Source organism: Podarcis melisellensis (genome assembly GCF_964234715.1).
Source record: "Podarcis melisellensis genome assembly, chromosome: 17".
NCBI classification, from domain to species: Eukaryota; Metazoa; Chordata; class Lepidosauria; order Squamata; family Lacertidae; genus Podarcis; species Podarcis melisellensis.
The window spans coordinates 13,077,754-13,366,111 of record NC_138534.1 but is presented as its reverse complement, the minus strand read 5'-3'; the positions used below and the strand labels follow the sequence as shown (position 1 = coordinate 13,366,111).

The 288,358-nt window shown below is 46.2% G+C and overlaps 1 protein-coding gene across 8 annotated transcripts; it reads left to right on the top strand.

Moving 5' to 3' along the window:
* The first annotated feature begins 143,439 nt into the window (after window positions 1-143,439).
* Window positions 143,440-271,794, top strand: SMARCA2 (SWI/SNF related BAF chromatin remodeling complex subunit ATPase 2). 8 transcript variants are annotated; one of them, XM_081893720.1, is made up of 34 exons: window positions 143,440-143,577; window positions 154,104-154,362; window positions 160,169-160,298; window positions 167,063-167,386; window positions 168,420-168,521; window positions 170,873-171,122; window positions 175,884-176,010; window positions 178,808-178,981; window positions 182,876-183,049; window positions 185,092-185,262; window positions 188,954-189,007; window positions 192,712-192,842; window positions 193,084-193,141; window positions 196,256-196,356; window positions 196,981-197,131; window positions 198,952-199,115; window positions 203,202-203,268; window positions 205,655-205,765; window positions 208,376-208,618; window positions 209,378-209,491; window positions 211,443-211,550; window positions 213,461-213,547; window positions 215,782-215,828; window positions 216,132-216,298; window positions 220,192-220,355; window positions 223,638-223,865; window positions 227,483-227,560; window positions 232,797-233,015; window positions 244,122-244,339; window positions 262,090-262,195; window positions 265,804-265,905; window positions 267,819-267,948; window positions 268,821-268,963; window positions 270,892-271,794. In XM_081893720.1, the coding sequence occupies exons 2-34, from the start codon at window positions 154,138-154,140 to the stop codon at window positions 270,925-270,927; spliced, it is 4,704 nt and encodes a 1,567-aa protein (XP_081749846.1). In that variant the 5' UTR covers window positions 143,440-143,577; window positions 154,104-154,137; the 3' UTR covers window positions 270,928-271,794. The 8 variants fall into 8 exon arrangements, with proteins under 8 accessions (XP_081749846.1, XP_081749845.1, XP_081749847.1 ...); XM_081893719.1 differs by lacking the exon at window positions 143,440-143,577 and adding an exon at window positions 145,011-145,166; XM_081893721.1 differs by lacking the exon at window positions 143,440-143,577 and adding an exon at window positions 145,011-145,166 and having other exon boundaries at window positions 185,092-185,266; window positions 188,958-189,007.
* The last annotated feature ends 16,564 nt before the right edge of the window (window positions 271,795-288,358 follow it).

The window sequence follows — 288,358 nt, the reverse complement described above, 5'->3', positions numbered from 1 at the left end:
TTACCTGCCCACACAATAGAGGGAGGATCTTACCTGGGAATCCTCACTTGGCTCCAGAGCTTCTTCCACCCTACCCACCCTCAGTTAATGTCTTATTTTGCAGGTTAACTTTTCTTCACAGGTATGCGGACGCTGCTACGTTAAGGGCGCTGTTAAAGGGCCGGAAAGGAATTTCCCTGCATTGGCAGGTTTCGCCTTTCCCGTAGCAAAACGTCACAACTTTGGCGGTATCAGGCCTTGGGTGGAATCCTTTAGTCCATCTTCCTCTTTGCGGCGGTGATACCAGGGTTCCCCGTTAAAGGGGTTTTCTGAAGGGAGGCTTTGACCGTACGCTGAAAGGTCGTCATTGCTCTCCCCTGCGACGGCGGTGGTGTAACAGGGGCGGCTATCTCTGCTTGAACATATGTTCTCCAGAGCCGGCCCATCCCCCCCCCCACTGGATAACCCTGATGCTCCCTAGGTCCCCGGCCGGGGACTGGGGAGGGAGAACGCCCAATGCCTGACCCAAGGTCTACCCACATTTGAAATTTAATAAAGTTGTGGCCAATTTAATCCCATAGCACGTTGTCTTGAGTCGTTATTCCACATGACAGGGGGGGGCGCTCGGGATCTGGGGACTCCGCCTGTCCACGCAATATTAATACTAATTCTAATTCTAATATCCTTTGCTTCAGTTTCAGTTATTAACAACAACCTTTTAATGGGGGGGGGGGGAGATAGTATATTGTACAAGTTCAGTTACGGCTCTTTTTCTTTCGTCTGCAATTACTGTTTTTAAAAGGGGTAAATGTCAGACTGCCAACCAAAATGCATGTGTACTTCTTAACTGACAAGTACCTGTGTTAAATGATGGGAGGAAAATCCTTGGAGAGGTCAAGGTGCGTTACACATGACTTAAGAAAATTTAGGAAGGCGCCGTCATCTAAAAGTCTGGCGACAAATGCCGGTCAAAGACATGAATTAAGAAAAGAGGAATAAGAAGGGAGGGTTTGGTGCTTGAGGCGGAAGCTGCAATGGAGACAAATGGCTTGTCAGGCTGAAATCTGCTCATTTTCTTCGTGGGATGAACATGCTCATATCCCTGCTAGTTTGCAACACAATATTTTATTGCCTGGCTTTAAAAAATAAGTACTCTCCTCATGAACCAGAAAGTATTTCATTTTTATTTATTTTTTACTTTTAAGAAGGGTTTTTATTTTTTTAAACCTTATGCTTTTGGATTCTGTTCCAAAGATTTAGCATAAGCTAAGAGCTTACGGAGAAAGAAAATTTAGAAGGAGTGAATCGCAGAAATACATCTGGCATGAGAGAACTGTCTTCCATGAAGGCAGCTCCAGGAAATAAAAAAATTAAGCCCCAAATAGCAGTAGCATCTTATGATGGCTCCCTTGCCTTCCCGACCCCTTTAATTATCTAGTTTTGGAATAGAGGTGAATTGGAAGCAGTGTGTGTGTGTGTGTGTGTTTGTGTGTGTGTGTGTGTGTGTGTGTGAGAGAGAGAGAGAGAGAGAGAGAGAGAGAGAGAGAGAGAGAGAGAGAGAAAATGGAGGGGGAGGAATGAATTTGAGGACAAAGAACATTTGTTCTGAAATGTTCCCACCCACGTTTGTAGCTAATGTCCCTGTCCCTGTGATGCATGAAATGGATGCAGTCTTATCATGTGAGGAGTTTAACAACAACAAAAAAGTTTATTCTTGTACACCAGCTTGAGCTTTCAGTGGAAAAGTTGTGTGGGAAGTCCGCTCACCTTCCCCCCCCCCCAGACAGCCAAGTCTCAACAGCTCCCCACCCCAGCCAAGGGGGCAGAGGGATGCGGCCTCTGCCCTACATCACACCGGCCATGTCATCATTGCTGGGGGGAAGCCCCAGGGTGTGAATCCTGTCCGAAGCCTGGGCATGGTCTAGGGCCATGTCACAGCCCCTACAGGAACCCCTGGGGTGCACCTATTTGATGTAAGTCATAGGGCACCCCCTATCAGTGCTTTACCCTTCCGTGGACTCCTTGCAGTTGAGCAGGAGTCAAGATCTAGCCTGGCTTCACCCCAATGCCTAAACCAAACCGCTCACATCTGTAACCAATAAAGTTGTGGCCTATTTGTGTTAGGATATAGTTCCGTTCCACCTTAAAAGGAACAGGCATGATTGTTGTGTGTCACATGCCTGTTTACATTCCAGCACAGTCTGCTGGGAACTTCCGTTTGTATATTCCTATTGCTATACTGCTGTTTGCTTGGACATGAAGGGAAGCAGACATGTTTTTTCCTTTGTTCCTCATGCTGAATAAACGCCTGTAGGAAGAAGAAGAAGAAGAAGAAGAAGAAGAAGAAGAAGAAGAAGAAGAAGAAGAAGAAGAAGAAGAAGGGGAGGAGTTTGGATTTGATATCCCGCTTTATCACTACCCAAAGGTGTCTCAAAGCGGCTAACATTCTCCTTTCCCTTCCTCCCCCACAACAAACACTCTGTGAGGTGAGTGGGGCTGAGAGACTTCAGAGAAGTGTGACTAGCCCAAAGTCACCCAGCAGCTGCATGTGGAGGAGTGGAGACGCGAACCCGGTTCCCCAGATTACGAGCCTACCGCTCTTAACCACGACACCACACTGGCTCTCTGTAAATTTACCACACTGTAAATAATGCTTAAACGTGTCTCTGTCCGCCACTTCCGTTGTGAAGATTTATTCACTCTGCTGATAAGAGCATGCTCAGCTTCTGAAAGTTTCAGAGGCTCAAGTCGTTGATTGATGCCCGGCTGCCGGCTGGTGGCTGGAGCCAATTGCCCCCGTATCCATGGCAGCATCCCAACAATTTGAACCCCTAAACGAAAATACTCCGCGTCAGTGTGTGTTTTCATTCTCCTGGGAACTTTGTGGCTTGGGTGCCTTGGCATGCAAGAAGCTACTAAACTGCTTGCTTTTTCATGAGTAGCCCAATCAAACATCCGTCAGGATGGGTCAGGAGTCCTGGGGACGGGAGGTGGGGGGAGGCTTGGGGTGAGAATGTGGAACTGGAGGAGCTGGATCTTGGAGAGGAGCCTGGCGGCGGCGGTGGGTAGAGGATGGACAACACCAATCCAGGTCCAGAGGAGGGTTCCAGCAGATTGTGCACCTTCTTCCTGAGGTGAACACCACAGCAGAAGGATGTGTCTCTGGCACTTCCTCCCACCAGGGAGTTGCCCAAAGATAGGTCCATAGGTCCATGTAAACCAGGAATTATCTTCACATGTGGTGGGAGTGTAAATATGTACACTTTTTTTTTTTGGCAAAGGGTGTTTAAGGAGATAACAGAAATCACGGGATTAAAGCTGCCCAAGAGTCCAGAGGTAGCACTATTATCAATTTATGAGGGGGTGGAAGGTTCACAGGCCATGAAAGACTTGCTCACAAATTTATTGACAGCTGCACAAATTATGATAGCTAGGAAGTGGAAGGGGCAAGCAGAATATAAAATGGAAGAATGGTAAAAATAGGTTTGGGATAGAGCTATTAATGATAAATGAACATGTGCCGTTAAGGTAAGATGGGGAATATGCAGGAGAAATGATTTTGAGGAGATATAGGAGGTGTTTTTAGAATTTCTACTGTTAAAACGGAAAGGGGTCAAGCCATTGCAAGAGGTGTTGAAATTTTGGGAGGTTGGATGGTTACATGGAATGGTCTTGGGGTGTGGGTGCACATTTTTACTGTTATTTATTTATGATTATTACTCTGTCAAAAAAAGAGGGGATAGATCCTGAAATATACTCAGAGTCGCAAAGTGATTTCATGCTCTTTATTCAGCTCATAGTGGTGAGGAGGAATGAATGAGTGTCCCCTCAAAGTATCTGCTTTATATACATTATTTACACAATGGGCTGCACATGATTGGCTAATTCCGGAATTCTACTGTAAGCCAATCAGGTTGTGGATTCACTTCAAATTCAAATTCAAATTCAAATTTATTTACGGCTATTAGCCCATAAAATATGTACAAACATAAAAGCACAGAAGCATAAAAAAACCAATACATCTAACAACAGAAGGGGAACACCACGATGCAAGGGTGGGTCATTGAGCAGTGACAAATAACAGCTTGGGGCCCAGAAAGATCCAAGGGACGGTTCACAGAAAAAGGAGAACTGGAGACGAGATCCATCATGCACTCTCATCATAACTGTCCGATTAGTTTTTGTTGTTGTTGTTGTTTTTTGGTGGTTTTTGTGTGTGAGATAACCGCATTCAGGAATCTCGCCACCTGCAGAGTTACAGAAGGATCTGTATCCTGCAAAAGCAGTGCGGCATGTAACTCAACAGGCCTGCCAACCAAGCGCAATAAAGCAGGACCCAGGAATTTAGTCCTAGCTATGCTATGTAAGGGACAGTTGAACATTATATGTGGAAGAGATTCAACTGTTTTCCCGTCACACTCGCATAGCGGAGACACCAAACCCTCGGAAAATCTGTGGCTCAGCAGGTTCGATGGAAAAACATTGAACCTTGCACGAATAAATGCAAGTCGGTGTGGTACAGATGAAAGAGATGACATGTATGATGGAAGGCCAAGTGGTGGGGTTATTCCGTGATACCTGGGGGAGCAGACACCCCCACCCCTGGAGAGGTTGTGTTGATTTTCAATGTCTGCTAATCTTTGCTCGATAAGGCTTTTGGCTGAGCGTAGGTTCATCTTTAAGGAGTCCGCTGGGGAAATTCCGAAGCTCAGAAGTTTAGCATAGATTTTTCCTACCCACGGGTTAACAAAGTCATCCCGCCAGAGGCACTGAAAGAGGTAATGGTCGGGAAGCCTATGCCAGCTGGACAGCCAATAGCCAAAGACTCGCTTCCAGATGACCGTCTCTAAAGATGCAATCCTTAACTCCAGATGTATGGCTGCGTTGCTCACACACATGGGGAGTTTCAGGAGGCGACGGAGAAACTGATTCTGCAATGTCCCCAGCGATGTTAAATTGGACCCTGGGGCCCAGAGCGGGGCAGCATAACAGAGGGTGGAAACCACTTTTGCGTGGTACACCTTCAATGCAGAAGGGATGTGGGAGGCTCCGTCGACCGCAAAAAAATGGAGTAGAGTGTAAAGTATTGTTTTCCCTTTGTTCAGTAAGTACTGTATCTGTGGCTTCCAGCTTAGGTTGTAGTGAAAAAAGACTCCCAGGTATTTAAATTTGAAAACCTGTTCTAATTGGACTCCATCTAACTTCCAGCTGTAAATTTTCCGAGACCTGGTAAAGACCAGTACTTTAGATTTTCCATGATTAATTGTCAGGTGGTTGAGTTTGCAATAAGCCGCAAAAATCTTTAGAGCTCTGCATAAACCGACTCTAGAGTAGGAAAGGATCGCTGCATCGTCAGCATATAAGAGCAGAGGGCAGCGAAAATCAGCTAGGCGGGGGGCATGAATGTTGGCTTGAGACTCACTCAGAAAGAGCTTCATATCACTAATAAACAAGTTGAAGAGGAGTGGGGCCAAAATGCAGCCTTGGCGCACTCCTCTATTTATTGGGACCTCATTGGATAGGTTTCCCGCCGGTGTAAGTCTCACTCTAGCCGACGACCCGTGGTGTAATTGGGTTATAAGCCATAACAGCCTTCTATCTATGCCCCATCTCTCTAATTTCTTCCATAGACAGTTTCGTGGGATACTGTCGAAGGCGGCCTTTAAGTCTATGAAAGCAACACATAGGCGCCCCCGACTCGGGGCAGAATATTTTCTGGCAAGATGATACATAATTACCATATGGTCAGTGGTCGAATAATTGTTCCTAAAGCCCGCTTGCTCGTGGCCAATCAAGTTTGAGTCGTACGCCCAATGGGACAGCTTAGACAACAAAAATTTTGCATAGATTTTCCCGATGATAGACAAAAGGCTGATGTTCCGATAGTTCTCTGGGTCAGTGGGGGAACCCTTTTTGTGGACTGGTATGATCACGGCCTCCTTCCATGACCTAGGGATAAGCCCCGTAGAATTAATTGCATCGAAGACTTTGGCCAGAATTTCAGCCCACCACCTCGGTTGTGCAACAATAGCCTCAGCAGGGACTAGATCCGGCCCAGGGGCTTTGCCCGTTTTCAGATCTAGTATCAAGTCCATTATCAGTTCTGGGTCGGTAGAGGGCCACAAAGGTAGATGGTCAGCTCGGAATTCCATGGGTGAGTTGGATTCCTCTGCCAAAGAGAAATATTTACTCAAGAATTGTTCCCATGTGGGTGCAGGGATAATCGCCAGTGGGTACTTCCTCCCTCTCTTGTTTATCAGAGCCCAAAATTCCTGGGATCTGCGGGATCTAGAGGCCGCAATCAAGGCTCGCCAACGCTTTTGGTACCACTCGCGTTTGGCCAGCTTTAAAGTCTGTTTATATGCTCTTTTGGCTTGTAAATAGGAGGGTGGTAGAGCCTGGGCATTAGAGTTTTTGTATTCGTTATAGATAGAGTGAAGAAGGGATCTTGCTAGTTTGCAAGAGGTGTTAAACCAAGGGGCCCCAGTACTGCAATGCGCCACTTTTGCCTTTTGAGGAGGTGATGTAAAAAAAGTGGTAAGGTTTGTTATGAGAAGGTTAAAAAGTTTCAAAACCGAATTGAAATCTTGTAAATCAGTACCTGTTTGAGGTAGATAGGCAATGATTTCCCTATGAAAAAATTCCTGGTATTTTTGGGCCACAGTGGATTCACTTCTATCTGGAGCATGATTGGGTGGTTCCTGCTAACCAATCATACTGCTGCATTGTTCTAGGACCAATCAGACTGCTGCATTCTGAATCCTATTGTTCTAGGACCAATCAGACTGCTGCCTTTTGGAGCCTATTGTTCTAGGACCAATCAGACTGCTGCAGTTTGGATCCTATTCAACTCAGTACATAACACTATAAGTGAGCTGCCCCTCTTGACTCCACCTCCACCACTGAGGATACGAAAACATTTGTTTGTTTGTTTTTTAAAAACATTTGCGTACCCCTGTACATCAAAGCGGTTTACAAAACTATAAAACCATGCGTTAAAAACTACGAAAAGTTACAAAGGGGCATCAATTGACCATTGTGGAAGGATGTCTTCTTAATCACCTGCCTAGGCCTGCCGGAATAAAAAAGGTTTTCAGCAGACATTTTAAAAATTGGTACAGGAGGCTCCTGGTGAATCTCTATTTGCAGCACGGGTGCCCAGTTGTGCCTGACATGGGGTGGGTTGGCTGCCGTCACATGCGCAATGCACAATTGCACATTGCATGCGTGGCGATGGTCGCATTGGAAGAGGCTGACCAGGTGGGCTGATCAGAGGGACCTGCTCCTTCATCTCTTTCCCAGGAGGCTGGGAAAATGAGAGGATGGTGTGCAGGAAAGGGCTTGGCTTGGCAGCTGGTCTCTGCTCTCCCCAGTGGGATGATCATTCCATGAAAGCCTTGGTTGCCCAACTGGGGCAAAGGCGTTGTGCAAATTTGGTTCATTTCATGTGGATGAAGAACGAAGACCAGATGCCAACAATGTTTCAGAAAGTCAGCTGTGATTTATTTTCCTGTGTGCTCTATGTTTCAAAAAAAACACACGTTTTCAATAATTTTCTTTCCAAAAATACCTAAAAACGTATTCTGGACCTCCAAGCCATTGAAAATGGGGTTTGGGAGTGGAGTTTGATTTACAGTATGGCACATTCCTTGCTTGGATTGCCGAAAAGGCAGAAAGTTAAGTAAAAAGCAACTTGAATGGATATCTGGGTGTGAAGTTACATAGAGAGCACTAATCTGTGCTATGAAATAAAGAATTACACACCTGTTTTCCTCCTCCCGCCCTGCATCCTCTCGCAGAGCTCGGCTGATCACGCTACAATTAAGACCCCGTGTAAATCACAGAGATAAGGAGCAAAATAGATTCATTGGGTTATAGTCAGGGAAAACGAGATTTCATGCCTTGTCTCAAGTCAAGAGAGCAGTCACATGGGGGTTCTGTGAATGATTTCTATTTCTCAAATCTTTATCTAGACTTAGCCTTGTGTCATTCCCAAGGCAGCCTGTGTCTGTGGGGGAGGATGTGTGCGTAGACTCATTTAAATGGTGCAGATCTGTTTAAACCATGGATTTAATTGCATGGCGAGCCCCCGAGCCCCACCCCATTTCTTAGATAATGAAACGCACGGACACCAATATTTAGGGTTAATGGCCACTTTATTGGTTACACATGTGAGCTGTATTGGCTTAGGCATTGGAACTGAACCAACTATATTTGACTTCTGCCCATCATGCAAGGAGTCTCATAAGGGTCAACCACCAGTAGGGCGGACCCTGTTGATGTACATCAACTGTGAGCTCCCCCAGGGTCACCGATGGGGTCATGGCATGGCCCTATCCCATACCTGGGTGTCAGGGGACTGCCATCGGAACAGGGGAGAGAGGTAGGGAGATACAGAGAGCCTCTGACGCTTTTGAGGAGCAGCTTCTCGTCCAGCAGTGGGGAAAACCACGCCTCCAGTGGAGAAGAGAGGGAAGGGGGCAGCAAAGCGAAGGCAGGGCTCAAGATGCTGCTGTGAGCCCAAGCCAGGAGGCACACATGCCGTTTCCATCGCCCAGCTCACGCAGGGGGATGAAATGTAAAGAGGGGAGGCAGAGATTTGGGGTGTCTAAGTTCTTATGCTGGGGGGAACCGGAAGGGGCCACTCCCGGAATCTGCAAGTGACTGAGACGGGCATGAACTTTGTGGTTATGCACTGTAAATAGTTTACACCAATAAAACCCGTAAAAGACAGGTCAGAGTCTTGCCTGGTTACTCACGAGCAACCAGCACCTGACACTGGGCTTCGGACGAGATCCACACCCCCGGATCCATTTAATGGAATACCCTTAAAGAGGAGGGGCTGATAAAGGCCACCACCTCCCTTCCCATAAACCAGGTTTTACCAATGCCTAACGGCCAAACCTTACAAAGTTGTGACGATTGCTCCAAGGCAGGCGAAAACCACATGGCTGGTGCCAATTTGCCAAGTGGGGAAATTCCTACCCGGCCCCCTCAACAGGTGACCATTTGTAGTCCATAGAAAGGCCAAGATGGCGAACACATGAAAATAAGGCAGGAGGGCAGGAGATCTGATGCAGGAGGAGAAAAGGAGACTGAGCCCCCGGCTGCATGGATGTTTAAATCAGGTAAGCCATGCCCCACGGTTGACCAGATTGGTTGGCTGTCGGGCATTACGTGGCCAGGACTCCTGATGATGTGGGCGGCATCATCACACCCCCTGCTGTACACAGGGAGTGCTCATGGCCAGCCTGCAACTTTGCCCTCCTGGGAAGGTGAGCGGTTCTGTAGAAACACTTAGCTGAAGAACTATCATAGTGGGATAGGAGGGCTGAAAAAAAATGCCAAGATATTTCACATCCCTTTGGGTAAGGACCCCTGACCATTAGGTTCAACCGTGGCCAACTCTGGGCTTGCGGCGCTCATCTCGCTTTATTGGCCGAGGGAGCCAGCATACAGCTTCCGGGTCATGTGGCCAGCATGACTAAGCCGCTTCTGTAAAAGGTGAAAGATTTATATGACCTGAGGAGAAACCAGAGTGGTTTAACCCAAAGCGCCACCCACGTCCTACATTACCTTCAGTAGCTGAAGGCAAATCAAACCTAAATCTGGCCCTGGATGCACCAATCTCCTTAATGTGGTACTTTACTGTTCAACCATCTCCCCCTCTGCCGTCCCCTTCTCCTTATGCCCTCCATCTTTCCCAGCATCAGGGTCTTTTCCAGGGAGTCTTCTCTTCTCATGAGGTGGCCAAAGTATTGGAGCCTCAGCTTCAGGATCTGTCCTTCCAGTGAGCACTCAGGGCTGATTTCCTTCAGAATGGATAGGTTTTATCTTCTTGCAGTCCATGGGACTCTCAAGTGTCTCCTCCAGCACCAGAATTCAAAAGCATCAATTCTTCGGCAATCAGCCTTCTTTATGGTCCAGCTCTCACTTCCATACATCACTACTGGGAAAACCATAGCTTTACTATACGGACCTTTGTTGGGAAGGTGATGTCTTTGCTTTTTAAGATGCTGTCTAGGTTTGTCATTGCTTTTCTCCCAAAAAGCAGGCGTCTTTTAATTCCGTGGCTGCTGTCACCATCAAGATTAATGGGTGCTTTTAAGGTGCTCTCCCTCAAGCCAACTGCGTTCTGAAACTCAGTTTAAAATTTGCGAAGGCCAGCTTTCAAGGAATGGAACCAAAGGGAGGGTAGACAAGTTTTGTTGCAAAGGCATGCAATGGATGTTCTCCCTGAAGCCTCAAGAACTGGTTCAGCCTTGTGCTACTTTTATTCAGCTTTGCTTTGGGGGTCTCTGTCCTTGCCTAAATCAGAACAGTAGCCCACTAGCTTCTCAAGATTCAGGAGGCCGGTGGAAAGGAAGCTTAGCTGTGCTGGGAGAGAGATGGAAAAGCTGAGAGAGAACAGTTTGCTCCACGCTTGCCTGACACTGCTGATTATCGTCTGCACAGAAAACGCTCTGAAGGAGAAGATGAAATAAGAAGTGAAAAAAGGGGACTCATTTAGACTTCCTGAAGTCATTCATCAAGAGCTTAAGAAGCAAAATGTTCCCAAACTTGCGGAGCAGCCTAGTGAAACTGGAGCTGATTTCTTGCTAAATTCCAATATTAGTCACAGTTCTGTGGCTGTCGCTTTTTCTTTTCTTTTTTTGGTCTTCCCACTTTCTCATGTCGAAGAAATGTTATTTTGGGGAGGGGGCAGGAGCTGGCACAGACGTGGGCCCCCCTCCTCTCCCTTAGAGGTGACCAAGGTGTTGCTGCTGGGGCTGCTGCTGATGTGCTGGAGACAACAAATGAAAGCCCTGCTACAAGCGAAGGAGAACGTTTCAACACCCTCAGTCAGGAAAAAAAAGCATTGGAAAATAAAGACATTGTGCTCTGGGTTACCAGCAGGTTGCTTACATAGTCTCACTCGGTCGCATTCAGACAAGTCTGCTTGTATGAGCTTGTTAGCAGGGAGAAACACATCTAATGGTCGTGTCATTTAAAGATGATTAATACTAAGTGGTTCTGGCAGGGTAAACGCTGCCTCCTTTCACATATCCTGGGCATTCGATAGCAGCTGCTCAGTTAGAAAGAGGTGTTATCTAGAAATCTGCAGTGCTTTCCATCGGTGAGTGGTACAACCATTTAGTGCGGCTGCGAAAGAACACAGATTATGAGATGATAAAGGTGTCTCTGTTCAGAAGCAAAAGGTCAAACCAATGCACTCTGCAGCTTCCTGGCACAATCCTCAGCTTGTGTGCCCAGATCAAAGGAGCAATTGCTTGAATTCATCATCACCACCATCATTTATTATATTTTCATATTGCCCTTCCAAAGATAGTGGGGTGGTTCACAACAAAGCAATACAAAATAAGAATGTAAAATACAGTGGTACCTCGGGTTACATACGCTTCAGGTTACATACGCTTCAGGTTACAGACTCCGCTAACCCAGGAATAGTGCTTCAGCTTAAGAACTTTGCTTCAGGATAAGAACAGAAATCGGGCTCCGGCGGCGCGGCGGCAGCAGGAGGCCCCATTAGCTAAAGTGGTGCTTCAGGTTAAGAACAGTTTCAGGTTAAGTACGGATCTCCAGAATGAATTAAGTACTTAACCAGAGGTACCACTGTACGTAATAAAACAGACACAAACCAATGACTAACCCCCTTTCACAAATACATTTAAAAGACCATAAAACGTTCAATCAACCAAAGACCCAGTTTTGGAGAAACAGAAACTCTTTTGCCTGGTGCCTAAAGATTTGTATTGAAAGTTTCAGGCAAGCCTCCCTGGGGAGCCAGCACAGAAAAAGGCCTATTCTCATGTTGCTACCCTCTAGACCTCTTGTGGAGAGGGCACTTGAAGAAGGGCCTTCAGTGATGATCACAGGGTCCAAGGTGTTGGAAAACGCCCTGGGGGTGCCCTTGCAGCCCTGAACTCCGAGCATCCTCCGGTATGCGCAGCTCTGGAAAAGGCATTTCCCTTCTTCTCCAATGCGCTTCAGCGACATATATCAAATGATATATGCACACTAATCTTCTAGCAAAACACAGCAAGAAGCGTGAGACATCGTAGAGCTAATCTACATATTTATTTACACACTATGTACAGACATAGAGAGCTGGACCATAAAGAAGGCTGATCGCTGAAGAATTGATGCTTTTGAATTATGGTGCTGGAGGAGACTCTTGAGAGTCCCATGGACTGCAAGAAGATCAAACCGTTCCATTCTGAAGGAAATCAGCCCTGAGTGCTCACTGGAAGGACAGATCGTGAAGCTGATACTCCAATTCTTTGGCCAGCTCATGAGAAGAGAAGAATCCCTGGGAAAGACCCTGAAGTTGGGAAAGATGGAGGGCACAAGGAGAAGGGGACTGCAGAGGATGAGATGGTTAGACAGTGTTCTTGAAGCTACCAGTATGAGTTTGACCAAACTGTGGAAGGCAGTGGAAGACAGGAGTGCCTGGCATGCTCTGGTCCATGGGGTCATGAAGAGTCAGACAGAACTAAACGACTAAACAACAACAACAACAACATGTACAGACAAAGGAATCATGGTACACTCCCCCCCTCTCTCTCTCTGGAAAATAGGGACTAGTAAAAGCAAAAATACAGTACAATAGTACATACAGCGGAAGAGATAAGACTGTCTTCCATTCCCACAATCTTCCCAGACAGGCATGTGATTTACACCAATCTCATCTGCAGAATCAGAGGAGTGAAATACTAACACAAGGCGGTCCTTGGCTATAAAGGTGCTGATTTCCTTTTTCCTTTTAATTTTCTCGCTTTATTTCCACGGAACTGGTGACACAGTGGAACCAGTCCAGACAACAATCTAAAGTTCAGTGCTTGCAAGCATGCAAAGACAGAACGGTGTCTGTCTTCATGGACAAGGAAACATTCAAAGGTATGCAAAAGAATAAATGGAAATGAATATCTTTTTAGTGAAAACGCACCTAAATCAAAAGCAGTTTAGGTACATGACTCTTCACCCAAAATTCAAATCCTTACTCCGTGCTTAGTTATCTTCCTTCATAAGTCTTTTCAGAAGATTGCAATATCTTTGTTTTGGGGGAGGCTGTAGCTCAGTGAGAGGGCTGGAAGATAAATAAACATATTGTCCCAAACCAGTTTGAAATTCATATCATAATAGTGGTTTCATAACTTTTGCCCTGGCAATATATCCCAAATCATTATGTGGGTTAGGACTGGGTGATGTATTGTCCAAAACTGGTTTGAAATCTAGACTCCAAAACCTACCTTTCTGACAACAGCATTGAAATGTTTTGAAGTCCAACGATGGCAATGTCCTTTTAGGACGTATGAAACTGGCCAATCTCGCCCAACAAATGAGATCATGAAAGAGAGAGATCATTTCCACACACAAGCTCCCAGGCTGTAACTAGAGCTGTGCCACGGAGGGCTGCCCTTTCTGGGGAGGATTGCAGATGTGTGAAATGGAGCCAAGTCTCTTTGGCTGCTCCCATGCAAGGCCAGCCTAGTCGCCACCAGCCGTTGGAAATGCCCATCCAAGTCAGCTGTTTTAGGGCATCAGATTGCAAAGGAACAATAACAAAAAATGGTTCTTGTGATGCACCCAGTGCCGGATTTATGTATAAGCTAAACAGGCTATAGCTTAGGGCCCCACTCTCTTGGGGGACCCCAAAAAATTAAAGGAAAAAAACTGGATGTACATTTCCAAAATATAGGATAACAAACAAATAAAATAAAACCTACATACAGCAACCGTATTTTGTGTTGTGTAGGCTCCTAGGATGTAAGTCATGGGTCCCGCCTGCTTGCCTGCTCCCTCAAATATCCCTGGTTTGCTCCTTTCTATATATAGGGTGCCTACATTCTGCATGGAGTGGTTGAATGGCAACATGGGCAAATGGCTTGAGATACCTATGAGGTCCATAAATTACCATATAGCATATAGTCAACACAAAAACAGCGACAATTTGTTGTTGACAAAGGACAGCTGGACATATAAAGGGCCCCGTTACCTTCAGTAAAGTAAAGGTAAAGGGACCCCTGACCATTAGGTCTAGTAGTGGCCGAATCTGGGGTTGCGGCACTCATCTCGCTTTATTGACTGAGGGAGCCGGCATACAGCTCAGCTGTGTGACCAGCATGTCTAAGCCGCTTCTGGCGAACCAGAGCAGCACACGGAAACACTGTTTACCTTCCCGCCAGAGCGGTACCTATTCATCTACTTGCACTTTGACGTGCTTTTGAACTGTTAGGTTGGCAGGAGCAGCAACCAAGCAATGGGAGCTCACCCCGGATTCGAACCGCCGACCTTCTGATTAGCAAGTCCTAGGCTCTGTGGTTTAACCCACAGCGCCACCCGTGTCCCACATTACCTTGCTCAGACTCTCAGTACCAAGTAGATGGTGGCAGCCAGGATTGGCTGAAATCTCCCCTTTTTTCATTCATGTTACAACGTCACCTGAGATGTTTCTGCACATGCAGAGGGAGCCTTCCCGATAATCGACTAACTTGAGCCACAATTCAATAAGGATCCTTTGGTGGGGAACATGAAAGCATTGATCGCTGCTGAGGCTCCGATGACATTTCAAAAACCAAAACATGGCTAATACAGGCGTCACGTTTCAGACTCACTGAACAGATCTGCCTCTGAATGTGTGACTTCGCTCTCCACTTACGTTGCACCGAATTATTTCTTCCATCTCCACTCCTGTACAAATGTGAATAAACGATGGAGTAACAAACTCCTCGTCCTCATCTCATGAGAGAGGCCTATGAGGAATCCTCTAATTTCGCATCAGGCAAGGCCCCTGATAGTTCAGAATGGCCTCACAAGTTGGCCACCTTTGCTCAGTTCTATCAGGGCATGCACACCATTTCCTTATTGTTGTTGGCGTCCGTCTGGCTCAAGAGACAATGGAGTCCTACCCTCCAGAGCAGGAGAAAACAAGCTTGTTCCCTCTTCCATGTGACAGCCCTTGAGATATTTGAAGATGGCTATCAACGTCTCCTCTCAGTCTCCTCTTTTCCAGGCTGAACTGTCAGGTGTGCATGCAGGAGCCAGGCCCAGTGACCAATAGGACATTGCAGGACTGGGGCCTTCATAAGTTTGTTTTGAAAAGGCAAGTTTGTTTTGAAAAGGCAAGGTGTTCACCTGGTGGCAAGAGCTGGGAAGGCATATAAGGTCAGCATTTCCCTTCAGCTCTTTGCCACAGCAACATGCTTCCTGCCTTGCTGTGTTTGGTTTCTTCCTTCCTGATCCTTGAACCTCGGACCCTTGACTCCCTGCTTCTTGATCCTCAGACCCTTGATTTCTTGACTCCTTGCTTGTTGATCCTTGGACTGATTTTCTGACTCCTTGCTTCCTTAACCTCGGACCCTTGGCTTACTGACTCCTGGCTTCTGGACCCCCGTCCCTGCTCCCACTCCACCATCTTGCCCCTGGTCCTGGTGTCCTCTGTCGGGACTTTGATCACCTGTGAACCAGACCGTAGCATGAACATACCCAGCTCCTTCAACCGTTCCTGATCAGGCTTGGTTTCCAGACCCTTGAACATCTTGGTCGTCCTCCTCTGCACACCTTCCAGCTTGTCGACATCCGTCTTAAATTGTGGTGCCCAGAACTGGACACAGTATTCCAGGTGGGGTCTGAAAGGGGGCGTACAAGGCACCATCCAAATGTCTTAGGGAATCCACTCTGGGATTGTGTAGGGTTTAATCCTTAGCCCTTTCTTCTCCTGAAGATATCCTGCAAGGCAGCAGAGGTTTAGGACTGGGATTTCCTTATTGACTTGCTAGATTTATACATAAATCAGCCTTCTCATATTTATTTGTCTCTCCCAAAGGGCTGTAATCACATGGCAAGTTCCTGCAGGCACAACCCCAAACAGAGAAAGTGTGTGCGCTCGAAGTTCTCCCACAAAGCGTGCTTGCTATGACAAATACCACTTAATCTCCCATCTTATAGTATAATTGCCAGAAACTTTTTAAAATGATGACCTATTATTTGAACAATAATTTTGAGTGAATCGGTGCACTGGGTTAGCTGTCATCTTTTCACTGCCGGTGCTAAAGTGAAAAGAAAAGAATGACCACAAAGTGGGGAGGGAGGCCAGGACGCCTCGCAGGAGACGAAGGAAGTGATTTTCTGGTGAAGAAAAGCTTTGGGATGGCATAACAGCAACTGTTAAAAGACGGATTTGCATGGAAATGGAACAAAGCAAGAAGTAAAGTTAAATTAAATCTCAATGAGGCAATGACAAGTCAACTGGTTGAAACAGCTTAAGCGCAAAAATTAAGAAAAGCTCCAGGTGCAGGGATAAAAGAGAAGGTTGGTGTTGTTTTTTAAATAAACTCTGAAGTGAAATTATATATAGAATCTCAAAACACCTCTAAATATCAGCAGTGCCAAACATTGACATAGCAGATCTGTTGGATGCTAAAACTGGGTGCTATGAAGGATGGTGGTGGTGGGGGAAATAAACAGCAATTTTGGATTTGCATGGTGTGTGGTACTGTGTAAGGGAGCGATGGTGGTGACAGGGGTTGTTTTAATTTCCTTTGCCCATAGCTGTCAACTGTTCCCTTTTTAAAAGGGAAATTCCCTTATTCCAAATAGGATTCCTCGCAAGAAAAGGGAAAAGTTGACAGCTATGTTTGCCACTCCAGCCCACAACATTTCTCCCTTCATATTTGCCGGCACTGTGATTCTTAAAGTTTATACAAGGTGGGTGCAGCTTGATGGTTTGTAGAGTTTTATGACATTGCACTCGATGTGCTTATTGCACAGAAACTCTGCTGGGGTTTTTTCCGGAAATAAACTAGAGCAGTTAAGCATTTGTATGGACCAAGTTAATTCAATAATTGTGGGTGCTAAGAGAAAAGGCTCAATATAAAAGCATCAGAAAAGTGTGGCTGGAGATTCATCCAGTCAACCCATAGGCGTCACAAGGTGGGTGCGGTGGGTGCGGTTGGCCCTGGGTGCCACCTCTGGGGGGGGGGGAGAGGACAAAATGCTGTGTGAGACACTTTGGTGTTGGTGCATGCAGGCTTCCCGCTGCTGAAACGGTCCACCTGCCGGGTCTCCTTACTGTAGGGCGGGTGGCAGAAGGCACACAATTTCCCCAAAAAAAGCTCAACAACTTTGGGCCCTCAAAACAAAGCTCAACAGATTTTGCTCTGCAAAAGAAAATGAAATATAGTCAAACCATTTTTGCAGGCCAAAAATAATAATTTCAATGTGGGGGGTGGGGTGTGACAAGAAATTTTCCATACCGGATACCACCTGACCTTGCTATGCCACTGAGTCAACCACCCAGCTCCCTATGGTGGGGGAGGGGAGAGAAAATGCTTCTGAGATGTCTACAAATCTGCATTGAGGAGGTAGGTCAGCTTATGGGTTCTGGATGAGATTCTTCTTCCTCTGAAGGAGTTGGTGTCCCTCAGAGCCCCGGAGGGCCTTTGACCAGCTTGGGTTGGTAAAACAGCTCAGGCTGTTCCTGTGGCAGCTTGGACCCTGCAGTCCTGGCTCTGCAAATGCAGCTTTCTCCTGATTGAAGTGCAGAGTGTTTGAGGACCGGGACATTTACAGGGAAACCAAAATGCACTGGGTAGAAACTGGGACCTTTTGCACTCCAGGCAAGTGCTCCATCAGTGTTCTACCAGTAAGCTCCATTGAATACTATGGGACTTGGGACATTCCTTCACATGTGGTGGGATTGTAAAATCATAAAGAAATATTGGGAAATGATTTATAATGAAATGAAGAAGATGTTTAAAAGAAACCCCAGAAGCTTTCCTGTTAGGTACTACAGGAATGGACCTACCAAAATCACAAAAGAATCTATCTATGAATGCAACTGCAGCTGCACGGACGTTATTAGCACAACATTGGAAAGAAGAAGGTGTCCCAACCAAAGAAGACTGGCAAGTTAAATTAATGGAATATGCTGAAATGGCAAAACTGACAATGAAACTAGGAGGAAGAGACGACAACGAATCAAGGAAGAATGGAAGATGTTTATTGCATATATACTGAAGCAATGTGTACAGGTTAATACATTAGCAGGGTTTTAAAACTACTTGTAATTTTGTTATGAATGGATAATAAGTGATGTAAACATGTTACAAATTTAACAATGGACAAGCAGTATCTCGACAAACAATTGAACCAAGGAAGGGATTAGAGGAAAGTCAATCTGTTTTGTATTTGTTTTGTATTGCTTTTTTATTGGAAAATTAGCAAACTGTTACAGTATTTTAAAAAAGAATACTATGGGACTTAATACTGCAGTTCAGAGGTATTAATCACCTTGGTTTTGGCAGAGAGGGAACCTTTCTCTGTTCTGCTTCAGGCAGCAAACAGTCTTGGACTCACCATGCCTTGACGGGGGAGACATTCCTATGTTTGTACACCTTGAAGATAAAAATCAATTTATTATCCCGTGACACAAAATAGTCGGCTTTTCTTTGGAAGGCTCCTGAGCGAACCTTCCTCTTTGAAAACGAATCGCTGGGTGTGTTGAATCACAGCTTCCCAGACGAAAGTGGTAGGTTTTCATTTCTGGCCATTAATTTGATCCTCCTCAGTTGAAACGGCAACACGATAACATCACGACAACTTGTTTGCGATGGCTTCTACCATAATAGTGTGGCCTGTCTCACTTGGGGGTCTGTCACAAGGGATTCCCCCCCCCTTCCCGCTCGCTACTTATGAAAGCCAAGCCTCCACATTCTTACAAGCAACAGAGACTTGATAAGCACACTTCCAAGTCCTGCTCCCCTCCTGCTCAGCCAGCCATGCTAATACGGGGCAGCTTTTAAATGCTGGAGAGCATGTCTGCCCCCCTCCCAAGCCATTCTATACGTCCAAGGCCAGCTCTCAGATTAAGCCCTGAAAGACGACAGATGCATGGAAGGAAGCTACACAACAGGCAACAACAGGAAAACTCTGGGCTTGTGGTTGCTGTGTTCAGATGCTGCCCTCGGATTAATACCATTTTTAAAAATAAAAAGCCCCCTGTTTGTATGAGCTCTGAGGGCCTTCTGGCAGTTCTTTCATTGCAAGAAGTGAGGTTACAGGCACTGGCGGAGGAAGAGGAGTGCGGGGGGAGCGCACCGCCCTTGGCAGCACGATCCCGGTGGGGTGCCATTGTGGCCAGCCCCCTGCCCACGCAGGGAGCCATGCCCCCACAGGCAGCACCCCACACTCCCAGGACGCATGCCAGCCCTGCCCCCGCCTGCTCTCCGCCCCTTGGTGCCGGAGCATGAAGGTCCGTCACTGGTTACAGGGAACCAGGCAGAGGGCCTTCTTGGTGGTGGTGCCCGCCCTGTGGAACACCCTCCCATCAGATGTCAAGGAAATAAACAACCAGCCCTGAAGGCAGCCCTGTATCAGGAGGTTTTTAATGCTTGATGTCGAATTGTGTTTTTAATGTTTTGTTGGGTGCCACCCAGAGCGGCTGGGGAAACCAAGTCAGATGGATGGCATATAAATATTCTTATTGTTGTTTTTAAGAAATTAGAGATCTTTGGCCCAAATTAAGCCTGAGGTGGCCTGAGAGGCAACCATATTTGAAAGTTTGATACTCCCAATCGCCTCATGTGGAAAGTTGAGCAGAGAAATTACCCTTATCCTGGAATCACCAATGTGGCCCCTGTGGGCACAGAGACACCCTCAGACAGGCCTTTGGTGCCCATGAAGACTCCCTGTCAATAATAATAATAATAATAATAATAATAATAATAATAATAATAATAATTTATGGAGGCTTCTTTGGTTGGGAAGGTTGCTCTGGGGAAAGGTTGCATCACCTCCTTTTTCAGATGGTGTTTGTTAAAATCAGTGCTCTGCTGGTTTGGGGCGCTTCTGAGCATTGTCAGTCCCGCCCCCCACCCATGAAACTGATATTTTGTTGTGCCCATCAGTGGCGTAGCGTGGGTTGTCAGCACCCGGGGCAAGGCAAGTAATTTGCACCCCCTAACCCGTGGATTTGCGCCCCCTAACCCTAACCCCCAGATGTTGCGCCCGGTGCGGCCAGCCCCCCCCCTGCACCCCCCATGCTACGCCACTGGTGCCCATGGTTGTTTCTCAGGTTTCTTCCCTGGGTCCTGAAACATGAGGGACCCATATATGTTACTGAACTGGGAATGGCAATAAAAGCGAAACAACACCAACAAGAACAGAATGGCAAACACTCATGATAGAGTATTTCCAGTTAGCAAAGTTGATTGGAAAACTATACGGAGAATGGAAAATATTTAAGGAATATATAAGACTATATTGTAAAAATGACATCATCCTAGCAGAATTGAATGATACTTGTGTATAATAAATAAATGGAATAAACATCTTAGAGGAATATATGGGAAAAGATATAAAACAAACTGTGCAATAAAATCAAGACAATAGAAAAAGTATAATGAGAATGATTGGAAGTTTTTCACAGAAGACTTTGATGTTGTATAAATATCTGGTACTTTTAAGTGTTACTTTCTTTTTCTTTTCTTGTTTCTTTTAAACTTCTTCTTGTACTTTTTGATGTGGAGAATTCTTTTTTTGTGTGCTTAACCTTGTTGTACTTACCTGTATTGTATGATTGTATTTTAAACCAATAAAGATGTATTTTTTTAAAAAAGGGGAATGGCAATAAAAGTGGACAGCTCCTTCAGTTAATTGACCTCGCCAGCAAGCGCTCTTGCGGCCCCTTCATACACGTTTCAAGTCACATTTCCTTGTGCTTTCATAATTATTTGAATCAGCTCTTCATTTCTCAGGGAACAGCTCAGTCCTGCCTTTCCTTTGTGCTTGTGGGAAGCGTTCCACCTTTCAAAAGAAGCATTTTTTAAACCACTAGATATGCATTTATTCACATCTAAAATAATATTTCACCTTGGGATTGGGTTGGAAGGTGATATATTGCTAATATTGGAGGTGTTAGCCAAGGAGTATCGTCTCCCCTGACATACTAGGGGGGTGTAGAATCAGGTCCCCCCCCCCCGAGTTTGCTGCAGGATGGAAAAATGTACATGTGTTTTCAAGACACGGGAGACTGTTTCCAACTTTAAAAACCCCAAAAACAAACAAACCTTCCACCTGAGAATTTGCCATGCACTTATTGGCTACCCCATTGCAACCAAGGATGTTAAAGGGTTGTCCTGGTTTGTCCTACAGAATGGCTGGGACCACGGGGAGATTCCTAATCACTTCGGGAGCTGAAAAGTGAGGATGAAGAAGCACTTTGCCATGTCTGCGATTTGAATCTGAGTACGGCTGCAACAGCCTGTGGACATTAGACATTTAAAAGGCCTGCCAATATAGAAGCCGGATTTTGAAGGGGCAGAGGAACCAGAGACCAAATTGCAAACATGCGCTGGATTATGGAGAAAGCTAGGGAGTTCCAGAAAGACATCTACTTCTGCTTCATTGACTAGGCAAAAGCCTTTGACTGCGTCGACCAAAGCAAACTATGGAAAGTTCTTAAAGAAATTGGAGTGCCTGATCACCTTGTCTGTCTTCTGAGAAATCTCTATATGGGACAAGAAGCTACAGTTAGAACTGGATATGGAACAACTGGATGGTTCAAAATTGGGAAAGGAGTACGGCAAGGCTGTATATTGTCTTCCTGCTTATTTAACTTATATGCAGAATTCATCATGCGAAAGGCTGGGCTGGATGAATCCCAAGCCGGAATTAAGATTGCCGGAAGAAATATCAACAACCTCAGATATGCAGATGACACAACCTTGATGGCAGAAAGTGAGGAGGAATTAAAGAACCTTTTAATGAGGGTGAAAGAGGAGAGTGCAAAATATGATCTGAAACTAAACATCAAAAAACCAAAAATCATGGCCACTGGGCCCATCACCTCCTGGCAAATAGAAGGGGAAGAAATGGAGGCAGTGAGAGATTTCACTTTCTTGGGCTTCATGATCACTGTAGATGGTGAAAGCAGTCACAAAATTAAAAGACGCCTGCTTCTTGGGAGAAAAGCAATGACAAACCTAGACAACATCTTAAAAAGCAGAGACATCACCTTGCCAACAAAGGTCCGTATAGTTAAAGCTATGGTTTTCCCAGTTGTGATGTCTGGAAGTGAGAGCTGGACCATAAAGAAGGCAGATCACCAAAGAATTGATGCTTTTGAATTATGGTGCTGGAGGAGACTCTTGAGAGTCCCATGGACTGCAAGAAGATCAAACTGATCCATTCTGAAGGAAATCAGCCCGGAGTGCTCACTGGAAGGACAGATTGTGAAGCTGAGGCTCCAATACTTTGGCCACCTCATGAGAAGAGAAGACTCCCTGGAAAAGACCCTGATGTTGGGAAAGATGGAGGGCACATGGAGATGGGGATGACAGAGGACGAGATGGTTGGATAGTGTTCTCGAAGCCACAAACATGAGTCTGACCAAACTGCGGGAGGCAGTGGAAGACAGGAGTGCCTGGCGTGCTCTGGTCCATGGGGTCACGAAGAGTCGGACATGACTAAACGACTAAACAACAATATGAAAGCCAGATTTTCTTTTCTCTTGTATGTGACGCACTAAGTTTATCCTTGTGTGCAGAATCGAAAGTAGTGTTTTTAGGGAGGAAACAGACATGCCCGAATTGAATTCGCAGAATCATGCCAACATCAAAATAACCAGGTGAGCCAAAAGGAAAAGCCGATTCCTCTAGACAATCATCTTCAGGAATCTGAGCACTCTGTAAATCCATTGGAAGAGGATTTTCTCAGCTCCTTCAGGAATCTCCCTCAGGAAGAGCAACAGTCATCAAGAGGCTTGATCTTATGAGCCAGACCTTGAAAGAGATTAAAGAATCAGAGGTAGAGACTGACAATAGACCCAATGGCCACAACAGAATGATAACTATAGAACCACTAGAGTACTGGACAAAGATGAGATACTTAGATGAGGAGGAATCAGGAACTACGCCCAAGGAATCCCTGCTGGTGAGCAATTTGCAAAGAAAAGGCCCAGTGAACACAAATGTGAGTACTTTATGTACGACGGCTGAAATAATCGAACATCTGGATCATCCCACTAGCATTAGCAATACCCTGTTGCCTCAAAAACTGGTAAACTCTGAGAGTACATTGGCCAGCAATTGACTAAGAGTAAATCACTGTAAAACAATTAAACTTATCTCATGGAATGTAACATGGTGGCTGAACAAGATCCAAGACAGTGATTTCTGTTCCTATCTACAAACACACGATATCAAGTGGTGTTTTGGATTTTGGATTACAACATGAAAGCAAGAAGAAGAAAATTAAAATATTTCACACAGACCTAACCCGCCTGCTAAATTAATGGATGGATTATATGAATATGAGCGAAAGTGGAATGGACCAGTGGCTGCCAAAATAAATGAAGGATTAACATCGGAAATGCTTTATTTGGACTATTTATTAATTAAGAAATGCAGTAATTATATTAGATTTTAACTCCCCGAACTTTAGAGCATGGGAAGTCACCCAAAAGATATATAATTTGGCGTTGTATAATTGGCTTCTTTAGGATTGTATGATAATTTGGAATGTTTTATTGTGGCTTTTATTGGATTGTTAAAATGGAATTTTAATAAAAACATTGTTAAAATAAAAGACCTGCTAATATATACTTCAGTTCCATTTGCTCCGGTTTTGAGGTCTCTGAGGAAACCCTGCCCTCCTGATTATTTAAGACATGGCTTCTGCTCTGTGGCACTTTTAGTTTCAACCGCATCATTTATAACAAAAACAGAGCAAGATACTTTCTTTTTCCTTTCCTTTTCTTTTTTAAAAATCCAAACACAAAACTTCCATTTCCAAAAACATGCTGAGAATCAATGCCAAAGATTTCAGGCCGGCAAATCACCAATTAACCAGATAGATTTGACTGAGTGTCTCGGGCTCCGTTCATTTGCATACAGTCTTCAGGGGATTCCTGTCATTGGTAGCTCCCAGAAACCCTCAGAGTCAGGAGCATCAGGCTAATAAAGTGGAACCATTATTTTTCCTTGGAAGAAGAAAAAATGGGGAGGGAGGAAATTGAGAAGTGTGACCGCAACTGCGTAACAGAAATATGATTGAGGGATTTGGTGTGGAAGAAAAAAGTTTGTATGAAGATGGAGAATGGGGGCGGGTGCAGGGAGAGCGTTTTGTTTCTGTTTTATGAAATAACACCGTTTTCTCGTTTTAAATTTGCTTTCGCTAGGAACAGCTGCTTCCAGGTCAGATATCAATGGCATTTGGAAACCAGCCCTAATGAAGTGAGCATGCAGCTACTATTAACATTAATTTTATTTTCATGCTCTTGGAGCCCAGCATATAAAGAATTGTTTAAGCAGGCACAGCGGGGTCTGTTAAAAAGAGCACCAGCCACAGCAGATTTTTTTAAATGCTATTCAATATATATATATATATATATATATATATATATATATATATAGAATAGCATTTATTATTTTATTTCATCTATGCATATATTGCTTAATACCAATATAGTCGACAAGCACTTTGCAAAAATAAGAGAAGCAATAGGTTGTCTTCAAGAGAGTCGTTCCGTTTGTGCAAGGACTTCTGCTTGTGCAACCGAACGTCCCCTTATTTCTCTTTCCACCTTCACAAATAGGATAAATAGGCTTGGGGACAGATTTGGGGACAGATTTTGGAGAGGAAGAGGAAGATCCATTTTGCAAGCAGGAGTCCTTGCAGGGAGAGGATGAATAAAAATAATGAAGTCCCACACACCTGCAAGCAAACCACCATAGCAAATAATAATAATAATAATAATGATGATGATGATGATGATGTTTTTATTAAGGTTTTCTTGGGTAGCAATAGAACACGCAGAATCTCTGTTTTCAAGTCATGGAATCATTCAAGCTAATCAGTCCTATTCAGAGTGGTCCAGCTCTCACTTCCATACATCACTACTGGGAAAACCATAGCTTTAACCATAGCGTTAAAGAAGTCTGATCGCCGAAGAATTGATGCTTTTGAATTATGGTGCTGGAGGAGACGCTGGAGAGTCCCATGGACTGCAAGAAAATCAAACCTCTCCATTCTGAAGGAAATCAACCCTGAGTGTTCACTGGAAGGACAGATCCTGAAGCTGAGGCTCTAATATTTTGGCCACTTCATGAGAAGAGAAGACTCCCTGGAAAAGACTCTGATGTTGGGAAAGATGGAGGGCACAAGGAGAAGGGGATGACAGAGGACGAGATGGTTGCACAGTGTTCTTGAAGCTACCAGTATGAGTTTGACCAAACTGCGGGAGGCAGTGGGAGACAGGAGTGCCTGGCGTGCTCTGGTCCAAGGGGTCACGAAGAGTCGGATAAACGACTAAACAACAACAACATTCAGAGTGAGGCATTACTGCTAGATGCAAGATGGGCACATTTTGAAGACGTCTTAAGAGTCAGGGGTCCCTCCCCCCTTCTTGCCAAGGCAAATCCTGAGCCACAAAACGCACCTCTGTCCCTACTAAAACTTTTGCATCTCAGAATTTAAATTCAGTTTGCATCCATCAAAATAAACAAGGCATCCCAGTCAGAGACAATAGAGCCTTTTGCAGCACAACCGAAAGTTTGCTCAAAAGTTGGCTCATTGAGTTTGATGTCGTTTGCTCCCAAACAAATGTGCATAGGATCACAGCAGTTTTTAGACAACAGGCTGGCAGCAACCCAGCATTTGCAAAATGTCATATTTTGCATGGCTTTGTAAGACTTGCTGCTGATTGAAGAATTAGACCTTTTATAAAGGATCCATTTGTCTAGACAATTAAATTACCAGAAAATGGTCAGTCTTCCTTCATTTTGTCCGGCTATTGCATTCAGGTTATGTTACCTGCCAGATTAAATTTCAGTGTATTTTAAAACTTTCTTTTTCTTTTTTCAAGCAGCGGCTTTTAGGTAACAAGCAAAACAAATAGCAATGGCAGCTCTTTTCCTATAATATTCTCGAGTCACTGCCTGAGCCAAGAACTGAAGGTAGGGCAAAGTAACAAAGTGCGCACTGCCATCTTGTGGTTTCGAACAAGAATTCTCATTTGTCAACTAAAAAAAAGAGAGATGGATGGACTGGTTTTTGCTCATGCATTTCTACTAATTCAAAATGTTGTTTCGGGTAAACCCTGGACTGGCAGACACCAGATATAAATAAGGCCATTTCACAGCAGATTTATCTCAGAAAATATAACCAGCAGGTTATTCAGCAGGCTGCAAGAATGCCATCGTTTGTGCATCTCCATGTACAAGGTCTGAACATGAATGTTCAAGGTCTCATGTACAAGGTGCAAGTGTACAAAGTCTCGGCTCAGCTCTAGTTTGGAAGGTACTTTTTTAGTCTTGGGCTCACAAGAGTTACAAGCCCACAAAACAGCAAGCAGCCATGCTGCTTCTCTTTATCTGCACACAGTGGTGTAGCATGGGTTGCCAGTGCCCGGGGCTGCTCAGGGAGAGAGGTGTTGAAATTTTGCACTCCTATCAATTCTGCACCCAGGGCAACCACCCCTGTGTCCCCCATGCTATACCACTGGCCTCACACTTCAGAAGCTTAGGGAAACTTTGGTTGGGTTGGGGGGGGCAGATGGTTGGCTCAGTGTATGCCATTCAGAGAGGCTGAGGCAACCTAGTCAGATGGGTGGGAGGAGAAGGAGAAGGAGAAGGAGAAGGAGGAGGAGGAGGAGGAGGAGGAGGAGGAGGAGATGGAGATGATGGAGATAATGGAGATGATGGAGATGATGGAGATGGAGGAGGAGGAGGAGATGGAGAATAAATGATGATGTTAGATATACAAAGGACACATGGCACCTAGCAAACCTATTGTGTTGATGACCAACACAATCTAGTGAACACAGTATTGGTTTATGGACTTGCAAGGAAAATGTGCAGATTCTTGCTTTGCTGTTGTGCTGGTCCCAGGGGTAAGGTACCGTGGGTGTAAGCAGAGTCCACACGAAGAGGGGCGAGGCCCGAGGAGGAGAGCCAGGCGGGGAACAGGAACACTGGAACAGGAGGCTGAGCAGGGAACTGGAGCACCGGATGGTCGGGAACAGGAGGCCGAGCAGGGATCAGGAACACAGGAAGGTCTGAAGCCAACAACGACGTTGCTCCCGCAACCTGGGGCCGGGCTGACTGGGCTTTTATCCTCTTCTAAGGCCGGGGGCGGTCCCGGCCCCCAGGAGCCCCGCCTCCTCTGGCCTTAAGGCGAGCACTCCTCCTGGGGGCAACCAGTTCCCTTCGCCTCTCTGCCCTAAGTCTCTGCAGATCAGGAGAGGCCGAAGGGTTACTGGGCCCTGGAGGAGGCTCACCTGTGGCCACTGAGTCGTCAAGCCCCTCTGGGGCCAGAAGGGCTTCACCTGGGGCCAGCTCCTGATGCTCTGTCACAGGTGCAGGCTCTTCAGCATCTAGGCCTTGCCCCAGTTCAGCCGGCCCTGGAGGCGGGGACTCCTGTGCAGGCTGGGATTCCTCTGGTTCATCCTCTGAATCGGAATCCCAGGCCATCACAGCTGTGGAGCTCAAAGAGAGGATTTGAGCAATTCACAATTCCTTCCTTCCTTCCTTCCTTCCTTCCTTCCTTCCTTCCTTCCTTCCTTCCTTCCTTCCTTCCTTCCCAATTCACAATTTCTCAGTCTCAGTACCCCATCCTTAGCATGGGGCTTTCATATAGAAGTGAGGATGAACATGGAAACGGACCGTTTATAAGCTAGGCCTGCATCTCCTGGTACTGAGACAGGTAGATCTTTTTTGTTTCACTGCTTTTTCTGGTCAAAAGGTGTCGGAGGTTTTTGAAGCACAGAACCCTGCAAAACCTATTTAACCAAGACTGAAAGTTGCGTGCGTGCGTGTCTACAGCATGGGGGGAAGGAAGGCATTTTTTCCACATCAGCCTTGGCATGTAAATGAAGGGAATATGTGTCTCATTGCTACAGCCCCTGAAGCTGCTGAGCTTGGCTAGAGGAGCTGCCATTTCTCTCGGGTAATGCCTCAAATGCACTTTCTCGCTCCCGTCATGACTCCGTGTCATTCATTATGTTGGGCTTCCAGAGCTGGCAGTCTCCAGAAGGCAGACGTGATTTAGAGCCATCGCTTCCTTGCACAGTCTGTGCCAGAAGAAAAATGTTAACACTTGTAATGCCACACGACTGAATCCTTTAAGGAGGGAAATGCCAGCGTTGGAAGAGGAAGCAGGTCAATATCTGCTAGATTAAAATAAATACACGTGATCTAATGGCAATCAAGGCAAAAAAAGAAATAAATCGGCTTCTATAGGGTTCTCTCGTCCCTGAGAAACCTTGAACTCGATGCTTTCTTTCCATTCAAGCAACTCTTCAGATTAGTATGACCACTTCTGATTTATGAACCAAGTTCGCATCCCTCCCAAAGGATGTGTGCAAGTGTGCAAATAACTTCTCTTAAGTATGCTAAGCCCGACTCCCTCGTCAGCATTTTAGTGTAAATTCCTTCTAAAAATGCACATTTTTATATGCATTTTGCCCTGTAGGAACAATTTTGCAAAGCCATTTCCCCCTAACATAATGCATTTCTGCATGTTATCTTCACTAATATATATGCATGTTTATGCCCACTTTACTCTAGTATATGTGTTTCGGTAAGGGACCCGGGTGGCGCTGTGGGTTAAACCACAGAGCCTAGGACTTGTTGATCAGAAGGTCGGTGGTTTGAATCCCCACGACAGGGTGAGCTCCCGTTGCTCAGTCCCTGCTCCTGCCAACCTAGCAGTTCGAAAGCACATCAAAGTGCAAGTAGATAAATAGGTACTGCTCCGGCAGGAAGATAAATGGCGTTTCCGTGCGCTGCTCTGGTTTGCCAGAAGTGGCTTAGTCATGCTGGCCACATGACCCAGAAGCTGTACGCCAGCTCCCTTGGCCAATAAAGCGAGATGAGCGCCGCAACCCCAAAATCGGACATGACTGGACCTAATGGTCAGGGGCCCCTTTACCTTTACCTATGTGTTTTGGTAACATGCATTGTAAAATCTGGAGAAGTGGGAATTTCAGAGTATGGCTGTGTTTCTGTCTGCATATTGTTTCTGAAAACAATAGGCAGTTTATAGGCAGTTAGTAGGTTTGCCTATAAATCCAAACTGAATTGAATATCTCCCCCATCCTTACTCAGAAGGAAGTAGCACCCAGTTAAGGATGAAGGGAGAATTTTGTTTGGTTTCCATTTTAATGAAAACTTGCCCACTTCACAATCCTCTAATCAGGAAAGAAAGCAAAACACACCTTTCTAACTTACATTTCTTTGAATTTTGCACTGCATTTTCTTCTACCCCTGCCTTGCCCAGAGTACAAAATATGGACATTAGGGGAAAGTACATGTAAACAGGTTGTATTCGTGGAAAACAACACACAAAATGCAGTATGTTTTGTGAAATGGGCTTCAGATGTGCCTATCAGTCACGGGGGGGGGGGGTTCTCTCCCAACTCTATTATTTTACAATACAGTGGTACATACTTGGGTTACATACACTTCAGGTTACAGACTCCGTTAACCCAGAATAGTGCTTCAGGTTAAGAACTTTGCTTCAGGATAAGAACAGACATCGTGCTCCGGTGGCGCGGCAGCAGCAGGAGGCCTCATTAGCTAAAGTGGTGCTTCAGGTTAAGAACAGTTTCAGGTTAAGAACGGACCTCCAGAACGAATTAAGTACTTAACCCGAGGTACCACTGTATTAGCCAAAATTGCATATGAAAGCACACAATAAATTATCTCTATGCACCAGGCCTGGAAACAGAGTGCTGGAAGGGTTACACACGTGAAATGGATATTTACATGTTTGGGAAACAACAAAGGTGCTGATTGCAAGGAAACAAGAAAGGCCAGCTATGAAAATGGATTAAAATTACCAGAAGGATGAGAAGGTGATTAAAGAAGAAGAACGAAGGAGCAACATCAGGAAGCAATGGACATATGTTTGCAACAGGAGCAGGAAACCAAATCATTATTTTTTTTATTAAAAAATGCATTACATTTAAATAATTAAGATTAATTTGTTAAAATTTGGAATACACAGACACACACAGAGAGAAAGCATATATATTAGGGAAGTGAAAATGTGCGGAAATTTTCATGCGGGCATTTTTTTTAAAATGAAAAATGATTTAGAAGTAGAGTGAACTGAACATAAGATTGGAAAAGCAAGAAGTGAGGGGAACCAAAATACACAGATTTTCCCAGCCCTGACTCCAGAGAAGTACACATCGGATTTCAGCTTTAGTGAGGCACATGGCAAGAAAGTTCAACTTAGGCGGCAGTCTTATACATGCGAACCATTAGGTAAGGTCCACTGAACGAAAAGGGGCTTCCTTTTGAGTAGACATGCCTTTGTTGTTGTTGTTTAGTCGTGTCCGACTCTTCGTGACCCTATGGACCAGAGCACACCAGGCCCTCCTGTCTTCCACTGCCTCCCACAGTTTGGTCAAACTCATGCTGGTAGCTTCGAGAACACTATCCAACCATCTCGTCCTCTGTCATCCTCTTCTCCTTGTGCCCTCCATCTTTCCCAACACCAGGTACTTTTCCAGGGAGTCTTCTCTTTTCATGAGGTGGCCAAAGTATTGGAATCTCAGCTTCAGGATCTGTCCTTCCAGTGAGGACTTGGGGCTGATTTCCTTAAGAATGGAGAGGTTTGATCTTCTTGCAGTCCATGGGACTCTCAAGAGTCTCCTCTAGCACCATAATTCAAAAGCATCAATTCTTTGGCAATCAGCCTTCTTTATGGTCCAGCTCTCACTTCCATACATCACTACCAGGAAAACCATAGCTTTAATTATATGGACCTTTGCCTAGGGCTGTCATTTTGGTGACTCTGCCAGAAGACCAGTTATGGGTGTAAAGCGCTGTTCGCCAACCTGGTGCTCTCCAGATGTTCTGAATGTCCATTCCCATCAACCTTAATGTTACCAATGCTAAATGGAATGCATGAGAAATGTAGCGCACCTGGTTGGGTTAATCTGGTGCACGAAATCCCCTCACTGGCCATGGCTGGTTTTCTTATAGTTCTTCTTTTCTTTACCCTGCGCAGAGGCTGAATCTCCACCTCACGTCTCTTAGGCTGTTAACTCAAGACTTTAAGACATACAGTGGCACTTTGGTTCTCAGACTTAATCCATTCCGGAAGTCCATTCGAAAACCAAAGCCTTCCAAAACCAAGGCGTGCTTTCCCATAGAAAGGAATGCAAAACGGATCAATCCATTCCAGACTTTTAAAAACAACAATTTAACATGAATTTTACTATCTAAAGAGACCATTGATCCATAAAATGAAAGCAATAAACAAGGTACTGCAGTCGCACAATCAATCCATCCATCCATCACTAGCTGAACTGGGTTCTACACAGTCACCAAAACAAAACAAGAAAGCCTCAAAAACAAAAACGCAATATTAATAGCAAAAACAGACAGACCTCAGCATAGAAGGGTGACACTCAAATCGGAAGTGCAACACTCAAAACTGGAACAGTTACTTCCGGGTTTGCAGTGTTTGGGTTCCAAGTTGTTTGAGTCCCAAGGTGTTTGAGAACCAAGGGACCACTGTACTTGAATCCAGACCAGCAGACACTGGGGAGAAAGGAAAAGTGACCCCCTCTTTGCCAAGAGGCCTCTGGCTGTCCTGGGCTGGAGACAGGGCACTGGGCTCAAGAGACCTTTGGTCTGATCTAGCCAGGCTGTTCTTGTGCTCAAAGGGACTTCCTCCTGATGCTTGCCATTTGTAACTTGATGATAGCGAAAGCTTCCCATTCGCGGAGCAGCTTCAGGCTTTGAAAAATAAAATCTCTCGGTAGCGTGGAAGTAACAAGATTATTACAAAGGGTAGGAGGACACTTTGCTATAAATAATTTTTATTTCCAGATGAATTCTGGAGCACCGTGGCACTGAACAAACCCATCATTACTTTTAGTGCCTGTGCTCAAACATTCGCTGTTTACGACATGTCAGTTTGCCGTTTGGAAACTCCTGCAATGTGAGTTGGAGAAGCGCAGGTGTCATCGGGAGCGGGGGCAATGGCACTGTGTGGCGTTTGCCCTCCTAGGTGGGTCATAAGGAAAGGGTTAAATGAGTGTGAAGTGATTGGCCAGTGGGAACCCAAGGGGAGGAGTTCGAGTTGGAGTTGTTGGAAAGTCAGTTGGGAGTTGGAGGAGGAAGAGGGAGGATAAGTCTGTGGGTTGGTCGAGTTTTGATGTGAGAGAATGAGAGAAACAGATAGGAGGAGTCAGATAGACAGTTGGGATAATCAGTTAGGAAGGTATAGGCCAGTATAGGGACGTGGGTGGTGCTGTGGGTTAAACCACAGAGCCTAGGACTTGCCGATCAGAAGGTCGGCGGTTCGATTCCCCATGACGGGGTGAGTTCCCGTTGCTCGGTCCCTGCTCCTGCCAACCTAGCAGTTTGAAAGCACCCCAATGCAAGTAGATAAATAGGTAAGGTAAACGGCGTTTCGGTGCGCTGCTCTGGTTTGCCAGAAGTGGCTTAGTCATGCTGGCACATGACCCGGAAGCTGTACGCCGGCTCCCTCGGCCAATAAACAAGTTTATGGTTTCAGTTAATTTTTTTTGTCAATTTCTTATCCTTAGTTTCTATACCGGCCTAAAGGTAAAGGTAAAGGGACCCCTGACCATTAGGTCCAGTCGTGGCTGACTCTGGGGTTGCGGCGTTCATCTCGCTTTATTGGCCAAGGGAGCCGGCATACAGTTTCCGGGTCATGTGGCCAGCATGACTAAGCCACTTCTGGCGAACCAGAGCAGTGCACGGAAACGCCGTTTACCTTCCCACCAGAGTGGTAACTATTTATCTACTTGCACTTTGACATGCTTTCGAACTGCTAGGTTGGCAGAGCAGGGACCGAGCAACAGGAGCTCACACCATCGCAGGGATTCAAACTGCTGACCTTCCGATCGGCAAGTCCTAGGTTCTGTGGTTTAACCCACAGCGCCACCTGTATCCCTATTCTCTGTCCCCAAAGGCAGCTCCTCTCCCTCAGAAGGCCTTACTGACCAGGAAACAGATCAATCCAGAGAAGTTTGTTCCTGCTAAATTCCAGGTGACATTCATATTCATAGTTAGCTAGGTGAAACCCACATCAGTTGTGACCCACTTGTTCCTAAGCTCCCCATTAGGGATGATGGACAATGAGGCTGGGAAACCTCCGTGTTAAATAAGCACAGAGATTCTGTGCCAAAAGGGAAATTGCAAACCAGCCCTCGATCATGGGAAAAAAGGAAAGAAAAATGGAAAAGGCTGAAGGACTTTTGAGAAGCCTTGAAAGAATCAGGAACATCAATCACTGCCAGCAATGTAGAATAAATGGTATGGCACGGCGATCATAATCAGTGACCTAAAAAGAAGATGTCTGCTAATAATATACCTTAGCCATGAAACAGGCAGCTTGATACAAGGTGATAATTTGAGGCGCCCATGGCAGCTAGGATGCCAGTCTAAGCACTTGCAAAGGAGCCCAAACTGGCTGGCAGGTTTTTGCTGGGATGCCAGGGGGGAAAGCGGCAAGTCGTGTAAAAAGGGTGGGCACTGTTTCTTGCTATGTGATTAAACCGAATTAGAGAGATAAAGTTTGGGACCAATACAACTTCCAGCGGTAGGATGTGGGGCAGCTGCCTTGTTTATTCTGTGTTCAAGCAGAAATATCGCCATGATTTCAGTGAGTTGGACTAAGTGGGGGTTGCGCTGAGACAATATCAAGCCAGCCTCTTGGTAGGAAAGGGAATCGTTTGGAATTTCCCCAAGTATAAAATACAGGGCTTTGACTACTGAGAAGGTGCAGTATGTCCAAATGTTGTGTTGATTTCTTGGAAGAAAATGAGTGGACTGTATGCTACAGTTAAAAAAACAACAACAACCCCAAACCAGTTGCTAATGCATAAATACGGGATCAAGGCCCAGGTCACATCTTTAGATGGTAAAGGTCACTTATGAGCACAAGTGTTTTACACATATAAATAAACAACAACAATGACAACAGGGCTGCCATAGATCCGGATTTTCCTGGGATTTTCCTGGGATTTCAAAGGTGGAATTGACGTCTGGGGAGAATTTCCAAATCTTAGACAAGTTAATCGAAAAATTGTGGTTTTTTTTTAAATTTTAAAAGCTCAATAACTTTCTGGTTTTCCTTAAAAATGCTCAAAAAATTTGGGGATTTTCTAAAGAAAAAAAGCTCAACCCTACTGTTTGGCATCTCTTTTGAGCTGCTTCCCATCTTGGGACTTGACAGTCTCTTTATATCCCAGTTTTTGGAGGTGCAGGAAAGAGTTAGAATGGCTTCACCCAGTGCTTTTTTTCTGCTAAAAAATGTTTGGTGATGCAGTGGTACTTCAGGTTAAGTACTTAATTCATTCTGGACGTCTGTTCTTAACCTGAAACTGTTTTTAACCTGAAGCACCACTTTAGCTAATGGGGCCTCCTGTTGCTGCCACGCCGCCAGAGCACGATTTCTGTTCTCATCCTGAAGCAAAGTTCTTAACCTGGGGTAATATTTCTGGGTTAGCAGAGGCTGTAACCTGAAGCGTAATTAACCTGAAGTATCTGTAACCCGAGGTACCACTGTGTTCTCATTTTGACTCAAGAAAATCACCATTTTATAGTTCAAATTGGGAACAATAAATACATTAAATGGGCAAAAGTACAAAGATTCACAAAATGTTTAGGGGTATGCATAACCCTGCATCCCTCCAGAAAAAAAGCACTGGCTTGACCCATCATGAGATCACTGGGTAAGAGCTATAGCTCAGAAGCAGAGCAGACATTTTACATGTAAAAGGTCATGGGATTGAATCAGGGATGCTAAATGTCAGAAGATTCAGGACTGCTGAAGTACCACGTCACGTGGTGTGTGGTTAAACTATGGAATCCACACTGACAAGAGGCACTGATGACCAACAACCTGGGCTGCCTTAGAAGAAGATTTGATAAATTCAGGGCTTTTTTCCAGCTGGAACTGGCCAGCACCCATCAAGTAGGCACCTTTGCCATCCTAAGAGAACAAGGGAGGTGGTCATGGTAAGTTCTGGCACCTCTCTTCCTAGAAAAATAGCACTGAATAAATCCATGGAGGAACAGGCGATCAATGGTCAGACACTGGCCATATCCAGTGCCGGATTTACGTATAAGCTAAACAAGCTCTAGCTTAGGGCTCCACTCTCTTGGGGGCCCCCAAAAAGATTTAAAGGCAAAAAAACTGGATGTACATTTCCAAAATATAAGATAAAAAACAAATAAAACAAAACTGACAGACAGCAACAGTGTTTTGCATTGTGTAGGCTCCTGTGATGTAAGTCATGGGCTCCGCCTGCTAGCCTGCTCCCTAAAATATCCCTGGTTTGCTCCTTTCTATATATAGGGTGCCCATATTCTGCATGGACTGGTTGCAGGGCAACCTGTGCAAATGGCTTGAGATACCTATGAGGTCCATAAATTACCATATTCAACACAAAAAACAGTGACCATTTGTTGTTGACAAAGGACAGCTGGACATAGAAAGGGCCCCATTACCTTCAGGAGCTGAGGTAATGAGGGCCTCATCCAACCTAAATCTAGCCCTGGCCATATCGTTTATGTTCTGCCTCCGCTATTAGAGACAGTCTGCCTCTCTGAATACTGGGCATCACAGGTGGGGAGAGGCCTTTTGTGTGGATAGGCGGGGTCCCCCAAACCCTGGGCAGCCCCCCATGTGGAATAATGACTCAAGACAATGTGCTATGGGATTAAATTGGCCACAACTTTATTATATTTCAGATGTGGGTAGACCTTGGCTCAGGCATTGGGCGTTTATCCCTCCCCAGCCCCCAGCCGGGGATCTAGGGAACATCAGGGTTATCCAGTGGGGGGGGGGATGGGCCGGCTCTGGAGAACATATGTTCAAGCAGAGATAGCTGCCCCTGTTACGCCGCCGCCACAGGGGAAAGCAATGACAACCTTTTGGCATACGGTCAAAGCCTCCCCTCAGAAACCCCTTTAACGGGGAACCCTGGTATCGCCGCCGCAAAGAGAAAGATAGACTAAAGGATTCTGCCCAAGGCCTGATACTGCCAAAGTTGTGACGTCTTGCTACGGGAAAGGCAAAACCTGCCAATGCAGAGAAATTCCTTTCCGGCCCTTCAACAGCGACCTTGACATAGCAGCGCCCGCATACCTGCGAAGAAAAGGTTAACCTGCAAAATAATACTTAACTGAGGGTGGGTAGGGTGGGAGAAGCTCTGGAGCCAACTGAGGATTCCCAGGTAAGATCCTCCCTCCATTGTGTGGGCAGGTAACCCCTCCCCTACCTAGCCTGGTCTCCTTGGCAACGCTTCCCCCAGGCAGGATTGGACAACTGACTGAGGTAGGCGGAGACCTCCAGGTATCCCACCTGGGGGAAGGTGAAGCCAAGCCTGTGCTGATGGAGCCACACCGGGTCCAGGGGCTGCACGTGTCCACGCAAAGGGCGCCCCCCCATTTAATGTGGGGAACAGTCATTCCACTCTAGTTCTCCTTGTGGGCTTCCAGTGGGCATCTGGCTGTCTACTGGGAGAACTGGGCGGGTCTCTGGCCGGATGTAGCAGGGCTCTTCTGCCATGGTATCTCTAGATGAAGACGGACAAGACTCCTAGGAGGACTACTAGCACTGCTGTGGACAATACTGAGCTAGACAGACAATTGGACTAACTTGGCGCAGGACAAGTTCTTATTTCTTTGTTCCTAAACCCTTCCGGAAAGCAGACATCTCCCCTTGCACACATCTTTCAAAATATTAAAATTTTGCAAAGTGCAGCAAACTTGGGAGCCGCTTTTGGGTTTTACACACCGAGACATTCTGCACCTTGCTTGTTTTGATTGATGACAAGCATATAAGATGATCCAATATTTGCCCACTGCCTCTAAATCAGTGGGGTTTTCATTCTAAATGACAACCTTTGCATTTTATTAGTATGGCTTAGTCTTTAATAAGCCTTTACTGTGCCAATATATCACATCCACACTGTTAGAACAAGCTCTTGTACCCCATATAAATTACTCCCTGGCAGTGGCACAACCCAATTTCCCAGAAGACTCGGGGAATGAGGAGATGCTGTTGTTTCACTGGGAATGTAAAGAATCCTCTGTTGTTACATGAGCAAAGTCTGGAGTGGAACGGCCTGTAGAAGGGGAAAATCCACTTGTTTCCTCTACAGTATGTGATATGTGACACAACATCTGTTCACTCCGGGGTAACATGCGAGCTAATAATAGTACTTCACAACTTGTTGTTGTTGTTGTTTAGTCGTTTAGTTGTGTCCAACTCTTCGTGACCCCATGGACCAGAGCACGCCAGGCACTCCTGTCTTCCACTGCCTCCCGCAATTTGGTCAAACTCATTTGGTACCTTCAAGAACACTGCCCAACCATCTCGTCCTCTGCTGTCCCCTTCTCCTTGCGCCCTCCATCTTTCTCAACATCACGGTGTTTTCTAGGGAGTCTTCTCTTCTCATGAGGTGGCCAAAGGATTGGAGCCTCAGCTTCAGGATCTGTCCTTCCAGTGAGCACTCAGGGCTGATTTCCTTAAGAATGGAGAGGTTTGATCTTCTTGCAATCCATGGGACTCTCAAGAGTCTCCTCCAGCACCGTAATTCAAAAGCATCAATTATTCGGCGATCAGCCTTCTTTGTGGTCCAGCTCTCACTTCACAACTAGGAATAGTGAAATCATCAATTGCCTGGTGTAGAACTTTCCCAAATAATGGCCAACAGGACTGACAGACATTTGGCCAGGTTGAGTCTCTGTGCTACTTGCTAGCTTATTTTTCTTGAACTTAACCAGCCAGCCAGCCATCACTCCACATTTCTGCTCCCCTAAAAGGAACAAAGTGGAAACAGTTGGTGACAGGAGTGAACGTTTCCTTGTCTCCAAGCCAGTCAAGGCCTCATCTAGCTTATTGAAACTGAACACAGGTTTTCTCCTTTCCTGTCACATTTATTTCAGGTAGCAGCCATACCAAGCCTCTCAAAAGGACCCTAGTTTTAAGGCTTTGAGCTTCTCGCTCTATCCTCAACCTGTTTTGAGAGAAGAATTCTGGAAGATTTTGTTAGGGATTTCAAAACTGTCAGGAGATAACACCTATCAAAGTGAATTCCCTATCAGTTGACAGCACCCACGATAAGCAGTTATCAGGATTTGCACAGGGTTCAAAGTAGCCCACAAAAACGTCCTCTAGGTTCCCACCCAGGAGTGCCCCTCTGTATTTGCCTCAGTGCCCATCCGTCCCCTACAGATGGAGCACTGAGGACGAAAAATGGCCTGGGCTCTGGAGAACTGGAACACTTTTCCAAACCTGATCGGCACCTGGTGTGTCCCGTGTAGACACATCCCAAAACACTCCTCCATCACCTCAGTTTCCCCAACACACATACCTGGGCAGAAGCCTCTCAGAGATGCTCAGGGACACACAAACACATTTCCAAATTACTTCCCATCAAGCAACCTGAAGCTATTTGGTAACAAGAGCATCAGCAATAACAACAAATATAAAAAACCAATCTGAAATCAGACTGGAATACAAATATCCACTTAAAAGCCTTCTTGGAAAAGAAAGTCCTTCCAACAGGCACTGAAAAGTTAGAAGAGGTGATGCTTTAGAGTGTAGGTAAGGTAAAGGGTAAAGGGACCCCTAACCATTAGGTCCAGTCGTGACCGACTCTAGGGTTGCGGCACTCATCTCACTTTATTGGCTGAGGGAGCCGGCGTACAGCTTCTGGGTCATGTGTTCAGCATGACTAAGCCGCTTCTGGCGAACCAGAGCAGCGCATGGAAACACCGTTTACCTTCCTGCCGGAGCAGTACCTATTTATCTACTTGCACTTTGATGTACTTTTGAACTGCTAGGTTGGCAGGAGCTGGGACTGAGCAACAGGAGCTCACCGCATCGCAGGGATTCGAACCGCTGAGCTTCTGATCGGCAAGCCCTAGGCTCAGTGGTTTAACCCACAGTACCACCCACGTCCCTTTTAGAGTGTAGGTACAATCTCACTAATGCCCCAATTTTGACAATGTTTGGGATGTACCTCCTGATGGGAGCGTATCTGCAGGAAGCCCTCTCCTGCAGAATGCTGTGGCTGGGAGAGGTAGGTAAAGGGTAAAGGTGATTAAGCCGCTTCTGGTGAACCAGAGCAGCACACGGAAACACTGTTTACCTTCCCTCCGGAGTGGTGCCTATTTATCTACTTGCACTTTGATGTGCTTTCAAACTGCTAGGTTGGCAGAAGCAGGGACTGAGCAATGGGAGCTCACCCCGTCGTGGGCATTCGAACCTCTGACCTTCTGATCGGCAAGTCCTAGGCTCTGTGGTTTAACCCACAGCAGGTTCAAAATGGCGCTGGGAGGAGCTCAGAGAGACGAAACACTTTGGGGCACCTGTAGCAGCAAAACCAGACGCCCTCATCTGCTCCAGCTGCAATGAAGCATGTTTCTCGCACATTGGACTTGCAGCGACAGCGGGCGTTGCGACTCTCCAACGGTTTAACTTTACCCCTGAAGCTGCACTCTTGCAATGTCTTCCGAGACAGACAGACACCAACAACAACCGGTTCAAAATGTTAAATTGATTATATTAAAAGTTATTAAGGTGAAAGTTGCATTTTTAATCTAGAGGAGGATGAAGGAGACGTAAAGAGACTACAAAAATGTAGCAACAAAAGTAAGATATTGCAAAGCTAGGTTTTTGCTGTTTCCCTAAGGTGGTAAGCTGAGAAAAATCTTATCTCACAGTGAGAATTTTCAGGGTCTCAGTTTAATCCATTCCTGCTTTCGGTTCTGGTTTATTCCTGAATACAGCACTGTGCCTGTTAGGGAGACTTAAGCGGTAAGGCCTGCAGCTGTATGCTGGGAAATTATAGCTCAAAGGGAAGTCACTCGGCAGCTCAGATCACCGCCTGTCATGCTGGAGTCCTTGGTCCTGTCCTTACCGTGGCCTTGCATAAACCCTTGTTATCTCATTTGTGAAATGAGGCAGCAACTCAAGCTTATGCTCTGTATTATGGGAGAACAGCCTTGGTCAAAAGCAAGGCTGAGTGCCTGGGAAGAGGAAGCAAAAATCCCACAGTTAATTTGACTTGTTGAATGTTTCTAGTTGAAGCTTCTTGACACGGCCACGTATCTCCATCATCAGGCATCCATACCTTCCCAGAAAATATCCCAGTTCTGAGCTCATCCCACTTACTTATTCTTCAATGATCTTACAGTGACCCATCCATTTTGTATTTTGTAAATCTTTCAGTATCTATCATCTATCTATCTATCTATCTATCTATCTATCTATCTATCTATCTATCTATCATCTTTCTATATCTATCTATCATCTATCTATCTATCATCTATCTATATCTATCATCTATCATTCATCTAGGGACGCGGGTGGCACTGTGGGAAACCTCAGCGCCTAGGACTTGCCGATCGTGTGGTCGGCGGTTCGAATCCCCACAGTGGGGTGCGCTCCCGTCGTTCGGTCCCAGTGCCTGCCAACCTAGCAGTTCGAAAGCACCTCCGGGTGCAAGTAGATAAATAGGGACCGCTTACCAGTGGGAAGGTAAACGGCGTTCCGTGTGCTGCGCTGGCTTGCCAGATGCAGGCTTGTCATGCTGGCCACGTGACCCGGAAGTGTCTGCGGACAGCGCTGGCTCCCGGCCTATAGAGTGAGATGAGCGCACAACCCTAGAGTCTGGCAAGACTGGCCCATATGGGCAGGGGTACCTTTACCTTTACCTTTATCATTCATCTATCTATCATCTATCTACCTATCTACCTATCTATATCTATCATCTATCATTCATCTATCTATCTATCTATCTATCTATCTATCTATCTATCTATCTATTTGGAAAAGTTAAAAAGTTTTATTTCTATAACACACTCTCTCATTAAATACACTCTTCAATGCAAATAGATATGGCTTGTTAAATCGTGTTCTCCTCCAGGAGAGTTTGCGCTTATTTCTTTGAGTCCTTACCATTGTTCGCCCCTCTGTTCCAATGCGCTACTGGGACGAACAATGGGAACGACCTTGTCAATGTTCAGGGCTCCGAAGTTCAGGGCCTTTCTGCCTTGCCCTGCCCTGTCCCTTTCACTCAGTTCTGTAGTCCTCCATTGTGTCTAAGGGTCTGGTACGTAATTTAAATGAATCTGGCGACACGACTTTCTTGCTTTTTTTCTCTTTCAAAAATAGATGCTCTTAGTACATTATAATTGGCCAAAGTAATTAGGAAACTCTTGTTCTGATCAATATATAGAGTTGTCAGATATTGATTTTTATTTTTATTTTGTCCACTTAATGATCATATAATCCTGTCAGATAGCTACAAAACTACCTCTTACCTAGTGATGGATGCTTATGTAAATCTATTAAAATGTCTTTGGATTGAAAATTTGTGGGGCACTTCAAGATGCTTTTATCGGGACATTTTTGCCTGGTTGCTTAAAAGCAAAGGCAAACGCCTGCAAATATATATTCTGAAAGAGATAGGAACCAGGAAGTTTGTTTCAGGCTGCAATACAACAATTCAGAATAAAATCTGCAGCATTTTGGGCACTGTGCGCAGTGCGCATCCTACTGGGATGTAACGCCATAAATTATTCTCCAAATATATTCATTTGTTAAGCATAGATAGTTGCTGTTTCTTTTTAACCCAGCACTTTGAATAAACTTGTTGAACTCTTCTCTCTCTCTCTCGTCTAGGTCAATCTATTACACCCCATTGCCTCAGCCTCTTCTTTGTGCAATGTCATTTTAAAGCTCTGCGTGCTATAGGAAAGCAATCATTCCACTTATTACAGCAGCCACCTCGCAGTAGTTAATGCTAGGGCCATGATCCTTGCACTGTGGGGCAGAGAATCACAAAACATGAGAGGGGAAGAAGGCCTGGGAGGAGAGCAGCAGCTCCAAAGCCCCATTGTTCACAGAAGCGCCGCAGTTTGATGCAGCAACATTCGTGCATGTTCTGGTTTTGAATAACATTTCCGTCACATGTTAGTCTCTATGAAAATGTAAACAGGTGTCAGAGAGCTAGTGTTACATTTTGGGGAAAGATCTATTCAAATAACATGCCCACGCTTGTCACACTTGGGTGAAAATAGCTTTGGCTGTAATAAAATGAAAATAATAAAGAAGGCTGGTTCTTCTCCTGAAAGCCAGTCTGGATGTGCTCCTTCCAAAACCACAGCTCTTCGAATCCATGGAACAGAAATTAGGAAAACACATTCCCAGAGGGACGAGTGCTTCTGTCCTTTCAGGAGCTCAGAGGTTGGGCTGCTTGTCAAGAGTTTTCTCCCACGCTGCCATGCTCCGAATTTTGTCTTTGTCAGAGCTCTTAAAGAGGCCGCTTTTGAAACAACAACACCTTCTTGCCGTTCCTGTTGCAATGCCTCTCCTCCCCGGCCAAATACTGTATTTTTCGCTCTATAAGACGCACATTTCCCCCTCCAAAAATTAAGGGGAAATGTGTGTGCATCTTATGGAGCGAATGCAGGCTCCTTGGCTTCAGCGATAGCAACGCGAAGCCTCCGAAGCGCAGTGGGAGTGCTCCCACCGCACTCCGGAGGCTTCAGGTTGCCTTCACTGAAGCCTGGAGAACGAGAGGTGCGCACCGATGCCTCTCACTCTCTAGGCTTCAAAGAGTTCCCTCTGTGCTCTGGAGGCTTCGGGTTCCTTTCGCTGAAGGGTAGGTGTGCCTTCAGCTAAGGCGCAGCGCCCCTTCAGCTAAGCAGGAGGAAACATGAAGGGGCTCCATTTCTCCTGCTGCTTCACAGAGAGGGGGAGATTTTTTTCTTGTCCCCCCCCTAAAACAAGGTGCCTCCTATGGTCGCGTGCGTCCTATAGAGTGAAAAATATGCTACTACCATATTGGCCCAAATATAAGCTGCACTTCCCCCCCCCCCAAATTCTGAACGTGAAAAGTTAAAGTGTGACTTATATTCGCAACTTTACGGTATGCAGCCAGGAGCACGTGGCAAACAGCGGCAGGGGCGCAGCAAAGTGGTGTCCGCCCCATCCATAGTCCCCTGCCCTCTCCCCCAAGGCTAGGAAGGGAAAACAAGGAAGGCGAAAGGCTGTCAGTCAGCAACGCAATGGAGTCCCCCCCCCAAATGCAGCCAGGAGCAGTGAGGAATGGAGCGGCTTTGGGTATTGTTTTCTTCCCCCATCCTCTAATTTTAAAGCTGCGGCTTATATTTGGAACCGGCTTATATTCGGGCCAATACGGTATGTGAGGTGTGACAGTACAAACTCAAGCAGACAACGATCTAGATTAAAAATGGCCACAACTTTATTGATTATAGGTATAGGTGGAACTTTGGCTCAGGCATTGGGTTTATATCCATTGCAGCCCCCTGTTAGAGGGCTGGAACCACTTCAGGGTCAATGCCACAGATTATGGCTTCCCCAAGACGTCCACCTACTGAGTTGGCCAGCCAAAGGCTGCTGCTGGAAGCCCTAAGGCCCATCTGCCCCATCCTGGCCTCTAGGCAGGGACATCCATTGAGACCCCCTCTGCTGAAGTACCCCAAATACACCACAGATATTGGGTGATGGACCACTTCACCCCACACTTGAAGACTAGGATTCCACCCAATGCCTTAACCACCTAAACTGGTGAGGGTTTGCTATGAGGAAGGCAATGACCGCTCCCCGCATAAAATGGGGGCGACCTATGTGTGGACACGCGCAGCCCCTGGATCTGGAGCGGCCCCATCAGCATAGGCTTGGCTTTGCCTTCCCTCAGGTGGGATACCTGGAGGTCTCCGCCTACCCCAGTCACTTGTCCAATCCCATCTGGGGGAAGCGTTGCCAAGGAGATCAGGCCAGGTGGGGGAGGGATTACCTGCCCACACGATAGAGGGAGGATCTTACCTGGGAATCCTCACTTGGCTCCAGAGCTTCTCCCACCCTACCCACCCTCAGTTAATGCCTTATTTTGCAGGTTAACTTTTCTTACAGGTATGCGGGCGCTGCTACGTTAAGGTCGCTGCCAAAGGGCCAGAAAGGAATTTCCCTGCATTGGCAGGTTTCGCCTTTCCCATAGCAAAACGTCACAACTTTGGCAGTATCAGGCCTTGGGCGGAATCCTTTTGTCCATCTTCCTCTTTGCAGCAGCGATACCAGGGTTCCCCGTTAAAGGGGTTTCTGAAGGGAGGCTTTGACCGTACGCCGAAAGGTCGTCATTGCTCTCCCCTGCAGCAGCGGCGTAATGGGGGCGGCTATCTCTGCTTGAACATATGTTCTCCAAAGCCGGCCCATCCCCCCCACACACACACACTGGATAACCCTGATGCTCCCTAGGTCCCTGGCTGGGGACTGGGGAGGGAGAACGCCCAATGCCTGAGCCAAGGTCTACCCACATTTGAAATTTAATAAAGTTGTGGCCAATTTAATCCCATAGCATGTTGTCTTGAGTCGTTATTCCACATGATGGGAGAGGGGGGCCGCTCGGGTCCTGGGGACTCTGCCTGTCCACGCAAAACCTCCAGACCAGCCAATTTGTCTACAAGCAAATTCCAAAGGGGCAGCTTTTGAAATGCTGTTGCATTGGCAACACCTTGTTGTATTTTATTTATATAATAAAATAAAATAAAATTTTATTTAACATATCATTTTCAACAGTAATTAAACATACTTTTACATCTTATTCAAATTTTTGACTTCCATCAATCCTGTCTGAAAATTTCCCAATCTAATCTCTCAGTGTGCATTTCTTATCTTCCCTATTACATTTCAAACTCATAACCAATATCTCTATCTTTTTCTGCTTTGTAACACTTCATAAATTTCTCCTTACAAAACGTCTTGTAGTCCTACTAGTGTAATTTGTTGATTACAGTTGCTCTTCATATAATTCATATACTTCTTCCAATCTTCTGTAAATCTCTGGTCCCGCAGGTTTCGAATCCTTCCTGTCATTTTGTCCAATTCTCCATAGTCCATTAATTTTGTCTGCCATTCTTCTTTCGTCAGAATTTTTTCTTCTTTCCATTTCTGGGCTAACGATACTCTTGCTGCAGTTGTTGCATATAAAAACAATTTAACATCTTGCCTATTAATGTCCTGACCTATAATACCAAGTAAAAATGTATATTTCAACATCTTTTTCATCTCATTATATATCATTTCCCAGAAGTTCTTTACTTTTTTACATTCCAACCACATATGATAAAATGTTCCTTTTCTTTACATTTCCAACATTTTTTATTTGTCTTATACCTTTTAGCTAATTTCACTGGTGTAATATACCATCTATACATCATTTTCATCATATTCTCTTTCAAAGCAACACCTTGTTGTAGGAGCCATGGCAGCAGGCCTCTTCCTTCTGATGCCTGATCACTTGTTTGACACTAAATTTGCAAGGGCTTCTGGTACGGCACTGAGCAAGCCAGATGAGTGACCTGACTTTGCAGGTGGCCAAAATGCCTTGACACCGTCACCCAGTCGGAAATGTAAATGCTCAGCCTTTGGTTTCAGAGATCATTTGCACAGACAACATTTGCAAACTGCTTCTCTCAAGCAACCCCAGGAATGCAGCCATTGAAGGAAGTCTGATCATGTAGAGTTCACTTCCTGGTAGGGATTTGTGTTGCATTCGGCCACTGAGCATTTCCACCCATATTGTTGTTGTTGTTTAGTCGTTTAGTTGTGTCCGACTCTTTGTGACCCCATGGACCAGAGCACGCCAGGCACTTCTGTCTTCCACTGCCTCCCACACTTTGGTCATACTCATGCTGGTAGCTTCGAGAACACTGTCCAACCATCTCGTCCTCTGTCGCCCCCTTCTCCTTGTGCCCTCCATCTTTCCCAACATCAGGGTCTTTTCCAGGGAGTCTCTTCTCATGAGGTGGCCAAAGTATTGGAGCCTCAGCTTCAGGATCTGTCCTTCCAGTGAGCACTCAGGGCTGATTTCCTTCAGAATGGATAGGTTTGATCTTCTTGCAGTCCATGGGACTCTCAAGAGTCTCCTCCAGACCATAATTCAAAAGCAGTCCACCCATATTAAAGGTAAAGGTTAAGGTACCCCTGCCCGTACGGGCCAGTCTTGACAGACTCTGGGGTTGTGCGCCCATCTCACTTAAGAGGCCAGGGGCCAGCGCTGTCCGGAGACACTTCTGGGTCACGTGGCCAGCGTGACATCGCTGCTCTGGTGAGCCAGAGCCGCACACGGAAACGCCATTTACCTTCCCACTGGTAAGCGGTCCCTATTTATCTACTTGCACCCAGAGGTGCTTTCGAACTGCTAGGTTGGCAGGCGCTGGGACCGAGCAGCAGGAGCGCACCCCGCCGCAGGGATTCGAACCGCCGACCTTTCGATCGGCAAGTCCTAGGCGCTGAGGCTTTAACCCACAGCGCCACCTGCGTCCCCCTTCCACCCATATTACACACATGCAAATCGTTATCTGAAAGCAGAGTCTGTACCTTTCGATGTGCTGGGTCAGATGTTAGCCTCTTCCACCGACATCACCTGACTTGCCCTGGACCACACAGACCCAATTTTTTATGCGTCTGTGACCATCGGAATACAAATTTCACCAACATACATTTTTATCTCACCCGTGTGTGCGAGGAAATGGCATCCTCTTTGAAATTCCCTTCCTTTCTGAAATACATTTTCATTCTGAGGTATTACGGTGCTTCTGATAATGGCAGAAAAGATAGTTGTGCACCTTAATGTTCCGAGTGATGTATGTCAAATTGCAGTAAGCATTTCAGAAATGAGCTCAGCTCTAATTTTTCTCATTCACTGCGAAACGTTTAGGGTGATTAATCTTGCTAAAATGCCAGTGGAATCCTTTACGATCAGGACATCCATTTAACATTTTTCAGCCATCCTGATCACAGGAATCATGGCTGATGAGCTGTGGCTACACATTTGCAGAGCTGCAGTCGCATGCTACAGTTTCCCCTTTTAATGTCGCCCTCTGTGATAATCAGGGTGCGTCGTATGTAGCCCTTGGCTGGCCCATACGATACGCCACAGCCATCGCACGCTCAACTACAAAACTCAAACCTCTTCCTTTCTTCTTTTCTAACATATTCCCATTTTCAGACAAAGATTGTTTGCAGTTAAGCTCTTGTACCATTTCCACGTATTGCATTTCTATACAGTCTTTTGGAGAGTTTTATTTAAGCTGTCCTTTGAAAGATGTTTGGACACTCTCCGTTGAAAATGTAGCTGCAGGAGACAATTTGGAATGGGCAGGGAAAGGTCTGAGCATCCTCTTCTTCTGTGCACCTAAAACTACTTATCTTTGTTCCGCAGTCCCCTCCCCAAGGATGCTTTTTTCTTTCAAAATAATAACAATGTGTGGGGATTCTCTGATACATAATTACACACATTGTATGTAATTATTCTCCCAGCCAGGGGTGGCAAATCTTTGTCATCCAAAAGAACGAGGTCCCTTGAAGAAAATCTTCTGATGGTCCCTTGCCAGTCTTGGGCACAGCTGGAGGGAAAATAGGTCGAGTTCCCCCCTTACTGGGTGTCAAGCAGAGAGGGCAACTGGCAAGCACTTACTCGGCTGTGGGAAAGAGGAGACAGCGTCCTAGAGTCATCCCAACTCCTGCCCAAAGCCTAGTTAGTGTTTGCCAAGCTATGGTAGGCAGGGACTTGGGCTTGGGCTTGGGCTCAGAACCAGAGGAGTCTCAGTCCACACCGGATCCTCTGCCTCAGGCGGCATCTGAGCCGAGTCTGGGGCCTGATTTTGAAGAGCCCCAGTCTGCACAGGTTCCCCTGCAACAAGCACCAGCTGGGCCGAGTCAGGGGCCTGAGCCTGCCCTGGCTCCAGATGCGGGGATTACCTTGTTGCCTCCAGCTGGGCCATCACTTACAGCTGTTCCACTACCGGTTGGGTCAGGGGAGGCTGAGGCGGCCCCTGAGTCTAGTAACCCACGGGTGTCTCCCGAGCTGCAGAGACTCAGGTCTGAGAGAAGGAGAGACCTGAGTACTCGCAGGAGGAGTGCTCGCCTTCGGGTGACACAGGGAGGTGAGTCACTGGGGGATCAGGACCGGCTGTTACCCCATCAGAGATAAAAGGCTGCCGGACCCCGCCCCAGGTTGCGGGAGCAACATTGCTGCTACCTGCCTGTTACCCTCTGTCTGACCTAGCCTGGTTTCCTACCTTGGCCCTGTTGGACTGACTCCTTGTGGAATCCTTGGATTCGGGACTGGATCTGGACGGCGTTGCTTGGGTTAACCCCCAGGCCCAGCACACAAGCTTTGGGAAGGAGGTGGGAGGCCTCAAGGACCCTGTCAGAGCCCTTGTGCCTCCTTCCAAAAACCCAGTGCGGCTTGAGAGCCAGTGTGGTGTAGTGGTTAAGAGCAGTAGACTCGTAATCTGGGGAACCGGGTTCGCTTCCCCGCTCCTCCACATGCAGCTGCTGAATGACCTTGGGCCAGTAGCACTTCTTTGAAGTCTCTCAACCCCACTCACCTCATAGAGTGTTTGTTGTGGGGAGGAAGGAAAAAGGAGATTGTTAGCCGCTTTGAGACTCCTTTGTGTAGTGATAAAGCGGGATATCAAATCCAAACTCTTCTTCTTCAGGGCTGGGGGTGGGGGAGAGTCCAAATTTTGGCCAAGCTCAGGGTGCCATAGTATCAAATTCAGCCCCTGCCTCTCCATCTTCTACCCTGGCAAGCAAGAGTTCAATGGCACAGCCCAGCAAAATGCACTCAGGGAGTATGTGCAGGGGAGTCACTGAATCACAGAATCACAGAATCATCTAGTCCAACCCCCTGCAATGCAGGAATCTCAGCTAAAGCGTCCATGACAGTGAGGGGATTGGCCAAGAGAGAGGGCGGGTAGCCGAAGGGAAATCCCAAGGGCTGGATTTGGCCCCTTGTTGGAGTTTCCCCAGCCCCAGTCTCAGCAAACAAATACAGTGGTACCTCGGGTTAAGTACTTAATTCGTTCCGGAGGTCTGTTCTTAACCTGAAACTGCTCCTAACCTGAAGCACCACTTTAGCTAATGGGGCCTCCTGCTGCCGCCGCGCCACCGGAGCCCGATTTCTGTTCTTATGCTGAAGCAAAGTTCTTAACCTGAGGTACTATTTCTGGGTTAGCGGAGTGTGTAGCCTGAAACATATGTAACTTGAAGCCTATGTAACTCGAGGTACCACTGTGCAAACATGACGTCATAATAGTCTTGGTAAGGATGAGGAGCTTGGTGCCATTAAGCTAACACATTAATTAGTACTTCATTGACAAAAAAAGGTATAATTTCAATCAATCAGCTTACTCTTGCCTATTGATCTTAGCACACAAACCGTTTAAATATTGATTACTTAAGAAAGGATATTCAGAAAATAAAAACAGATGGAGACCTGTTCAGGTCTGCTAGATAACACTATATGTTTTAGAGAACTGCAAGGAAGCTGCAGAGATGGGAACAGAAATCAAATCTAAATGCAATTGTTTAAAGTATGGAAGATGAGAGGAGAAACCAAAGGAAGGGAAGCAATTTCCAGCAATTCCCCATCCTTGCTGCAGTCCCTGGTGCTTATCCCCCCCAAAAAAAAATCAGTTTGGGAGGCACCCCAAGCCTTCTGAGCAGATATTTTGGGGGGTGAAGTGGGGGGGGGGTCTACTGACAGATGCCTGCCATCAGAATAGGGGAGAGCATTAACTGGACTGTCTTCCAGCATTGTGCAGACTGTGTGTTGAATTTGACATGTGAGGATGTTTGCCAGTGTAAAGGACCCCTGGACAGTTAAGTCCAGTCAAAGGTGGCTATGGAGGTGTGGGGCTCATCTCGCTTTCAGGCCGAGGGAGCAGGTGTTTGTCCACAGACAGCTTTGCAGGTAGTGCGGCTAGCAGGACTAAACCACTTCTGGCACAACGGGACACCGTGACGGAAACCAGAGCGCATGGAAATGCCATTTATTTTCCCACTGCAGTGGTACCTATTTATTTGCTTGCACTGGTGTGCTTTTGAACAGCTAGGTTGGCAGGAGCTGGGACGGAGCAACGAGAGCTCACCACCGGTCACAGGGATTCGAACCGTCAACCTGGTAGTGGAAATGCGGAAGACAATTGTATTTTGAAGAGTTAGGTGGCATGTCCCTTTCCTTTTAACATCCCCAGTTTGATTCTTGTGTTTCACACACCTGTCGGGAGTTTCTTGGGTTCTTCTGTATTGCAAGTGCTGGCTGGATGCATGGCTGCAGGTAGTGGGAGACTCTCAGCCGCTCTGTATTAATTCCATCTCAGGGTCCTGGGCTAATCATGAGTAATGCCAGGTGCACTTGATTACATCAAGGCAGGCTATAAAAGCCATCGGTGGGAGGGGCCCGGTGAGCTTCTGCCCAGATCAAAGGACCTGATGCTGGGAGACCGATGGGCAGGGTCTTTCTCCTGTTGCTCTACCTGGGGCTCCAGGCAGCTGACGGGGAGATTGGGTAGACCCTGTCGGGTATGTTTTATTTTATGCTTTGCATGCCTGCTGTTTATTTGCGTGGCGAGTTCCCGCCTCCCACCAGTAGAAATAAAAACACGAGACACCATAATTAAGGTTAATGGACTAAAATTGGTTACAGGTAATGAGCGGTACTGGCTTAGGCATTGGTCCTAATCAATTATCCGGCTTCAGACTGTCTGCCTGAGAGGCCGGGAAGGGTTAACACCAGCAGGGGAGCCCTGCTGATGCACATCAACTAGGCACTCCCCCGGGGGTCACCGCTCGGGGGCATGCCTTGGGCCCTGGCCTCCATAGGCTTCGGACGGGGCCATGCCCCGGAGTCCTTTACCCGACTACCCTTCCCAACCGGGGGAGGTGATGGCGCTCCCCCCCATTCATCTACATAACAATACCCCGACCAATGCCTAACCGCCACACTGTTTATTTGTTAATAAAACTGTTTTGGTTCCCCTTCCACCTCCTCATTCCTTTTGTCCTGATATTCTTTGAAAGAACTGCTGTATTTGACAGCACAGACCTTCTGATTGGCAAGCCCAAGAGGCTCAGTGGTTTAGACCACAGCGCCACCCATGTCCCTATGTGCCAATGTAGTCCCTGGATGGAGAGCCAGCAATGGCTGCAAAGGTTCTTCTGGCCTCCTTCCCTTGGCTGTCCAGTATGAAGTGAGTTATCCACTGCGGATAACTCAGAGGCAGGAAGGGTCTCACTTCCCAACTTCTTCCATGTCAACATAAGAAGAGCCCAGTTGAATTAGGTCAAAGGAATGGACAACAATTTTGGTTTCCCATTTCCCCAATCTTTGGCCCTCTGCATTTGCATATTAGCTTAAGATTTTGCTGGGCAAAAGCACCCCTGCTCACAGCTGACCCCCGAGCATCAAATCACAAGGCCAGGAATCCTCCAAAGCCACAAACTTGATCTTTTACGGGGACTGCAATCCTGTCCCATCACCAGTAGGCCTCCTAGCAACCTTTAACAGTCCCTGAAAAAAGAGAGTGTTTCAAATGTGCTTTAAAAGTAGAGATTGTTCACAGCTTATGTCTAACCCTCTCTACTGCAGCACGTTTTTGGTTAAGTTTTGCATTGTTGTCAAATGCAGTGCCACAAAACTGCTGAGAGAGCAAATGTCCTCCCTTCTGTTAACCTGGGTAAATAAGACACTAGCGTTAAACTCCCTGCTCCAAATCTGCCTCTTACAACCCTGCCCAATTACTATAAAGCAGCAGTTGGCTTTTCATGTCTCTCCCTCTGGGTTCCCTTGGTGAAAGATATTGCCGTTTATATCTCCGTTGCCTAATTAAAGGGACAAGCTTGATAACCCTTGAACAAGTAATAACTGGAAACTAATGGCTAGACACATTAAATCCCTGATGGCAGGAACTGCGTATACTGCCTCAAAGCTGGCGAGATTTGGGTCATGAAAAGTTGGCAGCGAAGGAGAACGCATAATTAACACTCGGGTCACACAGGACTGGAATCAAATGCCTAAGTGTGTGTCGTCACCCCTGGTTGTCACTGACCCTTCAGACATGCTCTCAATCACTAGGATTTAAACAGGCAGGGACTCGTGGCAGCAAGCGCAGAGAGGCAAAGGCAGGCCCAGATACAGTCGTCGTCTTCTTTTCTTCTTCTTCTTGTTATAATTTGTAGACCGCCCTATACCCATGGGTCTCAGGGCAGTTCACAACATAAAGTGCAATGTAAAAAGTGCAAAATGCATAATAAAAATAATCAAAACAGTTAACAATACTAATGTACACAAACTAATAAAAAACACAACCTCCAACCAAAGCCCCTAAACAATACTCCAGCCCCAAAAGACAAGTACAGTGGTACCTCGGGTTAAGTACTTAATTCGTTCCGGAGGTACGTTCTTAACCTGAAACTGTTCTTAACCTGAAGCACCACTTTAGCTAATGGGGCCTCCTGCTGCTGCTGTGCCACCAGAGCACGATTTCTGTTCTCATCCTGAAGCAAAGTTCTTAACCCGAGGTACTATTTCTGGGTTAGCAGAGTCTGTAACCTGAAGTGTCTGTAACCTGAAGCTTATGTTATCCGAGGTACCACTGTACAGATACAAAATCCAAATGAACACATACCATTTAAAAACAATTTAAAACAGCCCCACCCCACCCCAAATACAACAACACCCACCCAAGTTCAAACTCCATCCCTGTTGAAACCAAAATTTTAGCCCAAGGGGGCTGGCCAATGCCCTCATTCCACCCCCAAAGTGCCACCCCAAAGGGATATTCCTGTTGACAGACATTTCGCTGCGCCTGTTGGGGCAACTGGGTCTCCGCTTCACCGGCCTCAGACTGCTCTGCCTTCTGTCCTGCTTACAACCAGCCAAGGAGTGGCTCTGCCTGTCATTGGCTCTAGCGCCACCCACTGTTGGCCTCCCAGCCTTCTGCCCAATGGGCCCCAGCTGCCCCTGAATCAGAGTTTGCCACTTAGGGTGAAAGCAAATAAATATTGTTAGCAATTGTCCCAGGGGTTGTCAAGGAGCTGTCAGGTGAGCCCAGGTCAACCACGGGGCAGGGAAGCACTGGAGGCCTGGAACGCAATTAGCTTTTTATTAATAGAAAACACCAAGACAGCAGAGTCCTCTGGTTCATCTTAATCCAGCTGAGATGTTGCTGAAACCGACCACTAGCCCGGCCCTTCCCTGCCCTGCAGTGTCCCACCACCATGATCCAGCATCTAAGTCTTCTTCTGTGTCCTCCCTGGGGGGCTCATGGCTCCCGCCTCTCTTCTTCATCCAGCCAGTCCCTGACCGTGGTCCAGCGCCACCACGAAAGTTGTGAGACCCGCTTCACAACTTTATGTATGTACAGTGGTACCTCGGGTTACATACGCTTCAGGTTACATACGCTTCAGGGACACAGGTGGCGCTGTGGGTTAAACCACAGAGCCTAGGGCTTGCCAATCAGAAGGTCGGTGGTTTGAATCCCCGCGACGGGGTGAGCTCCCGTTGCTTGGTCCCTGCTCCTGCCAACCTAGCAATTCGAAAGCACGTCAAAGTGCAAGTAGATAAATAGGTACCGTTCTGGCGGGAAGGTAAACGGCACTTCTGTGTGCTGCTCTGGTTCGCCAAAAGCAGCTTAGTCATGCTGGCCCCATGACCCGGAAGCTGTACGCGGCTCCCTCGGCCAAGAAAGCGAGATGAGCTCCGCAACCCCTTTTTATCTCCCTTGTGTCCCTTTCTCAAATACAATGCATTTTTTCATTTACAAATGATTATTATAAATAAAAACCCTTACGAAACACCTTTTATGGTATGTTCATATTTCCATTATAAATTCATGTTATGTATGAAAGATTGCACTTGAAACTTTTCTTGTTTTGTTTATGCAGGCTGTTTCTTACCATTTCAGTTTTGCCGTTTCTGAATTACATCTTACTGCAAATCAGCAGGAACAATTTGGGCTATTGATACTATGCAGAAAAAAATTGCCATTTTAGCTAGCGGTAATTCTTTTGCTGTAACAAATAGCATTTAGGGTAAAGCAAGTCACATTTTGGGGACGCGGGTGGTGCTGTAGGTTAAACCACAGAGCCTAGGACTTGCTGATCAGAGGGTCGGTGGTTTGAATCCCCGCGACGGAGTGAGCTCCCGTTGCTCGGTCCCTGCTCCTGCCAACCTAGCAGTTCGAAAGCATGTCAAAGTGCAAGCATATAAATAGGTACCACTCCAGTGGGAAGGTAAACGGCATTTCCGTGCGCTGCTCTGGTTCGCCAGAAGCGGCTTGTCATGCTGGCCCCATGACCCGGAAGCTGTACACCGGCTCCGTCAGCCAATAAAGCGAGATGAGCGCCGCAACCCCAGAGTCGGCCACGACTGGACCTAATGGTCAGGGTTCCCTTTACCTTTACCTTTTACGTACGTTTCTGGTTACAGACTCCGCTAAGCCAGAAATAGTACCTCGGGTCAAGAACTTTGCTTCAGGATGAGAACAGAAATCGCGCAGTGGTGGCGCAGCGGCAGGCCCCATTAGCTAAAGTGGTGCTTCAGGTTAAGAACAGTTTCAGGTTAAGAACGGACCTCCAGAACGAATTAAGTACTTAACCTGAGGTACCACTGTACAGTCATACCTCAGGTTACAGACGCTTCAGGTTGTGTTTTTTGGGGTTACGGACTGCCGAAACCCGGAAGTAGCGGAACGGGTTACTTCCGGGTTTTGGTGGCCGCGCATGCACAGAAGCACCGAATCGCAACCCACGTGTGTGCAGATGCGCTGCTGAGGGTTGCGAACGCTGCAGGTTGCGAACGTGCATCCCTCACGTATCATGTTCACAACCCGAGTGTCCGCTCTACATACCATGGGTTCACTCTTTAGTTCAGCTACCAGCTACCTTTCGAAAAAGGTAAGCTCAAAACATGCTTGGAACAGCTGCAAAATTCCTCCAGGGATTGTGTGTCAGTGATGGATCGTATGCCAGCTGCTCATTGGTGCCCACAGTCCGCGGTGCACTGAGTAATTTTAGAATCTGGGCTTAGTGATGCTGCGGGTACCAGGATAGTAGAGCATCTTTGAATGCCCATGTTCTTTCATTCACTATCTTCCCTGCCCAGGTGGGTTTAGGCATCGTCCTGTACATTCTGCTTGAGGACAGTCCTGGACCATTTGCCCCCAAAGTCCTGTCCTGTGTAGGCTAATTTCAGTTTCTTTGCTTCTCATTTTTCCAGTCTAAAGTTATCTCTCCACATTTCCAAATCCATTAATGATTTCTTTTTCAAAAAGTCCTCATGAAAATTAATCTGGGAACATCTCCTAAAATATGCATACCTGTAAGCAATTCTGCTTAATATATGCATTTTTGCAAAGCGATGCTTCCTAATAGAATGCATCTTTAATATTATTTTCACCAAGAGATGCATTTTTATGCACCCTTTACATACATGAATCTACGTACCTATTACTTGGCTGGAGAACATCATTGCAAAATTCAGAGAAGTGCAAATTTTAAAGGCTGGCTGTGCTTTTTATATGCATTGTGTCTGAGAAAGTGTTAAGCAGAGACGTTTGCCTTTAAATGCGAATGGAATTAAATTCCCCCCCCCCAATCCCTTGTGAGTGCACCCAACACTGTCCACAGACAGTGAGGAGGACATACACTGGAAAGCTGCAAAATAGATCCTTTTAGAGCTTGCTCCAGAAAATAAACAAGAATGTGGAGAATGCAGGAAGCCCTTGCTGTTCTACAAATACAATATCCCTCTTTCTGTTTTGCTCAGGTAAGCCATCCTCCTTGGAACCAGCCTGAATTACATGAGCTGCAGCTCCATCTCGATTTCCCCAAGTCTCTCTCTGAGACCATTTTAAGGTATATTAGCTTTAATTGCCACTGGTGTCCCAATGCTATGCAGATGTGTGTTGCATTAAAGTAAATACAATAAAATGCCTGTTTTGTTTCCTAAGCAGAGCTCTTAAATGAGATCTCTGCGAATTGAAAGGCAGAATGACAAACAGAAATACATCTCCAGATGGCAGTAAAGTTCATTCAGTGTGAGCACCTGAGGCAGAAAATCAAGCTAAGAAGATTGTAACATTAAAAGCGTAGCACATGGCTGCGATTATCGTGCTGAGAGAAATGCAAAATGGCATCATCAGAAGGAAAGGGAAAACCTGGCAGATTAATAAAAGAGCAGAGAAATTTTAAGAGTGATTAAAATAAAATGTACTGAGTGTGTAATAAATACAAGGGAATAAGTAAATAATCATATTTAAGGGTGAGTTTGTTAGTTACAGAATCCATGGAATAAACAAAGCGATAACTTTGAAGCATGGCAGGGTGGCCAGTTTTTAGAGCAAGAGCTCTGGGTTCCACTGCCAGAGCCCAGTCCCAAAAGCCACTGAATGGGAGAGGCATGTTAGCAGACTTTGCAGATTGGAATAATTACTTCCAGTTTCTGGAGTTCAACAGTTTTATTCATGCAGGAACTATTTACAAGATGATTGGAGATGAGAGAGAGAAAAACAGCAGACATCTTGCCAGCTGCTTTTAGTGGTGGAAAGCAAGCAAAGACTACAAGCAAGTGCTGTGTAGGAAATAGTTTAAACTTGTGGTTTAAAGTAACACATGCATTAACTACAAACTCAAGAGAAGGAAATGTATTTGCTTTTCTCCAACAAGGCTTCAGCAACAGGGGAGATTTCAATTCTTCACTGACTTAATTGCTTATGTTGTTGTTGTTTAGTCGTTTAGTCGTGTCTGACTCTTCGTGACCCCATGGACCAGAGCACGCCAGGCCCCCCTGTCTTCCACTGCCTCCCGCAGTTTGGTCAACCTCATGCTGGCAGCCTCAAGAACACTATCCAACCATCTCATCCTCTGTCGTCCCCTTCTCCTTGTGCCCTCCATCTTTCCCAACATCAGGGTCTTTTCCAGGGAGTCTTCTCTTCTCATGAGGTGGCCAAAATATTGGAGTCTCAGCTTAACGATCTGTCCTTCCAGTGAGCACTCAGGGCTGATTTCCTTTAGAATGGATAGGTTTGATCTACTTGCAGTCCATGGGACTCTCAAGAGTCTCCTCCAGCACCATAATTCAAAAGCATCAATTCTTCGGCGATCAGCCTTCTTTATGGTCCAGCTCTCACTTCCATACATCGCTATAATTGCTTATATACAGTGCTTTTTTCCCTAAAAATAAATAAATGTTTAGGGGTACTCTCATTTTCCTACACATATTGAAAAACTGCCCATCAATGAGGCCAAACTTAGATTCACAAAATGTTTAGGGGTACAAGCCCTGCTTATATATGTATTAGGGATGGGGAATAATGCTATTGTGATTATTGTGAGCCACTTTGAGCTCAACATTTGTTGGAAAAGCAGAATGCAAATATTAAAACAAATCAAACCTCAGGCTCCAGGGCAACACATAACCTCTATTGAAGAAGGTTTCATAACACACAAAGTTAAAGGGACTTGCAAGGTTACTCTATCTTAGACATGCAAAGGAGAGTCCTAGTGGCCTATCACCAGATGATGACCTTGTAATTCACCACTTTCTTCCAGAAAAGCTCTTTCCATCTTCATTTTGGAAGAAGAAATATCTATTTTTCATTTTAACTAATTTTGCTTGTTTGCTTGCTTTCCTTTTGAAACACCCAGACAAATGACCTGTCATGTCTTCCAACAAAGTTATTTACTTCTTGATTCTTCCTCCTAGAAGAGAAGAAGAAGAAGAATTTGGATTTGATATCCCGCCTTTCACTCCCTTTAACTCTACAGCTTTAGGAGACATCTGAAGGCAACCCTCTATAGGGAAGCTTTTTTTAAAAAAGTTAAATGTTTTATTATGTTTTTATATATGTTGGAAGCCACCCAGAGTGGCTGAAGCAGTCAGATGGGTGGGGTATAAATAATAATAATAATAATAATAATAATAATAATAATAATAATAATAATATGGAATAGGACATCCCTATTCTCATCAGAGAAATGTTGGAGCTGGGTGTGTCCTCATTTCACTGCTATTTCCCTATACAGTGGTACCTCAGGTTAAGTACTTAATTCGTTCCAGAGGCCTGTTCTTAACCTGAAACTGTTCTTAACCTGAAGCACCACTTTAGCTAATGGGGCCTCCTGCTGCCGCTGCACTGCCGGAGCACGATTTCTCTTCTCATCCTGAAGCAAAGTTCTTAACCCAAGGTACTATTTCTGGGTTAGCAGAATGTGTAACCTGAAGCGTATGTAACCTGAAGCGTAGGTAACCTGAGGTACCACTGTATTAGAAAGGTCCAATTCTCCAAACAGCCCATGTGACTCATGGCTCAAGGCTCATAAAGTTATTCTTCCTGTACACAAGTACCGTATTTTTTGCTCTATAAGACTCACTTTTTCCCTTCTAAAAAGTAAAGGGAAATGTGTGTGTGTCTTATGCAGCGAATGCAGGCTGCGCAGCTATCACAGAAGCTGGAACAGCAAGAGGAATTCCTGTGTTCACTGCACAGGGATCCCTCTTGCTGTTCTGGCTTCTAAGACTCAGAATATTTTTTTTCTTGTTTTCCTCCTCCAAAAACTAGGTGCGTTTTGTGGTCTGGTGCGTCTTATAGAGCAAAAAATACGGTAATCAACGATATGGGTGGATGAGGAAATATGGTAGGTGGACTACTAAATAGAAGAGTACTCAACGTACTGATAATTCCAGCCTTGCTTCTACACCAAATATATTTCGGGGGGGGGGGGGAGGGGGAGGTATGGAAGAGGGAAGCAGTCAGATTATTCCAGGCTATTTGAATTTGACGGACGTTTTGCTGCGGCCCTTTCCTGTTTGACATAAACTGCACATCTGATGGCTGAAAGGCTCTGCAATCACATTTCCTGGTCATTTCAGAAGGAGTCAAGGGCATTTGCTGAGCGCAGCTCGACAACTCATCAACGGCAAACTCTTACCAGTCCCATCCTGCACCAGCAGAACGGATGGGGACAAAAAAAATTGCAAACTGCCCACTAGCAATTGTTGAGCAATAACACATGTACGACCCCCACGTTTTATGCAAAGATTCTGATTTATCTGACAGTTTTACACCCAGAGGGATGATGCACAGTAATTAAAATTAAAAATGTTTTGGCAGCTTAAACAAATGGCTATATAAATTACAAAGTTGTTTTTTCAAACAAAAAGCTACAGTGCCAAAATAAAGATCTATAGATAAATAAATCAGAACATCAGAAAGTTGGTTTTTTAAAAAAAATAATAATAATACAAGCATGTTTATACGAAAGCAGCTCTTAAATGCTAGCTTTGGTTTTGTTGAGGGGAGGGAGAATTCAAGGAAAAGGGGGCATTCAAAGTGGGCCCCCCAAAAAAATTTAAAGGGAAAAAAATGGGATGTACATTTCCAAAATATAAAATAAAAAACAAATAAAATAAAATAAAACCTGCATACAGCAACAGTGTTTTGTGTTGTGTAGGCTCCTAGGATGTAAGTCATGGGTCCCGCCTGCTCGCCTGCTCCCTAAAATATCCCAGATTTGCTCCTTTCTATATACAGGGTGCCTACATTCTGCGTGGACTGGTTGCATGGCCACATGGGCTAATGGCTTGAGATACCTATGAGGTAAATTACCATATAGCATATATTCAACACAAAAAAGCGACAATTTGTTGTTGATAAAGGACAGCTGGACATAGAAAGGAGCTGAGGGCCTCATCAAACCTAAATCTGGCCCTGACTGGTGGGGAAAACAGGGACATTCTGGGATCACATCAGAAGCTGGGGTGGTTTTCATAATTCTGGGGTTGTCCCTAGAAAATAGGAATTAGTGTCATTCCTGTTTTTTAGTCCTAACTCAGGAGGTAAGAGAAATGCATTCTGGACCCTTCAAGTGTCCCTATTTTCCAGGGACAGTCCCGGATTGACAGAAGCCGCCCCGGTTTCTGATTTGATCCCGGAAATGTCCTGCTTTTCCTTAGGATGTCCCTCTTTTCATTGGAGTAATGTGGGAGACAGTTTCTGGGAAGAAGACAGTTGCCAGATCCAATGCCAGTGTGCTGGTCCTGGGGGTTAATCAAGAGGCAAGGTCCAAGTCCAGTCCGTGGTCGATGAACCAATAAGAAGGCAATCCATAAAAGTCAAAACTGGGTTCAGGCAGGAACTGACAAGCACCAACATTGCTCCCACAACTTGGGACTGGGGCTGGCTGGCTTTTATCTGCCCCGAGGCATAGAGTGGCCCCGATCCTCAGGTGACTCGCCTCTCCTGGCCTGAAGGCGAGCACTCCTCCTGTGGGAACTTAGCTCCCTCCACCTCTCTGCCCTGAGCCTCTGCAGCTCAGGAGAGGCAGGAGGGTTACAAGACCCAGAGGCAACCTCAGCTTCCCCTGACGGGGCTGAGAGTGGAGCACCTGCAGGCAATGGGTCCTCCATCCCCTCAGGAGTCAGAGCAGACTCAGCTGATACCTGCACCTGAGGATCCCGCACTGGTGAGGACCCTTCAGGCTCAAGCCCCAGCCCCGGCTCAGCTGGTTCTGGAGGCGGGGACTCCTGTGCGGGCTGGGATTCCTCAGGTTCAGCATCCGAGTCCGAATCCCAGGCCATCACAGCCAGCATCTGGCATCTGTGGGGAGATTGTGAGGGCCCAACACTCGAGCAGGACCTGCTGCCCCATGGGAGAGCACTGTGGGGAATTTAAAATAGCAGCTGAGCACAACCACCACCAGTAAACCACAGCCAGGGACTTACCAGTGGCGAAGGCAGTGGTGGAGCTATCTGCTCCAGCACCGGGAGCTGCGTACATCCGGGGTACATCCCATGGGGTTTGGTGCACATCCCAGGGGGCATGGCATGCATCCCAGGGGGCATGGTGCACCGCCTGTGGGGGGCGTGGCACACGTCGGAGATGTGCAGGAAGCGCCGCATGTCCTGGGGCATGCGCGTGAGCGGCGAGTGGCAAGGTGCTTGGGGGTGCATCCCGAGCAGCCCAGGGATGTGTGGCGATCACTGAGCATCCCGGTGGCAGGGGCGGCTGCAATGTCACCCCCCCATGGCACCTGGGGCAGACCGTCCCCTCCTCCCCTGTTATGTAGTGAAGTTTCACCCTGGGCCAGCAGGGGGATACTGTAGATAGTTTTCACTCAGGTCCACGTCAGTTATTTGAGGCGGGAAACTCTGGGTTGTTGTTGCTACAATGTTGACAGCCGGCTGTCTATAAAAGCAGGCCGGCTGAGCTGTTTGCTGTTCAGTTCTGTCCAGCTTACAAGTAAAGAGCTGCTCTGGAGAAATCGCTGTGTCGTCTGCTATGTTCGCCCACAACTTAACATCCCCCATCTTCGTCTGCCAGTGGTAGCAGGAGACCCATCAGAAGACTCAGACCTGGAACTGGCCTTCTGGGGCTAGTCATATCCACTGAACCACTGAACTCAGCCCTAGACTAGGAAACAGCAGTAATCTTGCAGTGACTCGTTCAACCAAAGTTCAAGCGCACCGGTCAACTGCTTGGCACCGCTCTGTGATTAATCGCAAGCATATTTATTTCAGGGTTTCTTTTTCTCTTAATAAGCAAAAATGATAGGTGTAATAATATGGGCACTGCCAAGTTAGGTGTTACTGGATAACCCCTAATAAGTTTAAAGAACCATTATTTAAAGCACTCTTCAAATTATTTCAAGATTAAATTCCAGACAGGGCATTAAAATGCGTAATCTTCCACCTGCATAATGTCATTGGAGAAATAGCTCTTCCTTGCTTATGAACTGCTTCTGTTTAGTAAAGATATAAAAAAATGTGCCCAGTTTTTAATTCTCCAGACAGGCACCGCAGAATGAATGCACATCACAAAGGTAAAAGAAACATGAGCTGTTGTTGCCTTTTAAAAAGCCTGTGCCGAACTTAATAGCAGCATGCTGACACACTTGACATTAATCAGTGTTTATTTAAAAGCAAACAAAATGATTGAAAGTGTTAAAAGTGTCAAGAGGTAAATTACAGGGAAGAGACATATTGGAAAAAAAATGAAACGATATAATCCAGAATGTAATAATTTAAATCCAATACACACACATACACCTCAGGCTTGCCTGATTAATATTTCCCATGGAAGGCTTTCATGTTTTGAAATATAATCAGATTTGCATGATTCTGCAAGTTGGCTTTTTGATGTAAGAAAATAATAAACAAATACATAATTCTAAGAGCATCTTACCTGTAGGACCATTATGATCAGACAAATCAACCCAGCCCTGACGATGCTGCAACATGGCTTAGCTTTTATCTATGTTCATGTCAGAGCAAGTAATTATGATGATGCGGAAGGAACAGGGCTGCAACACATGTCTTATCAGGAGGTGATCCTAATATATGCCACGTTATCAGAAAATCCCAAACATTATTAGTATATGATGGCACGCTTCAAGCTTCACTTGCAAATTCCAAGAAATACAGAGCTTACCGAAGGCATTACCCTGTGGGCAGTAGACAGAGATGCTCATTTACCAAGTGGTCATTTGCCTCAGTGTGCATATAACCCTGCGGGGAGCCCCTTGCCCATCCTGCCCGTCCAGATGGCAGAGAGGGTTTTTACCATGCTCAGCTTTCCAAACTGTGTTCTGCAACACATTAGTGCGAGAGCTCCAGTTGGAGAACAGCTTTTACCAAAGGTGTCATGGGCTTTGAAGACGCTCAAACTCAAGACGCAAGGGAGAAATGCGCTAAGAGGAAGGCACGTTTGGCAAACCCTCACCGTGATCAACTCCCACCCAGAAACCAATGTCCCCACTGTGGAAGGACGTGTGGATCCAGAACTGGCCTCCACAGTTGCTTACGGACTCAGTGTTAAAACCGCATTTCTGGAAGACAATCTTACTCGGCTATGAGGGATCGCCAAAGAAGAAGTGTGTGTTGGTGTGTCCAGCGAATGCTTCCGGCACTCCTCCCGAGGCTGGAAAGGGGCTAGTTTAACCTCCAGTTTGCTAGTAAAATCAAATTACTGTGTCGTGAAATGATGCCTGTCTAAAAAGCGTGTCAGCAACATGAAAAGTTTGGGAAGCTCTGCCCTTGAAATAATTCAAGCTGCAAACCTAATCTCTCAGAACTTTGTTTCTGCTCTATTTCCCGTTATCTCTAGTCCTTCTTTTGCAACTTGGGTTATTCTCTGCTGTGCTTCAATCTAGGCCTGGCATCAGCAAGTGAAATATTTGGGCACTGGCAGGGGCCACAGGAAGGCCTACTGCTATCAGCCCTTCCCATGGCTCACCCTTTGAACCAGGGCCATCTGAAGCATATGCGGTGCCAGGGTGCAAAGTTCCACCCGGCGCCCCCCCCCAAAAAAAGTTGCCCAGAGTTGTCGGCCATTTTTTAGGGGGGACCCCAAAGTTGTTGACATTTTAAAGGAAAGGTTATCCAGGGTTGTCAACCTTTTTTTACGGAGCTGATACCACTCTTAACTCTGCTCAGGAAAAGAAAACAGGAAACATAAGGAACCCAGCACATCAAACCAGCCTGAGGTGTCGGTGTTGGCAACTGAGCAAAGCCAGGCGCTTATGGTGTAAGCAGCATGCACTGGGCGGGCCTCTCCACAGCCCTATGCCAATCCCAGGCGCACAGGACGGCAAAGCCAGCTGGCCACCTCAGGGCCTCGCTAGCTTGCTCGCTCCCAAACTTGCAGTGCAGAGCCACCTGCAGCAGAAGAGCCCGTCGCAGTGCTCCAACTGACAGGCAGGCTCTTCCCAGGACTCCAACTCTCGGGCCCCAGACTCTCGGCCTGGTGCCCCTGAGAGCCTGGCGCCCAGGTGCCCCGTACCCCTGGCGCCTATGGTTAAGATGGCCCTGCTTTGAACCATTTCCCCATCAGCACCAAGGGGACGCCATTTTGAATTTCCTAAATCATACAGGAGTGGTGTTAGACTGGGGCATTGTGAAACATTAAAATTGCAGCTGAAGAGAGGGGCTGGTCCTACGACCCGCTCAACTTGCCCAGGAGATAAAAGGGGACCCAGCTGTGGACGCATCCCCAAGAGTCCCCACAAAACTGGAGCTGTTACAGCCCATACATTTATATCCATCCATGCCAGGGCTGTCAGGGAGGCGGGATCATCCACAGGCCAGAATGATGACTCGATACTCAATGAGAAGTCAGCTTTTTAATTCAGAAAAGGGAAACATAGCAGAGTTCGCCCGGGCTCAACTGCCCTAGTTGAAGACGTTGCTGGAACTGGCATCTGGCCCTTCCTTCCCTCTCTAGCCCTCTTCTTCTGGCCTCCTCCCAAGAAGACGTAAACCATGGTGAGGAGGAGAGACCCCCTCTGGTCCTGTCTGGCCCATCGCTCAGCATCATGCAAAGCTCTTTGCGATCTTGGTGTCAGTGGAGGAGGAGGGCCAACTGTAGAAGGACTGGCCCACTGAGGTGAAACTGAGGCAGCATCCGGCTCCTCTCTGTCAGAGTCAAACTGAGACCCTCGGCACTCAGCCCTGTCCTTGAACGGCTTTCTTCTTCTGACTCCCCTGCTTCTGCCTCCTCCCAGCTTGCACTCTTCTCAGACGGGTCCCCTGTGTCCCACCACCAGTGTCCTGCATCTAAGTTATCTTCCTCTGTGTCATCCTTGGGGGGTTCTTTGGCCAGGATCTCTCGCCATCCTTCATTATCCAGCCAGTCCCTGACATCCCAGGACCTTCTTAGTTCACTCCATGCATGCAGTACAGTAGGCTGTGGCCTTGGGAAGAAGGCTTGTTCTTTATTAAACGAGTTGGAAGAGTGTCACACAGCTACTTTTTGGTTGTGTGGCTCCGAATCCACATCGAGAAGGTCCAATACATCTCATGACAGCGGGGAAGGCTGTGACCAGGTGAGCTATGTACCTGCTCAGCCTGTCCAGATCTGATGATGAAAAACTTCAAGGCCCCAGACTGATGCATCCTCTCCAACATTTCTCCCATGAAAATAGGAACGTCCTATTCAATCATCACAATACAGTGATACCTCAGGTTAAGTACTTAATTCATTCCGGAGGTCTGTTCTTAACCTGAAGCACCACTTTAGCTAATGGGGCCTCCTGCTGCTGCCACACCGCCGGAGCACGATTTCTGATCTCATCCTGAAGCAAAGTTCTTAACCTGAAGCACTATTTCTGGGTTAGCAGAGTCTGTAACCTGAAGCGTATGTAACCTGAGGTACCACTGTAATTTTATTTATACCCTGCCCATCTGACTGGGTTGACTCTAACTTATACAAAAACATGATAAAACATTAAATATTTTAAAAAAAACTATACACAGCTGTCTTCAGATGTCTCCTAAAGGTTGTCTAGTTACTTGTCTCCTTGGCTCGGGGGTCCAACCCCTCCAACATTTCTCTGATGGAAATAGGAACATCTTAAGCAAAAGCAGGACATTCTGGGATCAAATTGGAAACTGGGATGGCTTCTGTAAGTCCAGGACTGTCCCTGCAAAATGGAGATGCTTAGAGGGTCGGAAGCAGGACACATGGGTGTTGCAACCCACATTGCAGAGGAAGCTGGGTCTAAAATCCAAGACGGGTGGATTGCAGGGTTGGGCCGCAGCAATGTGGTGCCGACACAGTTTTTGTGTGGTAAGAGAAAAGCGTAGCAACACACTTTCTAATTGCCATATGGTTTGGAAGGAGCTGGAATTAAGGCAGGGGCTGAGGAGGGTAGGATGGCAGTGTTAGCAAGCACTTTCAAACGCTTGCATTCTAGGCATTCAGACGCAGTCGGCTCTCTCTTTTTTATATCTCCCGCATCTGTTCTGATTATCTCTCTTTCTAAATGTGCGCAATGTTCCGAAGAGTGGCAGCCTGATGGCGGGGAATGAAAGGCACCGTCTAGCAGGCATGCTTTCTGTGCAATCTCATTCATTTAAGTGGAGGCCATCTTTCATTTTTGAACCAGAGATCTGGGGACGACACCCACACAAAAGAGAGAGATTCTTTTAAAGAACAGTTGTAGCGGGACACTTATTTTATTTCTGCAAAGTTTGTAGAAATGAGCTATAGACAGAAACAATATTTTTAGCCCTTCAGCAGAAGAAAAACCTGTTCCTGTCTGTGTGATGGCTTTTAAAACATCTTATGCTCAGTCGGTAGAGCACGAGGCTCTTAATCTCAGGGCTGTGGGTTCAAGCCCTGCATTGGGCAAAAAAATCATTGCCAGACTAGATTCTATGATTCCGTGGCTTCAGTTTTCTACTCTGTAATCTATTGGCAAATGTTTGCTCATAAGTACTGCATTCGCTGTGGGTTAAACCACAGAGCCTAGAACTTGCCGATCAGAAGGTCGGTGGTTCGAATCCCCGTGACGGGGTGAGCTACTGTTGCTTGGTCCCTGCTCCTGCCAACCTAGCAGTTTGAAAGCACGTCAAAGTGAAAGGAGATAAATAGGTACTGCTCCGGCGGGAAGGTAAACGGCGTTTCCGTGCACTGCTCTGTTTCGCCAGAAGCGGCTTAGTCATGCTGGCCACATGACCCGGAAACTGTACACCGGCTCCCTAGGCCAATAAAGCGAGATGAGCGCTGTAACCCCAGAGTCGGCCACGACTGGACCTAATGGTCAGGGGTCCCTTTACCTTTACTGCATTTTTCACTCTATAAGACGCACCAGACCATAAGAAGTTTTTGGAAGAGGAAAACAAGGAAAAAAATATTCTGAATCCCAGAAGCCAGGACAGCAAGTGGGATCACAGCACAGCGGTCCTGCTTGCTGTCCTGGCTTATGGGATAGCCGTGTGCAGCCTTTCCCCAGCAGCGGGATGAAGGCTCCTGTTGCCCGGGAGAGGCTGCGCATGGCTAAGGCTCCCCCAAGAGCCACGCTCCCTTTAAAGAGCGTGTGGAGAATGTGTGTGGTTCTTGGGGGCTTTTCCTGCACACGCGCTCCACGCAGCTCTTTAAAGGGAACGCTGAGCAGAGCCTCCCGTCTGCATTCACTCCATAAGACGCACACACATTTCCCCTTACTTTTTAGGAGGGGAAAAGTGTGTCTTATAGAGCGAAAAATACGGTAAATGCTAAAACAAAAACAAAGGAGTTGAATGTTTGGAGAATGCAGCAGAAAAGTGATTTAGTACATTCCTTACACCATCAAACCCATTCTTGAGTTTGTGACTGATTAACTGCACTCATTTTTGGACGGCTGTTCCCTTACTAAAAAAAATCCCAGTTTACAGTGCTTACTGACCAGAAAAGTGCATATGGAACTTATCAGGTGCTGTTGCGGTTGCTCGAGAGTAACCAGGCAGGACTCTGACCTGTCTTTTACAGGTTTTATTTAGGTGCAAACTATTTACAGTGAAGAGCGTCATAAGTCCATGTCCGGCTCAATTGCTAGCAGAATCTGGGAGTGGTCTGTTTTTGTACCTCCCCCAACATAAAAGTTTTGTCACCCCCAGACTTTTCTGCCCCTCCCTGCACCTCAGATTACTGTGCATGATGGGCGATGGCAAGGGCGTGCTTCCCTCCTCTCCGGCTTGCTCAGGTGCAGTGTTAAGGCTCTTCCTAGCATCCCCTGGTCCTTGCACCTCTTCTCCACTGCAGGTGGGGCTTTCCTCCTCGCCAGAAAAGGAACTGCTTTGCAAGATTTTCGGAGGCTCACTATAATACAACTGCCCTTCTATCTCTCACCTCTGAGCCAATGGCAGTTCCCTGACAGAACTGCCACTGAATAATAATAATAATAATAATAATAATAATAATAATAATAATAACAATAATAATTTATTATTTATACCCCACCCATCTGGCTGGGCTTCCCCAGCCACTCTGGGTGGCTTCCAAAAAAATATTAAAATACTGTAATACATCAAACATTCAAAGCTTCCCTAAACAGGGCTGCCTTCAGATGTCTTCTAAAAGTCTGGTAGGTGTTGTTCTCTTTGACATCTGGTGGGAGGGCATTCCACAGGGAGGGCACCACCACCGAGAAGGCCCTCTGCCTGGTTCCCTGTAACTTAGCTTCTTGCAGTGAGGGAACCGCCAGAAGGCCCTCAGTGCTGGATCTCAGTGTCCGGGTAGAATGATGGGGGTGGAGACGCTCCTTCAGATATACTGGACCGAAGCCATTTAGGGCTTTAAAGGTCAGCCCCAACACTTTGAATTGTGCTCAGAAACATACTGGGAGCCAATGTAGGTCTTTCAAGACCGGTGTTATATGGTCTCGGCGGCCGCTCCCAGTCACCAGTCTAGCTGCTGCGTTCTGGATTAGTTGTAGTTTCCGGGTCACCTTCAAAGGTATCTCCACATAGAGCGCATTGCAGTAGTCCAAGTGGGAGATAACCAGAGCATGCACCACTCTGGCGAGACAGTCTATGGCAGGCAAATAGGGTCTCAGCCTGCATGCCAGAAGGACCTGGTAAACAGCTGCCCTGGACACAGATTTGACCTGTGCCTCCATGGACAGCTGTGAGTCTTTGTTTTAGTTGTTTGATCTATCAATTCAATTTGTATATTTTTAATGAATAAAACAATACTAAGAAGAAAAGTCTGACTTTTTTTTTTAGATTAAGAATAGTCTCAGCGTACATTCTCTTAGAAGAGGCATCCTTCCCTTTGTGAGAAAATGGGAGCTAAAAGTTTTTTTAACTGTGCCAGCCTGAAAGGGTTTGTCAAAAATGCTTGCAAAATGAATTCTAGAAATGCATCTTATTCTGCTGTCTGCTTGAGACGTGGAAAAGATTATATTCTGTGAGGAGCTTCAGCCCATTGAGAACAACTTGATTAGTAAACGAAAGGGGTGAGATTTAGGTTATCATATCTTGGTCGAACACTTACAAAAGCAGTTGGGTGCTCTTTTGTGTCTTTGAAATTGGGAGGAATTGCAGAGATTTCCAGTAAATGAGATAATCAATGAATTTGCCAGGAGGTATTCTACCTCAGCTTGCTTGAACAGGTGAGTCCAGTTTACTGTAATGGAATCTCTTTTGATATCTCTCCAGTCCACAATCATAGAGTCACAGAATTGCAGGGTTAAAAAGGACCCCAAGGGTTCTCTATGGGATGCGGGTGGCGCCGTGGGTTAAACCACAGAACCTAGGACTTGGCGATCAGAAGGTCGGCGGTTCGAATCCCCATGATGGGGTGAGCTCCCGTTGCTTGGTCCCTGCCCCTGCCAACCTTCCAGTTCAAAAGCACGTCAAAGTGCAAGTAGATAAATAGGTACCGCTCCGGCGGGAAGGTAAACAGTGTTTCCGTGCGCTGTTCTGGTTTGCCAGAAGCGGCTTAGTCATGCTGGCCACATGACCCGGAAGCTGTACACCAGCTCCCTCGGCCAATAAAGCGAGATGAGCGTCGCAACCCCAGAGTCGGCCATGACTGAACCGAATGGTTAGGGGTCCCTTTACCTTTTTAAGGGTTCTCTAGTCTAACCCCCTGAAATGCAGGAATCACAACTAAAGCATCCAGGACATATGACCATCCAACCTGACTTCTTGGGTGCCAGCTATCATAGCAAAAGCCAGATATTTTTAGGGGTGGATCATAACTCCTCCCTTTTGCGGCAGATCTCACTTGTCTAGCTAAAGAATCAACTGGATGTTACAGATCTATTCTGAAACCATGAATGGCTCACATAAATGACTGACTGCAATTCTAAACCCCCTCACTGCGCAAACCCTCCTGAACACGCAGAAACTTATTTCTGATTTAAAAATTTCAAGCATTTGTACTGCAGGTGTAAACAATTTTGCATATTGCAAAGCACCTCTCTAAGTACCTTTCCGATGCTTCAGAACTGGGGAAAGCCTTGCTCCTGTCTAGGCTGAATTAGTTCTTCGTCTCAACCTGTTAGCTCGCTTTATAAAGATTCCATGAAAAAGCTCTCTTTCTAATCTCTTTCAATAAATTTGGCAGCTGGAGATTGTCGGTGTAGTAGCAACTCGGTGTGCAGAGTGGCGAGAAAAACGGAAAGAATCTCAGCCTCCCCATTTTATGTGACATTGAAACCAGACCATAGAATATTGGGCTCAGCTACAAATAAAATGTTTTAGGTGTGTTTTAAGTGCAATATACAATGTGACATTAGATGGTGATGGCTAGCCTTTGGAAAATTTGATGTACATTGGTACCTTGATTCTCAAATGCCTTGGTTCTCAAACACCTTGGTTCCCAAATGCCCAAAACCTGGAAGTAAATGTTCCGGTTTTCAAACGTTTCTCAGAGGCCAAATGTCCAATGCAGCTGTTGGCTATTGTTTCTGGGGCGCCTGCACCAATCAAAAGCCGCGCCTTGGTTTTCGAACATTTCGGAAGTCAGACAGACTTCTGGAATGGGTTAAGTCTGGCACTTTTGTTTTTGCTATTTATTTTGCATTTTTGTTTTTGAGGCTTTTTCGGTTAATTTGTTTTTGTGACTGTGTGGAACCCAGTTCAGCTACTGATTGATTGATTGATTGATTGATTGATTGTGTGACTGCGGAAATGGATAAAAGCCCCCCATACAAACAATGACTATCATCAGTGCAAGTATGGGGGGAAATAATTTTAATTTTTATCAACTACAATACTGTCTTATTTATTTTATACTACAGTACATTGATTATTGCTTTCATTTTATGGATCAATGCTCTCGTTAGATAGTAAAATTCATGTTAAATGGCTGTTTTAGGGGTTGTTTTTAAAAGTCTGGAACTGATTAATATGTTTTGCATTACTTTCTATGGAAAGTGTGTCTTGGTTTTGGAACATTTTGGTTTTGGAATGGACTTTTGGAACGGATTAAGTTTGACAACCAAGGTACCGTGGAAAGCGTGTCTTGGTTTTGGAATGGACTTTTGGAATGGATTAAGTTTGACAACCAAGGTACGACTGCATTTTTAAAAACGCTTTTTAAAAAAGCATTTTCAGAACTTTTTTTTATATGTGTGTAGATTCCACCTAAGACAGCCCATAACCGAGAACTGGGTTTCTGTGCTCCAGCCTCTGCTTCTTTGGAGCAGCTGTAATGAGGTGATGAGAAGCAGGGACCTCCTGGTGAATCAACCTGTCATTCCACCCACAAGGGACAAACTGTGGCTCATTGGAACAATGGCTCACTGGAACAAACGCTGAGAGCTGGACCATAAAGAAGGCTGATCGCCGAAGAATTGATGCTTTTGAATTCTGGTGCTGGAGGAGACCCTTGAGAGTCCCATGGACTGCAAGAAGATCAAACCTATCAATTCTTAAGGAAATCAGCCCTGAGTGCTTACTGGAAGGACAGATCCTGAAGCTGAGGCTCCAATACTTTGGCCACCTCATGAGAAGAGAAGACTCCCTGGAAAAGACCCTGATGTTGGGAAAGATGGAGGGCACAAGGAGAAGGGGACGACAGAGGATGAGATGGTTGGACAGTGTTCTCGAAGCTACAAACATGAGTCTGACCAAACTGCGGGAGGCAGTGGAAGACAGGAGTGCCTGGCGTGCTCTGGTCCATGGGGTCACGAAGAGTCGGACACGACTAAACAACAACAACAACATGATCCTGGCCTGTTTCAAGGAACTGTAGTTTAAACTAAACTGCACCGTCTGACTGTAACAAGGAAGTCCAGTTAGATTAAGAGTTGGTTTACAATATTTTCATCCTGGCTTCACTAGAGGACACAGGAGGGGGACATGGGAACCTGAGATGCCTTCCCATAGACCCAAACTATGGAAACCCTACAAGGGTCTCTATTTTCTGAATTTATAGAAGCTGCTTCCTTAGGACGTCCCTATTTCCATCAGAGAAATGTTGGAGGGGATGCACATGTGGTGTCATAGCATTTGTTCTTCCAGAGGTGGAGACTTGCTTTTTTCCTCAAGGAAAGCTCAGAGTCTGGACCTGCTGCTGACTTTGAACCCAACACCCACCCACCCCCAGCAGCCCAGAGCATGGGGACAAGGGCCCCATTATAAACACATACAAGGTGTGACCAGAAAGAAGGGTGAATCACCCCTGTATGGGATAATGGGAACTGCTGCATTCGCGGAGACACCTGGGAGGCGTTTGTCTGTATCTCAACTAACATATAGGCACATGTCTCGGCATTTGTTGACAGGCCTACATTCATGCGGTAGCGTTTACTACTGTAGCTGTTAGTAGTGCAGTGTGTTGTGATTGAAAAGGGAGCAGAGAGTCAATATAAAATTCTGTTTCAAATTGGGTAAATCAACATCGGAAACCCTCAAAATGCTCACAATTGTGTACGGAGATGAAACTGTAAATTGAAAGACAGTGTATGAGTGGTTTAAGCGTTTCCGTGAAAGGTGGCAAACCATCAAAGATGACCCTCAGTCTGGCAGACTGTTGATGAGCAGAAGGGCAGCAAATGTCGGCCGAGTTTGTGAGTTATTGATGCGGGGTAGGTGTTTGTCCGTCCGAGCAATGGAGAAATAATTGCATATTCCACATGAAATCGTTCCTGAGGTTACTGAGTTGTCCCACCCTCCATATTCTCCTGATCTGACCCCGTTGGATTTCTTTCTTTTTCCAAAACTGAAATCTGCACTGAAAGGGCACAGATTTCCCAACATTTCACACGTCCAAACTGCTGTGACGAGGGAACTGAAAGCAGTACGGAAAGAGGACTTCTCCAGAAGTTTCCAGCAGTTCTATGAACGTTGTCAACAGTGCATTGTATCAAAAGGAGCCTCCTTTGAAGGCCAGTATGTATGTTCGAATATTTCTCGCTGTCTGATTTTTGTGACCAGTCACCGAACTTTCCAGTCACACCTTGTATCTTAGCGGCTGGAATGGTTTTTTGGGTGGATGGGGTGTTAATTGTGGTTATTTGCAATATAACTACATACTGGTTTGAAATGGATTTTTTTAAAAAAGTATTAAAACAGTTTTATGGGTTTTGCTTTGCTTTGCTTTTGCATACCACAGGTGTATTTGCATTCAACATATAACACAGATATCTCAAATTTGAACATGATATTACCCGGGTTGCTTTCTGCCCTTTCTGTGGTTATTTCTGACTTGAATGAATGAAAAAAGCACAAAACAAAAATTTCCATATGAGTCGAAGCCATCAAAGTGCATGCAAAATCAGAGGAGGTGATCAGTTACTAAAAGCCACACGGCTGCCCCTATTTCAACACACACAGACACCAGCCACTAACTCTGCAACAGATTAGTCCTGTTTATGTTTTTTAAGGGAAGGTTATAAATAGGGGGTGGGCAGGGCAATGTGTATTTAGCAAATGTGTGCAGATGGGAAGCCAACAGATGGCCTTGCACTTTATTTTGTATGCACAGCCTTACATTTAAATTAAAAATTTCCATAATTAAGACGAAGGTCTGCTGCGACGCTAGCTAGTTTGCCTGGGATGGCATCATATATCACAGGTATCATTAGGCAACATTTTCCTAACAAGGTTCATAAACCTATACAAATTTTGCTACTTCCCTAATGTAAGCTCAGAAAGCAAATAAAATATGGCTCACGGAAGCCGGTGGTGGAGGGGAAGACGGAAACGCACTTTATCTCATCAAGACATCTCCCTGTGCCATCTGGTCCTTACCTGTGTGTAACGGAATAATCTGCCACTTGACATTAAAAAGAAGAAGGAACTCCTTTGAATGGATTTGGAATGGTTTTTCCAAAAGAAATATCGGCCCGTAGGTCACTCCCATCCTATTACACAAATTAGATGGGCTTCATTGCCAACTTTCAAGATGCTACTCCAGAGGCGTAGCAATGTCAGGTGGTACCCGGTACATTTTTTTTATGCCACCCTCCCCATTGCAATTTTTGGGAATGTTGCCTAGAGTAGTTGAGTTTTTTTAGGGACGGTTGGCCGCAAAACAGATACGCCCTCAGATCGCACTAATCCTACTATCAATCACATAAAACCATGTCAGCGCCGCCAGGTGGGGCTGCCATACCCACCAGCCAGGGCTGCAAGCAATGACCGCCGGTGGTGCCAGCGCTGCCTCGCCAATCTGCCCAGGGGGCTTTGTCACCCCCCTGGGCATGACACCCGGGGCGGACCGCACCCCTTTCTGACGCCCCTGTGCCACTCAAGATGACAGAGAGGATGTGTGCAGGGGGAGGATTTGTTAGACCAGCTCTACCATTAGGTAGGGGAAAGTGGCAGAGATGTCTTGGGCCAGCCTCACAGAGTTGGATTTTGCAAGGGCTACCTGGGGCTAAGACAGGTTTCTGTGCAGAGACTCTCCTCCACCCATGGAAGGGAACCCAGACCAGTGTTGTGATGGAGCTCATTCTGCTCAACAGGGCAGAGATGGAGCGTGCAGACTCAGAAGTGTCTCGTGTGTCTTTTCCAGGACACCTGTGCAAAGTGAGCATGGTTGCCATGGGGGGAGAAGAAGTCCACTTCCTTCCTCCTTGCCCCTTCGCCAGTGTCACTTGCCTTCCCTTTCAGCCAAACCTCACCTGCTCACCTTACAGGTCAGGCTGGGCCAGCTCCACACCTGCTGTGTGGCCACTTCCCTCCTCCTTGGACTCTGATGCTACCGAAGACAACATTGCCATGTTGGTGTGAGGAGTGCAGTGGCAGCAGAACAGGGCAGTTGCTCAAGAGATACCATGTTGGCCCGGAGCGGACTGCCAGAGATGCCATGGGGACCAGACCAGCCGCATCCTCCTCCTCTGTGCTTCCTTCTGGAAGTGCCAGGGAGGAAGAGGATTGGGGCCATGGGGAACAATGCAAGTTTTCCTTCTTTTGGGGGGTCCCATCCTCTGACAGCAACCACGAAATTAAAAGATGCCTGCTTCTTGGGAGAAAAGCAATGACAAACCTAGACAGCATGTTAAAAAGCAGAGACATCAACTTGCCAACAAAGGTCCGTATAGTCAAAGCTATGGTTTTCCCAGTAGTGATGTATGGAAGTGAGAGCTGGACCATAAAGAAGGCTGGTCGCTGAAGAATTGATGCTTTTGAATTCTGGTGCTGGAGGAGACTCTTGAGCGTCCCATGGACTGCAAGAAGATCAAACCTATCCATTCTGGAGGAAATCAGCCCTGAGTGCTCACTGGGAGGACAGATCCTGAAGCTGAGGCTCCAATACTTTGGCCACCTCATGAGAAGAGAAGACTTCCTGGAAAAGACCCTGATGTTGGGAAAGATGGCGGCCAGAAGGAGAAGGGGACGACAGAGGATGAGATGGTTGGACAATGTTCTTGAAGCTACCAGCATGAGTTTGACCAAACTGCGGGAGGCAGTGGAAGACAGGAGTGCCTGGCGTTCTCTGGTCCATGGGGTCATGAAGAGTCGGACACGACTAAACGACTTAACGACTAAACAACAACAACAAATCCTCTGGTGTGAGACAACTAACTCACTCCACCACGTGGGACCAAAAAACACCCATCTTTTGGTCCTGCATGGCCAGAGCCCAGGAACCAAAGTGGGACATTTGGGATTGTGCTCAGAAGCAGGGACGACTTTGGCCAATCTGGGGTGTCCCAGTTAAATTCGGGTTTGCCATATATTCACCCCATAGATTAGGAAGCATTTCGGAGCATACGGGGAGCAGGGGTGGGCCAGTGTTTAGCAGGCCCCCCCTCCAAATCACATGGCTCTGGATATTAGGGTGACCTCAAGACTAGACGTGGGCAGCTCTTTTGTAAAGAAACCCTAGATTTAGGCTTTGTATCGCCGCCCGAGATGCAGGCTAATGGAGGCCTATATTTGCCCCATAAGGCATGATGTTCTCTGGTCGTGAGCAACCAGAAGGTACCTTCAGAGTTTTTACACGTTCTTGACATTTAGAGCAGTGTACCTTACAAGAGCTATCTACTTAAAAAAAGAAAAGGAATCACCTGCCTGCCTCTGGCATCCCCACTGATTGTGCCTACAGAAACATCTGCTCTGTGCTATGCGCTCTGAATGTTAAAATCCCGAGAAGGAATTCCCAAACATCTAAGCTCACATTTAGATTCTGCCCTGAAGTTCCTTCGCTTCCAGAGCACACACAAAATGAGGCTCGTATGCTTTCACTTAATGCTCCTTATTTTGAGTTAGTTTGGTAATACAGGAAGAACTTTTCCCTTTGTGTTTTAAGTGGTCTCTCTCTGATGATGCTCAGCCCACCGGGTTCAACGCACACAGAATATGGGAAGGGTCATGGTTTTCAAGAGATTCCACTTGGGGTTCATGTTGCATCCTATTGACCAGTTAGTCATTTCTCACTAGGGCCATGGCCTTTCAGCTACAAAGTGGGCAAGGCAAACTGAAGGCCAAACAGTCAGGAACTTATAGGAAAATAAGCAATGAAACAAACAAATCAAGGAATGGTGAAAATGAGGGTTATCCTCACTTCCTCTTGTCCTGGTGCTTAAACCCCCCCCCCCCTTTGCAACCCTGAGAAAACCACTCTTTAGAGCTCCATCAGAGCAATCTTGACCTTGCTCTGGGAAAGGAACGAGGCAAAGGGAAAGCACTTGGATCTGTGCCTTCTAGGTCCAGGATGAGTGGAAGTGTGGGTGAGCCCTTATTCTCATAATATCTTGCTTTCTTTCCATAAGTATAAAGGTAAAAGGACCCCTGACCATTAGGTCCAGTCGTGACCGACTCTGGGGTTGCGGCGTTCATCTCGCTTTATTGGCCAAGCGAGCGTACAGCATGTGGCCAGCATGACTAAGCCGCTTCTGGTGAACCAGAGCAGCACACAGAAATGTTGTTTACCTTCCCGCCGGAGCAGTACCTATTTATCTACTTGCACTTTGACATGCTTTTGAACTGCTAGGTTGGCAGGAGCAGGGACCAAGCAATAGGAGCTCACCCCATCGTGGGGATTCGAACCGTTGACTGTATACATTGGCTCAAAATAGTACTTAACCCCCCCTCCCAATTTTCAGTGGCCCAACCAGAGACTCCTTTTCACTCTTCACTCTCAAGGATCCCAACCCTTCACTGGATGACAGACTAAGGGATCTGTGAGAGAGACGTTGTAGCCTTGCTGGTAAAGGTTACGGACAGGGAAAGCATAACTTTCAAACAAAAGCCACTGCTTTTGAAAGAGAGAGATTTTCTTGGAGAAAAAGACAGCCTTGGATCCTTGGCACCTTCTATCCCAACGCAACCACACTCTCCCACAACCCCCTGGCAGAGGGTGGTTTCCTTGGGCAGGTAGGCATATGTGGGTGGATCTCCTCACACACCACCCTTTCTACCAGAAGCGCACACCCCTCAGCCTGAGAAACAGCTATGCGTAAGTCTGAGAGGAGGACAATGTCCACAGCTGGGGTGGTACATGGGAAGAGTGTCCTATTTGTGGAAACATGATTCCCTGCCAAACAGCTGAGCAGCAAAATTGAGTGGTGGGGATGGCTTGGTGTCAGGAACCGTGCTGAGGAGGGCTGCACTGAGGAGGAATGGTGGGAGCCACCCCCTCCTCCTGACCCTGACCCTCAATTTCCCCAGGAGCAGGAGGACAGTATAGATTTGGAACAATGGTTTGCAGAGGGGCATAGTTCAGAAGGCAGAAGCTGGGAAATACTGGATGATGATCAGCTAGCAGAAGAAACACTGGGAGAGAGAGAGAGTTAACATTCACAGTCTCTGGATACTATCTACCCCACTTCCCCAAAGTCTCAAGAGAGCTCAGAAAGTGTCGGAACAGAAAGCACAGAGACTACAAACTCAGAATACAAGACGCAGGAGTGGCGTGGATTAATAGGGATGGAGGGGGGAGTATCCCTTAATTGGGAGCATTGCCATGTCTAGGAGATGTGTCCTTTGTTCTCTCGCTGTGATTATTAAAGAAACTAACTGGTAAGAATTCTCTTTCATTTGATCTGCTCAAGCTGATTCCCCAAAGCCTGACATTTGGGTACGCATGGTGCCCCCCTTCACTAAATGCCCCCAAGAGACGCATTTCCACATGTGTTTTATCTCACTGCGAGGCCTGCAGTGCTGTTCCACAGCACAAGTGGTCCTGAGTCATGTGTCCTGCAGTGTTGTGCATCAACCTCAGGCTGATACTCCAACAGGCCCCTGCTCCAGATTGCGCTTTCAAGGCAGTTGAATGCAATTGTAAATCACGGTTCTGCCCAGAGGTTTGTATTTTTTGGTCTTAATTACATCTGTGCAAATCTTCATTTGTTTGCGGATGACTAATGCGTGGTGTGGGCTATTTGCATTCCCAGATGGCCCATTTCCATGGTAAGCAATGTGGAGAGGCAGATAATGGCTCTGGTATTAATACAAATGAACTGAAACAACAGCAGCAGCAGCAGCTCATCCTCAGTGGGAGCTGCCTGGTTTTTTCAGCAGTCCCTGCAAAAGATTACATTCAGAAAAAACAAAGCCCCAGAGTTCCCCACTCCCTGCCAGTGGCAGCCAATGGAAGGACAGCGTGTGAGCCTGAGTAAATTTCACTAGATAAAATCGCTATAAATGGTGGCAGTGATTCAGAGGTTTAACGTGAAATCAATCTGGATTTGAATTAGTTGGTGTTTCTCTTTCTGGGTATATGTCACCTGGCATGAGGTAAGGTGTACAGTGGTACCTTGGGTTAAGTACTTAATTCGTTCCGGAGGTCCATTCTTAACCTGAAGCTGTTCTTAACCTGAAGCACCACTTTAGCTAATGGGGCCTCCTGCTGTCGCCGCGCCGCCGGAGCACGATTTCTGTTCTCATCCTGAAGCAAAGTTCTTAACCTGAAGTACTATTTATGGGTTAGCAGAGTCTGTAACCTGAAGCATATGTAACCTGAAATGTATGTAACCCGAGGTACCACTGTACAAGATAGTACAGTGAAGGAACTTAACAATAATAATAATTTCATTATTTATACCCCGCCCACCTGGCTGCGTTGCCACACATAGACCAAGGGTGGCCTTGAACCTTTTGAGATCTTCCCTCAACCTTGTCTCCTTCATTCGTTCCATCTTCTGAAGGGCACGTTCTCCACGGTACCATGGGGTATGGAGGGGTATGATTTTCTTTCTGTAATAAAAATGTTGGGAGAGAGTCAGTCATTCGATTGGCATGTTGTTGTTTTTATGGCTTGAAAGGCAGATTTACAAGTCTTCTCTGCGTCGGTATTTTATCGCTCAGAAGTAGGAGGCAACGGAATCATAAACATCTCAGCGATTTTGAATAGAATGCAAAAAAAAAGGAAAAGAAAACGTTGAGGTCCTTATAACAGCTTGTGTTTGCAGAGAGCAACAGAAGGTGTGGGGAAGAAAGACAAATACCTCCTTCAGTCGACTGCACCAGAAATCTACTCCTTGAAAGTTATTCATCATTATTTGTGATAAGGAAAATGTACAAGAAAATGCTTGCTTCTCATGGAATCGGAGAAACAGTCGACCCCTTCTCTTCCTTCAGACGGACACAGGGCATCATACCAAAGCCTGGCCAGCCTTTCCTTGAAAACCTTAGAAGAGGTTTCGTAACATTATTGTTTTTTAAACAGTCAAAATGTTTAAAGTGATGCCTCGCAAGACGAAAAGAATCCGTTCCGCGAGTCTCTTCGTCTAGCGGTTTTTCGTCTTGCGAAGCAACCCTATTAGCGGCTTAGCACTATTAGTGGTTTAGCGGCTTAGTGGCTATTAAAGACTTAGCGGCTTGGAAAAGGGGGGGGGAGCGAAAAAAATCGCAAGACTCGCAAGACGTTTTCATCTTGCGAAGCAAGCCCATAGGGAAATTCGTCTTGCGAAGCGCATCAAAAGATGGAAAACCCTTTCGTCTAGCGGGTTTTTCGTCTTGCGAGGCATTCGTCTTGCGGGGCACCACTGTATTGTTGACAATATCAACCAGTACTCTGAAAGCTAATAATAATAATGATAATGATAATGATGATAATGATAATGATAATGATAATAATAATAATAATAATTGCAAAACAGTACTCGTTTTTTTTAAAATTGGAAGGCATAGCCAGCCACTGCTGGAACTAGACTTGAAGGGCTTGTGTGTCACCTCCAGACTGTCAGTATTTTGAATATACTGGAAATTTAGACTGGCAGAGTTAACGCAAATTAAATTAAAGTAGAAGTAAATTAAATTAACGTAAATTCAACCAGGTGAAACAAATTCACTTAAAAACAACACCAACTTCCTGGAGTTAGGAAAGTGGCAGGGAGATGCACAGAAAAGTGTGGAATGCACAAATTATTATGGGATGACGTGCGCAACCACTACATTTGAGAACAGACCAGCTTGTACACGGGTCAGCAGGTGGACGAACGCAGCCTCTTCTGCTTGGCAATAAATGGGCAGAAACTGGGGACAGGAGAGGTTGAGATCAGGGGATTTAAGACCTCGGACTTCAGAGCAATGTTTGGTATTTCACCTGTTAGCAAATACGCTAAGCTGTCCCTGCTGCCATGGACGACCCTCCTGCACACTTGTGAGAGGCACAGAGCTCTTGTCCCTGGACAAAGGTTTTAGGAACCCGCGAAAGCCAATGATGATGTTACTGGCTCCCTCCTTACACACACCAAGGACATGCGGTGAAATTTTCCAAAGGGGAACAGTTAGGACCTTTAATGACCCCCAAGTCTTTGTTCTAGTTTTCAGCTCTACTATAGTTGTCTCAAGGTCACCTGTGCTCTTTAGCTGGCTATTAGCTTTCTGCCCCATTCCCCAAAATATATTTGTTAATTCCTCAGTTGAAGTGCCCTTAACCTTTCCAAAATTCATCACTCAGTAATGATAAATGCAATCACCTCTCCTGGCATTTGTTTAGGCTTTGAAAGAAGAGTATACAAAGGTATATAAGTTATTGATCTCCAATGGCGACGGGGGCTTCTGCAAATCCAAAGCTTTCAGGATTTACAGTCGCTGGCTTTTGTGCATGATTTGAAATATGTATTCACAACAACCACTACAATCATTCTGAAGAAGCCCATATGTTGTCAACTATTGTGGAAGTGTCATGCCAAACAAAAAATGTTAGCGTGATTTTCCCCCCTCTATCTGTTCCAAACCGGTTAATCAATATGCTCATATTCCCACCCATATAAAACAAGAAAAAGTGTCATCCATGCTGGGATTGGGCTGCTTGGAGAGGTAAATTTCTGCTCCTCCGTGGAATGTGCCAGGCATATTGTTCCAGATTCACCTCTCCAACTGGGAAGTTTTCTAGTAACTCTTATTAGTTTTAAAGCAATGCAGAAAATAGTTTGGAACCACTTCTCTTAAATCAGGGATGGGGAAACTGTGTCATTCCATGTATTGTTGGCTCCTCACAGGGTCTCTGCCATGGGAGCATATTCACCCAGTGCTTTTCAAACTGCACTGGCTCCCGGTAGAGTACAGGGTCAGATTTAAAATGCTGCTTTTGACCTTTAAAGCCCTTCACGGCCTAGGACCCTCGTACCTAAGAGACCGCCTCTTCCGATATGCCCCACGGAGAGCCTCAAGGTCCATATATAGCAACACCCTAGTGGTCCCGGGCCCTAAGGAAGTTAAATTGGCTTCAACCAGAGCCAGGGCCTTTTCAACTCTGGCTCCGGCCTGGTGGAACCAGGGCCCTGCAGGATCTGATTTCTTCCTGCAGGGCCTGTAAGGCAGAGTTGTTCCGCCTGGCCTTTGGCTTGGAGCCAATTTGATTCCCTCCCTCTCTTTCTTTTTTTCTTTCCTTCTCCTCCTGCGTTGAGGCTACATTTTATTTTAATGTTGTAATATTTTAATGTTGTATTTTAATTAGTGACGCACATATTTTAATTTTGTTTTTAAGTTGTAATCATTCAACTTGTTTTTATTATTGCTTGTAAGCCGCTCTGAGCCTGGCCTTGGCTGGGGCGGGCGGGGTATAAATAAAAAATTATTATTATTATTATTATTATTATTATTATTATTATTATTATTAAACTCCCATCATCCTTGATCATTGCCCAAGTTGGCTGGAGCTGATGGGATTTGGGTTCACACACACCAGAGTTTATTGACTCTGAAGCTGTTTGTATTCCCATTTAACTTGCATGGTCCGCAACATGTTATACCCAAACAACCCTAGTCTTGCTGCTTCCCCTCTGCAAATTCAGGTTTGTTTGAAAGGGGATAATATGATAAACTCAAGGCAAGAGGGCTCTAAACCATTCCACTAGAGGTCATAGATTTTTTTTCTTCAGTGTTTCTGCCTAGGTGGATCAGTTTCCACCTTCTGCTTCTCTCCGTCCATGTCCAGTATTTCCTCAATACTTTCATTTCTTTTCTGGCTGTGCTCATAACTATTTCTGGTGCATCCCAGAGCGGAAGGTTTTGTTTCCCTCCCTCAGATTTGCACAAAACAAGAAAACTGCACAAGCAAATTTACAGTTCCCTGACTGTGTGCTTTTACACACTATTTGGGTACTTAAAAAAACAACTAACAAACCAAGGTAAACACTTGCTTTCTTCTCCTTTGGCGATCACTCGTAACCAAGTAAGATTGTCTTCCATGAACACGGTCTTAACGATGAGTCAGTAAGTGACTGTGGAGGCCAATTCTGGATCCACACGTCCTTCCACAGTGGGGACATAGGTTTCTGGGTGGGAGTTGATCACCGTGTGGATTTGCCAAGTGTGCCTTTCTCTTAGCACATTTCTTCCTCTCATCCTGAGTTCGAGCATCTTCAAAGCCCATGACACCTTTGGCAAAGGCTGTTCTCCAACTGGAGTGCTCGCAGGCAAGTGGCTCCCAGTTGTTGGTATTTATACTACATTTTTCAAGATTTACCTTGAGAGAGTCTTCCAACCTCTTTTGTTGACCACCAGCATTACGCTTTCCATTTTTAAGTTCGGAATAGAGTAGTTGCTTTGGAAGACGATAATCAGGCGTCCGCACAACATGACCAGTCCAATGAAGTTGATGTTGAAGAATCATTGCTTCAACACTGGTGATCTTTGTTCCTTCCAGTACACTGAAATTAGTTTGCCTGTCTTCCCAAATGATGTGTAAAACTTTTTGGAGACACCATTGATGGGATCTTTTGAGGAGTTGGAGATGGTGTTTATAAGTAGTCCATGTTTCGCAAGTGTACAGTAAAGTTGGTAGTACAATAGCTTTGTAAACAAGCATTTTGGTTTCCCTGCTAATGTCCTCAAACACTCTGCCCTTCAATCGGGAGAAAGCCGCACTCTCAGGGCTCAGGCAATGCTGGATTTTGGCACCCATGTTAGGGGTCCTTATGCAAGCCCACTCACCATGACAAAGTGAGTGGGCTTGCACAGTAGGCAGCAAAATAGACTGAGGAAGATTCACCTTTCCTCCAGGTGGGTGTTATTTCAGGCTCAGCAGCTAAATTGTATGTGTGTAAAGCTAAACACAAAAAGGACGTGGGTGGCGCTGTGGGCTAAACCACAAAGCCTAGGACTTGCCAATCAGAAGGTCAGAGGTTCGAATCCCCGCGATGGGGTGAGCTCCTGTTGCTCGGTCCCTGCTCCTGCCAACCTAGCAGTTCAAAAGCACGTCAAAGTGCAAGTAGATAAATAGGTACTGCTCTGGCGGGAAGGTAAACGGCGTTTCCGTTCACTGCTCTGGTTTGCCAGCAGCGGCTTAGTCATGCTGGCCACATGACCCGGAAGCTGTACGCTGGCTCCCTCAGCCAATAAAGCAAGATGAGCGCCGCAACCCCAGAGTCGATCACAACTGGACCTAATGGTCAGGGGTCTATTTACCCTTTACCTTTAAAGCTAAACAAACAAACAAGAAACAAAAATCATCATGGAGCCACACAATGGTTGCACTTCTATCATAATTGGAAGCATTGGAGTGTCTGTAGATTTTATATGTACACAGTAGTTTCCTTCACATTAATTTCTTTTTCTGCCGGAAAATTCCCCTCCAGGTGTACCTGAAGTGCGTGGTGACTTGCTTTATGTGCTAAAATTGCAAAATAGGCACAAAAAAGATTGGTGCAGCAATCCACGCAGCTCGACACACCTGCTCACTCTTTTGGTAGAAGAATCCCTCAAGCGGAGAGGCGGAGCAAGGAGGGCTACGTCAGAGAAGGGGAGAAGAAGGTCTGGAGAGTGAAATGGCATTCCTTTCTGCATGGATACAGGGAAAGGAAATGCAGCTGTTTTGAAAATAGGCTGTTATATGTATGTTGTTCCCTCTGGAGTTTCTGTTGTTTCAGAAAACTTTTGCATGACTCTTTACGTGCCCAGGCAGAGACACACCCCCCCCCCCGCCCCAAGAGACCATCAGAAGGAATAATGACTGGTGACGATGTGTTATGGAATTAAAATTGGCCACAGATTAAACCTTTCAGATGTAGGAAGACCTTGGCTTAGGCATTGGGTGTGTATCCTTCCCAGCCCCCCAGCCGGGGGAACTGGGGCATAATAATAATAATAATAATAATAATAATAATAATAATAATAATAATTTATTTATTTATTTATACCTCGCCCATCTGGCCGGGCCTCCCCAGCCACTCTGGGTGGCTTTCAACAAAATATTAAAATACAGCAATGCATCAAACATTAAAAGCTTCCCTAATCAGGACTGCCTTCAGATGTATTCTAAACATCTGGTAGTTGTTTTCCTCTTTGACATCTGGTGGGAGGGCATTCCACAGGGCAGACGCCAGCACAGAGAAGGCCTTCTGCCTGGTTCCCTGTAACTTGGCTTCTCGCAGTGAGGGAACCGCCAGAAGGCCCTCGGCGCTGGACCTCAGTGTCCGGGCTGAATGATGGAGGTGGAGAAGCTCCTTCAGGTATACTGGGCCGAGACCGTTTTGGGCTTTAAAGGTCAGCACCAACACTTTGAATTGTGCTTGGAAACCTCAGGGTGAATGAGATAGGGGAAGGTGCACAGCAAGACACTTGTGTATGCTGGCAGCCCACCCTATATCCCCACAATGCAAGGGAGTTCACTGACAACCTTTCAGTGTATGGCCAGTGACTCCCATTTACAAACCCCTTTAAGAGCGGACCCTGGAATCGATGACACGGGGGAAGGGGGTGTCACCACTTCACGCCCCCTCCCCCCCTGCATTTAGGAAAGATAGACTAATGGATTCCACCCAAGGCCTCAAACTGCCAAAGTTGTGACAAATTGCTACAGGGGAGGCAAAACCTGCCAATGCAGGGAAATTCCTTCCCTGCTCTTCAACAGCAACCATCCAAAGACCGTAGCAGTGCCAGCTGAACAGGAAGGGAAAATGGTTAACCTGCAAAAAGCATTAGACAAAGGGAGGGTGGGTGAAGCAGCTGGCTCCGCCTCCTACTTATGCAATGGGTCCCACCTTCCTGAGAAGCTGATTGGCTGAGGTTTGGAGGGAACCTCCAATGACCAGCACAGGGAGGCAGTCCAGCGCAAACAGCTGGTGGGTCCCAAGTGACCGAGGTGCTGTGCATGGTCCTGCAAAGGGTGCCCACAAAGGAAGGTGTGAGCGCTCATTCTGTCCCCTGGACATCAAGGGATATTTTGATGGACCTGCAAACTCTGATGGGTGGCCAGGTGAAGCAGAAAGGCAGAGACATCCAGGCAGGAACAAGAAGCCAGGGCCGTGGCTCAGGGGTAGAGAGCTTGCTTCGTATGCCAAGGGTTGCAGGTTCAATCCCCAGTATCTCCAGGTCAGGAGAGACCCGTCCGACACTCTAGCATGTCCCTGGCCATCAACGCAAGACAATCATGAGCTAGACGGCTTCTGATTCAGTATGTGGCACCTTCCTCTATCCCTAAGTGGGCTGCTATCGTTTCCTCTTGAAGACACTGGTATAATCATAATGTAGACTCGCATATAAGGCCCAGATGAAGGGAATTGCTCAGAGGCAAAGGCTTTTCATGAGCGATCCTGCAGCTGTCATCAAAGTGGCTTCCATGGATGTTTAGAAGCTCGAGGTGAAGAGATGGCCAGGTCCAAAAATGGGGTGCTAAAATGAATGTTAGAAAAAATGCTGGAATGAAGTTATATGGCTTTAGCAGAAATGTAATAAGGAATTAAGTACAAATAGGTTTTTAATGTATTAAAGGGAAAAAATAAGGTTAGAATAAGTTAAGATAAATTACAGGACAAAAAACAGAGGAAGATGGAAAGGAATTGCTGAAACATTTAAATGAAGTGGAATACAAAAAGGGAGGTGTGAGGAGGTTGTGGAAACAAGTGAATGAAAGTTAAGAGATTGAAATTATTGGATGTGTTCTAAATTGAGTTTGTTTTTTGTTAATTCAATGTTTTGTGTTAGTGTTACGTAGTGTTTTTGTTTTTGTATAGTGTTGTATTGTTTTGTTGAATTTTTTTTCTTTTCTTTTATAATCTTTAAACTGTTAATAAATATTATTATTTTTTTAAAAATGGGGTGCTAAAGAGCATCTTTTATCTCTGAGAGCCAGTGTGGTGTAGTGGTTAAGAGCTGTGGACTCGTAATCTGGTGAACTGGGTTCGCGTCTCCGCTCCTCCACATGCAGCGGCTGGGTGACCTTGCGCCAGTCACACTTCTCTGAAGTCTCTCAGCCCCACTCACCTCACAGAGTGTTTGTTGTGGGGGAGGAAGGGAAAGGAGGTTGTTAGCCGCTTTGAGACTCCTTGGGGTAGTGATAAAGCGGGATATCAAATCCAAACTCTTCTTCTTCTTCTTCTGAAGACCCAACACTGGCAGTTTTAAACAGTTTGCAGTCTTATTCCATAATAGTTTCCTCAGTAATGTCACCCCCTTCCCACAGGATTATTCCCATTAGCCGTTCCTAGCGCACGAAGAACGATATCTGTGTTGCCTGCTAGGAATCATTAACCAGGAAAGTGGAGACCGAGCCGCACAAAGGGAGAGAGAAAAGAATCAGGAGGATGAAATCGTTTGCCGTGTGCCCACAGTTTAGCACAGTAGGTCGGGCAAATGCGCTGCCTTTCCTGGTCCATGGGAGGCCTCCTCCCCATTGATTTTGTGACCTTCAAATGCCCTCTAGTGGCTGAAGTTCTGCAAGGGAGCCATCCTTGCAACCCAACCCAACCCCAAGCGTAACTGAGCACTCGCACAATGGAAGGGTTTGAGAGAAAGAGCAGAGGATTCTCTGAGAAGTTCTTTCAGAAAGTGGCTCACGCCTGCTGAAGGCCCCCGCCCTTTCCTCCTGTTAGCTGTGATTTATGTAATGTAATACACAACCGTGTGGCTCTCTGCTCTGCAGAGCAGAACACAAAACCAGTGGAGAGCTGGCATGCCAATGAAAGCGGATGTGAAACGGGCACCTGGCTGAGTTTCCCCGAGAGAAGATATTCTGCTTTAAATGATCATTTACAGTCTTTCTTTCTTTTCTCCTTTAATAATAATAATAATAATAATACATCCCCTGATACTCTGCCTTGCTATTTAAAAAAAGTACTACGGGAAGCTGCTAGGATGAAGATACTAGTTTAAAAAAGGTAAAGGACCCCTGAATGGTTAAATCCAGTCCAATGCAACTATGGGGTTGCGACGCTCATCTCGCTTCCAGGCCTAGGGAGCTGGTGTTTGTCCACAGACAGTTTTCCGGGTCATACATCCAGCAGGACTAAACCACTTCTGGTGCAACGGGACACTGTGACGGAAGCCAGAGCGCACAGAAACACTATTTACCTTCCCACCACAGTGGTACCTATTTATCTACTTGCACTGGTGTGCTTTCAAACTGCTAGGTTGGCCGGAGCTGGGACAGAGCAACAGGAGCTCACCCCATCATGGGGATTCGAACCACCAACCTTCTGATTGGCAAGCCCAAGAGGTTCAGTGGTTTAGACCACCGTGCCACCCATGCTGATACTAACATGCAATGAAACAGAAGGTTGGCAAATGGAAAGAAAGAAAGAAAGAAAGAAAGAAAGAAAGAAAGAAAGAAAGAAAGAAAGAAAGAAAGAAAGAAAGAAAGATTCACAAGATATGCTTTGTCAATCCGGGTGCCACAAATAGTTGCGCTGAGGTCTGAGCCTGAATAACACAGACTTGAGACCATCTGCTCCACCGCTGGGAGGATCTGGGAAACACAGATGAATTATCTATTTTGGTTTTGAGCTGTCTAGGTATGAATGCATCCCAGGGTTCAGTGCCATGAGGCTCAGCAGTTCTGTGGCCTGTTAAGAAGGCAAACTCAGAAGCTCTGTTCGCAGGAAAGAGGGTGGCCTTCTTCGCACCGCATAAAGAGGTAGAAATTAAAGCCAGCGGCGCCCTTAACAATTATGTTCTTCCCATTTGTAAATGGAAACAGCTCCCACACTGGCTGTGTACTTCTGAATTCTTATAGAATGACTTTGCGATGTGGAGCAAGTGGGCTGGAGAAAGCAATGAAATCAGGGAATATGAAAGGGGAACAGTATAGCAAGACAAACAGGCTTCAGCTATTCTATGGCACCAGAAGAAAACAGGTAAAGGTAAATTCTTAACTGGGCATAAAGGCTTTGCTCTACATCCAGGAAGAAGTCTTGTAGTTTCATGGAGCCTGTACACACAACAAATTTCTCACTGAACTATCACTTCAGGGCAAGCGCTGGTATTCCACAAACCTATATCACATGTGGTAGATTATGTTGGGTTAACAGAAGTCTAGTGTCCCTGTCAAGAGAAGTCATAGTCCCACTCTATTCTGCTTTGGTCAGACCACACCTGGAATACTGTGTCCAATTCTGGGCAACACAATTTAAGAAGGATGTTGACAATCTGGAAGGTGTGCAGAGGAGGGGGACCAAGAGGATCAAGGGTCTAGATAACAAGCCTGATGAGGAACGGTTGAAGGAGCTGGGTATGTTTAGCCTGGAAAACAGGAGACTGAGAGGAGATAGGGTAGCCATCTTCAAATATCTCAAGGGCTGTCACATAGAAGAGTGAGCATGTTTTCTCCTGCTCTGGAGGGCAGGACTCGAACCAGTGGCTTCAAGTTACAAAAAAGGAGATTCCGACTCAGCATCAGGAGGAACAGTAAGAGCTGGTCCATGGTGGAACAGTCTCCCTCGGGAGGTGGTGACTTCTCCTTCCTTGGAGGTCTTCAAGCAGAGGCTGGGTGGCCATCTGTCATGGATGCTTTAACCTGAGATTCCTGCATTGCAGCGGGTTGGACTAGATGACCCTCGGATCCCTTCCAACTCTATGAACTTTGCCAGGTTCAGAACCTGCTGCCAGTTAGGATTTCCCATCATATGCCTTTGCTGTAAAAGAGCTGGTGGTTCTTGAGGTCAACTCTGAGGCTGTCCTTGTGCCTCTGCCATTTGAGATATGGCACATGGTCATGGGGGAAGAGACCTTCTTCGTTGTGGCACCTGACTTATGGGCGGTGTGATGGCCTGGGATTCAGACTTGGATGCTGAGCCTGAGGGATCTCAGCCTGCACAGGATTCCCCGCCTCCAGAACCAGCTGAGCCAGGGCTGGGGCATGCGCCTGGGGCATGAGCCTCACCTGTGCTGGGTCCTCAGGTGCAGGCACCAGCTGAGTCTGCTCTGGCTCCTGAGGGGATGGAGGACCCATTGCCTGCAAGTGCTCCACTCTCAGCCCTGTCAGAGGAAGCTGAGGTTGCCTCTGGGCCCAGTAACCCTCCAGCCTCTCCTGAGCTGCAGAGGCTCAGGGCAGAGAGGTGGAGGGAACTAAGTTCCTGCAGGAGGAGTGCTCGCTTCCAGGCCAGGAGAGGCGAGTCACCAGAGGATCGGGGCTGCCCTATGCCTTGGGGCAGATAAAAGCCGGCCAGTCCCAGTCCCAAGTTGCAGGAGCAACATTGTTGGTTGCTAGTTCCTGTCTGGATCCTGTCCTGCTTTCCTGCCTGAGCTCCTGACCCGCCCTGGCTCCCTGCTTGCATGCCTGTTCCCGACTTCACCCGACTCCCTGCCCTGCACCCAGCTTCCGCTACCGCAGACTGCCTCCATGTTGCACCTTTGATCACGGACCGGACTTGGACCTTGCCTCTCGAGTAACCCACAGGACCAGCACAGTGTTAGAAACTGAGATATGAAAGCTAGAAACTCAATGGCACCTTAAACCGAGGTTATGGGTCCAACAATGGAGTGTCTAGGCATGTTTTTTATAACAAGAATACAAAGCTGAAAATGAATGGACTGCAGCTAAAATATCATGCTCATTTTTCACATGTTCCGGTCCTTCCCCTGCCCACCCCCACCCCCTAATATTCTGAAGAGGGTCTCTTCTCCGGTCTTCACAGAGTAGCTCGAAGTGGGGAGGCAGAAAAAGCTCCTTTCCTTCCACTCTGCAGTTTCAATCTCAAATCTTAGGTGCAGGATTGCGCCCAGAGCTCAGAAACACTGTCTCAGGTGAGCTCACCTGCGGCCCAGTTGGTTGTCTTTCAGGAACCAGGTGAAGAATACACCTCCTTTGTTTCCTCGGTTTTAAACTTCTCTTCAGATTGCTTTAATGCTGCAACTTTATTGTTTCGTCCTTGTTGTTTTCACGGGTTTTTTCCATTTTATTGTTGCAAGAGCATCTGCCATCCTAGAAAAGTTTAGGTAGAAGGGCAGGATAAAAGCCTATCGCAAACAAATATCCCACGAAAGAAGCTGTGTGAGAAATCTGCCATGTGTGTGGCAGACTCAGAAAAGTTTAAGTGGACTTTACGGCGCTCATTTCTGTTTCAGAAATCAGTCTAAGCTTGTGTTGCCTTCTGGCTTCATTGCTATAGTTAACAGAATATGTTCTCACTATTCTGTGAAACACCATTCAAGTGTTATTCCTGTCTACTCCCACCCACTGCAAACAGTCACACATTTTCTTATGTTGTGTTATTACAAAAAGATTTTGCAGTGAATATACCCTTCAAAAACTTAATTCAATTGATTACAGCATCCTAATCACAGATGTGAAATCCTTTCTCTGGCCTTGGCACACAAAACTCAAACGGGCTTTTTAAAACTTGTGCAAAAAATGGCCACATTGACCAGACCAGATTATGTCCTCAGAAGGATGGCAGGTACCTGTTTATCTTGACAGGTAACTTCAGTTAAGCATTCAATGTGCGTTTCTCAGACACAAATTTATTGAACGAGAGAGAGATTTTTTTGTTTTTGTTTGCACTGTTGATTTTAATTTAATATCCTTTTTACTTCCTTTAAATTTACTGAGTGTTATTAACATCTTTGATTGCTGTAATCATCAGCCTCTTAAGAGACAACTGCTGGAATAGCTTTCCACTTCTGGGCATCCCATTGGAAAGAACCAGAGGAGCTAAGCTTTGAGCCTTCCATGGTTGCTGAGCTACAACTCCCATCGAAATCCAATATCTGAGGGCCATAGGTTCCTCCCCCTTGGTTGAGAACAGGGTTTCCCAAATTCGGGTCTCCATCTGTTTTTGGACTACAATGCCCATCGTCCTTAGCTAGTCAGGGATTATGGGAATTGTAGACCAAAACAGGTGGAGACCCATGTTTGGGAAACCCTGTTCTAGAAGACCAGTGAGATGAGCCTAGGTGTGTTAGGCCTAGAGAAAGGGCAGCTTTTAAAAAGTCACAGAGACCATTTCCAATGATGGCAGAATACTCCTCCTACCTCCTCCTACCTATGGGTAACTTTCCCCATTTTTAAGATACTTTAAATATCCACAATGTGTCGATAGCTCTGCACATTAAAGGTAAAGGGACCCCTGACCATTAAGTCGATTTGTGACCGACTCTGGGGTTGCGGTGCTCATCTCGCTTTATTGGCCGAGGGAGCCGGCATACAGCTTCTGGGTCATGTGGCCAACATGACTAAGCCGCTTCTGGCGAACCAGAGCAGCGCACGGAAATGCCGTTTACCTTCCTGCCAGATTGGTACCTATTTATCTACTTGCACTTTGATGTGCTTTTGAACTGCTAGGTTGGCAGGAGCTGGGACCGAGCAACGGGAGCTCACCCCGTTGCGGGGATTCAAACCGCCGACCTTCTGATTGGCAAGTCCTAGGCTCTGTGGTTTAACCCACAGTGTCACCCGCGTCCTGCTCTGCACATTAAGGTAAAGGTACCCCTGCCCGTTTGGGCCAGTCTTGCCAGACTCTACGGTTGTGCGCTCATCTCACTCTATAGGCCGGGAGCCAGCGCTGTCTGCAGACACTTCCGGGTCACGTGGCCAGCGTGACAAGCTGCATCTGGTGAGCCAGCGCAGCATACAGAACGCCATTTACCTTCCCGCTAGTAAGCGGTCCCTATTTATCTATTTGCACCCGGAGGTGCTTTCGAACTGCTAGGTGGGCAGGAGCTGGGACTGAAAGATGGGAGCTCACCCCGCCGCGGGAATTCGAACCACCGCCTTGCAATCGGCAAGTCCTAGGCACTGAGGTTTTACCCACAGCGCCACCCGCGTCCGCTCTGCACATTAGTGCGCTTCAAAACAGGAAACGCTTCTTAGTGAACCTGTTGTCTGTAAATGGAAGCAGCATGATTTGAGTACCACCAGCTGTCAGCCTGGAAAGAGTTGAAGCACAGCAACTCTCATGGCTGGTGAACTGGGTGCAGCTGAGCTTTGTGAGAGCACAGCCAGTCCGGAGCGCATGAAATCCGCACATCAAATTGGAGGGTGATATTTGGCAAAGCGGCAGTGGAGACCATCTCCGAGGCAGCTTCTCAGCCCAGGTCTGCAGAGCAAGTCAGGGTTGAGGAAAGAAAGAGCAGGAAAGTGGTCTGTTCCCTTCTGCACTGCACATTGTTCTTCCCCTCGTCCTTGAATGCAAAGTACATTGTGCGCTGCACTGAGCGGTAACCACTGTGAATGGTACTGTGAATTAAAATTGTCTCCGCCAGCACCATGCTGCTATCCTTTTGCTGTCTCAGCCTTGACAGGGTTTCTGTGGAGAGACATAATAGACCATCAGAGGAGAGAAAGCCAGAGCGCTGGAGTATTGTGGAGAAGTTGTTTTAATGCGATTCCCCACCCCCACCCGCTTTTGGACAAACCACTTTTGCAAATTGCGCCTGCCTCCTCACTAGCATAATGTTCGCTCCGGGTCATTCCGCACGATCACAGCCGCTTCATCCCCCCGTTACATTCATCACACGCGTGTTTTTATTTGGGCATCGTGGCATAATTTCGTGCATGCCACAAAGCGATCCCCTGGTCCGAGAAGCTGTGGCAAAGCATGGCTCACTGACAATGGCAGGAGCAGCCTTCAGCAATCTTCTAAGCAAGGATGCTCACAGAGCCACTTAGGCTGCAATCCTAGACACACTCCTCCACTGAATGGAACAGGACTTCCTTCTGAGTAGACATGCACAAGGTCACACAGTTAAACACTGATTGGTTATAGCTTAGTACCTTGAACCTCCACTTTATTCAAGCCAACAGCACCGTTGGCGGGTTCCTCCATGCTTCTGACAACTAATAATAATAATAATTTATTGCCCACCCTTCACCCTAAGGCAGTGGTAGCCAAACTTGGCCCTCCAGCTGTTTTTGGACTACAACTCCCATCATCCCTAGCTAGCAGGAGCAGTGGTCAGGGAGGATGGGAATTGTAGTCCCAAAACAGCTGGAGGGCCGAGTTTGGCCATCACTCCCCTAAGGTCATATTCACAAAAATAAGGAGGGTCCTAAAAATATGCACCTCAGGTGTCAAAAGCCAGGCTAAAGAGGTGCCTCATCAGCATTTACTGGAAGCAATGTACGAGATGCAGCTCTGTGTTCGACAGCTTAGGGGCTCCCACAGAGAAGGCCCTCTCACAGGTCGCTGCCCCACTTGAGCCTCTGGTACCGGAGGAATTACCGAGAGGGCTCTCTCTATCAGGAGTCTGTAGGGAAGGACACAATCTGTCCGATATTTAGGGTCCTGAGCCATTTAGGGTTTTAATCACCAATGTGAGCACCTCAAATTGGACCCAGAAACAAACCAGAAACCAGTTGCATTAGTAACTTAACTCCTGCAACCCTTTATTGTGATTTTGAGCTCATCAACAAGAACAACAAAACCAAAATGAAAACCAGAGAGTCACAGCATTGTTGTTTTTCTGTTTCCTTTTTACTCTGACCCTACAGACTTTTTTGCCTCTGGCCTTGGCCCCCACTGCCACACGGTCCCTGAAAGGTTGTCCATGAAGTAGTGCAGTCTGCAGGCTGAAATGTTCCCCTCACTCTTGCTAAAGAGTAGGTATATAAATATTGTTGCTGGCCACCCCAGTCTCGGAGCGATGCAATATTCCAGGGGTCCCAGGCACTTAGCCAGGGTTTGTGTTTCCTTTGTGAACGTGGCACAGCAGAAACTGTGGTGTCTTTAGGATAGATGGTTTATTTACAGATAGAAAACAACCAAAGCCTGTGACGGAGGGTTTCACAGCATTAACCCCCCAAAGGGGGCTTGTTTCTCCCACATCCACAACCTCAGACTCTCCAAGTGTCCCTATTTTCCAAGGACAGTCCCGGATTTACAGAAGCCATCCCAGTTTCTGATTTGATCTTGGAATGCCTCGCTTTTCCTTAGGACATCTCTATTTTCATTGGAGAATGTTCGAGGGTCTGGAGTTATGTGACCCCTGAGCCAAGGAGATAAGAAATGGTACAACCTTTAGAAGCTATCTGAAGGCAGCCCTGGATAGGAAAGTTTTAAAGGTTTTGTTATGTTTTTATATGTGTTGCAAGCCGCCCTGAGTGGTTGGGGTAACTCAGCCACAAGGGGGGAGGGTATAAATAATAAAATCATTATTATGATGATGGAATGGGCACCCCTCTTTTCATCGGAGAAGTGTTCGAGGTATGGGTTCAAACATTGTTCTGCCTCCGGCTTTGTCCTTCTAGCTATCTCTGAGTTGAGTTCACACAGAGCCCATTCCCTCTGTTCGCTTAATGGCCCATCGCCCAGGCGATCTCCTAATCAGAAAGCTAGCCTAGCTGATATTTTAGCATTTGCTGGATACAGGAGTTGGAAGTGCAGCTCAGGCCCCACCCCCACCCCAAACCCATAACACTACTCAGGGAAAGGGCCGTTCAGGCAGAATCAGTGATGCCAGGAACATACGCTAGGCAACTGGTGGTTTTGAATGTTCCTTAGGTGGCAATTAAACTCACGAGGACATCTTCCTGTACGCGTGTTCCACTGATAACCCAATATATGGCAAAATGATTTCCACATATCATTAGTAAAAGCATGTGCATAAATGGACCTTGCCTACTTATGTTCAATAAGCATAATGTTTTTTATGCCTCTAATGCCACTTCTGTACAGCGCTGAAATTAGGTTACTTGTCTTCTTTATGAAGAGCAGGCCATGGAAATAGGAAGCAAGGCAGGTTTTCAATAGTGAAGGAAGAATAATGTCAAGGTCACCTTGTTTCCTTTCTGCACCCACTAAATTGGGGTCTGTGGACAAAAATCTACCTCAGTGTAGATTACGAAAGAAATGGGACCTGTTGCTTATTCATTTCTTCCTGCAGTTATGCCCCACCCCATGGCACCTATAAAATAAGCAGATAGATCAATTGAGTGATTGATTGCCAGGTCCCAAATTTACACATTGCATGCAACCAATCCATCACACCTAAAATGACGAAAAGCGAAATTTGAAATTTTTAAAAAGCTAACAGGTGCGCAACTCCATCTGTCACTATTCTTCTAAATCAAGAATGATCTTCAAAAGCCTTGTGAAAATGAAGTCTTTTCACTTTGTACTGAAGGCTAAACAGCATTGTGCCAGGCTACCCTTTGGGAGGAAGAACTCTCTGCAGCTCCGGGATCCACCCTGGTCCAAACTATCCCTGCCACAATCAGCCAACATTCTGCTTTCCCCTGAACCTACCAGTTCCCTAAAGGATTGTTGTGCACAGGCTTTTTTCACGTGTTCTGCAACAAACCAACACACAAAACAGTCTTTATGCTGGCACTCTGCATCTCTTTAACCCTTCTGGAGTCTCACATCGACTGTTAAAGGTAAAGGTAAAGGGACCCCTGACCATTAGGTCCAGTCGTGACCGACTCTGGGGTTGCGGCGCTCATCTCGCTTTATTGGCTGAGGGAGCCGGCGTGCAGCTTCTGGGTCATGTGGCCAGCGTGACTAAGCCACTTCTGGCGAACCAGAGCGGCGCACGGAAACGCCGTTTACCTTCCCGCCGGAGCGGTACCTATTTATCTACTTGCACTTTGACGTGCTTTCAAACTCTAGATGGGCAGGAGCAGGGACCGAGCAACGGGAGCTCACCCCGTTGCGGGGATTTGAGCTGCCAACCTTCTGATCGGCAAGTCCTAGGCTCTGTTGTTTAACCCACAGCTCCACCTGCGTCCTACATCGACTGTTAGAGAGGACTTTTTACAGCATTTGTTGGGAAACATTCCTACGCCAAGAGGTCAGCTGCACAAACTCAGGTCATCCCAACCATCGGACATCCCTGGGCTGAAAGCTTATGCACACATGATAATAACTGCAGTTGCAAAAACAGCTCAGGTTGGTTTCCAGCTCCTGAACGATATTCTGGAGTGTGTAGTCACTAGGTAACCGTGCCTTTCCATTTCTTCCCCTTAGAAACAGTCACAGAGCACACAAAGAATGAGGGCGTGATAAACGGTGGCAACTTACCCCTAAAGGTAAACGCAGCTCATTCGTGAAGAGCCCATCGTTCTGCACATGAATACATCAGGGCCAAGAACTAGGGCAGTGAAAGTGGAGGGCGCTGGGATGTCCAGGTACCAGATTTCCACCCACCAACATTTATCCTTCCTCTCGCCTTAAATTGTGTTATTCAAGGCTGAATCACTCAACAGGAAGTTGGTCTGTACCTGAAAGGCTAAAGCTCCAAAACGCAATGTCTGGAGGCATCAGTTGTCACAAAGAATGGTTGCATACTCTCCAACATTTCTCCGATGAAAACAGGAAACCCCATTCTATCATCCTCATATTTATTTAAGCCCCACCCATCTGACTGGGTTGCCCCAGCCACTCTGGCTGGCTTTCAACAAATATAAAAGCATAATAAAGCATTAAACATTAGAAAACTTCCCTATCCAGGGCTGCCTTCAGATGTCTTCTAAAGGTTGCGTAGTTACTTATCTCCTTGGTTCAGGGGTTGCACAAATCTATCCCCACCAATATTTCTCCGATGAAAATAGGCAATGTTTTTCCCCCAGCCAAACTCACTGGAACTTAGTTTCGGCCCCTCTCAGGTGAGAGCCATTGCCATTCGAAGAGAACAAGGGGAGGCATTCGGGGTGAGTTTTGGCACCTCTTTTTCTAGAGAAATAGCACTGACTCCAAGCACTGTACAGTGGTACCTCGGGTTACAGACGCTTCAGGTTACAGACTCCGCTAACCCAGAAATAGTGCTTCAGGTTAAGAACTTTGATTCAGGATGAGAACAGAAATCTTGCTCCGGCCACGTGGCAGCAGCAGGAGGCCCCATTAGCTAAAGTGGTGCTTCAGGTTAAGAACAGTTTCAGGTTAAGAACGGACCTCCGGATTGAATTAAGTACTTAACCTGAGGTACCACTATATTGCCTGCTTACACACACACGGTTTTGTTTTCATTCCTAACACTCCCTGTGAAATAACAGCAATGATAATGAAGCTAATACAAATATGCCTGTCAACTGACATTTGTGATGTATGTCCAAGTATGGAGCTACCGTAGCAGAGAGTTGTAAATTTCAGCTGTGTATCCTTAGCCCAGAATTTCGTTCCTTACAGAACTGTATGTTTTAATTCAGCTTTGGCAAAGAAATGAGAAACAGTGCATCTGTCAGGGAAAGTACATATTCTGCGACTGTTCTCACAGATTGCTCATTATTTGTGGTGAAACATAGTCCCCGGTTCCTAATTGAAGTATTAATAAAGTGCAGGGCATCCTGTTTTCTGTGTAATTATCCGAAGGCAGGATGGGCTTTTGCTTTCCCCACCAGCTCCCCTCGCTTGATGGAATGGCAGAATAGCAGGAATAGCCAGATTGGTATTTGCATAGCATGTCTCTCACTGACCTGGAGAAAATGTCAGAAGCTTGATGCATTTTGAGGAGAGCAGCAACACTCCCCCCACCGCCGAGCCTTTTATGACTCATTTTATTTCTAAGGTGAGAAAGAGAGGAGGGGGAAGAGAGAGGAGGATGCTCATAACTAATCTCAGGTGTCCTTAATTATTAAATATGCTTATTCAGAAATATTCTATCAGAACTGTGATTGAAAAAAAGGAGAGGTGGAAGACAGGAAGGAAGGGACTGGGTGGAAATGCTTTTCCAATGGACACATTGCACCAAATGAATGCAGAGTGAGGTGTGTTCGCAGAGATTCCTGCTGAAATTACGTGGTTGTGTGTGTCAGTCATGCTGGCTCCGGGTTTCTCTGACAGCAGCTTTCTGTCTCTTCCCAGCTGTCACACAGGCAAAAGGAGTCAGTTGTTTTCATCTTTTCTTCCCTGCAGATTCCAGGGGCGCCTTTCTGCTTTTAAGCTTTGCAGGGGCAGCAGAGTTCAGGTGCAAGTCCCTGCCTAACCAAAGCTGCTCCCCAAAAATGTTATTCAAATGATTATGAATCCCGTCTTTCTTCTCTGTCAAAACGGGAACAGATGGAAAGGGGGTGGGGGAAGCTCACATAACCAAAATGCGATGCTGCAAATGCAGGTTGCGGGGATCTTTACGGTGTTAGAAATAACAGATGGAGTGGTCCTAGGACTGTTTCAGCATGTGCACAGCTCAGCCTAGGGTTCCTGCAGCACAACCCAGCCAACTCTGGGCAGCTTAGTGATGAGTTAGTGAATTAGGAAGCAATCACATGACTGATTCAATCCGTCCTCTCGTACAGGAGACGGAATGGAATGTTAGCTGATTATTGATAGTTATAAGAATTTTCTATAATGACATCAGATATTGATTTTAGTGTAGTGCCTAAAATTTTTAATCTTAATCTTAAACTTTTCTTATGAATGGCTAATATCTGTCCTTGTGAGTTGTGAACTGTGTTATACTACTTGTGGTTTGTACGAGTCCGCTGTTTTATTTGATTTGTTGTGTTGTGTTGTGTTTCATGATGGGCGTAAAGCCGAATAAACATTTTGATTGATTGACTGATTCAACACAATGCCGAATTTTGTATGGATACACTCAGCTGCATATTTTTTTAAAAAAAGGCAGCTGGGTCATGTGAATCAGCTGTAACTTGCTTCAGATCCATAAGTAGGACAAACTGACCAGTCTACACCCAAAAAAAACAAAAAAACAGGTGCAAATCTGACAACAGAAATGGCAACATCCCAAAACTAGGAAGGGAACGTTTCAGCATTCCAGGTCACTCCGTAACTGTCCGGAAGAAGGCTCAAACAAAGGAGCTTCTGATGAAGATTCCAGGGCTAAACTGCTGGAATGCATTTTATCACCTATGGCTTGAATCAAGATTACTGTGGTGTTTTTTAAAATCACGCTGCATGTGTTAATTAGCTTCCCAATGCGAGTATTTTTATGTTATCTCCAGCACAGCCTTGTTAATTGGCACCATGACTATTTTGCTTTTTGGGTGTAATTATCACTATCTGTTATTTTTGCATTTGTTTCCTCTTGACCTCACTTCTTTGCGTTCCCTACCCCCACAATGTGTGTGTGGATTTGACTGCCTACTTCGAATGATAGCTGATATAGCCACTTCCGCCCTTTGAAGGAGGTGGAATTGAGGGCTTCATGGCCGGCCCCACAACGCGTGCGGCGGGCTGGAGCCCAGCCCTGCGCGATTGGGGGGATTCCCGGCTGCATCATCGCCTGGCCAGCCAATCGGCTGGCTCTGGGGGCGTGGCCTGCCCTATTTAAGTCAGGACGCGACCGGGGATCTCCCTCTTTCCCCAACAGCCAGCTGTTCCTGCTTTTCCTGCCCTATAAGGATTCCGTTCCTTGACCTTGCTATGGACCTTGGTTGGTCGCCGTTGAAGGGCCTGGTAGGAATTTTTCTACTTGGCAAATTGGCACCAGCCACTTGGTTTTCGCCTACCTCATAGCAAATCGTCACAACTTTCTTGGTATTGGTGGTTAGGCATTGGTATAGTTCTGTAGATGGAAGAGGGGAGGAAGCTCCATCACCTGCCCCACATATTGAAGGGTAGTCCGATAAAGGATTCTGGGGGGCGTGGCCCTGTCCGAAGCCTAGGGAGGTTAGGGCCCAAGGCACACACTCAAGCGGTGACCTCGAGGGAGTTCCTAGATGATGTGCATCAGCAGGAATACCCCCTGGTTAACCCTTCCTGGACTTCAAGTGGACGGGCTGAAGTCAGACATAGTTGATTAGGACCAATGCCTAAGCTTATACCACTCTTCACCTGTAACCAATAAGTTGTGACCTTTTTTATTTTTATTTTTTTTAAAGATATTTATTAAGATTTTATAAGCAAAAAAGGCTTACAGAATAGAAAAAAGAAAAAGAAAAGGCAAAAATACAAAAATACAAGTTAACAAATACAAAATACATAAAAAAGAATAAATGAAAAATAGAAAACTTTAAAAACAAACCAGTCTTTTCATGACTTGTATTTCATTTACTTATTTTCCTGACCTCCTCACGCCTCCCTTTTTTGTATTCCTGTTCACATGGTTAATTCAGCAAATCCTTACCCTCATTGTTTTTATCTTAATTTTATATCATAACATGTTTAACTTCATATTGTCATCTAGTTATCAATCCATTTTTACATATTCTTATAACTTTGTTGCGAAAACCGTCTCAATTCAATCAATCCTACATCATTTTAACATTCATTAATTTTACAATGTTTCTGCAGATAGTCTTTAAATTTCTTCCAATCTTCTTCCACCAACTCTTCTCCCTGGTCTCGGATTCTGCCAGTCATTTCCGCCAGTTCCATATAGTCCATCACCTTCATCTGCCATTCTTCCAAGGTGGGTAGATCTTGTGTCTTCCAATACTTTGCGATGGGTATTCTTGCTGCTGTTGTAGTGTACATAAAGAAAGTTCTATCCTTCTTTGGCACCAATTGGCCGACCATGCCCAGGAGAAAGGCCTCTGGTTTCTTCAAGAAGGTATATTTAAATACCTTTTTCAATTCATTATAGATCATCTCCCAGAAAGCCTTAATCCTTGGGCACGTCCACCAAAGGTGAAAGAATGTACCTTCATTTTCTTTACATTTCCAACACTTGTTATCGGGCAAATGATAGATTTTTGCAAGCTTGACTGGTGTCATGTACCACCTGTATATCATTTTCATAATATTCTCTCTTAAGGCATTACATGCCGTAAATTTCATACCGGTGGTCCACAACTGTTCCCAGTCAGCAAACATTATGTTATGTCCAACATCTTGAGCCCATAAGTTGTGACCTTTTTTAGCCCATTAAACTTAATAATTGTGTCATGTGTCTTTATTTCCACTGGGGGTGGGCGGGAACTCGCCATGCAAATCTGATGAAGTGGACTCTGTGTCCTCCCCCCCCCCCCGGGGTCCTTCCTGTCATCCTTCTCACTGTGCATTCAGGGTGATCTCTGCTTCTAATAGTATTGGGGTACTCCTGCATTGAAGTTTGTTTGAACAAGTTTATTTAAACCTTTGGGCACATGGCATAAGTAGCTATCCATGCATGGTCCACGTAAATATCCCAAGACATTCCATACCAGAAATGTTCCAAGATTTTCTGATGACCACCTTTGATACAGAATGACACCACAGCACCATGGCAATGGGCCAAGCAGATTTTGCTTCTTCGTGATGTGGCTTCTCAGTGACTACTTCTGTGTCAGGAGTTCATATCCCCACGATACGGCTGTTCGTATCCCCAACAATGGAGTGAGTTCCCATTGTTCTGTCTCAGCTTCTGCCAACCTAGGAGTTCGAAAGCATACCAGTGCAAGTAGATAAATAGGTACCGCTGTGATGGGAAGGTGTGTGCGTATCAAGACCCCGAGACCACCCCCTCTTTGATGAATAAGACACAAGGACACAGATATTAGGTTAATGTTATTGGGCAAATTTAGGCCACAACTTTATTGGTTACAGAATGTGAGTGGTATTGGATTAGTCTTTGGAGCTGACCCGACTATATCTGACTCCTGCTCGTCACGCAGGGAGTTCAGTAAGGGTCAAGCACTGGTAGGAGAAGCCAGGTCAATGCAAACCAACTCGAGCTCCCTCTGGATTCTCAACGGGGTCATGGCATGGCCCTAGCCCAGCCCCAGACTTCAGACAAGATCCACACCCCCGGATTCCTTTAACGGAATATCCTTAAGCTTGGAGGGGCAGGTGGTGGCCACACCTCCCCTTTCCCATCATAAGATCAACCAATGCCTAAACACCACACAGATTTCCTTGTGCTCTGGTGTCCATCATGGTGTCCCATTGCACCAGAAGCGGTTTAGTCCTGCTGGCCACATAACGGACAAACACGGGCTCCCTTGGCCTGAAAGCGAGATGAGCACCACAACCCCATAGTCACCTTTGACTGGACTTAACCATCGAGGGTTCCTTTACCTTTTTACTTTTATTCCCCTGAATCAAGGGGAAGCTTTGCAGCTGGCTGAGGCTGTTAGCGTTTCGTTTTGTTTGATTCACATACAGTGGAACCTCAGTTGTCAAACGCAATCTGTTCCGGAAGACCGTTCGACTTCCAAAAGGTTTGACAGCCGAGGCACAATGGGCGTTTGGCAAACTCAATTGAGAAAATTGAGAAACGCACCTCAGAAGCCCTTCAACCTCTGAGGTGCGTTCGAAAACGGAAGCAGTTACTTCCGGGTTTTCGGTGTTCGAAAACCTAAACGTTTGGCTTCTGAGACGCTCAAAAACCGAGGTTCTGCTGTATTTGGGGGAGCAAAAAGAAGGCTTGCACCCCTATCACAGAAATTGCATTTGAACGGGCAGAAGGTCCTGTGAGATTCATGACTAAAATGAGCTGGGAAACCTGCCTGTAGTTTACTATGCCCAATTTCAAAAGAATACTCTGAAAGACACTTGCTTCACACAAACACACCCCATTTCCAAAACCCACAGATAACACTAATTGACATAAAATTATTCTGGCTTGCCTGTAATCTGATCTCCCTGCCGGAAGCAGATGGCAAAAGCAGCTTAAGGAGGCAGAAGCAGGAAGTGTAAATAGGTGGCCACAGTGGGGGGAAACGGAGGAATTTTGGCCAAGACAAGTGCCAAGCCAACAGAGACACGTGCGTTTTATTGGGGAAGTGGAAGAGAACGACAAAAGATGATGGACGAAGACACTAACAGGAATCAATGGACATAAAATGCTCAGGTTTGCTTCCCTGGGGAAGAAATAATATTTAACACCAGAGCAGTAAACAGACCCAAGGGGAAAAGAAGATCAATATGTTAAGCTGTGTCAGACGCCTCAGAGTCTGTCCTAGAAAACAGGCAGCGCTGGATATTTCAAACCGCAAAAATATAAATGCAGTCAGAAACAAAAACAATAGCCCTTCTGCTGGGGTTAAAGATTAAATTAAAGCCAAATTAAAGCTCAATAGCCAAACTTTGCACTGTTTGTTTTGTCCCTGCCCCCCCCCCCCATTACTCCATTCCTGCCTTTTTTTTAGCATGCTCAGAGCAGAGCACAGAAGAGGCAGCTGCGCATCTCCTTCTGATGCCTTTTTCTGACAATTTGAAGCCATATACCTGCATGATAGCAATGCCTGGCACTTTAAGGCGGGAGGCACTGCAAAAGGCATAACCCCCCCCCCTTAATGTCCTTTTTGAATCATTCCGTATTTCCTGCCTTCCTTCCACCTGTCTGCCATTGAAGAGTTAAGCAATAGTACAGAAATCACAAAAGACTCTCTGCTTCTTTTCTTTTGCTTTTCTCTCTCTCTGTGTGTCTCTCTTTAAAAAATAGCATACATCAAAGTAAAGAACTGACATGTGGTGCCCTGCAGCACTCTCCTGCATGCTTTTAGGTTTTGGAAATTTCATTTTCTACCTTATGATGATTACATGAGAGCGAGTGAAATGCTGGCTTTGAGGTTCATTTCAGACAGGGACGTAATAAATGTTGTGGCTTTCAACTGCAGCGGAACTGGTTCTTCGTAGCCAGGGAAGAAGGGAGGTGGGGAAATCGACGGGTGGGGATGTGACTTATTTTGTATTCCAACAATTCGTGTGCAAGGAAAGGAGCGCTTGGTACCTCCACAGATCAGCTCCAGACGTGGCTCGGAGTGTGGTCCCTCCCTCTGAAGTGAAAATGAGTTTTTTGGCCTCCATCTCTCCTGACTGTCAGTCCACAAAAAACAAAACCCATCATAAATATTTCACTTCAGGTTGACACAGTTTACAGCTCCTCCTGCACAAAGGCCCAGGAGCAAGCCGGCTTGGAGAGTGAATTATCTCTTGCCCCCGAACAAGAAGTCAGCTCCTCCAGGGGGGCCAGGCAAGATGGAGATCATTTTAATCGTGCCACACTGTGCAGAATTACATGTTTGTTTTCCTGTCTTGGAGGCCCTGCGCAATTCCCTCAGGACCGCAGAGGAGCTGAAGAGAGCACTTGGCTTTTCCGCAACCATTGCGAGGCAAGGAGAATGAGCAACTTCTCGGACTCCTGATGCTTTATTCACAGAAGGAAAAAAACCATGGGGGAGATTCAGTGAGTAAGCGAGTCCCCTGATACAGCACCAAGGGAAACCGGGAGGAAATCATTTCCGACTTGCATAACAATAGGATACCATGAAGTTTTGCTTGTTTGGGTGAGCAAAGCACATTTCTGCAGAACTAAATTTATTTCACTGAATGAATTCCATCTCTGTCCAGTATATTTAAGGTAAAAGGTAAAGGTACCCCTGCCCGTACGGGCCAGTCTTGACAGACTCTGGGGTTGTGCGCCCATCTCACTTAAGAGGCCAGGGGCCAGCGCTGTCCGGAGACACTTCCGGGGCACGTGGCCAGTGTGACATCGCTGCTCTGGCGAGCCAGAGCCGCACACGGAAACGCCGTTTACCTTCCCGCTGGTAAGCGGTCCCTATTTATCTACTTGCACCCGGAGGTGCTTTCGAACTGCTAGGTTGGCAGGCGCTGGGACCGAGCAGCGGGAGCGCACCCCGCAGCAGGGATTCGAACCGCCGACCTTTCGATCGGCAAGTCCTAGGCGCTGAGGCTTTAACCCACAGCGCCACCTGCGATGCATATTGCTGCCTGCCACCCCAATCACCCAGCAGAATCCAGGGTCCGTGTTTCCTACTGGAAATAAGGCACAATGGAGACTGTGGTGTCTTTAGGATGTATAGTTTATAGGCACATATATACAACCTGAGCCTGCAATGAAGGGACTCCCAGCATTAACACCCCAAGGAAGTATTGATTCCCCCCCATAGCTACAGTCTTGGATTCCAGCAGAAATCAGCCATGGCTTTCTTTCTGCCTTTCCAGACTCCAGCATTTTCCTCTAGGTCACATCACAGCAAACTCTGCCCTCCGACTCAGGCTTTGTCCCCACCCATTTTTTCATCTGCACACAGCCCTCTTTCCTTCGTTCTCTTAACAGCCCATCGCCCAGGCGGTTACCTCACCAGGAAGATAGCCTGGCTTGAATAACTTTTGACACTTGCTAGGTTTAAAGTTGTTGGGCACCTACAAACCCACAACAGTATCTTCTGCCCTTCTGCCTTCAGCGCAGTATACCTGAAGGAGCATCTCCACTCCCATCGTTCAGCCCGGACACTGAGGTCCAGTTCCGAGGGCCTTCTGGTGGTTCCCTCACTGTGAGAAGCGAAGTTACAGGGAACCAGGCAGAGGGCCTTCTTGGTGGTGCCGCCCACTCTGTGGAACGCCCTCCCATCAGAAGCCAAGGAGATAAAGAACTACAGAACTTTTAGAAGACATCTGAAGGCAGCCCTGCATAGGGAAGTTTTTTTATGTCTGATGTTTTGTCGTGTTTTTAGTAATCGGTTGGGAGCTGCCAGAGTAGCTGGGGAAACCCAGCCAGATGGGCAGGGTATAAATAAAAAATGATGATGATGATAAAATGCTTTTGCTGTTCATGTGACACTTTTACCCCATTAGACAGCATACCTTAACAGTTATACCAGGGGTCAGCAAGGTTTACTAACCATGGGCCTGAGCACTCCCATGGAGATCGGTCGTGGGTTGAACTGGTGCAGCGCGATGCCAGAAATCGTGTCTGTGCATGTCCGCAGTGCCGGAAATTGCTTCTGCGCATGCCCAGACACCAAAAATCACACCTGCACAGAAGTGATTTTCGGTGTCTGGACATGTGCAGATGTGATTTCTGGTATCCGTGCATGCACAGACACCATTTCCGGTGCCGCTCAGCAAGTCCCTGCGTCTGATCCTGAAGCTGAGGCTCCAAGACTTTGGCCACCTCATGAGAAGAGAAGACTCCCTTGAAAAGACCCTGATGTTGGGAAAGATGGAGGGCACAAGAAGAAGGGGGCGATGGAGGACGAGATGGTTGGACAGTGTTCTCGAAGCTACCAACATAAATTTGACCAAACTGCGGGAGGCAGTGGAAGACAGGAGTGCCTGGTGTGCTCTGGTCCATGGGGTCACGAAGAGTAAGACACGACTAAATGACGAAACAACAAAGTCAAGCCACGAAACAAAGCCAGCTACAGGGAGAGGATTTGCCTCCCAGCAAATGAACCTGCATCTGACTTCTGCATTTTATATACACTGAACAAACACATCAGAAACCGAGCTCAGCAGCCTCCCAGGGAAGACTCTATGTTCCTTCACTTTATTTATTACAAAGCTCCACAAAGACACACATTCTTTTTTTAACCTAACATTTCAGCTGGAACTGACTTTAAATGTTGATGATTTACTCTGAGCTTCCTTCCTTTGTGTTATATATGTACCATGCATGCTTCTTCAAATGCTGCAAGCCCAAGTCAGGTCTAATCTGAGTAAAACTTAGTTGAAGACCACCCTGAAACCTTGCATGGCCATGTATTGCCACCCCTCTAGTTTGTTTGTGCTCACCCCCCAGCGCTGATTATTTCTTTGAGATGAGACATTTCTCCATTTAGGGGCTGAGCAGGGAATGCTAAAGAAGATTCACATGCACAAATTAGTTTATTTTTTGCTTGTGCTGCGCCAGCATATTTAACACATGAAATGCAATCTTGTTATATTTTCCTCCTGGAAGGGACTATAGTGCAAAAAGTTTTGTTTAGATGAATACATTTTGGTCATCTTAGCCAGGTTCAGTCAGTTGCTTCAGATTAAATCATCTTCATGGCATAATTGCAGGATGCGAAACAAAACGAAACAAATATCTATGGCGGACTATTAATATTTCTATGTATGGAAGTGAAAGCTGGACCATAAAGAAGGCTGATCGCCGAAGAATTGATGCTTTTGAATTATGGTGCTAGAGGAGACTCTTGAGAGTCCCATGGACTGCAAGAAGATCAAACCTATCCATTCTTAAGGAAATCAGCCCTGAGTGCTCACTGGAAGGATAGATCCTGAAGCTGAGGCTCCAATACTTTGGCCACCTCATGAGAAGAGAAGACTCCCTGGAAAAGACCCTGATGTTGGGAAAGATGGAGGGCACAAGGAGAAGGGGGCGATGGAGGACAAGATGGTTGGACAGTGTTCTCGAAGCTACCAGCATGAGTTTGACCAAACTGCGGGAGGCAGTGGAAGACAGGCGTGCCTGGCATGCTCTGGTCCATGGGGTCATGAAGAGTCGGACACGACTAAACAACAACAACAACATTAACATTTCTCAGCTTCCTTAGTTCTGAGCCTGCCAAAGTCAGAGCCCTGTTCAGGGGCACCAAGATGGCTCAACTCCACGGTCATAGGGCTGGAAGGAACCGGAAGACAAAGCCTCCAACATTCCCAAGATGAAAACAGGGACATTTCTCACTCCCCCCAAAATTGACACCCCTCAACCCCCCTTTTCCGCCCCCGACCCGAGCATTTCCACCACCCCTTCACCAACCAGACACTGCAGACACCACCAAACTCCTGAATCCTGTTTTTATTTTAAAACACACACCACCAAATAATTTTTAGAAAGGATGAACCAGGCCCTGCCCTCTGCCTGCCCCCCAGAGCTGGCACATCACATGGGGCTGGGCCTTGCTGGTGGTGTCCCCTTCTCCCCCTGGCCTGCTCTCCAGCAGCTGCTACGAGCTGCCCAAGGGAGTAGGCTGGCAGAAGCAGCCATGGAGAGGCCACAGGATGCCCCCTCGCGGCTGCCACTGCCACCTCTCAGGAGACGCGCCGGCTCATCCTCCTTCACAGACTTGGTGGCAGACATTCCAGGATCAAATCAGAAGCCAAAATGGCTTTCATAATTCTGGGACTGTCCCTGGAAAGTAGGGATGCTTGTAGGGAACGCTGAAGGTGAGGTATATGCCAGAGCAAAGTGCCTCATGAAAATATACGTCTGGCATGTGCTTAACTGATGCAGTGCAAGGGACTCCCCCTTTGTAGGAAGGACCACCAGTCCAAGACTAGCTCCCTGACTGTGAGGAATTATAGCAGGGTGGTCCAACGCACAGCCTGAGAAGAAGAAGAGGAGGAGGAGTTTGGATTTGCTATCCCGCTTTATTACTACCCTAAGGAGTCTCAAAGAGGCTAACATTCTCCTTTCCCTTCCTCCCCCACAACAAACACTCTGTGAGGTGACTGAGGCTGAGAGGCTTTGGCGATCAGCCTTCTTTATGGTCCAGCCCTCACTTCCATACATCACTACTGGGGAAACCATAGCTTGAACTATACGGACCTTTGTTGACCAAGTGATGTCTCTGCTTAAAGGTAAAGGTACCCCTGCCCGTACGGGCCAGTCTTGACAGACTCTGGGGTTGTGCGCCCATCTCACTCAAGAGGCCAGGGGCCAGCGCTGTCCGGAGACACTTCCAGGTCACGTGGCCAGCGTGACATCGCTGCTCTGGCGAGCCAGAGCCGCACACGGAAACGCCGTTTACCTTCCCGCTGGTAAGCGGGCCCTATTTATCTATTTGCACCCGGAGGTGCTTTCGAACTGCTAGGTTGGCAGGCGCTGGGACCGAGCAGCGGGAGCGCACCCCGCCGCAGGGATTCGAACCGCCGACCTTTCGATTGGCAAGTCCTAGGCGCTGAGGCTTTAACCCACAGCGCCACCTGCGTCCCACATGTCTCTGCTTAGTCCCTGTCTAAAGCCTCCGAGAGTGGCTTCCAGTCAGTGCAGGCAACACTGACTCCAATATGGGCAACCCAGCCAGATGGGCAGCGTATAAACAATATACAGGGCAAGAGGGCAACTTGTGGGTTTCCCAAGGCCTCTAGCTGGCCACTGTTGCAAACAGGATGCCCAAATCTCCATTTGCATCCCTTTCCATAAATCCCTTTCTTCCTGCCCCCCCTTTCTTTCTCACACCACCCACCCACTTAATTTGTTTGCTGCTTTTTAAAGAACTTTGGCAACCTCCATCAAGAAGCGCTGCAGAAACCACAGGATTGCTCAAGTATGTTATTGTGCGTGACACATGCCTCCTAATGACTAGCGATGACTAATAATTTCATTTTATTTTGAGGGCGTCACAAAGGGTGTCAATTCACTGACTGACGAAAGGGAGAGGAAAGCACACCTGTCTTAGCTCAAACATCTTCGGAAGCCAGTTTGAACTCCTGTAGAGAAAACAGCAATGACAAACCTAGACAGCATCTTAAAAATAGGGACATCACTTTGCCAACAAAGGTCCGTATAGTATGAAAGTGAGAGCTGGACCATAAAGAAGGCTGATTGACGAAGAATGGATGCTTTTGAATTATAGTGCTGGAGGAGACTCTTGAGAGTCCCATGGACTGCAAGAAGATCAAACCTCTCCATCCTGAAGGAAATCAGCCCTGAGTGCTCACTGGAAGGACAGATCCTGAAGCTGAGGCTCCAATACTTTGGCCACCTCATGAGAAGAGAAGACTCCCTGGAAAAGACCCTGATGTTGGGAAAGATGGAGGGCCCAAGGAGAAGGGGACGACAGAGGACGAGATGGTTGGATAGTGTTCTCGAAGCTACCAGCATGAGTTTGACCAAACTGCAGGAGGCAGTGGAAGACAGGAGTGCCTGGCGTGCTCTGGTCCATGGGGTCACGAAGAGTCGGACACGACTAAACAACAACAGAGAAAACAGGGTAAAAAATGGGGGCCGTTGCATTGACTTCCAGTGAATACCAAATCCCAAAATAGATTGGGCTGCTGCAAAGAGATTCGGGATTTCTCCAAAGTGAAACAGTTTCCCTCCAAACTGATCTACGATCAGTTTCCCAAAGCTTCGGTATCAACTTGGAGGAACGAAGTAAGAAAGATTCCAGAAGACTTATTTATTTTTTCTCCTTGCAACTTAAACAGTTTGCTTCTTTATCCTGAATAACTTTAGGGTAAATAGTAAATTCCTTGTATCCTCCCGGTGATGTCTTCCGCTCACCCATTTCCTAGACCCGCAATCACCTTCATTATTCCTTTCTCAAGATTTTCCATTTTGTTGCCGTTCTTCTGGCACCCTTCAACTGTACAAAACAGCCTAGTTAGTGAGATTATACAAGTTCACATCTCCTTCTCTGAGGGCTGTTGCCAAGGTTCGTAATTACCTGGTTTGGAATATGAATTTGTTTAGCTTGTAATGCTCTGATGTATTACAAATTGAGCGTAATTTCCCCCATAAGTTATTCTCCAGCTCAGAATGTAAAATGAGATTCTTGCATGTGCCATAGTCGGCTTCCAGCAGGCCGCATAGCTAAAACCTGCTGCTTTGCAGAAGCATGCAGGGAAAAACATTTAACACTGGCCCCTGACTCTCGACGCACCTCTTGCGAATTGCTGTGAAACAACAGCCCTACTGAGGCCTTTTTGTAATTATATTGGTAGAGGGGTTTTGAGGTTCCCAAGTTGCGTGGTACGGCATGCATGTAGGGCCCATGAAACCAAACAACAATTCCCAGGGGGTGGAGGGATGATTCTTCACATGCGTACAGCACCACCAATGCACATGTGCCAATATTAAAAGCCAGGAGAGGATTCTAAAACACACACAAACACGTAGCCAAACCGATGAGCGTTTCCCAAATATACTCTAAGAAAGCACTAAGTCGAGGGGAGCTTGGCTATCACTCTTTTCCGCCACATGCTGTCAAATCGCCGCCTGTGCTTCTCCATTTATAGGGAGATCTGTGAGCTCCACAGACATGTCTGAGTTTCCGTTTGGACCGTGACACTATACAGTGGGAAGCAGAACGGTTGCAGCTCTTGCCGGAGATGAGTGTCAAGGCCATTTTTCCCTGTTACGCAGTTGTCTCTTTTCCTGGCAAATCACCCTCTTTAAGGTGAACGACCACCTAGGCGATTAAGGGGCAAGCATTTCCATATAGATGAATTATATTTAAACCACATTCTTAGAAGAATGAGTCTGCATCGATTGGAAGGATCATGCGCAGTGAAGGAGAGAGGCGAGTTGCATTTCAGCTGCTACTCCAAACATGTTCTACCAGTCACTGCTTTGTGTGTGTGTGGCTGTATATATCATCTGTCACACACAACCACACACACAACCCTGTCTTACATTCCAGATTTCACCCTGGCAGGAAAGAGCCCTTGGAATAATTACTGTTGTGCCGAAACAGAAATGCTCATTTTCTGCAATTATTCCTCACCTGTGCTGTTTCATTCCATCTCTGCTGAAATGCCCGTGCCCTGCTGGTTGCCTATATGGACTTGTACGTATTTTCGGGGGGGGGGGTTGCAGCTATTGTATAGGCCTGGTTCATCCTCTCATCTCTATACCACACCTCAACGGTGGCATTCTAATATAGCTTTCATTATTTCGCTGCACATCTCCCCTTCTCTCCCCCCCCCACCACATGCAATAAATAAATAAATAAATAGCATAAATCATGGAAGCAGTTGGGGAGGTCTATAAAAACATAAGACGATGAATATTTCATCTCCCTCTATTTTATTTCCCTGCCTGCTCTGAATCTCCCCCAAAAGTTGTTAGTTCATTTATGAGATGCCTAGTTTCTTACATGGATTTTTTTTTGGCCGACTTTCCCAGCTTGTTTCCAGGGTCTGTCATTATATATGATTGGTTATTTTCAGCTGACTTTCTCCGATACGAGTTCGTCTCCCACCTCGGCATCTCAGCGGCTGATTCTTCTGCGTCAGGGAAATGGCTTGTTCCTCCTGCCTCGGTTCTGTTTCCGGTTGGCCGAAGGAGAAAGTTGCATCCTTGCAGCACAAATCTTTGATACTATAAACCAGGATGCGCAACTGTTTCCACTCCTGACCTGGCAGCGAGCCATGCAAATGAATCAGCTAAGAGTTCGATGCACAAATTACAAATTCTTCTTTAGGGGTTTTGGGGTTGTTGTTTTTTAATGTAACACAATTTAGACAAGTTAGTACAGGGCTAGCCATTGTTATGTCCTGCAGATTTGTTTGACTCTTGACTCCCATCTGTCCCAACCAGCATGGTCAATGGTCAGGGATGTTGCAAGTCGGAGCCCAACAACACTTTACATTTGAAAAGCAGAATGTTTACTTGGAAATTAAAAAATAGAAATAACAACAACAACAACAACAACAACAACAACATATTATTTATACCCCACCCACCTGGGCACTCCCAACAGAATATTAAAAACACAATAAAACTTTAAAAACTTCCCTAAAACTAATACAATAATTATATCAATGGGAAAACAAACCAGCCTTGTTATCTCAAACAAATATGTAGTGCTATCCTATACAAATCTTCTTAGAAGCAACCCCAAAAGAGCTCAATAGAACTTACTCTGGAGTAAATATGGGATTGTAGCCTTTAGCTATTAATTTAACTAATATTGCTTAGACCTGTTAGCTATGCTTCATGTTGAGCTATTTTCATACAATTTCATACAATTAGCCATTGTATGAAACTTGCTGTATGGGGAACCACTCAAGGAAAATATACGGTACATTACATACTTCCATAATTTCCAGGAATGGTATTCAGGGCACATATGTATTCACTGTGGATATGGTGGAGTTAATCCAGTACTTTCTGCTTGAACTGTTATAATTCCCAAAGCAGTGTATTATCAAGAAGGTATGTCCTGATATAAAATCCAGTTTGGCAGAGTTCATTTATATTGGAATATTGTGTGTGTGTGTGTGTGTGTGTGTGTGTGTGTGTGTGTGGAATTGCAATTGTCCCTCCTGTCAAAATTTATGCCTTATGGGCTGTTTTGGGTTTTGAAACTTTGGGAGTGCCAAATATACAGAAAGCAACAGACTGTATTACTAAAAACCTTGTGAAATTTGTAACAAAGAAAGAGAATGATTGTGGCGATCACACAGGGCCCCCGGACGTTTGACGGTCTATTGACCCTGTGCCACCACTGTGATTGCTTTTACCGCTGCCACCACCCCGTATCTCATGGGGACACACGGAGTCCAGTCCGTTGTTAACATTAACAAATAATCAAGTTTATTTTTAAATGCAGGAACAAGCTTATGGTTACAGTTGATTTTCCTGGCAGTTTCTTATTCTTAGTTCCTAACAACTTCAAATTGATTATTCCCAACTATCTATCTGACTCCACCTAACAATTCCTCTCACTCTCTCACAACGCAACACGACCAACCCACTGCCTATTCCTCCCTCATCCTTCAAACCTCAACTGACTTTCAAAACCTCCCACTCTAACTTTTACTCCTCCCTTGCATTCCCACTGGCCAATCACATCACACTCATTTAACCCTTTCCTTATGACCCATCCTAGGAGGCAAACGTCACAATGATGAATCATAGAATTGGGAGGGACCACGAGGGTCATCTAGCCCAGCCCCCTGAGATGCAGGAATCTTTTTGCCCAATGTGGAACTTGAACCGACATCCCTGAGATTAAGAGTCTCAGGCTCTACTGACTGAGCTAGTGAATCAACCCAAGTTTACCTTTTTTGAAAAGGAAGAAAAAAGCCTAGACAGCTTATTGAGTACAAATGTTTAACAAATGCTCCATCAACCTTGCCATAGCAGTCATGATGGTGATGATGATGATGATGATGATTGAGTTTTATAAACAAGAATAATGTTATACAAATAAGTATACCAAGTTTTCTCATGTCATTTGTATATCACAAAAATAGCATAATAAATGTGGAAAAAAATCTCAATGTACCGTATTTTTCGCTCCATAAGACGCACTTTTTCCTTCCTAAAAAGTAAGGGGAAATGTGTGTGCATCTTATGGAGCGAATGCAGGCGGGAGGCTCTGCTCAGCGCTCCCTTTAAAGAATATTTTTTTCTTGCATTCCCCCATTAAAAACTGGGTGCGTCTTATGGTTAGGTGCATCTTATGGAGCAGAAAATACAGTATGTTTGATTATTAGTGGTCAATGTATAAGTTCCTGGTTCATCAATTGGTTTAAACAATTAGGATGAACTGAAACGAGCCCTGCCTTGAGACCAATCCTAATAATAATAATAATAATAATAATAATAATAATAATAATAATAATCTTTTATTGTCTACACCAGCAGTGTGCAGTGAAATTAAACAAGCCTCCCCACATACACTGTGTGCTTGTCGGAAGTCAATTGAACCACTAATTTTTTCCATTCAGCAGCCCAACAGCCTACGGATAAAAACTTTTTCTTTAACCTCTTGGTGCTGCTGACTATACTTCTGTATCTCCTGCCCGAAGGTAGGAGATTAAACAAGTGCTGGCCAGGGTGTGAGTCATCCCTAAGAATTTTCCTCGCTCTCCTGAGGCAGCGTCTCATCTAGTGAACTCTGGGGACAGCCAATGATGTCATGTGCTGTAATCGCCATCCTCTGTAGGGCTTTCCTGTCTGCGGCTGTCAAACCACGTACAGTCATACCGCGGATTACAGATGCTTCAGGTTGCATTTTTTCAGGTTACGGACACGCCGAAACCCGGAAGTACCAGAACGGATTACTTCCGGGTTTCGGCGGTTGCGCATGTGCAGAAGCACTACATCGCAACCCGCGCGTGCGCAGACGCGGCGCTGTGGGTTGCAAATGTGCCTCCCAAACAGATCATGTTCACAACCAGAGCGCCACTGTACCACTAATCCCATTTCTCTTCCTCTCATGCCCTTCAGGTTGTATTAGTGATAGTTCAACGCCTAACCAGAATTAGCAGCCAGTCCCCTAAGTTGGGTACAGGTTTTGGAGATGATCTTTGCCCTTGTTGCCTCTGTGAGTGAGATGTGATTGAATTAGGGCAGCTCCCCAACTGTTTTTCCGGGCTCTTAGGAAATTGAGTTTCTTCCACACAAGCAATTACCTTCAAAATTGCCAGCCTCTTTCCATTAAAAGTAAAGGGACCCCTGACCATGAGGTCCAGTCGTGACCAACTCTGGGGTTGCAGCGCTCATCTCACTTTATTGGCCAAGGGAGCTGGCGTACAGCTTCTGGGTCATGTGGCCAGCATGACTAAACCGCTTCTGGCGAACCAGAGCAGCGCACGGAAACGCTGTTTACCTTCCCGCCAGAGTGGTACCTATTTATCTACTTGCACTTTGACGTGCTTTTGAACTGCTAGGTTGGCAGGAGCAGGGACCGAGCAACGGGAGCTCACTCCGTGGCGGGGATTCAAACCGCTGACCTTCTGATCAGCAAGTCCTAGGCTCTGTGGTTTAACCCACAGCGCCACCCGTGTCTCCCTCTTTTCATTAGGGGAATTCAAATGACATTGCTACCAAACCATCATATCCCCGGGTTTCCTACATGGCCTCCTCATCTTTGGTGGTGATTTTCTAATTTCAAGCAGAAGCACAGTGCCAGCCTGTATAACTTGTGCTGCAATTTCCTAGTTGTGCTTCCATTGCCTTTCCAGATGCCCGGGCAGGCAGTGTCGTTAGACTCCAGTTCCCATCATCCCGAAGCAGGGCTGGATTTAGGTTTGATGAGGCCCTAAGTTCCTGAAGGTAATGGGGACCTTTATATGTCCAGCTGTCCTTTGTCAACAACAAATTGTCGCTGTTTTTGGTGTTGAATATATGCTATATGGTAATTTATGGACCTCATAGGTATCTCAAGCCATTTGCCCATGTTGCCATGCAACCAGTCCATGCAGAATGTAGGCACCCTGTATATAGAAAGGAGCAAACCAGGGATATTTGAGGGAGCAGGTGTAATGGTTATAGGGGTTGCTCGTGCGTAAGTTGCCGCCACTCCTGGCCAGGTTACCTGGTTGAACCCTTTCTGTCTGGACACCCCTTCACTTCGTGGCTGTCTCAGTCGCCGACAGAATCCATCAGTGGGTGTTTCTTGAACTTCTTCCAGCAAAGAAGTTCTTTGACGCCAAGTCTCCTCCTACTCTCCCTGCGCGGAAGTCTTCTGCACAGGGAGGGTGTGGGCAGTGGAGCACCCGTGCTCTTCCCGCTGGTCTCCGGTGAAGAGTCCTGGAGCCTCCTCTCCGATTCCCCCATCTGCCCCCCTTCTCCACTGGTGTTACGCTGATTTCCTTCCCCAGCAGATGGGCTGCCTTTCTGCCTGCTGGGACTCTCTCCGGCATCCCTCTGGAGCCTTCCCTCCGCCTCTGGCTCCGATGGCAGTTCCCTGACAGCAGGCTAGCAGGCGGGGCCCACGACTTACATCATAGGAGCCTACATAACACAAAACACTGTTGCTGGATGTAGGTTTTGTTTTATTTGTTTTTTTATCTTATATTTTGGAAATGTACATCGGGGTTTTTTTCCTTTAAATTTTTTGGGGGGCCCTCAAGATTAGTACGTTCTAGGCAATAGTAAACAAACAGTGCATTACCCTTTTTCTGAGAGTGCTGAGATGCATATTTACTGTACGAATTTCCCAATAATCCCTTAATTCAGGTGGCAATTTGACGAAAGTGCATCAAACCATCCAGTATATGGCTACAGGGATTTCATAACTAGCTTCCACCCCACAGGGAGGAAATAGTTCGATTTTAATGTTTTCTCTGAACTAGTAGACGTTCACTAGTAGTATACGAATGGCTAACAACTTTGTAACATGAATGTAAGCAGTTATTGGGAAACGTTTCTTATAGATTGCTTTATCAATGTAAGATTATACCGTACATAAAATAAATACCTTGGCTTCCCTCCAGAAATAGTAGAACGTGGCTGGATTTCAGAATATGCTCAATCAGCATTCATGTCCAACAATAAATTAGAGCTGAAATAAACCTGGGCTTTGTTTTTCTGAGTTTCCGGTTTAAGCACATTTACTGCAGAAGTAAATCCCGTAGAATTCAGAAGGACTTATGTATTTCTAGGGAAACATGCTTGGGGTTGCTCTTCTTAAAAGGTGGGAGCTGGATTTACCAACAATTCATGAAAATAGTAAAATGCAGGGATTCCCCCCCCCCCCAGCCAGAACTCATTGGACCTGAGTTCCAATGGGCACCATTGCCAGTCTAAGAAAACAAGGGAGGCGTTCATTGTGAGTCCCTGCTCCTCTTTTTCTTGTAAAATTGCACTGGTAAAATAGACTAATATGAAAATAGTGGCTAATAGAGCATTACTCAATTTATCAAACACAAACAGGAAAGATTGTCCAGATTCCAGATTCAGCAGCATATTAGCTTTTTCAGACATTCCACAATATTTCCTTCTTTTCCCAAGCAAAATGTAAACAGAAACAAAATCAAAACAGAAAGGGGCACTTAGTCCTTATTTTATTTCTTCCGCATATTTCAGGAGAGAATCTGCATGCCTGGACTTATAGAACTGCTCCACAGTTTGCTCTTATTGGTTTGCTATCTTAATTTATTTTTATTTATTTTTTTGTCAGAGATGAGCTGCACCAATTCTGTCTCTGCTACCTGTTCTGACCGTTGCTTGCGGTTCAGACCCCACCCCAAATGTCTTAATCACAAGTCATTAAAAAACAAATTGCTGGACAAACGTAACCTTTTCGATCTGTTGGAGCTCTTTGGAAATCGGAAACATTTATTTTGCCAACAGAAGAGTTTCCATGAAACTGAGGCCACACCATGCATTTAAGACACCGTTAATCCACTTTAACCGTCATGGTTTCCCCCAAAGAAACCTGGAAATTGTAGCTTGTCACAGGTGCTGAGAGTTGTTAGGAGACCCCTGTTCCTCTCACAGAGGGGCATTTTTGTAAACTGCTTGGATGCTCCCCCTACCCCACAATCAAACGTTGTAAAAATGTTGTGAAATAAATAAATAAAGTGCTGTGAATTGTGGGGGAAACCATTTTCCCCTCGCAGGTCTACATTTCCCAGAGTTCCCTGGGAAGAGGTATTGATTATTAAATCACTCCGAGAAGGGGAGCTCTGTGAGGGAAATAGGGGTCTCCCAAGCGCTCTCAGTACCACCCCTAATAAACCACAATTTCCAGGATTTGTGGAAGACCTGACTTCCTAAAGTGGTACGGTACTGCTTTGAACATTTCATACAGATGTGATCTGTCGCAGCTCCATCAGTTAGAACCTTTCTTTCGGAACAATTTTATTTTCAGCCAGTTGATGGCAGTGTCTTCTAGCCCCAATTTAATAGGTTTTCTTGGGGGAAATGCCATATGAGACTAGGTCAGAACCCGTACGGTCTAGTTATATCAAAGCATAGGTCTTGCTGAATGCACTTATTTGATCCCTACTTCTGTCTTTGTAAAACGTTGATCAGTTAATGCAGGGCTGGATTTAGGTTTGATGAGGCCCTCAGCTACTGATGGGGCCCTTTCTATGTCCAGCTGTCCTTTGTCCACAACAAATTGTCGCTGTTTTTTGTGATGAATACATGCTATATGGTAATTTATGGACCTTGTAGGTATCTCAGGCCATTTGAACATAACAAAATAGGAGCCTACACAACACAAAACACTGTTGCTGTATGTAGGCTTTATTTTATTTGTTTTTTATCTTATATTTTGGAAATGTACATCCGGTTGTTTTTTCTTTTAATTTTTTGGGCGCCCCAAGAGAGTGGGGCCCTAAGCTAGAGCTTGTTTAGCTTATATGTAAATCCGGCATTGATTTAATGCTAGTCCCTCCGGCCTCACTAGAATGGCAGGATGACTGTCAATACAGAGCCAGAATGACTCCGTTTTTGCACCTTCGAAGACACCACTTTTCTTCGTTTTCCGAGACCAGGCAGAGAGGAAAAGGGGAAACTGGGACTTTCCAGGATCAAATCAGACACTGGGATAGCTGCTGTAGTTCTGGGACCATCCGTGGAAAATCAGGACACATGGAGGGCATGCAGGGGGAGTATCTAAAATGTGTCCTGACTTGGCTCTTTCTCTCCAAACCATGTGCATTCCCACAGTGGGATAGCCTTGGTTAACTATGTTAACCACGGGTGTCTAGTGCTGACAGACTAATGACAATATATGGCAAAAAGGCATCACCGGAATGCCCTTAGAGGACGCAGCCATTTTTTCCTCCAAAGTGGAACTGTTTTAGAAACGGTTTGTGCCTCATTAGGCCGCCTCCGTCTCTGCAAACGAGAAATTTGCTTTAATGGCATTGTTTTGAATTGCTGAGGGAAGAATCTATCAACCGCAAGGTGCCCTACTGCTGAACTCAGCCAAAAGGCTGTTAATAACTCCAGCAGATGTTTCGGCTTTTTAGGCCAGGAGAGTTCCTCCCTTCCCTTTTTGGAGAATCGTTTGCCAGCGTGACACAAATCCAGGAACTCGCGGCTGCTAAAGCAGAAAGAGGGATCAGCAGCCAATGGCTGGCAGCAGATGGCAGGACAATAACAGTTCCTAAAAAATATTGTTTGTGCTCAAGGGATTCGTGTTTTAGGTGAAAAAACAATATAAAAGGGGGGGGGGAGCGCCAGTCTCTCAAGGTATGCTTTTCATACCTACAATGTGGTATCCTTGAATGAGAAGCATTCACGCAGAATGTCACTCCTTTAAAATCCTGCTTCTAGCCGTTTCCTAACCCTCCAACATTTTGTTACCTTCAGCACCTCTCTCAAAACGCCTCGTCTTCTACAGATGCTCCTATCCACGCAAGAATTTCCTTGGCGAATGGCACTGGATGTGGCTGAGAGCTGGAGAGCTGGCTGCATGTCAGCCCCACGGAAATCAATTCATTTCCGTGGGACATAAACGCACCTCCGTTTTTCAGGATTATTATCCACCCCCTTTGAAACCCGAGTTACTTGCGAGACTGGATTGCCGGGTAAGACGAATTCTCATTATCAATGTAGTTTAGCAAAGTAAAATTTGCTTTTACCAGCTGAACAAGTAGGAGGCTGATAGCAAAAATTGCTGTCCTAAAGTACTATTTTCTTTCCATTGTTCCACAATTGGTTATTCACTCGTCTGATGCGGAATGGGCTCCGCTAGATTCCCAGTATAATGCTGCTCTTCTCTTTTATCCCTCCATGGTTCTGAGTGGTCTGACCTCCCCAGCTCTGCAATATAAGAAGTTTTATAAATGTACGTTATAAATACTACGGTATGGTTGTTCTGTGCCTACAGTACCCTGGAAGCCTTGACTTTACAGCACCTGAATAGCTTTCTGCCGTCATCTTTATATTGCCGTGAACTTGAAATCTTAAATTACATCAATGTATGGAGCATTTCCTAAAGAGAAGTGCATAAAACCTATAATAAAAGTGCCCCACCCCCTTGAAGGACAGAGCTTAAAAGACCCTTGAATGAGCAAGAAATGCCCCAGGTGTCACATTTACTGTGCCCAGAGCAGAAGCTCAGACAACAGCAAAGTTCTAATGAAGTTGAAACACTTTTAAGACTAGCAGGATGAGATCTCAGAAATCTATAAGCAACTTTCCTCTGCAGTTTCTCTTTCTGGGGCTCCTCTCTGTCTTTCTGTTCTTCTTTCAAACACATATGATTTCTAAACCCCCCCCCCCACTCTTGCCAGAGATCTGTACAGATTACTTGCAGAGCCTTTTCGAAATTAGGATGAACGCCTCACGTTGTCCGTCCCTAATCAATGATGCAAAGCCAGATTTTCACCCCCCCCCCAAAAAAACCCCTACCTGATATGAGGGGAAAGCCAAGTAAAAGAACTGAGGCCCCATCTCCTGTGTGATGGCCTGGGATTCGGACTCGGATGCTGAGCCTGAGGGATCCCAGCCTGCACAGGATTCCCTGCCTCCAGAACCAGCTGAGCCGGGGCTGGGGCTTGAGCCTGAAGGGTCCTCACCTGTGCTGGATCCTCAGGTGCAGGCACCAGCTGAGTCTGCTCTGGCTCCTGAGGTGATGGAGGACCCATTGCCTGCAGGTGCTCCACTCTCAGCCCCATCAGGGGAAGCTGGGGTTGCCTCTGGGTCCGGTAACCCTCCAGCCCCTCCTGAGCTGCAGAGGTTCAGGGCAGAGAGGCGGAGGGAGCTAAGTTCCCGCAGGAGGAGTGCTCACCTCCAGGCCAGGAAAGGCGAGGCACCAGAGAATCGGGGCCGCCCTATGCCTCGGGGCAGATAAAAGCTGGCCAGCCCCCGTCCCAAGTTGTGGGAGAAACATTGTTGGTTGCTAGTTCCTGCCTGAACCCTGTCCTGCTTTTCTGCCAGAGCTCCTGACCTGCCCTGGCTCCCTGCTTGCAAGCCTGTTCCTGATTTCACCTGACTCCCTGCCCTGCACCCAGCTTCAGTTACTACGGACTGCCTCCACATTGCATCTTTGACCACGGAGTGGACTTGGACCTTGCCTCTTGAGTAACCTACGGGACCAACACATCCCCTGACTTGGAAGACCAAGTTGGTTTTACTTGTGACCTTGCTTGACTTGAGCTGTAATAACATACCCTCCAAGTGTCCCGATTTTCCGGGACTGGTCCCAAAATGCAAAAGCCATCGCAGCTTCTGCTTTGATCCCAGAATGTCCCTATTCCCCGCCCCAGTGCTGAAGTGGGGCAGGAAGATGGGCCAAGACTTGTCCTGAGAGATGGCGGGGGCAGCGGGGGTGACCGCGAGGGGCATCCTGTGGCCTCTCCATGGCTGCTTGGGCAGCTCATGGCGGGCAGCTCATGGCGGCTTCTGGAGAGCAGGCCAGGAGAAGGGGCCACCACCACCAAGGCCCAGCCCCACAGGATGCAGTGGTTCTGAGGGGCAGGCAGAGAGCAGGGCTGCCCTGGGCAGTGAAAAAGGGGGAGCACAGCAGAGTGCAAGCAGTCTGGATTCTTTTTATTTAAAAAAAATGCTTTGTGCACTCTTTCCCCTTTCTAAAATTTATTTATTGGTTTGTGCTTTCCTTTCTTGGGGAAATCTACCCAAGAATAAAATGAAATCAGGATGAAGGGGTTTTTTCGGGACGCTGGAGGCGATTTGCGCTGTGTCCCATCAGAGAGGTTGTAGGAGGTGCAGTGGCAAGGAAAGGGCATGATCCTGTTTCTCCTCAAAATGGGACCCGCTGCCCTGGGGGGGGGCGGCTCTGTATGTGGCCTGATTTAAGTTTCTCTTATCAACATTTCACATGAAAATGGATCAGGAATCAAAGCACAGAGACAAAAAAGGGGCAGCTTTCTCTTTCCAAGAAATACGGTATTGTCTCAGAAAGCTTGCAATCGTGGCACAAGAGGTAAGGAGCCAGAGCGTGACTTCTGTTTTCACACACACACACACACACACAGCCCCCCACTGCCATGACTTAAGATTTTACATTCATTAGTTTTGATCACTTCAGAGAGATTGTACTTAAGAAGATAGCTTGAGCAAGATAATTAGAATAATGAAGTCTTGCTTGGTCTCCTATGGCTTGGTCCTTTCAAGCCAAGTGCAAAACGAGATATTATAGGAAGAATGAAAAACCAGGATTTGTATTTTATCAGACAGATTCATCCAGAGGACGCTACAGAATGTAACGTTCCCTTCCGTCTTGGTGCTTGCTGGTATATTTATTTTGAATGTCAAGCCCTTCTGAAAGGGGTAATTATCGATGGTTAGACCTGGAGAGCATGATGGGTCTTAATAGTGCCATCTAAATACTCTGTCTCAGCTTTCATATTATAAACAGACTCAGACTACAATTATAAAGTGGGGAGCTGAACTGTTGCTACCGCACAAAATATGACCTTGGTTCTGATGAGCTATTTTTCTTCTTAGGAACGTATAAAAGGATTCATTCCTAGAGATGCATTAGTTTCCAAAGAAATAAACAACAACGGCCTACTTCCCTCCACACGGCATCCTGTGCTTAAATAGCACAGAATTGTTTGGGTCGTATAATCGCAAGCTAATTTCTACTTAACTCTCTAAAACAGTTGGCAAGGCAAACAAAGAAAAAGGGAGCAGGAGCTACAAATTATAAACTGAACGACCACGGTCAGTTTAGTTTTGAACATGCATCCATAAATCTCCAACATGGAGAGGGCCTGAAAACACATACAAAGTTATATATTACATATGTCCGGAACGCTATATGACACTCCGTCAAGGATGAATTCCACAGACAAAGTATTTATGCCTGCTAACAAACCAGGATACAGACACAGATGTCCTTCTGAGACCTTCTGTGAAAACTGGCCAACTTCACATTATGTAAGACATCCAAATAACAGAGTTGGATAAAAGATCCTTCTCTGAACTGCAGGCAGAACCATGTCTCTCGATTTTACCGATCACCAAGAATTAGGGTCTCCCTGCTGTCTACTTTCCTACCTATTTAGAAATAGGTAGCATTCAGAAACACCACCTTGCCAACAAAGGTCTGTATAGTTAAAGCTATGGTTTTCCCAGATGTATGGAAGTGAGAGCTGGACCATAAAGAAGGCTGATCGACGAACAATGGATGCTTTTGAATTCTGGTGCTGGAGGAGACTCTTGAGAGTCCCATGGACTGCAAGAAGATCAAACCGATCCATTCTGAAGGGAATCAGCCCTGAGTGCTCACTAGAAGGACAGATCGTGAAGCTGAGGCTCCAAGACTTTGGCCACCTCATGAGAAGAGAAGACTCCCTGGAAAAGACCCTGATGTTGGGAAAGATGGAGGTCACAAGGAGAAGGAGACGACAGAGGAAGAGATGGTTGGATAGTGTTCTCGAAGCTACCAGGATGAGTTTGACCAAACTCGGAGGCAGTGGAAGACAGGAGTGCCTGGCGTGCTCTGGTCCATGGGGTCACGAAGAGTCGGACATGACTAAACGACTAAACAACAACAAAGCATTCAGAGGCCCCTGTTAGACTGACAAAACTTTGTCATGGGCAAGGCTGTTGATCTGCATTGTGGTAGAGGAGCTGCTTGTCTAGTTATGAGGCTCCAAGTATCTGAGTTTCCATTTTGAACCACAGGCTCCATCTTGGAAGAGAAGTGCAACTGGGTCTTGAAGGTGGAAGGAGTGATTCTCCCTCTTCCCTGCACCTCACCCCCTGCTTGAATGCAGCATTTTTCAAACAGTGGGCTGCGATCCACCAGTGGACCTTGGGGTGTTTTCAGGTGGGTCTCCATACTGCAGCCTCTCCCATTCAGTTCCTGCCCCATCTGCTAGCCATGCTAGAGCATTTTGGTTGGGCCAATGCAGGACCATCAACTTTTTGAGCAAACTTGTATTGGAGAGAAAGAAATTTGGTGGTAAGGTAAAAAGGTAAAGGACCCCTGGACGATTAAGCCCAGTCAAAGGAGACTCTGGGGTTGTGGCGCTAATCTCGCTTTCAGGCTGAGGGAGCCGGCGTTTGTCCACAGACAGCTTTCCGGGTCATGTGGCCAGCATGACTAAACCGCTTCTAGCACAATGGAACACCATGACGGAAACCAGAGCGCATGGAAACACCATTTACCTTCCCACCACAGTGGTACATATTTATCTACTTGCGCTGGTATACTTTCAAACTGCTGGGTTGGCAGGAGCTGGGACAGAGCAACAGGAGCTCACCCCATTGTGGGGATTCGAACTGCTGACCTTCTGATCGGCAAGCCCAAGAGGCTCAGCAAAAGGAAGGAAGGGAGATGTCTCTCCTCTGAGGGGCTGCTGAGGGAAATCAGAAAGTGGTATAAAAGGTTAATATTTACTAATAGCTGTGAAGAAGCTCTGTTTATCTAAGTTAAGTTTCAATGGGCACTGGTTAATTTGTACTGGAGTAATACTACTACTACTACTACTACTAATAATAATAATAATAATTTATTATTTATACCCCACCCATCTGGCTGGGTTTCCCCAGCCACTCTGGGCGGCTTCCAACAAAACACTAAAATACAATAACCTATTAAACATTAAAAGCTTCCCTAAACAAGGCTGCCTTCAGATGTCTTCTAAAAGTTTGGTAGTTATTTTTCTCTTTGACATCTGGTAGGAGGGCGTTCCACAGGGCAGGTGCCACTACCGAGAAGGCCCTCTGCCTGGTTCCCTGTAACTTGGCTTCTCACAGGGAGGGAACCACCAGAAGGCCCTTGGAGCTGGACCTCAGTGTCCGGGCAGAACGATGGAGGTGGAGACACTCCTTCAGTGCAGGAAGTTTTCTATCTGGTCCAGTGGCAGTTCACTTCACCTTCCCTTGGGGTTTAGCTGACCGCTGTGTGGAAGGGCCAGTGTGAGAGTTATCCGGAGTTGGTGGCTTGATGTTCGTGGATTCAGCCAGGAGAAGATGATGGCAGAGAAAGAGGGTGTGGGAAGAAGGAAGATGCGAGTGGCAGGTGGAGGGGCCTGGGGTGGGGCTGCAGACTTCATTGAATTGCTTGGTGAAGAGACTAGAGAAGACCCTGCCTGCAGCGCTACGGGAGAGGAGGGAGATGCAGCCGGGACTGCTGGGCTGCGTCCACATTACCTGCAAGGTAATTTATTCTTTTTCTCAATTTGGATTGAAACTGCTTTGTGGACGGGAGCTGATCAAAAGGCACAACTTTTTGCAAGAAGGAAAGTGACTGTACAATGCACTGGAAAGTGCGGGTTGATGCTTGCTTTGACACAACATCATCTAACTTCCCCACCAACAAATCAGGATGCAGGAGTGTTAAATAGCCGACGTGGTTTAATCTCCCTGAAAACAAATCAAGACGAATGCTCCATAAACATATATTCTGGAAGCATGTGGTGCAGCTGCAATGGAGTGCAGAAAGACTTAGGTCTAATTCACCACTTGGCACTGTTTGGCTTGGAAAGGGCCTTCATCGTTTCCCCTGTCATTTTCCTTGTGGTGCTAGACTTCTTCCGCAAGGGATGGGACATGCCAGACATACTATTGTTAAGGTTAAATAAAGGGCCATTACGATTTAATTTGAGAGTTGTGACGCACCAGTTGTACAGTTAAATTCTGATTAGCAGTTCTGAAATTTAACATTAAAATCTCTTATTAAGGAAATTTCTGATGATCCCTGGCAGTGGAACAGAAATGCATCTTTTCCCTGTTACTTGAAGAGGTCGTGATTTCTATTGGTATTAGAATTATCTCAAACATTCCCTTTTTAATTTGTTTATTGAATGGCTTTCCATGACAGCTACTGCTCTGTTATGAAGTACACAATTATTCCCACACAATGCATCGTCACTATAGATGCTCTCAAATTTAATTTGATGTTATTGTCCTCTAGCTTAAATTAGTCAATATTAAAATAAAATAAAAAATAAAGAAATCTTATTTTCCTGTTGGCTGTTTCCTGAAAAAGAACAATCTGAATATAATGAGAAAATGAAGCAGACATTCTGATTGGCCTTTCATGTAATCCCATTCTCAACAGTTTTCAGTTCCAAAATCCTCTGGTTATCAGAATGTGCTGTTGTGTTAATTTTACCCACATCTAATCAATACCAGTCATCCTGAAAGATGAATGTTTTAAAAAATGGCAGAAAGTGATTTCATAATTTATCGGGGGGGGGGGGTGAAGGCCAAGGATAAAACATAAAATACTTACAGATGTAAAAGATACAGGCGGGTTTGCCCTCCCAGACCTTAAATTGTATTATGAATCTGCTTGTTTGGTATGGATCAGGGACTGGATGAGATTGGATAAGCAAAGAGGCATTAGAACTAGAAGGACATGACAACAGATTTGGCTGGCACGCATATCTATGGTACGGGAAAGGGAAGGTTCACAGAAGTTTTTACAACCATATAATCAGGAAATCACTAATGAGAGTATGGGAGAGATATAAAGATTTATTGGAACAAAAGACCCCGTGGTGGCTTTCACCACATGAAGCATTCCTGCTCAAACCACTTGGAAAGAAAGGAAAATGGCTCACATATGTTGATTTATTTAAGGACCATGATGAAGGGGGGAATTACCCACATCTAAGTTGATGATGCCAGCCGTGTTAAGAATGATCTCTGTCCTGGACACTCAGCGTCAAAGAGACGTACGTTATGTGCCTTCAGAAGAAGATAAGAAGAGCTCTACTAGGAGTTGTGGAGGGAGAGAGGGAGAGCAATAGCACCATAATTCAAAAGCATCAATTCTTCAGCGATCTGCAAATAAATACCCTTCCCTATTTTTACCCCACTTCCATCACTCCATGCAGTGTCTGTACTGCTGCCACTGTTGGGACACAAAAAGTGGGACTCCATTTAACACATTAAAAATATGTTGACATTGATGTCTCACAGAAAAGGGTGAATATTGTTTGCAAAAGGACAAGAGACCATGGTAGGCATTGTGGACTAAATGTAAGCCAGGACTTCTCAACCCCAGATAAGGCGTTTGTCTTCCTTGTGAGAGATCAGCACTAGGACGCACAAAGCAGAACTGATTAGGGAATGACTTTGCAGAATGCTTTTCCATTAGGGCTCTTTACATCGTAAAAGGTGGGTCTCTGCTACAGCAATGTGCTTTCTCTGGGCTTTGCACTTTTTTTTTTTTTTTTAGAAAAAGAAGAAATGCCGTTTTTGCCCTAGAAAAGAATAATTTTCCTTCGGGGGAAAAAAATAAAATCTATTTTTACAACAGTTAGCTCGGAATGCATGTGTGTGTTTTAAAGAAGTCTTTTAAAGCATTAAAACAAAGACAAATATTTTATTTTTTCAAGTACTCCTTCGAGACCTTGATCTTCAGCAGAGACATAAAATGTGCATGAGCTATTACTGCTGCAAGTTAGAAGAATGAACTTTATATTTTCAGACAACAAATTAGCTGGGGAGCTAATTTGTATTTTCTAACCAGAACAAAGCCTACTGCCTTTCGACTAGAATAGGCTTAAAGGAAAATGCAGTAATTAGTCACTTCGTGCCCGTAAGACTGCACTTAAGTAAATATCCACTATTGGGGGGAGCCTGATAAAAGTCCTCCAAGACCAGGGGGAAGCCTGGAAGTTCTCATCATAGGAGTTTGACACGTGTGTGTGTGTGTGTGTAAGTAAAATCTGTGCACATTTGTTCGAGGGGAAAAGTCAAGTCCAGTATACCTGAAGGAGCGTCTCCACCCCCATCATTCTGCCCGGACGCTGAGGTCCAGCACCGAGGGCCTTCTGGCGATTCCCTCATTGCGAGAAGCAAAGCTACAGGGAACCAGACAGAGGGCCTTCTTGGTAGTGGCGCCCGCCCTGTGGAATGCCCTTCCAGCAGATGTCAAAGCGATAAACAACTACCTGACATTCAGAAGACATCTTAAGGCAGCCCTTATATCTTAAGGTGTATCTTAAGGTGTATCTGAAGAAGTGTGCATGCACACGAAAGCTCATACCAAGAACTAACTTAGTTGGTCTTTAAGGTGCTACTGGAAGGAAAAAATTTTTGTTTTGACTATGGCAGACCAACACGGCTACCTATCTGTAACTAAGGCAGCCCTGTTCAGGGAAGTTTTTAACGTGTGATATTTTACTGTATTTTTGGTTTCTATGGAAGCCGCCCAGAGTGGCTGGGGAGGCCCAGCCAGATGGGCGGGGTATAAATAATAAATTATTATTAGTAGTAGTAGTAGTAACAGCTTTAGGTTTCTGGCACCTTAGGCAAAACATTAAAACACTCAAATGCCCTGGAAGCAGGCAAACGACCAACTAGGTGTGTCATTCTCATCCTCTGGAGTCTGCCTTATCCTCCCATCATTTCCCATGATACCTAACTTGCTGGATTTTTTGTTCATTATTATTATTATTATTATTATTATTATTATTATTATTATTATTATTTCAATTTATACACTGCCCTTTATCAAAAGATCCCAGGGCAGGATCCAACATTAAAAACACATTACACACATCAATGATAAAAACATAATAAAAAGCATCCTGGAAGAAAGCCTAATAATAATAATAATAAAAGTCATCAGAATAACAGTCTGCATGGTTAAGCTTGCCTGATTCCCTCCTGATCGAAACATTTCGATGTGTTCAGGGAGCAGTTCTTAATCCCCCCTCCTGGACCACCTAAGGGGTCTCAGAAAACCACTTAATAGACATCTTCCTTCATTGCCACCACCGTTGTCAAAAACAGGGCCAAGCTATGCAAATCACAGAGGCCGGGCCAGATTACTGAAGAGGAAAGGACCCTTTTAGCTAGGAGATGTCCAGGAAGAATTAGCAGGAGTGCACCAGCATTGCATTAGGAAAGTCATCGGCCCTTGGCTTTGTCAGCCTGTTTGAGGCAGTCCTGCCCAGGGGGAGATCTATCAACCTCCACTGTCGGGGGGCAGGGTCAAAACCAGATTCTCAGTTGTTCCACCCCCTTTTTGCAAGGCAACTGAGTGGTGCTTGTGGGCTACAAATGGCCCGTGTCTCATGGCTCGAGAACTTCGGTGTTAAGGCATTAGAAACCACATGGAGATGCGGTGGGGACATCCTGAAGGAGGAGCCTTTGGTACAAGCTTCAAGGCATGTGTATTAATTTAAAAAGGTACATTGGACCCTTGTGAAGCCCAGTTTAAATTAAGCTATGGTAGACATTGTTATATTTCACTATTAATTTCTTCCATCATGGAACCCAAGGTGGCAAGCACATGGCTCCCAAGATAGTCACCCATCCAGGCACTGACCAGACTTAGACTTGCTTAAGATACGGCCTCATGTGCTCCCAGACAATACTCTTGAGATTATCTGTATATAGTTGGAAGGGATCCCCAGTGCTCAGCTAGTCCACCTCCCTTCCAATGCAGGAACCTCAGCTAAAGCATCCATGACCATCCAACCTCTACTTGAAGACCTCCAAGGAAGGAGATCCTACCGTCTTCCATCCCAATGTCGAACAGCTCTTACTGTCAGAAAGCTCTTCCTGATGATGAGTCAGAACCTCCTTTCTTGGAACCACTGGTTTGAGTCCTACCCTCCAGAGCAGGAGAAGGCAAGCTTGTTCCTGCCTCCATGTGACAGACCTTGAACTATTTAAAGATGGCTCTCATACATCCGTTCAGTCTCCTCTTTCCCAGGCTAAACACACCCAGCTCCTTCAACCACTCCTCATAAGGCTTGGCTTCCAGTCCCTCGATCATCTTGGTTGCCGTCCTCCTCTGCACATGTTCCAGCTTCTCAACATCCTCCTTAAATTGTGGCACCGAGAATTGGATGCCAGAAGAGCAGCCAGGTGATGCTCTTACGATGTGGGTATGTGCCTACGTATCAAAGATATCGGAGATATTATAAGCGCAGCATTTTTAGTCCTCCATTGGGAGACGATTACTTTTTCATTTTCCTCTGCAGAGTCATCAAGCTTGTAGTAGGAACATGATTAATTATGTCTCTTTTCTCATTCTTTGACGTTTCTGCTTGAAGTTGTTTTCACCTTCTCGTCTGACCTGCCTCTTTTCTTTCTTCTCCCCTCCTCAGCACTCTTTGGGCCAGATTATGATCTCAGCATCATGCTGTCACTTAGATTAGAAACTGGCGAGGTGCCTCGACTTTTCTTTCCTCCGCTTGATGATCTGCCTCTCTCTTTTTTAAAAAAACGGTCTTCATTGTCGGCTCCCCCAGTGGGAGGTAAACGTCTCAGGTATCCTTGACTACAGCTCAACCACACATTCCCCAATTGCTGGCCAGCTGGAGCCATTCCTAGGGCGATGCCACCTTGGAAATGGAAGGGGGTGGCCTCTCATTGCCATCAACAGAGGGACATGTTGGCACATCAGAGATAAACATGCTCTCTCTGGCCACTTTGGGGAGGGGGGCTTCTACCAGGCCTGACATCACTGCAATTGGTTGAGGACATGGGTAGCATGGAGAACAGTCCAAGGATAGAATGAAAAATACAGTGAAAAACAGGGACCAGATTTATCTTCTCGGCAATGCCACTTCTGTGCCAAATGGGCTTGAGCCGATATTGCAGTCACAGCTAGCTTGGAGGTGGGCCCAGGAGAACTTCTCAATGCAAAAATGGGTACAGCGTGAGCAGTCTGCAGCAACAGCTCTGCTGTTAAAAAGGAAACGAGTCTAGCCATTGGCTTGCCTTCGAATTTTGCTCTCGCACTTTAGCGTAAAAACCAACTATTGCATGTAAGCAGTCACATTTCAATATCAGCTCTGTCTGAATGCCACGAGTGCCACCAGTGTATGTTAAGTATGGAAACAATGGGTTAACGTAGGCCTTTTCAGAAATCAGACACTGCATATTTGGTGGGGATTGGCAAAGAGTTGGTGTATTTGTTCAGGAAATGCATGTGGTGGAACATTGAGGGGCACTATTCCATTTCAGATGGGCAATTATGAGCTTGAATCGATTCCCTCATCAAAGCATGTTGCATGTGGAAAGGGAACGTGGCATAGAGAAGGCTGTTTGGGCTCAACCTTGGGCCAAAGACGAGTCTGAAAAGAGTGGAGAAACTGCAGAAAATTTGACAAAAATAGTATTTCCTTTTGTTGGAGAGGTGGGCATTTCTACAACATGCCCTGAGTGTTTGGGACAGGGTGGCCTATAAAACTAAATGAGTGGGTAATGATTGGCTGTGGTCTCCCACAACTGGTGTACACACAGTAATAAATCTATCTGTCATATCCTCACGAGTGAAGATACATACCTGGACTTATGTTAATAACCTACACATAGATGTGCAAAGATGCTGAAATGTATGGAGGAAACCATGGTTCTGAACAAGATGATCCATGCAGGTACATGTCACGTTCTCTTGGTGGATGGATGGAGAGGTGCAGAAGACAACCTGGGAGGCCATGATTAGGAGAAAGGGAACAGTAGTGGTGAAGGTGTTCTTAACTCTCCCCCAACCATTGTCAATCAAAATTGTCTCCCAAGGGAGCAGAAAAGTGTGGGAAAGTTTATATAATTTAGCAGAGTTTAAACGATCCCCTGTTTCAGTTTATGCAGCGACAAGCTCGTGTAAATCCTATCAATAATTATAACTTCCTGGTTGATAATTGTTGCTATCAAAGGGTTAAAAGAGTAGCAGAAACGCTCTAATCACTGAGCAGCTGGAGGTCATTAGGCTTCCAGGAACATGAGTCTGTATAAATAGTCCCCCTGTTTGTTTGTTCTTCCCCTTCTCCCTTTGAGTGTGTGTTTTGCTGAGATGTGTGGTTCGTCGCCAGGATTGTTTTTTGGTGTTTTGTAAATAAACCTTATTTTTGATTTACAAACCGCATGCTCCAGGACTCTTTTTGGGAAGATGCTGCCTCTCCTGCCCTTCTTAGCTGCTGCGCGAAATCCTCTGCCGTGGTGAGACTTTTAAAGAAGGAAGTGCACTGGGCATTTCCATTAAACTAATTAAAGTTTAATGGGACAGGTTATGGGTGCTTGTACGTCAAGAAGGAGATAAGGAGAGCAGTTCAGAGTGATTTATGCAAGGACTGGAGTGAAGACAGAAGCGGTTGCCGACAACGAAAGCCTCCAAAGCAGCTTGAGTCCTGCAACGTGCCTAGAAAAGTTTTAAAGAGGCACTGCGCAGTTTGTACTCGCTGGAAGACGTCTGATTCCTCAAGGAGCCACCTCAGCAGCTGGGAGACGGTCTACAGGTGTGTGAGTATCGTTCCTAAGCCCCAGGGAGGATGGCAGAGTCCCAGGAAAGTTTTACTGTCCCGTTTACGCGACTCAATGGGAAAAATTGGCAAGATTGGAAGGCTAGAGTAAGGGTTTGGTTGCAAGCAAAAGAGTTGTGGAGCTGTACTGAAGCACCGCCTTTACAGGCAGCTGCAGACGCGTCTGCAGAAGCCAAAGCAGCAGCAGCAGCTTCACAGAAACGCGACAGGAAAGCCCAAGGTCTACTAGTTTTGGCAGTGGGACCAGAGCAAATGCCTTATGTTTCTGAGTTAAAGAACACGCATGAGGTCTGGACGGTTCTGCAGCGGTTAAATTCCAGAAACACTGCGGGGGCCAAGATCCATGCTACAAGATGTTTGTTTGATTTACGTCTCCAACCGGGAGCGTGTGTGAAAGAACATATTGCCAAAATGGTGTCTGCCTTTAATCAACTAAGACAGCTGGGCATTCCTTTTTCTATGGAGCAGCAGTCATACATATTGTTGTCTTCTCTTGATAAAAGCTATGAGACTCTAGCTCTAACTTTGGAAGCTATGCCTTCAACTGAATTAACCCTTGAATACATTTCTTCTCGGCTTGCGGATGAACAGGATAAAAGGCAAAGAGAAAGAGGTTTGTCTTTAAAGGGGAGTTATGCTGTGCCTAAGAGTGTTGATGCTGAGTTTGAGCACACAGTAAATGCTTTTGCAGCTAGACACTGTTTTCGCTGTGGTTCCCCTTCCCATCTAATCAGGAATTGCACACGTGAACCTGGTCAAGACAGCAACAAGGCCGTTACCCCTAGTTACCAGACAAGGAGTTCCAGGGGACGTCGAAGAAGAGGAGGAGGTCGTGGCTACTCCCACAGCACACAGCACATGGCTTCAGCAATGGCGTTGATGCAAGGGCGTGGCCAAGGCAGCAATCTACGCTGGTTGATCGACAGTGGTGCATCTCACCACCTGGTGGCGCCATCTAGTGTCCGTTTGCAGAATTGCAGACATTTGCTAACCCCTAAAGTTGTGACAATGGCAGATTCAACTAAACGTTCCTTAGAGACTGTAGGCACAGTGTTCTTGAATTGTTTGCAAACAGAAATTGATGCCTACGTGCTAAAGGGACTGAAGGGGTGTATTTTGTCTGTGTCAGAACTTGATAGAAATGGGTTTAAAACTGTGTTTGAAAATGGGGTTTGCACTATTTCAAAGAATAACGTATCTCTTTTGCAGGTGGAAAGCAGAAATGGGTTATATTATTTTGAGACAAGTCCAGATGAAGTTGAACAGGTTCATGCTGGTTGTGTGAACACGCCTACCCATAATTCTTGTGTTCATTTATGGCACCGCCGTTTAGGGCATATTAATTTTCAGTATGTTAAAAGGCAACCTGAATTATCAGAAGGGTGCAAATTGAACAAATGTAATAAGTATTTGGATTGTACTGCATGCAAAAGTGCGAAGGTTCATAGATGCAGCTATCCCAGTTCAGATAGGAAATCTGACAAAGTATTCCAACTTGTGCATATGGACCTATGTGGCCCAATGCCTGTTGCTAGCATGGGAGGTTCAAAGTATGCACTGTGTCTCTCGGATGACAAAACAAAGGTTACATGGTTTTTTCCTCTCAAAACAAAAGCAGATACTGCAGAAACAGTTAAAAATTGGGTTCATGCGGTAGAACTTGAATTCGGTACTAGAGTACTTGCTTTTCAGACAGACAGAGGGTCAGAATTTACCGGGTCTGTGTTGCAGAATTTCTTTAAGAAAAAGGGAATTAAGCATCGTCTGTCTACACCTTATTCCCCCCAAGAAGGAGGCGTGGCCGAACGTAAAAATAGGGTTCTGCAAGAGTTGGCAAACTCTATGTTGTTTGATGCTAAACTTCCTCAAAGTTACTGGGCAGAAGCCTGGCAGGCGGCTACTCATATTCTGAACCGAGTATATAATTCGGTAATTGATACTACGCCTTATTTTGCTTTATATGGGAAGAAGCCCAAAGTTAATTACTTTCGGGTGTTTGGATCTCAAGCCTATGTACTTATCCCAAAAGCGTTAAGGAAAAAGGGAAGTCCAAGGGCTAGGAAACTCATCTTTTGCGGGTACGAACCACATGCCAAATCTTGGAGGTTTGTGGACCCAGGTGGGGATACTACAAGAGTGGTCCTCAGTAGGAGCGCTGATTTTTGTGAGCAGTCCGGATGGACTCACTTACACGCTAACCCTGACATTTTGAGAGATGATTTAGGCATTCATGCTGAGAAAGAAAGTCCAGAGAGTGATGAGCCAGAAGGGGATGGTGCACATGGTTCAGATGCAGATTCTGATCAGGCACGAGGTTCTTCACCTAAGGTAGAAAAGCCAGAATCTAGGAGTGCTCCAACTTCGCCAGTCAGTAGGCCTAGCAGACAGCAAAAGCAAAGCAGGTCACCTGCAACACCAAGCCCAAGGGAGGTATCTAAACGGAGGTCTTTATCCCTAGAGGCACGTCCAGACATAAAGTCTGAGACAGATTCTGACAGCCAACGGTCAGAGGGGGCACAAGAGGAGCAATTGCGCAGGTCAAAACGCGCCACGAAGGGCAAGCCGCCAGAGCGGTTTAAGGTGACAAGTGTATACGTAAATATGGCACAGTGTGAGCCAGAAAGCTATATGGAAGTACAACAGCTTCCAAGCTCAGAAGCCGTAAAGTGGCAGGAAGCAATGGAAAAAGAGATGGCTTCAATGAAGTCTCTCGGTGTGTTTACAAGTACAGAGCTTCCGAAAGGGCAACAAGCTGTAGGTTGTCGATGGGTATATCGTTTAAAGCCCACAACTACTGAAGAGTTGCAATATAAAGCCCGGCTAGTTGCAAAAGGGTTTTCGCAGCGCAAAGGTGTTCACTATTCTCAAATCTATGCCCCTACTTCAAGATCGGAGTCATTAAGAATGCTTCTAGCCTCTTCAGCTAAGAAGGGAAATAAGCTGTTTCATTTTGATGTCAATGTGGCTTATTTAAATGCAGACTTACAGGAGGAAGTCTATATGACACCACCACCAGGTTTTGAAGGAGACAAGCCAAACCAGGTCTGGCGCCTACACAAATCCATTTATGGGTTGAAACAGTCCGCCCGTAATTGGAATTCCTGCTTAAACGATGCTCTAGAGAGCATGGGGTTCAGAAAGAGCGCAGCAGATGCGTGTCTTTATCTAAAAGGCTCGGGATGTGAACAAGAAGCAGTTTTGATATTTGTTGACGATTTATTATACAGTGGAAAGGATGATAAACTTGCACAACAATTTGCCACAAAGCTTGGAGAAAGGTTTCAGATAAAATCACTAGGCAATGTATCTGTTTATCTAGGAGTTAAAATTCAGCAAGATGAAAATGGTAACTATTGGCTTAGCCAAGAAGCTAAAATCCAGCAGTTGCTGGAAAGGTTTAAAATGAACAACTGTGCTGGTGTTAAAACCCCAATGGAGTTAAGTTACACAAAGGATGCTCAAACTGAGCAAAAGGCAGAGTTCTGTAATCCCGGGGTTTACCAGTCAGCGATAGGCAGTCTACTCCACATTGCACAGTGGACTCGGCCCGATATAACATATGCTGTCAACATGCTGTGTAGACAAGCTGAAAAACCATCAATGCATGCTTGGCAAGGAGTAAAAAGAGTTTTAAGGTATCTCCAAACTACCAAAAGCTTTCGCTTAAAACTATCAGCAGAGGGCAGCACACAACTTGAATGTTGGGCCGACAGCAGTTGGGCAGATGCTGGACCAGATAGAAAATCAGTGTCAGGAATGGCGATAAAATTTGGAAATGCACTAATTGGTTGGAGATCAAGAAAACAATCACTTATAGCTTTAAGTTCAACTGAATCTGAGTTCAATGCGTTATCAGATATATGTAGAGAACTGGAATTTTATAAGCAACTGGTACAAGAATTGTTTGGAGAATGTTCCCTACCTATCAGAGTGTGGGAAGACAATCAACCTTGTATTAAACTAGCTAAATCAGGTCAATTCAAGGCGCACACAAAACACTTGGATATCCGTTATCAAAATGTATGCCAAAGTGTAAAACAAGGTTTAATTGAACTAAAGTATTGTCCAAGCCAAGAAAATCTCGCAGACGGTTTTACAAAAGCTTTGAGTCCGCAATCTCATAAATGTTTCTGTTCAGGTTTAAATTTGTATTAAGGTTGGTACAGCTCAGTGTTACGAGCGAGAGGGGGTGTTGCTATCAAAGGGTTAAAAGAGTAGCAGAAACGCTCTAATCACTGAGCAGCTGGAGGTCATTAGGCTTCCAGGAACATGAGTCTGTATAAATAGTCCCCCTGTTTGTTTGTTCTTCCCCTTCTCCCTTTGAGTGTGTGTTTTGCTGAGATGTGTGGTTCGTCGCCAGGATTGTTTTTTGGTGTTTTGTAAATAAACCTTATTTTTGATTTACAAACCGCATGCTCCAGGACTCTTTTTGGGAAGATGCTGCCTCTCCTGCCCTTCTTAGCTGCTGCGCGAAATCCTCTGCCGTGGTGAGACTTTTAAAGAAGGAAGTGCACTGGGCATTTACATTAAACTAATTAAAGTTTAATGGGACAATAATCCCTTTCAGTCCCTCTTGAAGAAAACACACATGAATCTGAATCATATTAACATAAACTAATTTACTTTCAGATTCATTCAGGTTGACAGAGTTGTTCCTGAAGGCAGGCTTAGGTTACATAACAGATAAACTATATACTAGATAGTAGTGAGTCATGCAAAGACTGCATCTGAGCAGTTGCCAGTTAACACTCCTTGCAGCAACCGACCAACCTGCCTGCCACACAGACGCAGTTAGTCCTCTCTCGGAATGTTGGACTTGACTGACAGCTTTATATCCCACAAAAAGACTATCTATGTATGCGACCACGGCTGTGTTGCTGTTATTGGCCCAGAGATGGAAAGAAGATAAAGTCCCTACCAGAAAAGAATGGGAGATTAAATTGATGGATTATGCCGAAATGGACAAAATGACCGGAAGAATCAGAAATCAGGAAGACCAAAATTTTAATAAGGAATGGGGGGGGGTTAATAACTTACCTTAAAGACCATTGTAAACAGTTGAAATCATTAGTAGCATTGGAATTTAGTGGATATTACGGAGAGATAAAAGATTTGGATTATTATAAAAGATGCAGGAGGAAATGATTAACAGTAGGACCGACAAAGGGGAGGAGGGAAGTCTTGAGAGATTTATTGGAATCTTGTTTTAATGTTGTACAGTGGTGCCTCGCAAGACGAAATTAATTCGTTCCGCAAGTCTTTTCGTCTTGCGAAGCACGGTTTCCCATAGGAATGCATTAAAAATCAATTAATGCGTTCCTATGGAAACCGCCTTCAGACCAGGTCCGGGGACAGTCTGTCCCCCAACCTCTTCTGAAGGCTGGCGGGGGGCGAAAGTCTTTGCTCCCCCCCCCCGCCTGCCTTCCCGGGACAGCGGAGACTTTTCCGCTGTCCCGGGGCAATCTTAAAATGCTGGCGGGCGGCAGCGAAGGCTTCGATGCAAGCCCATAGGGGAAATCGTCTAGCGAAGCGTCGCAAAAACCGAAAAACCCTTTCGTCTTGCGGGTTTTTCGTCTTGCGAGGCATTCGTCTTGCGGGGCACCACTGTATGTTGGAGTGTAAAATTTTAATCTGAAAAACTAAACAAATACATTTCTTTTTAAAAATGCCAAAAAAACACCACCACCACCACCAGAATTGTCTCCATGGGAAGGAAAATACATGATCTTTCCTCCACTGGAGGAAAAGCTGCTGCTGGAACAGGTTTTGAATGAGAGAATCAGCCAAGGGGTTGAGGTTTATCACCACTCCAAATACACACGTCTTCCCCTTCCAACCACAACCTTGTCTTAAAACAAACGAAGGCTATAAACAATGGTGTTTAGCCTTTCTTTGGGCCCGCTGTGATGCTCAGAAACTGTACTAATGGGAATAGTGCATTGTGGGGCCGCTCCGCTTGCAGGAAGAAGCTCAGGAGTGCAAATGCCTTTCCGAGGAGTCAGCCCTGAAGCACCATGCAACAAATACGCGGCGCTGTGGGTTTTGCCAGATCTAATCTTCCACTCCTTTACCCACCGGTGCAATTTACTTTGAAGTTGCAGAAGCCAGGCTTAAGCTCTGGTGATATCAGATGACATCAACGTTGTTCTTCCATGTAAATTGCAAAAGGTCCCGAAAATGCCAGAGGATTGCCTAATGCCTTACAACCTTCCCGGCAGCCAGAAGTGTCTCTGATTCCAGAAAGATAAGGAGCTGCTTGGCTGACAACTCAAGCTCTCAGATGTTCCAAGTCCAGCCTTGTGACCACATTGCCTTTTTCCAGCATCTAACTGAAGCTTTCTGGAGGTGAAGTTTCCTGCCTTGGCCCCATTGGACTGATTCCTTGTGGAATCCTTGGATTCAGGACCAGACCTGGACCGCGTTGCTCGGCTTAACCCCCAGGCCCAGCACACAACATGGCATTTCTCATGCTGATTTCTGATGGCTGGAACTAGCTATAAAATAAGCATAGCTGCAATCAGGCTGGAAAGGTATTGCTCAGGAAAAAGCAGGACTCTGTACAGCTAAGAATACAACTGAGAATGTTCATTACACTGCAACGGTTCAGAAATCGCAAATTTGGTTTGGATTTGTTTGTTTGGCTTTTGCTGATAAAAACTGTCTTTTCTTATAAGTCTATTTTGAGCATATATTTGTCTGCACTATAAGTTTGGGATAAAGATATTAGTTTAAAAACCACCCGTGTCCATGCAAAGTGGGTGCAATCACTAATTTCTGGACGGATTTCTGCTGTTAGTCAAACTCCCTTTTGTAGTCAAAGCACAACTTTTGATGCTGAATTAGTGCAGGGAAGCACATCAGTGGCCCATAGCAATGGGCAACATGGGTCTCATTTTGTGGGGCTTACAGGACACCCCTGGGCACAGCGCACCCCTTCCGACTTGACCTGTCCTGCTGCACCAAAAATAATAATAATAATAATAATATAAAAAAAATATTTACACCCCGCCCTCCCCGGCCAGGGCAAGGCTCAGGGCAGCTAACACCAGTAAAATTACAGTAAAAACATACCGGTAATAGGGGGAAAACCAACCAATTTAAAATACAGGTTAAAATGCAATTTTAAAAGCAGCCTCATTTTAAAAGTTACCCATAAATCAAAACCGTAAGGGGAGGGAAGACATAAGGGTCAGACTGAGTCCAAACCAAAAGGCCAGGCGGAACAGCTCTGTATTGCAGGCCCTGCGGAAAGATGTCAAGACCCGCAGGGTCCTAGTCTCTTGTGACAGAGCGTTCCACCAAGTCGGGGCCAATACTGAAAAGGCCCTGGCCCTAGCTGAGACAAATCTTACCACCTTGCGATCTCCAAAGTGTTGTCATTTGTGGACCTTAAGGTCCTCCGCTGGGCATACCAGGAGAGGCGGTCCTGTAGGTATGCCAACAGTGCAGAAACAAAGCTAGCACTGTTCTTTTGCTATTGTGTTCTCCATCTCCACTGGGTACCAAGAACCAGGGCTTCTTTTCAGCCAGAACTCACAGGAACTCAGTTCCAGCATCTCTCAGGTGGGCCCCATTGTCATCATGAGAGAACAAGAGAAGCGTTCAGGGAGAGTCCTGGCACCTCTTTTTCTAGAAAAAATAGCACTGCCAAGGAGTGGCCCCCTTCTTGGCATCTAATTTAGAAAACGGTCCTCAAGGCTATTTGAGTTGTGTGTCTCTGCATTAGTATAGGGTATACACCAAGTATCCAATGTGGTGACAGTAATAATAATACAATAAATACAATAAAGCAATAATAATACAACAATCACCACCACCACAAACATACTAGTGGATAAACATGGAGTGGATAAATGTACAACTCTATGTTAAGAAGTTACATATGCAGTAAGCGTTCATTTATCCAGTCTGTATAACGTTTACTGCACATGTAACTTGTACATTTATCCACTCCATGTTTACAGTATCTCCAGGCTTTGTCTTGCACATGGCACCTTAGTATGTTTGTTGTTTGAATGGTTACAAGTCTATCTCTATTCTATTATTCTAGTGAATTTGGTTTTATATTTATAAGCCAGTTTGTGGTGTCGTTGCTTTGTTGTATTATTGTCTCTGCATTAGTTCATCCACAGAACACTTTTGGTCCACCTTGACAAAATCTGATTGTCCCCCCCCCCCCCAGCTTCATTTAACAACTTGAAGAATTCCTTCTGTTAAGTGAGTAATCTTTACATATACCATTATCAACCTGCACAGCAGTATTTTATCCCTTCAATTGTACTTTATGATTTTACATATTTAATTTATCTCTTCCGAGGGATTGTGCCTTGCCACTCTCATTTTACGGCCAGAATACTTATGGCTGACATCTATTCCTCTGCAATATTTTATGCAAGAGGAAGGTCTCTGCGCAGACACTAAACCAATGGTCCCCAACCTTTGGTCCTCACCTCTGGAGAGAATGAAATAAGCCACTTATGAGTCAAACCAGGACTCCTTCCTGTGGCTTCAGCTGAGTTTAGCGCAACCATTCAAGATCCAACAGGCCTCTAACGACATCAGCTCACAGTACGATTTGTAGGCAACAAAAGTAATCAGTGCTTTGACTCTCAACGTTTTATTTTGCCCAAGAGATTAGTTTCATGTCTCCCCTTCCTGTATCCTTCTGACTGAAAGAAATGGTCATTCAGTTCGATTTCTGCTGAGTTCAAGGCCAGCCTAGGCAAGATGCTGTGGAGGGAAGCTCCCCTCTTAGGTCTGTTCTGTTTACTCCCCAGCAGAGATAAAGGGCAGAAGGACTCATCTTGAATATTGGGGAAAGGGTGCAACTGGACAAAGGTGTCCAAAACAGAAACTGGAGGGGAGAAAATCTCCGCTCTTTGTGCTCCCTTTCCAGCTGTGTTCTTTTGACTCCACAGAATCCTGACCATGTTGAATCAGAAGACCTATTAGATTAAACAGGCTTACTCCCAGGTAAGCGTTGTTAGGGTTGCACCATAAAATTGTGCCTGGAGTTCAGGGGGAAAACAAACTTCAGACAAACGTGCCCCACATTGCAGCCATAATCTCTGATCACTTTTCACCTCTGCCCTTGCTCACTTCACTTTTAACTGCCCTAGTTGTGAGTGCAATCAGGTTACTACTAGTAATAAAAATAAAACTTTATTACTGTATTTAAAAGTCTGGGGGTCAGCTTATTGAGTCTAGGGGAGAGACACACTGCAAGTTCCCTGGGTCACAGTTCAGATCCTGTGCCTCTTAGGCGATTACTATAGCATGAAGCCAAACTCCAGTTTTGGTATATGTGTGCTTGCTTATATTCTTGCATGCTTTACGGAAGACCCCTTCACAACAAGATTCGGATGACCAAGTGTCAGGAGGGACAGGTGCAAAGCCGTCATGTGGCTTTTCTGCCTAGGGGACCCAAATTTCCCGGGAATGCTCTGCTGTCCCCTTGCTGGATGGCCCATGGATGAGGCACAGCTGTCCGTCTCCAGGGTCCATTTCTTATCTTGCATGAAAAGCTTTCTGCAATACCTGAATGTTGTCTCCAGAGATTGGCAGCAAGTGCAGTATTTTCACCCTGTGGCAAAGGTCGGGAACACTCAGACCGCCTTGCACTACTAGTGCCAAACACCCATTAAAGCGTGGTCCCTTATTTTATCAAACCAAGCTTTTGCTACAACAGACATGGCTATGTCTCAGGAAATGTTTAATCATGCAATCCCTCTCCCCCCCCCCCAGCATTTTCTTTCAAAAAAACAAAACAAACCCTCAACCAAAAATCTTATGATGCTGTGTGTCCCCTTGTCTGGGTGAAATCACCCTGCACAGTGATAGGAGGATCACTCCGATAAAGTGGTCCTGGTGTACAGATTCTAGCCAGAGAGGATTCTCTCTAAATCCTAGGCTTCTGGAAGTGATTGACAGGGATATAATTTTATGAGTGGACGAAACGCTTGTGGAAAACACCTTATTGACACTGAACTCAGGGCAGAATTTAACGCTGAACACGATGCTAAGTTTTACAGACTTCTAATTAAAAATGGGGGTCCCCACTCTCACGTCCAAAAGGGGAGGTTTGCATCCATTAAAATAGCTCAGAGGGAAGGGAATCTCAGCTCCCCAGCAGGAAAAAACCGATTCATGAGCACAGTCAGTTGCAAAGCATCTCGTGAGTTTTAGGAAGCAGAGCTAGGAGGAAAGAAACACGGCAAATGACACCACTTACTTTCGCTAGCCCTAAGCGCCAGATTTAGTCCCAACTTCCCAGCCAGCACCGTAGCAGCCTTGTTAGCATACAGATGGCATTGCTCAGAGAGCTGCGAGGGGCCGTCTCTCTGCTGCCTGTTTTCTCCCGGGAAATGCTTAGTAAACAGCCGCGCTGCCGGACTTCCTCGAGGGGCACTTCAAAGTGGAAAGGGCAGCTGGATGGGGCCCTCCTCCCTCTCGTCCCCGAGGGAAGCTCCCCTTCCACAGATTGGGAAGCCCCCGCTTGAAATTGCAGCAGGCAGAACCAGGACCTGCAAAGCTCAGGTGGCGGGAGCCAAGGTTGCAGGTTCGATCCCCGTCGGGGGCAGATTGCAGGGGGTTGGACTGGATTATCCCGGGGTCCCTCCCAGCTCTGCAATTCACCCGATCTCCTGCCAAGCATGCAAACAAGGGGCCTGGGAAAAGCAGCCTTCAGCCCTAAGCTCGCTTCCTCTCGCCTTTCCTTCCGGCAAGCCCCGTCCAGGTTCCAGCACCTTCTTCCCCCGACCCTCCCGCGGCCAAATGCAGCCAGGCTCCTCTCCATCTCTGCGCCAGGAGAAGACTCTGCCAACACAGCGGTGCAAAAATGCAGGGGGAGAAGGCGGGCGTGCATCTCTATCTATGTGCGTGCGGGTGTGAAATGAGCCCTTGCAAACACCGCGCATCGTCCCAGCTGATCCGCGCGCGCCTTGCACCCGCCCGCCTCCCCCTCGGAGCGGGTCCCTGGCTCCGCCCGCCCCTTCCCGAGCAGCCTCGGGAGCGACTCCGCCTGCTGCTGGAGGGGGCGGGCGGGCGCCGTGAGTGGCAGCGGGGAGCCTCCAATCGAGGACCCCTCTCCGCCCTCGGGGCGGGCGCTCCGTCTCGGCGCCGTCCAGTCGGAGGCTCCCTTTGGAAGGGGGGGGCGCGTGGGAGGAGCCGGGGGCGGCGCGGGCGCGGAGGAAGAGGCGGGGATGGCCGCGCGCCGTGAAGTCATCGGCATAATCCGGTGGCTCGCGCTGGATCTACTCCGGGTGACTCAGAGAGAGAGGCAGGCAGGCAGAGGGATCTGGCGCGGCGCTCTCCCCCAGCAAGGTAAACGTTCCCCGACGCCTCCCGGGCGCATCCTCTGCCCTGCGCTGCGCCCCCTCCGCGGCTCGCCGGATCCTCCACTTCGCTCGGGGCTCCCGCTTCCCCCAAATCGGAGACCCCCCCAGCAAGTCCCTTCCCCCTCCCCACGTAAACAAGTCTCCCCGGGGCCCCCCTCTGTAGAGTGTGGGCGACTTCTTCCCGGCGCCCTTGAAGAAGCCAAAGACCCCCAAGAAAGTTTTTTTGGGGGGTCGCGATCCCCCTTCCTTTTCCTATTCTCCCCCTCCCCGGAGGAAAGATCCTGCCGGATCGCGCCCTTGGCTCGCCGCTGACTTTGTGAGTCAGCTGGAGCTGGAGAAGGGAAGGTCGCGGGAGCGAGGAAAAGGCTGCGCGGCGGCGGCCGAGAAGCCGGAGAGAGACAGCAGCTGCTGCTGCTCAGGTTGCTTTGCTTTCCAAAGCGGAGAGCGACCAAAATAGGCTGCGAGGGGCCGCCGGGTCGGGCTGCCCCGGCCCTCCAGCGCCTGATGGACAGAGCTGCGTTTGGGTGGCTATAAATAAGCAGCGGCGCGCCGAGGAAGAGGAGGATCCCCGCGCCGGATCTGCAGGAGGAATCTGCCCGGGAAAGCGAGGCAGGTGCCGGGGGCGGGGGCTGCAAGTTCGCGCAGCGTCCTGCCCCAAGGAAGGCAACGTCGGGGGGTGGGGTGGTTGCAGGGGTTCCCCTGTCCCTCCCCGGGGTGGAGCTGCCGCCGGGGGCAGGGCGATCCAAGATGGGGAGGGCGGCATTCAGCTGCCGAGCGCAGGAAGGCCACGATAATCTCCCCGCCCGACGGTCACAAACATTACGCACACAAGGCGCAGCAGGGTCTCCAGGGGCCGCTGTCCTCGCTGCCTCCTAGTTGGGCGTCTCAAAACTCAAAAGGAGATCTGGGAGGCTGCCCAGCGCCCCGTCGGGGCTCCTTTCCGCTGCTGCGAAGGTGTTGCCGTGCGCGTCCCAAAATAGCCTGGCTCCCGCCCGCCCCCCCTCGGAGCAGGAAGGCGCTGTCTTCTCATCTTTAACCCCCCCCCCGCAGTACATGCATTCATAATATTTCCGGCGAGGGGGCGCAAATCGGCGAGCCGTTCTCCCTTTGGAGAGGGCTTTGCGCGCCCGGACGCAGTGGCGCGTTGGTGCGCCCTCCCCCGACGGGCGCCTGCCTGCTCCTCCCTCGCCCCGTTGGTGGCCGTTTCTCGACCGGGAAGGAAGGGGCGAAAAGTTTTTTGGGTGGGCTCTCAAGTGCGGGGAGGCGCTGGCGTCGGGGGCGTCGGGCGGAGCAGGCGGCCAGCTGGAGGCCGCGTCTCGGTGCGCCGAGCTGGCTGGCTACGAGAGAGGAAGAGGCGAGGTCTCGGCGCGCAGGCTGGGCTGGCTTTGGCATCTCTCCTCCTCCTCTGCTCTCCTTCCTTCCTTCCTTCCCTCCGTCTGCTCGGAGAACCAGGAAGTCCCCGCGGCCGACGAGGACGCGCCCTCCCGTCTGGCCCGGTGAGCGGGGCGCTGAACTAGGCCTGCCTGCGCCGGAGAAGCGCGTCCGGGGCTCGCCTTCGGGGCTCCCTTCGGAAAGGTAACGCGCCCAGCAGCAGCAGCAGCCGGGATCCGCCTCCCCTCCCCCCCGACGGGGGCCGGGACCGAGTGCGCGTTCCGGGGCTGCTTTGCTCGGCTTTTCCGGCGCGCGCGCCCGCGCCCTGCAAACTGGAAGCGGAGGCCTCGGCAGCCTGCAAAAGTCCCGGAAGAGTCTCGGATCCGGAGCGAGGTGGCGCGCGCGTGGTCGGTGGGGAGGTCGGGGCTCCGCGACGGGGCGCCCCACGCGCTGCAGGCGAGGATCCCGAGTTGGGCAACTTTGCCGGGGCTCCCGGGAGAGGCCCCGAGTCTCTTATTCGTGGCCGTCGCCATGGCGCGCGCGCGCCGAGCCCGCGAGGGTTTCCCCAGCCATTTGCACGAGGCAAGAGGAGCCGAGGGACTCCTTTCTGGCGACGGGGCGGCCTTGCAGCTTCAAGGGACCGCGCCGGTTGCGTTGCAGCGCCTTGCGGAGTTGCAAAGTTTTGCAGAGCCCCGATTCGGGTTCATGTGCACCAAGAAATGGTGGAGCCGCCGCCGAACTTGGAGGGTTTTTTTTATTTTTTTGTGCGCCCTGGCCGTGAACGTGGCCTGTGACCCGACGGCCTTGCTGCGCCCTTGCCTCCTCCTCCGCTCCCTCGAGGTCCGGGCAATGAATGCAAAGGCCGCCTGGCCTTGCTGCCCTGCTATGCAGCGGCGTGTTAGGAGGTGGGGCAGCTTTTGCTGAGCGAGTTGGCCCATTGTTATGCAAATTGCAGGCACACTTTCTCTTTGTGGACCTAATTGCCCTGCTAGTTTCATTCTTGTCTCTCTCCTCCCTCCCTCCTCCTCCTCTCCAGTCCCTTTGTTACTGCAGGGAAGGGGGGGGGGGAAGATATAGCTGCAGCAGGACAAAATTAGAGGCAGATTTTTTAAGTCCATCTGCAATTCATCAGATGCATAAAACAAAATTCCTTGTTGGTTGTGAGCATTTTGAAGCGCATTCAAAGTTAAGCGTATCGGGTAACAGATGTGGGTTTGACAGAGGTGAAGGCAATGCTTCATTAAGCAAGAATTTCTTCTGCGCTGTGTCTCTGCTTTAAGGACGGTGGGATTTTATGAAAAGTGTTCAAAGCAGCCTTGGATCTCTCCTTTTGTTCATTTCTGCCGTGTCACATCTGAGGAGGGCTTTGACCAACACCTGAGGCTGCAGACTGACAAGGGAAAAAAGTCCTCCAGCTAAAAACGTTATATTGTTAGTGCTGGAATTCTATTTAATACACACTTTTCAAAAGTTTAGCTGGAATTAATATCCACCCTGTTGCATGTGCCGACTTCTGCTTTGCTTTGAAGTGAAGATCACAAACTGCAGAGGGAGGTTTCCTCTGCAAATTTTATTTCTCTTTTAAACCCTTAAACTCCTGGTTATTATTGTTGTAACCTTCGTGATCCGGGCATGAAGACTTCTCAGCTGGCAGCAAATGGGAAGATGGACACAAATCCTTTGAAGTATTTCCAGTGTGTTCCCGTGGTCTCTGCTGTTTGGGAAGACAATTGTGTTTGAAGCTGCCTGCTCCCCCAATTTGCTCAGAGATAACTTCAGCTGAGATTCTCTCAAGTGATTATTACCTGAAAGCTAATCTGACATTCCTGCAAGGAAAGAAGATGATGTAGCCCTCGTTTTAACCACAGTTCTCAAACGTAATGCGGGGATAAAGTTTGCCACTGTTAGATTATGGTTCCTAGTGTGAGTTTTTGCATTTTGTAACTTTTCCCTGTGGGACAGCAGCATAGAACCCCTTGCGGCCACACCAACAGAAAGTCCTGTGGCATCTTGGAGACCTGACATATTTTCCACGGGACGGACCTTTGAGGGTCGGTCCACAGAAGCGAATGCTATAAGACATTTGTTAGTCTTTATGGTGCCAGAACAACCCCCAAAACCTCTGGTATTTTGTCACGTTGCTCTGGCTTGTTAAGACATAGCTGGCAACTTTTCCCTTTTCTTGTGATGAATCCTATTCGGAATAAGGGAATTTCCCTTTTTTAAAAAGGGAAACGTTGACAGCTATGTTGTTAAGAGCTTTGCACAGAGTGATTGATGCTTTGGGCTCCTACTTTTTCATGCCTCCTTCCCGCCAGGCTACCATATTCTCTTAAAGTTCCCAGCTAATGCCTTCTCCATTGGATGTTAGGAGACGGCGCTTGTCTTCTAAATTGGCTTGACGGTCCCTCGTGGAGTGGAGCTGCCTGGGTCCTTTGCACGATGCAAAGCTCCTCTTCCGTGTTGCTGTTCCTTCTTGCCCACCTGTTGGCTCTTTGTTCTGCCTCTCAGGCTGTGTCTCCCTCCTGCTTTGGCAAAATACTTCCTATGCCAGCTGTACTAGGAGACTGTGGAGGGCTGAGGCCCCCCTCCCTCTTCCCATCTCCAGGGAGGGTTCTGGCCCATGCTTTCTGAAACCTGAGTCCCGGCTTGTTTATGAGTCTGTTCCGAGATTATTTGTCATTCTTGGCGGTTTGTCGTTCTTCTGCTTCCTCTAGGGGGCCCTGGCCTAGAGTTTGCAAAATACCAGTTCTGCTCCCAAACGGTAATCATTCCCCGCTCCCTTCTGTAAATTACATCGACACAACGGTTGGAGTTACCGGGGCTGTTATCTAGTCAATCTGCTTTCTAATAATGTGCAGACAATAATCCCTGACGAGCCTTGGAGGAAAACAGATAACGTCCAGCTTTTGTCTGCTTTGGACTTATCCATGTTTTGCAGGATAACTTGTGAAGAGGCTTGTTTGGCGCGAAGGAGTGACGAAATTCAAGGCTGTTCCAGTGTTTTTGCAGCTTTGAGCTGCTCTGTGAAGCTGAGCCCTTGCCAGTTTGAATCAGCTTCTTAGAATGGACTGCCTGGCGCGGTTGGAAGTTTGCCAGGCATGTTTTGCAACTGACAGGGGTCCGCTTGCAGCCCCTTGACTATCTCTGGGGGGCAGGTTGGTGGGTTTGCCCAACTATCCCTTTCCAGTGAAGCCTTGGCCTCCCAGAAGCGACAGGGCTTCATGTCAGTGTCAAATCTAGATAGTCCAAAGATTGGTGACCATCCTTGATCTAGAGCCAGAGTAAGGAGGCGCTTTGTCCTTGCTCCCTATTTTGGTGCAGTGGGTGATGTTCTGATTGCTTCGGGGAACGTGCCCCATGGGATTTTAAAGCTCTGGAGGAAAAATTGGGGTCCCCCCCTGCTCTGTTTGTCAGTGTGCCATCCCTGGAACATAACTCTCATGTAAATTGCAAGTTAACCTGGACTAAGAAGGGACAGCGGTGGCTGTGTGACCTATTCTTCCTCTCTGCAAAGGTGCTGAATTTAACACATATTTTTGCCGCTTATCTTGCGCAGTTCGGCTTCGACCTGCACTGGTCAAGGAAGAGATGCTGGTCCCATGCTCTCAACCAGATGTCAGCAAACCTTTTCAGCAGGGGGCCGGTCCACTGTCCCTCAGACCTTGTGGGGGGGCCGGACTATATTTTGGGGAAAAAATATGAACAAATTCCTATGCCCCACAAATAACCCAGGAGATGCATTTTAAATAAAAGCAGACATTCTACTCACGTAAAAACATGCTGATTCTCAGACCGTCCGCGGGCTGGATTGAGAAGGCGATTGAGCTGGATCCAGCCCCCGGGCCTTAGTTTGCCTACCCATGCCCTCAACTCTTGTGCGACTAAAAAGAAGAAGTCCTTATTGTAAATATGCAGGGGTGGCATTCCGACGAATGAGTTCTTGTAACTACATCGGTCTCTTCATATTCCCCCCCCCCCCCCATTTATATTTGCTGTTATTGCTTAGCGAATTTATTGGTTGGAACTCGATAGTCTGTGAATGATGGGAACAAACAGAAAATAAACAGGACTGTGCAAGGGGGTGTTGAGATTGCATTCATACTGTGGGCTTTTGCAGCCACTAAATATGCCTCCTGGTGTCTTGTCTAGCGGTTAACATACTCTTTCTATAATACAGCGGTCCCTTGGTTCTCAAACAACTTGATACCCAAACACTGCAAACTTGGAAGTAAGTGTTCCAGTTTGTGAACTTTTTTTGGAAGCCGAGTGTTACGCTTCCATTTTGAGTGACACACTTCCGTTTTGAGTGCTATGCTGAGGTCTGTCTGTTTCTGCTATTTATTTTGCGTTTTTGTTTTTGCGGCTTTTTTGCTTTAGTGACTGTGTGGAACCCAGTTCAGCCACTGATGGATTGATTGTGTGACTGCAGTACATCATTTATTGCTTTTGTTTTATGCATCAATGGTCTCGTTGTATAGTAAAATTTATGTTAAATTGCTGTTTTGGGGGTTGTTTTTAAAAGTCTGGAGTGGATTAATCCGTTTTGCGTGACTTCCTATGGGAACCCCTCCCTCTCAGCCTTGCCTACCTCTCAAGGTTGTTGTGAGGATATAGTGGGGAGAACAACAATATACTCTACCTTGGAGGAAAGGTGAGATAGAAGCGCCATAGGAAATAAACTTCGTGTGGAAAGGGCCTCAGTCCTAAATGGTGCCATTGTCAAAGCGACCATAAATTAAGTTTCTAATACATCAGAGATGTTGCTTCTGGTGCAAAACTCTGGCTAAATCTCAAAGAACATGCTGCACTCATTGCAGGGGTGTGAAGATAACTATTTATTTCTTCTTTCGCACTGGCTAGATAGCAGTTTCTGTTTAAATTTAGCCTTTCTGATAACATTTCTGCATTTTCTGGCAGTGCTAGGAAGCTCCACTACATTGGAATGGCAGTCCCCTGTAAGCCACCTTTCCCTGGAAAAAACCCACTAGATGCAGTTTTGTGCGTTTAAAACACTTCCTTTTGTGATGGCGGTTTGTGGGGGGGGGGACTGATGAGCCCCCGGGGACTCTGCAGGTATGGTTTGTTTTGCACAGTCTGGCTTTGGAGGTATTTGAATGTCTGGCCCTGCAAGCAGTGGGGGTCCCCAGGTAGATGACTTTAATCCAGCCCAGTGACTCTTGTTCCAATTGCTGCCTGGCTTAATCAGAGGAAGGACGAGGCGATTAAAACACAAGAATGTAATGTTTGCACAAATATAAAAAAACGCACTGGAGTAATGAAGTATTGCTGAGTATTTAGCGCTGGACTATCAAAGGATGGAATTGGAAGAACGAGGTCTTAGGCTGTGTTTGTTTTTTTAATAATTTGATTTTAAATAATATAAACAAATTAGAAGCAACAATTCCAAGTCCAAATATCGAGATTACAGTACTCTGAATCTCTGGACTGCCCCCCACAACCCTTCCATGGGTCCCATTGATAATATTTACAACTGCATAAATACCTTTATCCAAATTTTTATCCTTCTAAATTAGCCGTACTTTCTGTTACTTTACAAGTGTGCTGGTTAAAATCCTGCCAATGTTTTAACTTGCTTGCAATGGTCTCGTAAGTGAATCACAAACTTTCCCCATTCTTTTTTAAGAGTTCTGGTCTTCTTGATTCCTGAGATTCCCAGATACTTTTGCCGTTTCGGCGTAGTCCATCAACTTGGTTTGCCATTTGTTTCTAGCAAACCCAGCCAGATGGGCGGGGTATAAAATACTAAATTATTATTATTATTATTATTAGTCAGGGTTGTTTCTTCCATCTCTGGCGTCTTTGACTGTGTTTCTAAGGCGCCTGTGTTGTTGTTTTCTGGTAGGATGAAATGGATGGTGTAGCAGCAGACGACGGGCGCCTGTTTGAACCCTTTTCATACTAGGTGTGCTTGTTCCAATTAAGGGATGCTTCACACACCGTGGAACACCTTGCAATAGCCAGCGCCACTCGCCAACTGTTGTCCTTCTGTTTTCTGGTCATTTAGTCCAGCCCCTTGCGATGCAGGAATCTCAGCCATGACAGATGACCACCCGACCTCTGCTTAAATATATCCGAGGAAGGAGAGTCCCATCACCTCTTGAGGGAGACAGTTCTGTCAGAAAGTTCTTCCTGACATTGGGTCGGAATATCCTCTCTTGGAACTTGAAGCCATTGGTGCACCCAAAGTGCAAAAGCAAAGCCTTTCACGCGCTTCAAACGCCGTAGGTTCTTGGTTCCGGTGTCAAACAAGGTGGCTTCTCGCAAGAACCCAGCGTTGCCCTTTCTTCTCCCCAGGGTGCTTTCCGCAGTTGCTGAATTTCTGTCTTGGGAGACCCACCCCTCTGTTCGAGGATCTGTGGGGTTTGGGGCCCCAAAGGGGTCTGACCATAGCTGTCAACTGTCTCTTATTTGGCGGGAAACTCCCGCTGTCCCGCTGCTGTCCCTTATTGATGATGTCCCTTAAACTTCCTGGGTTTTAAAGGAAGCAGTTCCTCTCCCTCCCTCCCTCCCTGCCGGCCAGGGAGGCTCCTCAACTGTGTTGCTTGGCTGCGTTGCTCACCCAATAAGGAGTCTAAGAACGACTCGGGGTGGAGCTTGCATGCCTTGTGCCGATCAAATCAGCCACGTTGTCTGGGGACTCGCCTTTGCTCAGCGCTCAGCAGAGAGGTGACGGTGGTTTTCCTTGCTGCATCCCCTTTGCCGGGTTGCTGCAATGTGGCAGCCACCGCTTGAGGCTTTGTTTGGCTGCTGGCTGGGCTTTCTGCCTTTGGCTCGGAGGGGCTCAGAAGTTGAACATACCTGCGCTTGGAAAATCCCTTATTTTGACTTCTGGTACCTTATTATTGAGGCCGCTGGTCCCTTATTTTCAAATCTGTAAGTCAACAGCTATGGGTCTGGCGGATAATGTGAACTGAGGCAGCAGAAGCCAAGATAGGCAGAAGTTGGGTAGGGAGAGCTTGGTCTGGCAAGGTGCCCTTCAAGGGGAGGCTTTGCCAACACCCGGTGGAGCTAGGTTGGTTCTTGAGCTCACCTGCGTCGATGCTGAGCCAGGTGACTGGTGCGGCCGTGTCGCAGCTGAGATGGTGGTATTGATCGGTCTAACTGGCAGCAAACTTTGTGGTGGATGCACGGTCCAGGTGGGAAGATGCAGGATTGGCAGTGGGAAGTCCTAGTAAGACTCCTCTTTCTCTTCCCCAACATCACCCTACAACTCTCTTAGGACTATGCCCCTATCCGCCCGCTGTAGGTGGCTGTCTTGGAGAGGAGTGGAATGTTAGGGGTCTCCATTGAGTTGCACATGCCACTCAAGACGCAGCATGCTTGGAAGAATGCAGTGGTACCTCTACTTATGATTTAATTCATTTTGGGGTGCCGTGTGCACCCCCAAAAATCCTTAACTAGAGGCGCCGCTTCTGTGTATGCACGCGGCGCAATAGAGCGCTTCTGCACATGCATGAGCGGCGAAACTTGGAAGTACAGTGGTACCTCAGGTTACATACGCTTCAGGTTACAGACTCCGCTAACCCAGAAATAGTGCTTCAGGTTCAGAACTTTGCTTCAGGGTGAGAACAGAAATCGTGTTCCGGCGGCACGATAGGAGGCCCTATTAGCTAAAGTGGTGCTTCAGGTTAAGTACGGTTTCAGGGTAAGAACGGACCTCCGGAACGAATTAAGTACTTAACCTGAGGTACCACTGTATACACTTCTGGGTTTGCCGCAGCCGTAACCCAAAGATTCTGCAACCTGGAGGTTACGCAACACGAGGTACCACTGTACAGCTGTACTCAGCATGGTGGCATCTTGGTTGAGGGGAGAAAGATACACACTTTCTAGGAAACTCTGCTCTGAGTCTTGTTCTTGTTATGCAGCCTATACGACTGCAGTGTTTGGCATGTCTGGTTGTGCAACGGGTGCCTGCTAACATTGTGATGTGTGAATTGGCATAAAGCGCAGGCCTCCATAGGTCCTTATTTTGTCTGTTCTCTCCCCCACCCCACCCCTCCAAGGTCTTCACACGTGGGCCTGCGTGATTTGATATCTCTCTAGACTCAGGGTCCTGGATTCCGTAGCAGGAATTTTCCATTTATTCCTCTGTGGCTTCATTGCAGCCATCCAAATTTGCTCAGTCCTCTGTCATCACTATTTGACATTTATTGCAGTGTTGGGGAGGGGCGTTTTTTGAGTTGTTCTTGTTTTTTATTATGTACTGTATTCTGAGCTTTTATATTGCGATTTTACGTTGCAAGAGGCCCTGAGACCTGTGGTGTATTGGGCGGTATTCAATTCTAATAAATAATAATAATAATAATAATAATAATAATAATAATAATAATACATTTTAATATAATGGGTTGTATCTTACAGTAGGCCCACTGAAATCCATGTGGGCAGAAAAGAAGGAGACATGCTTTGGTGCTTCTGTGAGCAAGTGTTGGCTTGATGAATTTAGGAGACGTCTCCTTCATTGGTAGCAATATAAACAGATCAGATTCTTAACCCTCGTCAACATCGGTATCTGTATTCCAAATGCCAGCAAAGCATTCTTGTAGCAGAGAACTCTTGTCTCGGAGATACTCCCATGGCCCTAATAAACGGTTGATGACCAGAAGTCCGAGAACCTGTGCCTTTTTGTTCCCATTGAAATGAATGGACATTTGCTGCGGCCCATTCACTTCCGCTAGTTTACTCTGAGTAGCACTTGGTTGGCTCAAGCTCAGCATCCTCAGAGTTTAGATTAGTTATTCTGCACCGTCGGAATGAGTTTTCAAAGCCAGGGTTAAGGATCTGTGCTGTCCTTCACAGATAGCGTCTGGTTCCTTTCTCTGGAATGCACATTTGTCTTTTATCATTTATATCAATTTATATACTCTATCCTTAAACTGTCCTTCTGTGCAAAACTCCCAATTTAAAAGAAAACGTGCGATTTTTATCTTAACAAGTCCGGTTTGTTTAAAAGTTTCTGGCTGGAAACCCTATTATTATTATTATATTTTCACGGCCCTTTAGGAAGTGAGGCAATAACTGCAATTATTTCCATATGCTCTGTTCTAATTTATGCTTTGCATCGTTACTTGGCTGTGGACAACTGACCTTCATGTTGTGTTTCTCTCCCTGCAGCCGGACCGTGGACTGAAAGCGAGGCAGAGAGCAGATGGCTACTCCGACAGATCCCGGCGCCATGCCTCATCCCGGACCTTCCCCGGGGCCAGGGCTCTCTCCCGGACCCATACTGGGTCCCAGCCCAGGACCAGGTCCCTCGCCCAGTTCGGTGCACAGCATGATGGGGCCGAGTCCTGGACCTCCAAGCGTTCCGCATCCCATGCCCGCTATGGGACCGAACGATTACCCGCCAGAAGGAATGCACCCCATGCACAAAGTAAGCATTTTCAGTTTTTCCCCATGTTGTGCATGTCTTTTTTTTCCTTCAAATTTTTTTATTAGTTTTCACAATATTATAAACAAACACATAAGACAAACAAACATAAATCATAGCCTTATTGAAAACTACACTTATTAACATTGTTAAGTGACTTCCTCGCTTCCCCTTGGTTGAATTTCATTGCATGTCCTTTTAACGGTTTTCCAAATCCCAATTCTTATAAAATTTAACTTAGACGTTAACATCCTTAAATCTTCACCTTATGGAGCAAACATATTAATTCATCACTTAACATAAATAAAATCCTAAGCCAATTAAATATCTGCAAGCTGTTTTCAGTTAATTTGACTTAACAAATTTAGCTAGATAATCATTAAATTTAATCCACTCTTCCTGAGTCTCCTCCTGGTCACGGACTTTTCCGGTTAGGTCGGCTAGCTCCGAAAAGTCCATCATCTTCATCTGCCATTATCGTTGGTGATTCTTGGGTTTTCCAGTTTTTAGCTAACAAAATACGGGCGGCAGTTGTTGTGCACATCTGACGTCAGTAGGGTCGCTTGCATGGCAAACATTGGTGGCTGAAATCTCCTCTTTCGCACAGCTATTAAAAGTGCCAAAGCCCCAAGAGACCAGGACCTGATGGTCTATCAGCAAAATATTATAAGACGTTCTAAGACTGGCTCATCCAACCTCTAGCAGAAGTATCTAACTCGATTTTGCGAGGGGCCAAAGCACCTGAAACCTGGAAGCAAGCTTATATTACTCTGATTCCTAAATAGGGTCAAGATAGATCCAATGTTAAAAACTACAGACCAATCTTTCTACTCAGTGTGGATTACAAAATTTTTGCAAATACACTGGCCAACAGGCTAAAGAAGGTTTTATCTGAGTATATTCATAAAGACCAGGCAGGGTTTCTGCCTGGAAGACATATGAAAGACAACATTAGAAATGTTGTGGATATTTTGGAAAAGTTAGAAGCAAGAAAGAGTTGTAAAGCAATGTTAATGTTTATTGATGCAGAGAAAGCCTTTGACAATGTATCTTGGAGTTTTATGTTTTAGATAACTTTATTAAAAGTGCCAAAGCCCTGCGCTCCTTTTGCATTTAGCCGCAGACTGGACAAGGCTAAAAAGCAGTGGCTGTGCCTTTGTGTTCCAGAATAATCATAAGCTTTATATTATCTAAGTAAAAGCAGAGACATCACCTTGCTAACAAAGGTCCGTATAGTTAAAGCCATGGTTTTCCCAGTAGTGATGTATGGAAGTGAGAGCTGGACCATAAAGAAGGCTGATCGCTGAAGAATTGATGCTTTTGAATTCTGGTGCTGGAGGAGACTCTTGAGAGTCCCATGGACTGCAAGAAGATCAAACCTATCCATTCTGAAGGAAATCAGCCCTGAGTGCTCACTGGAAGGACAGATCGTGAAGCTGAGGCTCCAATACTTTGGCCACCTCATGAGAAGAGAAGACTCCCTGGACAAGACCCTGATGTTGGGAAAGATGGAGGGCACAAGGAGAAGGGGACGACAGAGGACGAGATGGTTGGACAGTGTTCTCAAAGCTACAAACATGAGTCTGACCAAACTGTGGGAGGCAGTGGAAGACAGGAGTGCCTGGCGTGCTCTGGTCCATGTGGTCACGAAGAGTCGGACACGACTAAACAACTGAACAACAAAAGGGCAGATGGTGATCCTGTGATACGGAAATGCATTTGACTCCTGCAACTGAGCAGCGCTTCTGTAGCGCATGAACTGAATGCTGCAGTTATGGCAAACAGTTTTGACTTAGGTTTTTGCTATCCTATATCCATTTACTTACCAGGGCTTTTAGTAGCATTGAAGACAACGGGACTTACCTCTAAGTAGCCATGTCTAAGGTGGCGCTGCCAGTTTCCTTTTGAAGAAGGATGGCAGTTTGGAAACCAAAGCAGTATATTTTGGATGCTGTCCTGAAGCTTGAACACCACCTATTGGGAATGGTGTTTTTATTGAAATCACTGGATCTGGGTAGTAAATACAGGATCCAGGCATTAGAAATCACGCTGTGTCCTTACTCAGGCTTGTAAATGGCTACTTGATCTTGGTGCGACTCTTGTAAGGCCACATCTATGCAATAAAAGAGGGAAGCTTATAGGAGGAATATTTTCAACGTTTTCCCAAATGGAAATGCTCAGCTGGCAATGTTGAGCTAGCACCTTACACCCCGATCCTGAGTGAGTTACATGGAAGCAAGTTCCCCTGAAATTGTTGGGGCTTACTTCTGTGTAAGGGACGCGGGTGGCGCTGTGGATTAAACCACAGAGCCTAGGACTTGCCGATCAGAAGGTCGGCGGTTCGAATCCCCGAGACGGGGTGAGCTCCCGTTGCTCGGTCCCTGCTCCTGCCAACCTAGCAGTTCAAAAGCATGTCAGAGTACAAGTAGATAAATACCTCTGGCGAGGAGGTAAACGGTATTTCCATGCGCTGCTCTGGTTCACCAGAAGTGGCTTAGTCCTGCTGGCCGCATGACGCAGAAGCTGTACGCCGGCTCCCTTGGCCAATAAAGCGAGATGAGCGCCGCAACCCCAGAGTTGGCCACAACTGGACCTAATGTTGAGGGGTCCCTTTACCTTTACTTTTACTTCTGTGTAAACGCGCCTGTGCAGAGCTCCTGGGCAGCTTTACTCTCATGCAGACAAGAGTTTATTTGCCTTCGGGCTCATGAATGCTGGGAGGTTAGTGGTTTTTATTTATGACCACGATCCAAAAGTAAAGGATTTATACTTTAGAAGTGGCTCGTTGCAAGTTTTGTTTCTGAACTAACCTCCTTTTGGTATAGGGGTTGTTGTTATTTGGAGTGCGTGTGATACAAACTGTGTTTAATGGGACTTGTATATTTTCAAGTTCCTACTCTGATTTGTATCCCTCCGTTTCTTGTGAATTTGGCACAGCCCCAGGAACAAAAAGTTCCCCAAGAATAATTGGGCTGCAGTATCACCTCCTGAAGGGGAAAGATCGCATTGCACCAAAAGCCACGTAGAGATCAGTTAACTTACAGCTTCAGGTTGGGGTTTTGAGAACTTTAAAGCCCTACATGGCTCAGGACCTCAATACCTCAAGGATCACCTCTCCCCATGTGAACTGACCCAGACCCTCCATTTGTCTATGTCCCCCACTCCCAGAGAGGTGCGGAGGGTGGCAACAAGAGAGCGGGGCCTTTTCTGTGGTGGCCCCCCAGTTTTGAAACACTCTCCCCAGAGAGGCTTGCCTGGCGCCATCATTACATGCTTTCAGGCGCCAGGCCAAAACATTCCCCTTTACCTTTCATCCATTAACTAATCTGTGGCCTGTAAAAGTGGGAGGGAAACGACCATTATTATTAATGATTTGCTTTCTGTCAGTATGCTTTTGACTATGTTTTTATCGTTGATGTTCTGTATTGTGTTTTTAATGTTGTACACCGCCCTGGGAGCTTTTGATAAAGGGTGGTATATAAATTGATTGAAATAATGCAAATACTAATATAATAATGATGACACCTGGTTGGCTGGCGACAAATCTGCCTTAAGGTGTGCCCTGGGAGCATCTTGCCCGGCCTTCCTCTTCCTCCCTCACCTGCTTCCTGCTTTCTCATTCTTAACGGATCTGCCAACTGCCATGGAACATTCTGGACCCATAAATGCCATAGGGAGGAAACTCCCTTCTTGGACCTCAGCCCACCTGTTCTGAAGCATCTTCTGCCCACGGCAAAAAGGCCATTTTTGGTGCGTCTCCCACTGCTTTCCCACGGTCCCATAACTTCGAAACACCTTGATCCGCCTTGGCAAACATCTCCATCGTAAGAAAGGCTGCTTGTGCCAAGGGCATCGTTTTCAGGATAGCTCTGGTCCTTTTTCAACACTAACAAACTGCTCTTCCCAAAACTGAGAATTTCTAGCTCTGTAGTTTTAATTATGTGCTACTGGGGTTAGCAGCGGCTGTTGTTGTTTTATCGGGAGCGCTGTGCCTTCGAGAGAAAGGAAGAACTGGAGTTCCTCCTCTCCAGCAGATTAGTTCGAATATGGTGTTGGGTATAAAGGGAAACTTCTGGCCGTGCAAAAACCTGTTGCGTTGTCTCACAGCTCTTCCCACCTCCCCAAATCTGGAATCATTTATTCTTTCCATTTGTAGCAGACTTCTGATTTTCCTCCCAGCTTCTCTCGCTTTCTCTCCATCGCTCTCAACACTTGGAGGCCTGTACATGGCCTTGGCTGGGGGGAGAGCAAGAGATGGGAGCGCGGCAGCTGTGTGTGTGTTTGTGTGTGTGTGTGCAAGGGGACGGGGAGTGTGTGTGTGCACACATGCGTGAGTCTGTGCGCTGCCCCTTTTTCTCCGGAAAGCAGCTGCTGACTGCTCCTTTCCCTTTAAATAACGGCTCCCCAGTGCTCTGCATTTGCAGCTGGCAAGGGAAGTAAATCTTCTATTTCCTCCTGCGCTGATGTTTTTGCTTTTTTTTTAATAAAAAAAAACCTCCAGGCTTGTAATTTTCAGGTTTCCTTTGCATGGACTTTGCTCTGTTTTCCCCGCTCCCCTCCCTCCCGTGTGGATCTCATCATGTCCCCACATGGCGATCTCTTTCTCCCCTGGATGAATCCAGTTGCCTTCCATGAGTTTCATTCTCATTGCTCAGATACCTCCTCCCTCTCCCTCTCTTTCTCCCTTGGCTGAATCTGAGTCTCTTTTTTGCTTCACAAATTCAGTTTTTTGCTAGTGTTGGGCGCTGCAAGGGCTCCGTGAGGTTTTTCTGCTGCTTCTTCCTGCTGCCCCATAGGAAGGGCTGGTTCCTACCATTGAATATTCACATTCAAATGGTCTTGGGGATGTTCTGGGGCGGCAGTTGCTGCTCAGAGCGCCCCAGACAACACATCTCCTCTTCTTCTGAGCTCCTTGCGTCTGTTTCCGGGTTATGGAGAGCAGAGGGCCTTCTTGGTGGTGGCACCCACCCTGTGGAATGCCCTCCCACCAGATGTCAAGGAAATAAACAACTACCTGACTTTTAGAAGACATCTGAAGGCAGCCCTGTTTAGGGAGGTTTTAATGTTTGATGTTTTATTGTGCTTTTAATTCTGTTGGGAGTGGTCTTTGTGGTCCCTGCCATTTGCTTGTTTGCTGCCAAAGAGCAGGAGATTATCGCAGCAGCACTTTTGGCCCAACACACCACGACAGGGCTCTCAAGAAGTCTTGGAGTTCAGCGAATGGCTTTTGAAGCTGCTCTAAGTTAGGTTCGAAATGAGAAAAGTCAAACACGCTTGAATCGTAAAGGGACAGTTTCAGAAAAGATGGGTGCTGTATTGCGTACAACTCTCACCGTGTTCATTTGATGCTATCGGAGCTCCTTGAGTCTTCAGTTTTCTTGGTCTTTTTAGCGTTGTGTTTTAGATGTTGACCTATTTCAAACAGTGAAAAAACATGAACAATAAAGTTGTTGAGCTTTGGGGGCAAAATCGCTTTAAAAATGCCACTTTTTAACCTATTTTTAGCTATTTTTATGGGAAAACTGCACTGCTGACATGGGCTGCTCCTTAAAAATGCTGCTTTTCAGCTATTTTTATGTGAAAACTGCACTGCTGACATGGGCTGCCATATGTCCGGATTTCCCCAATTTCCACCTGGACTCTGCTGCCCACCTCTGTTCCCGGTATGTCTGGGAAAATCCAGACATATGGCAACCCCAGTTGACCTGATTTTAATGCTATTTTGTGTGTGCACATGTCTATAGAGACCCATTTTTCTGAAATGATGGAGCAGTCCATAAACCTATGCATGTTTTTCTTCTGTTTACAGCCCATTGATGGTTTGCATGAGAAAGGAATGGTGGAAGACCTGCACAACAGCGCCATGAAGACCGCAAACATGAGGCCCCCTCACCCCGGCATGGGGCCGCCCCAGAGCCCAAGGGATCAGCACAGCCAAGGTGGGTTTTCCAGGGGGCTGGCGATATAGTTGAGGTCGCTCTTAAGATCTGTGAAGCTGCTCGCTAATTTGGACAGGGTGCCTTGTGCCCCTGGTTGTCAGATTCTTGCTGGTTATTTTGGTGGTGCTTGTCTTTCTGCCTTTATTTATTTATAAAAGGCTTTTGAAGCTGTAATAAAGAGCTGAATAAACTTTCCCCTGGAGAGGCACTCCTCCCTAAAAGTTTAGGCTCAAAAAGAATTGCAAGGAAAACAAGTTTAAGGGTACGTTCGTAACTCCAATTACGTAAACTTCGGAACATGGAAGCGGAACATTTCTGGGTTTTTGCCACGTGCGCAGAAGTGCTCTACCGCGCCGCGTGTGTGCGCAGAACAGGCACCTCGGATTGAGGATCTGGTCGGAGCTCCGGAACGGATCCTGTCCGCAACCAGAGGTACCACTGTATTTTTTGCTTTCATTGGGTGTGTTTTGGAGACTCTGTATTTATTAGAAAATCAAGAAATTATTCACACGGTGGAACAAAACCATGTGAGCACTGTTTGTGGAATGGAAACTTAATGCAGCGAGATGAACCGTCCTGTCCATCTGTTTTCCCAAGGATATCCCTATCTCTAAATATGAAATCGCCCTTGTCACCCAGTCCAACTCTGGCTCTGCCATCCTCTGGTAGCAGAAACTTCTCTCCAACTTTCTTGCTAACCGGCCAAGTCTCTCCCTCTTTGCCTTTGGTAAAGGGTAAAGGGATCCCTGACCATCAGGTCCAATCGTGACCGACTCTGGGGTTGCGGCGCTCATCTCACTTTATTGGCCAAGGGAGCTGGCGTACAGCTTCCGGGTCATGTGGCCAGCATGACTAAGCCACTTCTGGCGAACCAGAGCAGTGCACGGAAACGCCGTTTACCTTCCCGCCGGAGCGGTACCTATTTATCTATTTGCACTTTGACGTGCTTTCGAACTGCTAGGTTGGCAGGAGCAGGATCCGAGCAACGGGAGCTCACTCGGTTGCGGGGATTTGAACTGCCGACCTTCTGATCGGCAAGTCCTAGGCTCTGGTTTAACCCACAGCGCCACCTGCGTCCCATCTTTGCCTTTGGAGCCTGTCCCAATTGCCACAAGAGGGCCTGGTAGCACTTTTCCTTGTGATTTTTCTGGATTCACGATGCCTCTTTTAGTTGCAGCCTCAGCTGTTCCAACCAAAACATAGTCAACTAATTTCCCCCTATGCCTGTCCTGCCATGGTGAGCTCTGACAGGGGCTCCAATACCTTCCGCCTTTGTTTTGGGTTTGGATAAGATCCCAGAAGGGCAAATATCTGGGCTGGAGAACAAAGGCAGAGCCCCATGTTTGCATGCAGAGAAAGCAGACAGAAAGCATGGCTTGCCTGCAGAAGGTCGCAGGTTCAAATCCCAGCATATCTGGCTAGGGTTGGGAAAGACTGTGTCTCAAATCCTGGCCAGCTGCTGCCAGCCAGTGCAGACAATACTCAGCTGTAGGTGGGCCTGTGATCTGGACTGGAAAAGGCAGCTTTCTGTATAATATCAGACTGATGACCTATCCAGACCAAAGCTTTGGCTGCCAGCATTTCTAGCCCTCCGGCAATGGCTTCCTAGGAAGGAACTCTCAGTTACGTCGATTAAATTCTTGCTTAGCTCATAGAATCAGAAGCTTGTAGAGCTGGAAAGGGACCACAGCGGTCATCTAGTCCAGCCCCACCGTGATGTAGGGATTTTTGGTTGGATGAGTCTGTAGCATTGGAGTTTGCTTGCATTTATTCAGAGTTCATTGGAAAGGAAATAATAATAATAATAATAATAATAATAATAATAATAATAATAATAATAATATACTGCCATATACTCAGGGGTCTCAGGGCGGTTCACAGAATAAAATCAAGATATAAAACCACAAAATACCTAATAAAAATAACAACCCTATAGCCCCCTCCAAAAGAGCCACATTTTAAAAGGGCATTGGATGTCAATCAGCCCAAGGCCTGGTTAAAAAGGAACGTTGTTGCCTGGTGCCTAAAGGTGTATAATGAAGGCGCCAGGCGAACTTCCCTGGGGAGAGCATTCCACAGATGGGGAGCCACTGCAGAGAAGGCCCTGTTCTTGTGTTGCCACCCTCTGGACCAATTGAGGAGGGACATACAAAGAAAGGCATCAGATGATGATCTCAGGGTCCGGGTAGGTTCATCTGGAAAGAGGCGGTCTTGAGGTATTGTGGTCCTGAGCCATTTAAGGCTTCAGAGGTCAAAACCAGCACTTTGAATTGGGCCCGGAAACTAATTGGTAGCCGGTGCAGTTGGACCACGATCGGTGTAATAAGCTCAGACCGTCTTGCTGAATTCTGCACCAGCTGAAGTTTCCGAACCGTCTTCAGAGGCAGCCCAGCGTATAACGCAGTGCAGCAATCTAACCTTGAGGTCACCAGAGCGAAGGCAACAGAACTATATAGGCCGAGGGAGCCGGCGTTTGTCCGCAGACAGCTTCCGGGTCATGTGGCCAGCATGACTAAGCCACTTCTGGTGAACCAGAGCAGCACACGGAAACACCGTTTACCTTCCCGCCAGAGTGGTACCTATTTATCTACTTGCACTTTGATGTGCTTTTGAACTGCTAGGTTGGCAGGAGCAGGGACCGAGCAATGGGAGCTTATCCCGTCGTGGGGATTCGAACCGCGACCTTCTGAAGGGCAAGTCCTAGGCTCTGTGGTTTAACCCCCAGTGCCACCCGCATCCCGCCGGACCGGACCAAATACATGATGTGAAATTGGTGCAACCTGCCTAGGGTTTAGCATTGTGCACACCTTGTGTGCGGGATATATCCTCCCCTTCGCAATTTGCATCTCCCTTTCCTTTGCCACCCCTTCCTTGCCCCTTTCGCCTTCCTTCCTGGGGGCTTCTCCTTGCATTCCCTTGGCTGACACATCCAGCTGCTTTTTCCCCGCTGCTTACGGAGGGCAGGCCAGGCCTCGGAAAGGTCAAACGTTCTCGTCGCGGCATATGCTGCGCAGCTAAGCCCTGAGAACAGAAGGTAAGCATAAAATACGGTTAATCTCTGGCAGTTTCTGAAAACAAATGAACAGCGGCAGAAGCACATCGTTCAGGGGTCCCTTCCCCGAGGAATTCACGGTTGAAACCGAGCGTTTGGGATGGTTTCGGTATTTAGATAAGGCTTGCAAACACTCTGCAGTTTAAACAGTTGCCTGGCATTCCAGAAGCTCAGCTGAACAGAAAGGGAGTTACTTATTTCGGAACGCTGTTATGCCACCAAACTCTGCAGGCTGCTTCCCCGTGCCCCCTTTTGAAAACACGAACGTTGCAATCAGAGGGATATTTATATATCCTCCTCCTATTGATCCTGGGCTGCCTGGTTTTCGTTCTGTTCCTATTGAAAAGGAATATGCGGCTGGCTTTAGAAGGAGTTGCATTCATTTGAGCGCCAGGCCCAACACCCAGCCGCCTGAGCAAACAACGTGTATTCGCGCTTCGAGACGGTTACAGCGTAAAACCTCGTTCTGGCCTGACATATCGTTGCATGCTTACGTTGCAAAAGCTTTCCCCCAGGTTGTGTCCTGGGCGGGGGCTCCTGTTACTTAGGGCCTGGAATAGTATTGTGAAAGTGGAGAACAGTGTGGCGCGATAGATACATAGATAGCCAGGCTAGCCCAGTAAATTTGGGGACATTTAAACATCCCCTTACAGGACGCGGATGGTGCTGTGGGTTAAACCACAGAGCCTAGGACTTGCCGATCAGAAGGTTGGCGGTTCGAATCCCCGCAACGGGGTGAGCTCCCATTGCTCAGTCCCTGCTCCTGCCAACCTAGCAGTTCGAAAGCACGTCAAAGTGCAAGTAGATAAATAGGTACCGCTCTGGCAGATAGGTAAACGGCGTTTCCGTGCGCTGCTCTGGTTCGCCAGAAGTGGCTTAGTCATGCTGGCCACATGACCCGGAAGCTGTATGCTGGCTCCCTCGGCCAATAAAGCGAGATGAGCGCCGCAACCCCAGAGTCAGCCACGACTGGACCTAATGGTCAGGGGTCCCTTTACCTTTAAACATCCCCTTACATTTGGGGCAGGGGCTAAATGTGGCCGTCCAATCTTTTTTGTCTGGCCCCCAAGACACTCCCCAAACCGCACCTCTGCCAGACCCTATACTGCACTATGTTTGAGTGTTTTTGCCTGTCTCCTTTGATTCTGATGGTGCACCTTGTTTCTCTGAACTGAGCATGGGACATGCGTTTGAGCATGTCTAGACAACAGCCCCGTTCCGGAAGTCTGTTCCAAAACCAAAGCTTCCAAAACCAAGGCACGCCTTCCCATAGGAAGTCATGCAAAATGGATTAATCCGTTCCAGACTTCTGAAAACAACCCCAAAACAGCAATTCAACATGAATTTTACTCCCTAACGAGACCATTGATCCATAAAATGAAAGCAATAATCAAGGTACTGTTCTATCAAAGGAATAAGACAGTATTGTAGATGACGAGAATTAAAATTAATTTATTTTCTTACTTACTCTGATGATAGTCATTGTTTGGATGGGGGGGCTTTTATCCATTTCTGCAGTCACACAGTCAGTCAGCTGAACTGGGTTCCTCACAGTCACAAAAACAAATGAACCAAAAAAGCCTCAAAAAAAATCAAAATAAAAAAAGATAGCAAAACCAAAAGCGCCAAATACAGTGGTAATCGAACTTAATCTGTTCTGGAAGTCCATTTGACTTCTGAAATGCTCAAAAACCAAGGCGCAGCTTCTGATTGGTGCAGGCGCCCCGGAAAAAATTGCTGACAGCCACATCGGACCTTTGGCTTCCGAAAAACGTTTGAAAACCGAAACACTTACTTCTGGGTTTTTGGCCTTTGGGAACCAAGGCATTTGAGAACCAAGGTACCACTGTACTTTAAGAATACGGAAGGAAGCATAGGAGTCTCAGAGACTCCTGGGGTTTAAAACCTAGGACCTTTAGGTTGATGAGACTAAAACGCTCTGCGTATTACATCTTAATTGTTTTGTTTTATGTTGGTATCTGTGACTTGAATCTGTTGGAAACCAAGAACCTTCTTTGTACTGTGTGCATGTCCTGTGAACCCACAGAGCTGTGGGAAAGTGGAAACTCTGTCCTAATTGGTTTGCACACCATAATCATAAGATTGCTCAACGACGCACGTGCAGCTGATTTAGGTAGTATACCATAAATGTCTTGCAGGCTCTTAAAATGGGAATACCCAATTGGTTTTTATTTTATGTGCTTTTTGGGAAAGCTGACTTGGCAAAATACGTTCATTGAAAGGTGGGCTATGAATCCTATAAATAGATGAAATATCTATAGAACCTAAAAAAAATGCATAAGAGCGTGTTTACAAAAAACCCAGAGGCCTTCCTTCTTGGGATACTGGGTTCCGCTATCCCAAAAAGTGTAAGGGAATTATTCCTCTATGCGACAGTGGCTGCGAGAATTTTAATAGCATCAAATTGGAAAGTACCATCAAAATTGGAGTGGCAACAAAAACTAACAGCGTACACAGAACTGGCTAAGCTATCAGGAAGAATAAGAGACCACGCAGATCAAGTATTTTTCAATAAATGGGGTTTATTTAAAAGTTACATAAAAGATTGCAACACTATAAAATCTGTGGCAGCCTTTGAATAGCTTCTGTTATACACCGAACAGTTGTAAAGAAAGTACAATATCTTGGCTAAGCAATTATTTTAAACAGACACAAACAGTGAGCTAGATAAATACACATTTAAAGCTAGATGGAGTTGGCAGTAAGTCAGTGGAACTAGAAGAAGACTGTGATAAAGTGTAATGAATATTGACAATTCTTTGGTGTTTATCTGTTACAGATAATTTTGATTTTGTGGTTTTCTAAAAGTTTAATAAAGTTTCTTTTAATAATTTTTTTATTTATAAATTTTTCAAATTTAACAATAAAAAAATAAAAATAATAAAAATAACATTCCATTTGAATTATACATCCAATTCAAATCTTTCCACTTTCAGACTTCCTTCAGTCTATCTGGAAATTTTCATGTTTTCACAGTTATTCACATTTCTTGCATCTATATTGGGTTTTTTTTTTAACCAAATTAATCTTAACAATTATTATAAAACAATATTTCTTTCCATTATTATCACAGAGCTTCTTGAAAACCTACAAACGTTAATTGACCTTCACAAATATTCTTAATATACTCTGTAAATTTATTTCAGTCCTCGGTAAATCTCTGGTCTCGCCGGTTCCAAATTCTCCCCGTTAGCTTGTCTAATTCTGCGATTCCATCAACTTCATTCTCCATTTTTCTTTCGTCGGGATTTCTTCCTGTTTCCATTTTTGTGCCACCAAGATTCTTGCCGCTGTTACTGCATATAAAAACAACTTCTCATCCTTCTTTTTTATGTCATTTCTTAGTATTCCTAACAGAAAAGTTTCTGGTTTTTAAACAAAGGTATATTTCAACATTTTTTTCAGTTCATTATAAATCATTTCCCAGAAACCTTTCATTTTTTTTACATTCCCAAAAGTTTTTTTTTTTTTAAGAATCCTATAAATAAATAAATCCAGCTCGTTTACCAAAATGCTAGAGGGAAATACTGTGGCTGTGAGTGGCAAGTTACTCTTTGGCTTATTGTCTCTCTCCCCCCCCACCCCCCCGGTGATCCTTGTTTCCTAATTAAGCTGAGCCACTCTGCCGCAAGGAAAGCCTCTTACATTTTTCAGGAAATGACGGCGCTAATTTCTCTTTCGCTTCTTCCAGGCTACATGTCTCCCCACCCGTCACCCTTGGGACCGGCCCCCGAGCACGTCTCCAGCCCCATGTCCGGAGGGGGTCCCACCCCGCCCCAAATGCCGCCAAGCCAGCCGGGACCCACGATGCCGGGAGACCCGCAAGCTATGAGCCAGCCCAGCCGGGGACCTTCGCCCTTCAGCCCGGTTCAGCTGCACCAACTCCGGGCGCAGATTCTGGCCTACAAGATGCTGGCCAGGGGTCAGCCGCTGCCCGAAAACCTCCAGCTTGCCGTCCAGGGGAAGAGGACTCTGCCCGGGATTCAACAGCAACAGACTCTTTACAAGCCAACGGGTAAAACTGCCGGGCTCAATCGGCTTCCTCTACAGTCACCCTTGTGCAAATCACCGTATTTTTCACTCTATAAGATGCACTTTCCCCCTCCTAAAAAGTAAGGGGAAATGTGTGTGCGTCTTATGTAGCGAATGCAGGCTGCGCAGCTATCCCAGAAGCCAGAACAGCAAAAGGGATTGCTGCTTTCACTGCGCAGCGATCCCTCTTGCTGCTCTGGCTTCTGAGATTCAGAATATTTTCTCTCTCTTGTTTTCCTCCTCCAAAAACTAGGTGCATCTTATGGTCTGGTGCGTCTTACAGAGCGAAAAATACGGCAATTGAAACCAACGATGAATTTAGCACAGTAGTTTATTGCAGAAAACCCATGTATACATGTACAAAACTCACATACACGTACGTTAGTAACGGATATTACCTCTGCTATTTTTAAGCAGCGTTTGAACACGGTTTGGCATGGAGTCTACTAGTTTTGAACAGTCCCAGTTAATTTTCGGATGCCTGTACCACACTTGAATCAGCATCTGATTGAGCTTCTCCATAGTCGTACAGTCTACAGCACGGAGGCGACTTTTGCATATAGCCTACAAATTCTCCATGGGATTGACATCTGGGGAATTCCCTGGCCAATCAAGTACCTGTATTTGCTGCTCTGTCCTGAATTTCTTCCCCACTTTCGATGTGTGGCAGAGAGCTAGGTCCTGCTGCAATATCCCAGCACCGTCAGGATACCTATTTTCCAACTCTGGAATAACTCCCTTTCGTAGAACCTGAACCTCTTGGCCATTACGTGGCTATTGCAGACCTGCATTTTACATTGTGCAAGAGGCCTCAGTTTTCTCTTTCCTCCAGCTTCAGGCTGACCCCACAAAATCTAACTGCGTGAGCATTGCTTGCATGCTCTCTGCGATGGGGTTTGAACTCTCTGTGTGTGCCTGTCACGGAATTCACTGCAACTCCTGACGGAGGTGCAAAAGCTACTGGAACCTGCTTTGCTGTGGCCCATTCTAATGGAAGGAAAACCGTCTTTTTGCAGTTTTTGCAGCACATGCCAATGCTCCCCTCTCAGCTGGACCAGGAGCTGCTTCAGGAATGCCAGCACACACAGCTGCCATGGCCCCCAAAACCTGGCCAGAAGGTAAAAAAGAAAGAAAGATGTCGGCAGCTCTTTTATATCTAGAGCATTGACATGACAGAGAGAGAGAGAGTTGAGAAAAAGAATAATGTTGGGTTAGTCAGTCCTTTGTTTAAAAAAACCACACACAACTCCTTTGCTATACAGTGGTCCCTTGGTTCTCAAACTTAATCCGTCCCGGACGTCCGTTCCAAAACCAAGGCGCGCTTTCCCATAGAAAGTCATGCGAAACGGATCGATCCATTCCAGACTTCTAAAAACAACCCCTGAAACAGCAATTTAACATGGATTTTACTAACGAGACCATGGATCCATTAAATGAAAGCAATAATCAATGTGCTGCAATCCCACCATCAACCAATCAACCAGTAGCTGAACTGGGTTCCACACAACCACGGAAACAGACAAAAAAAAGAGCCTCAAAATAAATAGCAGAAACAGACAGACCTCAGCGTAACACTCAAAATGGAAGTGTGTCACTCAAAAAAGGAGCACGTTTGGCTTCCGAAAAAAGTTTGCAAACTGGAACGCTTACTTCCTGGTTTGCAGTGTTTGAGTTCCAAGTTGTTTGAGTACCAAGGCATTTGAGAACCAAGGTACCAATGTATAGCAAAGTAAATACTATTGGACTGTAATGGTTTTTATTGACGTTGGACTATTGGGACAATTCCATTAAGTCGTTTTAAAAGCGCGATGTTTTCCTTGGTGAACGATAGAAATGAGAATGAAAGTTTGGTAATGTGAGGTAACTGATAAACGTGAGAAATTGCGGCGAGTTTCGTTTTGACATTTCCTGGGAAAGGCAATCTTTTATTGATAAAAGGATGGGAACAGGGATGGAATTTCATGGAGAGTTGAAGCATTAAATTAGCTTCTCAGGCATATTAGTAAATAGCAGCATCTTCTGGTCTTTACCCTTGACCTTATATGTTGAGAATTACTGGTAAATGCCAACATTTTCATTTATCATAACAGACACAGCTGTACTACCTCAAATGCAGCCAAGTTCCCTGCTTTATTGATGCATTCAGTTTTTTTGCTTGATGCATTCAGTTTTTTTGTTTAGACGTAGCTTTGGTTTCTCTCACCAGCATACAAGGCTGTGTGCATATTGCAGCACTGGTGTCCATGCTCCTAATAGGAATTAACTTGTAGGATATCACAGGACCACAAAAGCAAACCCGTCCCAGTGGGCACATAACATGTACTTGTATAATTAATGAATGCAAAATAAAGTCCACAAACTATTTTAGAACTTTCAAACTCTAGAGATTAATCCTGATTTTTTTTTTAAAGCCAAATAAGTCTTAGGGCTGGTTTAGAGATTATCACCAAACCATGATCTGGTATGAGGCTTCCTTCTCCTCACATACTTTGATTTCCTGAGTTGGAGAGACCACGGTGTGCTGTTGCATCTGAATGGGAAAATTGGGCTTTGCGCTCGTTCTCCAAACCAAAACCGGAAGTAACGCTTTAAAGCGGGTTACCAGTTCTGGTCTGCAATCAAAGTTAGCCAGTTTGGATGCGATGGGGCTGCCCAGGGAGAGAAGAGAGTGTGCCAGCCCAAGCCGATGCTGGCCTGTTACATGTGAACCATCCCTCGGGGTTATGAAAAGAGGGTTACGTATCATCTGCTCACATGACTGGGCAAAATTTGCTTTATAATGGAATATTTCATGTGTCAGGAATTGAATTGTGGTGCACCTAGATTCAGCCGATTGTTAATATCTAATGTTTCCTCCCTTTATGGTCCTGGTTTATGGGCTACTACTAAAATGAGGCTGTATTTTAATTAACTGTTTGTTTGTTGTTGTTTTTCTATTATGTTTTATTGTAATTTATATTTGGTGTTAGTCGTCCTGAGCCAGGCCCTGGCCGGGGAGGGTGGGATGTAAATAAATTATTATTATTATTAACTGTAATAATGCTTCTGTTGGTATACATGGAAGCAAATGTGGAGAAGTGTCATTGTTTGGCATACAGTCGTACCTTGAAAGTTGAATGGAATCCACTCCGGAAGTCCATTCGACTTCCAAAACGTTCAGAAACCAAAGCGCAGCTTCTGATTGGCTGCAGGAAGGTCCTGCAGCCAATCGGAAGCCCCGTCGGACATTCGGTTTCCAAAAGAAAGTTCAAAAACCGGAACAATCACTTCCGGGTTTCGATCGTTCGGGAGCTAAGGCGTTCAAGATCCAAGGTACGCCTGTATTTCATTCCTTCTCTTTAGCAGGTGCATCTGGCTGCTGAAGTGTCCTTGATCCTATTGTGTTGACCTTATCCAAAAGGATAGATAACGTTTTGTTTAGCTCCTTTTGGTCCAGGTTTATGAATATTGGTGCCACCTTATTTTCCAGGACAAGGGCCAGAGATGAATGTTCCCAGCACCCCTCAGAAGCTCCCTGTCCCGTCCCCCAGCGGAAGACCTTCTCCGGCGCCCGCCCCTGCCCAGCCGGCGGCTGTCATGCCAGGCCCTTCGGTTCCTCCGCCCGCGGCCGGCCAGCCTTCTCCCATCGTCCAGCTGCAGCAGAAACAGAACCGCATTAGCCCCATCCAAAAGCCCCAAGGGCTGGACCCTGTGGAAATCCTCCAAGAGCGGGAATATAGGTAAGAACCAGCCGGAGAGGCAGAAGGTGTTTCAGTACGATTTGTGATTTATTTTTAAAAAATAAACATTTAGCAATTGCTGTATGACAGGGTTGTCTTTGTCCATGGAGTTTTCTTGTCAGGGATACTGGAGTGGCTTGCCGGTTCCTGCTCCAGGTGGATCACGTTTGGTCCAAACTCTCCACTATGACCTGTCCATCTTGGGTGGCCCTGCACGGCATAGCTCACAGCTTCTCTGAGCTATTCAAGCCCCTTCGCCACGGCAAGGCAGTGATCCATGAAGTATCATAAAAAGCAGAGACATCACCTTGCCAACAAAGGTCCATATAGTTATAGCTATGGCTTCCTCAGTAGTGATGTATGGAAGTGAGAGCTGGACCATAAAGAAGGCTGATCACCAAAAAATTGATGCTTTTGAATTCTGGTGCTGGAGGAGACTCTTGAGAGTCCATGGACTGCAAGAAGATTAAACCGATCCATTCTGAAGGAAATCAGTCCTGAGTGCTCACTGGAAGGACAGATTCTGAAGCTGAGGCTCCAAGACTTTGGCCACCTCATGAGAAGAGAAGACTCCCTGAAAATGACCCTGATGTTGGGAAAGATTGGGGGCACAAGGAGAAGGGGACGACAGAGGATGAGATGGTTGGACAGTGTTCTCGAAGCCACCAACATGAGTTTGGTGCAGGAGGCAGTGGAAGACAGGAGTGCCTGGCGTGCTCTGGTTCATGGGGTCACGAAGAGTCAGACACGACTAAACAACAATAAATATGACAGGGATGTCCAACTCCCAATAGACTGCAGTCTACTCACAATAGAAAAAAAACTGGCAGTGATCTACCCATTGTCGTTGGATGGACCAAAGTTGTTGAGCATTTTAGGGAAAGGCAAAGTTGTTGGGCTTTTTTAAGGAAGCCACAGTTGTTGTGGGGGGGGACATCACTGAGGGACCAAATATCTAGCAGGAACACCCCGCAATCTACCAGTTGGACATGCCTGCTGTATGAAAACAACGTCACACTCATGGTGTGTAACTTTGGGGGAAGGGTGGCGACTCGTTCCGGAAATTGTGTGGTGTCGCCCAAATAGGCACCAGCTGACTTGAGGGAGAGTATGACGAGTCTTGTGCGTTTTCTGAGAGTTGTGTAGAAGGTGTTTTTTCACCTCTGCAGAGCCATTTTACAGAATTTCTCCTGCACCCAGTGGACAGAGGGAAAACTACAAAGGAATGTGTGTCTCCTTCTAGAAGATTCTTTGGGCATAGAAGAAGGGCACCTCCGCTCCCTTGAGGCTGGTGGTGGTTCCAATTGATGCAAATTTCCCTCATGAACTGCACCCCCAGCCCCAGGTTTGGTTCAAATACCTCATAGATCTCTATAATACATCACCAAAAGCCAAAACTATGTGCGAGGAGATAAAGGGAGGCCATCTGCCAATCCTCATCTGTACTGCCAACCTGACCAGAAGTAGCGTCAGAAACTGAGATGTAAAATCTGGGAGCCAAACGGCACCTTAAATCTAGGCTCTGGTCGCCTTGACGGTATCTCTGGGTGCTTTTTCTTTGCAAGATCACAAAGCAAATGGTCAGTGGGGCATTGGGGCGCCAGAAGACCAGCTGACCACAGACCAGCTGACTGGCGCGACATCGCAGCTACGCCAAACCTGGTCATACCCAGGATTATGCTGCTGCAACACAGGTTCCTTGTCTCCCAGCATTATTTGGGATTTCATCAATCTCTGTTAAGAATTGGGGTTCTCACATCACCACCTTCTCTGAGGCTACATCATGGCCTAGGACCCTCATACCTACGGGACCGCATTTCCTGGTATGCCCCACGGAGGACCTTAAGGTCTATATATAGCAACACCCTAGAGATCCCGGGCCCTAAGGAAGTCAGATTAGACACAACCAGATCCAGGGCCTTCTCAACACTGGCTCCGGCCTGGTGGAACGCTCTGCCTCATGAGACCAGGGATCTGGTTTCTTTCCACAGGGCCTGTAAGACAGAGTTGTTTCACCTGGCCTTTGGCTTGGAATCAGTTTGATTCCCTCCCCTTCTTTCATTTCCTTTCTCCTCCTATGAAGAGATTGCACCCTAATGTTTTAACGTATCTTAATCTTTTAAATTGTATTTTAATCAGCTTGCTTTTATTATTGGTTGTTAGCCGCCCTGAGCCCGATTTTGGCTGGGGAGGGTGGGGTATAAGTAAAAAAATATTATTATTATTACGACTACTACTACTTAAGAGAAACCTGCGTGCTCTGAGCGAAGGCAGAAGCCAGCTCCAGAAGCTGGCTGGAGAATGTTTTGTGCTAATGCTTTAAATTGTGAACCATCCTGAGATCTGAGGATGATGAAGAAGAAGAAGGGTCAGTGAAGTGCCATTGACGGTGCCTTCTGCCCTTAAAACTGCCTCTGAAAAGTTGTGGCCCATCCTGAAAAGAGTTTTGCTGATATTCGTCATAGTATGGCTATACTTGACTTCTCTCTTGAATTTATTCTGCATAACAAGAGATTGCTCCAAAACGCGATTATACCCTCCTTTGACCAACAAAGACTATAGTGAAACTCTTTATCTTTTGAAAAAATTCTACAAAACCTTTACATTTATGTCGAGAACAGCTCAGCTTATTTTGCTGTTTGAAACTGGGCCAGCGCAATAAATTCATGCCGTAATTCTTACAAAGCTCTCTTTAACACTTAGAAGAAAAATTAAGTGCTGCTTTAATCTTAATGAATAAGTCTTGTAAAACTAATAATGCGCAGTGCAATTTAGTGTCACTCCACGATGTGCAAAGCTTCTTTCCTTCTCAGAGCTCATAAAAAAATGTACGCCCGCTATTGTCCTGAAATTACGAGCACAGTGGATTATGTCGGATGGATTCCTTTTATCATCTGACGAAAGTATCCCTGCCAGAAAGCTCTTTGCTACCCCAGAGTCCTCAGTCCTGCTGCATGGCAAAACAAACCTCACCGTCCTTCACGGCGACGCTTGTGACTGTTCTCCCTCGGTTCCAGGGGCTTCTGCCCTTTTGCAAGAAGATCTGCATCTCCAGTTCCAGTTCGAAATTCGCTTTCTGCATGGATGAAGACAAATAACTGCACTGTGGAGATTAATTAAATATATTTTGGACAGGGTTAGATTAAATCCCCTGAGCGTTTTGCAAATGGCAGCTTCAAGAAACTGCTTCTGTCTTTGGCCCTTCCTTATGATTGAACGGCTTAAGAGCCTTCACTGTTTCCCTCTGAATGCAAGGGCAGCCTTTTTAATCTGTTCCCAGGATTAGGCAGGGAGCATTATTTCGGCATTTGATGCATTGATTGTAGAATATGTGGCTGCCACAAAGCCTTTAAAAGTAGAGTGTTAATTACAATTCCTTACGCAGGGCACTCCTAATAGGAATTTATATTTTAAAAAAACAGCCCCAAAAACATTTTTCCTTTTAATTTCTGTGAAAGCCATTTGGCTGTTGCATTGATTGATTGATTGATTGATTGTTCAGTTATGAGACTTTTAGTTCAGTTTTAAGCAAAGCCAAGAATAAGTTTGCGATAAATTAATGACAGCATCTACAATTCGGTTCTACTGGTCTCTACCCTTAGATAGACGTGTGGGTTTCAGTTGATTTTCAGGTGTTGCTTTCTTCGTTTTACCTGCCAGGTAAGGCGGCCAGTCTTTATTAAGATAAAGGGGACAAAGTCACGGTGACATTCTTCCCTGGATCAAATTCCCCTCCTTCCCAAACGCTGCTGATGGGTTTGCCGGGGATCCCGTTTGTTCAAAATTTCTGGGGCACATCCTGCTTCCCTCCCCAGCTTCTGCTGGTGCTTGGCTCTGTTCCATGGCCTGAAAACAGAAGGAGGGTCCTCTGTAACGTTAGGACCCACTTGGCTCTCGGAAGCGCTGCCTCTTTCAGCCTCCCTGTCTGGTGCCAGACTGACACTGCTCTTAACGTTGCGCTTAGTTAACAACTTTTCATCCCTGGGCTGCCAACTCCTCTATTAACACCATTAGCATTAATTCTTCCCTCTTTGCGCTGCGATAAAGAGATTTAACGGCACACAAGGGGGTGAATTTATTGGTATTTGAATGGCATGCCGGTGAATCGCCATGATTGGCAGCTGACATTCTTCTGACAAAAAATAAATAAAAAAGGGTGTGTATTTGTGTGTCCACACCGTGGGATGCTACCCACCCCCCTTCTTTCCAGGTGGACTTAAAAACCATTGCAAAGATTTTCCGTGGGTGAAATTGAGGCTGCTTTGAAATGGAGCCCAGGTTGGCTGGAATCTAAATCCTTTTCTTTCTCGTTTTGAGCCCTGCTTATGCCTCAAATGTCTTCCTCAACAGTGTGAGGAAACTCTTGGCCTTTTGGAAAATTTCAGAGGATTTTCTCTGTTCATTTCTTACCTTAAGCTTAACAGACACATAATGTGCAGTTCAAAGGCTTTTCAGATAAATGGGTAATTCTCCAGTGATTCGTAGTCTAATTATTTTAGATATAAATAACAGCGTTTGAAAGTGCTGCGTCTTTCAAGAGTGTACGTACTTGCATTTCATTAGCGGTAACAACAGTGGAGCCCCAATCCTACATGTGTTTGCAGAGAGTAAAGTCCCGCGAGATGCGGTTGGATTTATTCGCAAGTAACGGAGAATGGGATCGCAGATCTAGCAAGGTCAAGAGAATGTCAAATGCACCTGCAATGGGCAAATTAATCTCTCTCTCTTCTAATCCCCTGCCCTGTGTCCTTCCCTGTTTAGACTTCAGGCACGGATTGCTCACAGAATTCAGGAATTGGAAAACTTGCCTGGCTCTTTGCCCCCAGACCTGCGAACTAAAGCCACGGTGGAGCTGAAGGCACTCAGGCTGCTGAATTTCCAGCGCCAGGTAACAAATTTCCCTGAAAGGAAGCTTTTTTGGTTGTACAGTCGTACCTTTGATCCCAAACGCCTTGCGACTCAAACATTTTGGCTCCAGAACGCTGCAGACCCGGAAGTGAGTGTTCCGCTTTGCGAACGTTCTTTGGAACCCAAATGTCCGACGTGTTCCTGCAGCCAATCGGAAGCCGCACCTCAGTTTCCGAACGCTTTGGAAGTCAAACGGACTTCCGGAACGGATTCCATTCAACTTCTGTGGTACCACTGTAGTTGACAAATACAGTAGTACCTTGGTTCTCAAACTTTTATCTGTCCCAGAAGTCCGTTCCAAAACCAAGGGGCGCTTTCCCAATGCAAAATGGATTAATCTGTTCCAGACTTTTAAAGACAGCCCCTAAAACAGCAATTTAACATGAATTTCACTCTCTAACGAGACCATTGATCCATAAAATGAAAGCGATAAACAATGTACTGCAGTCGCACAATCAGTAGCTGAACTGGGTTCCACACAGTCGCAAACATGCAAAATATATAGCAAAAACACTCAGCGTAACACTCAAAACGGAAGTGTGGTGCTCAAGTCGGAAGCGTAACACTCAAAACGGAGCACAATCGGCTTCTGAAAAAAGTTTGCAAACCGGAACACTGACTTCCGGTTGAGAAGGGGATTGAGAACTTTAAGATTCCTTTAGGATGAATTGAGCAGGAAGCTTTCAGGAAGGGGACAGTTGGCGGTGGGAGGTGCCTGCAAGAAAAGGAGGGTGGGAAGAATTTCTCAGGGGGGAAATGGGGGCACCCTGGTGAGAGCAGAGGGGTCTGCCTTTCTATGTGTGGATAAATGAGAAGATAGGTAAAAGGACCCCTGACCGTTAGGTCCAGTCACAGATTGCTCTAGGGTTGCGACGCTCATCTTGCTTTACTGACCGAAGGAGCCGGCGTACAACTTCCGGGTCATGTGGCCAGCATGACTAAGCCGCTTCTGGCAAACCAGAGCAGTGCACGGAAACGCCGTTTAGCTTCCCGCCGGAGCGGTACCTATTTATCTACTTGCACTTTGACGTGCTTTCGAACTGCTAGGTGGGCAGGAGCAGGGACCGAGCAACGGGAGCTCACCCCGTCGTGGGGATTCGAACCGCCGACCTTCCGATCGGCAATCCCTAGGCTCTGTGGTTTAACCCACAGCGCCACCCGTGTCCCTAATGAGAAGATATGTACAGCACAAATGTCTTTATAGTTACTGTTTTTCCTGTTCTTTCCCCCTCTTTTTCTCTTCTATAGTGTTTTGCATTTTCCTACCAATGAGTTTGAATGTTAGTGTTTAACACGTCAAAAAACTTTCAATAAGATTGTTATGTTAGAGAAGGTGATGGATAAATTAATTGTAATAATAGTCTGGAGCAGCACTGGGGGGTGGGGAGGGGGGTGTCGATGAGGAGATCATGCTAGTAGCCTCCCTGTGAGTACATGGGAATTAAGTTTAATTTGCCCCGTGTGCATTGTTATCAGTAATAATTAACCACCGTCAAGTTGTTATTGTGCTTTCTGTAGCACTCAAGATCCCTAATCTTAATTGCTTGCTATCTGACGCCCACCCAGCCCCAACTAGGCTAGTCTTTGGATGAGTGACTTTTCCATCTTTAGATCATCGAATGAGCGATAGCTGAAAAGAGATTTGAACCTAGAAATTCTGCTTCCAAAATCAATCTTCTGCCTGCTGTGCTCTGCCGACATCCTGCTAGATTCTAGATGCTAACTCTTCTTTATAAGAATCATTTCAGTTGACTTTTCCTTCTTGCAGAACAGCATGACGACAACAGCATAGCAGTGCAATAACGAAAAAGTGAGAATAAAAGTCATATGTAAAGTCTTTGAAAGCAAAGTGTTTCCGGAGTGCGTTGCTATCTTGTATATAAATCCCGGAGCGGAGTGAATGATTCCTTTTTTAAATTAATTACTAGTCTGACAATTTCTCAGATTCTAACTATATTGGTGAACTTGACCAAGAAAACAGGGATCTGGCATTTGAGGAATCCAGCCAGATTTATACGTACTACCAAAAAAAAGCTTATAGGTGAAAGGAAATATGCAGAAATGGCAAAACTTGCCAGAAGAATAAGAAATCAAGACAACAAACTTTTAATAAAATAATGGAAAGGGTTTATTGAATATTTACAGATTAAACTGTAAACAGATAAAAATGTTGGCAGGATTATTGTAATAACCTGCATTTTCATAAGAGTGTATATTTAAAGAAGATGAGTAAATGAACAAATTAAGCTAATTTGGATATGCAGAGGATATTAAAAACAAAGTCAAGGAACCACAGAAAGAGGGGGAAGGAAGCTACTGTATTTTTCGCCCTATAGGACACACTTTTTCCCCTCCAAAAATGAAGGGGAAATGTGTGTGCGTCCTATGGGGCGAATGCAGGCTTTCGCTGAAGCTCCCGCTGCTTGCGGAGAGTTGCCTGCATGCCGAAGCCTGCGCGTGCTGAGATCAGCGCGTCCAGGCTTCGCGGACCTCTCTGCAAGCAGCGGGAGCACTGGGGGGGGGGGGAAATAATTCCCCCCCTTTATTTCCCCCCAAAAAACTAGGTGCGCCTTATGGGTCAGTGCATCCTATAGGGCGAAAAATACGGTGAGTTTTGAAATGTCAGAATGGTGGTGAAATCAGTGAAATGTGTGAATCTGAAAAGTATGAATAAAAATTTAAAATAGAAAAAGGGAAGGGAAGGAGACAGTTCTTTAAAAAATGAGTTTTGCTGGTGGAGATGATTTGCTGCTAAGGTCTGTCCTTCTGGCTCTCAGCTCAGGCAAGAGGTGGTGGCTTGCATGCGCCGCGACACGACGCTGGAGACGGCGCTGAACTCGAAGGCCTACAAGCGCAGCAAGCGCCAGACCTTGCGGGAAGCGCGGATGACGGAGAAACTGGAGAAGCAGCAGAAGATCGAACAGGAGCGGAAACGGAGGCAGAAGCACCAGGTATCTGCATGCTCCAGGACGGTTCTGCTCGTCTGTTGCAGGAATAGCCGCCAGCGCCCCCTCCAAATGTCACTGGACTCCAACTCCCATCAGCAGCACAGCCAAGGGTCGGGGGTTTGGAGCTGTAATGCAGTGAGCTGCTTGTCTTGCTACGTACACCCTTGTGCAAATTAATTGAAACAAGCAATTTAGAATAATAATAATAATAATAATAATAATAATAATAATAATAATAATAATAATTTTTATTTATACCCCGCCCTTCATGTGAAAAGGATCTAGGAGTCTTGGTTGACCACAAACTTGACATGAGTCAACAGTGTGACGCGGCAGCTAAAAATGCCAATGTAATTCTGGGCTGCATCAATAGGAGTATAGCATCTAGATCAAGGGAAGTAATAGTGCCACTGTATTCTGCTCTGGTCAGACCTCACCTGGAGTACTGTTTCCAGTTCTGGGCACCACAGTTCAAGAAGGACACTGACAAACTGGAACATGTCCAGAGGAGGGCAACCAAAATGGTCAAAGGCCTGGAAACGATGCCTTATGAGGAACGGCTAAGGGAGCTGGGCATGTTTAGCCTGGAGAAGAGAAGATTAAGGGGTGATATGATAGCCATGTTCAAATCTATAAAAGGATGTCACATAGAGGAGGGAGAAAGGTTGTTTTCTGCTGCTCCAGAGAAGCGGACACGGAGCAATGGATCCAAACTACAAGAAAGAAGATTCCACCTAAACATTAGGAAGAACTTCCTGACAGTAAGAGCTGTTTGACAGTGGAATTTGCTGCCAAGGAGTGTGGTGGAGTCTCCTTCTTTGGAGGTCTTTAAGCAGAGGCTTGACAACCATATGTCAGGAGTGCTCTGATGGTGTTTCCTGCTTGGCAGGGGGTTGGACTCGATGGCCCTTGTGGTCTCTTCCAACTCTATGATTCTATGATTCTTCCCAGCCAAGTCCGGGCACAGGGCGGCTAACAAGCAATAATAAAAACAAATTGAATGAATAACAACTTAAAAGCAAGATTAAAATACAACATTAAAATATTGAAACATTAAAATATTAAAATGCAGCCTCATCACAGGAGGAGAAGGAAAAAGAAAGAGGGGGAGGGAATCAAATTGGCTCCAAGCCAAAGGCCAGGCAGAACAACTCTGTCTTACAGGCCCTGCAGAAAGAAATCAGATCCTGCAGGGCCCTGGTCTCATGAGGCAGAGCGTTCCACCAGGCCAAAGCCAGTGCTGAAAAGGCCCTGGCTCTGGTTGAGGCTAATCTAACTTCCTTAGGGTCCGGGAGCTCTAAGATGTTGCTATTTATGGACCTTAAGGTCCTCCATGGGGGATACTGAGAGAGGCAGTCCCGTAGGTAGAAGGGTCCTAGGCCGTGAAGGGCTTTAAAGGTCAAAACCAGCACCTTCAATCTGATCCTGTACTCTACCGTGAGCCAGTGCAGCTGGAAAAGCACTGGGTGAATATGCTCCCATGGCAGAGACCCCGTGAGGAGCCTTGCTGCAGCATTCTGCACCCGCTGGAGTTTCTGGGACAGCTTCAAGGGAAGCCCCGCGTAGACGAATTACAGTAGTCAAGCCTGGAGGTGACCGTCGCATGGGTCACTGTGGCCAGGTCAGGGTGGGAAAGGTAAGGGACCAACTGCTTTATTGTACAAAACTCATGTATACATGTACAAAACTCATGTATATGTACGTTAGTAACAGGTATGCCCAGAGTTGGAAAAGAGGTATCCTGATGGTACACTTCAGGTTATAGACTCCGCTAATCCAGAAATAGTACCTCGGGTTAAGAACTTTGCTTCAGGATAAGAACAGAAATTGTGCTCCGGCGGCGCGGCAGCAGTAGGAACTCCCATTAGCTAAAGTGGTGCTTCAGGTTAAGAACAGTTTCAGCTTAAGAACGGACCTCCGGAACGAGTTAAGTACTTAACCTGAGGTACCACTGTATGTAGCAAGCATGACCACGGATCTGTGATTTGTTCCAAAGGGGATCGGCCTACGGTTGATCTGCGGAGGACCTTGTGGTTTAGGAAGAGACCGCTGCTCGCATGCTCTCATTAATAGGACTTGCAACATGCAGTTTTCCTCTCCTGCTTTTTTAGATACGTTCCATTTTTATTGATGTTTGATGTCTTCCTGCAGAACCGCTAGGAACCTCCAGAGATTATGCCTCTGAGTCAAATAGCACGTGATGCTCAATATTGCATTAGAGAGCATGTTGGGTTGTTGGTTTTTTAATTAGCCGTGGTGGGCTCCCCCCTCGCCCCGGCCCTCAAGATGTTAATGCTCCCTCTGGCATTACAGAAGCTTCTTTCTAAGGCCAATGGCAGTGTAGAAGGGACTTTTATTTGCATCTTGGCTGGGTAGGGAATATTAAACCTTTCTCCGTAGTCCACAGGACAAAAATCACAGCACACACCGCTCACGTTACTAAACAACATGCTTTCTAATGACATATTTAGGACTGGCTCTAAATAGCCTCGCATACTTTGTTTTTAGCTCCATTATTCAGCAGCAAAAGACTGAATGCAAGGAAGCACTCAGTTAGTGGTTTAAATATGCACCACTTCATGATGACGTAACAGCCTGGCTGTTTTCAGAGAGGCAACAGCAGCAAAAACAACCCAGAGGCTGATGGCGCATTGGAGAACCATCACGTCCGTCCACTTGTGGGAGCCAGCGCAAGGGTTCCCAAGGTGGTGCTCTTCCCCTTCGCCTGCCATGGGCCCTGTGGGGTCGGGCGAACCCCCCCAGATCGGCCCAGAGAGAGAAAAGTGGGCATGCAAGTCTAGAATGATACACACATGCAGGAAAAGCAATTGTAAACAAGGGTTCAGATTGCCATGACATACAAAAAGTACAGTTTGTGACAGTTCATTTAAGGCCTGAATGCATGCAAAGTAAGACCAACGGGCGTTCACTACAACAGACACTTACTGTACGTTTCCGAGCACAATTCAAAGTGTTGGTGCTCACCTTGAAAGCCCTACATGGCCTCAGCCCAGTAGACCTGAAGGAGCGTCTCCACCCCCATTGTCCAACCCGGACACTGAGGTCCAGCTCCGAGGGCCTTCTGGCAGCTCCCTCCCTGCAAGAAGCCAGGTTACAGGGAACCAGGCAGAGGGCCTTCTCGGTGGTGGCACCCGCCCTGAGGAACGCCCCCCCCCCCAGCAGATGTCAAGGAAATAAGGAAATATATGACTTTTAGAAGGCATCTGAAGGCAGCCCTGTTTAGAGAAGTTTTTAATATGTGTTGTCGTGTTTTTAGTACAGTCATACCTCAGGTTACAGACGCTTCAGGTTGCGTATTTTCGGGTTGCGGACTGCCAAAACCCCCAAGTACCGGAGCGAGTTACTTCCGGGTTTCGGCGGTCATTCATGCGCAGAAGCATCCCGCATGGATCACGTTCGCAACCCGAGAGTCCATCTTATTTTGTTGGGAGCTACCCAGAGTGGCTGATCCAACCCAGGCAGATGGGTGGGGTATTATTATTATTATTATTATTATTATTATTATTATTATTATTATTATTGGCAAAGGCATAATTTACTTTGTTTATTGACAGTTGGACAGGAAAGCATTGCCCATATTCAAGCCCAAACTAATAGAAATAGTCAAAACTGGTAGGGGCCTGGCTGCTGGGTCGATCAGGAGTGGAGGACCCAAGCGTATCCCTCCTGGCTTAGTTTAAGGGCGACTCTGCAGTTACCTTCCCATCTCAAGGATGAAGGAGGGGCCACAACCTCATCTTCCCAGCTGTGAGTCATAGCACTATATCAGCCAGAGGAAATACATTTAGATCCTTGATGCAGGTTGCGCTTGGAATCTGCGACTGTTGCTACTGGGTCAGCTCCCTGTTTAATTTCCCCCCTTTTTCTTTTTCACAGGAGTATCTCAACAGCATCTTGCAGCACGCTAAGGACTTCAAAGAGTACCACCGGTCCGTGGCTGGGAAAATCCAGAAGCTTTCCAAAGCCGTGGCCACGTGGCACGCCAACACGGAGCGTGAGCAGAAGAAGGAAACGGAGCGGATTGAGAAAGAGCGAATGCGGCGGCTGATGGTGAGGCTCAAGGAGGCCGTTTCCGCAGGTGCGGTAGGGCTTCCCAAACGTGGGTCTCTTCCTGTTCTTGGACTACAGTTCCCATCATCCCTGACCACTGGTCCTGCTAGCTTAAGGGTGATGGGAGTTGTAGGCCAAAAACGTCTGGAAACCCAAGTTTGGGAAACCCTTTTGTTGAAGGAAGGGTACGGCCGATGGGGCTCATCCACCTGGGAAGGGAGGCCATCCAGGAGACGGAAAACTCTGGTCCTAAACCTCTACTGCCTTGTGGGACATCTTCGGGAGAAGAGAAGGCTCAGGAGTAAACCCCGCTACCCAAATCCATAGTGGAGTCCCCAAGATGTTTGGATGGCGCCTTGTCCGCCTCCTTCCGGCAACTCCTTCAGCCAAGCTGGTACCCAACATCTTGTTCTGCTTTCCTTTGGACCCCATCAGCTGAGAGGGGGCAGCCCAGGACCCCCAGACATGCTCCCCAGGCTTGTACCCCAGGGAGGTCACTTAAGTGGTGCAGTGATTTGGTTTCACCCCCGTAGGCGTACTCCATTGTCTTTTGAGAGCCGTAAGCCAACCCAAGGTGAAAATAAGGGAGCTATTTCCATTTGTAAACCTTTTGTTGTCTTTTATGTGCGTCTTAATGGGGTGGTTATGATATTTATGGACTCCCTTTAATATAATGAACCAAACCACTTTCACCTTACCTTGTGGTTTCCAATATTTTAATTGTCCTGCCCCCATTTATAGTTTGACCCCATTACTTATGAGAAACACCAGATGTTCTTTTATATGGTGGTTAATTTTCAAGGAACTATACTTTCTCTGTAGAAGCTTCTACCGCAGCACAGTGATTTCTTCCAAACACTTGTTAACATTCACGGCATCAAGACCATATCATTTTTTCTAACTTTTCGGTTATATTTAAACCACAGTGACACATTACCTTTCAATTATTTCCTGTGGCAGCCCCACCTTGAGAATGATTTCCATGTCAAAGGCAAGAGGCAAGATTTCATCAATAGTTAAGCATCCTCTGAATCATACTGATGTCAGAGGGAGGCGTTTAAGAATGTATTTTTCTGCTAAAACCAATGGGACATAAGAGTGTTTAAATTTGGTGGGACTGAGACCACATTTTCCAACGTCATTCCCTGTAATCCACAAAGTCAGGAGAGTGGAAGTTGTTGAGCTATTACATTCAGCAAATGTAACTCCTGTTTGTTCTCTTGGGTGTTGACCTCAGTTCATCTTGGATTTTAATGCATCACTTTAATGCAGGCTTCCTCAACCTCAGCCCTCCAGACGTTCTTGGCCTACAACTCCCATGATCCATAGCTAGCAGGACCAGTGATCAGGAATGATGGGAATTGTAGTCTCAAAACATCTGGAGGGCCGAGGTTTAGGAAGCCTGCTTTAATGTTTCTCCAAAGTTTCCCCTGATATTTAATTACTGTTTAAGGAATAATAGGGTATAGGTCCCCCTACTATTGCAGCTGGTGCTTTCAGTATCTAGAAATCAGGACTTCAAATCACAGTGGAAAACATCTGGGTGCAAAAGGTGTCAAGATTTTTCTGCAGAATCTCAAAATAATAATATTTTTATAAAAAAATTCTCCAAAAAAATCAACATTCCCGATATTGGCTACCATATACCCAGGTTCCCCCGGACATTTTAGCCAATTTTTGGAAATTCCGCCTGGACACCACTTTCGACGGTGGCATCCTGGACGTATGGCAGCCCTACCATTAGAGTCTATTTTTTAAAACGGTGAACAAAATAGAGGCCCTTTTTTTGGGGTGCTTTAACATATTTGAGGTTTTGACTCAACATCATTTGGGAAGCGGTACGTAGCTAGGATCACTGATACGGCGCAGTTGGCAAATCCTCGTCTCCCCAGCCCTGAAATGACCCCTGGAGCTTTGGAAGTGATGGAACTTGACGCCTGCGCCCAGATCCCGCACAGAAAGTGTCTGCACTTTCTTTGGGTCTGCCGTGAGCGGCTGCTTGGCGACTGAGTCCCTTAATTTGCCTTTCCTTGCGCTGCCAGGCTGAAGATGAGGAAGGCTACCGCAAGCTGATTGATCAGAAGAAGGACCGGCGTCTGGCTTACCTGCTGCAGCAAACGGACGAATATGTGGCCAACCTGACGAATCTGGTTTGGGAGCACAAGCAAGCACAGGCGGCCAAGGAGAAGAAGAAGAGGAGGAGGAGAAAGAAGGCAAGTACCTCTTTCAGCTGTCACTAACAGAGTTTTCTTTTCTTTCTTTTTTTGAAATTGTTTTCACTTGATTTTGCAAATACGAATTCATAACATTCCAAATGCATATCCATATATAGAGATTTCTCTGAATCTCGAGACTTCCCCTCCATGGGTCCTATTGTCAACATCTACAACTCCATATTATTCCATATTTTATATCAATCCATATTGTCCAGAGTATTATAATAATAATAATAATAATTTATTATTTATACCCCACCCATCTGGCTGGATTTCCCCAGCCACTCTGGGCAGCTTCCAACCGAATATGAAAAACACAATACATCATCAAACATTAAAAAACTTCCCTATTACATTACAAGTGAGCTTCAAATCCTGCGCATGTTTCCATCTGCTTACAGTGGTCTCCTAAATAAGTTATAATTTCCCCCCATTCTTTTTTAAAGTTTTTGTCCTCTCGGTTCCTGAGTTTTCCATCCAGCTTTGCCATTTCAGCATAGTCCATCAGTTTAACTTGCCATTCCTCTCTGGTAGGGGCTTCTTTCCATCTCTGGGCTAGTAGCATCTGAGCGGCTGTTGTCCCGTACATTAAAAAGTCTTAGGAATTGGGTACTATCACTAACAGAGTTTACGGTATCTCCCTCCATCCTTTCCTTCCTCCCGCAGTAGAGGAAAGCAGCCCTCTTTGCGAAAGTGCCTCTCAGATCTTAAAAAAGTCTCAGACACGTAATGTCTGCCTTGCATGATGAAGACCTTGCTGGGGGTTGGCAAAGGGGGCAGCCGCTCCTGCCCCCCCCCCCACCACTGTGGGTGGGAAATGCTCCCTAGAGCATGCACCTCCCGCAGCGGCATGGGGGGGGGGGAATTGCGCGCCTCCCAACTAGCTGGCCGGACGTGCGCAGCTCCCCTCCCCCATGCCACTGTCCGTGTATAGGACGACCCCAGTTTTTTTGACATGATTTTTGAGTCAATGAAACCTTGTCGAATACACAGAGAAATATGGTTGTTACCCAAATGTACACATGCCTTGCCAGTTCACTCCCATCGCTACCACTTGGCGCTTGTCTTATCCATCCGTTGTGCTGGCCCCGGGGGTAACCTGAGAAACACAGTCCAGGAGCAGTCCAGAATCTGAAGGTTCCGCTAGGAGCCAGTCCGACAGGGCCAAGGCAGGAACCAGGCAAGGGCAGGGACAGGATCTCAGGCAGGATCTAGCACAAAGCAATGTTGCTCCCACAACCTGAGGCGGGGTCCGGCAGCCTTTTATCTTTGTTGGGGTAACGGCCGGTCCTGATCCCCCGGCGACTCACCTCCCTGTTTCTCCCGGAGGCATGCACTCCTCCTGCGAGTACTCAGGTCTCTCCTTCTCACAGACCTTTGTCTCTGCAGCTCGGGAGACGTCGGTGGGTTACTAGACCCAGAGGCCGCCTCAACCTCCCCTGACCCAACTGGTAGTGGAGCAGCTGTAAGTGATGGCCCAGCTGGAGACAACGAAACTGCAATTAATCCAGAATGTGGCTGCTAGACTGGTGACTGGGAGCAGCCGCCGAGACCATATAACACCGCTCTTGAAAGACCCACATTGGCTTCCACTTTGAGCACAGTTCAAAGTGTTGGTGCTGACCTTGAAAGCCCTAAATGGCTTCGGCCGAGTAGACCTGAAGGAGCGTCTCCACCCCCATTGTCCAACCTGGACACTGAGGTCCAGTGCCGAGGGCCTTCTGGCGGTTCCCTCACTAGGAGAAGCCAAGTTACAGGGAACCAGGCAGAGGGCCTTCTCGTTGCTGGTGCCCGCCCTGTGGAACACCCTCCTACCATATGTCAAAGAGATAAACAACTACAGTGGTACCTCGGGTTACATACGCTTCAGGTTACATACGCTCCAGGTTACAGACCCCGCTAACCCAGAAATAGTACCTCGGGTTAAGAAGTTTGCTTCAGGATGAGAACAGAAATCGTGCTCCGGCAGTGCAGCAGCAGCAGCAGCGGGAGGCCCCATTAGCTAAAGTGGTGCTTCAGGTTAAGAACAGTTTCAGGTTAAGAGCGGACCTCCGGAACGAATTAAGTACTTAACCCGAGGCACCAGACTTTTAGAAGACAAATGAAGACAGCCCTGTTTAGGGAAGCTTTTAATGTTTTATGCATTACGGTATTTTAATATTTTGTTGATAGCTGCCCAGAGTGGCTGGGTATGTATGTATGTATGTATGTATGTATGTATGTATAAATAAATAATTTATTATTATTTTCTAAGGTGTGGTGAGCACTTTGAGTTAGGGTTAGAAGGTTGTAGGAGGAGGGATCCGTGAGGCCACGTGCTGCCAAGCAGACTTCTCAGAATAGTACCAAACTGAGGGTTAAGTCTTGAGATGGGGAATACATGAATCATGATTTCTCGGTTCCATTCAGAGACCATATTCTTAGTCTTCAGAGTGATATTTCACACTGTTTTTGAACGATCCTTCTTAACAACATTCAGCCTTGAGCCAGGCGAATGCAATGTGTTGAATTTTTGTGTGTGTTTCTGATCTTGGAGAAAAGACATTTAAATGGAAATGAAATATCTAGTGCCCTTCCGTTTATAGTCTTCCTCTTCGTTGGGAGTCTGGCCATGGCTCATTTCACAAGTGTCCTAGTTTTGAGCGTGCCGTTTGAAAGAGCATCCTCACGTCTGGCCATTTTTGGGTCCTTTTATTTGGGAGAAGGTGGCCCTTTTTCTATCACAAACCTGGACTTCTCAGCTCCCCGCAGAGGTTTCTGTGTCCTGTATTTAACATTTTGCCCTATGTGTTCTGGGTCCCTTTTGATTCGCTCAGCTCGGGGGCGAAAGAGACTCAGGTCCCTTGCCTTACATAGAAAGGCAAAATACCTTTTTTATGTGAAGTTCTGCCTTAACTTGCAGTTCTCACTGTACAGTGGTACCTCGGGTTAAGTACTTAATTCATTCCGGAGGTCTGTTCTTAACCTGAAACTGTTCTTAACCTGAAGCACCACTTTAATGGGGCCTCCAGCTGCCGCCGCGCCGCCGGTTCTTATCCTGAAGCAAAGTGCTTAACCTGAAGTACTATTTCTGGGTTAGCAGAGTCTGTAACCTGAAGCGTATTTAACCTGAAGCGTATGTAACCCGAGGTACCACTGTATGTGTGTGTCAGCAAGAGAGAGGGAAAGAATGTTCATTGTTTCCCCACGGGACGCGGTTTTTGTTGTTGCCTGATTCTGATCTACTGTCTTTACAAACAATAAATTCAAACTGCTTTTCGGTAATGGATTATATAATTACTTGTTGCTAAGCAGAGCGAGAGGAAGTGAAAGTGGGAAAGGAGGGGAAACGAGAGCTGCTTCCCTTTGCATCTTATTTTATACCTGGCAGTTAAGAAGAGCCCATCTCTTTAAAAATGGCTTTGTTTCCATTCCTAAGGTGAGTCAGAGAGACCATCCTCTTCTGCTTTAGGGAAAGGGCCACGTACAGACAGAATGCAGTTCGAAGGCTACAGATTGTCACAATAATTCAATTGGAAGTTTGGGATATATGAGGCATCCCTTTTCCCTGAAGGCTTTCCTCACTCCCCGTGGAATATTGAAATGCATGCAATATTATTTTAGCCCATTTTCCCGGAGTGTGGCCTGCAACCGTATCCCGGTTTTCTTAGCTGAAACGTAACTTCTTGCCGGTGTTCTTTGGTTTCAGAAAGCAGAAGACAGTACAGAAGGCATGGGATCTGGACTTGGTCCTGATGGAGAGGTAAGGAGTCCAGAAGGCGTTTCAATATATTGCCCTCCGTTTGTGATAAGCAAAATGCCGCAGTTGCTTGCCCAATGTGCCAAGGGACTTCAGAGAGCAGGGCCAAGACACAGAGGCAGGGTTCTTTCACTTAGTATGGTTTGCCCATGAAAACCACGTCAGTCTGACCTATAACAACATTGCAAATAAACAAGGATTTTAGGCTTTTACACAAGAGCAGCAAGGTGACTTTTACAGGTTATTTATTATTACTTTTATTACTAGTATTATTAATTAATTAAAATTTGTATACCATCCTATGCCAGCAGGTCTTAGGGCGGTTCACAGGATAAAACCACAATATAAAACACGAAATGCATAATAAAAACAAAAGTGTGAGCCCCTCAAGCCCACCCACCCCCCATTTTAAGGGGGCATTGGATGTCAGTCAGCCCAAGGCCTGGTTAAAGAGGAACGTTTTCGCCTGGCGCCTGAAGGTGTACAATGAAGGTATCCGCCGGACCTCCCTGGGGAGAGCAATTTCACAAGTGGGGGGCCACTACAGAAAAGGCCCTGTTGTGTTGCCACTTTCCAGGCCTCTTGTGGCTTGGATTCCAAGTTGCCCTTTGATCAAAAGGAAACTCCTGCTGACAGAAATGGGTGGGTGTGATTCTTACGCTGTTCCAAAAGATCTCCCCATACTTTTATTGGGGGGGGGTTGCTGGGGGGGGGCGCAAACCACCGCCTCCCTATCATCTGCAAGGATGCTCTGCAATCAGAGTTCTGTTCTCAGGATCTATTTATGTTTTTAAATCAGCTTTGTCCATAAGCCCACAAAAGTTACTCGCGAGGAGGAAATTCAGAGTGTGGCTTTCCTCGCCTGCCAGCCGGCTCACTCGCCAGCATGCCAGGCTATTCATTTGCCTGTGTGCCATTTAAATTGTATCTCTCCAGCACCACTGGTCCCGTGGAAAATGGCTTGAACATAAAGAATTAGAACATAAATGATGCAGAGGCTGGTGATGAATTAAAACTATCTCCTGCTGCGTGAAATATCTCCATAATTTGCCATAGCAACACGTTGATTGTAAACGACTGGTTTCCATGTCAGACTACCATCTCACATAGAACTAGTAAGAAATAAAATATTTCACATTGCTTTTTTGGAATTAAGTAATTTGAAGGCGCCCATTCTATAGCTGGGAAACATGTTTCATATTAACTTCCATGTGGTTGGCATTGCTTAAACAATGCACTCTAGAGTCAATTGTACGATATTTTTGTTTCGTTACGGGAATTTATTTTAGCTTATACCCCCTTAAGTACCCTAGCTAATCAAGCAAACAGGCATCAGTGGTTTTAAAGTTTGCTGTGTTTTCTGGCATGCAGAAAGATGTGTAGCAAATTGGTTTAATGGAAGACACTGCCCAACACTTCTAATTGAAGTTTTTAATGAGTGCCCTTGCCGTTAATGAGCTATCTCACTAATGAGCCTGCTGCAGTGCCCTATAAATGACTTCCGGAAGCTTCTGTCTGTGTGTCTGTTAGTATCTTTTACTGGAGACGTGACAGATATTATTATTTTTTGTTAGTGTAAAAGAAATAGGGGAGGCATAAGGCATGAGATTTCTAATCTAAAACCTCATATCCGATCATTAAGAAAGAATAATACTGACAGTGCAATCATATAATATCTACTCGGAGGAAGTTCCACTGATCTGTATGATTGCAGCCTTAAAATCCATCATATTTATAATAATTTTCTTTATAAATAGTAAGAAGGGAGCAGAAATTAAAATGATCCATTTGGAGAAGCTGATGAATTCTTGTGGCTTCACACCATATTTCTTCTAATGTCTTTAATGGTGCTTATATTCATAATCTGCATGTGAATAGTTTGGTTTGATGCTAACTGTCAAGCATATTTGAAGTCAAATAATAATTTGCACTGAGAGTAAACTTTGTAGGTAGGGTTCTTTTTTTCGGGTAAAAGAAATCTCTTTCTGTGTTCTTGTTTGCACATCGTATTAAACCATACCTAGTTTCAAACAAACCATGGTTTAACGGGAAAGAGGAGACTGTTGTGGGTGACACAGCTCAGAGACAGTTTTCGTGGCGGTTCTCTCCTTCCAACTGCTGTGCTGCAGACGTAACAAGCCAGAGGCTTGTAGTTTGTTTCCTCCCAATAAGCCATGAGTTGCAACCAAGGTTTATTCTGATCACACTTCGGAGGAAACAAAACGAGCAAGATACTAGCTTGTTTTATTCGTGCTGTGGCAGAAGAGGACGGAGATCGTTGCTATGTTTTTTGAGCGACATGCTCCAGAACACAGTTCATACTAAACTATACACGGTTTAAAAAACTGATTTAATGTGACATGAACTTGGCCAGTGCGTGGCTTAGCATTGCAGAACAATGCGCTCTGTGCCGCCTATTTTCTCTCAGCTGCAGTCTCGTTGTGACCCAAATTATGGGAGTTGGGTGGAAGAGCCAGGCTTTGGGTAGGGAGAACTGCGCCCAAAGTCTCTTCCAACTACAGTCGTACCTTGGAAGTCAAACGGAATCCGTTCTGGAAGTCTGTTTGACTTCCAAAATGTTCGGAAACGAAAGCGCGGCTTCTGATTGGCTGCAGGAAGCTCCTGCAGCCAATCAGAAGCTCCATCGGGCATTTGGGTTCCAAAAATAGTTCGCAAACCGGAACACTAACTTCCAGGTTTGTGGCATTCGGGAGCCAAAACGTCCGAGAACTAAGCTGTTTGAAGATCAAGGTACGACTGTATATGACTCTGATGGGCCTAGGGCCGTATTTAGGTTTGATGAGGCCCTCAGCTCCTGAAGGTAACAGGGCCCTTTCTATGTCCAGCTGTCCTTTGTCAACAACAAATGGTCACTGATTTTTGTGTTGGATATATGCTATAATGGTAATTTATGGACCTCATGGGTATCTCAAGCCATTTGCCCATGTTGCCATGCACCAGTCCATGCAAAATGTAGGCAAATGTAGGAGCAAACCAGGGATATTTGAGGGAGCAGGCTAGCAGGCGGGGCCCATGACTTACATCATAGGAGCCTACACAACACAAAACACAGTTGCTGTATGTAGGTTTCATTTGTTTTTTATCTTATATTTTGGAAATGTACATCCGGTCTTTTTTTCCTTTAATTTTTCTTTGGGGGGGGCCCAAGAGAGTTTGGCCCTAAACTAGAGCTTGTTTAGCTTATACGTAAACCCGACTCTGGGATTGTGGTGCTCATCTCGCTTTATTGGCTGAGGGAGCTGGCGTACAACTTCCGGGTCAGGTGGCCAGCATGACTAAGCCGCTTCTGGCGAACCAGAGCAGCGCACGGAAATGCTGTTTACCTTACCGCCAGAGCAGTACCTATTTATCTACTTGCACTTTGGCGTGCTTTCGAACTGCTGGGTTGGCAGGAGCAGGGACCGAGCAACGGGAGCTCACTCTGTCGCGGGGATTCGAACCGCTAACCTTCCGATCAGGAAGTCCTAGGCTCTGTGGTTTAACCGACAGCGCCACCCGGTCAGGGGTCCCTTTACCTTTTTTAATCCGGCACCAGATTGGAGCACCTAGTTGGCTTGGATTTCTGTTCAAGTGACAGCCACGTAGCTTGCAACTTTGGACTTGCCGTGACTAAGTTTGCCATTCCTCTCACAAAGAGAGAAGCTTCCTTCCCTGCCTTAAACTTGACGTTTGTCCTTCAATTCCAGCCCATTGATGAGAGCAGTCAGATGAGTGATCTCCCAGTCAAGGTAACTCACACTGAAACAGGCAAAGTTCTCCTTGGACCCGAGGCTCCTAAAGCAAGTCAGTTGGATGCTTGGTTAGAAATGAACCCTGGGTAAGTAATTCTGCGTACCCCCAAACCCACTTGCCTTGCCTTTAATTGTACCGCATTGCACTGCACTGCATAACCTTGATTGATTTTGTGCTGCCTTTGCGGGCAAAAACTTGCTCGGAAGCGGCTTGTATCAAAATCATAGTATATCCTCTGCCTTTGAAATATTTTCTGATCTGTATTCTGTAAAGCTTTCTGATACACACATTTATTATTTACTCCTCTGCCTGTTTCTTCCCCGCAGGTATGAAGTTGCACCCAGGTCAGACAGCGAAGAAAGTGGTTCTGAGTTTGAGGAAGATGTAAGTGACTGCTTCCTCTTGATACATGTATTTATCCAAAATATTATTTAATGCAAGGATGCCCAAACTTTTATCAAAGAGGGCCAGATTGATGAAGTGAACATGCATGAGGGCTGACCAAAGCTTTATTTAGGATTGAAGATGTTGAGCTTTTTTTACAATTCTACCCCAAAGTTGTTCAGCTTTTTCTAGGATTTTACCCCAGGACATATACTGCCACAGGGGCCAGAATAAATCGACCGGCGGGCCAGATTAGGCCCCCGAAACAGACTTTGGACATGTCTGATTTAATGTAATTTCCATTCTAGGGACCAGAGAGTCAGATTAAGCATATAGGAAGCTCACTCTGTCCATTAAAATACCGTATTTTTTGCTCTATAAGACGCACCAGACCACAAGAAGCACCTAGTTTTTGGAGGAGGAAAACAAGAAAAAAATATTCTGAATCTCAGAAGCTACAACAGCAAGAGGGATCGCTGCACAGTGAAAGCACCAATCCCTCTTGCTGTTCTGGCTTCTGGGATAGCTGCGCAGCCTGCATTTGCTCCATAAGACGCACACACATTTCCCCTTACTTTTTAGGAGGAAAAAGTGAGTCTTATAGAGCAAAAAATACGGTAATTATTGCTATAACACTGCCAGATAAATAAGGGGAAAGTAACCTCCTTAGAATAGATTTCAGTGTTTTTTAGACCCTCCTCTCGCGCCTTGCACTGTTAACTGGTAATGAGCTATTTGTGTGGCTTTTCTTGTCTAAACAAGAAGCTTCAATATGATGGGAGGGAAATTGCAATGCTATAATCCAATTAATTAACAGAGAAGATAGATTAGATGATAATGCGTCTTTAGGCCATGAAGGAATGCAGATTTCGTTTTGATTTCCAGTGACCGTGAATCGCTATAAACAGTGGCCTTTGTTTTTCGTGAGATTGCTCTCCAAGAAAGCAGATACAGGTTGTTAGTCCTTGGCATAGTTAAAGTGTCCTGTCTGCTTGCATCAACGTTACCTGCATACAAGACAACTTAAATTTCTCTGGAAAGTGTTATCTTTTTAATCAGTCCCTCATTAAAATACAGTAATGCACCAGGGAGTGGGGAGAGAGAAATCTGAAATGCAGCTGTTGGTATATTTTGCCACTTTAGCAATCAAGCGGGGATTCAGTAATATGCAAAATGGTGTTTAAAAGCACTGTAAGTAGAGCCTTGGAAAATGTGCGCAGTTGAAGAACAGCAGGAAAAACTGAATATGCTTTGATTTCTCTCTAGCCTTTAGAATGCGGCACTTTTGGGTAAGAAAAAGTAAAAGGGAGTCTCTTAAATAAATAGGGCCTGTTCTGCCAAGGTTGCCTCTTCCTTCTTTGGCTTGGCACCCAGAGCTCACCTAAGGGGCCCCCACCTGGTTCCTGCTGATTCCGGGAGCAGAGGTCCAGCCACCCAGCTTTGGAAATACAGTGGTCCCTTGGTTGTCAAACTTAGTCTGTTCCAGAAGTCCATTCCAAAAGCAAAGCATTCCAAGACCAAGGCGCATTTTCCCATAGAAAGTAATGCAAAGTGGATTAATCCGTTCCAGACTTTTAAAAATGACCCCTAAAACAGCAATTAAACATGATTTTTTTCTATCTAATGAGACCATTGATCCATAAAACGAAAACAATAATCAAGGTAAGGTAAAGGGACCCCTGACCATTAGGTCCAGTCATGGCCAACTCTGGGGTTGCGGCGCTCATCTCGCTTTATTGGCCGAGGGAGCCGGCGTACAGCTTCTGGGTCATGTGGCCAGCATGACTAAGCTGCTTCTGGCGAACCAGAGCAGCACACGGAAATGCCGTTTACCTTCCCACTGGAGTGGTACCTATTTATCTACTTGCACTTTTGACGTGCTTTCGAACTGCTAGGTGGGCAGGGGCAGGGACTGAGCAACGGGAGCTCACCCCGTCGCGGGGATTCGAACAGCCGACCTTCTGATCGGCAAGCCCTAGGCTCTGTGGTTTAACCCACAGCACCACCCGCGTACCAATTATCAAGGTACTGTACTATAAAATAAATAAGACAGTATTGTAGATGATAAAAATAAAAATTACTAGTTTTTTCTTACCTGCCCTGTTGATAGTCATTGTTTGGATGGGGGGCTTTTATCCATTTCCTCAGTCACATAGTTGGTCAATCAGTAGCTGAACTGGGTTCCTCACAGACACGAAAGCCAATGAACCGAAAAAGCCTCAAAAACAAAAATGCAAAATAAATAGCAAAAACTAAAGCGCCAAACTTAATCCGTTCCAGAAGTCCGTTTGACTTCTGAAATGTTCAAATACTGAGGCGCAGCTTCTGATTGGTGCAGGCACCCCAGAACAATTACCAACAGGCTCATAGGACATTTGGCTTCCTAAAAACGTTTGAAAACCGGAACACTTACTTACAGGTTTTTGGCGTTTGGGAATCAAGGTATGTGGCAGCCTTTCACCTTGGCCACATAACTGCTTATGGTAAAAACTGAGCCATGATAACCATTGTGCAGCTTAATTGCTTACCTATGAAATCCTTGAACACCCAGGGAAGGAACAGTAAAAAGGCAGAAATCAGACGAACAGTCCTTAGCATCTGAATACACTAAGAGGTGCCTTTCTTTAAAACAGTGGAAAACGTTGCCTTGTGGAACAAAGCATTCTGAATAATTTCTGATTTTGAAAATGCTAAGCAGCGGTTCATATAAGAAGGCCCAGCGACATTTAAAGCTTCACTTCTTCTTCTTAAATGATGGCCATCCTGCTATCACAGAACTCTAAATTTCATGTGACGCACCATGAGGTGGAACTCTGAAACGGAGTTCGGGTTTGTAAAGGCAGGAAGAGTGGGGTGGGGGGGAGCAATGAAGATTGTAAATCTGGAAATACTTTACAAAATTGTAAAGCAAAATATCTATCAAAACCACGCTAAAACCTTATTACTGTGACAGTGGGTAAACGTTAGCTGGGCTTTCTGTTGGGAAGGAGCCTTTGCGTTCAGTAAAACAAAAACCAAGAGATGTGAAAATGGGGGAACTTTGCACTTAGAAGGTTCCGAGTGGCGGCAGGGTTTTTGCGCAAGTTTGACAGCTGGGCTGCCTGTTTTCTGCAGGAAGATGATGAGGATTCAAGTAGGCAAGAAACAGACGAAAAGAGGCACCTGGATCCAAACAGCGAAGACGTTCCAGAAAGAGACGCTAAGAAGATAATTGAGTGAGTCATTTGGGAAGCAAACCCTTTTGGGCACGGCTAGTTCTTTCTTTCTTTCTTTTAAAATAATTTTTAATTTTTATTGAATTTTACAATTTTATATTCCACACAATCATCACTATCGCAAAAAACATGTATAAATCCCAACTCCCTCCCCTGATTTCCCTCAACTTCCCCTTCTGGTTCTTTAAATATTTGTTTCTCCTGCCTGTTTTATTCTACCTTACCTTTGCAATCTTTTACCTAAATGTCATTGCATTCATTTTCCAGTTAGCTTTGCTGAAGTGGCGAAGCTAACTGGAAAATGAAGAGGCAAGGACAATAGAGACCTTAAAAATGATGGGGGAACTGTTTATGCTGTATTTACAGAAGTATTGCAAAGGAGTGGACTCACTAGGAGGGTTTTGTAAGCACTTCCAATTAAGAAAATGAACATGAAAGATAAGAGACAACAACTGGGAAAATAATAAAATGCAAGATATGATTTGGGGGAAATGGTACAAAAATGATAAGAGCGCAATAACATTTGGGCACGGCTAGTACTGCGTCCTTGTGCAAGAGCTAAAAAATCTTGAAGGAATTGTGCAGCGTAAATAAAGTTCTTCCCTTTCTCTCTTCCCTTTGCAGGACGGCCAAACAAGATGTGGACGATGAGTATAGCATGCACGAATACAGCGCAGGAGAGTCCCAGTCGTACTACACTGTGGCGCACGCGATAGCCGAGAGGGTGGAGAAGCAGTCTTCCCTCCTGATTAATGGCACATTGAAACATTACCAGGTATGCACCCCTGGGGGAGATGATGATGATGATGATGATAAATTATTATTTATACCCCTCCCATCTGGCTGGGTTTCCCCAGCCACTCTGGACGGCTTCCAACAAAATATTAAAAACACGATAAAGCATTAAAAACTTCCCTATACAGGGCTGCCTTCAGATGTCTTCTAAAAGTCAGGTAGTTGTTTATTTCCTTGACATCTGATGGAAGGGCGTTCCACAGGGCAGATGCCACCACCGAGAAGGTCCTCTGTCTGCATTCCCTGTAACTTGGCTTCGCGCAGTGAGGGAATCACCAGAAGGCCATCGGAGCTGGACCTCAGTGTCCGGCCAGAACGATGGGAGTGGAGACGGCTCCTTCAGGTATACTGGGCCGAGGCCATTTAGGGCTTTAAAGGTCAGCACCAACACTTTGAATTATGCTCGGAAACGTCCTGGGAGCCAATGTAGGTCTTTCAAGACCGGTGTTATGTGGTCCCGGCGGCCACTCCCCAGCCACTCTGTGCAACAAAAGAAAACACAATACGATCTTAAAAAGATCCCTGTACAGAACTACCTTCGAATGTCTTTTATAAGTCTTATTTCCTTGACAACTGATCGGAGGGTTTTCTACAGGGTGTGCACGACTACCCTGCATGAATACTCCTTCCTTTTTCATCATTAACTGTGGTTTTAATATTGCATCAGCACTCCTATGAATCATGGCTAATGCTAATCGGTTTCCCTCTTAACCATGGTTTGTAGGCCCTCTTCACTTCCGGTTTCGAACTTGGTTCACATAGGCACCCTGGTTAGCACAATCCATGGTTAACAATCTAACCATGCTAACCTTCAAACCATGGTTTTGTGGGCAACATTAGCTACAGCTGGCCAATCGGACACCACAGAAGACTGTGGTTGCATCAGCCTGGCAGTGGAGGACAGTGTGTGCAAGTTTCCAGTCCTACAAACCATGGTTTGAAGTATCATTTGAATTGAGTCTAAAACATGGGAAGGAGCACACGTGTCCAAGACTGCCTTCCACTTTGCAAACCATGGTTACATCTTCACTGGACTTTACTTTTTTAATCTCCTCAGTTTCTCGTAAAGGTAAAGGGACCCCTCACCATTAGGTTCAGTCGTGACCGACTCTCGGGTTGCAGCGCTCATCTTGCTTTACTGTCCGAGGGAGCTGGCGTACAGCTTCCGGGTCTTGTGGCCAGCATGACTAAGCCGCTTCTGGCGAGCCAGAGCAGCACACGGAAACACTGTTTACCTTCCTGCCGGAGCAGTACCTATTTATCTACTTGCACTTTGACGTGCTTTCGAACTGCTAGGTTGGCAGGAGGAGGGACCGAGCAACAGGAGCTCACCCCGTCGCGGGGATTCAAACCGCCGACCTTCTAATCGGCAAGTCCTAGGCTCTGTGGTTTAACCCACAGCGCCACCTGCATCCCTTGATTAAACTCCTGATTAAAACTTAGCAGCTTTAGGAGGTGAGATTTTTTCATCATAATGCACCAATATTGAATTGATTCTGCACTCTTTATAATTTATTCCAAAAGAAGAGTCAGGGTTGTTGGTTGCCACCTGCAAGTTGGAGAACAGAGATTGTTCTAAAAGTAAATCAAGAATGTATGACCCTGGAAATAGACATTCAAGACACATGGGGACAGTTAAGAGCCTGCAGTGTGTTGCAGTGTGAGCGGCATTCAGAGCTGCAGGGCATCATGCTCAGGTTGTAATATCTGCGGTTTATTTTTCGTGACAGCCGAGGCACGAGATCAAAACTTTGCTGTGCGCAGACTCCGGTTAATTGAGGCGATTCTCCTGCATTTCAGATCCAGGGCCTGGAGTGGATGGTTTCTCTGTACAATAACAATCTGAATGGGATTTTGGCTGACGAAATGGGCCTTGGGAAGACTATACAGACCATTGCCCTCATCACTTACCTGATGGACCACAAACGGCTCAATGGCCCCTATCTCATCATCGTTCCCCTCTCGTAAGTAGATGAACTCCTCCTAATGATATTTTTCTACGCCGTGCAGATTGGCTCATTAACAACATGGACTTTATATGAGCACGCGCTTAGCAGTTAGACTAGGCATGCAGGAGGCTGTGCTGAGGGGGGTCTCTGGGCTCCCTCTCTGATTGTCTTCCCTTCTTCTCACATGTCATTGGGGACCAGATGGCTGATAAAAAGCATTTAGCATTATTGTGCTTTTTAGTCATTACAGCTTCTCCCTCCTGTGAGTCACAAGGGGGGAGCGAGAGAAATGCATGTGTTTCCTATTTTATGCGACATCCTTTTCCCTTCGTTTTTAAAGAATTTTATCACAGCTGCTAGATCTTTAAAGGGGGTGCTCTCAACTGGCACCCTTTGCGGCATTGCAGCACCCTTGGTTCATAATACAGTGGTACCTCGGGTTAAGTACTTAATTCGTTCCGGAGGTCCGTTCTTAACCTGAAACTGTTCGTAACCTGAAGCACCACTTTAGCTAATGGGGCCTCCTGCTGCTGCCGCTCTGCCGGAGCTTGATTTCTGTTCTTATCCTGAAGCAAAGTTCTTAACCTGAAGCACTATTTCTGGGTTAGCGGAGTCTGTAACCTGAAGCGTATGTAACCCAAGATACCACTGTAGTCTTCCTTTTCCTCCTTTTGGTGTCAGTACCTCCTAGCTGTGAATATTTTCACTCAGTGACTCACCAGCCACCTTTGCAGCCGCCCCAGGCTCTGTGTAACATTAGATTTGAAACAAACACAAAATTAACATCTCAGGGCCCAGATCCCCAGGAGGGAATTCTATTTTTTGGAAACATTGAACTTTGGGGCTGGAAAAACACCCATATTGGTCTTACTAAGGTAGTGGTTTTAGTGAAAGCCAGTCGGATGCATTATAAAGCGATCACACCACCGAGTCAGACCTACCTTTGCGCAGGTGTGTCTGGGCTTGAGGAGCATCTGATCACCTTTCTCCAAGGATGTCTGGGGGCTGTTCCTTCACACCCTTCAAAAGCAAAAGTCTGTAATTGAAATAAACGACACCGTTGTCTTTGGTCCGGTTCCCTCGCTGCTTTAAGCCGCAGTTATGCAAAGCAGCGGTTGAAAGGTGAGCTTGCGGCGTCTGCTCCTCTTCTGCCGCCACACTGCCAGGTGGACGTCACCTGACGTCCGATGCCAAGCTCTCTCCACAAAAGGGGTGCCTGAACTTTTTTCAAAGAGGGCCGGATTTGATGAAGTGAACATGCGTGAGGGCCGACCAGCAATATTGACCTTTTTAAAGGATTGAGGTAGCTGAGCTTTTTTTATGATTTTACCCAAAGGTTATCGAGCTTTTGAAGTTGTTGAGCTTGTTTTAGGATTGACGTTGTTGAGCTGGTTTTACAATTTTACCCCAAAGTTATTGGGCTTTTTTTGAGATTTTAGCCCAGGAAATAAACTGCCACAGGGGCTGGATTAAACCGACCGGCGGGCCGTATTAGGCCCCTGAAATGGACTTTGGACATGTCTGCTTCAATCGTACGATGATGAGCTGTAATGCCAGCTGCTTCTTGGAATACAGTGGTACCTCGGGTTAAGTACTTAATTCGTTCTGGAGGTCCGTTCTTAACCTGAAACTGTTCTTAACCTGAAGCACCACTTTAGCTAATGGGGCCTCCTGCTGCTGTTGCGCCGCCGGAGCACGATTTCTGTTCTCATCCTGAAGCAAAGTTCTTAACCTGAAGCACTATTTCTGGGTTAGCGGAGTCTGTAACCTGAAGCATATGTAACCTGAGGTGCCACTGTATACCCCCTGTGCTTTTTTGGAGAGAGCAAACGATGAGGCTTGGTTTGGGCAGGACACTAAGCCAAGCTTCGCTCCCAACAGCTCACCAGGAGCAAAGCAGACGCCATTTTAGCTCCAGGGACTAGTAGGCTGAGCATTCATTCACTTTTAAACCATAGTTAAGCTTCACAGCGGTTTGCAGCCCAGTCAGCAACCTCATTGCAGCAGCAGCATCTGAACTTTTGAAAAAAATTCACCATTTCAGCATATTCCATCAGTTTTCCTTGCCCTTCTTCTTCATCACTTTTCCATCCTTGGGCCAGCAAAATCCTAACCACAGTTGTAGCGTACATGAAGAGTTTATTCATCTCTTTCAGCAAGTCTTGACCTGAGCACAGTGGTAGAATTCTCGCCTGCCACAGTCCCCTATTAACGTTTCCCCAAACTTTCACTTGCAAACTGAGAGGTTGGAAACCTGCTTGAAGGAAAACGAAACGAGCATCTGCCCAAATGTGCATTTGTCCCTTTTCGTTGTAGCTTCAGATCAGTTAAAAAGGTAAAGGTAGCCCTGCCTGTACAGGCCAGTCTTGCCAGACTCTGGGGTTGTGCGCCCATCTCACTCAAGAGGCCAGGGGCCAGCGCTGTCCGAAGACACTTCCGGGTCACGTGGCCAGCGTGACATCGCTGCTCTGGCGAGCCAGAGCTGCACACGGAAACGCCGTTTACCTTCCCGCTAGAAAGCGGTCCCTATTTATCTACTTGCACCCGGAGGTGCTTTCGAACTGCTAGGTTGGCAGGCGCTGGGACCGAGCAGCGGGAGCGCACCCCGCCGCGGGGATTCGAACCGCCGACCTTTCGATCGGCAAGCCCTAGGCGCTGAGGCTTTAACCCACAGCACCACCCGCGTCCCTCTGAGATCAGTTAGCGAGGAGCAATAAACGCACAACAGGATTTCCATTTCCAGGGGAAATCTTGGGTCTTCAGAAGAGGACTGGGAAGCAAAGACCTCTAAGTGCAAAAATAAATAAATCACAGGGTTTGTAATTACAAGCCTACTGCGCTGTCTTTCTGCAAACAGGTGCAGATTCTGCAAATCCCCTCCTCTTCAGCAAAGCACTAAAATATATTCAGGCAGTACATTGGGCTCAAATTGGGCAAGTGTCTGCATGCATGTGAGAAAGTCCCGTGCTGCAACCCAGGCAGCTCTTCCTCTTCTCTTGGGTGGTGTTTTTTTGTAACACTCTTTTTATTCTTTCTTATCTTTAAACTGCTGAATTGAGATATCTGTTTGTTTACATATGGCCGGCGACAATTACATATGGTATAATTAAAACTAAATCAACAATAAAACCACTCGGGTAAACGTTTCTGAATGCATTAACAAAGTTGTGCCAAAGTGTGTATGCCAAAAATTATGACACTTATTCCACATATGAAATGATGTATAGTGACATGTTTTGCTTAGATTGGGGACCAAAAGTAAAAGGTATTTTGTATCCATAGCAATTAGAATTTTTAGGAATTTTTGAGGGAGGGAAGGTTAAAAAATTATGATACGTACTTCATGCACGCCAGACGGCTGTAAACTATAGCTACTGTTCTACCATATTATTCATGTAATCAATAGGGCCTTGTTTCTTTTGGCCTCTTTAAATTTCGTGTCATTTTCCCCCCAATAATGCTGTTTGCCAGATTGCATTATACCATAGGTAGGGAAACCAAGGCCCAGGGGCCGGATCCGGCCCAATCGCCTTCTCAGTCCGGCCTGCGGATGGTTTGGGAATCAGCGTGTTTTTACATGAGTAGAATGTGCCCTTTTATTTAAAATGAATCTCTAGGTTCTTTGTGGGGCATAGGAATTCGTTCACCCCCCCAAAAAAAAAATAGTCCGGCCCCCCACAAGGTCTGAGGGACAGTGGACCGGCCCTCTGCTGAAAAAGTTTGCTGACCCTTGCATTATACCATTGGTCCACAGTTAATAATTGTAATGATTTCTATGTCCTGGCAACAGTTGTCTTTGCGGCGGTAAATAGGTGTGTTAGGAGTTACCTGTTTCCAATTTTCAGCGTATCATGACTATGTTGTCAGGAGCCGTCCTACTCTCAAGTAGGTAAGCAGGGTCCGTTCCGGGGACTGCCAGCTCCTGGGAGCCTTTTCTGAGATGACGAGAAAAGCTTCTGCTCTCCTTTGGTCTCGCACCTTGAAAATCAAAAACCAGGCTGTAGACTTCATTATATCTTTTATTGTAAGACTGCAGAGTTCTAAGTCAATTTATAGAACCATCGGTTTTGAGATGCTTTGTGTTCTTAATCTTTTACACAGGACTTTATCCAACTGGACTTACGAGTTTGACAAATGGGCTCCTTCTGTCGTGAAAATCTCCTACAAGGTTTGGATGTCCTTTCTATGCAAATATAAAGTGGGCAGTATAAACACATAACCCCCCCCCCCAAAAAAAAACTATTTAGTTGTGTGGTTTTTCCATGCACTGAAAACAGCTCACTGTATTTTACCGTGCATTAGACACCCCCTATTTGGGGGGAATAAATTTAAAGAAAATGAGGGGAAATGGCCCAAAGGTGTTGAGCTTTCTAAAGGCGGGAAACGCTCCCTAAAGCGTGGACCGCCAACCAACTTCCCCCTACTTCCCCCTATGCTGCTGCGGGAAACACTTCCTAGAGCGCGCTTCTCCCGCAACAGCATGGGGGAGAGTTGCGTGCCCCCCCCCCAACCAGCTGGCTGGTTGTGCACAGCTCCCCCTCCCAAAAGCCACTATCCGTGTATAGGACGACCCCAGTTTTTTCACATGATTTTTGAGCCAAAAAACCCCTCGTCTAATACACGGGAAAATACGGTAATCTGTACACTGGATCCAGGCTTGTTGCCATCAGCTGCCGGCCCCCTTGGGCACACGATGGCGCAGGGCATGCGCAGGGAGCCGATCCGCTTCCTGGGATCCCAGAAGGCGTTTCTCATTGGCTGCTGAAGCGCCGCGGTGATCCCAGCAGGCGGGGGAGGGGCTCAGCCTCGACCCAGACCAAACTTCACCTCTCTGGGTCACGCATGCCCGGCAGAGGCCTCCCCTCCCCAGTTTGGAGCCCATTGTGCTTCTGCAAAGTCCCTCCCCAAATATACTCCTGCTATGGATACATTTAGTTCAGTGCCAGATTTAGGTATGAACTAAACAAGCTATAACTTGGGGCCCCATTCTCTTGGGGGCTCCCAAAAAATGTAGAGGGGAAAAAACTCTGGATACTTCTTCTTAATTGTATTTCAGTTTAACAATCACTTTGATAAAATACATATTTTGTTATGTGCAAATTGCTTAAGATACCTATGAGGTGCATAAATGACCATATAGCATATATTCAACACAAAAAACAGTGACCATTTGTTGTTGACTAAGGACAGCTGGACATAGAAAGGGCCCCATTACCCACAGGAGCTTAGGACCTCATCAAACCTAAATCTGCCCCTGGTTCAGTTGCTGGTTAAAAGGGTCCGAAAATTATTTTGGGCTCTGTTTAGTGGGCCTCCTTGTGCTGAGGTTCTGCCTTCCTCGTGGCCTCAAGTCTTGGCTCAGTTCTTGTTGTCATCATAACTTTGGGCAAAGGTCAGCATCAATAACCGTCTGTAGAGTTTTGGGTGGGGCTGCCCCAAAGGCCGTGGCCCCAGCTTGGGTGGTGGTGGTGGTGCTGAGTCTGACCATCATCCCCCCTGGGGCTGGGCCTTCTCAAAGGGGGGGCTACCCTGGCGTGGACCCCTGACGCTTTGTGAAGCTCTTGCGGCTCACCTGGCTGCAGGAGAATAAGCCTGCCTGGGGATGTGATCCTTGCCCCGTGTCGCGCAATCTCCACTCATGTCCGTGACCAAGAGACGATGAAGTTGTTCCCAATCTATCTCTGGTATGCTGTTGGCTCCTGGACACTCCCCATGTAGGCTTTCAGTGCAATTTATAATAAGTCACAGTTACTTTCGGATATTGAAATGCAGCAGGAAATCGTAAGCATTCTGGCTGGAGCAAGACAGACGGTAAATGCTGTACAGTTGTACATTCTGAAATATTTGTTGTAAATCATAGAACTGTAGAGTTGAGGGACCCTGAGGATCATCTCGCCCAGCCCCAGCCCCCAACGCAGGAATACACAGTTGCCTCATACGGGGGTCGAACCTGCAGCCTTGACCTTGTCAGCACCACGCTCTAACCAACTGAGCTATCCAGGAGTATAATACAGTAGAACCTCAGCTTACGTTACCCACAGGTAACATAAACTTCGGGTTCCGAAAGCAGCAAACCCAGAAGTATTGTTCCGGGTTTCGCCGCATGCGCAGAAGCGGTCTATCATGCCATTCACGTGCACAGAACAGGCACCTCTGGCTGTGGAAACCTCAGGATCCGACCAAAGCTCTGGAACGGAAGCCGTCCGCAACCAGAGGTACCACTGTATGTGAGCGTTCATGTCATGGCTTTTATCGGAGATTTCAGGTGGTTTACCAATACTGAATTAGTTCACTGATGGACTAATTCAGCCCCTGATATTCTTAGGAAGGCGCTTGTAAACAATACGGACCTTCAGCCTAACTTGCAACAGCAATAAGACCTATTATCTGAGTGCAGTTTTCTGTCCGGCAGCCATTGTCAGTGGCAAAGTAATTACAATTTACTTTTTCTCCAGTTTGTTCTGGAGAATTTGCTCATCGCAACAGGACCCTTGCAATTTGTTTTGCATTTCTGTACCCTCGTTTCAGGGGATGCTTTTCTTTCCTCTTTCCAGGGCACACCTGCGATGCGCCGATCCCTCGTCCCTCAACTCCGTAGCGGGAAATTTAATGTTCTTTTGACGACTTACGAGTACATAATAAAGGATAAGCACATTCTTGCTAAGGTAAGGCTGCGTTTCTGGCTCCTCTCGGGGACGTGGTCTCTTGCCCTCGCCCCAAACAGCCAGGATTGCACCCGGCAGAGAGACTCCTGGCTCTGCACCCGCCATCGCAGTTGTCGTTAAAAGGCAGCTCTGTGTTTCTCTCTGCCTGAATGGAGGTGTTGGGCTTTTCTTCCAGCCCATTCACCATCTCCTCTCCTGCTGCGCCACTTTCAGGGCTGCGGACGAGAGAATGGCTTTGCTGCCTGTGGATCTCGTCAATGCCTCCCCGCCATCGCTCCGCGCAGGAGCGTCACCATCCTCCCAGCGACATTTATTGTGGGGTCCTGCTATTCCATTTTGATCCACGGCTCTTCTCTCGCTCTTTGTTTTCCGAGCAGAGACAAACACGGCCAGCGAAAAGACTCTGGCTGTGTAGCCGCTTTTTGGATGTGGGGAGATAATAAGGGGCGAGAATGAAACCTGCTATCTTCATTTTCATTTGTGCATTTAGACCCGATCGCTCAAAATCACCGCTTTTGATCTGAGTGTCTCCTGAATAGTTAATAGACTCTGAAAAGTGGGAGCTAATCTTTGGGAACCATGGTTTCTGCGGAAGTGAAGGCATTTAAGTAACGGAGCTCCAATTGTCATACATCAGATCCTGTGAATTTCTTAATGAGCTTTCATGTGCTTGCCACAGTCACCTTTTCAACGGTAGTTTTCTGACCATCTCCCCCCTGGCTTAATATTCAACTGAGAACACACATTCCTGGACACAAGCACCTACTTGTAGGCTTTTTGAGGATAGCTTATTTAATCTTTACAAAGATTTCCATCCTTTTCATTTTTTTAAAAGCATACCTTAAACGTCTTTTCTGTGGTTTGAATCCAGCTTTCGCCCAATTCCTCCCTTCCTTTTCAAATTTCCCCATGGCTCTTTGAAGCATCTCCTGATGGGGACATAATATTGGTTGCAAAGTGGCCCTCCTAAAACCAGAATTTGGAGCGCTTGGTTTCATTATTGCCTCGGAGAAACTGCCGACAGGCTCTGCACCAAGCGCACAGCCCCAGATTCACGGCTGGCCAGTTAGAATTTATTTTTGGGCCACAGAGCCAGCATGCGTTTGTAATTGCCTGTGGGGTGACAAGCCCATTCTCTTTATCAGCTTGGCTATCAGGCTCATATGGTGGCAGGTGACTTGGCTCCATAGCTGCAGATCGGTGTCTCATCTGACTTGGAAACTCTCTCTGACTATAGCGAGAGGTTTTCCTAGAATGGTAGAGTTGGAAGAGGGACCCCAAGGATCATCTAGTCCAACCCCTTGCCATGCAGGAATCTCAGTTCAATAGAAAACAGCGCTCCCATCCTTAGACGGCAACCCTGCACCCTCTTGCTTCAGAGCAATCCCCGCTTTCTTCCGAATGGACGAGTGTAGGAGACAACTGTTCTTAGTTAAGAGGAGAGAGTTTTGTCTCCCAAGTTAGATTAAAAAGAATTGGACAGGATTAATATTCTCCCCCCCCCCCTACAAAATGTGAGAGGTATCAGGACATAATAGAATGGGGGGGGGGCATTTTCTCAGTTCAAAGAAGAAAAGGCAGATATGGTATGCTTGCAGGAGGCACGCTAAAGAGGGCAGAATAATTTACTTAAAACTTGAATACAGTCACACCTTGAATCTCGGGACACCTTGACTCCTGAAGGATTGAAACCTGGAAGTGACTGTTCTGGTTTCCAAAGGTTTTTTGGGAAGCCGAACGTCCAACGGGGCTTCCAATTGGCTGCAGGACCTTCCTGCAGCCAATTGGAAGCCACGCTTTGGTTTCTGAACCTTTTGGAAGTCTAACGGACTTCTGGAATGGATTCTGTTTGACATCCAATCTATAACTGTACAGTGGTACCTCGGTTTACAAACGCTTCAGGTTACAGACTCCGCTAACCCAGAAATAGTACCTCTGGTTAAGAACTTTGCTTCAGGATGAGAACAGAAATCGTGCTCCGGTGGTGCAGCGGCAGCAGGAGGCCCCATTAGCTAAAGTGGTGCTTCAGGTTAAGGACAGTTTCAGGTTAAGAACAGACCTCCGGAACGAATTAAGTACTTAACCCAAGGTACCACTGAACTTTGAATAGAGCAGGGGGGACAGGGCTGTCTTAAGCATATGTGGCGCCAGGGTGCAAAGATCTACCTGGCGCCCTCCCGCCCCAGGTTGCCTAGTCCCAGGCCTGCAGTAGGGCAGAGCCAGCCGGCCACCTCAGCGTCTCGCTGGCTCAGTCTCCCCCGAACTCGCAGCGCAGAGCCGCCTGCTGCGGCACTCTGACCAATGGGCTTCCCCGGACTCTGGGCCTGGCGCCCCTGAGAGCCCGACGCCCAGGTGTCCCGCGCCCCTAGCGCCTATGAGTAAGATGGCCCTGAGGGGGGAGCAAGTTTGGCCCACAGACCCCACAAAGCCCCTCCACTGCCAGGCCATTTTGGGGGAGCCACGCCGACCCTACACCTGACATGGTTGCATTTTGGGTGTTCTGGTCCTGCTGAATCTTTTGGTTTTTTTAAGCTGAAGGCCCACAACTGTTTCAGGATTTGCAGGCGTAGAACTAGGGGAAGAAAGTTTTGCCCTCGTGTCTTTTCATAGATTCGGTGGAAGTATATGATTGTCGACGAAGGCCATCGCATGAAGAACCACCACTGCAAGCTCACTCAGGTGCTGAACACGCACTACGTCGCCCCCAGAAGAATCCTCCTGACGGGGACGCCCTTGCAGAACAAACTGCCGGAGCTTTGGGCTCTGCTGAATTTCCTCCTCCCCACCATTTTCAAGAGCTGCAGCACCTTTGAGCAGTGGTTCAACGCCCCTTTTGCCATGACCGGAGAAAGGGTATGATGATGATAATAATAATTATAATTACAATAATAATTTATTTTTTTATTCCCTGCCCACCTGGCTGGGTTTCCCCAGCCACCCTGGGTGGCTCCTAACAGAGTATTAAAAACACAATAAAAGATCAAATGTTAAAAACCTCCCTAAACTGGGCTGCTTATGGAATGTTACTCGCTTGTTTGTATCACACTGTGGGATGCGGGTGGTGCTGTGGTCTAAACCACAGTGCCTAGGACTTGCTGATCAGAAGGTTGGTGGTTCATATCCCCGTAACAGGGTGAGCTCCCGTTGTTCGGTCCCTGCTCCTGCCAACCTAGCAGTTCGAAAGCACGTCAACGTGCAAGTAGATAAATAGGTACCGCTCTGGCAGGAAGGTAAACAGTGTTTCCGTGCGCTGCTCTGGTTCGCCAGAAGCGGCTTAATCATGCTGGCCACATGACCCGGAAGCTGTACACTGGCTCCCTTGGCCAATAAAGCGAGATGAGCACAGCAACCCCAGAGTCGGCCACGACTGGACCTAATGGTCAGGGGTACCTTTACCTTTACCTTATACTTTTCAGGCATACTTTCCATGTTAGCATAATGATTCTAACCTCTTTAATTATTTTTTTAAAAAAAACCCTCTAAATAAATTCTTCGGATTCCCAGTTTTCTAAACCATAAAGATACATGCTACAGATCGAACAGTGCAATTTTGGTTCTTTTTTTAAAAAAACCCACATACATGTTATTTTTTCATTGTGCTCTTTCCTGCAGGTGGATTTAAACGAGGAAGAGACGATTCTGATCATCCGGCGCCTCCACAAAGTTCTCCGCCCTTTCTTGTTACGGAGGCTGAAGAAAGAGGTCGAATCTCAGCTGCCAGAAAAGGTTTGTGGAAGAAGGAAGACCTTCTGAAGTTTTCTAATGTTCTGTATTAAATCCAAAATTCACAATGCCACAAAATGAACAGCAAAAACATACCGTATTTTTTGCTCTATAGGATGCACCGGACAATAGGAAGCACCTCGTTTTAGCGGGAGATAACAAGAAAAATAATAATTCTCCCCCTCTCTGCTCAGCGCCCCTTCAGTGAAGGGGCAGGAGAAACGGAGCCCCTTCCATTTCTCCTCCCGCTTCGCTGAAGGGGTGCTGCGCAGCTCTCCCTCTCTGCTGAAGCCAGGAGAGTCTTGCTCTCCAGGCTTCAGCGAAAGGAACCCGAAGCCTGCGGAGCGCAACGGGAACCCGCACTGCACTCCTAAGGCTTCAGGCGGCTATCCCTGAAGCCTGGAGAGCGAAAGCAACGCGAAGCCTCCATATCGCGGAGGGAGCTCTCCCTCTGTGCTTCGGAGGCCTCATGTTGCTATCGCTGAAGCCAGGGAGCCTGCATTCGATCTATAGGAGGCACACACATTTCCCCTTAATTTTTGGAGGGGAAAAAGTGCGTCTTATAGAGCGAAAAATACGGTCTCTCTGAAGACAAAGACTAATTGAGCTTGGTTGGCTCTGAATCTTGCCTTGTTTCCCCCTTCTGTGTTGTGAGCACAAAGAATATCAGGGGCAGAAAAATGAGACTTTGGACACAACAAGATCTGAGCCCGTCTGCATCGCCCAGTGTTCAGTAGTCATGGAATCTGTATCTACAGAATCGCATTAATTTCTACTGGTCTCCATTGCTGTCTGTTGCTGTGTGCTCCCTTTGCACCTCTATCTATTCTGTAACTCTCTACATTAATATCGTAGAATAAGCCTCCTTTTCACAGATTGCACCCAAAGCAATACGAGATAAAAACAACCTTCTGATCTCCCTAACGCATCATCTAATGCTTTCACAACTCAGATTTCCCCCCAATGTCAAGACTTGTGAGATCGGCAGTGAAGAGGCTTCAGGCTTGTGGAATCTGCTGTGACCCTGACTTTAAACAACTGGAAATAGGTTCAAAAGAAATGCATCTGGAACTTTAGAATTCTTAAGTCAGGAGCCCACAGTCCCACAGAAAAACCCATTCCCAGTTGCCTCCTCTCTGCAGACTGCCTTTATTTCAGTGGTATAATTTAAGGGGGAAGTCATTTTGTTGTTGGTGTTGTTATGTGAGTCCTTGCTGATCTCCTCCAAATCACCCAGAAAATCTATATTTTGCCCACCCCTGCCTTAAAGCAGATCTGGGCAGAAGAATGCAGAAATGGATCTGCCGTTCAGTCGCTTGGCGATTTGCAGTGTATCTGCAAGGATTTCTGATGATGTAGTTGTTTAACAATAGCAGCAACAAAACAGCTCCACCCTAAGCTAAATGACCGTATTTTTTTGCTCTATAAGAGTCACTTTTTCCCTCCTAAAAAGTAAGGGGAAATTTGTGTGTGTCTTATGGAGCGAATGCAGGCTGTGCAGCTATCCCAGAAGCCAGAACAGCAAGAGGGATTGCTGCTTTCACTGTGTAGCGAACCCTCTTGCTGTTCTGGCTTCTGAGATTCAGAATATTTTTTTTTCTTGTTTTCCTCCTCCAAAAGCTAGGTGCATCTTGTGGTCTGGTGTGTCTTATAGAGCGAAAAATACGGTATGCTGCTAAAGTGAAAAAAATCAAGTAACCAAATTTGTCTGGTTCTCCTCTGCGCTGGGCTTTGGCAGGTGAATCTTGCGCTGGGCTTTGGCAGGTGAATCTTGGGTTTCTACTAGATCAAGTAGATCCCATAAGCTTGAAGTCTTTCCAACTCTGCTTTAGAAAATGTCTTGTGGCTTACGGTGCTATTGTAGTCAGACATTTAGAGATAGCGTGAGATTCTCACACGAGGCGTTTCCATTACTCTGAATTTTTGAGAGTGACATGTTATTTGCTCCTCTCAGGTGGAATATGTGATCAAGTGTGACATGTCGGCTCTCCAGAAGATCTTGTACCGCCACATGCAAGCCAAAGGGATCCTCCTCACAGACGGCTCTGAGAAGGACAAGAAGGTGAGCAGATTACAAGAGAGATCCACTCTCTTTCCCAGAGCAGCCCTATCCTGATCAGCTGTGTGACCCGAAGAAGTCAATGGAAAGCCTTTGGGGGTCCTCCCCACCCCTGGCCAGTCAGGGGGTGGGAGGGTGATTTGTACGTTTCCGAGTACGTTCCGAGTACTCCCAGTACGTTTCTGAGCACAGTTGGTGTTGACCTTTAAAGCCCTAAATGGCTTCCACCCCCATCATTCTGCCCGGACGCTGAGGTCCAGCGCTGAGGGCCTTCTGGTGGTTCCCTCATTGTGAGAAGCAAAGCTGCAGGGAACCAGGCAGAGGGCCTTCTCGGTAGTGGCGCCCTCCCTGTGGAATGCCCTCCCATCAGATGTCGAGGAGATAAACAACTACCTGACATTCAGAAGACATCTTAAGGCAGCCCTGTTCAGGGAAGTTTTTAATGTGTGACATCTTAGTCTATTTTTGGTCTTTGTGGAAGCCGCCCAGAGTGCCTGGGGAAACCCAGCCAGATGGGTGGGGTACAAATAAATTATTATTATTATTATTATTATTATTATTATTATTATTATTATTAGCACTTCTTTGCTGGCAAACAAGATCATGGCCAGCGGTGGGCGGTGGCAGAGGAGGGGCTTTACTGCAGCAGAGGCCATAGCATCACCCAACTGGAAGGAAAGGTCCCTGCTGTTAGTGGCCAGTCATAGGGCTGGGCGATATCTGGTTTTCAACATTGCGATCTTTCACCAGCTAAACATTGCGATATACCGATATATCACCATGTCTGAAATAAGGATGGAGCTATGTAGAGGCTTTGGCCGGCTTCACGGTTTTTCCTGCATCGTGATCTTTGCTTGGAACACACACACACACACACACACACACACACACACACATCACAATTCGTGATATATTGCCGGGTTAAGAATTACAAATCCAACAAAGTGGAACTTCAGTTGTCAGACTTAATCTGTTCCGGAAGACCGTTCGACTTCCAAAAAGTTCAGCAACCGAGGCGCAGTTGTCCATCAGCAAATTCCTTTTTGAAAAATGGAGAAACGCACCGCAGAAGCCGTTCGACTTCCGAGACACGTTCAAAAATTGTTTGGCTTCCGAAGCGTTCGACAGCCGAGGTTCCACTGTATCACAGTATGGACTTCAGACTGGTTTTGGATCCTATATCAAGATATCGCCCAGCCCTAGCCAGTAGAAAGCCCCGAAATGCAGGACATGGCAGAATGGGATGCTGGGAAATTTGGATCCAGTAGATCTTAGCCAGCCAGCCTAGGGCTAATGTAGCTTTCTTTTTTAAAAATGCTTTCCTATCCTGGCTGGGGCAAGCCAGCAGGACTCACTATGTCCCACGTAGGATCAGTCTGGATAGCTGGCCTTGGTGAAGATTTGACATTTTCATCCCCCAAAAGTTTTTGATTTTGAGTTTCTACTGAAATGAGGCTGCATTTTAATGTTGTATTTTAGTCTTGTTCTAAGTTTTATTTTGATCAATTGTTTTTATACCTGGTGTTAGCTGCCCTGAGCCCGGTCTTAGGTGGGTGGGGTATAAATAAATTATTATTATTATTATTATTATTATTATTATTATTATTATTATTATTTATTAATATTATGATGTTCCTGTGCCTCAGTGCCTCCTAGTCACAGTTTGGACTTCTCCTGGCAGATTTCATTATATCCCAGGAGCAGGTTCTCATGAATAGCTGGAACATTGGAGTGCTTTGAAATCCCTCCAGCTCATGTTAACTAATATGAAATAGGAGTCTGGGATATTTAGGATTAAAGTGTATTACTAGAGGCCTAAAGTGCTTCTCCTGTGTTGTATGGTCTGCCAAGTTTTGTGGGATCTTCCCCCATTTCCACTGGACTTTGTGACGTCTCATCTGTTCCTTCCTCAGGGAAAAGGAGGCGCCAAGACTCTAATGAACACCATCATGCAATTAAGAAAGATCTGCAATCACCCCTATATGTTTCAGCACATTGAGGTGAGTCAACGTTGCTTCTTTGTTATCTCAGGGGTTAATGGGATAGAGGAGATGTGGACTTTGTTCTTTCTGGTCTTAAATTATTCTGTGTAGGGCAGAGCCAAAGGGGGAAGCCCCCAGGGTGTGCAAAAACAGCCTCTTTAGGGGGGGGGGGGAAGAAGAAATCTGTTTTTTAAAAAACCAAAATGCCAGCAATAAATGGAGGTGAAAGTGTTTGTCCCTCATATGAGGAGGAATTTTTCAGGCCCAGACACTGATCTTACGTTGCCTCACAGAGTAGTATTTCTCCCATTGGAATGTAATCCCACCCCCCAACAGGGGTTGGCAAGGTTTACCTCACCTGGGCCGGATTACTCTGGTGGAGATCCCTCCGTAGGCCGGATCGCATGCACGCCCCCGCGATTTCTAGCACCCGCATCTGCACAGACGCGATTTCTGGCCCCTGCGCAGGTGCGATTTCCAGAGCCATGGAAGCAAGTCCCTGCGCTGTGCTGCACCAGTTTAGCGCAGCATGCGGGGACTCGCTTGAGCGGGCAGCTCGGTTCGTGGATGGCTTGTGGGCCGGTTAAACTACCCCGTGGACGCTTTTGGCCCACGGGCCTTAGGTTGCTGACCCCTGTTCTACAACCTTGCAGCGAGGTCTACTCAGAACAAGTCTCACTGATGATCCAACATGCATTGGAACCATGAAACAATGCGCAAAGCTTGTTTTTGAGGATTGTCTAAGGAATCTTTTGCCTGTGACTGCATTTGTGGATCTTTCCCATAACCTAGAGTCATGTGCCACCCTGAATGATACAAAATATATTTCATCTGCTTCTAGCTTAATTGTTTTAAAAGGGTTGATTTTTATACACCATTTGCAGAGGAATATTTAGGCAAGATTTAATCTTATTAATGTGCTATTCTTTTGTGCAAGGCATATACCGTATTTTTTGTCCCATAGGACGCTCCGTCCCATAGGACGCACCTACTTTTTTTGGGGGGGAAATAAAGGAAATTTTCCCCCCTTTATTTCCCCCCCCCCCAAAACCAGGTCGGGGAACAGTGGGATGGCGGTGCTGCGCCTCCCCGCTGTCCCCCGAGCTTGTGGGGCTGGCCGATGTCTGCCTGGCGCGAGGGGCGCTCTGCTTCAGGGCGCCCCGCGCGTCGGGCAGCAGGCTACTGTCCGCAGCATGGGGAGCCCTCTGTTTCAGGGCGCCCCACGCGCCCCCCCCCGTGCGCAAGGCTTGCCGACACCAGCGCGGAGCACGGGGCGTCCTCCGAAGGGCACCCCGTGCTCCGCGCTGCCGGCTGCTGCCCGCAAGCCATGCGCGCCGGGGGGAGATCCCCCGGGTGCGCAAGGCTTGCCGACACCAGCGCGGAGAACGGGGCGGCCTCCGAAGGGCACCCCGTGCTCCGCGCTGCCGGCTGCCGCCCACAAGCCATGCGCGCCCGGGGGAGATCCCCCGGGTGCGCAAGGCTTGCCGACACCAGCGCAGAGCACGGGGCAGCCTCCGAAGGGCGCCCCGTGCTCAACGCTGCTGGCTGCCGCCCGCAAGCCTTGCGCACCCGGGGGGAGATCCCCCAGGTGCGCAAGGCTTGCCAACACCAGCGCTTCTGGGTGCCGGCAAGGTCTCCGCTAGCCGCCTCTCCCAGGGCTAGCGGAGCGCTGCGCTAATGCCGAAGCTTGGGGCGTGCGGAGCTCAGCGCGCCCCAAGCTTCTGGGTGCCGGCAAGGTCTCCGCTAGCCTTGGGAGAGCTGGGTCTCCCACGGCTAGTGGATAGCTTCCTGAAGCCTGGAGAGCGAGAGGGGTCGGTCCGCACCGACCCCCCTCGCTCTCCAGGCTTCAGGGAAAGCCTGCATTCGCCCCATAGGACGCACACACATTTCCCCTTCATTTTTGGAGGGGAAAAAGTGCGTCTTATAGGGCGAAAAATACGGTACATATTGGTACATACTGAAATTTTTCATACTTTATTAAGATGACATGCTGTGTGACAATATAAGCTTTTTATTGGCTCTTTATTTACCAATCCATCCATTTCAATAAGTTGCAAGTAGCTTGCCAGTTGATTGACATCAGAGAAGTATGTTTATTACAATGTGGTCTGTGCACTAATAAGAAAAGTACCATTTTAAAAATCTGTTATTTTAACTAGCACCACCAACCTAGGTTTATGAGTTTAGAAAGAGTTATGTTGGGTGTGGTTTAATCTAGTCGTGTTGAGTAATTTGCTGTTCTCCATTTGCAGGAATCCTTTGCTGAACATTTGGGCTATTCAAATGGTGTCATCAATGGGTAACTATTATTTTTTACTTCCTAGAACTTGTCATCACAGAATCTTTCAGAGTTTAAGTGTTTAGGTAGTTGCTTGGCTTTAGGTTGGACCTTTTCCCTTTTTGGGGTTTGTGTAGGGTTTGGGGAAGTAATCCCTGCGCATCCTAGAAACCACACATGGTTTGTTTTCTACAGTCCATACCAAACGTTCTGCTTAACAGCCTATAGGAGAGAAGTAGGAAATTGAGATGCCGTCGGCGCTGCTAATTACATGTGTAAATGTAGCCTTGTTAATATTTATTATCCAGCCTTTTCTCTTCACAGAGCTGAGCTTTATCGGGCTTCGGGGAAGTTTGAGCTGCTCGATCGAATTCTGCCAAAGCTGCGAGCCACCAACCACCGCGTCCTCCTCTTCTGTCAAATGACGTCCCTCATGACCATCATGGAAGACTATTTTGCTTTTCGGAATTTTGCTTACCTGCGACTTGACGGTAATGTTCCAAAGGGAAAGGAGCTCGGGAAATAAATGAGGGGCGTCTTGTGATCTTGGAGCCAGGGGCTCCCGCTCTCAAACCCTGGTTTCTCCCCACCTCCAGGGCAATGAGAAGGTGTTCCCTTCCTTTACATCCATAGCAGTGCCAGCTGCCAGCCAGAAAGTTCCTTGTTTATATCTCGCCTCAGCCACAGTGTGGTTAAGACAAGCCACTCTTGCAACTAACTCCCTTGTCTGTATGATGGGGAGAACAATACTTCTCTGACTTACTGGAAATGCAACTCTGAGTCAAGGCATTTTCAAACCCTTCCAGTACTGCCTCCAGTCCTTTGCAGTCTTTGTCCAAGGTGGACAAAGCTCTCCTCTTCAACTTTTTAGCTCTCCTCTTGGACCTTTTCCTCTTTTGTGCAGTGGTACCTCTAGTTACGAACTTAATTCATTCCGGAGGTCTGTTCTTAACCTGAAACTGTTGCGTTCTTTCGCTAATGGGGCCTCTTGCTGCCGCTGCACCGCCGGCACACCATTTCTGTTCTCATCCTGGGGCAAAGTTCTCAACTCGAGGTAACTCTTCCAGGTTAGCGGAGTTTGTGATCTGAGGCGTTTGTAACCCGAGGCATTTGTAATTTGAGGTACCCCTGTATTTGCTCTGAGTGTTTTTCTTTATTATTTTACGTTAAGATCGTACACAGTTTTCATCAAAATTGATTTATTTGTCTTGGCAGCTTCCCATCTTTACTTTTGAGAAGGTCTAATTTTGCAGCAAGTGCTGGTGCAGTTCTAGGTGACAGACCAGTCTGTAGTCCAAACGCAGTTTGAAGTCTATATTGTTATATCAGTTTCATAATTTTTTGGCCTGGCAGTGTATCACGAATCATGGTGTGTGTGTGCGATGCAAAAATCACGATGTGGGGAAAACTATGGAGCCAGCATAGCTCCATCCTTATTTCAGACATTGTGATGTGATGTATCAGTACAGTGGTACCTTGGTTTACGAACTTAATCCATTCCAGAAGTCTGTTCTTAAACCAAAGCGTTCTTAGACCAAGGCATGCTTTCCCATAGCAGCGGGGGACTCAATTTACAAATGGAACACACTCAACAGAAGTGAAACCTGTTTGCTTCCAAGGCAAAGTTCACAAACCAAATAAAAAAATTCCTCCCAGTAGCACCTTAGAGACCAACTAAGCTTGTTACTGATATGAGCTTCCGTGTGCATGCACACTTCTTCAAATACTTCTTCAGATACACAGTATGCATGTACACGAAAGCTCATGCCAATAACAAACTTAGTTGGTCTCTAAGGTGCTACTGGAAGGAATTTTTTTATTTGGTTTTGACTACGGTAGACCAACACGGCTACCTGCCTGTAACTTCACAAACCAAAACACCTACTTCTGGGTTTGCAGCGTTCTTAATCCAAGTTGTGCATAAACTAAGCTCTTCTTAAACCAAGGTACCACTGTATATTGTGCTGTTTAGCTGGGGATATATCGTGAAGTTGAAAACCAGCTCTAGCCTATTCCAGACATTGTGCTGTATCCATATCGCCCAGCCCTCGAGGGGAAGGCTTTGTTAGGCTGCTTTGATCCTTCCCACCAGATGGTTGGGCATCTGTGGAGAGTGGAACATTGGACTCACCTGAAAGGTGGCTTCTCATCCACCTATGTTCATTGTAGGGCTTCTGCAGTGGACCAAACAGCTGCATTTTCCTTTATATTCACCTGTGTGTTTCTACCTCTTAATGCTAGCTCTGTATTTTTCACGTTCATTAATGCTCAGACCATGTTTTTGGTGCACTTAACTTTTTTCTTCTATGGACGCGTGTTTGTTAGAGTTGAGGTTATTCTCTTCTTTTCCTTTGGGATTGTTCTGTGCGTTTTCCTTCCTTCTCTTTTGGGTTGACTCTGGCTTGCCCTGTATCCTGGGTTGGTCTCATCCTGACATGGGCTGGCGTCAGGGCTGGGAGGGCTCAGGGATGCCTTGACTAGGAGTTGCATTTCTGGGCTAAGAACTTCAGGTGGCGCGAGATGCCACCTGATGGATGGGCGCCCACTGAACCAGGTGAGTCCCAGCGGGTTTGTTTCCAGCACAATATCCAGACTATGTTATGGGACCAAGCTGAAAGTGTGCACTCAGTTCGCTGGAGAAACACTCTAGTCCATTGATGGAAATCAGTTTATCTGGGTATTCCTCTCATCTGCTCCAATTCAGATCATAGAAGGGACCCCAAAGGGATATCCAGTCCAGCCCTCAGCAATGCAGGAATCTTATGCCCAACGTGGAATTCGAACCCACAGCCCAGAGATGAAGAGTCTCATGCTGCACCAGCTGAGCTATCCCAGCGATGTTTAAGAAGCCATAGTCCTTAACACTAATTTCCCATGAGATTTTTTTTTTTTAAATTGAAGTTAACTCGGAGGTTAAAGTACAGTGGTGCCCCGCAAGACAAATGCCTCGCAAAACGAAAAACGCGCAAGACGAAAGACGAAACGTCTTGCGAGTTCTTGCGACTTTTTTTCCTTTTTCTTTAAGCCGCTAAGCCGTTAATAGCTGCTAAGCCGCTAATAGCCGTGCTTCGCAAGACGAAAAACTCGCAAGACAAAGAGACTCGCGGGACAAATTAATTTCATCTTGCGAGGCACCACTAATTTGCTTCCAAAATCTGTCTATTTTAGCATTATTTTTACGTAAAATAATGGGAGAAGTAGAGCTTGTAAATGAATTCTTCTGCAGAAATGTGATACGTTAATGTGATTTTAAAAATTAATCGCACTCCAAATCGCATGCACGCTCGTTTTTCTCTTGGGATGAGTTACTTCACTAAAGAGACTTTTTTTACCCCCCCCCCCCCCCAAGTATGTAGCTATACAGTGGCACCTCGGGTTAAGTACTTAATGCGTTCCGGAGGTCTATTCTTAACCTGAAACTGTTCTTAACCTGAAGCACCACTTTAGCTAATGGGGCTTCCCACTGCTGCCGTGCCACCAGAGCACGATTTCTGTTCTCATCCTGAAGCAAAGTTCTTAACCCAAGGTACTATTTCTGGGTTAGCGGAGTCTGTAACCTGAAGCCTATGTAACCTGAAGCCTGTGTAACCCGAGGTACCACTGTATATATCAGTGAATTTCAGAGCATTCTCCCTTTACCTTTAGCAGCAATCACCTCTGTCTGTGACTGAAATTGAAATGTTCACTCTTTATATATTATTAGAAGAACATACTTAGCAAAACAAAACACTTCTAGATAAGCAGCAGTTTGAGCCTTCTAATTAAAAGGTAATCCAAGGCTTCAGTAATATTAAATGCTTTGATCCCAAATGTTTTTGCTTAGCAGTCAACCTCATTTTTTCAGTAACATCACTTCAAAGTAAATGGCTCAGAATCACAGTCAAAGCTGGGTGGGTTTTTTAAAATAAAAAAATTAGAATAGCAGATGATAGTTCATCAGTACTCTGCATTGACAAAATGCAGAATTCTGCAAAAGCACAAATTCTGCAACTAGAACAAAGTAAATAATTACACAAGCATTTATACATTATTTTTTCCTATCTCACCATTTGGCTTTATGAATTGAAAGACCCACAGCAGATAAGATCTCATACAACACACACACCATTAAACGGTCCTGCAATTTTCTTCTTCTCAGAGCCTTACAGAAGTTGGTGTCTTTACTCCTTCCGGTTCCCCTGGAGTTCAGCGCCCTGATAAGGCTGCAAATAGCGTTTGTGCCAGTGCTGATGGTGTTTGTTATAGCCGTTCATACAGACAGCTGGAACCACAGTGGCTAGTGCTGATTTTGAACCATATAAAAGGAAAGGAGAATTAAAGAGGGCATCATCACTTGGAGATGCTTTGCAATGACACGTGCTTTTTTGCCCGCTCCTCTTTTCAGGAACGACGAAATCGGAGGACCGGGCAGCCCTGCTGAAGAAGTTCAACGAGCCCAATTCCCAGTATTTCATCTTTCTGTTGAGCACGAGGGCTGGAGGGCTGGGCTTGAACCTCCAGGCAGCGGATACCGTCATTATTTTCGACAGCGACTGGAATCCCCACCAGGTTATTTACAGACCACGATTTTTTCTTCTTCTTCAAATAATTTTTTATTAGTTCTTACACATATAAGGGACACGGGTGGCGCTGTGGTCTAAACCACTGAGCCTAGGACTTGCTGATCGGAAGGTCGGTGGTTCGAATCCCCGCAACGGGGTGAGCTCCTGTTGCTCTGCCCCAGCTCCGGCCAACTTAGCAGTTCGAAAGCACATCAAAGTGCAAGTAGATAAATAGGTACCACTGTGGTGGGAAGGTAAACAGCGTTTGCATGCACTCTGGTTTCCATCACAGTGTCCCATTGCGCCAGAAGCGGTTTAGTCCTGCAGGCCACATGACCCGGAAGCTGTACACTGGCTCCCTCGTCCAATAAAGCGAGATGAGCGCCGCAACCCAGAGTCGTTCGCGACTGGACATAATGGTCAGGGGTCCCTTTACCTTTACACATATTTTCCAACATAACATCCTTTTAAACATCTTTTTGAAATGTTGGGCTATCACAGCCTAAGACAGGGGTCAGCAAACTTTTTCAGCAGGGGGACAGTCCACTGTCCCTCAGACCTTGTGGGGGGCTGGACTATATTTTTTTGGGGGGGGATGAACGAATTCCTATGCCCCACAAATAACCCAGAGATGCATTTTAAATAAAAGCACTCATTCTACTCATGTAAAAACACGCCGATTCCCGGACCGTCCGTGGGCCGGGTTTAGAAGGCGATGGGGCTGGATCCAGCCCCCAGGCCTTAGTTTGCCTGCCCATGGCCTAAGACTTCCTTCAACCTCGACTGGTGGTTTTCTAAAGTCTTTTTAATTATGTGTTTTGTTACTATAATTATTGCTATAAACTCAAATTCCAATGCGTCTATTCTTAATTCTTTTCACAATAATTTATAAATTACTCCTTACAAACTTCTTGTAACCCTACAAGCGATGTTAATTGGTTACAATTGCTTTCCGAATATATCGAAAACTTCTTCCATTCCTTTAGGAAAGTCTGGTCCTGCTGGTTCTGAAATTTCCCTGTTAGTCTCACCGTCTCAGTATAGTTCATCAGTTTCTCTTGCCACTCTTCTTTAGCTGGTATTTCTTCTTCTTTCCATCTTTGGGTCTTCATTTGTTACACAAAGAAACCATTCCCTTAGCCATTAAAAATTTTGCGGCCACTGTCACATATAAAAACAATTCCCTTGCACTTTTTGGGATATCGGAGACAAGTATCCCAAGAGGAAAGGCCTCTGGTTGTTGGGGTATTTTTGTAAACAGGATCTTACGCATTTTATTTTTTTTTTAGTTCCATAGATATTTCATCCCACAATTCCTTAATTTTTCTGCAAGTCCACCACATGTGCCGCATCAAATTGGAAAGGAGAAAAAGTGCCCTCAAAATTGGAGTGGCAACAAAAACTAATGGCAATAGCTATCAGGAAGAATAAGAGACCACGCAGATCAAGTATTTTTCAATAAATGGGGTTTATTTAAAAGTTACATAAAAGATTGCAACAATATAAAATCTGTGGCAGCCTTTGAATAGCTTCTGTTATACACTAAATAGGTTAAAGAAAGTACAATATCTTGGCTAAGCAATTATTTTAAACAGATACAAACAGTGCACTTTGAACATGATAGCCATGTTCAAATATATAAAAGGATGTCACATAGAGGAGGGAGAAAGCTTGTTTTCTGCTGCTCCAGAGAAGCGGACACGGAGCAATGGATCCAAACTACAAGAAAGAAGATTCCACCTAAACATTAGGAAGAACTTCCTGACAGTAAGAGCTGCTCGACAGTGGAATTTGCTGCCAAGGAGTGTGGTGGAGTCTCCTTCTTTGGAGGTCTTTAAGCAGAGGCTTGACAACCATATGTCAGGAGTGCTCTGATGGTGTTTCCTGCTTGGCAGGGGGTTGGACTCGATGGCCCTTGTGGTCTCTTCCAACTCTGTGATTCTATGATTCTACATTTAAAGCTAGATGGAGCTGGCGGGAAGTCAATGGAACTAGAAGAAGACTGTGATAAAGTGTAATAGATATTGACAATTCTTTGATGTTTATCTGCTATGGATAATTCTGAATTTGTGTTATTATTTTTAAAGTTCAATAAAGTAACTTAAAAGCTAAAGAAAAAGAAACCATTCCCTTTGCCAATTGCATCAGTTAGTGGAGGGCTGCCTCTCATCTCTGACCTGTTTAGGGAAGTTTTAAATGACAGATGTTTTAATGTATTTTTAATCTTTTGTTGGAAGCCGCCCAGAGTGGCTGGGGAAACCCAGCCAGATGGGCAAGGTAAAATATTATTATTATTATTATTATTATTATTATTATTATTATTATTATTATTATTATCATCATCATCTACTTTGAGATATGATGCTCCTGCGTGCAGCCTTTGGCCAACAGGGAGGTCTTGGGGGTGAAAAGTTCCTGGGAATCTTGGCCTGGGATCCCTCCAAGCTGCTCCTGCAATCTCTTCTGCCAGAGGAAGATTTTTTGGCTCTGCCTTTTTGGCTCCCCTTTGAAAATGTCGCTGCCAACCTCTAGATAAGGAGGGTTCGGTATTAGCGCTGACAGTTGCCCAGAGTACAGTGCAGAAACGGATTGGCAGATGAGACAGGCGGGTTGCTGTTGCTTCCTGGGAGCAGGAAGGGCAGGGCAATGGGGATGTTGGTGGGGCGCAAATAGGCGTTGCCCTATTGGGAGGTCAAAAAACCCCCAGAGCAGATGGGGGGCAGGGAGAAGAGAAGAAGCCCCACTGCACACTGCCAGGTCGACTTCCGTGGATACAACCACTGGTCTTGAAATAAGTCAGAATCAAAGGGCAAACTGGACATTTCTTGCAAGAGCGGGAGCTCAAATTATTAGGGAACCAGAATTGGATTATTTGTTCACCCATCTTAGGAGAGGGCAGGTGCTGGCACCACACGGCCAGTGAAATGAACTCTATCCCAAATGCACATTTCACTTAAATGCCAAAACACATGAATTTCATGAGATATATTTTATTTGGGAGCCGCCCAGAGTGGCTGGGGAAACCCAGCCAGATGGGCGGGGTATCAATAATAAATTATTATTGTATTTATTATTGTATTTATTTTGTTAAATAAGCCATGCTTCTCTCATATAATCCTGTGCAGCGAAAGCTTAAAGTTTAAGCAGTTTCTGAATTTGGCACTGTGGCTTGTCATCTTTAGCCTTTGATCTTTATAGGTTTGTATATATGTAAAACTGTGGCTTCGTTTTGCTTCAGCCAGCCCCCTCTCCCGGCACTAATCCGTTCCACGCAATGTGTTTTTCGCAGGACTTGCAGGCACAAGACAGAGCCCACCGCATCGGGCAGCAGAACGAAGTCCGCGTCCTGCGACTCTGCACCGTCAACAGCGTGGAAGAGAAGATCCTTGCCGCCGCCAAGTACAAGTTGAACGTGGATCAGAAGGTTATTCAAGCCGGCATGTTCGACCAGAAGTCCTCCAGCCACGAACGGAGGGCTTTTCTCCAAGCCATATTGGAGCACGAAGAAGAAAACGAGGTAGTCTGCAAGCTTGTTTTAAGCCTTGAAAATTTAAGATTGCATTCCCCTCTCCCCCACTTCCAGGATCGAATGCTCATGGGGTTATTGGCTACTCTAAAACCAGGACGCGGGTGGCGCTGTGGGTTAAACCACAGAGCCCAGGACTTGTCGATCGGAAGGTTGGCGGTTCGAATCCCCGCGATGGGGTGAGCTCCCGTTGCTTGGTCCCTGCTCCTGCCAACCTAGCAGTTCAAAAGCACGTCAAAGTGCAAGTAGATAAATAGGTACCACTCCGGCGGGAAGGTAAACAGCATTTCTGTGCGCTGCTCTGGCTCGCCAGAAAGGGCTTAGTCATGCTGGCCACATGACCCAATAAAGCGAGATGAGCGCCGCAACCCCAGAGTCGGCCACGACTGGACCTAATGGTCAGGGGTCCCTTTACCTTTACCTTACTCTCTAAAACCATGTGCCCAGGCAGTCTGAACTCTGTGGCCAGCATTAATTACCCAAGCCAAGCGAAATTGCATAGTTTGCCCTACTTTGCATATTTGGGCATGTTTGCTCTTTTGCATAATTGATGCTGGTCATAGGAAGGGAAAGGAGATACACGTTGGAAATGACAGACATCCCTCTGGCTTCTGAAATAGCAGCAGCAGGCATTATTGGCCTCATGCTTTTGTGGCCACGTTTGCAGCCATAAACGCTACTAACTTGATGGAAATGTTGTTTTGAGAGAAAGGATGCTAGCAAAGATTCCTAGCCTGAAAGCTGAATTCTGCACTGAACATGCATTCGTATATAGATAAGACGGACAAATTAATTCTAGGGGGAAAAGACATTTTTTCTTCTTTCAGTAAGGTACCTCAGGGCTGAAATAAGTATGTTGCTTCTTAGCGGCTGATCAATTTCTATATAAAATGAAATATTGTAATTTTGAATGTGTCTCCAAAATTGCTCAGATCCTCATATTTATAGAATCTTAAAATAGAAACAAAACCAAAAAAAAGCAGGCATACATATATGATTCAGAATCATGACTTTACAAATGATAAGAACCAGGAATTGCTGGAAAACCCAGCTATGTATTTTGAAAAACCTTGTTTTGAATCCAGTGGCTGCTCATGGGAACATTTTATGGAACCACTTACGTTGTTGAATTGTTGACTCTGAACAAAAGCCTTGCATAGACGTTGCAGAAATCCCTCTCTCTCCGTTTTTCCCTTTCCCAAAGCACGCCTTCCTGATCAGGAGTAGATTCCTTCTCTGTATCTCTTTCGTTTTTGTCATCCTACTGGCCCGATCCCCATGTGGTGCTTTTATAAAGCCCAGAAAGGGAGAGGCAATAATGGGAATTTCTGATAGGCTGCTGTGATGGGAAAACGCATCATCCCTCAGGGAGACCTATTATGCCAGCCTTCGCCAACGAGGCGCCCTCCAGGTGGGGTGAACAGCTGTTCCGAATGGGGCTGGTGGGAAACAAATGGCAGGCATCACATTGGCGGACGCTAATTGTGTTATCGGGGGGGGGGGGATAACACATCATCTCACTTTTTAAAAATATTACATTATTTAAATAATAAAATTTGGCTTCAGTTGAGATTCCTGAATTGCAGGCGTTGGTCTACATGTCCCTTAGGGGTCCCTTTGTGTTTCAGTCAGCTGATGAGCAGAAATGGAAGCCCTTTCCCTTCTCCTGGGAGTGGCCTTGGGGGTGGGGAGAGATGGGAGACTCTCCCAGCCTCCCCTGCCAGAGCTGCCAACCACTCAGCTTAAAAGGCAGGGAGAGGCTATTTCGAACGGCGTTTGGCTGCCTTAAAGCCCTTGGCTCCCTCCCTTCCCCTTGAAGATCTCGGCGAGACTGAGAACTTGGAAGCAAGGAGGGAGACTCACAACGGCTTCCGTGAGCCTTTCTCACTTTCCTTTTAAGTCCCTGAGATTGGGAGCTTAAAAGGAATGGGAGGGGGGCTTCCAGAAGCCTTTGCAAGTCTCCCCTCCCTCCTCCATCAACATCAGAGCACAAGGGATTTGACGGGGGGGGGGGCTGTCGGCCTCTGAAATTTGCCCCGCCAGGCAGAATCTAATATGCAGAGACGCGGGTGGCACTGTGGTCTAAACCACTGAGCCTCTTGGACTTGCCGATTGGAAGGTCGGCAGTTCGAATCCCTGCAACGGAGTGAGCTCCCGTTGCTCTGCCCCAGCTCCTGCCAACCTAGCAGATTGGAAGGACACCAGCGCAAGTAGATAAATAGGTACCACTGTGGCGGGAAGGTAAACAGCGTTTGCGTGCACTCTGGTTTCCATCACGGTGTCCCATTGCGCCAGAGGCGGTTTAGTCCTGCTGGCCACATGACCCGGAAAGCTTTCTGCGGACAAACGCCAGTTCCCTCGGCCTGAAAGCAAGATGAGCGCCATAACCCCATAGTCACCTTTGACTGGACTTAACCGTCCAGGGGTCCTTCCCCCCTTTTTTCCTTTCTTTTTTTTTTTTTTTACTAATAAGCACCTGGCTAATGGAGCCAGAAAGAATTCCCTTCCCTTAGCCTGCCTGGTTCTGCGGTTCTTTGGGTCCAAGGGGCTGCAATGAAGACTAATACGGCCACATTTTTTGCATGGCTTTGCCCCTTCCCCAAGCCCTCTCCTGTCCTTGCCGTATTTTGCTGTCTAGCCATTCCATGAGCGACAGTGCAGTCTTCCTGCTGTCTACACAGAAGTCTGTGCACTTGCTCGGGAGCAGTGGCGTTGTGCGTGTCGGAGCAGAGCTGTGGCGATGACCTCCTGGCCAGGGCATAGCAGCTGCCCAGCTGGGCTGGGGCAGGGTGGGTGTGCAATTGAAGGCAGGCAGGTGCACCTGCAGGAAGGCCACTGGCTCAACTGAATGGCTGCCGCCTCGCCCGCCCCCCCCTTTCCACCCAGGTAAGCAGCAGTGATGGGAGGGCATCTCTGCCCCCCCCCCCAACACATGCCACTGCTGCTTGGGAATAACTCCAGTTGAACTTGAACTTCCTTCTGAACAAACATGCAGGTTTTCAATATACTTCCTACAAAGGAAGACCAGAAATTGTATTAAATTACCATAAATAAATAAATATATCAATGTAAAGAGACGCGGGTGGCACTGTGGGTTAAACCACAGAGCCTAGGACTTGCCGATCAGAAGGTTGGCGGTTCGAATCCCTGTGACGGGGTGAGCTCCTGTTGCTCAGTCCCTGCTCCTGTCAACCTAGCAGTTCGAAAGCATGTCAAAGTGTAACTAGATAAATAGGTACCGCTCCGGCGGGAATGTAAACGGCGTTTCCATGCGCTGCTCTGGTTCGCCAGAAGCAGCTTTGTCATGCTGGCCACATGACCCGGAAGCTGTACACCGGCTCCCTTGGCCAATAAAGCGAGGTGAGCGCTGCAACCCCAGAGTCGGTCACGACTGGACCTAATGGTCAGGGCTCCCTTTACCCTTTACCTTTATATCATTGTAAAATTCAGAACATGCCCAAGGCTTCCATTATTTCTTGCATATGGTTTGCGGTTGTTCAGACTGGGCAAATCGACAGATGTTTTTTACACATGTCTCATTGATGTCTATGCATCTTGATGTGGGTGCATGCCTGTAAATTCTGTGATTTTTGTCTCCTTGCCTGTAGGAAGAAGATGAAGTTCCCGATGATGAGACTCTGAATCAGATGATTGCGCGGCGCGAAGAGGAATTTGATCTTTTCATGGTAATGATACCATACAATCCTAATTTAAATCTTCCTTCGATTCCCTTTGCAGCTCACTTCCCAGCCTAGTGGTGGAGTTCTGCTTCGGTACTTTTTGAAATTCTGAAGATGAGGAATGCTGGCACTATCCGGGCCAAAGAGCTTTTGTCCTTTCTGGGGCATCTTTTTCCATAAATGCACCCTCCTCGATAATGGACTTTTCAGGGCCAGTGAAGGTTTGCACAGTCCCCCTTGGTTCCCTTGAAATCATAATATAATAATAATAATTTATTATTTATACCCCGCCCATCTGGCTGGGTTTCCCCAGCCACTCTGGGCAGCTTCCAGCAAAATATTAAAAAACAATAATTCACCAAATATTAAAAACTTCTCTAAACAGGGCTGCCTTCAGATGTCTTCTAAAAGTCAGATAGTTGTTTATTTCCTTGACATCTGATAGGAGGGCGCCACCACCGAGAAGGCCCTCTGCCTGGTTCCCTGTAACCTCACTTCTCACAGTGAGGGAACTGCCAGAAGGCCCTCAGCACTGGACCTCAGTGTCCGGGCAGAACAATGGGGGGGAAACGCTCCTTCAGGTATACTGGGCTGAGGCCATTTAGGGCTTTCAAGGTCAGCACCAACACTTTGAATTGAGCTTGGAAACATGGGAACCAACGTAGTTCTTGCAAGACGCGTGTTATATGGTCTCGGTGGCTGCTCCCAGTCCGCAGTCTAGCTGCCGCATTCTGGATTAGTTGTAGTTTCCAGGTCACCTTCAAAGGTAGCTCCACGTTAAGCGCATGGCAGTAGTCCAAGCGGGAGATAATGGTGCAGCCATGGTTGAAAATACATCACATGAACTAGTAAAGTTGTAGATTCTGGTAGGTAGCCGTGTTGGTCTGACGCAGTAGGCAGAAAGAAAGAAAGAAAGAAAGAAAGAAAGAAAGAAAGAAAGAAAGAAAGAAAGAAAGAAAGATTGTCCAGTAGCACCTTAGAGACCAACTGTTTGTTCTTGGTATAAGCTTTTGTGTGCATCTGAAGAAGTGTGCATGCACACGAAAGCTTATACCAAGAACGAACTTAGTTGGTCTCTAAGGTGCTACTGGACAATTTTTTTAGTAAAGTTGTGTTCCTGTTCTGAGAATTGAGCCCCTGTGTTGCCCAGTATGGAGGGAAATTAATGGATCTGAATCTGCCACAGTGTCCAATTTTTTTGCTGATGAACCAGATGAGTTGTTCTTTGTTGCTTCCTACAAAACCAGTATGAAACATGCTCAGTGGACTGACGGAAAGTCTTGAAGGGGATGCCTTTTTCCCGATGTGCCACAAGAGGCTGCTGTTGCGCCTGCTCGGCTGATAATCCAACTGGTCGCTCCTCTTTGCCTTTCCTGCCCCTGTCCCTTTCCGTTGCTTCTCTGCCACGGATCTGGGGAAATGAAAGCAAGCAGCTGCTGCTGCGTCCAGAAAGAGTGTTTCACTCCAAGAATAGCTATCGGTGGCTGTTTGTTTGCCGCCCTTATCTGGCAGCAGTCAAGGCAGCGTACAATTAAACTACACAACGAAAATCACTAAATCAGAACAATGGACACAGCACATTTTTAAAAGCCACCTTTTTCAGACAGCAAAAATGAAGGAACGCTTTTGGGTTGTATCATTGTGCAGAACGTTAGGAGGGGCTAAGAGAGGTGGATTTATGACAATGGATAAGAAACGGGGAATTGGCCATATTCACGAACCAAGGAAGGGAAGGGGTTGGGAGGCCAGTCAAAGAGCAGGAGCGCAAATGATTACAGTGGTACCTCAGGTTAAGTACTTAATTCGTTCCAGAGGTCCTTTCTTAACCTGAAACTGTTCTTAACCTGAAGCACCACTTTAGCTAATGGGGCCTCCTGCTGCCGCTGCACCGCCGGAGCACAATTTCTGTTCTCATCCTGAAGCAAAGTTCTTAACCTGAAGCACTATTTCTGGGATAGCGGAGTCTGTAACCTGAAGTGTACGTAACCCGAGGTACCACTGTACAGTCAGTCTCACAGCATGGGCATCTTAAAAGCTATATCTGGCATTTTGGGTACCTGCAAGCTCCCCGTACCCTTGAGTGTAGCATCTCAAATTTCCTAACCTGTGTAGGGGCATCACTACGCTGTTGGGGCTGAGGCAAATAAAATGGTCTTTCTCCCCAAAAACCGTTGCAGGTTCCACTTCTTTTCTGCCTCCCTTCCGTGAAATGAGCCTACAAGCTCCTTTTAAAACAAAACAATCTAGCTCCCTCTGCCTTCCTTTTGAAGGGCCAACATTATGGTGACGTTAAGCAGAGTTGTTGTTGTTTAGTCGTGTCCGACTCTTCATGACCCCATGGGCCAGAGCACCCCAGGCCCTCCTGTCTTCCACTGCTTCCCGCAGTTTGGTCAAACTCATGTTGGTAGCTTCGAGAACACTGTCCAATCATCTTGTCCTCTGTCGTCCCCTTCTCCTTGTGCCCTCCATCTTTCCCAACATCAGGGCCTTTTCCAGGGAGTCTTCTCTTCTCATGAAGTGGCCAAAGTCTTGGAGCCTCAGCTTCAGGATCTGTCCTTCCAGTAAGCACTCAGGGCTGATTTCCTTAAGAATGGATAGGTTTGATCTTCTTGCAGTCCATGGGACTCTCCAGAGTCTCCTCCAGCACCATAATTCAAAAGCATCAATTCTTCGGCGACCAGCCTTCTTTATGGTCCAGCTCTCACTTCCATACATCACTACTGGGAAAACCATAGCTTGAACTATACGGACCTTTGTTGGCAAGGCGATGTCTCTGCTTTTTAAGATGCTGTAAGCAGAGTTACAGGGCACTAATACAGACCCACTGACATAAAAACGTAGGTAATTAGAAGTACCCATGTTTAAAATCATAGAGATACCCAGCACCCACACATATTTTGCGTGCCTCCCCTTTCTCATGGGCTAAACTCATATTACCATAGCAGAGAACCTGAGCCAAGAGCACCTTGCATAAATAATTTTTACGCTGACCAGGATGCTTTCCCTTCTTCATTTGGATAAGTTAATGAAAGCTTCCAGGCTCTTGTTGATCAATTTGTGGGAGTTTGGTGACTGTCGTTGCCCTCAAATGCCCCTTCAGGAATGCACATAATTAAAAATATTCCAAACTGCGTCTTCAACTCACGCCTTGCAAATGAATTAAGCCACCTCTGGAAGAAGAATATCCTGCACATTATTCATCTTACAGCACAGCCATTATCAGTGGTGTGCATTGCAAAATGGCTTGGGCTCTGTGTCGGTGCGCAAGACCATAATTATTTCAAAGCTGCAAGGCATGATAGTGTCGAGACTATATGTCATGTCATATCCAGCCCTATAGACATACAAGAGCTCAGGATGTTTTTCCCCCAAAGCTGCCCGATAAATGAGGATCCCTTCTCAAGCTTCATTCATCTTGGTATGGAAGTGGTTGGTTGGCTGGTTGGCTTATTAAACTGGAATAATCCATTGGAAAACACATCTACAATCCAAGTTTGTCTCTTGAGCTTGAAAAGTAGACTCAAACCTTGGCATTTTTTGCACACAGTCACAGTTCCGCTGTTTTCTGTGGAGGTAGAAACCTTATCCAACCTTCCATATTTTTTGCAGTGTGGGGTCTTTCTGGCCAGGCTGTTGGCTCTCCTTGTGCCTTTTCCAAGAGCCTCTGTTTCATTCCTCCTCTGCCATTCCCTTTGGCTTTCTGGTTTTCCTCAGCCAGCCAGCCAGCAATCCATGCCTCTGGAACCCGCTTAATCCTCACTGGGCTCTTTCTGCCCCCTTCTCAAGTGTTTCCCCCTTAATTTTTCTTACATATGTTTTTCGTAGTCTGACGCAGCTTGAGGTTTCCCCGAACCTGTTGCCACCTGCTTTTTGTACGTAGATTGTTCTGTTTTGGCTACATAAGGATCTGCACACAGAATAAAATCACTATTAGTATATAGGAGGAAACATTTCTTATTCTTAGACCCTGGTGTCAACCAAGTTTGTCCTTGGAATTTTTTCTGCCTGCTCATATATTAGGAGCTGACCTTTCCCCATGCCTTGGGCAAATCACATTAGAAGTATTTTTGTCTCCTGCCATCACATTAGTTTGGGGAAAGGGGTGTTTAAAAATACTTCTTTGCCTGCACAAAAATTTCATTGTATGCTATCTCCTCAAAGGAGGTGTCCTATTCAGAGTTCAAGCCAGCCGTTTCTTCCAAGGAGAGCATCCCATTCTTCCCCCAGCAGCCATGATCAAGTTGTTCTTTTCTGATTTTCCCTCTATTATCTGTGGCTTCTCAGAATTGTTAAATGTTTTTTGTACTTTTGCAAGGCTCAAGGTTCCCCGCAAGTATGCAGATAACACCCTCTTGTTTGGGCTACGTCTCTGTTCGTGTTCACTATCTGAGTTGACATGCATACCAGCTACCATTGTCGTAAATTTCAGAGGTGCTGTTTGCAGATATTCCTGTACTTTTCTTACGTTCCTGTTGTGTGGGGACCGTCGGCAGGAAAGCAAGGATTGAATAGCACGCATCCAGTGAAGTGAATTCTTCTCCACTGTAATAAAACTCGTTAGTCTTTGTTTCTGCTGCAAAAGACTAAAACAGCTACCCCTCTGAAACAGAACGGACTTCTGAGGTTCTGTAAGTTGGAAGTGCTTGCTGGTTTATTTATCTATTTAAAGTACAGTTTATCATCACCTCTGGAATTTATTTACTTGTTGGAAAAGCCATCCAGATGTCTGAAAATGTATCCAAGTGATGTTTACAGAAAGTTTATTCAAATGTAGTAAGGACTTTAAGGTCTTCGTGTAATAGATGTAATAGATGGCTGATATTTATCCTTCTAGGACTGGAGTGACCATTAGGCCATGTAAAATTAATTCTCCATTACAGGTACTGCGAATGTTGGCATTTGGTGAGCATTAATGCACAGGCAAAACAGCCCCAACAAAATATGTTCTCGTTTGCAGAAGCCTTGAAAGTGCCCCTTCCTCCTTTTTTCTTTTTCTTTGATTGAGCATCTCTTAGTAATTTTTAAAAAAGAACCCACCCAATTTTCAGAAATTACCTGTCACGGTAATTTGCATTTTGTTGAGATTTGTTTGAATAAATGTTAAGTCATTTGATAAAAAAATAAATTGAAGGGAACTTTGTTGAGAGAAAAGAAATGGCCAAAAATTCTGCAAACCTCCAGCTAGTTCCAAGCTTCCAGCTTGCTAGAAATGTCTCAAGGGCGGCCTGTGTTGTCCCCGCAGCGAATGGACCTGGACCGGCGCAGAGAAGATGCTCGGAACCCGAAGCGGAAGCCGCGCTTGATGGAGGAAGACGAGCTGCCGTCCTGGATAATCAAGGACGATGCTGAAGTGGAAAGGCTCACCTGCGAAGAGGAGGAGGAGAAGATATTTGGGAGGGGGTCCCGCCAGCGCAGGGATGTGGACTACAGCGATGCTCTGACGGAGAAACAGTGGCTGAGGGTATGTACCATCTCTTCCTTCCTTGATGAGATTTCTTTGTCTATTGATGGGGAGTTAGAGCGATTTGGGCGGCAAAATGGAACCACGCATGGCAGGGGGCAGGCTGTGAAGGAACAACTGTGAAATCCCTTCTCTGTCCCAGTGTATGAAATGCAGAACCGTGGTTGCTGAGGCCAGGAGAGCATGGTCTTGCTTTTCCAGCTCTGGACCTGATGCCCATGGAGGGATACGGTTATCTTTCCCCTCCCACAGGGTACAGGGCAGTTTTTTGTGGGGGAGTGGGAAATAACAGAGTCCGGGGATGCGTGTGTCTAGGCGCACATCTGCAACCCCAAATTTCACCCTAATTAATCTGTCTGGGACTCTGCCCCATTAGCAACTAAAAATTTCCTTGCAGGCGGGATGAATCAGGACTGGAGGATACAGTGGTACTTTTGTTCTCAAACCTAATCTGTTCTGGATGTTCCAAAACCAAAGTGTTCCAAAACCAAGGTGCGCTTTCCCATAGAAAGTAATGCAAATCGGATTACAGTAATCTGTTCCAGACTTTTAAAAACAACCCCTAAAGCAGCAATTTAACATGAATTTTACTATCTAAATCATTGATCCATAACATGAAAGCAATAATGTACTGTACCATAAAACAAAACAGTATTGTAGATGACAAAACAAGCACCGAATATAAGCTCCAAATATCACCTTAGAACACTGCTATCGGAAATGGAAGGCTTGAATTACAATGGGGGGGGTACAAATTAGCAGCGCAACAGGAAACACAGGGGGACTCAAAACGGAGCATGTTCGGGTTCCGAAAAAAAGTTGGAAAACCAGAAAACCTACTTCTGGTTTTGCAGCGTTCGGGTTCCAAGTTGTTCGTGAACCAAGCTGTTCGAAAACCGAGGTACCACTGTACTGTTTTAGTTTCAAAGTGGTCAGAGCTCTTAAAAGCTTTTCTGACATCCTGGATAGCCAGGATTAGGGCTGCAGCCAGGATTAGGTGCATCTCCAGATTCTGCCTCCCATCCTCGTTCAGGATACGGTAAGGGGCTTGATGAAGGCAGGGAAAGTTCCAGCTTTTGCCCCCCCCCCTCCCTGCCTCCCTGTTTTCATGCCTAGGAGTCCCCTTAGTACACAGAATCCAAAAGCCTTCTCTTGTCCATGGATGGTCCCATTTTGCTGCCCTGTTGATAGGGACGGCATCAATAAGTTTGCTATTGAAAGGAAATATTAGGCTGACAGAGAATAAAACTTGGTCCAGCAAGATTTTCTACTCCAGTTAAAGGTCAACGTAATCTTTTCGTGTTGCTCAGACGCCGTCTGCACTGCAAATGCCTCTCTGCCTGGCTCTTTCTCCATGTCACTCATATAATTGTAAGCACTTCTTAATTGGATGCAGGCAGTTTCTTGCCATTTAGTAAATTGCTAATTACTACGTGTCACATGTCTGGTTGGGGAAATGATTAAAATCTTCCTTAGAAGTTTACAAAGGCATTCATTCTTTCTGTCTTCGTGGCCTTCTGCCTGCTAGACGAGGCTGAGATCCAAAAGCCTGCCTCAGAATGAGAAACGGAATAGGCCATTTAAGATTTAAATTCTTATCTGTCCAGATGTTTTGATTCTTCAGAGGGTCCTCATTACAATATCCCCAAATTCTCTAGCCTGTCAGTTGCTTATGTTGATGAAACATCTGGCTCTTGCTTGCTTGGGACAGAGGGGCCACTCCAGAAAATTCAAATGCAGTTGCATCCCTGTCTGGAAAGGAAAATAGATTCCCATGCTGCAATTTCTGCATTGGGAGGATTAACAAGTAAATGGCAGCTATGAAAACCTTTGGTGCAGATGTGCAGAAGTGATACTGCCGTGTGTTTCCATTGGCCACTGAGGCAGAGGTGATCTACACGGCCCCTTTCCAGAAATAGGGGTTAGGCTTCAAAGACTTGTAAGTGGGAGAAGAAATTATTATTATTATTATTATTATTATTATTATTATTATTATTATATACGTACATAACCCGCACATCTGGCTGGGTTTCCCCAGCCACTCTGGGCAGCTTTCAACAAGAGATTAAAAATACATCAGTCATTAAAAACTTCCCTAAACAGGGCTGCCTTCAGATGTCTTCTAAATATCAGATAGTTGTTTATTTCTTTGACATCTGATGGGAGGGCGTTCCACAGGGCGGGCGCCACCACCAAAAAGGCTCTCTGCCTGGTTCCCTGCAACCTCACTTCTCGCAGAGAGGGGAAATAGAGAAAGAGAGAAATAGTTGCTGGCACTGATCAGTTAATGTTTGTCCGAGATCTCAAACTTGGCGCTCCTAGCCAGCTAACAACTGTACCCTCCATACGGCAGCAGCTGCAGCTGCCCCATGGGACGCCATCGCAAACTGCCCTGCTGCCAAATCAGACCATGGGTCTATCTACTCCAATATGGTCACTTCTGATTGACAGCTGTACTTCCCAGTCCTTCCTGGAGATCCTCTGGATTGAAATGCGCATCCTTTGCATGCAAGGCATCAATTGCACCACTGAGCTATGGCACATTCCCTTGCTAGCCTCTACCCCTGCTTTGTGCCTTTAAGTGAGGACATTGAGTTCCCAGCAGTGGTCCCCTTTTTGCTGTTACTTCCTAGTGCTCAACATCACCGGCGCCCAATATGCGCCTTCTTACCAGGGGCTGCTCAGAAAACAGCCGCCACAAAATCCTTCCTAGTCCATTTCCCCTTCTGTGATTGGCCAGGAGTGACTGCTGTTCTTAGGAAACATCAGCAGAATGCAGCAGGAGACAGAATCAGAATCCAAAATGACCTTACACATTGGAGTCCAGGGCCCAAGCTAACGAAACTAATTTCAATAGGGACAAACGTCAGGTTCTGCGCTTAGGCAGGAAGAACCAGGTGCACGAATATAGGATGGGGGACACCTGGCTTTCCAGTAGTACATTTGAAAAGGATCTAGAGGTCTTGGTGGACCACAAGCTGAAGATGATGCAGCTATTCTAGGCGGCATCAACAGAAGTCTAGGGTCAAGACCAAGGGAAGTCATAATCCCGCTCTGTTCTGCCTTGGTCAGACCACACCTGGAGTACTGTGTCCAGTTCTGGGTGCCACAATTTAAGAAGCTGGAATGTGTGCAGAGGAGGGTGACCAAGATATTCAAGGGTTTGGAAACCAAGCCTTATAAGGAATGGTTGAAAGAGCTGGGCATGTTTATTCTGGAAAAGAGATGAGGAGAAATGAGTCCTCTCAAGGGCTGTCACATGGAAGATGGAGCAATCTTGTTTTCTCCTGCTTTGGTGGGTAGGACTTGAACGCATGACTTCGCATTACAAGGAAGGAGATTCCGACTCAACATTCGGAAGAACTTTCTGACAGCCAGAGCTGTTTGACGGTGAAATGGTCTCCCATGGGAGGTTGTGGGCTCTCCTTTCATGGAGGTTTTGAAGCAGAGGTTGGATGGCCCTTGGTCAGGGATGCTTGAGCTGAGATTCCTGCATTACAGGGGCTTGGACTAGATGACCGTTGGGTCCCCTTCCAGCTCTCAGATTCTCTTGGCAGCCTGAAGGCATTGAGCAGAGGTGGGAACAGGCGGCATTGTCCCACCGTTAAGTAATTTGTGAATATTGTACATGTGACAGGGTGGGGGCTGAGTGGCGCATACGATCCGTCTGTTGTGTTGTGTGCGCATCGTTTGAATTGCAATCCACGGATGTGGAAAATGACATTGCACACAGACTAAAACAAATCCACAAATTTACGCCCCTGCCTCTCTATTTTTTCCTTCATGCACCGTACTCCTTTGTGTGGTTGTCGTTCTTTTGAGATCAATAAGGTAGTTTCTGGTTTCTTTTAGAGCGATGCCTTTGCCTAGGAAAAAGTGAGATTTCCAAGTATTTTATGCTCTTTGTAGAGCAAGGCTGGAGAATCTTCTTTCTCTGGTGAGTCACATTCCCTCAGAGATAGCAGTCGACCGAAAGTGTGCAGAGCTGGAGCCAAATATGGGGGGGCACCCCTTCTCTCTCCCCCTCTTTACCACTCCATGTTTTATCTCCCTCTTGTCCTGCAACTTTCCCCCTCCCAACCCCCCTTTTTAAACTTTCTGTTCACCCACATGGACTTAGGTGAAGGGCTGCACAAAATTACACCAAGGGACAGATCTCTTTTTGGAATGAAAGGCAGTTATAAATCTGTTTGATAATGGTGATGATGATGATGAAGATGCTCTCCACTGCTGTAATTGCAGGTCTAATTGAACCTGTCTCCCTTTCCCCTTCGCCACCCTTTTCTTTCAAAACAACATTACCAAGCAAGGAAAAAGCACTGCTTCATAAATACCCCTTCTGTCTCAAAACATTATAATCTTACAAGGCCAGTTTTATTTTACTTGGCCACTAAGCTGTCAGTCAGTTGAAAATTCAATAATGATTTACTTTTACTGCTTGGAAGGTGGGTTACGGCCGCAAGTTGCTATTTTCTCAATGGTGGAGTCTGTTCGCTTCTGTTCATAGGAGGGTAAGAAAGAAGGCAAAGGCAATTCTTCATTTGTGACATTTTGAACACCCAAGCTGCTGTTTTAGAACAATTTCAGCTGGAATAAATTTTATTTGAAGTAACTTTTAAAAGGAAGAATGCTTCTGGTATTAACTAGTATGTTTCAGTAACGTTTAAAATTAAGACCAGCAGTATGGCCTTATAAAAATTAGGAGCAAAAAATGATTGCAAGAATCCAGCAATCTGCCAGCATCTGTTAGGTTTGTTTTAGCCCTGGGTCAGCACAGTGTATGGTCACATTAAAGGTAAAGGGACCCCTGACCATTAGGTCCAGTCGTTGCCAACTCTGGGGTTGCGGCACTCATCTCGCTTTACTGGCCAAGGGAGCCAGCATACAGCTTCCGGGTCATGTGGCCAGCATGACTAAGCTGCTTCTGGCAAACCAGAGCAGCACACGGAAATGCTGTTTACCTTCCCACCGGAGTGGTACCTATTTATCTACTTGCACTTTGGTGTGCTTTCAAACTGCTAGGTTGGCAGGAGCAGGGACCAAGCAACGGAAGCTCACCCCGTCACAGGGATTGAACCGCCGACCTTCTGATCGGCAAGTCCTAAGTTCTGTGGTTTAACTCACAGCACCACCCGTGTCCCTTAACCTTGGTTATCCCTTTGCAAAAAGGGCAGGGGGCAATTTCTGCTTGGCAGATGGGGGGAGGGGCAAGGGATGTGATCCCGTAGGTAATCAGGAGTGTTATGGCCCTTTGAAAACTCCAGTGGTTTCCATAACTATGTTCAAAGAACTATAATCTCTTATCTTTCCCTACTTTTTGACTTGCAAGTAGAATATGGCTGCTTTTACTTTTTCAGAAAACTACATTCTAAGAAGCTTATTTATCTAGTAGAAACATGCATATCCTATTTGGGCTTCTGCTATAGATTAAATACAAGTAGGTGAATAATTGCTACACCAGTCCTTTAAAAGTGCCCAAGAGAGAATGCTAACTGGGGTGAGTTTCATTTTGAGAGCGTAATTTTAGGTATGCACTGAGGTGGCTTTCCATGCATTGCACCTCATACTCTCTTTGTGCCTTTTAGGAACCTCTGGGGGCGAACCCAAACTCCCCACATCCCCGGGCAATGGCTCCTTGCTCCTGTCCGGTGATGAGTCTCTAGGTCAGGGCCAGCCCATTGCATCTTGCCACTTGGTGCAAACCACGAAATAGTGCCAACCCAAACCCTGCTAGGGAATAAGCAGGGAGTGAATATCTGCATCAGAAACAGGGGGGAGAGGAGAAGGTCAGCAGCCCCTCCCTTTCACCAAGAGGCCGCTGCAGAGGCAGCGTGGCGAAGGGGTGCCGCTGAGGACGTGGCAGATCAGCCGCCAAGGGGAGTGCGGCAGGTTTGGCTGCAGCAGCAGCAGTAGTAGCAAGCAATGCATTCCTTAGAGGCCAGATCTGCTGCCCCTGTGGATCCTGGCCACCTGAAGCAGTTTCCTCCCCTTGCCTCAGGTGTGTATTGCTAACCCTGGCTCAGTTGCCAGACAACCTCGGCTTAAGCTCACGGACGGAAGGCATTGCGATTTCTGCAACCGGTTGCAGTTACCCCGGTACAGCTGCACATCTGTGTTAGAGGTTGATGAAATAACATCCCAGAAAGGCTGGAAGGTTTATTTTATTTTATTTGTTGAATTTATATACCGCCCTATACCTGGAGATCTCATGGCGGTACACAATTCCCTTCTGTCTGGGTTTTTCTATAATGTGGGAATGAGACGTGAAATCGCCCCGGCTTTCCATTGGTTGATTCTTTGCTGTTGGGATCTTGCCTTCGTTTCCTCCCGTCCATACAGATAACATGAAGGAGAACTCCCTGGACTTTTCATGGTGCAGAGGTTGTCCTGGTCAGGACCAGTGCTTTGGACATGCCCTGGGAGAGATGTTCCTCCGAGGTGGGCAGCCTTTGGAAAATACTGCAAGGAGTAGTTCTTCCTAGAGCAGTGGTGGCAAACCTATGCCGCACATGCCAATTTGAACTGTATTTGTCTCCCCCCGGTGCTGATTTTTTTTTAGTCAAAATGAGAGTACCCTAAAAAAAAAAATAGAATAAAAGCACTGGTTTATACCACAAAATTATGTATCAGTGGAAAGATAATTTAATGAAGAATATAATGCAATAACTTTTATGAAGGATTATTTATTACAACAGCAGTCATAAAGAAGAAATGTGAAACAGACAGAAAAAATGAGATATACAGGTTAAATTGCCGTGTTGGCACTTCGCGATAAATACCGTATTTTTCGCTCCATAAGGTGCACCTGACCATAAGGCACACCTACTTTGGGGGGGGGGGAATTCAAGAAAAAAATATATGTGGCTCTTGGGGCCTTTTGCGGGAGGTGGGGGAAGGGAGAGAGCCTCGCTCTGTTCCATCCCCCACCTCCTGCAAAAGCCAGGGATAGCCGCGCGAAGCCTCCCCAGGGCAGCGGGATGAAGGCTCCCCGCTGCCCTGCGGAGGCTTCGCGGACTACCCCAGAGCTGCTCAGGAGCTTGTGGGGCTGGCGGTGGGGGGAAGCCTGGCTTTCCCCCACCGCCAGCCCCAAAGAGCAGGTTGGGGAGCAGCGGAAAGGCGTTGTGCAGCTTTCCCGCTGCTCCCAGAGCTTGTGGGGCTGACGGTGGGAGATGTCGGGCTTTCCCCCAGCCCCAAAGAGCTTGTCGGGGCTGGCGGGGGAAGCCCGGGTTCCCTGCCCCCAGCCCCAGGGACCACACATTCGCTCCATAAGACGCACAGACATTTCCCCTTAGATTTTAAGAGGGGGAAAGTGCGTCTTATGGAGCTAAAAATACAGTAAGTGGGTTTTGGCTTGTAGTTTGGGTACTCGGTCTCTACAAGGTTCGCCATCACTGTCCTAGAGCTTGAAACGTCCTTGGTCATCTTCCAAACACACTTGCCTTTCCCCCCATCCTTTTAAATTCCACGACCTCCTTGGGTTAATTCTGGGCAAAATGTTCAGCTGGTAAGGAAATGCGGCTTAAGACGAGTGTCTCCGGAAGCTGAGATGGGAACAAGCCTTTTGCTTCTCCCGTGGAAGCTCAAGTAGACCATTTCACCCCAAACTGGAAAATTATGCTTTTTCAGGATACTAAACCAACCTCAGACCCGTGTTTTAATACTGTGGCTTGTTCCAAAGTTGGTTTCCCCAGTTTCCCAGTTCAGACAACACAGAAAACAATGGCAAATTGGAGAGTTCCCAGTTTGCTTGCATTTGTGGACAAAGGACCTGTTCATATCTTGTCCCCAAACTTTATCCCAACCCCCTTTTGCAACCAAATTGTGCTACTGGTATAAAATCTCTTTTTTCCTTTTTTTATTGTGGAGTAATAGGTGCTAAGTTGATTAAAATAGGGTCGTATGAGTTTTAAACTCTGCAATTTCGGTGTTTTCGGGTGTGGGAGTTATTGGTGGTTTGGAGTGCTCAGACTGTGTTTTGTGTGGGTGTTTGTAAATAAAGATGCGTTTAAATTTGTTTGTGGACCAAAGCCAAGGTTTGTAGGGAATCAAAGGTAATCATGTTTTTGTATCCATTGTCTTTTGTGACCAGAGGACCCGCCCCCCAAGATATTTCAGTTCCAGAGGCCAAAAATCAAAATGACCCTGAGGAATAAAATTAGACAAAGTTCTTGGGAGCCCTGCTTGTTGAATAACCATTCTCTAAGCAACATAATATATGAAATTATCACGTGATTAAGAATGGTAATGCTCGGTTGTATTTTCGCTTTTTTAGAAAGCGAACTTGACTTCTGTAACAAATATGCCATTAATAAATTCAAGTTAGGCTTGACCTATAACTGGATTGAGTATTTGGTACTAGAAATCTTTGATCTGATTAAAATAGTGTTAATTTCCATGGATTGTCAATAGAATGCAGAATACCAGCTTCTGGGATTAAGAGGTTAAATTTAAATTATTGGGAAGTCATCACAAAAGAATGGTCAGTATCCATATGCTACCCACAAATTTATAGAACTCATAAATTCTAATATGCATATATCAGCCGGGTGAAAATGATATAATCTGCTGCAATATCATTTTTATTCAGATCCCTTTTGAAATCTTGCTAGCCATCAGCAAATCCAAGCAGCCTTTTAGGTGTGGCACCTGAGAGCATGAGAGGGTGGCAGTGGGATTTGAGTATGTTGTATTTTGCACATGCTAAAAACAGAAATATTTCGTTCCTTACGCTTTTGTCTCAAAGGCATGTTAAATCAGGAAGATTTTCGAAGTGCTGCTGTTTTTAGCAATCCCTGCATCTCCAAATTTAAGAGAACAATGAAGCATCTTTGTGTGTGTGGTGCAGCTTTAAAACGCACGCCTCTCTATTTTGCTTTTTTTAAAAAAAGCGTGTGTTTATATCCCTTGGATTTTAAAAAATATTAATGTACTGTAATTAAAAAGCTTCCGGGAAACTGCCCTCCCCCCCTTCCAAAGAAAATAATAATAATAATTCCTGATTTGAGTTCCTGGAATAATAAGGGGGAAATATGATAAGTACTTGTCAATATTAAATCAGGCTGGAGGAAGGAGGCTGCAGGCCTTGTGGAAGGTAGAATGAAACAGCAGAATTCAGCCCCTACAACCCTCTCAGGATTGCATTTTCCGTAAAATAAAATTACTTGTGTATGAAAACATAGCCTTTCCCGGGCTCTCTTTTCCCCCCTGATCAGCTGATGAAGAGACTAGCAGCTCGCTGCTTTGCTGGCTTGTTAATTTTATCCCCACTAACTGTGATTTCCGATAGCCGGCCTGCTGCTGATAGTGGTAAGGTAAATATCCTTTTTCCTTGCTGTCGTGGAGATTCAGTCGAGCGGCATCCCGGGAATGCCTAGGTGTGCGCCGCATCCCAGGCCGGTGTGTGTTGCTGCCGCGTTTTCCGTGCACAAACGAGGGATTAAGGGGAGCAATGGCATTAACTGTTGACAGCCTTGCATGCTGCATTTACGATGAGCCTCCGAGATTTGCAGAACAGTTGCCTTTGCTTAAATCTCCGCTAGCTGCTGGTATGTGTGCACCGGGGTGTCCTGCTTGAGCCAAATGAATATTCATGAATTTGTGTGCAGATAATTCTTTTTTTTTCCCCTTCTTCTTCCTCTTCTTTTTCTGCTCCTTCCTTCCTTCTTCCTTCCTCCTCCTCCTCCTTCCTAACTCATCCGATCTCCAGCTCCTTCTCCGAAGGCAGTGGAAGCAGGATGGAAATTGTCTTTTGATGATTCAGGCCTGGCTCCCAGGCACTCCCTCTGGATTGTGTGTGCATTCATGTTCGTCTGTGGGTTTCCACATTGCAAGATGAATAGGAAGCAGGTTGTTCTGCGTCTCTGACATGCCCGCCTGCTTTGTGTGGTGCACCAGGTTTTGTGCACACAAAACGTTTTGGCGAGAGAGACGTTGCGCCCAAGTGAAAGAAATTGTGCCTGGGCTGCAATCACTCTTTGTGTATTGATTGTTGCACTCACATGTTCATAAATATTAGCCATGTTTGGTGCTGTGGAAAAATGAAGGTAATTGCCTGATGATTAGAGCTCTTTCAGCTCTGAGAAAAAGGATTGATTATCATGTGCATGTGTTGCAGGGAGCACAGGAAAGCAACAGGGACAATGTCAACATTGGTGTTTTGAGAAAGCCTTCAGCACAAAAACGGAGGTGATTTATTTTTAAAAATCAGGAATTTTTCTTTCTTCCCTCTAATACCTTTGTCATTTTCATATCCTGGAAGACTAAACCGTCCCACATCTCTGGGCTTTTTCTTCTGTTTTCTTAAACCAAAGAAAGTTCAGCTTCTGTGATTGTCACACATGGATTTCTTAGACAGTGTGGACAGATTTCCTTTAAAACAGGTTTGTTTTTGTAGCAATTTCCACCCTCTCACTGCATAGTGCTGCTGCCTGAGGTTCACAGCACACATTTGCAGGTAAATTTTGAACTAGTGAATGTTGTTTGATTTGTGTTTGCGTGGTGTCATTTTCCTCACCCCACAGTGCCAATATTCTTTGCTGCACAACAATGTGTTGTCCAACACTTCTGCATTGTCAGTGGTCAAGACCTTAGCTGAATATTGCATTCGTGGCGTTTTAGGTGTGTAATTTGAACTGATTTGAAAATTCTGTTTGAAAATTTCTAATTGAAAGAATCTGGTTTGTTACTTCTTTGTTCAAAAAGGGGAATTCATATAATGTATGCGGGTGAATGTGTTTTGAAGAGAATTCCCCGCCCTTTTTAATGTTTGCTTTGTCTATAAATATGTATTGAAAATGATGTATGAATGGACATATTAAAATATATTGATCATTCATTGAGTGTGCATGGAGACAGTTGGAGCTTCAATGGCCTTTTTTGGGGTGTGGCCTTAACACTCTACAGTTGAATGGATTACTCCGACAAAATTGTTACTTTGGTTTTACGTTTAGCGCCGCTGATTTCCCCTAATATTTATATTTGGACTTCTGCTTCTGGATTGATTCATTTTATCCTTCAAAATTGTCTGCACCTTGCAGAGGTTATAATATATAGCATCCATTGGCGTCTTCAATTTTGCAAATAATTTTTTGGTCTTTCCCAATTAAGGCAATCGAAGACGGCAACTTGGAGGAAATGGAAGAAGAAGTTCGGCTTAAGAAGCGGAAAAGGAGGAGAAATGTAGACAAAGATTCGGGCAAAGAGGATGGAGAGAAGGCGAAAAAGAGGAGAGGAAGGCCGCCGGCGGAGAAATTGTCACCTAACCCTCCTAAGCTGACAAAGCAGATGAATGCCATCATTGATACTGTTATCAATTACAAAGACAGGTGAGCTCATATTTACCTACGTCAGTTCCTTGTTTTCTTTGTAAAGACTTACTTGCTCGAAAATAGGTGTATTTTATATGCACACATGTATTATTCTTATGTGTCAGTATTAAATGCATCATTTATTGAACTATTTCATGCCACTTTTCAGGGCAGAAAAGCTCTCCCATGGCAGCGAACCAACAAAACTGCCATGTTTTAAAAGTAGGATATAAATGTAAAATAGTAACATAAAAAAACCACAGTTCCTCCACACATCTATTCAGCGCTTTCACAGCATCCCAGGGACTAGGAGAGGAAATGAACAGCCTGTCATCTGATTCCACCTTGCCCAAACCTCCAAATTCCTTCTCAACAGCTTCATGTAGTAATTAAAAAGCACTTGGGGACAAGATGGAACCCAGAAGCCATGGAGCAGAACCGATGTTCGAAACTCCCGTTGTTCCAGGCGCATTTTGCGGCGGGGAATTTCATTCAAAGTGAGCGGTTTCTGAGCTCTGGGCGCAATCCTGCACCTAAGATTTCAGATTGAAACTGCAGAGTGGAAGGAAAAGAGGAGCCTCCCCACTTCCAGCTACTCTTTGAAGACTGGAGAAGAGACCCTCTTAAGAATATTACGGAGGTGGGCAGGGGAAGGACCAGACTGTGTGAAAAATGAACATGATATTTTAGCTGCAGTCCATTCATTTTCAGCTTTGTATTCTTGTTATAAAAAGTGTGCCTGGACATTTCGTTGTTGTGCCCATAACCTGGTTTAAGGTGCCCTTGAGCTCCTAGCTTTCCTATCTCAGTTTCTAGCCCTGAGCAGTGCAGGGGTGTCCCAGCATCGCCTTCTGGCTCCATCCCTCCCAAGAGGATGGCAGAATTAATAGTATGTTTTCAGCAGAAACTAGGGGCAATATGGAATTACTCTCCTTCTTGCACAGAGTGATTATTTTACTTATTTATTTATTTGCTGCCCTATACGTGGAGGTCTCGGGGCGGTTCACAGAACAAAATCCAAATATAAACCCACAAAACATAAACCGTATTTTTCGCTCTATAAGACGCACCAGACCATAAGACGCACCTAGTTTTTGGAGGAGGAAAACAAGAAAAAAAATATTCTGAATCCCGGAAGCCAGAACAGCAAGAAGGATCTGGCTGCTGGGATAGCCACGTGAAGCCTCTTCAGGGCAGCGGGATGAAGGCTCCCCCAAGAGCCGCGCTCCTTTTAATGAGCGAGCGGAGCGTGTGTGTGGCTCTTGGGGGCTGCTCTTCTCCCTCCTAGGGGAAAAGCCCCCAAGAGCCTCACACACGCTCCATGTGGCTCTTTAAAGGGAGCGCTGAGCAGAGCCTCCCACCTGCATTCGCTCCATAAGACGCACACACATTTCCCTTCACTTTTTAGGAGGGGAAAAGTGCGTCTTATAGAGCGAAAAATACAGTAATCAAAATAAAAACAAGAATCCAATTCCCACCCTCCCCCCAAAACCCACATTTTAAAAGGGCATAGGATGTCAATCAAATCAACCAAAGGCCTGGTTAAAAAGGAACGTTTTTGCCTGGCGCCTAAAGGTGTATAATGAAGGCGCCAGGCGAACTTCGTGGGGAGAACATTCCACAGATAGGAAGCCACTGCAGAGAAGGCCCTGTTCTGGTGTTGCCACCCTCCAGACCTCTCAAGGAGAAGGCACACAAAGGAGGGCCTCAGAAGATGATCTCAGGGTACGGGTAGGTTCATATGGAGAGAGGTGGTCCTTAAGGTATTGCGGTCCTGAGCCGTGATGGGAAAATGCATTAGGTAGTAAGGATAGGAGTTGGGTTTGACAGTTAGGGGTGCCATTCACAACATCTACAAGGGTCTTCAATATCTTGGGGAAAGCTCCCATTCATTTGACAAACCATGTCATCTACTCCAGCAAGATATTTTAGTAGTGCAGTTTCAGAAAGATTTTTAAAAAGAGATATTGGCAGCGCTGAAGATGGTATCTCCAATTTCTGTTATTCTGACATTACAATCCAATGCACGTTTAGCCAGAGTGGTTTATATCCAGGGAAGTGGATCTGATAAGTGCCACTTACAGGACAAAGGTTCCTCACAGCTTTGTTTGCAAAAGTATCGGTTTCTGGCTAAAATACATTCCTGGAGCATAACTATTCTTTAGTTCTCTGGGGTGGACAGCAGTGTGACATTCAGCATCCGTTGCATCTAGTAAAACGAAAGTGTTTTGAATATCCTTAGAAGTGTTTGAGGTATTTAGTATTTATATTAAAAAGTAAGTCTTTGCTTTACCCACTTCTTCCACTTCTAAAATACTTCTTCCTATGAGTATACACACTTCCTGTTCCTGTTCCTGTTCCTTTTCTTTATGCAGTGCAAATGACAAGGGTGGTGCCTTTTAAAGACATGAAGTTGTCTCTCTTCGACGTTAGCATCAAGGCAGAATTCGCTTCTGCATGGTGGCTCAAACTTATCGAGTTTCATGAGGCTCACACACAGTTTAACGTTTCTAAAGATTGCCGGTACTAAAACTAGGACGTTTTAAAAGCAGAAACCCAGTTTTCTCTTGTGTAGGATAATGTGTTCCAGATTTGGTGTTCAGATCATGGCTGCATGGAGACGCCATGCTAAACTTCCCACGGGCTCAGCCATGGTGGCTGTGAGGCAGAGATGGGATGCTTTCAGTCCTGGTTCCAATGAACCGCAGCAGAGCTGGCCCAATACACTTCGTGGCTTGAGTCAAAACAAAAAATGGCGCTCCTCCAGCATCTCTCCATCGCCTGAAGGGACTGTGAATGTCCGAGGGAAGCCCTGGCACACTGAAGGGGGCCGTGGCAGTCCCACTCTTCCCAGGTAGCGGGGGGCAAGCATTCCGAGCTCCTGGGGGGCTGGATCTGCCCCCCTCCCAGCCGTCGCCCAACTGCCTCCCCAAGCAAGATGGGCAGACCAGCCCTGGACCACTGTATCAGGTGCTGTCCAAACCTTAAACTGTGGTTTATCTTTACTACAGCTTGTTGAAATGTTTAAGGTAGGCATGTCCAAAGTCCATTTCAGGGGCCTAATCCGGCCCGCCGGTCGGTTTAATCCAGTCCCTGTGGCAGTTTATTTCCTGGGGTAAAATCCTAAGAAAATCTCAACAGCTTCAATCCTTAAAAAAAAAAAACCGCAACAACTTCAGTCCTAAAAAAAAGGTTAACAACTTTGGTTGGCCGTTTGGTCGGCCCTCGCAACCCTTCAATTCCTCAGATCTGGCCCTCTTTGAAAAAGGTTTGGACACCACTGGTTTAAGGAAAATTGTACTGAAGAACAGCTCAGCTTTTTGGATTCAGATGGCATGTCAAGTTGTGGTTAATCAAAAATGGAAGCAAAGGCTTCTAAGCTCTTTCTCATGACCACAGCGCAGAGAAGAAGAAGAAGAGTTTGGATTTGATATCCCGCTTTATCACTACCCGAAGGAGTCTCAAAGCGACTAACAATCCCTTTTTCCCTTCCAACCCCACCACAAACACTCTGTGAGGTGAGTGAGGTTGAGAGACTTCAGAGAAGCGTGACTAGCCCAAGGTCACCCAGCAGCTGCATGTGGAGGAGCAGGGAATCGAACCTGGTTCACCAGATTACAAGTCCACTGCTCTTAACCACTACACCACACTGACTCCCTGGGATGAGGCTGGCTCATTTTCATCACTTTGGTTTATCGCAGGGTTTCCCAAACTTGGGTCTTCCCCTGTTTGGGGACTACAACTCCCATCATCCCTGACCGCTGGTCCTGCTAGCTAGGGATGATGGGAGTTGTAGTTCAAAAATTGCTGGAGACCCAAGTTTGGAAAACCCTGGTTTACTGAGCCACATACTAGTTCAGTGACATCTTGGAAGAACAGTCTTTTGTTTAAATATTTTCTGAAGCCTGCCTAGATAGCACATTTTTTATATGAATGATATGGACAATTTTGCAACCATAACATGAAAACGTTAGTAAAATCTGCTTATAGATGAGAATATTCCAAATTTTACGTGTAAGGTGGGAAACATAAAATTTGTATTCAAAATCCTTTTTGCCCGACATAAGCAGACCATCAGAAATATTTTGGATTTTGCATATAGCCTACATTGGTGTGTGATCCAAGTTTATCTTAAACCGACTTGCAGAATATCCTGCCCAACTTCTATGTTCCTTGCTGTGATTAATTTGTTAATGAATTTGTTTATCCCCCTTGGAAGCAACATAGAAGTTTATTCCTCTAGAAAGGGTTCAGTGATACCTATCTGCATTGCACAACTTGTCAAACTCAAGTAAGAGCGGCTGGATTGTGAATATGAGCCCCTTAATGAGAGAGATGAGTGTTTTGAGAAATAGCACACAAATAGTGTCCCCTTGTGGCTTTGTGCATATTGAAATTCTGATCCTGTTATCTGGTCCCCAGACAGAGCATCAAAACAGATAACTTCTTAAGGGGAGCTCATTGGAAGATGTAGGGGTGTTGGGAAAACTCCCTGGGGTGCCTGCAAGCCCCCAGAACTCCAAGCATCCTCCGATAGGCACAGCTCTGGAAAAGGCATCTCCATTCCAGTGCGCTTCTAATGACATACATCATAATGATGTATGCACACTAAGCTTCTGGCATATGACAGCAAGAAGCATGAGACATCGTAGAGCTAATCTACTATTTATTTACCCACTACTTACAGACATAAGGACGCGAGTGGCGCTGTGGGTTAAACCATTGAGCCTCGTGGGCTTGCCGATCAGAAGGTCAGCGGTTCAAATCCCTGCGACGGGGTGAGCTCCTGTTGCTCGGTCCCTGCTCCTGCCAGTCTAGCAGTTCGAAATCACGTCAAAGTGCAAGTAGATAAATAGTGGGCAGTAGGTATAGAAAGGTTGACTACACCTGGTCTACAAGTTTGAGAAGGGACACCCTGCAAGACATTGTCCCCGCTGAAAGACGGGGTCATATTCATCTCTGCAGGAGTTTCTCTCCTTGCAATGTCAGGAAATGTGAGATGTCCCTGGGGTATTCTCTGGTCTTGCTTCCTCGTGATGGCACCATTTGCAGAGTTGTATTATGGCTCAGCAAGGTGGATTTGATTTAAATCAAATCGATTTAAATCACTAGTCAGTAAGACTTGATTTAAATAGTTTTTTTAAGAGAAAGACTCATTTATTGCTTAATATTTACAATATCTTAATATTTAATATCTTAATATTTACAACCAGATGAAAGTTTCATTTTGGAATAATAAGTTTTCAGGGTAGTTTTTACAGTTACATCAAAAATTACTGATTTGGTTATACTATTAGAAATACATGGAACGATAATTATAAAATTGTTGTGAGGTTTGATAAGTTAACTGTGTTTATATTTGGACAACTTTTCTGCTGTGCTTTATTGGAAGGAGGAAAATAATCATTTCCTTAATGACAATTTAAACAGTTTACTTAACTAAAACAATAATGGTATAGCATATGGATCCATGTATGTTAACTGATGTGGCTAAACGATTTTTGAAATAAAAAATTTAGACTGAGTTTTAGCACACATGAAAAACTTTAAAAAATCCTTATTTCCTGTTGAATAGCCTTTGGACTCTAACGTAACTTAAATAGAAAACTATCTTTAGAAAGATTATTCCCCCCAAAGCATTTTATTTTAAAAATCCAATTTAAATAAAAGAAATCTGATTAAAATTTAAAAAACCAATTAAAAAAAATCATTGATTTTTATCCACCCTGTGGCTCAGGAAGCCAAGATTCTGACTTTGTCCATTTACGGTGCCCTTCTCACAACCAGGGCACTGTGGCTTCCCAGTTTGGATGACACAGAAAGCTGCCGTCATTTAGAACTTTTCCTAAATGACACATTTATTTTCCTAAATAATCGCAGAGGTTTGGTGGGAAGGCCAACAGCTCCGTTCATATCTGGACTGACTAAATGGAGATGGGCTTGTTCACCGTGACCAGCTTAGATTGCACAACGGACACATGAGTTTGCTATCTGTTCACAAAACTCAAGTGAGCTCAGAAGTAGCCTTATCCCATTGATTAAGCGTTTGTAAAATTAAAAACACGGGCGCTTCCTTCTCTTTTTATAGCAGCGAGTTAGCAATGGGAGTGTTTTCCTGAATGTCCTCCTCCCCGTTTGGCCCTCGGGAGTCGGGGACCACCACCCCCCGGCCACATCTGCAGAGTGCTTTTGCCTGGCGGAAATGTTTCCTTGATCTTTTCTGCTGCCCCTTGCTCACCACTGGGGAAAGTGGAGAGGTCTGGGGGGTGAAGAAATCTAGGGTTTCTGCATGGCTGGAACACAACCTGCCATGCAAGGGAAAGTGTCCCCACCACCACCATTTTTGCCCTTTGGACATCTGTCCCCCCCACCGCTGTCACAAAGCCTCAGGAAGGTTGCCCAAGGAGGAATAAAGCCATGGAGACAAAAGAGGTTCCCCAACCCATCCTGAGAGCTGAAGAGTTTTTTGCTTAGCTAGAAGTGGGTTTTAAAAAGTAGGTGAGAGATTACTGACATGCGTCCAAAATGTGGCTTTGTAATTCTGCAGAAGCCTATTCTGCCCATTATAATGAAAACAAAATTAATGATGACTCAGAACAGGGACAAAACATGAAATGCCATCATCCTGAATCTGTCCTTTGAGGTGTGCTTCTGGATTTTGTATGAAACAGTCAGTGGTGAACTAATGCCAGGGTACTGGAAGAAGGAAAGATCACCAGTGTTGAAGCAATGATTCTTCAGCCTCAACTTTGTTGGACTGGTCATGTTGTGCAGATGCCTGATTATCGTCCTCCAAAGCAACTCCTCTACTCCGAAATTAAAAATGCAAAGTGTAATGCTGGTGGTCAACAAAAGAGGTTTGTCTCAAGGCAACTCTTAAAAATGTAGTATAAACACCAACAATTGGGAAACACTTGCCTGCGAGTGCTCCAATTGGAGAACAGCCTTTACCAAAAGTGTCATGGGCTTTGAAGGCACTCGAACTCAGGACACAAGTAAGAAACATGCCAAGAGGAAGGCATGCTTGGCAAATCCACACCGTGATCAACTCCCGCCTGGAAACCTATTTCTCCACTGTGGAAGGACATGTGGATCCAGAATTGGCCTCCACAGTCACTTACGGACTCATTGTTAAAACCGTGTTTATGGAAGACAATCTTACTCTGCTACGAGGGATCGCCAAAGAAGAAGTCAGTAAGTTACTTTGCTTTGTAAAATATTTTTACACCAGCAAGAAGAGAGCAGGACCCCTCGCTGGCTTCTCCGTCTTCTCAACCTGATTGGTTCTAAATAAGGAGTACAGCGCACTAGCACCCTCATTCTTCCGGTTGTGCGCCCAGTGGCTGCACATAGGAGCCCTGCGCATCTTGAGCATCTCTACCCTCGAGGGGGATCCAGATTGGCCCGGGGTTTCCCATCACTTGGGGGCCTTCAGTGCACAGCTGTGGGGCCCCCTCCTGCCTTAGCAAGTGAATGTGCAGATGGCAAGCTGTGAGGCCAGGGGTGCAGGGCTGGCCTCCCTGGCCAGCAATCCCATAATATGGGGGGTGCGCGCATATCTCGCACCACATTTATTGGAGCTCAGTCTCTCCCTCCAGTCTTTGGAAGACTGGAAGAAGCAGTACTGGGTCAGATCGATTCACTTGTTGTCCCCCCCCCCCCAGTCAAAGGGGGTGGGGTGGCGCACACTATTTTTTGTTCATTGAACATGAGCTAATCCTTTTAAGAGACCCCCGAAGCAATGTTTTCAACTTCCATGTCTCACTTCCATTTCCCTACAAAGGCAAATGCTCTCACTAAGAAAACCATCTTACTTAACTGAGGCCGGGATGGATTTTATTTCCTCCGTTCTTCAGGCCACTTTTGGTCAATTCCAACTAATTCTCTTCACTGGAGCCTGGATCATTTAAATGGTGTGATGGATCAACGGGAGTGGCAAGGGGAGCTTTAAAGAGTTCGTTGGCCGTCGTTAGCCTTGTTACCCTCATGGCAACAAGTCCATTATCCTCTGGGACGCAGCGCTTCCTGGTACCAGGCCGCGTCTATGGCTCTTTGGACTCATTCAGGGGGGAAAGTCCCTGCTTGCCCGGGCAGAATTGCTAGGATTCCCAGTTGGTCATCCATGTTTCCTTTAATGCAAAGTCCCTTAGAACTGACCAGACGAGGGATGTTTTCAGGCTCGGATTTGGGCGTCCCTGTGAGATTTTCCTCCGCTTCCCAGCCAGGGCAGGAGCCTTTGGGGGCGCTGCTTCTTAAGCGGGGGGGGCAGTTTCCTCAGAGCAGACGGGCAACATTGTCAGTCTTCCCTGAGCATCTCCCGCCAGCTCCTGCCCAAGCAGTGAAAAAATCGCTTCCTTTCACAGCACTGTGCCATCCCCCCCCCTCCCCAAGCACCCAGCTTGTTTTTCCTCCCCACGTGGAATAAACTGCTGTTTCAGCCTTTGCCAGCTGAGATTAGGTCTGCCACAGGATGGCTCCCCAATGGCAGAAGTTTGAGAATTTGCAGGTCCCGCTGGAACTTGAGCAGAGCCAGTGTGGTGTAGTGGTTAAGAGCAGTGGACTCGTAATCTGGTGAACCAGGTTCGCGTCTCCGCTCCTCCACATGCAGCTGCTGGGTGACCTTGGGCTAGTCACACTTCTCTGAAGTCTCTCAGCCTCACTCACCTCACAGAGTGTTTGTTGTGGGAGAGGAAGGGAAAATGAGATTGTTAGCCGCTTTGAGACTCCTTTGGGTAGTGATAAAGCGGGATATCAAATCCAAATCCAAACTCCTCGCTAGGGAAGCGGCTGTTGCTCAAAACCCCCAATCCCACCCCTTAACTTCTCTGTCTCGGTCTCCAACTATCTTCACCTCTTTTTTTTAGGGGAGGGAGCTAGTAACCAGCGTCGGTGGCTGCCCATGTCTTCCATAGCTCTTCCAAGGAAAATCTGCCCCAGGTGGGACACGAGGGGAGAAAAAGGAAACTTCTAAATCTCAGTCTTGGAGCTGTAACAGAGTGGGTGGGGTGAAGAAAAGCTATTTATTAGGGTCCAATTACTTGGGGCAGTGGTTTTAAAAAAGCCCAGGAAAAGAAAGAACCCCTTTCTTGGTTGAGTCCCCCTTTCAGTATGGTCTACCTCAACTTCCCCTTGGAAACCTCCATTTTGGGTTCCCGTAGGCGGAGCTGGCGACACTCCTGACCTGATTCCCAAGGCTGCCTGGAGGGGCACCTGATTCCATTAAGACATTTCAGACCTGATCCAAGCAGCCCTTTCCACATCATAGAATTGTAGAGTTGAAAGAGACCCCTGAGAGAAATCCATTCCAACCCTCTGCAATGCAGGAGTCTCAGCTCAAGCGCCCATGACAGATGACCACCCAACCTCTGCTTAAAACCCTCCAGATAAGGAGAGTCCACCATCTCCCGAGGGAGACCGTTCCTCCCTCGAACAGCTCTTCCTGTCAGAAAGTTCTTCCTGATGTTGGATCTCCTTCCTTGTGACTTGAAGCAACGGGTTCGAGTCTCCAGAGCAGGAGAAAACAAGCTTGCCAAGCGCTGTATTTCTTCAGTGTCAAGAAGTCCCTTCCAGAGATCCTTAAACAAGTCAAGGAAGAATAAACTAATGGTTCATGCATTTTGCCCTTTTTACTCCAGAAACAGGATTCCAGGTTCTCAAGCCCTTTGCAAACAGGTGCTCGGCACAAACACTCCCAGTTCTCAGCTTGTGTCTTGGTTTTCCAAGCTTCTGTATCAACCTGGCTTGAACCCATTGTTGAGATATTCCATTCCACCTTAAGGAACAGGCATGGTTGTTGTGTGTGACATGCCTGTTTACACTCCAGCACAGCTTGCTGGGAACTTCCATTTGTGTATTGCTTTTGCTGTCTTGCTTTGGACACGAAAGGGATCAGACATGTTTCCTTTTGTCCTGCTGTATGCTGAATAAGGAACGTGGGTGGCGCTGTGGGTTAAACCACAGAGCCTAGGACTTGCCGATCAGAAGGTCGGCGGTTCGAATCCCCGCGATGGGGTGAGCTCCCATTGCTTGGTCCCTGCTCCTGCCAACCTAGCAGTTCGAAAGCACAAAAGAGTGCAAGTAGGTAAATAGGTACTGCTCCGGCGGGAAAGTAAATGGCGTTTCCGTGTGCTGCTCTGGCTTAGTCATGCTGGCCACATGACCCGGAAGTTGTACGCCGGCTCCCTTGGCCAATAAAGCGAGATGAGCGCCGCAACCCCAGAGTCAGCCACGACTGGACCTAATGGTCAGGGGTACCTTTACCTTTATGCTGAATAAACTGCTTGTAAATATGCTCACACAACTTCTCCTGCCACTTCTGTTGTGTAGCGTTTACTCTGTTGAGTTGCGTGCCCCAGCTTCTGAAGCTCAGGTCACTGAGGCTGCACCAAGGACTGGAGATCACCCGGCACACCGGCCAGTGGGCAGGAGCCAGCTGGGGGCCTGCCAATTGCCCCCGTTTCCTTGGTTGCTTGCCAACTCCCGTGTCTGCCTGCCATGGCACCCCAGCCTTGGTTCATGTTGTGGGATGAAGCCTCTGTTCATGGGGGTTCACTGCCCAGTCCAGGGCAAGCACAGCTTCCTGGGGAAGATTGGTCATAAATCGGCCGGCTGTCTTTTGGGGAATCCTGTGCATCATTGCTGATCTCGCCACTGACGATACTTTTTCTGCAAACTCACGCAAGGCTCTCAATCCGGCGTTAGGCTGCAAATGCGTTACACTGCAAATATACAGAGCATCCTCGTGAGTAATGATTTGCAAGAGTGAACCGACTTGAAGGATGCTCAGAATAGCTCATTCAAGATTCTCAGAAATCCCCCTTGTGGAGGGGCTATCATGCTAAAAATATACAACAGCATTTGAGGAGCTCTCTGCTCATGCTCTCTGCCATTTTTTGTTGCACCCTCTTGCAAATCATCTTCTAAAGGCTGGGGGCCTGCTGAGCTGGGTGGGGATCCGGAGAAATTAGTTGTGAGTGAAATGACCCATTCCACTGTGCTGACCGATCAATAGTAAGTAGCAAAGTCTCTGCTGATTTATGCCGGTTTCCATGAGAACAGAATTTTGCTCGCCGTGTCTCTTTAACTCTTGCATACCTGCTGCAAATCAGGGCAATGCCACAAATGGCAGCCTTGCACAGAAACGTCCGGTAATACTGAGCCTTGTGCGAGCCCGGCGGAATTACTTGCTGAAATGTGAACAGCAGCTGATGACATGATCCACGATTGCTGAATTAAAAATATTACACAGTGATGAGTTGAGCTCTAATTTTCATAGGCTAGAGGAGAGACCCAAGGGCTCTGAGTGAAATTTAACAATCCTAAACATAGTATGGAGTCGGGCTGGGCGATAATCTGGTTTTCAGCATCGCAGTCTATCACCAGCTAAACATCACAATATACCGATACATCACAGTGTCTGAAATAAGGATGGTACTACCTGAGAACCATTGGGTGAATTCCCGGTTTTTTTGCATGACACACACACACACAATTCACAATACCATCCTGTACTATGTATAAGACAAGTTACTAAAAAATTATGTTAAAAATTGGGGTTCGTCTTATACACAGTGACGTGGGATTGGTTGCTGCCGGGATCCGGATTGGTTGCTGCCGGGATCCCCCCCCCCAAAAAATCTTAACAACTCTGGGCAATCTTCCCCCCATTTTCTTAATTCTGAGTCCCCCCAAATAGTAGACGTCTTATACATGGGGGTGTCTTATACACAGAAAAATACGATATATTTCCAGGCCCAAAATGATGAGACCAATATCACAATATGGACTTTGGACTGGTTTTGGATGATATTTCAAGATATCGCCCAGCCCTGGTAGGGAGCGAGAGCCACAGAATTTGCCAGAACTTGCATGCGGTTAATAATGCTACGGATTATGTTTCCTGTCAGCTGTATCCCTTGCTGTTGTCCCTGGATCCCCATCCTCGCATCACTTGCAGGGAGGCACCTGCAATAGACGATGTCGCCAGGAGAGAAGTGCCGTTTCTGAGCAGTTCCCTTTGCTTTTCCTACACTGCTTTGCCAACAGCAGCGGTTACAGAGTTCCTTGCATTTACAAAAATCAAAATAAGGGGGGGGGGAAATACCCCTGGCTACAATTTTAAATTTTAATTAGCTTCTTGATGACATTGCTTGCCCTTGACGAGAAGCACTTGAAGCTGCAGGTTACTGTTACAGATGAGTTGCCTTGCAATGAGGTTTGCAAAGGACGCTGGGAATTTTGTTTGGTTCGACTTACTTTAAATGCTGAGTAAGTGCTAGTCTCATTAATTGTTTTGGAGGGTGGGGGCTCACTTTGGCAAAACGCTTCCAAGATCCAAGGAGGGAGGTTGTCTAATAGATAAACAGAGATGGATTCCTTTAGGAAGAGAGCATTGATCAGAGGAGAAATAACAATACTTGTGTTTTCATTTCTGTGCTTTGCCTGAGCTCTTTAATTAGGACTATAGAACAGAAAGTCTTCTGGCTTGTACCAAATTAAACATACCTGCCAACCGTAAGCAAACAAGGGATCTGGATAACTTTACATGCCTGATATGGAAGCTCCTGCAGAAATGTAACATGATGGTCTAGGGCTCTAGACCAGTGGTGTCAATGTAGTGAATTAAGAAAATATTTCTCCGTGAATTGCCAGACGAACATGTTTGTATGATACAGTGGTACCTCGGGTTAAGTACTTAATTCGTTCCGGAGGTCCGTTCTTAACCTGAAACTTTTCTTAACCTGAAGCACCACTTTAGCTAATGGGGCCTCCTGCTGCTGCCGCGCCGCCGGAGCACGATTTCGGTTCTCATCCTGAAGCAAAGTTCTTAACCTGAAGCACTATTTCTGGGTTAACGGAGTCTGTAACCTGAAGCGTATGTAACCTGAGGTACCACTGTAGATGATACAGACAGCATTTTAGAAACGCAATACGCTATTCTAGTGTAGTAGGTTATGACTTTGACATAAAAATTGGTGGAGGTGATCGGCATTCTAGTCTTTCGCAAGACATCTCTGCAACCGCACTGTGTCAACAGGTATTGAAAACTGCGGCCGTCTCTTTTCTACCCTTTGGTCACGTGGATCGCAGGAGCCGCTCTTTCCATAATCCCAACTGTCCTTTTTCCATATGGCGGATGCACTGCAGTTTCCTCTGTGTACCTTCCAGTTTACGCTGGAGGAAAAAAAATGTTCAAATGAATGCCTAGGTGAAGTGGCCCTTTCCCAAGTCCTGTGTGTGTCAGTTCCTGGCAAATGTGGAACAGGGGCAGGAGAGAAAGTCATTTTCTCCTGATGGCATCCACTTCCACCTAGCAAGGAAAATAACTCCCATGCCTCTACCTTGCTGTGTGAATATTTTCTGCGACTGAATTGTTGCAGAACAAAGAGTTTTGTGAAACGATGAAAGCAGGATTGTGATTTGGATACCAAAAAAACCACCAATTTCTGTGTTGAGTGGGGATTTCAGATGACTGCGAGAACTCAAGGCATTTGCTGGTCATGCTATTATACGTGGATGTTTTGTGTAACTTGTGTTTCAGTAATTGTTCAGGTGCAATAGTTATGTCCTAGAGAAAATTTCATGGCCACTGGTCCCATCACCTCCTGGCAAATAGAAGGGGAAGAAATGGAGGCAGTGAATTGATGCTTTTGAATTATGGTGCTGGAGGAGACTCTTGAGAGTCCCATGGACTGCAAGAAGATCAAACCTATCCATTCTGAAGGAACTCAGCCCTGAGTGCTCACTGGAAGGACAGATCCTGAAGCTGAGACTCCAGTACTTTGGCCACCTCATGAGAAGAGAAGACTCCCTGGAAAAGACCCTGATATTGGGAAAGATGGAGGGCACAAGGAGAAGGGGATGACAGAGGATGAGATGGTTGCACAGTGTTCTCGAAGCTACCAGCATGAGTTTGACCAAACTGCGGGAGGCTGTGGAAGACAGGAGTGCCTAGCGTACTCTGGTCCATGGGGTCACGAAGAGTCGGACACAACTAAACGACTAAACAACAACAATGATAATCGAATATGAAAAGAAACTTTTCCAACTAAAACTGAAACAAATTCCACACTGCTTTGAACAGAAACACCAGCTCAGTATTTTAATTCTTTTGACCATTTCTAGTCTGATGTTTGCAGCTTAGCAGCGGCCCAAAACAAACCACTTCTTGAGTTTACGTTCCCTTTGGGATTGATGCTCTCAGACTCCCAAATAGCTGCCCCTCTTTGCGTGGCGGGTAGGAAGGTGGCTCAGGCTCCAGATGCTAAGCGTTCCTTTCCACCCTGGCACGTCTGCCAGAATTAACAGCACTTTCACACTTTGCTGCATTTGCTGCTTTGTTAAGCATGCATGAAGAACAAGGACCCGATCCAGCAAGGGGGCGCTTTAGAAGTCACTTGTTGGAGAAAAGAGCGAGTTTCTGCCTAATCTGGCTTTCTCCTTCAGACGGAGCTCCAGACTTCGTCCTTGAGAACAATAACAGGGCGCTTGGCACAATTTCCAGAGGAGGAGGAGAAATGTTGACCTGTTGCAACAAAGAGCCCAGGGGCGTCTTGAAAGACGGCCATATTTATTAGGGTACCGGGCAGTCTGTCCCGGCTTGCATTGCCTAGCAACCCATCCATGAGCCCTCAACAACCCAGCACACTCCTAAACCTCATGAAATCTATGCTGACCCATTAGACCAGGAGTGGAAAAGACTTTTGGCTCCTGCTTCATGGGCCAACCTTGACCAGGTGAGCAGGACCAGGGCCGGATTTAGGTTTGATGAGGCCCTCAGCTCCTGAAGGTAACAGGGCCCTTGATATGTCCAGCTGTCCTTTGTCAGCACTGTTTTTTGTGTTGAATATATGCGACATGATAATTTATGGACCTCATAGGTATCTCAAGCCATTTGCACACGTTGCCCTGCAACCAGTCAGTGCAGAATGTCGGCACCCTATATATAGAAAGAGGCAAACCAGTGATATTTTAGGGAGCAGCCAGGGCCCATGACTTACATCTCAAGAGCCTACACAACACAAAATTCTCTTGCTGTATGTGGGTTTTATTTTATTTTATATTTTGGAAATGTACATCCAGGGGTTTTTTCCTTTAAGTTTTTTTGGGGGCCCCAAGAGAGTGGGGCCCTAAACTAGAGCTTGTTTAGCTTATACATAAATCTGGCACTGAGCAGGATGGGGCCCCCTGTCAAATCAGGAGCTGGGTTGCCTCACCCACCTGTCCCAATCCCAGCATCAGGTGGAAACGGGGCGCGGGAAGGGCATCAAAACATAGCCCATGCTGGTCCTTTCCGCCTTCTGCAATGCCCCACCTGCTTTCCCTTTCACTTCCCTCTTGCCCAAGCCCCCAATGCCGCCTACTCCTCACTGAGTCTCCCACCTCGCGAGGAGGAGGCAGCCCAGCCCCAGAGGTGCTGTGGAGAAACACGCCCCACAGGCCAGGGCCCCCTCTGTCCACCTCTCCTGGCACCTCCATCCTTCTCTCGCTCACAGAGCACTATGTGTCCGCAGACAACAGTTTGGGAAGCCCTGATCTCGATAATCCTACTCAGATCTCAGAGGGAACTCAGACAAAACGTATACTCTGTATGTGTGCATGTGTGAAATTTGGGGGTTTCAATGGATAGTGGCGTTGAATTGCTCCAATGATATTGCCCAGAGGGCTCACCTTGTGAAATGAATCTGCAGCTTGTTGCAGGAATTTATGTATAGGTTGAGGGGTGGGGGGTTGCCCCTCCAGCAGATATCATGTACATGCAGCCCACTACCAAAATCAGCACAATCACTTTTGTGATTTGTCCCCACAAAACACTTCATCACAGTTGCTTCCTATCTATTCAAACGGCCTCTGCTGCATGATACCACATGTAAGATTTCACTGATTAATGTATCTATGTACTGGCTCACTGGGAGAACTTCAGAAATTCATAGAGACATGTGAGCTCAGCTACTCAGCAGCCCCTCTGCCTGAGCGATAATCCCTGGCATCCTGATACCTGAGTGCCAGACAGGTAGCCATTCCAGACAGGTCGCCACTCAGGTATCTTGATACCTGAGTGCCAGACAGGTAGCCCTTCCAGAAATAACAAACCCAGATGAAGACAAAAGGATGTGATTAACTTGGCTGGGAAACAGGGAAATGTAAATATCTCTTTTGTTACACTTACTTGATGGGTGTTTGGTGGAGGGCAAGGAGAACCATGGGGCAGAGGCCAGGATGCTCAGATTACTGCCACCAGACCTCCCTTTTCACGATGTATTAGTGATGTAGTTTTGGGGGGATTAGCAGCTAATAAATGTTTGGGGGCTCTTTTGTTTGGGGCTTCCATCTTGTTCCACCTTGAGTTAGGTGGGAGTCCTGTCACAACAGTCTTCAGTAAAGACCAAGCCACCTGGCAGCTGTTTAGCTCTGGTATTCCTGGCTGGTGTCCTTGTTTTTTGTCCAAGGGAGCCCTCAGATTTCTCTGTTAAGCTTACCATATTTTTCTGTGTATAAGACGAGGGTTTTTTTAAAAAAAAAAGTAAAAAAATTGGGGGTCGTCTTATACACGGGTCGTACTTGGAGGGGGAGACAGGCGATTGCTGGTAGCCATGAGTCTGAGATATACAGTGATGGGTGCATGCCGCAAGGACTGGTTGGGATTGGCTGTTGTTGTTGTGGGCGATTTGTGGCTTCTGGATGCGATTGGGGTGACAATTGGTGGCTTCTGCAAGGCGTGCGCTTGTCAGCTGAGGGCGGTCCCGCCCCCCCCAAAATAAAGCTTAACAACTCTGGGCAATCTCCCCCCACTTTCTTAATTTGGAGTCCCCAAAAATAGGGGTTGTGTTATACACCGGGGGGTGGGGGTGGTGTTATACACAGAAAAATACGGTACCTTAAAATTCGCCGCCTGTTAATGCCACTATATGCAGCGACAAACGATGCTTTTTCCCACCAGTCTGGAAGGATGTTGCACAGCACACAAAACAGATTTAAAACAACGCCATTATCTGTGTTTATTTGCTGAGATGCCTTGTTGGGGGGGGGGGCAGACAATGTGACCCAGTAGAGTCAGAGTACAGAGATGCCACTCATCTTTCTGAAGATTTTCTTAATTTATGCAGGTCCTACTGCTCTTCAGCATATAGCCTGGCAGTTGCTAGGCAACCGGAAAAGAAATAGTGTGCATGCTTTCTATGACTGTTAGATCTCTCGTTTCTTTATTTATGTTCAAAAGGTGCCTATGGAACTGGAAATTGAGATTAAAAACCAGGATAGCATATTCACAAGTAATTGTTTGCTTTTTTTAGCATAACCTCAGTTGCAACCGGTGGAAGCTTTCTGTTAGCAAATAAATGCTTTTTGGAATTGGGTTCTTGGTTGTTGTTTTAAGCCATATTCACTGACAAATGCACAAAGGGGACTAAGAAATCAAATCCTTCTGTGAAAAAGTAGCCAGGTATTTGGGTTTTAAAAGAAAAGAAGAAGAAGGTAAAATTCAGTCCTGTGCTGCTGTTCTGGGAATGTGTGCAACGTAGTCTGTTCTGCAATTTGCGTATATTTCCAGAATATCCCTCGCTTGTTACATTATTCTACATGGCTGCCCTTGTACTTTGATTCCTCACAGCACAGGATTTTATTAATGCTCCATTTCTTGAACTGGAACAAATTCTGAGGTGAAAAGCAAAACCATCTTTCTTTTTCTTCTTCTCAAACATACTGGTCACTGCCATTTCTTGTCACAGCTAAGTAATAACGTTTTCTATTATTTTTGTCCTTTTTAACAGCTCTGGACGACAGTTAAGTGAAGTCTTCATTCAGCTGCCTTCCAGGAAAGAATACCCAGAGTACTATGAATTAATTAGAAAGCCAGTGGATTTCAAAAAAATTAAGGTGAGCCTGATTTCTGCTAAACGCGAATGCATCGTCCTTTCTTTTTTACATATATTTTTAATTAATTTTTTCCAAATTAATTCTTTTTCACGGTAACCTTCAAATCCAAAGAGATTGTTTCATGAGTTGACTCCCTCACCTCGGCAGTGTTTTTGACTCAAACCCTTTCTACTGCATTATACCTATCACAAAAAATTCTCTGTTCCAGATATTTTGTCATTTTTCCTTCCGCTGCTTTTACCTCAAATCCTTCCCGCCATTTCGTTTGACCTTGAATACAGCTTTCCAGCATCAGGCCAAGTTATCATGACTTGGCTTTTGCACTCGTGCACAAATAGCAGAAATTAAATACTGCTTGTTGTTATTCTTCCATGTCTGCGGTGTACCTCTGGAATTGCTTCCTGTTCTCACAGTGGCCAGCCAGATTATTATTAATATTAGTAGTAGTAGTACTCCACCCATCTGGCTGGGTTTCCCTAGCCACTCTGGGCAGCTTCCAGCACGTATAAAAACATAGTAAAACGTTAAACATTGAAAACTTCCCGATACAGGGCTGCCTTCCGATGTCTTCCAGAAGTTGTGTAGTTCTTCATCCCCTTGGCATCTGAACAAAGGGGGGCCTGTGGGAAAGCTGAGCGCTAGCCCCCTCTCCAGTGCCTGGTGTGCAGAAGCATTGCAGTCTCTGTGCATGGAGGCAGAGCATAACGTCCGCCATGTCCAGCGGCCATTGATAAACCAGCAGGGCCCATCCCATCTCCAAGTAGCCGGCGTGAAACCAGGTTAGGCTGGCCAAACTCCCTTCTGGAGCAGGGCTGCTAAACCCAGCAGAGGGGAAACTAGCTTTTATTTTTACAGTCATACCTCGGGTTGAAGAAGCTGCGGCGACGCGGAAGTAACGGAGCACGTTACTTCCGGGTTTCGCCACTCGCACATGCACAGACGGTCAAAATGACGTCACACACATGCGCGGAAACGGCGAATCGCGACCTGCAGACGCAGGTTGCGGGTTCTGGACACAAATGGGGCTGTGTTTACAGAGGTACCACTGTATTATTTTTTAAAAAAGATTAAGTTTCACACATATAACAGACTGATTTATAAAACAAAAAGAAAAGAAAAGAAAAAACAATATCCCAGACTCCCCGTGACGCCCCACAACGTCCGCTTTTGGTTCCTTAAACATTTGCTATTTCTGCTTGATCTTTATCGCTTTTATACTCTTTTACCTAACTCCTCTTGTACTCTTATCATTTTCAAATTGGACTGTGTTTCTTTCAAAATACATCTTATAATGTATTTTGTAAGCGTTCATTCAAACCCTGCTAGTGAATCTATTTCATCACAATATTTCTGTAGATGCAACATGAAAGGTTCCCAATCTTTTTAAAAATCTCTATGGTCCTTGTCTCTGAGTCTTCCTGTAAGTTTGGCCATTTCTGCGTATTCCGTGTGTTTAACTTGCCATTCTTCTTTCGCCGGTATCTTGTCGTCTTTCCATTTTTGGGCCGTGGAAAACTAGCTTTTAAAGAGGGTTAGAGTCACATGGCCCTTTTTTACCAACTTTACCTGGTTTCCCCAGGTCACATGACTAAGCTGAGCAAGCTTAAGATCGCATCTAAGCCCCTCCTCCAGTCCTGCCCCCTTTCAGGGCTTAGCAAAGCTGGTGTAACAAATGAAATCCCCTGAGTTGCAAAAACAGGCAGACTTTAAACCATGGCAGGCAACACGTGGCTAAGAATGTTCTAGCAAAATATATGTAACATGTATTATTTCGCAATTCTTGAACAGGAAATATATGCTGGAGATGCAAATGGTAAAATAAATCAATGTTGCATGAACAAAATTAGAGGGGGTCGTCAATCAGTATCACAGAGGCAAACAAGCCCTTCAATAGTCCCAATCTTGTAATCATGCGATCATAGAAGCTCCACGCGTAGCAATTCTCAAACAGAAAACATGAAATAGAATCACAGAAAATAAAAGTCGGTCACTGTTGCGTGAACAAAATTAGACAATGCAGTCCATTGGTATTGAAAAAGGCAAACAAGCCTTTCAACAGTCGCAATCCTGTAACTGTTCGATAATGGATGATACAAAACATCGAACAGTGACAAACTGTTTCAAAAGTAACTCTTCATCAGCATATGAATGGTCCTAACAGGTAATAATAATAATAATAATAATAATAATAATAATAATAATAATAATAATTTATTATTTATAACCCGCCCATCTGGCTGAGTTTCCCCAGCCACTCTGGGCGGCTCCCAATCAAGTGGTTAAAAACAGTAAAGCGTTACATATTAAAAACTTCCCTGAACAGGGCTGCCTTCAGATGTCTTCTGAATGTCAGGTAGTTGTTTATCTCTTTGACATCTGATGGGAGGGCGTTCCACAAGGTGGGTGCCACTACTGAGAAGGCCCTCTGTCTGGTTCCCTGTAGCCTCACTTCTCGCAATGAGGGAACCGCCAGAAGGCCCTCGGGGCTGGATCTCAGTGTCTGGGCAGAACGATGAGGATGGAGACGCTCCTTCACGTATACTGGACCGAGGCCGTTTAGGGCTTTCAAGGTCAGCACCAACACTTTGAATCGTGCTCGGAAACATACTGGGAGCCAATGCAGATCTCTCAGAACCAGTGTTATGTGGTCCCGGTGGCCACTCCCAGTCACATCAAGGACCATTCATAAGCTGATGAAGAGTTACTTTTGAAACAGTTTGTCATCCGGGAAAACTGTACGACGTTTTGGATCATCCATTATTGTGCGGTTATTGTTTAAAGTCGGGTTCCTATCTGAGCCAGGATGGGGCGGATCCTGTATGCCAGTAGATTTCTGGCCGACCCAAGTTACACTGATGTAGCCTGGCTACGCAGGGACCCTCCCAGCTTAGCCAGAAATCCACAGGATCCTAACCCTGCTTTTGCCATAGGATTGCTCCCTTATTCTGCATGAATTTGTCCAATTCCCTTTTAAAGCCGTCTAAGTCATTGACTATCTTCAGTGATGTACCCAAGGGAACCTCCAGGTCAAATTGCAGAGAGACAAGAGAGTTTTGTCTCCCAGTTTCTTCTCCCCAGCGAGGCAGGTCAGTGCTGAAATCCCTATCATTTCAGCACCAGTTGAGACCTTCCTCTTCTCCCAGGCATTTGTACATGCTTGCAACATGGGTTGTTGGTTTTTTTGCACATATTTACAATTTTCTTATAAGGCTCCAAGAAGACACCCTGCATCACAGAAGGCATCTGATAATTTAGCCAGAAGTTTGAGGTGTAGGCAATGATCTATTGTAGCAGTGGGCGGGTGTAAGTTTTATCCGAGTTTGATGTAGAGGCTCATCTTGGAGTATGCATTGAAACTTACTGGTATATCCCTTGAACGCCTCTCAGCGTTATGCACTCAGCCTACAGAGAACTTTTATTCGGCTTACGACTTCTGTCTGAAAACGCTTGCTTTGTTTGTGCTATCCGATTAATCTACGCCAGAAGGATAACAACACTGAACATGTTGCGTACATGAATCTGTTGTGTTCATGAGTGCAGCAGGCTTGTTTAACCAGCTATCCTGTTCTTTCTCTCCCCCTTTCAATCTCTTTTGATTGGGTTTTTAGGAAAGAATTCGTAACCATAAATATCGGAGTGTTAGCGACCTGGAGAAGGACGTCATGTTGTTGTGTCACAACGCTCAGACCTTCAACTTGGAAGGATCACAGGTCGGGTTCAAATGATTTGCTTAGCAGAACTGTGGTGTTGGTGTTCACATTTGTGTTTGTGAACGTGTTACGTTGGTCAGTAAGAAGCCTGGGGGCTGTCTAAACTTGGGGCGGCGTCAACGTTTTCCCAGTTGTATAAAACAACCTTCAAGCCCGTATTTTCTGTTTAGTCTTCAGAGTTTGTTCTATAGCAGGAAGTTCTTCTCCTGCAGCTGCAGTATACTTTAAACATCTCGGTTGGAGAAATAAGTCTACATTTACCAGCCTTGGTATCAACTAGTTGGTAGTTCTCCGTGGTGGTGGTGTTATTTTTAAAAATCTTCTGAAGAACTCAACATTTTCCTTGGAAGTCGGGTAATAAAATTGCCATTTGCCGAAGTAAATATAGACTGTATCTCCATTTTGCTTATGAGTGGATTGGTGGCTTGTCAATCTTTATCTTGCAACTCATCATCCATGATGGATCATTGCAGGAATCTATTTGTTGGCTAAGAGGTGCAGTCTTCACCAGTCTTGACCATGGCTAATACCAGGCATAGGCGAACTCTGCCCTCCAGATGTTTTGGGACTACAACTCCCATCTCCCCGATCACTGGTCTTGGTAGCTAGGGATGATGGGAGTTGTAGTCCCAAAACAGTTTGGCCTATGCCTAGCTAATACGAACTAAGGTTCCCTATGAAAAACTCCATCATTCAGGAACCTAGTTGGCGTTAACCCTAGCTAAGATCATTGAAGCCATGACCCTTAACCACAGTTTAAGCTGTTGGGAAAAGGGCAGAGAGAATTTGCAAGAGGAGATGAGATGGGAAGGATGGGTGAAATCCCACAGCCTGTTCATAATATGTGAACCATGGATAAAGATTGCAAGAACCTTCACTGTAACAGGTCCTATATCTACCCCAGAATTCTATTATTAGCTAACACGAACTCTTTTGTTCTTACTGCTGATAATTAGCATCGGAAGAGTGCATTTGTTTTAACCTGGATATATTGTTAGACTATAATCTAAATCTTAATTAGAACCTTCCATTGAAGACTCTTGAGATCATTAGTAATAAAACATTAAATAATTCAAACATAAGCAAATAAGTTTGTTCTGCGTATAAGATTTCGTGTGCATGCACAGTTCTTCAGATTTAGATTCTAGTCTAACATCACGAAAGCCTATACCCAGAACAAACTTAGTTGGTCTCTAAGGTGCTACTGGGACACGGGTGGCGCTGTGGGTTAAACCACTGAGCCTCTTGGGCTTGCCGATCAGAAGGCCGGAGGTTCGAATCCCCGCGACAGGGTGAGCTCCCGTTGCTCGGTCCCTGCTCCTGCCAACCTAGCAGTTTGAAAGCACATCAAAGTGCAAGTAGATAAATAGGTACCGCTCCAGTGGGAAGGTAAACGGCATTTCCGTGTGCTGCTCTGGCTTGCCAGAAGTGGCTTAGTCATGCTGGCCACAGGACCCGGAAGCTGTACGCCGGCTCCCTCGGCCAATAAGGCCAGATGAGCACCGCAACCCCAGAGTTGGCCACGACTGGACCTAATGGTCAGGGGTCCCTTTACCTTTAAGGTGCTACTGGACAATTTTTTATATATATTTTGACTGCGTCAGACCAACACAGCTACCTACCTGCATTCAAACATAAGTGTAGGTGGTGCTTAGAAATGTGAAAATTTAATATGGAGCTTCATTTTGTTTCAGGCTGCCACCAAAAGGCTTTTTTTTTTTTAACCCTCATTTAGTGCATGAAAAATTAACATTGGCATTTCCTGTAAAATTCATGCAACAAGGCTTGTGACTTGTAATGGGGGAGAGAAGCCTTGCTCTCTCTGGGTTTGCATAGGAAATAGTGCTCCACGCTGTGAATCTTTGATGAAGCACAGCTTGCCGGCCTGACGCAGCCCTGCTTTTCTGCCACAGATCTATGAGGACTCCATTGTTCTGCAGTCGGTGTTCAAAAGTGCGCGGCAGAAGATTGCCAAAGAAGAGGAGAGCGAGGACGAAAGCAACGAGGAAGAAGAAGACGAGGAAGACGAGTCGGAATCTGAATGTGAGCCTCTCACTTCATTGCTGTTTTTTTTTCCTTAAAAATGTTTAGGGGTACTCTCATTTTGACTCGAGAAAACCACCATTTTAGAGTTCAAATCAGGGGAAATGAATACAGTAAATGGACAAAAGTACAAACAACATGCGTGGCCTATATTGAAATAGTGCCCCTCCATGAGACCAAGCTTTCATCAGTAAAACACCACACATCCACATTCCACACTGCTTCACATATTAAACGCTTGCTTCTGTCTGAGACTCGGGAAACACCAGGGAAGGAAAGGAAGCTGCCGTCGGGGGTAGCAATGGAACCGACGGTTCACCCTGCTAGAGAAGAAACTTAACAATTTTTTTAAAAATAGTTTCTTCTTCCAGTAGATTCACAAACTGTTTAGGGGTATGTGTACCCCTGCGTCCCCCCACCTAGAAAAAAAGCACTGTTTTAAAATAGGAAATTTCCTTATATGAAATTTACGTCAGATTATTTCTTTGCAACTCTTACGTTGTAGAATAAGGAATGTTGATAAGGTCCTTGTCAGGATGGTATTTATGTGTGTGTATGAGAGAATGAGTGATTTGTGTGAATTTGTTTGTTTGTTTGTTTGTTTTATATATGGTTTAAATTTATAGCCCACTGTTCCTTCCAGAGGAACCCAGGGGAGTCAGTGGCTAAGAAACCTTAAACACTGGGCTTGACCCAAATTTAGTCACACTTGAGACTAGATTCATTCACACCCATAGTGTGTAGAACTGCGAAGACGGACGTAAGTCCCGTCGATGTCTCCGGCTCTCCTGTAAGCAGGACTAAATCTGCATCCGGTCTGTTAATTTTGGCCGCTAAGTTTCTTCCATGGGCTTTTTGGTTCTTTTTTGCAGCCAAATCTGTGAAAGTAAAAATCAAACTAAACAAAAAGGAGGATAAAAACAGGGAGAAAGGAAAAGGCAAGAAACGGCAAAGTCGAGTCAAAGCCAAACCGGTTGTGAGCGACGACGACAGCGATGAGGATCAAGATGAAAACGTGAGTGTTGCTTGCAAGAGCAGTAAATGCATTCCCCCCCCCCCATCCCTGTATCTGCAATCGTCACAACTCGGATTCGCCTTTGGAGGTTGAACAGTCCAGCAGAGCGTTTTCCAGCAGGGGGCGCTGCAGGTATTTGGGGCTCCCCTGTCCCTGAGCAGGAGCCCTGATGGGAGCTGTCATCCAAAACCAGTCGGGGGGCCAAGGGGGACGATTTTGGGGGGTTCAGGATGCATGGAAGTTTTGAGAGTGTTGCATAGTATCCCACCTCCTCTCCATTAAGATGCTCAGCACTTGAACTCAATCCCCGGGATCGAAGGAGCTGGGGAAGCTTCTTCTGAGCTCCAGGGAAGAGATTTGCATCAAGAAATAGATGGCAAATTTCAGGGAGATGCTCCTAAAAGGGGGAAAGGGGGCCTTGAGCATCCCTGAAGTAGTTCTTTTTGAGCTCAGCCGGCCAAGTTAAAATTAAGTACTAGAATGGCAAACCAAGTTGATGGACTCTACTGAAATGGCCAAATTAACTGGGAAGCTCAGAAATCAAGAAGACGAGAACTTGAAAAAAGAAAGGTGAAAGTTTACAATTTATTTATAAGACCATTGTAAGCATGCTAAAACATTAGCAGGATTTCAACCACACTTGTAAAATAACAGGAAGTATGGCTAATTTGGAAGGATAAATCTTGGATAGTATTGATATGCAGTTGTGAATATTATTACTAGGACCCGTGGAAGGAATGGGGGGAAGTCAGGAGATTCAAAGTAATCTTGATATTTCAGTCTTGAATTGTTTTTTGCTGAATGTTTATATTTTTAAAAATCAAATAAAAGTATTTTTTTTAATTACGTACTAAGGCATAGGCAACTCGGCCTTCCAGATGTTTTGAGACTACAAGTCCCATCATCTCTGACCGCTGGTCCTGTTAGCTAGGGATGATGGGAGTTGTAGTCCCAAAACATCTGGAGGGCCGAGTTTGCCTATGCTTGGCTTAACTCTTGTATGGATAGCTGGAAAGACCCCTCTGTTGTGTGAAATATCCTGTGGTTTCTTGAAGAGCAGGGTCCCTTAATGGCAAATGGGGTTTTGCCAGGGGAGTTTTGCCAGCCGTTTGCAATATACATGGGCTCCTGCACTTCAGAGGGAAAAGAAAGAAATTCTGCAGGTGCACAAAGGTTGCTCTTTGTTAATTTTGTTTTAAGATAGCCTATAAAGGCCAGCTATGGGACGCGGGTGACGCTGTGAGGTAAACCACAGAGCCTAGGGCTTGCCGATCAGAAGGTCAGCGGTTTGAATCCCCGCAACGGAGTGAGCTCCTGTTGCTCGGTCCCTGCTCCTGTCAACCTAGCAGTTCAAAAGCACGTCAAGGTGCAAGGTGCTAGCGGGAAGGTAAACGGCGTTTCCGTGCACTGCTCTGGTTCACCAGAAGTGGCTTAGTCATGCTGGCCACATGACCCGGAAGCTGTACGCCGGCTCCCTCGGCCAATAAAGCGAGATGAGCACCGCAACCCCAGAGTCGGTCACGACTGGACCTAATGGTCAGGGGGCCCTTTACCTTTACCTATAAAGGCCAGCTAAGGCTGCGTAAGCCCTGCTAAACTCCCCGGGATTTGGTTCTGATTGAACATCCTGTACATGCCGTCAGACTTTTAGTATATTTATTTGGAAGTAAATCTTCGCGAAAGCCGTGAGACCTGTGAGATGCACACAGCACAGCTGTGCCTGATAACTCATAAACCTATTACAGAACATCTTGCGACAAATCCAGAGGCATGACTAAATTAACTGGATTGCCTTGCTATCTCTTGGTTGCACCTTGTTTCTTTATTATGGCCCAAACGGGTGTCAAAGTAACATTGTCTTTTTTGCAATGCTTTCAACAAACAAAACCTCTAACCTTTCTCCCCACCCCTCTGCCTCTTCCATCCAGGACCAGTCGGAAGCCAGCGGAAGTGACGACGAGTGATTCACACGGTCCGATGTTCATAAAGGAGAACCGTTCTTCTCTTCCCTCATTTTGCACCCAGCGAATTCACTCTGCCAGATCGGCATCGGGGCGTTTCTGTATTTACATCATCTATAACTAGCTTTAGGATGTTGCCAGACAAAAGTTATGGTATCATGGTGTAAAAAAGAAAAGAAAAAGAAAAACATGTAACATACTGTGACCAAACGGGCCTCAAAGATTTAAAAAAAAAAAAAAGCTTTTGATGGGGGAAAAAAACATGGGTTGATAGTATATTTCTATGGGTTGGGTTTAACTTACTAATGGTTTGACATTCCTGGTTTCAATATTTGATTAGATGCTATCACCTGGCATCAGAAAGATTTGAAAACAATGTCTTTTGTAGCATTGCTAACCAGGAGAAGCCATTAAAAGCAACTGGTGATCTTATTTTTCATCAGGCAGTTTTCAAGGTTTTATTAGTTCTGTATTTGTTTCTTCACTGTGGTGCATATATACAATTTTCTTAAATGTACAGTAGCTAGCCTCTACCCAGTCCCGCCGCATTAATTGCATCATTTGATTCTCTCTTGAAAAAGAAATGCTTTTCGAACTGTATACATGAAATTTACGTCTACTGTAAACTTTACTTTTCCTTTTATTTCTTCTCTTTTTTTTTCTTGATTACAAAAAAGTTGGATTTAAAATGCTATTGAATATTGCAATCTATATAGTATAATGAATGGCTTCTTTCATCAGATTACCTTTTGTGTTACCAATGTGGTTTGCCACCTTTCCCCCAAGTGTACTTAATCTTTGCTTTCTTTGCACAATGTCTTTGGTTGCAAGTCATAAGCCTGAGGCAAATAAAATTCCAGTAATTTTGAAGGGTCTGTGCCATCCGTGTTTTCCAAGCGGAATGACATTGCGGCGTTGAGCTTCATTCTCACTTCCTTTCCGTGTTCAAAATTCACCAGGTGCCAGGCGCGTTTTGCACCCGGCTCTCAGCCACTTGCGACCAAGTGAAGATGCCCGGGAGCCAGGATGGCACCTGAAATCTCTGCCACCTGGAGGTCCATGCCTGGGGATCCTTGGATCTGGGCTGTTTCCACACACCAAGACCGCATCCTGTAGAACTCTCTCCGTTCATATTTTAGCTACACAATCCAAATGAATTTCAGGAGCCAAAATGCCTTTTCTGTGCAGCCTGAGCAGGAACAGCAAACGTTATATTGAATTGTTGTCTCTTGTCTTCACTTCCCCCACCCCAATGCCCTGCTCACAGTTGTGAATAATATTCCTATGTTATGAATGGTCCGTGTCACCATTAAGAAAAAGAGGCAGGGACAGGGCAATAGATACTTGGACAGTTCCTGGATCAAGACTTTTCTTTTTTAAAGGTCTCAAAGCTCTTAAGCCAGCTCAAGGTTGTCCCCTGAACTAGCCAGATGTTTAATTGAGACTCAGTCACATTTGGGGTCAAGAGGGAACGAAAAGAGAAACACGGTTTTAACACTGAGTACGTGACTGTGGAGGCCACTTCTGGATCCACACGTCCTTGCACAGTGGGGACATTGGTTTCTGGGCGGGAGTTGATCACGGTGTGGATTTGCCAAGCATGCCTTCCTCTTTGCCTGTTTCTCCCTTGCGTCCTGAGTTCAAGTGTCTTCAAAGCCCATGACACCTTTGGGAAAGGCTCTTCTCCAACTGGAGCGCTCGCAGGCCAGTGTTTCCCAATTGTTGGTGTTTATACTACATTTTTTTAGATTAGCCTTGAGAGAGTCTTTAAACCTCTCTTGTTAACCGCCAGCATTATGCTTTCCATTTTTAAGTTCAGAACAGAGTACAGTGGTACCTCAGGTTAAGAACTTAATTCGTTCTGGAGGTCTGTTCTTAACCTGAAACTGTTCTTAACCTGAAGCACCACTTTAGCTAATGGGGCCTCCTGCGCCGCTGCTGCACGATTTCTGTTCTCATCCTGAAGCAAAGTTCTTAACCTGAGGTACTATTTCTGGGTTAGCGGAGTCTGTAACCTGAAGCGTATGTAACCCGAGGTACCACTGTAGTTGCTTCGGAAGACAAGCAACTTTTAGGGCCCTCTTGACCCCAAATGGTAACTAGATATTTGGACGACCATAATGAGCCATTTGGCGCCTAGCTTGTATATCCAAGTTTCTCATAGTGCTTCCTTTTGCTCTCACTAGGGGGTCTTCCTGGAGTAAAAAGCTCCTACCACCCTGTTCTGGTGTGACTAAGGAGGCCTTAAGGGAGGGGTGGGAAGGCGGGTCAGGTGAGCAACTTGCCCCAAGAAAGGCACCTCTTCCTGCCATCTGCCTCTCCTCAGTGAGGACGGCAGTCTTAGGGGGCCATCCCCCTGGTACGTGGACAGGTGCTTCTGCACCCTCGGGTCTCCTGCCCGCTGGTCTCTCTGCCTGCCTGGAGAAATGAGGTAGACTGAGAGGCACTTGGCTCCTTGGGCCCAGGGAAGGCTGGGCGGATCCTGGTGCCGTGGCATTTGGGCCAGAGTGTTCTGCCCACCAGCATCAGATTTATTGTCCCCCAGGTCACAAGCATCAGGCTCCAGAGTTCAGTAGCCAAAGGGTACCAAAAAGGTTGATTCTGCCGCCCCTGACTGCGCCTTGATCACGGCTGGGTGCTACAGTCAGGATAGGTACCAAGATTACGTCATTTTATGACGCTGTGGCATTCTGTGTGATCTCCAGAGCCTTATCTATATCCTTCCCTTCTTGCAAAGGAACGTGAGGCAGCAAACAACTGTAATTTAAAAACACAAAAGCTCCAAGGGCGATGGAATCCCTTGAACTTGGCCCAGTAGCCATTGCAAATCTTGGAGCACGTAGGAAAAGGTAAAGGACCCCTGGATGGTTAAGCCCAGGCAATGGCGACTGTGGGGTTGATGCTCATCTCACTTTAAGGTCGAGGGAGCCGGCATTTGTCTGCAGACAGTTTTCTGGGTCATGTGGCCAGCAGGACTAAACGTCTGGCACAACGGGACACCTTGACGGAAACCAGAGCGCACGGAAACACCATTTACCTTCCCGCTGCAGCAGTACCTATTTATCTACTTGCACTGGCGTGCTTTCGAACTGCTAGGTTGGCAGGAGCTGGGACAGCAACAGGAGCTCACTCCATTGCACAGATTCGAACCATCCACCTTCTGCTCAAGCCCAAGAGGCTCTGTGGTTTAGACCCCAGCGCCACCCGCATATGTAATATGTTGACAGACTCCCACTTCTGTTGGTCCTCCTGCTGCATTAGCTGCCTTTTGTTTCCTCGGTGCAAGGGATGCCGTTCATGCAGTGCCTTGAAGTAATCCAGTCTTGGAAGTTCCCAGTGCCTGAAGCACCGTGGACCAGCTGTCCCAGTCCAGGATTGCTTGCAACAGTCTGCTAAGCAGCCTGTGATGGGCGATCCTTGTCCCCTGGGCCTCCAGTGTCCATGCTGAACATTACTGCTAATCAAGCATTTTCAGTCTTTGCTCCAGCAGAATTGGTCTCCCATCGTCCTTGACCGTTGGTCACACTGGCAGAGGCTGAGGGCATAATAATAATAATTTATTATTTATACCCCGCCCTTCTGGCTGAGTTTCCCCAGCAACTCTGGGTGGTTTCCAATCAAGTGTTAAAAACAATACAGCATTAAATACTAAAAACTTCCCTAAACAGGGCTGCCTTCAAATGTCTTTTAAAGAGAAGATAGCTGCTTATTTCCTTGACATCTGATGGGAGGGCGTTCCACAGGGCAGGCCCCATTACCAAGAAGGCCCTCTGTCTGGTTCCCTGTAACCTCACGGCTCGCAATGAGGGAACCGCCAGAGGGAAGCTGTCGTCAACATCTGAAGGACACAAGGTTGGGAAAGGCTGAGCCAGGATCTTACCGATGCCAACCCAAGCCTTGCACACATCTTTCTCTAATGATTTCCATGCTCAGATGCGCACATGAGGCAGGAATGTGTGCCAGTGAGATAGTGTATTTTGTTGTTGTTTAGTCGTGTCCGCCTCTTCGTGACCCCATGGACCAGAGCACGCCAGGCACTTCTGTCTTCCACTGCCTCCCGCAGTTTGGTCAAACTCATGCTGGTCGCTTCGAGAACAATGTCCAACCATCTCGTCCTCTGTCGTCCCCTTCTCCTTGTGCCCTCCATCTTTCCCAACATCAGGGTCTTTTCCAGGGAGTCTTCTCTTCTCATGAGGTGGCCAAAGTCTTGGAGCCTCAGCTTCAGGATCTGTCCTTCCAGTGAGCACTCAGGGCTGATTTCCTTCAGAATGGAGAGGTTTGATCTTCTTGCAGTCCATGGACTCTCAAGAGTCTCCTTCAGTACCATAATTCAAAAGCATCAATTCTTCGGCGATCAGCCTTCTTTATGGTCCAGCTCTCACTTCCATACATCACTACTGAGAAAACCACAGCTTTAACTATATGGACCTTTGTTGGCAAGGTGATGTCTCTGCTTTTTAAGATGCTGTCTACGCAAGAACAAAATGTGCATGGGTCCAATTGGCATATTTCTCTATAAAAAAGAGGATGCATAGGAATTAAGTATTACATTTGCAAATATTTTTTTCCAGCAGAAATGGGGGTGGCGTGAAGATGAGGCTCATAACCCAAAATAAGCTCTAACAGAACATAATCTAACAACTTCCCGTTGGCTTCCGTGCCAGCTTCACAGAAACTTTGCTATGGCTGTGCAGCTGTTTTATTTGGTTATTTCCTTAAAATTTCATACATGTGGTTCCTCGGCGGTCACCCATTCCGGCCCCAAACCAGCCCAGACCTGCTTGGCTTCCGCAAGGTGGGAGCCTCTTCGGCCTTCAAGAGCGCACACCCCTTTCTCGTGCAGGGTCTCCACAGGGCATACGCAAAGCATTAAGATTCTTTCGAAGGTTATGAAATACTGTTTGAAAATTCTGCTTTGGTAAATCACAGGGGAGGATTCGCATCGACGCCTCGTCGGTGCGAAGCGGCACGTAAAACGTCACTTGAAACCAAACAACTTGGCCTTGACGATAAGGGAGATAAGCAAAGACTGTTGGGAGAGTTGCTTGATGTTTCCGTTCTTGAGAAAGACACAGGGCTCCACTTGGATCAGATGAACAATCCTTTTTAAAAAATAATACGTAAACACATTAGCCTTCCTACCACCCACGCAGATGCTCTTCAAACTGATGCAAATCCATTTGCTTGTACTAAAATGTGACAAGCAGCTGAAACAGAGGTCTCTGTGTCATGAACTGTGTTGCACCAATGTATGGCACCGCAGCTATTTATATATGTGTGTGCGTGTGGTTTAATTGAAATCTGCTTGAATGCTAAACCTCCTGTTAGTCTCTTCTTTCTTCCCTTTTTATTATTACCCTTCATTAAATTTATATTCCGCCCTTCCTCAAAAGAACCCAGCGCAGTTCGCAGAACAAAAGACAAGATCATAGAATCATAGAGTTGGAAGAGACCACAAGGGCCATTCAGTCCAACCCCCTGCCAAGCAGGAAACACCATCAGAGCACTCCTGACATATGGTTGTCAAGCCTCTGCTTCAAGACCTCCAAAGAAGGAGACTCCACCACACTCCTTGGCAGCAAATTCCACTGTCGAACAGCTCTTACTGTCAGGAAGTTCTTCCTAATGTTTAGGTGGAATCTTCTTTCTTGTAGTTTGGATCCATTGCTCCGTGTCCGCTTCTCTGGAGCAGCAGAAAACAACCTTTCTCCCTCCTCTATGTGACATCCTTTTATATATTTGAACATGGCTATCATATCACCCCTTAACCTCCTCTTCTCCAGGCTAAACATGCCCAGCTCCCTTAGCCGTTCCTCATAAGGCATCGTTTCCAGGCCTTTGACCATTTTGGTTGCCCTCCTCTGGACACGTTCCAGTTTGTCAGTGTCCTTCTTGAACTGTGGTGTCCAGAACTGGACACAGTACTCCAGGTGAGGTCTGACCAGAGCAGAATACAGTGGCACTATTACTTCCCTTGATCTAGATGCTATACTCCTATTGATGCAGCCCAGAATTGCATTGGCTTTTTTAGCTGCCGTGTCACACTGTTGGCTCAAGGTAATACACAAGTTTCTTTAAGGTAATGTGAGAGGTGAAAAGTGAAAGGAAAGAGACTTCTAATGGCTGGCCTCCTAAAATGGAAATCACTTCTGGGAATTGTGAACTGATGATCCTCTTGCCATCTCCACCTGGCCACCATTCATGGTTCCTTAACCAAGGGAAAGCCTTGGCATTTTCTCTCTTTTACTTCTGCAGCCACGGTTCCTGGGTGCGTGTTTCCTGCTATGGGATAATCCCAAGTCCCGCACTGCCAAGGATGATAGAGATGGCTCTTGGCTCCCTCCCCAGTCTTGGTTTTTGATTTTGAAGCGCATCCTCCTTGCCCTGGAACATGCCCTGCATGCTCCTTCTCAGAGGGAAACAGGAAATCTCCATTTTGTCTGTTGTTCTGGCTGGCTTTGCTTTTCCCTGCATTCTACATTGAATTCCAAGAAACCAATTCCCTATCCTCTTACTGTCTGGTCAACCCAAAGTGTCATTCCCGCCACATGTAAATAATAATAATAATAATAATAATAATAATAATAATAATATTTATTTATTTGTTTGTTTGTTTGTTTGTACGCCCCCCTATCTGACTGAGTTGCCCCAACCACTCTGGGTGGCTTCCCACAAATATCATTAAGCACAGTAAAACATCAAACGTTAAAAACTTGCCGATATAGGGTTGCCTTCAGATACCTTCTAAAAGGTTTATTTCCTTGACATCTGACGGTAGGGCGTTCCACAGAGAGGGTGCCACCACCGATGAGGCCTTGCCTGGTTCCCTGCTTCCCTGGTTTGCCAGTTTACATTTTAAACATACATCAAAAAGAATCCTGGAGAGCTTTTTATTTTTAAATTTACTTTAAGCACCAAAGGAGCAGAGAAGACAAGGGAGATCAATACAGTGGTACCTTGGTTCCCAAACGCCTTGGTTCCCAAACACCGAAAACCTGGAAGTAAGAGTTCCGTTTTCCGGAAGCCGGACGTCTAATGCGACTGTCGGTGATTGTTTACAGGGCGCCTGCACCAATCAGAAGCTACATCTTGGTTTTAGAACATTTCAGAAGTCAAACAGACTTCTGGAACGGATTAAGTTTTGCTCTTTTGTTTTTGCTATTTATTTTGCATTTTTGTTTTTGAGGCTTTTTTAGTTTATTTGTTTTTGTGACCGTGTGGAACCCAGTTCAGCTACTGATTGATTGTGTGACTGCGGAAATGGATAAAAGCCCCTCATCCCCCTATCATCAGTGCAGGGAAGATTTTTTTGAAAAAAATATCATCTACAATACTGTGTTATCTATTTTATAGTGCAGTACATTGTTTATTGCTTTCATTTTATGGATCAATGCTCTTGTTAGATAGTAGAATTCATGTAAAGCTGCTGTTTAAGGGGTTGTTTTTGAAAGTCTGGAACTGATTAATCCGTTTTGCATTCCTTTCTATGGGAAAGTGCACCTTGGTTTTGGAACACTTTGGTTTTGGAACGGACTTCCCGAACGGATTAAGTTTGAGAACCAAGATACCCAATACTAACCTGTTCCTAACTTCACCCTAAGCCATGGAAGCGCAAGGGAGTTTCCTGTGACCTTCCAATATTGTGCAGCAAAGATCCGCACAAAGAAAACAGAAAAGGCCGCTGCAAACCAGCTCCTTGCTCACTTAATCTGCATTGCAATGCACCAGTGGCGTCTGAGAGATGGCTGATAAGCCTTCTATTAAAGAGAATCGACTAACTTTCCTTGACAGCTTTTGTCATCATCTTTCCATTAGGTGGAGTCAGAACCCTTTCTGGTCTCTCCTGTGTTAGGATCCTGGGAGTTGCTACTGGAAAAATATCTGTTTCCTTCCCTTTAGCTTGCAGTCATATGCACACAAACCTGGACTTCATTCAACAAAACGAGACCCACTTTGTGCATAGGCTGGCGCTGTTAAACAATTTCCTTCCTTTTCTCTCTGTTCAGTATTACTATTTTTTATCTTTTTCATCATCTGAATGAATGAGCCAAGTTACAATTCTTATGGCCGTAAAGATAGAAAATAATCTCAAACACAGAATCTGGGATGGGAGAGAATGAACTTTTTCACTGGTCAATAGAAAACAAGGCGCAGAGTGTCGCACTCCTCCCAATTATTCGCAGACTCCAATTACATTATAAACATGTGTGCAAACTGGCTTAATTTTCATAATCTAAACAGACTGCACAATCCCGCTTTCCCTGCTGCAGAACTTTGTGCAGGCGTTTGAAATCTTCATTTAAAAAACGAAAAGTGCCAAGTGTGTACAATGTGGGCCACCTCCTGCAGGCATCAGGCGTGCATTTCACAGTCGGTCTTATTAGTCATTCTGTCCTGATAGCACACCGTACACAAACTGGCGCCATTAAAATCCGTGGAAGCCATCGCATGGCTGGGAGGTATCCGACAAAAGTACTTTGGGCTGCATAATGGAATCCCCCCTACCTTCTCCCTGGGCTCCCCACCTCCTCACCCCATCTGCTCCAGAGAGTTGTGGGACCCCCCAGAACAAATGGAGAGCCTGTGAGGGGAGAGGAGAGGGAGATGGTCCGTTGCTCAGCCAGAAGTCCTTACGCGGATAGAGGAATTCTTGTGGGGGGCTGGACTATATTGGGGGGGGGGTGAACGAATTCCTATGCCCCACAAATAACCCAGAGATTCATTTTAAATAAAAGGACACATTCTACACATGTAAAAACACCAGGCAGGCCCCACAAATAACCCAGAGAGGCATTTTAAATAAAAGGACACATTCTACTGATGTAAATACATGCTGATTCCCGGACCGTCCGCAGGCCGGATTGAGAAGGCGATTGGGCCACATCCAGCCCCCGGGCCTTAGTTTGCCTACCCATGCCCTATGCCAGCGGTTCTCAACCTGTGGGTCCCCAGGTGTTGTTGGACTACAACTCCCCTCATCCCGAAGCTCTGGCTTTGCTAGCTAGGAGTGATGGGAGTTGTAGTCCAACAACATCTGGGGACCCACAGGTTGAGAACCGCTGCCCTATGCCTTTCCCTCGATGCTGTGAAGCGGGGTCACCACCATGTTGGAAGACAGGCGAACCAATGCCAGTGTACTGGAAGAAGCAAAGATCACCAGTGTTGAAGCAATGATTCTTCAATATCAACTTCACTGGACTGGTCATGTTGTGCGGATGCCTGATTATCGTCTTCCAAAGCAACTACTCTATTCCAAACTTAAAAAAGGACAGCGTAATGCTGGTGCTCCACAAAAGAGGTTTAAAGACTGTCTTAAGGCATATTTTTAAAAATGTAGTATAAACACCAAAAATTGGGAAACACTGGCCTGCGAGCGCTCCAGTTGGAGTACAGCCTTTACCAAAGGTGTCATGGGCTTTGAAGACACTCGAACTCAGGACGCAAGGGAGAAACGTGCTAAGAGGAAGGCACACTTGGCAAATCCACACCGTGATCAACTCCCACCCGGAAACCAATGTTCCCATTGTGGAAGGACGTGTGGATCCAGAATTGGCCTCCACAGTCAAGTACGGACTCATTGTTAAAACCGTGTTTATGGAAGACAATCTTACTGGGCTATGAGTAATCACCAAAGAAGAAGGGACCACCATGCAAGGGCAGGGATGGCTTAACTCTCCGCCTCCCCCTGCCACAATCCTGACACAGGTCATGAGATATGGGTGGAAAGCTCTCTTTGTCACCACGTCAGATCTGGCTGAACGTGGTCTCCATAATGTTACAGATCTGGGGTAACAGAGTTTGGGGGTGTGAGGGCACCCAGAACTGCTAGAGTCAGTGAAGGTTAGAAATTAATAAATGGTCAGATTTAGGTGATATTTTGGAGTACTGAAGGGAATATGCCAGACCAGTGAAAAGTACAGTTGAAGCTTCTTTTCCAGGTGGGGATAGAAATGGTTAAGAATGAAGGTGCTGGAAGCAAGTCCTAAACCCATCAGTGGGAGCTATTTGACTCCCCCAAGTATAGGACGGTATATAAATTCAATAAGTAATAATAATAATAATAATAATAATAATAATAATAACCAGACAGAAGGTTGCCAAGGTAACAGCGGGGGCATGATGTCACACAGGAAAAATGTGTCCTTTTGAAATTTGGAGGTTGGAGAGGAAGGGAGGGATGGATGAGATGCTGCGAAGGCCAGAACTATTTTGTCAAGGGCATAGCTGTCAAGCGTCCCTTATTTGGAGGGACAGTCCCTTATCCCAGCGCCATGTCTCGCTACTGTCCCTTATTGATGATGTCCCTTAAAATCCCAGGTTTCAAAGGAAGCAGCTCCTCTCCCTCCCTCCCTGCCGGCCAGGGAGGAGGGAGGCTCCAACTGCATTGCTTGGCTGCCCGGCCCGGCCCCCTCCGGCCTCTTCTCACCAGCCTCGGCCCCCAGGAACCCCTCCCCGCTGGGATTTGTGGGAGCCTCGGGCCCTTCCGCCACCATCCTCCTTGCGGCTGCCGAACTGGGCATCTCTGCCTGGGGCCTCCCCTCTGCCCGTCACTGCCACTCCCGCTAGGCCATACTGCGGCTGTGCCGCCGAAGGACCCGAATGAGATGGGCAGCCTGGCATGGTCTATGAATTGATGAGGAGCCTTGAGAGGAGAGCGAGGGCAACCATAGAGAAAGCAGTTCAGAGAGAGGAGGAAGAGGAAGAGGAAGAGGCGCAGGCAGGTGTTTCAAGGGCTACAAGGGAAGGACTGCAAGCGCTTCTCCCATAGATTTGTAGTGGTAGACTAGCATAGATGGTCTGATCTGCGGGTTTACTTCTGGCGCTATTCCCCCCCCCCTTCCTCCCACCATGCCTGATGGAAATGAGAGCTGCAGATGGAGCACGAGAGAAAAGATACAGAACTGCAGCAGCATCTTCCTGGCTTGGACTTCGTTTTGTGCGAAAAGTGGTTGCTGCTTGTAGTTATTTAATTGCAGTGTTTCATTGGCTGGTGTCTTGAGCAGCAACATCTGGAAACGAAGGACAAAAAACCGGCGCTGCTCTCCAAAATTATCTAGTCCCTTTTAACTGGTTGACTAAAATCCCTTATTTTGGCTGCTGGTCCCTTATTTTCAAGGCTGCTGGTCCCTTATTTTCAAATCTGTAAGTTGACAGCTATGGTCAAGGGGGGGAGGAGGCACAGAGATGGCCAGGAACGTGGGGGGGGGGGCTCCTCCTGAGATGCAGGTGCTGTGAAATCTCTCTCACTGAAGACCTCTGGTGTAAAGATGTGTAAATGAACCCCATTTGAAAGACTGCCAAAGGAAAACAGACCCTGGTTGCGTGTCAAGACCCCTTGGGGGGTCTCTTGCCCCCCTCGGCAGAGATTGGAGTGGGTGGCAATAGGAACACAGATCTGGAGAAGAAGGAGGTTTTTGTTAAAGTGGAAATCAGCAGGCCGTGAATGAACAGACACGAAATAATTGAAAAGAAAAAAGAAGTTAGAATAGCAATCTGTTTTCATGATGGCTAATTCCTCTTAGGAATCTTTGTTGATGTATTTCTCAATATCCCATAGGGGTGTAGCTTTATTTCAAAGAGATAAAGGGTTCAGGAGTTCTCTCTTGATAATTCTGTTTGGGTCCCTAATTCTATTTTATTTATTTCACAATGTTCATATACCATTTGATGGTAATAAAACCACAAAGCGATCTCAATAAAACCTGACTAAATGACATCTTTCGCTGCAATCCCTGACAGCTTCTCTCTCTCTCAAGTAAGGTATATTATCCCAGCAGAATAAAAGAAAGAAAAATCTGTTTCCCCAGAGTGGGATGTGACGCATCATGCAATATATTTGCAGCCCAGGGAATTCTGATACATAAAATATACGCAGGCGTCAAATGCTTCACTCAGTTGGTGCTGGGTTTAATTGAGAAGCCCATTTCTGTTTTTATGTACGATATCAATTTTCATTTATTCAAAATTTCTACAGGCTAAAGAACCTGTTCTAATTTCATTCAGTGCCGTTCCTATGCAAACTTTGTCCCTTGGCCATAGCAGGACACCCGCTCTTGTAAGCAGTGTGGTGTAGTGGTTAAGAGCGGTAGTCTCGTAATCTGGGGAACCGGGTTTGCGTCTCCGCTCCTCCACATGCAGCTGTTGGGTGACCTTGGGCCAGTCACACTTCTCTGAAGTCTCTCAGCCCCACTCACCTCACAGAGTGTTTGTTGTGGGGGAGGAAGGGAAAGGAGAATGTTAGCCGCTTTGAGACTCCTTAAAGGGAGTGAAAGGCGGAATATCAAATCCAAACTCTTCTTCTTCTTCAGGTTTAGGATTGCAACTTTTCTTATTAATAACTCCTGTTGACATTCATTGATGATCACATCCTAAAGGCCGAAACAGAAAAGATGTCGGAGATCCACGACACAGGAACCAGTATGTTTTCTTCTGTGGGGCTAGTAACAGCTTTCGATTGGGGAAACAGTTAACGTCCCCTCTCAGTATCACCTCATTGATCTAGCCTGGAAGGAGGACTGCAGCTATTTTGAACCTAAAATACTATTTCCAACCACCTCAAACTCTGCCAAGTGGTGCATGAGATTCCTGGGGTTTTGGTTTGTGTTTTCTTTGGAAAATTCAGGCACGGTGGTTTATTTACCTTGGTTTACGAACTTAATCCGTTCCAGAAGTCTGTTCTTAAACCAAAGCATTCTTAAACCAAGGCGTGCTTTTCCATAGCAGTGGGGGACTCCATTTACAAATGGAACACACTCAACAGAAGTGGAACATGTTCTGCTTCCAAGGCAAAGTTCACAAACCGAAACACCTACTTCCGGGTTTGCAGTGTTCTTAATCCAAGTTGTTCATAAACTAAGCTGTTCTTAAACCAAGGTACCACTGTATTTACAGCCTGACACCGAAAGTGGAGGGCTTGAAGGACATTACACCTCGAAAGCATCTCTTGTTGCTTATCCCATAACTTATTCGGTCCAGAGCAGAAGCCAGCCTTGCTTCCTGGTCTCTCGGTGCAGCCGATCCCAGCCAGGGGGCATGGTTGCTTCCCGCTTCATCTGTGGGAAGAGCCTGAGATTCTGACTCTCTGAGTTGTGAGTTCAAACCCCACATTGGGCAAAAGATTCCTGCATTGCTTGGAGTTCGACTAAATGACCCTCAAGTTTCCTTCCAATTCTACGATTCTTTGATTCTGTGACCCCTTGCCAAACGCAACCCAAGCCTCATGCAAAAAAGACACACACCCCCCATGGAGACATTACACCCCTGTGACCCTCCCCTTTCAACTCTGATATTGTCCTCTGCTCACTAACCCATAGCTGGGGGGGGCTCCATCCCCTTCTTGACTGAGACTGAATTGTTTTTGTTCTCTGATGGCACCTCTCTCAACTCCTGAGGAAGCTGGCTGGACTTATTTTTCAGGCCTTGCTAAATCCGTCAGTCAAACCTCACACTTTCAGAAATTATGGGGAGAACTTGGCGCCCGAGAATTTTGAGGCCTCCTTGTCCCCTGCGAACCCACAACAACACCAGTGCTAGGAGATGTGCAGTATAATTTGTCGCCTATGCAAAACTCAATGCAATGGGACTTACCGCCAGGTAAGAAGTACAGATGAAATTGCAGCTCTGAATCTGTCCATCTCTCATCTTAATCTGGGATTGTGAACCACCTGAACCTCCTTTACTTCCCCCTCCCCCCTGCAGCATCCTCCTGCTAGCCCACATTTTCTCCTCCGTAGGCCAGTGGTTCTCAACCTGTGGGTCCCCAGATGTTGTGGGACTACAATTCCCAGCATCCCTGAGCTCTGGCCTTGCTAGCTAGGGGTGATGGGAGTTGTAGTTCAACAACATCTGGGGACCCACAGGTTGAGAAATGCTGCCCTAGGCTCTCAAAATCCCAATCGGAGAGCTCCATTGACTGCATAGGGAATCTCTGGCTGTATGGAGGGCCCCTTGCAAGGCTTGTCTGCTTGGCATCAATGCCGTCTTACCCATAGGCACTAGGGGTGCGAAGCACCTGGGTGCCAGGCTCTCAGGGGTGCCAGGCTGAGAGTCCGGGGCATGAGAGTTGAGTCCAGGGAAGAGCCCGCCCATCTGTCGGAGCGCCACGGTGTGCTCTTCTGCTGCAAGGAGCTCTACGCCATGAGTTTGGGGGCGACTGAGCCACTGAGACGCTGAGGTGGCTAGCCAGTTCCACCCTCCTGCGCACCTGGGATCGGGCAACCTGGGGGGGGGCTCCAGGCAGATCTTTGCACCCCGGCGCAGCATTTGCTTAAGACAGCCCTGCTTGGCATATTAGCGACCACACACAGTGCAGTCAGGATGCCTTGGCTATTAAGCATGCCGGTCTCCCCCCTATCTTTAATTTTGTCCCAAATGTTTTCCGCACTCTTGCAAGGCTAGAGCCTTGGATGGTAAAAAGGGATGCGGGTGGCGCTGTGGGTTAAACCACAGAGCCTAGGACTTGGTGATCAGAAGATCGGCGGTTCGAATCCCCGCGATGGGGTGAGCTCCCGTTGCTCGGTCCCTGCTCCTGCCAACCTAGCAGTTCAAAAGCACATCAAAGTGCAAGTAGATGAATTGGTACCGCTCTGGTGGGACGGTAAACAGAGTTTCCGTGCGCTGCTCTGGTTCGCCAGAAGCGGCTTAGTCATGCTGGCCATATGACCCAGAAGCTGTACACCGGCTCCCTCGGCCAATAAAGCGAGATGAGCGCTGCAACCCCAGAGTCGTCAGTGACTGGACCTAATGGTCAGGGGTCCCTTTACCTTTTAATATGGATAGTAGAGTTTTGGCTACACATGGGTCCACCATCTGATAGCGTGACTGGTCTATCGGATGCAGTGCAATCATTCTGTTCCATTCTGACCCTTTGCCCTTCTCTTGGTTCCCTTCTCATGTCTGTTCCTTCTTGATGTTTCGGCTTCTTTCCCAGCCTTCCCTCCCCTCTTTAGGCAACGCGGTCCTTTTCTCTGTCCTCCTGACTCAACACAAAATGTTCGTGGGCAACGAGGCTGCAGTTCAAGAGGGCAGGTGAGCCCACAGACTTCGGGAAATCCTTTGCCGCTCTGGAGCTCAGCTGAGCCTGACCCCAAGGTCAACAGCAGACCTACAAGAAATGAAATGAAGAGACTGATAATGAAATGAAACAAAAATCTGGAGGCTATGGAAAATGAGAGGGGCGGGCAGGCAAGGAAGGAGGCTGGAGAGCAGGACCACATCAGAAGTGCTAGGAGCTAAAAGGGAGAGCAGCAAAATAACCCCTTCACAAGTGCTTTTGGGAAGGATTATTATTGTTATTATTATTAAAAATGTCCTTGCAATCAGACTCTGCAGAACCTCCAAGTGTCCCTGTTTCCCAGGGACAGTCCCAGATTTACATAAGCCGTCCTGGTTTCTGATTTGATCCTGGAACGTCCCTATTTTTATCAGAGAAATGTTGGAGGGTATGGCGTTATGCGACCCCCAAGCCAAGGATATAAGTAACTATACAACCTTCAGAAGACATATTGAAGGCAGCCCTGTACAGAGAAGTTTTTTATTTTTTATTTCTAATGGTTTAATAGGTTTTTATATATGTTGGAAGCCACCCAGAGTACTTGGGCAACCCAATTAGGATATTATTATTATTATTGTTATTATTATTATTATTATTATTATTATTATTATTATTATTAACTAGGACACCCTATTTTCCTTGGAGAAATGTTGGAGGGTATGGACTTTGTATTCCCAGCAAGAAATGCATGCTTGTGAGATCTGAGACCTAACCACATATAAAGGGACCCCTGTCCATTAGGTGCAGTCGTGACCGACTCTGGGGTTGAGGCGCTCATCTCGCTTTATTAACCAAGGGAGCCGGCGTACAGCTTCCGGGTCATGTGGCCAGCATGACTAAGCCACTTCTGGTGAGCCAGAGCAGCGCACAGAAACGCCATTTACCTTCCCACTGGAGCGGTACCTATTTATCTACTTGCACTTTGATGTGCTTTTGAACTGCTAGGTTGGCAGGAGCAGGGACTGAGGAACCACTGACCTTCTGATCAGCAAGCCCTAGGCTCTGTGGTTTAACCCACAGCGCCACCCGCGTCCCTTTAACCACATATACATGCCATTTAAACTCTCAGAGGATTTCTCCCATGTCTCTTTAGAACAGGGATAAGGAACCTTTTGCAATTCAGATGTTGCTGGGCTGCAGCTTTCATCCACTGACTGGAGCTGATGTGAACTGGAGTCGAGTAACGTTCAGAGAGCCACAGGTTTCCTAGCCCTGCTCTCAAATTCAAACCTCTTCCTAAGTCTCTCTTTAAATGCCTAGACTATTTGAGCGCTGGCACTGAAATACTCACCATACCTGCTGGCAGAGAACCAGTGGCGTTTGCAACACACCTTTGAATCTACTTGCATTTTATGTCTCTGTTTATGTCTCTATGGAATGCGTATTTGTGAGAGAGATACTGCCGAGCTGTTAGCTTAAGCCTGTACCAAAAGAGGAAACTAGAAGGGCAGGAACGTTGGCCCCTCGTGTGGGGAGGGAAGCCAGAGACTGCCTTAGGACGGCTTCTTCTATAGCTCAAAGTGAACCGATTGCCCTTTATTGTTTCCATGAATCAGAACAGGGATTATCACCTTCCAGAAATCGTTTTTAAATAGTACATAGCAAAGCCACTCTCTGAAAACTCTGTGGCTGCAGAGCATTGCTGCTGGCCTGAAAACAAACAGCTTGCTTTCTCCTCCACAGGCAGCATGGGACTGTTATTTTGCAATAACTGCCTATGGTATTAACAGTATCTTCTAATTACATCAATTAACCATCAGAGCAGCACAGTGAAGTGAAACAGCAATTTAGCTTGTTTTGTTTCACAGCAATGAAGTATTGAAATTCAGCTGCTTATTCCATTTGGAGAATGTAAGACCTTTGCTACTTCGTTTTGTTTTTTAAATACCAGTTTTTACCAATGACAGATTTAAGCTTATTAATTGCTTTTTCACTATTAAATGAATAACAAACCTTCTCTGTCCCTGCCAGGGCACTCTCCCATTGCTCTGCCCTGTATTATTCGGATCCCTCTGCTATCCCTCTACTGTGACCTGAAACAGGCCGGTTGAGGTAGTGGCCCCCACATTTCAAAATGGCCTCCCTGGAAGCCTGCCAAGTTTTTCCCCCTACAGTTAAAAACTAGTTCTTCTTCCACAATGAACATATTTATTCCATCAGTTAAAGCAAAGGCTTGTTTTACCATTATTATTTTTTCATGCTTCTTGATTTCTATTTGGCAGCAAGTGATTGGTTTTAATAATTTTAAAGTCAGGGTTAGAGAATGGTTCGACCTGCTGATATTATTATCCTGTTACATGGCATTATGCTATACCTGGCCTGGCAGTAAGATGGGCCACGACTCTGGATTTGAGATCTTGAAGTTAATTATTTTGCTCACTT

What these genes read in the sequence shown, in the direction of transcription:
- SMARCA2 (XM_081893720.1), top strand. Translation starts at nt 154,138, where the DNA reads ATGGCTACTCCGACAGATCCCGGCGCCATGCCTCATCCCGGACCTTCC. An exon ending in AAGGGATCAGCACAGCCAAG is followed by an intron (nt 160,299 to 167,062) that starts GTGGGTTTTCCA and finishes CGCTTCTTCCAG; the next exon opens with GCTACATGTCTCCCCACCCG. An exon ending in GCGACTGGAATCCCCACCAG is followed by an intron (nt 220,356 to 223,637) that starts GTTATTTACAGA and finishes TGTTTTTCGCAG; the next exon opens with GACTTGCAGGCACAAGACAG.